The 243,793-nt window shown below is 45.7% G+C and overlaps 6 protein-coding genes and 5 long non-coding RNA genes across 14 annotated transcripts; 7 read left to right on the forward strand and 4 right to left on the reverse strand.

Annotated features, from left to right (window-relative positions):
• Positions 1-8,883: 8,883 nt before the first annotated feature.
• On the forward strand, positions 8,884-10,370 carry LOC128812903 (uncharacterized). The gene is made up of 3 exons (XR_008438875.1): positions 8,884-9,027; positions 9,696-9,868; positions 9,955-10,370. It is a non-coding gene; the product is annotated as an uncharacterized LOC128812903 (long non-coding RNA).
• A 1,225-nt stretch (positions 10,371-11,595) lies between these two features.
• Positions 11,596-12,385, forward strand: LOC128812553 (uncharacterized). The gene is made up of 2 exons (XR_008438766.1): positions 11,596-11,670; positions 11,935-12,385. It is a non-coding gene; the product is annotated as an uncharacterized LOC128812553 (long non-coding RNA).
• A 3,588-nt stretch (positions 12,386-15,973) lies between these two features.
• On the reverse strand, positions 15,974-21,008 carry LOC128812706 (uncharacterized). Its single transcript, XR_008438797.1, has 4 exons — positions 20,854-21,008; positions 19,885-20,057; positions 19,090-19,254; positions 15,974-16,212 (listed from the first exon to the last, which is right to left on the reverse strand). It is a non-coding gene; the product is annotated as an uncharacterized LOC128812706 (long non-coding RNA).
• Positions 21,009-21,160: 152 nt separating this feature from the next.
• GNAO1 (G protein subunit alpha o1) lies at positions 21,161-162,966 on the forward strand. 2 transcript variants are annotated; one of them, XM_053987267.1, is made up of 8 exons: positions 21,161-21,695; positions 21,781-21,823; positions 69,597-69,738; positions 114,498-114,658; positions 136,775-136,903; positions 137,604-137,733; positions 145,826-145,979; positions 149,956-156,331. In XM_053987267.1, the coding sequence occupies exons 1-8, from the start codon at positions 21,578-21,580 to the stop codon at positions 150,141-150,143; spliced, it is 1,065 nt and encodes a 354-aa protein (XP_053843242.1). In that variant the 5' UTR covers positions 21,161-21,577; the 3' UTR covers positions 150,144-156,331. The 2 variants fall into 2 exon arrangements, with proteins under 2 accessions (XP_053843242.1, XP_053843243.1); XM_053987268.1 differs by lacking the exons at positions 145,826-145,979; positions 149,956-156,331 and adding exons at positions 159,103-159,256; positions 160,994-162,966 and having other exon boundaries at positions 21,167-21,695.
• Positions 114,825-118,821, forward strand: LOC128812707 (uncharacterized). Its single transcript, XR_008438798.1, has 3 exons — positions 114,825-114,911; positions 117,100-117,232; positions 118,013-118,821. It is a non-coding gene; the product is annotated as an uncharacterized LOC128812707 (long non-coding RNA).
• A 1,138-nt stretch (positions 162,967-164,104) lies between the features above and the next one.
• AMFR (autocrine motility factor receptor) lies at positions 164,105-192,464 on the reverse strand. Of its 2 annotated transcripts, none has more exons than XM_053987369.1 (14): positions 192,098-192,464; positions 190,554-190,646; positions 188,724-188,888; positions 186,787-186,939; positions 183,480-183,520; positions 181,639-181,771; positions 180,992-181,125; positions 179,246-179,356; positions 176,177-176,367; positions 174,435-174,538; positions 172,371-172,505; positions 171,636-171,719; positions 167,067-167,251; positions 164,105-165,619 (listed from the first exon to the last, which is right to left on the reverse strand). In XM_053987369.1, exons 1-14 carry the CDS (start codon positions 192,317-192,319, stop codon positions 165,475-165,477), a joined length of 1,896 nt encoding a protein of 631 aa, XP_053843344.1. In that variant the 5' UTR covers positions 192,320-192,464; the 3' UTR covers positions 164,105-165,474. The 2 variants fall into 2 exon arrangements, with proteins under 2 accessions (XP_053843344.1, XP_053843345.1); XM_053987370.1 differs by lacking the exon at positions 192,098-192,464 and adding an exon at positions 191,273-191,848.
• A 1,540-nt stretch (positions 192,465-194,004) lies between these two features.
• On the reverse strand, positions 194,005-201,256 carry NUDT21 (nudix hydrolase 21). The gene is made up of 7 exons (XM_053987524.1): positions 201,034-201,256; positions 198,674-198,874; positions 197,492-197,555; positions 196,740-196,829; positions 196,027-196,102; positions 195,542-195,656; positions 194,005-194,297 (listed from the first exon to the last, which is right to left on the reverse strand). Exons 1-7 carry the CDS (start codon positions 201,147-201,149, stop codon positions 194,276-194,278), a joined length of 684 nt encoding a protein of 227 aa, XP_053843499.1. The 5' UTR covers positions 201,150-201,256; the 3' UTR covers positions 194,005-194,275.
• Positions 201,257-201,392: 136 nt separating this feature from the next.
• On the forward strand, positions 201,393-209,404 carry OGFOD1 (2-oxoglutarate and iron dependent oxygenase domain containing 1). Its single transcript, XM_053987044.1, has 13 exons — positions 201,393-201,543; positions 201,715-201,860; positions 201,957-202,003; positions 202,472-202,572; positions 202,972-203,088; positions 203,907-203,998; positions 205,030-205,155; positions 205,548-205,661; positions 205,981-206,060; positions 206,196-206,491; positions 207,367-207,489; positions 208,298-208,356; positions 208,860-209,404. The coding sequence occupies exons 1-13, from the start codon at positions 201,393-201,395 to the stop codon at positions 209,019-209,021; spliced, it is 1,614 nt and encodes a 537-aa protein (XP_053843019.1). The 3' UTR covers positions 209,022-209,404.
• Positions 209,405-211,061: 1,657 nt separating this feature from the next.
• On the reverse strand, positions 211,062-232,238 carry BBS2 (Bardet-Biedl syndrome 2). 2 transcript variants are annotated; one of them, XM_053987043.1, is made up of 17 exons: positions 232,031-232,238; positions 230,430-230,657; positions 229,923-230,048; positions 229,585-229,647; positions 226,990-227,067; positions 224,731-224,835; positions 223,780-223,866; positions 221,879-222,014; positions 219,862-220,001; positions 218,931-219,075; positions 218,186-218,357; positions 217,022-217,151; positions 216,353-216,421; positions 215,632-215,769; positions 215,076-215,188; positions 214,255-214,403; positions 211,062-213,592 (listed from the first exon to the last, which is right to left on the reverse strand). In XM_053987043.1, the coding sequence occupies exons 1-17, from the start codon at positions 232,145-232,147 to the stop codon at positions 213,486-213,488; spliced, it is 2,103 nt and encodes a 700-aa protein (XP_053843018.1). In that variant the 5' UTR covers positions 232,148-232,238; the 3' UTR covers positions 211,062-213,485. The 2 variants fall into 2 exon arrangements, with proteins under 2 accessions (XP_053843018.1, XP_053843017.1); XM_053987042.1 differs by having other exon boundaries at positions 216,290-216,421.
• A 596-nt stretch (positions 232,239-232,834) lies between these two features.
• LOC128812843 (uncharacterized) lies at positions 232,835-233,835 on the forward strand. Its single transcript, XR_008438847.1, has 2 exons — positions 232,835-233,623; positions 233,708-233,835. It is a non-coding gene; the product is annotated as an uncharacterized LOC128812843 (long non-coding RNA).
• Positions 233,836-240,798: 6,963 nt separating this feature from the next.
• On the forward strand, positions 240,799-242,133 carry LOC128812826 (metallothionein-1). The gene is made up of 3 exons (XM_053987472.1): positions 240,799-240,894; positions 241,225-241,290; positions 241,868-242,133. The coding sequence occupies exons 1-3, from the start codon at positions 240,864-240,866 to the stop codon at positions 241,960-241,962; spliced, it is 192 nt and encodes a 63-aa protein (XP_053843447.1). The 5' UTR covers positions 240,799-240,863; the 3' UTR covers positions 241,963-242,133.
• Positions 242,134-243,793: the final 1,660 nt, after the last annotated feature.

Genomic DNA, 243,793 nt, shown 5'->3' on the forward strand with positions numbered 1-243,793 from the left:
AGGGCCATCATCTGCTCGGGGGGTAATCAAACACTCAGGAAGGTGGAAGGAGTGGGCAGGACTCACTCTGGACTTCAGAAAGCTTTTGATGCCTCAGCAGATGAAAGCCTTGCTACAGGGGTAGTAAAATAGGATTGGAAAAGAGCAATTCTTGGAAAGATAAAAAAGCTGAAAACAGGAGTGAGGATATCAAAGGCTGTGGGGATCTCACAGCCCTCTGCATGCCAGCAGAACATCTCTGCCGTGGGTCCTGTGGGCTGCAGGACTGTGTTGGCTCCTTTGGAAATCAGCAGGAACAGTAGCAATGAAGTTGGTAGCATGGGTTTGTAACCTTGGGAAAGACCTCAACAGGGCTCCAAACCCTGAAAAACAGCATCTGAGGGTTTCAGGGATATTGTGCACCATATAAAAAGCTTCAGCATCATTTTTTCTCCCCTCTCCTGCTTTGCTTGGAAGTATCAATCCCTGCCCCAACCACCTCTAGCAGAGTATGCCAAGGGGCACCAGGAGATATCCCTTGCAGGGAGCCAGGAACAAGGAGTGACCCCCACAGAACCCTGTCCCACAAAGGACTGCAAGACATTCTTACTAAGATCAACAAGTTTGATGTAACTCAAACATAGCTTGGCTGGCTGGGGTAGGGGAGGGGGTGCGTTTAGAGAAAAAAATTATTCTTATTCTCCATACATTCTATTAGTTGAGAAAAGTAAAGTTCCACATTTCCTGTCCTTGCCGACCTTTTCCACAAGTTTTGAGCCTGCCACAAGCCCAGAGCAGCACCAACACGAGCTGGGGCAGAGCCCGTGCACGCAGCTGCCCCATGGCCAGCGCCGGGAAGAGCAGCCACAGCTCCCAAAATAAACCTCCCCCATCCCTCCCCTCCCTGAGGCCGGGAAGAGGCTCTGAGGGCTCTGGTTTGCTCTCTCCCATTCCTGCTCTTCCTCACTTGGAGTCCATCTGAGGACACGGCAGGCGATGCTCCCGGCTGCTCCGTGAGAGCTCCGCAAGCGCCGGCAGGGCCGGGCTCGCAGCGCTGTGCCCTGGGGTGAGGAGCCGCGGAGCTCAGCTGCTGCTCCTGCCCTGCTCCTTCAAAAAGCAACAAAGCTTTTAAAAAGCATCTAACATAAGGAGCCGTATATTTCAAAGATGCTTCATGCAAAAAAAATGAGTCCTTGAAATCTTGCTCAGTACATGGGGTTGTGCTGGAGGCTTTCACACAGATGCTGAAACCTTTCCTCCTGTTTCTGCGGGGATGTGCTGCTGTGAGGACAGCTGGGCAGCCTGAGCAGGTCTGCGTGTCTGCACCACCCTGCACACTTGGCTGTTTATTGTTCTGTCAAATCTGACATGGGAATCATTCCCTCTTCCACTGTAACCTCGCCTGTTCTGGGGAAAACATCCCAGTTTTAACATATTCTGATTTGGGGGGGATTTTGGATTAAGTCCTGGCTGTACAAAGTGCTGTATAAAAATGAAGGGAAGAAGGTGATTTTGCCTCTTGCAACTGTGATACAAGATGAAAGCAGAATACAGACAGGGACTGCATGGGACCATATCTCCTAATTTAGAACAAGAAATAGAGTTTTTGCTCCTGCTGGGATCTGGCAGACAGCAAGCCAGGGCTCAAATCCCCTCACATTCCCTCTTGTCATGCAGGAACTCACAGTTTCAGGGACTGAGCAAAGCCCAGAACAAGCAACAGTCCTTCCTTCGCAGAGTGCACCAATAACAATACCCAGGGCTTCCTTCCCAAGGGAGCTGGGATGCTTCACTAATTGAGAATTTCAAGGATCTCTGAAATCAGCAGCTGGAAGATGCTCTAGAGATACAGAACTGTTTTATTTTTAGAACGGACATACAATAAAATCTCTCCCCTTATTTTCTGAAAAGGGCTTTCAGTCTGGAAAGGCCAGCTGGGCTACCTCAGTGAAACTGTAGTGCAGCTGGAGGAGAGGGAAGGGTAGGTTAGAAAACACAGAAAAAGAAACCCAAGGTGAGATGAACAAAGGTAGATAATTAAAAAAAAAAAAAAAAAAAAAATCCCTGCACTCCACAGCACACACACTGGCATCGCTGCAGCAGGGACAGCCACGCTGAGCTATGCCCAAGCAGTTTGCCAGCCCTGCCAGAGCCCAGGAGCTTGCTGTGAGCAGCTGAGTTAGGAGGGATTTGCTGAAGACAGGTCTTGAAATGACACAGGTAATGTGGTCAGAACAGGCACCTTAAAAAAAATGGGCCTCCAAGAGATGCAGCTCTGTCCTGGATGGAGGGGTTAACCAAGCCTTGCTCAGACCCAGTCTTCACCCCATCCTCCACAAGGCCATGTGCTTCCCTGGAAGCTCTGCTACCTCCAAAAGCCTCTAGGAATGAATATTTATCCAAATAATCCACTTCTGCTCCTTATTTCCACTGACCAATTGCATTCTCTTTCCAGGATATAATTCAGCTCTGGTTTATTCAAGGAGGGCTGAAAGGAAGCAACACAAAGAAAAAACATAAATGGGCTGAACAAATGAAGCACAAATGAGATCTGTTTGGCCTTGGGAAAGGTACAATTCCTTTTGCAGATGGGACTGAATGACTGTCAGGACATATTTTAATGGGACTAAAACTATTTTCTGTAAATCTGAGGTTAAGCAAAGCTCAGGTGCCCAACAATGAGCTAGACTGTGTTCTGCATAAAACCTCTAGCAGCTGGACCAAGCCAGATTTCATCCATCATTTATTGAGCACATTTCAAGTAATTTCTGTTTATCTCTCCATTTCCATAAGACACAAAAGCCTTTGAAGAACATTTTCTCCTAAACACCCATTTCTACATAATCAGAGCCTAAAACCAGGGAGTTGTCAAGGTGACACACTTTGGTCAGGGCATCCTAAACAGGCTTCTCCCAGATGTTGCCACAACTTCGTTTGTCATTTGAGGATTAGTTTCAGAAGGTGGTGGGGTGGATTTTGAGTGCCCAATGGATCTAAGGCTTGGAAGAGGAGAGGCAGGGAGGGAGCATCTCTCCCCTCCTCTGTAGCCTTACTTCTCCTTGGAAATGGCTGCTGTGGCATGATGGGGAAGGGGATGTGCTGAAAATGGGGGTGAAGTGGCACTTGGGAGCATAATCCTTCATTCCCCAACCAGGGGATTCCACTCCCTCACCGGTGCTGGACCGGGGAGGAAGGAAGCGTGGCCAAACAATGAGCTCCAGGAAGTGGCGGCAGCCAAAAGCGAGGCCCTGAGTCAGCAAACCAAGGGGCTGAACCCTGAGCTCCCCTCGAGCTGCTGCCCCGTGCTGAGCTGGGGGAGGGTCCTCATGGGAGATGTGCCCTCTGCATCCAGCATGAGGGGGAAAGGGTCCTGCACATCACCCTGAGGGACCAGGTCCCACCCTCAGCCATAGGGCAAGTGGAACATGTTGTGACCTCGAGGCTGGGGTTTTAGCTCTGAGGCAGATGGGAAGAAAATGACTTTTTAATACAGCCAGAGCTGAGCAAGCTGGTACAGAAGTAGGTGTCTTCTTGACTCTAATATCACTGTTTTCCTCCTGTCCTGGTTTTCCATCCATGCAGCCTTCAGTGGTTCACTGAGCTGCACAAATACCATCTCCCTCCAGGACTTTCCCAAAGTTCCCTTTCTTTAATGTTCATTTAGGTGCCAGAGTGTGCAGGAGAGCCCTGTGCTGGGACACAGCACTGGGACCTGGTCCTCTGCCAAACACAGCACACAGTACACATCCCACCCTGACCCACGTGCTGAAGTGGGAGCCAGCCATAAACATAAATAAATAATCATTTACTACTAAACTATCACTGAATTATTCCTTTTCCCTCTCTTCTTGTACTTGGTCTCTGCTCAGTTACTAAGTGATCTGGTAGTTGGCCTCATGTAACAAAGGAGGAGCTTCTGCTCTTTATTACCTGCCTTAACTGTTACTCCATTGCAGCACACTGCCCCATGTGCTGGGAACCCTGTGGTCTTCCCAGGCTTCTGGGTTACAGCTTCCTCTTCTTGAGGGCTGCCCGAGCACCCCTGGGTGCTGCTGGAGCACCCCTTGCAGGGACAGTAAGGGGGTTTCGAGTGTGGGATGATGAGAGAAGATGGGGACAAAGACACTTCACATCACTCACCTGCTGCCATTGATCTGCAGTGCACGAGCACCCACCCTCTGACAGCTTGCTGGGAGAGGAGAAAAGCCAAGCTCATGTGCCGCCAGCCAACACCCTCTTTCCTCTGTAAGCCACCTTACAAAAGCCATTTGCTATATTAATATGACAGCCCAGTGTCCCTCCAGTGCACCTTTTCTACTCCCCTGCCCCAAAAGGCAGAGGCTGGGTCTAGATGAACACTGCCTTTGGGGAGCTTCCCCTCCCAGCCCTGGCACTGCAGAGCCCTGCTCAGCCAGGGCTGCAGCTTATGGGACAGAGCCCATCCTGCTAAGCCCATTCCAGTGCCCACCACTGGGCCCCTGAATTGTTTATCTCCAACAGGCAGAAACAGTATTCTTCTATTCTATGAATTTTCCCAGCAGATTCATGTAACTCATTCCTCTGCTTGCCCAGGCAGGATTTCCAGGAGGAAGGAAGTCTCATTCTCAGTGAGAGTAATCAAGCACCTCCCTGGCAGAGGCACGAAGTGACTGTTCACATGCTGAAGCATCATGCCAGCTCCATGTCAGCAGAGCTGCCTCCCCAGCTCCCTCCAGCCACCCACCCACAATATTGTCCACATTAAGGGCTTTGGCACAACAGGCCAGGCCCCCACAGAGACACACCAGCCTTGGTGCCAGCCCAGTGGTGACCATGCCTGGCTGGGACAGTGTGAAGTTACTGCCTCTCCAATGCAGAACTTCCTCACCACCTCCCAACATGAAGCCTGTCCCCAGCTTGCCCCCAGCACTGACAGACAAAGGGCTGAAATGCAGCATTAATTGCAGTGGTGAGCAACGAGGTCCTAAAGCAGCTTTTAGATCCTTGCAGTGATCTAAAGGAGTCAGAGACAGGAGAGGCTGGAAGAAGACAGCACTAAGGAGATGTGGATTCAGGAGACCTGTAAGCAAAATACAGCTGCAGCTTAGAGGCTGCAAGAGAAAATGTAGGGCAATGAATGTATAGAGTCAAAGCAACTTGAACATTGATCAAAAGTACAGAGAAAGCAGCAGGGAGATGGGGAAATAATAGAAACTTTAATTCAGGATCCTACCTTCCAGTGCAATAAATATTAATGGAATAAGTTGGAGAAAGGGGAGGCCTCCTTGAGAAAGCAATAGCAAAAACACTGAGATTGATTTCCCATCAAAAAATGTTTGACAAAGTAAAATAATTAAGGGCTGAGAAATGAAACCTAATTTTAGGAGGGTGATAGGCAGGATAAATGGATTTCCAAAGAACCAACAATCAAAGCTTTTGAGCTCACTTCAAGCCCACCAATGCTGGTTTGAATGAAAGTTCCCAGCACGACAGCAGGCTGTGCCCTTCAAGCACTCTCTGTCCCAAGGGTTTCTCCTGCCATTCCAGAACCAAACAAAACATGTTTTTACCCTCAAGGCTTTGTAGGACCATAAAACTTGGACCCATTTACAGAAATCACTTGCACTCCACTTCCACACATTGACACTGCCCCCACCTCCCTTCCCACAGTGCTCACATGGGCCACCGGAAACTATTCCTGTTCACCATCAGTTCCTCTGGCAGAGAAGGAACCTACAGATGCTGCTTCTTAGCTCAGCACATATCATACACATATTCTCAATAAAATAATTGCCCCCATCATACAAGCCTGAGGACTGTCACTCTTCCAGTTACCTTGGGCAGTTTGTGTCCAATTTACACAATATGTACAATTTTGTCTGAAGGCACCACTGAACATGGCACTGGATGTTTCTCTTTCAGAGAAGCTCATTGCCTGTCAAAAATTTCCTCCTGTTGATTCTCTGTGAGGCTGAGAGGAGAAACTGGGAGGTTTCTGCCTAGTTGTGTGGTTGATGATGCATCCTGTGAGGGACTTCAGGGGACTTCTACTGCCATCTATAACACTGAAGTGGTGAGTTCATGCAGGGCCTCAGGCCAACATTTTACTCCAATAAAGACTAGCTATTGCTTGGTAACTTCAGCTTCCCGAGGTCTGGAGATCACCAGTCTCCCACTGCCAGGAGCAGACCCCTCCTCTCAGTAGCCCTGATGGTCCTTCAATGAGCCAGAAAGCAAATCTCCTTCATCACTGCACCGCCCACCCCATCCAAACCTTGCTGAGCAGGCTCTGCTGCACCACGCACCGTGAGAGGAGCTCATCAAAGCAGCCTTTTAATTGCTAGAGTAACAACTTGGATGTACAAAAATGCCAGCGAAATTTGCATGACTAATTAAATAATTAAACACAGCCTGACAACCGAGGAACACAATCACGCATCCGAAAACCAAAACCACCTCTTAAGCATTGGAAGAAAGAAGGAAAGAAGGGATTCACTGCCCTGCGTGTCCTGTCAACAAGAGTTGCTGATGGGTTGTGCCTTTTTGATTACAGACCAAGCAGAAGCAACAGCATCCCCATTCTCTGATGAAGCCTTTGATCTCTGTCTAAAGAGTCGCTGAATCCTGGGCTCAAGCAAGTGGCTGCAGTGGAAAAGCAGCACTGAATCTGAACATGCTGCTGATGCTGGTGTAGCAGGGACTGAGTGCTGCAGGCAGCTCTGTGAAGACTCTGGGTAGGGTCTGCTAGCCCAGCCTTCCAGCATTGGAGGGGCTGCAAACCACAATGCTGGTCAGCCTTGGAGTGCTGGAAACCTGGTCAGGGAAAGGTCACACTTGTGTGTCAGCTCCCATGTGCCTCTCAAATTTAACCCCAGCCTTCAACAAAAGCCAATCCATTCCCTCCAGCCACACCTATCAGACCTAAAGGGTTAAACAATGTTGTTTTCCAGCAAGGAGAATGCAAACTATCCCTTGCTTTTTCCAGCAAATTTATAAAACCCACTTACAATATGAATATTGAATTGCATGGGCTAAAGGAGAATTTGAAAAGATTATTTCTCTATTACAGTTCAAGCCTTGATTTTGTAACCTTAGAGAGCAGAGTCCCTGAGACTCTACTGGGCTATGGCAGGATGCCTGAGTTGACAACACTGTGACCTGACAGAAGCCAGAATCTGACATACTTTAATTCTTCAAGAAAAAAACAGCATCAACACAGGTTTGAGGAAAGAGGGAGATGAGATGGGAAATCCAGCCCTAATGGAAAGGCCTGGGATGTTGCCAATATTTTACATTCTTCATGACACAGTTTGCTGCTGGCTCCATTGCCTGATGTGATTAGTCCAAGAAAAAATTGTCCACTGCCTTCCCAGCCCAGTGCTGTCCAGATGCTTCTTGCCTCATTCTCTGCCCACAGCCAGAATCCCTACAGTCACCAGAAGCCCTGCAAGCCCCCAGGGACCCATCCAGGAAGTGCATGATTCCTTTCCCCTGCATTTGGTGATATTATCTGGAAAAGCACTGGCATTATTTCAGTCCAGATCTTATTGACACAGATACCAAGGGGGAAAAAGGAAAAAAACATTCCTTTGAGAGGAAATGAAAAGCTCTAACATGTAGTTTAGTTCCAGAACAGACCTGCTAAATGCTTGCACATCACAGCATAGCCTTTCTGGCCACTTAAAGAGCAAAGAAATTCCTCCCCATCCTCAGCTCCTCACAAACCTGGCACCAGGTTCATAGAAACTTTTTCTGAGTTGCCATGGTCCAGCAAGTGCAAAACCTCTATACAACCAACCTTGCGTATGTTTCCACCTTGTTTATGTAAAGTGATTAGTGACAAACCCATAAAATCTGGGGTGTGGACCAAAATAACTGGATGAGAGCATCCCAGGGCTCCACTGGAGCACCTGTACTGTGCACACCAAAGGTAGAGCAGCTCCTTACCACTGAAAGCTGAGAATCAAGCCACAGAACCACACTGATTTCTCCCAAACCATCTTCCCTGGGCTGGCTGAGGAATGCCAAGTGCCAACACTGAGCCCACTGTGCTGCTCTGAGGCTGGGGTTTGCATGGCCAGGGTGATCCAAAGCAAGAATAGATCCTCCAAATGGCAGTGCTGCTATAAACAGGGATGCTGTCTTGGCTTGCCTCTTTGCTAGCTGTGCAAATTATTTCTGGGCAGCAGAAGCGTAAGTAAATAGACGAGAAGCACATGAGAGGATATATTTCTCTAATTTACTCAAGTCACTGAGAAGCACCAGGGCAATTTTTAAAAACTGCTCACCGCTTGGGAGGTTAAACTCTGTCAGTTTCTAAAAAATTTATTATTTCTGGCTGTAATTACAAATCTGAGCAAGAGACTATCTAGAAAAGCAGATCCATTTAGCCTCTGTAGTAGAAGTATACTGGGGACTCAGAGCACATATTGGGGACCCAGAGGAACAGAGTTACTGTATTATCCATAATTCAGACCTTCTCCAGATATCCAAGCCCACAAGTCAAAAAATGCAAAAAGACATCCAGAATCTGGCCCAGAGAAACAAGTTTCCTTCATATGCACAGCACTGGCACAAGAAGAATTCTTGTTCGCTGAATACTTGTGAAAAACACTGCTCATTTTTCATGTCTATGAGCAATTTCATAAAGTTGGTCTCAGAAGCCCATGTTGCAAAAAGCAGGACCCTTTCAGGCAGGCAGAATTCCCTGATGCAGGCCCAAGCAATACTCTGCCTTCAGCCTTTATTACATCATTTTGTTGATTTGCAAAGCTCATAAACACAGACCCATCTTCAGGCTCCTGCATAATTTAACCATTTGTCACACCAGTGATGTCAGAGCTGGGATGGGCTAAGGGTACAGGGACGTGTAGAGAAGAGATACAGCCACAAAGGTGATGATTGTTACGTTAATAATTAGCATCTGTTGCCATCAGAGCTTGTAAGCAAGATCCAAGCAAGGGAGGAAAATGCTGTGCCAACATCTCCATTGGGTTTGTGGCTGATCACTGGATCCAGCTTCCCACCACCTGGAGGGACTAGTGAAGGCTCTTGGATCCACTGAAAATTGTGGGTCCAGAGCAGGGACATATTGCACATCTGGCAATAGGAGCTCCATCATTTTCCTTGCCAAATGAATCCCAGAGAATTTGCTTAGACCTAATCCACAAACCTGTTTTGAAAACCAGAGAAAAAGACCACACCACAATGAAACCTCATGTTTCTTGTACTGGAAAAGCACTTTACTCCCAAAAGATAGAACTAAACATAGCCTGCACTGGCTCCTGAAGAAAACCTCCCTCAGTTGATTCACCAACTGATGTGCGCATTTGCTTGTGTGCAAAAAAAGCATTTTTCAGGCTGTCACACACTTGTGAGGGATTTCCAGCACTGGAAGTTACCCTGCCTAAGAGATGGGCTCCAGGACACAGTTATGCTCCTGCCACTTCAGGGGATGATGTTTTTCCCCAGCACCTTGATAAACTCTGTTCTACCACCACATGACACAGCTCGGAAGCTGAGCTGGGCAGAGGCTTTTCCAGGGCCCCAGGCACACGCTGGTCACATCCCCCTGCTGCCTGACTAAAGAGAGGAGATGAATAGCAACACTCCTGTCATGGCCCTCTCTGGCGTTTCAACGAGCACCTAATGAATATCTCACTGAATCTTGGAAAAAGCACTCTGGAGTCACCTTCACTAACTGCAATCCTCTTCCATCTTGGTGGTCTCCTGACCAGCTCCAGCTGTGAAGGTGCTGTTCCCCTGCAGCCAGCCCTGTCCCCAGCACCTCTTCCCTCTGCCAACGGAGCAGCGCCAGGCAGGAGGTTTGCAGAGAAACCAGGAGTTCCAAAGCGTAATCCCGAACAGATGGCAGCTGTAGCCATGCAGCCTCAGAAGGGCACTTTTAAAAGTAAATAGCAACAAATGTTTTGGTGTGTAATGCGTTGAAATCTTGATCTCACACAGAGCTTATTTTCTTTTTTTTTCCTCTCCCAGCAGTGGCAAATGGCTGAGGACAAATGCTGCTGAAAAGAATGGAGAAAGAAAAACCTCAATCAATTAAATGTTTTAGAAACAATTGTGTTTCAAAATCAACAAGAAGAATTCATGAAAATCAATCCTAATTCAAGAGGGCTGTACTGATTTGCTCATCTTTCCCTTTCCCTGCCTAAGCAACCAAAGCAATAAAAATGATAGCTCCATCTCGGGCAAGGAAGCAATTGAAACTTCAAAAACATTCAACATCAGCTGATGAAGCTTGATGCAGTCTCCACGGCCTGAAAGCTAAATATTCTGCAAGAGAAGCAATGTACCAGGCAGATGAGTGGGAGTTTCAGATAACTCCTACCCCTTCAGCTTGTTTCTCTCAATAAAGCCAAGCAAACCAAGGTAAGATTGTCCTGTCACAGGGGAAAAGCAAAAGTGTTTGTATCAGCAAAGGCACTGCACAGACTGGAGCTGCCTCAGTTGCTCTTTGCCAGTAGGAAACAACAGCTCTGCTCTCACATGGTGCCCACCCAGGGCCACCACCACAGGGACATCAACTGGGAAAATCTCCTGGCAAGCAAAACTAGGACTTGCAAAGCAGATCCTGATGCACCTTCCTGAAATGCCACAGCCATGGGAACATGGGCAGCATGCCACAAACCTGCAGCTCTTAATCTCATCAAACCAAGTGATCCCAGAAGAAACACCTCTTGGGAAACCCAAAGAAGAGGCCTTGGGCACCTCCTGCTCCCTAAATCTGGCCCCAAAGCAGTGTCACATAAGAAAAAGCATTTTTCAGGCTGTCACACTGGCATGGAGGGTGGCTGGGGGATTGCTACAAAGTGTGTTCATATTGCTCCAAATAATGGCTGCTTTTCCAAAATCTCCCACTCAAACATAGGGTGGGAAAACACATCCCCCTGTCAGGATCTGCTCTGCTCTAAGTTGAAGGCACATAAGCACAATTCTTGCAGCACCCAGCCTTGTGCAAATAAACTGTGTCCAACCACCTTCAGAGAGCTTCCTGGCAGTGCAGAGAGCAAGCAAAGCCAGAGCAGGGAACCCGCACCCACAGGCTCACGTCACCTCACCTTGGCACCTCCAACAGCAGCTACTGAGTTTTGTCTTGAGACAAGCAAACGCAGACAAAAGTGGGGGTTAAAAGGTATTTGGAAGACAAAACTTCCTCATCAGCAAGGACATGCTCCCAAAGGAGGGTTTCTCTTTAACAGGCACCGACAGCACCCTGTGTCATTGCATGGCAAGATCTGAAATAGTTACTCACAGTGGAGACTGTTTATCTGTGACTCACAGACATCTTCCCAGCTACCCCCATGCTCTCTAAAAGGGAGCAGGAATTTGAGCAAGAAAAAAACCCTGGGAATAGCAGTGTGGAATGAAATGAGGAAAGAGAGTTAAGAGAGAAGGAGAAAAAATCTGGAGACAAAACAGGAAGAAAAGAGGAAATGTAAAACATGGTCTCAAGAAGGCTTTCAGAAACCTGAGATTTTTACAGATTCAGATTTTCTTCAGAGAAGGCTTTTTCACTTTTTTCTAGAAAGTAATGAATTTTGTTAGACTTCCATCTGCCCTATACAATCACAAAAGTTATTCAGACACACTTCATTGTTCTTCCCATGTGTCTAGTGGAACAAGACGGAGATTTTAGAAGGGAGACAGTAGGGACCTACAAGTCCTGCTATGGTCATAACCCAAGGAACTTAGGTATCATTTGATAACTCTGTATATACTTAAGGATTCAGTGCCCTGTTCTTCTGTTCCCTGCAATGTTCCCTGTTACTGCAACTTGAGCAAATGCTTGAGGACTTGGGATGTATTTATCCATAGCACTGTAAAATAAATTGTGAAAAGGATTTTCACAAATCAGCTGCTTTCCAGATGGCACCCAGGATTTGGGGTCCTCTCCTCTTTGTGACGCTCCTGATAGTAATGCACGACCTAATTTCCTTTTTGTCTTATATTGCACAGGAAAACACACTGAAGTTTCACTGTGGCTAAGCAGAGACCAGGACCTGAGAGTAATGCATGGGGCTGAAGTTCTTACGTGGAAAGAGAAAAACAGGCAGAGATTTGTGCTTTACCAGCCCCTGTCTTGGACCAGCCCAGCAACACAAGCATGTGTTTGTGCTGCTGTTCAGTGCTGCCATCACCCAGCAACCAGGGAAGCCACTTGCTCATCAGAGACGGCTCAGGATGGTGACCAAGTACCACAAGAACCCCTCCTGGGCTCCTCCTGGAATGGTGTGATCAAGGGGTGCACCACTGTGCAGCCTTACCATGATTTGATCATTCCAAAAATCCTCTGGCTCGTCAGGGCACACAGGAATGGAGGGTGAGCCCAGGAACCCACTCACCCAGCAGCCCAGCCACACTGCAAGCAGATTTTTCTTTCCTCAAATATATCCATTATATCTCTTCATTTAGCTGGGATTCACTGAGACTGATTTCCTATAGAGTTGGTTAGGAGGTTAAAACTGTATTTATTCCCAAGCCAGCCAGCCAGTATGACCCATTTGCTACAATGGATAGAGGAAATAAATGACCTCCCTACTTTTTTATGTCAAAACTGCCCAGGATATATCCTCAGTTCATTGCTGGACTTTGGTTTGATTATTTTGTAATCACATGCTAAAGTAGACAGTGTGGGGGAGGCACATTTTATTTGCTTGATAACATTTGTAGTGCTGAGCTGTCAGAGACCCCTCCTGAACCATCCTCCTCCTGCCAGGAGTACAGGTGGCATTCCAAAATGTGCCTCTGGTGTTCAGCTTGTGTAGGTCAGGGCTGTCTTGGGAGAGAAGAGGTCTACAGCTGTCACATGAACCACCAAACCCTCTACAACCACTGATTATCATCAGGAAGAAAAAATAACTGCTAAGATCCTTTCTTTCTTAGCAAAAACACATTTTAATTCTACCTTGGCATTAGCCTGTTGAAGGAGGTGGGCTTACATACAGCCAGAATTTTCTCTCTTCCAAACAACTCCAGCTCTGCAGGAGGTCACTTTTTTTTTTGACTCTTGGTGTCTCATTCTTGTCTTGTAGCCAATTTTCCACACAATAAATCCACCTTAGACCATCTCTTCCCTTAATACTCATCTCTACTTCTCCAAATCGCGAGACAAATTCTAAGGTGCTTCCTCATTTGATTTGCTGGAGTAGAACTTATTTGTGGGGTATGGAGTGAGTAAGAGTGAAGTAAGGATATTTGCAATTTAACCTAGTATCTGTGCATTTCATTAATCCTTCCTCCATCAACAGGGTAAGTCCTACCACATTCATCTTCAGTACTTAAAAAACCCTTCTCATTGACCTACTTTGTTCTTCACATCAAGTAAAGAAAAAGAGAGAGGGTAGAAAGATATACCATCCTTATGTGTATGCTAATGTGTCATCTGCTTTTTCCAAAGGTTTAAAAAAATCAACAAGATATTAATAACTTATATTTACATATCTGTTCATCCCAAAAAAGAACACCAAACTATCAGACTACCTATGTCTCATGTCACCTCCTGCCATAAAGTGGAATAGGACAAGTGTTTAAAAATTTAGTGTAATTGTTTTCCAGCAGTAAATGAGGTGAAGAAAAGAATACAACAGTCCATGAATTTGAGAAAGCAAGAGGTAGCCAGCTTAATATTCATGTGAACTATCAGTGCAGGTTGCCAGAGATCCCACCCCAGCACACAAACCTCCTGGACACAATTTTGTTAGGAGATCAGGGAATTCATGCAGTACATTTGAAAAACTCTTCTTCAGCCACAGAATAAGCATTTCAGCCAATTTTTGGATCTTCTGGTCCAGGCAACAATGAAATATATCTCAGACAAGCTGGACTACTACAGAAATTGAATGCCTCATGCTATGACAATGCATTTCTCAACATTTTAGTCATTAATGTAGAAGTCTCTTGAGGTGGCCAGATGCTCAGTTTCTGACATCACCAAAGTTAAGGGGAGTTTCACTGCTGCCTGGTGAAGCCATAAGAAAGAGCCAACAGTAGCTCCCAGGGCAACACCCTGCTGTTGGCAATTTTCATGGTATTTGCTGGCCACAGCCAAACTCAGTAGGCAAGGATGGCACACCGCAGCAGACTGATGAGCTGCCCAGCCCAGCCTCCTTGATTCTCTCTAAGGCCAGTGGAGGCTGCATTAGGAGGGATAGAGCACTGCAGCCTCTCCTCCTGCACTCATGCTCCTGACAGTCTGTCACCTGGGGACAGCTTTAGCCAGAGGCAGTAATTTTCTGTATTTAATAACCTTTGATGGATCTTTTCTACATGACGGTTTTCTTCTGCTTTTTGAACCTGGATCAGGTTTAGCATCCAGCCAATATTTTGATATTAATTGAGTACACTGATCCTCCAAATACAGAGTTTGCTTCAGGTACTGTTTCGTTCTTGCCCGAGATGTCATTTCCCCCAACATGACCTTCTCAGAATACCACTGCCTGTTTTGCATGTACAGAATTTGTTCTCCCACATCCCCTCCCAGTGAAAGCAAGTCCTTGTCTTAGGGCATTGTGAGGGATGCTCACGAAGGTTAGCTTCAGCCAAGGACAGCCAGTCTGTAGGCTCTCTTCAAAATCAGAGGTGAGAGATGATTCCTGTTATTCATCCTCCAGAGGAGTGTCTCTTTTCCTCCACTGATTACAGCCTCTGTCAGCTAAAGCCAGCCTTTGTGAATCACATCAGTACTTAGAGTCAGGAAGCACTGCATAACATTGAAACAACACTTGGTAGAGCCAATGCTTCTTTTAATATTTTAACAGGTATTTTTGATAGAAAAACAATGATAATTCTGTGAAAAAAAAACTGAGAGGTTTTTGCAGAGGAAAAAGTGCAGGAGTTGTATGTAACTAATGGTATATTTGTACTTGGAGCTAGCTTCTGAGAGCTGTGAATCTTATAAGTATACACTGATATTTTCAGGGACTGAATTAGCATTCCTCAATAAGATCACTCATCAGGACTACTTGTGTGCATAAGAGCTGCAAGGTTTCTGGATAGCATTTGTATAAAAACAGGAATGTTCCTGAAGTGCTGTAAATGGAGCTGCTTTAATTGTCTATCCAAGTCTTGCATCTGATGACAGTAGCTGAATGAAATGACACTTGTGTGCAATCAGTTGCATGTCTGAGCTTGAATGCTTAATGCAGAAGGTTAAGCTCAGTTTCACCAAGACCAAGCAATGACTGATTTTCCTACACAGAGTAATCAAGACCTTGCCTCTAACCAGCACTCCTGGATTGTGGCTGGAATAATTTGATTCCTACTAAATCATCACCCTTGATGTTGTGAAAATAGGAATAGTAAAGGGCTGACAGATCCTTGTCGTCATCAAATTCCAAGCCAGGAGCAGCTTCTCTGTCTCATTTTTGGCACCATTTCTCTCTTGCCTGAAGGACAATATTGCATAGCTTCAGTTTTGTGGCTTTCCAAGGTTACTGGTGCACCTGCTGAATCACCCATCCTGTTACATATTTCTTACTGGGGAAAGTGGATAGATGTCTGCTTCTTCCCTGCTTTCAGTTCTGTTCCATTAGATTCTCCCATCACCATCAAAGGACGAATATCTGCACTACCATACAGGCAGAAATTGGATCAAATGAAGGGGTAGAAAATAGCCCATCATTATGTAAACCTGTCCCCAACAATGAAAATACCCATAAGAGAAACTGTACTGATTTCCTCTCAATGATCAGCAGCAAAAGAGTTAATAATTTCACTTCTGATTTTTTTTTTTGTAGGTCTACCAGTCTTTTAACCACCATGTGTGCCTGAACCACTAGAAAATGGAAAACATTGACACTGCAAAGACTCCTTAGAGCTGGGAGTTGAAAGTCATTGCAGAAAAAAAAGAGAGAAGCTCATACCACATTAAGGGTTATTGACAAGAGAGAAAACATAACTTGGGACCCTCTGCAAACTTAGGTAATGCCCTGTTTCAGGCCACACAATAAATTTCTTTTAACAATAAGTAGTATAATTCTTTACTTTTATATTTAAAAAAAACTTTATTGTACAGAAACTGATGCGGATCCTCAGGAAATCATTGGTTTGAACCACAGTACTGAGCAGTGCTTTCATTCAGCTGCTGTCTTCTGGGACTGGTAGACAAACCAGCCCCAGGACCTCCTCCAGCCCTGGTACATGCAGTTCTCCTCAGCTTCCCCTGCAGATCTTCCCTCTGGCATTTGTTACTTTCCTCAGAACACATCCCGTTCTTCTCTCCGTGGCATGACAGACCTGAACAGAAAACTTTCTAAGGTTAGTTCCAAGTACTTTGAAGACAAGCTGTTGTATCTCTCTGCCATGCAAATGTGTTAACCCCAGAAGACCTAGCCCAAAAACTTCACCCGATTTCAAGACAGAAACTCTCAGTGACTCCCAGGTACTGTAGTTATCATTGTCCACCCAGACAGGTATGAAAAACTAACAACAAAAGTAGGTTTTTCTGCATTTCTTTAGACTTCATCAGGCTGTCCAACTTATTTCTTGACACCAATTGTATTGCAGGTCATATTCTTATCAACAGATCACTTTTTTTTTTGACTCTTGGTGTCTCATTCTTGCCTTGTAGCCAATTTTCCACACAATAAATCCACCTTAGACCATCTCTTCCCTTAATACTCATCTCCTCCAAATCACGAGACAAATTCTAAGGTGCTTCCTCATTTGATTTGCTGGAGTAGAACTTATTTGTGGGGTATGGAGTGAGTAAGAGTGAAGTAAGGATATTTGCAATTTAACCTAGTATCTGTGCATTTCATTAATCCTTCCTCCATCAACCACTTAACCTTTATGGGCGTTCTTATTGCCTCTCATTGTATTGATTTCTGTCCATTTCTCCAATTTAGTGAGATCATGCAGTATTTTAAACCTGTCTTCCACTGCATAACTAGGTTTAGCTGAGGGGCAATTGACATCAATTTAAAGAATGAAAAATTAAGCTGAATATCCAGGCAAAACTTCCTAATGGTGAGATCTACTAGAATGCATCGCTATCTCTCTGTGGGATTGGTGGCCGTTCCATTAGCATGTACATTAAAACCACACCAAAGGAATATAAGATTATAGATCGGACAGAACAACCCTGAAGTAGGAGGGAAAAGACGAGCTGCAAAGCTTTGCAGCTTTCCTCCTATGGTCACATCATTCTGGGCTTGCCACCCACCAGTTCTCTGAGGATGTGCTGATCCTGCAACATCAACTAATTACGGGGATGGAACCTATGTGGTGTTCCCTCCAATACTACTGCAATCTCTGTGGTGGTGGTGGGAGTGCCGTGGTAGCTATGAGACTTTCTCAAGGCCCATGGAACAGTTCTCTCACCCCTCTTTACTACCTCCTGGCAAGCTGTGGGAACAAACATTTCAGTAAGATCTGTTGCGATAAGAAAGGGTCATGGTTTTACACTAGAAGAGGGTAGATTTAAATTAGATATAAGGAAGAAATGCTTGATTTTGAGGGGGGTGCAACACTGCAGGTTCCCAGAGAGGTGATGGATGCTCCATTCCTGGAAACATTTAGTGCAGGACTGGGAAGGGCTCTGAGCAACATGGCCCAGTTGAAGTTGTCCCTGCTCTCTTCGGAGGGGTTGGACTAGATGACTTTGAAAGGTCCCTTCCACCCCAAACTGTTCTGTGATTCTAGGAAGAAAGCCAGGGCACTCTACAAACCCTTGAGCTAGGTAGCAGAGCCCATGATGGTGATGTGTTCTGGAAGGCTCATCTCTCCCCAGTCTGGAAGTAGCCAGGATAAGACAACACACGTGAGATCATAAAGTTGTCATCTACCCCACAATATCACTTTGGCACAGTCTTTTTCAATGGCATTCATCAGTTCTGTTACCATCCTTCACTTCTTAAAGAAATTACTATCTGATTAACTTTCCTAGCACAATGTTTGAAAACTGATTGCAGAAAGAAGCTGGGTTTGGTGAGGCACAGATCAGATACAGGAGAATAAAGACTTCTGCTTAAAATACACTGCTGACTCTTAGGTTTGGAAGAGAGCAGTCTGAGCAGAAACAAGTGAGTTCTTTATGCATCTGGATGAAATAGTTTAATTGCAGGGATAGCCAGAAAGAAAGTTCCTCCTCTCCACCTTTAATGGAGAGGTTCTCTCATTTACAAGGGGAAAAAAAAAGAAGCCTATTTTCATCTGAAGTTGTTACTACCAGCAACCACTTTTTATTAAAAGAGGAGTTCTGTCAGCTCCTGAAAAATGGAAACATCTTTTTCAGCAACAAAACTCAATATATTTATCTCAAAAGCCAAGTAGGCTGGAATGCATTTTGTTTGGTGGAGGAGGCAACCTTTTTTCTTTCATGTTCTTGAAATTCATCTGCCATGAATAAGCAGATTTTGTTAAAAAATTAAATTTCCCTCTAAGAAAATTTTGAAAGAAACATTTCCACCAGCTCTGCTCAGTTAGCAGCAGGAAAAAAATGGCTTAGAAATGGCTCAATTTCACAGCTGCTCCCCTGAATTTTTCTGAGAGCTGAGAGAGCAAGGAGAAGATTTGCCAATTTCTGATTTTCCCTTAAGAAAGAAATTAGCAGATTATTGTGTAGCAATGGGGATGTTCATGGGACAAAGGGCTGACTGCAGACTCCACACTGGTCAAGAAGAAGAGAAATAATTTTCTCCATGGCAGGAGACTCAGGCTACAAATTTGTCAGATAACGAGTAGCCAGAGGCTGATACAAAAGACTAATTCTCTTAGTAAAACCCTTGGAGAGTTTCCCAATATGAGTCCAAGACTGGCAAGCTGCTGGAAGAGACGGGAAGAAAATGCAGCCATCTCATGAGGACACTGCCTCTGGATTTCTTCATTGTGTTTTCTCTATACGGCACTTTTTGTAATTCCCTCTGGCTAGAACCATTGAAATGAAACTTATTGATTGAAATTTTGATCCTATTGATTTTACACATGAGATTTGTGCGAATATGAAAGAGCAGGAACTGCTCTGTAACTGCACCCATCTCCATTTATTCCCTACTGAAGACATGCTGTAGGCTTGCTTGTCCATCTCAGTCCCCTGAGCTTCCAGAAATAAATTACCCAAAATTCAATATACTGCACCTTCTCACAAATGTGTAGTAGAATACACTGAGTTACCTTTTGCTTTCTTTTGTCTGCTTTTCTTTCACACCCCCTCTTTACTTCGTTAACCACACGTTCTGTTTTTCCCTTTTGTTTCAGAGGTCAGAAGGGATAATGGGAAGAGCATGTTCTGCGAGGAAGAAGGGATGGGAAACAGGACTGGGAGGAGATGATGGTTGCCTGGAAGGAAAGTGCCTGTGACTTCATGCTTAAAATACTCTAAGTGCTATTAGAAATTATATTTTTACCCCTAAGGAAATGGTCCTGGATACGGGATCTGGTGAACTCAGGACAGCAGGTAAGATGATCACAGAGGAGGCAGTGATCAGAGGTCCCAAGTGGAAAACCCACGCAGTGTAAGCACATGGTCACCCACACCCAACAGCACAAACAGCAGCCCCCTGCCTTCCCTGAGGCCTGTGGGGCAGCCCTGCATTTCCTTCCCACAGCACAGGGATGTTCCTGTCAAGCCTCCTGTAGCTGGGTGCTTTTTGGTAGAGAGGTGGAGTGGCTTTTAGCGGCAAAATCAGCAGCCTCAGCATTCACATCTACTTCTGAACAACCAAACCTCCCTTTGCAGATTTCTTGTGTACTGAAATGGTGGGTGTCCTTTCCATGGATCAGGTAGCAATCCTTGATTATCCTCATTTTAGTTTGATGCATTTTACCTCGCTGTGCTCAATACTTCTTTCCTCTCTAGATCTTTTTATAGCTAGATTGTCACATATCAATCAATGTTATGGATTAAAGTTGAGTATATTGTACTTGTCTTGGCCTGTAGGAAAGCATTTTAAACAAAGTTCTATTTACTTTATTTTCCTTGTTGACACTTGTTTTCTTCTCTCTTTTCCATCCTTTTGAAATGGCAAAACCTGCCAGGAAACTTGTGGGACTTTAATTCACTAGAATTCTTAAATCACTGTTAGATGTCATGGAATGGTTATGAAAAGAAGGCAGGTCATCTGGTGAAGTCTGTGACCACACTGCAACACAAAAAACCCAAACCATCTGTTAATTACACTGATGGAAAACATAATCCAACATGGTGGTGAAACCTGATGCTTTGCAAGAAGCATGTAAACGATTCACGTTGCAAGAGTCGATCAAAGTGCCTGAGCTGTGAGGAGCTCCCAAAGGGCTCCTTGCAGGTCAGGTCACAAACACAGCACTGTGGGCTGGGGGCAGGCACAGGGTGTGGGTGCAGGAGCTGTGGGGGACCCTCAGGGCAGCCAGGGCTCCCACAGTGCCCGGGGCAGTGCCCAGGGGAGCCCAGTGCCCACGTACACACACTGCTGTCACAGCCCGAGCACTCAGCTCTGCGCTGCCGGGCCAGACCACAGAACCGTGGGATGGCCTGAGATGGAAGTGACCCACGAGGATCATCGAGTCCAACTCCTAGCCCTAGATGAACAGGGGCTGATGACGTCCTAGAACAGGACATCCCCAAGAGTCACACCATGTCCCTGAGAGCCTTGACAAAATGCTTATTGAAATGCTTCAGGCTTGGTGCTGTAATCACTGCCCTGGGGAGCTCCAGTGCTCAAGCACGCTCTGGGTGAAGAACCTTTTCCTAATATCCAACCTAATTCCCCCCCCGGCACAACTCCAGCCGTTCCCTCGGGTCCTGTCACAGCAAGGAGAGATCGGTGCTGCCGATCCACTGCCCCTCCCGAGGAAGGGATGAGCTCTGCCCTCAATCTCTTCTCCAGGCGGAACAAGCCAAGTGCCCTCAGCCGCTCCTCGTACGGCTTCCCCTTTAGACCCTTCACCTAGGCAGACCTCAGCTCTGAGTCACCGGGAACGGGGGGGCAGCAGCCCAAGCAACGGCGTCTCCCTTCCGGGGAAAGGTGCCGGAGCCCGGGGCGAGGGGACGGGCACCGGGGCCGCGACCTCCGCCCGTGCAGCGCGGGCGGCCCCGCCGCGGGCAGCGGGAGCGGGCGCGGGCCGGGTGGGGCGGCCCCGAGCATGCGCGAGCCGCGCGCGTCACGGGCGAGGCCGGCGGGAGCGCGCAGCCCGGCGCGCCCCCGCGCTCCCTCCTCCCTCCCTCCCTCCCTCCCGCCCGCCCGCCCGCCGCCGCTCCCGCGCCTCCATTCGGCTCCGCCGCCGCCCGCCGAGGAGGGGACAGCGACAGTCGGGAGCACGGGAGAGGGACGCACCCTCCCCCGCCGCCAACCCGCTTCCTCCTCCTTCTTCTCCTCCACCTCCTCCCCCGCCTCCGCCTCCGCCTCCCGGCCGGGAAGAGCTCGCCGTGCCCGCTGCAGCCCCGCTGGATGCACTGAGCGCTCGGGCGCGGGGAGAGAGGGGCAGGAGGGAGCCGGGAGCCCCGCCGCGGAGGCGCTGCGCTACCCGGAGCCTCACGGCCATTTGCTTTAATTCTTTTATTGCCCCCCGGCCGCCTCCTCCTCTCTGCCCGCGGGAGCCAGCCGAGGCGGCGGGGGCTGCATCCCCCCTCCCCCCCTTTTTTTTTTTAATTTTTTTTTTTTTTTAAATTTTCATCGCCGCCATGGGATGTACCCTGAGTGCTGAGGAAAGAGCCGCCCTGGAGCGGAGCAAGGCCATCGAGAAGAACCTGAAGGAGGACGGGATCAGCGCGGCCAAAGACGTGAAACTACTCTTGCTCGGTGAGAACCCGCCGGTTCCCCCATCGCCCCCCTCCTCCTCCTCCTCTTCCCCCGCGCTTATCCCACCTCATCTCTCTTCCAACAGGAGCCGGAGAGTCGGGAAAAAGCACCATCGTGAAGCAAATGAAGTAAGTCCCGCGGGGGGAGCGAGTGAGCGGCGGTGCGGGGCGGGAGAGCGGGGCGGGGGCTCGCGGAGGTGAGCGAGGGCCGCGGGCGCCATGTTTACCTGAGGGGACCGCGCAGGCACAGCGCGGCGGGGCCGCCGCCGCTCCCGGCGCTGTCCAGGGCCCGCTGGTGCTGAAGCGTCGCCCCGCGGCCTCGCCCCCGGCGGCGGTGGAGGGAGGCCGGCAGCCCACCTTCCCCCTCGGCGCAGATGTCCCCGTGAAGCCAACCGCTGTCAGTTAAGCTTAATGTCGGGGTGTTATCTGCCGGCTCTGCGGATTTAAACCAAGGCTCCCTATCACTGAAAGCCCCTTTTATTGAGCTTGTACCTTCTTCTTTTAATTAATGAACGACGAGCTTGGCCACTCATCTCATTCAAACATCTCCTGCTCTGGGATCCGAGTCTCCCTACGGTACTCGGCGCTGCTCCTCGCTGGGGCTTCCCACACCCTCTTTCTGTGTTTAATTAGATATAAGCGTGTAATAAACAGCAGTGAAAAGCCCCACTGCAAGGTCTCTTCCAAGCATCCCCGTGGCTCGTGTAAATGCACCCCGTAGGAAAGCAGGTGCAGGGAAGGCTGATAAAGGTGGAGGTACACTCGTGGTGCGACTATTCTCCCCCACCCATTTTTTTTCAAAAATTAAAATACAATTAAATATCCCGTCCTCCCACCGCTACAAACATGACGGGCTGATTGGAGGCGGGCGCCATCACGGAACGAGCCTGGGCGCTGGTTCAGTGTCTGGATTTCAGCTGGGAGCGGTTGCCGCTTTGCGATGCTGGTGGTTGCAGAGAGATCTGTGTCTGGGAGGGGCCCCCCCGGGACCGGGGTTGCTTAGCGAGGGGAAGAGGCTCAGAGATGGGTGTGGATGGGACGCGGGGAGCGGGGTGCAGGTCCCGGCGCGGGGATCCGGGGCTGCGCGGGCCGACGGGCGGGTCCCGGCGCGGCGTTCAGGCGGTTCGCGCTGGACAGCGCCCGGCGGGGGCTGAACCGGCGGCGGCGGGGCACCTCCGGCACCGCGCTCGGCCGCCTCCGGAGGGGCCGGGGAGAAGCGTAAGGGGCTCCGGAATAAGCAAAGGGGCCCGTGCCCCTCGCAAGCTGCAGCTCTGAGCTCCCGTAGCCGGCCCGGGTGTGCGTGAGCGTGTGTGTGAGTGTGCGTGAGTGTGTGTGAGTGTGCGTGAGTGTGTGTGTGTGTGAGAGTGTGCCTGTGTAAGTGTGTGTGAGTGTGTGTGTGTGTGTGTGTGAGTGTGTGTGTGTGTGTGTGTGTGAGTGTGTGTGTGTGTATGAGTGTTTGTGTGTGTATGTGAATGTGGGTGTGCATGTGCGTGTGCATGTGCGTGCACCACGGGGGCAGATCTGGGCCTTCAGCCCAGCTCCCCTCCAGGCAGGGTGGCTTAGCGGGTGACCTGGATATTTCTGTATCAACTCCGTGGCCGCTGTGCCCACCCCTCGGGGGTTCAATGAAACCATCATCCCCGCCTGAGGCAATGCTTTTCCCAAGGCACTGCGGGGCTGGGAGGTCTCACTGTGAGGAGAATCGCCTCCAGTGCACAGTGGTGTCCGTGGCTTTCCCCACTGATGTTTGTGTACCCTACTTCTGTAGAGGCTCTGATTATCCCCTTTCAGTGTTTGAAAGAGGGCTTTTCCCCCTTTCACCCTCACAGTTTGATTTGGGTCTGGGGTGGGGTAGGGTCTGATTTGCTCTTGTTTGTGTGCAGAAGGTGGATCAGGAGACATGTCACTGCAGATGAACACCAATAAATTATTTAATCTCTAGGAATTGCTTCTGCAGAAGCATGCCAGAATGGCGGGTGATGGGTTTTGGTTAAAGGGAGAGGCTGTGGGAACTACAACAGCAGAGTGCACACATAGAGCCCATAGGCAGGAGGGCAGGCAGTGACCACACTGGCTACACAATAAGCCTATAATTACTCTTGTTTTCCAAAGAGCAGAGCTCTTGTTTTTTGAAGCAAATCATATCAAGATAATAACCTGTTTGTTGGACTAGATTGGTATATTGAGGACGGAAATATACCCATTTTATATATATATATATACATGCATTTCATTACAACTACTCAAAGTAAGACATGCTAGGCTTGCAGCTTTGTACCTAATACGAAAATGTCAAGGAAGCTGCTATGGTGGATGGGCTTGTACTGTTGGAAATTGGGAGGCATCTGTGAGTGTGGAAACTCCAGTGAAGTGTGTGGAGGCTGGGGTGGGGACAGTGGTGTTGCTATGAGCACGGCAGCAGCATCTGGAGAGAGCCACGCAGCCATGGGCGCCAGGGAGAGCGATGTGCAGGGAACAACGCGGGGAAACTAACATTGCTGAAAATTAATTTAAATATAATGTAGGCATTAGCATTTCACCTGGTCAAGCTCCATTAGACAGCCTTGCTGAGAACCTAATGAATTCTTAATAAAGATTAAATCGCATGTTCATTAGATTTTGATGAAAGAGTGCTATTTTTTTAATACTGTATTATTGGTGTGCTTCTAGATAATAAATCTCATCCTCATGAATGGCTGAAGCAGCTTCACACTTGGGTATTGCCTTGAAAACAAGCACAGGAATCTACAGACAGATTGGAGAATGCTAAGACAAAGGAACAGAGAGCAGACATTGTTACATAGGACTAGAAGAGGTTACACACTGCCCAGTTAATCCTTGAAATGTTAGATATCAGAAGCAGAAGTAGAAATTGAAGTAATTTGAGAGTGTAGCCAGGATGTAGATAAGGATTTGTAAATGTAATTCAGGATTTTTTAGTGATATATTTGGAGATACCTTTTAGCTGGTGACTGGGGGGTTATCGAGCAAAAAAAGAGGTACTGGTGAATGACAGAGACTGGAGTCTGGAATGTACATCTCAAACAGTGGCAACACAGGCTAGGAATGACACTTTTCTTAGCACTCATGGTTGTTTTGACACCCTTCAGCCTTGCACTTTGACTACTCCACCTTGGCTGATTAATTTTGCCATATTTTTTCACAACCAGTTTTTTCACAGCAGTCCAGATACTTTTACCCATGCCTCAAAATGAAGGGTCAGAGCCAAGCTAGTCAGAGGAACAGTTCTGAAAGGCACGGTTGTGCCATGCAAGCCAATGAGACTCCGGAGTGTGCCACAGCATTCAGAATCAGGCTGTGTCCAGATTCTGTTTTCACTCAGCCTAATCTAAAAACCATCTGTAACCAAGCAAAGCTGGGGCTTTCCTTTAAAATCCAAGCTAGAAGGTGAGAGTTACTGGACAAGAGAAATTACTCTTCCACTCACACCACCCTATCTCAGTAAATTAATGATGTAGGAGTATAGTGGATGTTAACATTTTTTAGATCTTACCTATTCAAATAAATGTCGAGCATGTGCAGAATTTGGAACTTATAATATTCTTTTCTGGAATACCTGGATTGCAGCATGAAATTGGGACTGATGTTATTCTAAGATACTTTTGTGGGGACTTAAAACTCGAGTGAATATGCTTGTTCATCAAAAGCCCCAGCAGAGCAGAACGCTGAGCATATCTCCATCTCTTACTGTTTCACAGGACACTTAAATCCGTGCAACGATCCAGTGGTGAGCAGGGTTGGACTGCTCGGGTGGGGACACCATCCACTGCCATCAGCACACAGCTTCCAGGGAATTCAGTGTTTAATTGTGCTTACTCAGAGAGGCTGAGTTAGCTGGCATGGCTCCAAAAACAAGGTCCTGCCACCTACTCAGCAGCCACCGTTCTGGTTGGTGAGCCAGGGCAACATTTCACCTTCCCAAACGAGGGGTTAGCAATAGGTGTGGCATTCCAGAGGAGACGTGGCTTTACCTGGTCACAGGAAAAATCTTGTGGCTTGGGTTTTGGTTTTGGATTTTGCTTTTGCAGAAGCAGCAGCTTCTGTCCCCTGCTGAGCTGGGCACAGAGAGCTGGGTCCAGCTCCCTTTCACAAGATGCCAGTGCTTCCAGCACTGCATGTCCTCGAGAGCAGCGATGTGCCTCTTCACCAGAAGTGCTGGCAGTAACTCAGTTGATAGGCTTCTCTGCTGTGCCAGTCATTTTCACAAAATGTTTTTTGTGTTAAGTATGAGAAGGATGGAAATATACAATCAGGAGAAAAATACACTAGTGTACAGTGTGTTTATCTTGAAATATCTACTATCTTCTCCCCAACAGCCATCAGTCCCAACAGCCGGCTGATATATTGTTCTGACCTTTTTCAAAAAGCCCCTCAAAACAGCCCCAGGTTCTACTTGCTCTCTATGTAACCAAATTACTTATAATCTAATGAACTTCTTCAGTGAGAAGCAATCCCCGCCCACTGGTTTTACAGCAATTTGATGCCAAATGCCATTGAAATGAAATGATGTGTTGTGAACACCCACATCAGTGCTCTTTGCTGCATGTCTGTGTCTCAAATCCATAGTGATTTCACACTTGCAGCCCCTTCCCCCAGGAATACTTCACCCCTCAGGGGCTAACAGCACAGATTCTGCCTCTGCAGCATCTTCTCAGGGACAGGGCTGCAAACTGTGTCTTCATGGTCTGTCCCACTCCCCAGCACAGCTCTTCTGCCCTCTGGCACTGGGTGCACAGCCCCACTCTGCTCTGCTTCCATCTGGGATCGTGGTATGAGCTGGCAACCCAGAGGCATGGACCTCACTAGAGCACCAGGTCAGGCTGAGCTATCCTCCTCCTTGTCTCCTGGTGTTTTCCAGGATTTCTATGATTTAAAGCCCAAAGTAGGGCAGCGACAGGCTGCACCTGGGCAGTATTTGAGCTGGGTTTCAATAAGCAGGGGAAAGAGCTGCAGCCTAAGCAGGGAAAGAGCTGCAGCCTTCCCAATGAAATTGTGTCATTCTCCCAAGGCCTGCCCCAGCACACTCTGCCATGTGTGTGGATTTGGCACCGTGCGTGTGGCACACGGACCCCAGCAGGAAGGAGGCTCTGGTGGGGCTGTTTTGGCAGTGGAACCTGCAGTGAAAGCAGTAGCAAACTGCCTCCTGGGGCAGCTCTGGCATGCTGGGATGGCAGCTGGGCAGTGCATTGCCCACCCTGAGCAAGGCAGGATCTCCTGCCAGGGTGTCAGAGATCATCCCAGTGGAGGCTACTATAGGAGAGGGCACTCCCCTCAGAGCAACTTTTTTCCCCACCTTCACAGATGCTTTCTTGCATCTCTGGATGCTGTGGGTGTCATGTTCCACACTTTGCAGTGGTACAGCACAGGGAGATTGCCCCTGAAACAGACAAGAATAAGAGCTGGAAACAGAGGAGAGTAAGGCTGTTCACTGTGGCTTGTAGTTGCAAAGGGTAATCGTGTTTTCAGCATTTATTTCCTTCCTCTTGGATTTTTAATTGTGCCAAAACATTAACAACCATAGTTCCTTCTTTTATATTTAAGGTTCTTGTTATTAGACTGAGAGACATTTCAGAGAAAAGCAATAACAATGTTAGGAGGCAAGATAAAATACATTTTGGGTTTGTGTTTTTTCTTTTTCCTTGACAGTTCTTAATTTGTTTCTTGTTTTAGGGACTCATAAAAGTAAAAATATCTTTCAGTGACAACAGTGAGCTGCATAGCTTCTCCTCTTCCAACCCAGTTTTAAAACCTTAAAAGAAATTGGCCTGTCATATTCTGACATGACACATCTAGTCCTGTTGGAAATGTTTTAGCAATCTAATGAGATGAAAGCAGTTGTTTTAATGAGCTCAGAAGAAAGAGACTAATCTGCTGCACAAATGTAACCAGGGATCTGTTTTGTTTTATGGCTTGGCTAACCCAGAGGTTGTAAGAGACATTAGATTGACAAATGAATTAGGTAACAAATTAAAGAAGGTTGTGGTTTTCCTCTTCAGTCTGTCCTTTCCTATTTGTCTGGCATACAACTTCATACCTGATGTGAGTTCTCCAGAGTGCTTACCTGAGGAATATAGGGACGATAATCAAAATGGGTGAAGAATGAAAAAGAGACAAATAATGGAGGTCAAGGCATGGTGTTGGCTCTTCTGTTTGGTCTGGTCAAGAGAAAGAGTGAAATGAAGAAGTGCTTCACTGATGGCCAAGACAGAAGCAGGTTGTTGGAGAGTAAGAGCAGTCACATACGCAGTGACTCACATACGCAAAATTACCTCGTTTTCTTCAGTCCCCTTTCAGAGTTACAGCCTGCTTCTGCAAGTGTCAAGCTCCCATGGTTTCTCCTGGATCTGCAGGATACAAAATCACAAATGAGTGTTGAAGCTGATGGATATGCAGCCAGAAATCATGATGCAAGTGCAGGGTCCAAGAGCTCAGTTTTGCAAACTCCTGCTCAGATAGTGAAGAAGGCAGAAAGCTTTTCCAATGAAGCAGCAGCCGTACACAGTGCACAGACAGCCCCATCCTCTACACTCTGAAGTCCATGGTTACACCCTGACTGCAACTGAGTGTGAAAGATGGGATTTGGTCCTTTATTCATTACGTTGGTTTAAAGAGGAGCTCCAGCAGGTGAGAATTGCCAAAACCTCAAATTCAAGTGGCCAGGGTGTTTAGGAGTCTAGTCCCTTTTCCTGGTGCTATTGCAAATCTCCTGGTATTTGGGGGTTTGTGTAGAGTGTGAAATTATTTCTGTGGAGCCTGGACTCACATGATGACTGGATCAGTTCTGGTTTCAGGTGGTCTTTGCTTAAATGTGTATTTTGTTTTTGAAAGAAAACTTCCAGCTCTCCTCACTTCAGAGAAAAGTTAAAAAATAAATTACCTTATTCTGAGTACTCAAGAATTGAGTATTCCCAAAATGAAGGTGAGGAAACCAAATACATCTCAAGTGCTTGGTTACTTTTGAAGCCTGATACCTTTTAGCATTGGTGATATTGAAACCAGCAACCCCACTTATTTCAAATCAATTTGAATGCTACTGACCCCAAATCCTCTCTTTGAGCTCACTGGACTTTGGGCCAAGTTCTTCCTACACTGAAGATGATAATCTGTTCAGTCTGTAGGTTTGATGAGATGTGATGAATTTCAAATGTTTGTGTGACACTTGGTGGGATACTGGATGTTGCTAAGTTTCATTCACAAAACCAAAACCAGGAAACTAAAGGATCTAGAAGGCATTGGCACATTAAACCTACAGCCATTTCTCTTGCCTTGAATTTTTTTTTCTTTTATTCATAGAGGGAAACACTAATGATTTGTGCCACATATTTTCTAATGCTGAAGAAATGCTCTGCCTAATGTAAAAATCCCCCATAACCATTAATTGAATCATTCTCATTTTATTTTTAAGACCATTAAGGAAAATTACAGATGTAAGGGAGGTTGGAGGATTACAGTCCTGATTATAAGATGCTCTTAAGAATCTGCCTAAAATCAGAAAAGGCAAAAGGCTGAAAAATGTTACTGAGTAACACAAAGCAAAGGAACTGATGGTTTTCTAGTGCTGAGAAAAAAAGGAGAAAAAAAAATTTAATCCAAGACTCAATCATTGTGTACTTACTGCGATATTAAAATAAAACTCTTGATGGAGGCATTTCTTAACTTAGCAATATAATTCTTACTGTCCCCAGCTTTCACGTTAATTGAGAAAGAACTGAGGAATGCCCTCAGAAGGGAGCCCAGGAAACTGTGTAGTGCTAATATCACGCCTGTTTTCCAATTGCTAATCAATAAAATTTTTGACATTGAAAGGGAAGGACTGGCAGAGCTGGAATTACTTGTTTTTCTTTATTCTTGGGCATGTTCTGCTTTACTTGGTCACCAAAAATGATTTCAGTTCATCAGCAAGCCTTTTATCTGAGTATAACATCTGTAAGCTTAAAACAAAGGAGCTGGAATACACCAGCTTGAAGGAGAGACAAGAGGGATGGGTAGTGGAGCTACTGGGAGCAGGTTTCAGCAGAAGCAGGATCCAATGCAGGTAGGAAATAAAGGGTTTGATAACAAGGAAAGGGATTTTCTTTTCTTTGGCATGTGTCAGGCTACGTAGTGTAGGAATGGGGAGATCTGTGTTTTCACTGGGAGGCCATGAGGGATGTCTTCAGTTGAGTGGTTCAGCAGCCTTTCACTTGTCCAAGAGAAAAATTCCTCTTTAGAGAATTCAGACCAGACCCCAGTCTTACACCTTGGCAGGGAGGCTGGCAATGGACATTTTGTCTCTGTGCACGTCCCTCCTCTGAAACATAACCCCCCAAGTGCTTAAAACAGTCTGAAAAGCAGAGCAGTGACTCATGCTTTGAGATTCCAGCAACTTCAGACTTGTATTAAATTCTCTTGTCTACAAGAGCATAATCAACAGCAACTTGTACACACCATAACAGTCTGGTACAAGACTTGGAGTATTTCTGCCTCAGCTGGAAATCATTACAGAAGAGAATAAGATGAGAATGGCCTCTATTGAGGAAAATATCACTTAAATTATAAAAATGTGTACTACCTTCTAGCAGAATTGGGTGGTTTATCCTCACCCTCTTAGAGCTGATTGGAGCTAGTAGCTCCAGTTTTAAGGCATTAAATAAAAGTGTATAGGAAAGGCTAAGTGCACAAAATGGACATTAAGCAGAATTATCTAGGTAACAAATGAGAAGTTTTATAGGTGGATTTCTAGAGCTGTGGCGTGTGCTATCTAACAGTGATATAGAGATGTTTCCCCACTGCCAGTATAGTGCTCCTTATTTATTCCATCTGGACCTTGCTATAATCCAGCTCCTGCCTTTATAGCAGAGGGAGAATATCTCATTTTGATGTCTTGCAGTGAAATAGTCCCATGTATACATTTATGGAGGAATTTTGTGTGGAACTGGTGCAGACCAGCTCTGGGTCTCTCCAAAATTCATGGTGAGATCTTAAAAATTACTTCCAGGGCACCACAATGTGGATCTGCATGCCCTAATTTCAGACTGCAGTAGCTAAGGCTATGTGAATTTGTCATCCTCTCCTGTGCTTCTAAATGGTTGGCATGGCAGGGTATGTGCTCCTCCACAGCATGAAGGTTTCTGCTCAGCTTCATCCACAGGAGAGAAATACCATCCTCATAATGACTTTTAAATGTAACACAATCAGCTTGGCTTCTTAAGTAGTACAGAACTGAGTATTTGATTCAGTGCATATTGGGAATCTGTTTTTATTTACTCACAGCCTCTTTACATCTATAAGCAATGTGAAAGGGTGTTGCAGCAGGGGTGGTTACAGGGTAGTTTAGCTTGTTGCAAATAAACCAGCTCTTTCCACTTGCCGAGGAGAGCTCTTACTACAGTGCCCTTGGAAGAATAAGAAATCAATCACTCATTGCCAGACTGGTGCACCGATGCCCAGGTGATAGATGCTCCTTCCCAAGGTTAGGTGGGGACCCCATCTCACATCTTGTAAGTTCTAATATGGGCAGATTGGTATCATTGGAATATCTGTATCACCACAGACACTGCAGAGCCTTTATCATCACATTTTGTCAGTAACACCAGCACAAATCATTGGGATGAAAGAAAATTGTCATGATGAACATACACCTCAGAAAGTCATCATAGTGTTCATTAATCACCAGTCACTCTTCGGTGATTAATTATTTAGCCAAATTGGAAAAAAAATTCCACATGAATAAGGAGTTGTTTACTTAATAAAGCAGAAAGCTCCTAGAAGCATGCCCTTGTTTTCCTCAATTTAGCGGTATGATAAATTTATATCCTCCTGCTTTTACAGCTCAGGAAAAAAGCCACGGTGCTGTATCAACTTGTTGCTGTTGGTTTCTGTCCAGCCAGTTCTTCAACAGGAAACCTGATGCTGCTCAGTGTGTACATTTAAGATGTTTGAATGATAGATACATGAGCTGATGGTCATGGTCTGTTATCTGCATCTCTCTGCGTGCCCTGAGCCCTTGTGAAACACTGGTAAGGAGGAACGGGAGAGTGCAGTGCCAAATCCCAGCTCCAGGGTTGGCATCTGTGATCAAACAAATAGGTGAGGCCTTCTGGCATAAATAGATACACAGTATACAGGATTAAATTTAAATTCTGGTTTTGTTCACTACTCCTTCATGGTCTTTAAAATAGGTTTTGGAGTTTCCAGTAAAAATTTGGAAAAAAGTTCTTACAAAGTGTCCAGAACAATGATACAAACCCAGCCAAAGTGGTGAATTTAAATTCTAAAGTCACTGTATAAATATACTGAGATTTTTAAAATAACCAAGATCATCACATTTTTAGTGGCTCCATCACTAACTTGGGCACACACTGGTGCAGCACAGAGCCTGTCTGAAGCTCTCAGACACATCCTGCTCAATCTGTTCTCCTGGAGAATCCTCCTCATTCAGCAGAACGATTGTCTGGATCCTCCTGAAGACTCACTCCGTGCTTAACTCTCCGCTGTCGGTTTTCAGCAGCCCCGCAGCTGTGTGAAGACCGCACAGCTCAGCACTGCTGCACTGAGGCCATGGGACTTACAGGGCTTCCAAATTAGAGCTGCAACTAATCTGTATGTGATTAAGTTTAGGAGGTAGCTCACGTTTCATTCATGCTCAGACCCCAAACCCCAGAACAACTGAGTTTTCTAATACACATCAGCACATCAACATCAATGGGGCTGAACAGAACTGGGTTAACACCTGAGCCTTGCTGAAGACCACATAATTTCTGCTTGTGCTGATTGCCACCCAGTTTTAGTGCCACTCTGTGTATCTAACCATTGTCCAAATGTTATTCTGTTTCTTACTCCTTTTGGAAAATAAAAGATCAGGGGAAAAAAAAGATTCTTGTGTTGTGGGCTTTTACCTGCCACATGCATTTCGCTTTTGCCACAGGAGCTCTCAGGTACCAGCTTTCAAATTTATTTCAGTTACAGTTCTTTGCCATGTTTCTTGTTTAAGGAGAAGGAAAAAACACTGGTTTTAGGAAAAGCAGGTTTAATTGTAGCATTTTATATGTATTTAATGACTTCGAGAAATTAGGTTGTGTGAAATCATCTGGAATTAAATCTTCCTTTCCCCCCCCTACTTAGTGCTCACAAAGCAGCATCTGAAATGTCATGTTCTGTTTTGGATCTCCTAAATCAAGGGGTGAATCACTGATAAACTGGGCCCTCCAAGGTATTTGGGCTGGTGCACAGGTCGAGTAAAGGGAGGCTGAGGGAGTTGAAGAAGAGAAAGCTGAGGAAGACTATGCTGCTCCTTTCCACCACTCAAAGAGGGCAAGAGATAATGTGAAGCCAGACTCTTCTTAGAGATACACAGTGAAAGATCAGAGGCAACATAGAAGCATTTCATGGAAATGTATATAAGGAAAAAATGCTTCATGGGGAGGTTGATGCAAAAGTGGAACTGGACCCAGGAAAGGGGAGAGTCATCATCCCTGAAGATTTTCAAAACTCAACAGGACAAGGACCTGTGCAACCTGGTCTACATGAGATGGTAGCTCTGCTCTAGACAGGGACCTCTACCCCAAGTTATTCAATGATTCTATTACGAGAAAATCCAAATTAGTCTTCTTACTCAGTGTTCCTAATGGCAATGTTGACTTAAAGATTTACCTCTGCAAGTGGAAACCAGAAGGACAGTACTAGCACAGCACTAGCAAAATTTTCCCTGAGAGTGCATAAAAAGCCAGGCTTAGCTGGGACTGTTTGGTTATCTTTCCTAATTCCCCTTCTCACCACTTTGGTTTGTTCCTTTGCTTCTGAGTGTTGTCTTCTTAGATTTATTCCATACAGCATTTTACTGGCAGTCTTCTGAAATCCTAAACTGGGGTTTGACTAACATCTCGTTTTGTTGGTGATGTCTGTCCCTACGAGCTGTGGTGGTATGGTGGCACTTGTATGGTGATATATGGCAGTGCAGTGAACCAGACTGTGGCATTGATATGAGTTAACATAACTCAAAAAAATATCCCAAAAACTCAGAAAGAAATGTCTGTCAAATGCTCCCTTAAGGCAGCAATGTACTGAAGGTTGAGATGTGGGCTTATATTGAAGGATTCAGTCACTCCTGGCTAGTTCTGTGTGCTAGGGCTTAATTTTTGAGGGTAAATCAGTCACATTCAAGATTGAAAAGCAATTTCTAAGTTCTTCTTTGCCTTTAGCCATTTAAATGATGGGTGTTTTTTCCCAAACCAGCCTTATTTTCTCTATGAGTTCTTGTAAAAGAAATGCAAATCTCTTACTGGCTTGAAATTTCTGTGTTGTTTAAATAAATGTTCTGTGATGCATAACGCAGTGAAAAGGAAAGTGCAGCCATTTGTTGCTGTTTCACTGTATTTAGACCATCTTTCATGCTTCTAGAGGTCAAATCCATTTAATCTGGTTATGCTATTTCAATCACATTTACATTTTTAATGCAAAACTCAGGTTTGCTTCACACTACAATGATCACTCTGGTTTTGTAACAAGCTTTAGTCGTCTTGGGCTTTGGAGACTTCTCTCTTCTATTTTCCCTCAGCCTTAGACACAGTCTTTGTCATTTATAAGGTAACTTTCCCTCTTGAGGTGCCAAAATGTTACAGAATCCTGATTACAGGAGTGCTGAACAATATTTTCAAATTCCATGTTACTGGGAGCAAATTTTGAAATCTGACGTTGATGTGATTACCCTAACCTTGGTATTCAGTGTGGTTTTCATAGGTCACTGATGCCTTTTAAAGGGAGATACAGAATTGCATCTTCACCCATCTCCCATTCAGACAGTGAGCTACCCCAGTGCTCTTCCAGCCTCACAAGGGCTCACCAGTTCACAGCTTCATTAGGACACCTTTTGTGCTCTTCCTGTAAATAAACCAGGGTAGAAAGTCTTCCTTGTGAAAGATATTTGTGACATTCATAGCTTCTCAAAAGCTCCAGAAGGAACCTGCCCTATCCCTTCCCTCTGTAAGTTTTGTGTTTCCTCTTTTCCTTATGAGAAGGCTTTCCACTTAAACACCTTTTTCCCCAAAAGAAGATGCTATATGTTAAGGAACTTAGGAAAAACCAAGAAAGCACACCAGGCTGTTTAGTGTTCTTTGAAGCCCCACTTGCTTCTGAATTGGAACAATTTACTGCTCCCATTGCCTTTTGCAGTAGTAACGTGCTGGCTTCAACTGTGTTCCTGCATTATCCCCTAAGGAAATAGAAAATAAGGCCCTAAATGCTTGTTTTGTTTACTTGTTACATCACTTACAAGCATGCAGGAGAGAAATGGCCAGCCTGGCAGATGTTTAACACCACCAGGCAAGAGAAGAACTTAGTGCAGATAGTGAAAAAGAGGCAGAGAGGGACAGAGCTTAATCTTTTGAAGCAAGAGTCAAACAAGCAATCATGATCAAGTTCAGGCTCTGGATAACAAAACAAGGTTGTTTGCTAAGCAGTCATCCAGAAGACTGACAGCAGCTTGATACAACAATGCCTGGACTGGACACCAACATCTTTATGTGAACTTTGCTCAAAGCAAGTGCCAAGAGTAAGAGGATCAGAGCTGTCAAAGCTGTTAAGAAGGGCAAAAGCTGGCAGCAAAAATGGCAGCCTCCCCATTCACAGTGTAGGATGTGACCATAAGAGATTGTCAACAAGAGAGATCCTAGCAAGCTCTCTTTTCATGGTAAGACTCAAAGACTAACTTCCTAAATGAGGCTGAAGAAGCAGGACTCAAAACTCTACAAGCTAAAAGATACAATGATACAATGTGCTTTTCCTTTTCCATAACCAACATCAAAACACAGGGGAAAAGGAGAGAAACTGTTTCAATTCAAGTTCAGTTACAAGCAAGCTTTCTTTAACCTCTCCTAGATTTATTCTCTCCTAGATTTATTCTCTCCTAGAAGACCTCCTTAATACCTATTATTGCGAGTAGTGGTCCTTACTGTAAGTGAGAGACACTGAACCATTTGCCCAAAGCTCCTGCAGTAAATATCCAACAGCAGCGTGATGAGTGTAAAAATAAATGCAAACCTACATAGGTACAGAAGCAGATCTTATATCCAATTGCAAACTCACACTTAATTATTAATGACTGAAGTGCTGTAGTTTTTCACTAAGTAGCAAAACATACCCTGAATATCTCTCAGGTTATGTCAGATTGGCAGAACATCAGTGCCAAAGGCAATGTCAACTTTTCAGTGATGGATCAAGTACCGTGTACAAGAGCAAGAAAGGTGAATATTCAAATGAGAATCTCGGTTTCCTCTGATAACGAGCCAGGAATTCCACATTCAAGAACTCATTGATGGAAGTTGCCCTTGTCATAGACAAAACAGTAAACAACTTCAGAATAATGAATTACAAGCAGAAAATATACTAGTGAATGATGGAGTAGATCATGGAAAGGTCATTTTGTCCATCTCTGTCCTAATGCAGATTTCTATTAGATTATATATTCCTCAGTGTTCATGGTTTACTCGTAAATGACTTAAAAACATGAGTATTTGAATTGTTATATGAATTGTGTATCACTCAACTGCAGATAGTTTTTGCATTAAAGAATTTTCTCCAATGGCCTGATAATTTTGTCTGAAATTTTCTCTTGCTTCTCCTAATCACTTCTCTGCACAGAAGAGCTTTTATCACTTTCAGCTGGAGTAGTAAGTATGAGTGGTGAATCTCTGTGAGGAACTGTATCTTTTCTAGCCTTTGTACCCAAGTTTGGATGGAGGAGTTGGTGTGTTTTCCTATACTGAAGATTTCCAGTGCAAGAGAGACCATCCTTAACCACAGACCCCCTCAATGAAAGGAAGTGGTTGGAGGAAGCGATACCAGTTCAAGGTGGGAGATTTCACAGGTTACGTCTCAAATCCCTCCTAGTGAATTTGTCTACTAAAGCAGGCTCAAAGCTGAAAGAAAGATTATGCTGATGGCAAACAAATCAGAAGTGGAGGGCTTGTGGCTAGACTGCATTTGGAATGCTGGCCTGCCAGGAGCTCAGGACAATTTTTGGGGAATGTAGATGAGAAATCTTGAAATAACTTTTTAATGCTACTGCAAAGTCCTGACCCAGCAAAACAGAGGCTGTAAACCCAGACACAGCTTTTTGTCCACTGCAGTGACACCTGCATAGCTCTGCAGCCCTCCATGTCTTATCATATGTCTTGGAGAGGGCAGTGGATTTAATAAAGAGATTGGTCTTTCTGAAAAGCAGACTTCAAGCTTCACAGAACAAGCTCTGGTGTCATTTGGGCTCTTGGTGCTTTTCTAAAAGAAGAAGATGCCCAAGAACTCGTATCTGCAGCTGGTGCTTGCCAGAAATGCTTGTAGGATCTATATGGATGAGTGGAGAAAAGGGGGGAGAGAGGGGGGGGAAAGGCCTTGGAGGGGAAACAACTGAGGAGATACAAATGAAAATTCAATTAAACAGAAGAGAAGGAAAATTCAAAGTAGCATTGACACCCTGCTCAAGGCTGCTGATGCATCTTGATTTCATCTCTAAACCTAGTGAATGAAGGCAACAGTGAAGAAAATAAATTACCTCCCTGGAAGGAGCTGAATTAGATGACCAGAAAGATGAAAACCTTCAAATACAGATATTCCTCTATGATATGCCCAGGGCTTGTAACAAATTCAGCCATAACAATAGATCTTGGCCTTGTAACCACTCCAAAGCTTGTCCAATATATGAGGGGTTTTGTTTGGGGGTTTTTGTTTGTTTGTTTGGTTGGTTGGTTGGTTGGTTTGGTTTTTGGGGTTTTTTAGATTTTTTTTTAAGGTCTCAGTTTATTTGCCTAGTGGAAGACTTGAAATAGACAATGAATGTAATCCCCTGTTGCCTTCCATCCTTTGTAGCCATCAGAATGATGCTAATTGGACATATTAAATTCAGAATTGTGGCATTTTGCACTCATTTTATCTTCTGTGCTCAGTTATACTGGTGTGGGATATAGAAAGTGCTCTATTGTGGTTGTTCTGGTTGCTACTGGTTTCCTGGTTTGTGGGAGAAGTGTCCAAATGCTCAGTGTCATAAGCTGTTTTAGCAGAGAAGCTGAATGTTCTTTTCTCTTTTAAGATAAACTGTCATTCCTCCAGAATGTGGTCGTCATCAATTTATTTCAGCTTTATTTTGCTCCTGCCAGCTGTGTGAGGAGCATATTCAATATAACCAGTCATTCCAATAGCTTAATTTCTCCCCTAAGTATTTTGCTTCTTTAGGATTGTCACCACAATCCCATTTAAAAGCTTGCTAATAGTAATTGAAAGCCATTTTAAGCTTGTATGTAGTATCAGAGTTTGAGCTGCATTTTATTTCTGTAAAACAGAAATAATAGTTAGCTATGACAGATACTAGGAAGCTAAACAACAGCCAAGGCTACCACGCTTTTGGAAACCTACATTGTTAAAAGAAACTCATGGATCCAGAATCCACTGAAATGAACATGAATCTTCCCAAGGGCTTCAGTGGGATTCTAATCAGTTCTGAGTGCAAAGTGTGACCAGCACTGGCCAGATGGAGGTTAGGCACAAAGTAACCGGGAACTCTGCCTTTGCAAAGAGGGTTCCTGGGACTTCAGCCTGTGTTTAAGATGATAGTTATTGATTCTTCTACAGAAAGCAAAGGGCAATGGAAGTGAAAGGGTGCTAGCTGGGTTGGACTAAGCAGTGTTTAAACCAAGTAGTCCTCTCCACTACTTGGAAAAGGATACCAGCTTTGTTGGGAAGGAGGAGTCAGCTGATCCTATCTGTTCAATTCCTTGTTCTTAATTATTTTGGCTGATATCATCTATGTGCTAAGTCAATCTCAATGAATGGCATTTGAAACATCCCAATCAAAGTCATTACATTATCACATTCAGACCAGGCTTTAAGTAAAAGAGATTTGGCTTGTTCTTTACATTGCTTGGCCCCTTTCCCAAATCTACGGCCATTATAACAGAGGATTATCTGCACTGGAGGTTTTCTTCATTTCCATTAGGAGAAAAATTTCATTCAGTGCAGCAAGGGCAGCATGAGATGGCAGGAGGAGATTGGCTCCATGCTGACGCCTTTGTTATCTGCTGAGCAGAGCCTGACACCCCCTGACACTGCCGGAGCCTTGGTGAGGGGCTGTTATTTATTTCAGTGTGTAGAACACATTGTTTTCTGAAAGGGAGGAGAATCAGCCCTTTATGAACAGGAGTCACTGGGCAGCATAGTCACCAAGCTGCAGGAGCTGGGGTTTGTTGATATAGTTGGTTTTCAGCAACCGCCTTTGTTGGGCTTATCTTTTCTTGTAGTCTGCATCTCTTTGGTGGTGTTTAAGGTGGATCTAGACTCCCCCTGTCTTTCTCAAGCCCTCTGCCTTTTCTAACACAAAAACACAGGGATCGGGACAGACTCAAATTTTTCAAGCTTACAGATCTCCACAAGGCCCCTTCCCGGAGATTCATAACTTCTTATCTAGAGATACCATCTGTCCTGCCATGGATTGCCTTATTTCAAGAGGTTCCTCCAGTCAGTTTGAAGACCATGAATGACCCTACTGCATTGATAGGCATTGCTTGCTGATTTTCAAGACTACACTTACAAAACGGGCTGCTGCTTGCTGGTTGACACCAAAGCAGTTTGATCTCTTCATCACACAAGTCCTTGTAACAACCCCTGTGACATGTTTGCATTCAAGTGGAAGCCAGCTGGTGTGGTGTCCTCATGTCTTCCTAGAGCTAGACACTGCACACATAGGGTGTGATCCCCCTCTGAGAGATGCCATATGAATAAAAGACAAACTACTGGAACCCTTTGGTGCAGTGACCAGTCTACACTGAATTCACTTAAGAGTCAGGAAAACCAGGCGTTTGGTTTTGGCATTAAACACTCAAGCAGCAGCAGTGGAGGTATGGAAACCAGGAGGAGTTTTTCTCAGAGGTGTCACAGAAGAATTAACCTAGCTTTGCATGACACATTCATCATGCAATCATCCCACCCTGGCCCACAGGGAGTGTTCTTCAGGGGCTTGATCTTCCCAGAAAAGTCTTGGAAATATAAACCAAGAAGTGAATAAAGAGACATAAGTCTCAGACTCTGCTCTGGACCAGTGGCTTGTAGGACAGTTCCTCCAAGACACAAAGCCATAAGGGAAGAAGAACTTTCTTCTTGCCAGATAAAAAGACATCTGGTTCCAAGAGCTATCCAGTGGCCCTCTATGTGCAACCACCTGCCATTCCCCATGCTGCCTCATATCCTCGCTGCAAGGCTCTAGGTGCAGCTGGTCTGCAGATCAGCCCTCAGGAACAATGTGTCCTGCAAGCCTGCACCACACTTCAGCGTAGGGTCTGGCATGTGCTCAAGACTAAATTCAGGTTGCTGTCTTGTTAGGGTGGCTGCTAAGGTAGATTCAGAGGGCCAGGTGTCACCAACCAGTTCACCAAGTATTCTGAGGTCTTCAGCTAGGAATAAATTTTAACATGAAGAGAAGAATACATAAGCATGGAGATGACTTTTAGTTACCTTTTTTATCCTAGAAACATGTCAACAGTAAAGCTGAAGGGGCAGTGGCCATAAGGAACAGCAGTAAAATGCCATTTGCTGCCCAAGATAGAAGTGTGACTTCAAACCCAAAATGAGAGAACTTACAACTGTAGATTTGTGTTAAGATAACTGATTCAGAGCTTGATGTCTCTGGGAACCTAGTAGATAAATATTTTGTGTCAGAGATAGCCAAACCAATTTAATCTGATATTGAACTTTCCATTTCTAGTTGATTTCTTACGTTATGAATCTTTTAAGTAAATCTGTTTGTGGGTGCTGCAAAACGTGGAGAAACAGCTCTTATCACCTGGTTTTTCAATGCCTGCACAGAACAAACTGGTAATGTCCTGGTCTGCTCCCACCTAGCTGACATGTGGGGGTTCTGGACTTTGGTCAGTCCGGGAACAGGAAGGGAAGTCTGTCCCAAAGGGTAGAAGTGCACAGTCCTGCATGCAGGAGTCTGCTGCACACCTGCAGATGTGATCAGGCTGTGCAAGAACATATTCCTCAGTCCAGGAAACTTGAGATTGGGGTGCAGCAGCTCAGCAAATTCATGAAGTACCAAGGCAGATTTTATCCAATGGTGCTGTTTGATTATTTGTTGGTTTTGCTCTGATCAAATTTGCTTTTTTGCCATAATAGTAAACATGGTACATGTTAAGCTCAGGGCCATGAGCCTATATAAAGGGATAAAATAATGGCTGTTTCTTGAGCCTTTTACTGTCTTTGTAGTTAGAACAGTTATTGGAAGGCACTAATCCCTTTCTGCTGATTATTGACTTTTGAATGAGTCCTCATACACTCTCCAGCAGCAAAACTTGTGGGTTTTCAGGCTCACTAAAGCTCAATAGAACCAAGACCTTGTCATTTATTTTCACTGTTACTATTATTTTTCTATTTCAAAGCAGAGTTTTCTGCTGCGAATTTCCTACTGTTTGATCACAAAAGCAAGCAAGGGAAATTGTTATTTTTCATCCTGAAGCTTTTGTCCTTTTTACTTTTATAATCCACGTGAGGCGACTTTGCTGGTCATTAGCCGAGTCAGTAAAGCGAGCTTTCTTTGTTGGGCGATAGCAGGGAAACATCAAGTGTCTGGTTCCATGGTAGCAATTTGCTCTTGAAATAAAGCAAGCGTTGATAAGTTGCTACCCTCAGCTATATTTGTCCTAGTAAATAAACATCATTAGGATTTGAGCAAAATACAAGTTGTTTTGCTCTGTTTAACTATTCTGAGATTGTGTTGGGCTAACAAAATTTCCTCTGCATCAGATATTGTTCCATCACACGCTTGTTTCGCTGATGATGTGTTTCTGCACACCTAGGCAAGGATGTATTTTTTAACGCATTGATCAGCAGAGCAAATATGCCTGGAATGCATCCCGTTAATGTAAAGCAAGCAGTACATGCTTTTGATGGGTTTGCTTTTTAGAGGCTAAAGGTTTCTAGCAGTGGAATGATTTGCCTTTGCAATGCCTGGGAATGGTGGATTTGCTTAGAGGGTGCTGTGGTGTGCCAGCACTGGTCACGCAGGGAACATCACACCCTCAGTGCCCGCACTGCCAAGCCAGCTGAAGGGCAGCAATTGATACGTGCTGGCTTATGCAGGCCAGAAAAAGCTCTTAGGATTTGTTATTGGGAGAAAGATTCAATTTTCCAGGATACTGATAAAAATGGTCATTAACCCTTTGGCAATGGCCTGTTCAGCTTCAAAGTGAAATTGCTCACTTGAACCTCACAAAATCAGGATTGTGTTTCTTCCCTGACAGGCAGCAGGACCCAAAATAAAATAAAGCAGCAGCAGGAGACCAAGTGAAACACAACACTGGCATTTGTTCCACTTGGAGCAGTGGAGCCACCGCTAATTTGGGCTGGAAGATTGGAGCACGTGGCAAGAGATGGTTTGATGGTTTCAGTAAATAAACATATTGGGTCAGTCTGTAGCTGCAAGTGCCACACATTCTACAGTGAGGTGAATCACAGCAAAAATAGGCCAATTCCACCCCTTTGCCATCGCAAAATTTTCCATAGCCTTTTCTAGAAAATTCAAAGGGATTACACAGCTTCCAGACCCAATCCTAACATTTCATGGGGCTTTCAGCTGCTTTTACATGATGCAGGATTTGCAGCATCCATCACTTTCTCTGCCCATTTAAACAAACAAATATCCATACTCCACAAGTTGGCTGCCCCATCTGCTGCACACCTGAAACCCAGAGAAAATACTTTTCTTCACACTTCTGATTAGCAGTAATTAGATTAGGGAAGTTCACAGTGACAGAGGAAGGCTCTCCTCCATGGAGAACCACCCAGTGGAAGTTAGTAAGGGATCAATCAGCTCTATTACAGTGATTTGCCAGAGCTGTAACCTGAGCAAGATCCTATCACATCAGGAACTCTACATCCAGCACAGAGAGGTGGTGCCTGATGCAGAGAGGTGTGCTCTCACTGATTCTCCCTATTCCTTTGAAACCTCTCAATCAATCAAATCATGCCTTGAGCATTGGAAATTGTGAGTTTCTGCTTCAGTGAGTTCTGTCTCAAAAGTGAGCATCAGTTTGGTTCCTCAGGGATGCCTGTCCCCAAGAGATGGAACAGGGACAGTTTTTCTCCTCCACCATATCTTGTATAATTAGTCTAGGAGCTCAGTTCCTTTGAGGTCTCCACCAGATTTGCTAAAATTGGCCAAGAAACTGAAACATTACTGAAACAGGAGCAGGAGGATCATGCAGGAGTACATGGGTGGCCATGCAGCAGGTGATGCATGGAGAAAGAGCAGACTGAGAAACGCTTTGGCAGAGCTATCACCTAGGTTTCCTAAACCACTGGACAGATATTAAACCTAATTATTCTTAGGCAAGAAGACATACTAAAGCCACTCTGAAATCATTCTTCACTGAAGCATTTTTTTTAACAAGGAAAACTAATTCTGGGCTTATTAACAAGTTTCAATAAATAGAATCACACTGATGAACAGACACTGCTAATTGCCTTCTGTAAGATAGCTGGGGAAGTAGAAAACAGGAGCTGAACCTCCAGGCGCACAGCCCCCTTCTTAGCGCCTCCCCCTCCGTCTCCCTGAAAAACAACAAAAAAGCTCATATCCCCCTTCTGGCAAGGATCAATTATGTACTGCTTTTAGCAGAGTTTCAGTATATTATTCTCCAATTTAGGCCAAATTCATAAGTGAAGCTGAAGATGGTTAAGATGCATGTCAGAAGGAAATTGGTCAGAAAATGGCTGTCGGGTAGGCGTGAGTAGCACAGCACAGTGTAACTCACAACGCTTTGGTACTCAGTGGGAAAGCAAAATTGGTTTAAGTGAGAATAACTTACACAGATTTGGGGCGGGGGTGGATGTAGAAGTACAAACTCCGAAAACAGCCTTTTTCTGAGAGGAGAAAAAAAGGAGGGGCCAGGAAGGGATCTGTTTGTGGTGAGAAGTGGGTACCAGCCGCCAGAAACAAAGGGCCCTGTTTGCAGCATGTGCCCTGAGGAAAATGCAAATTTCTTCTAGTCTCCCAGAGCTTCCTCTTTTCCCTTGTGTCCTGGGAGCCACCCACCCTGCCAGCCCTGCGCCCAAGCAGAGCGCAGAAGGATTCTTGGGGTTTGTTGATTAAAACAAAACCACCAGCGAAGCTGGAGGTGACTGGCAGCCCCCAGCCCATGCAATTTGGGTTTGTAGTTTCCTAAGAAAGGAAGGTTCTGTTCAGTGCTGGTTGCTTTGGGGTAAAGAAAAAAGAATTGCTGTAGTGACAGAAAAACGCAGAGCTTAGATTTTGCGTAGATGACTTATTAGGTCAGAGCTGGAACATGCTTTGATTTGTATTCCTGATGATTGTACATGGGCACTAATTGGCCAAAGAAGCAAGGGATCTTTGTAGTTTAATGAGGAAAATACTGTGTAATGTGATGATTATTTCCTAATCAAAAAGCAGAGGAACAGAATGGGAAAGAAAACCTGTGTGTGAATACAGACTGTAATTTTAATTAATATTTGCTTGTGCTAATCAGTTTCTCTGTTCTGCAACCAGCTGTTAGCCCTAAATGTGGCCTAACGTTATATAAATATTATAGATATTGATATTTAATATTATTTTATGCTTAATATTATAGAAATATTTCCTTTAATTTGCTAAGCATTTTGTCTATGAATACTTTTTACTCACATGTACGAGCTCATTTAAGCCAACAGGACTGGCAATACTCGATGGATAAATGAGAATAACAACCATCCAGAGCATTTTTCTTAGTGAATCTCAAAGCATGTCCCTGATTAAGCCAATACCATTGCTTCATTTTACAAGTGGAGAAACTGGGTAGGAAGAGGCTGAGGGACTGGATTGTGCATCTGGCAGCGTGTTGGCCAAGCCAGAGTTCAAACCCAGAGGGTCTCTCATCCCCTCCTTCCTCGACATCCTAATCACTACTCCAAAACATGTCGCCTTTCAGCAGGCTCAAGGTACATGCTCATGTCTTCCCACTCAGTGCCTCTGGGAGAGGGGTTTTGTAACTCTCCACCAGTGGCCCTTTTGCCCCACAGAAAAGCAGAGCTGACTGCAAAGCTGAGCCTATGGAGGAGGGAGTAAGACGCCTGTCACACCACTGTATTTTAAACAAAGAAGCAGGAAAAAGCCAGTGATCCCTGTAGCATTTGAAAGAACAGGTTGGTGCTTCTCTGAGTTGGAAGGACTGTTTGTCATGGCCACTTATGTTCCCAGGAAATATTCTTTGCTGCCTTTGAGTCTTGGTGGAAATGATTCTGATTCACTGAGCTTCCACACTGCATAGTGCTGTGACACTGTGCTGGCCTGAGAGCCTCCTAGCTGGTTACCTGCTGGATTTGGAGCAACAAAAAAATCCCAGTCCCTCTTTAAAGCATAAGCTAAGTAAATATTATTTGAAATTAAGAAGAAATAGGGTTGGTTATTCATTTCAGTTTGACAGCCAACATTTTGGAGCAGTTAGTGAACATAACTGGACTTTTAGTGCAGTAAATTATTGTGGATAGTTATCAATTTTAAGTCAGTTATTTGTTTCTTAAAAGAAAATGCTAATGTTAAGCTTCTGTGGCTATACTCTCATAATTTCAGTTGACTATGCTCAAAAGTCACTGCAGGGTTCCTACTCCTTCTTGCAAGCCTTATGATACCTCCTGAATTTTCCTTAAAAACCCCTGGAGGCAAATGAATTTGAGAAACCTCAATTCTAGAGCTTGGGGTTTTTAAAAATAAAATCTCATCCTCCGTAGCAGCATAGAAGTTGACAGTGGACCCAAAAACCTTAAAAAGAAAGAATTATGTGTGTTCATCATACTTTAATATAAGAGATTTGAGAAATGCAATTCTTACATGCTTCAGAGCAGCAACTTCATATGAGTCATCTCTTTAAACACCTGAAAATCTGCAAAACATCTCATAATCAAGATTTTTTTTCTGACTTGTGTACATACCATAGCCAGTGACCATGGTGGTCTGGCTGTTATGTATCATTCTGCCCTGAAAGTATTTTGCCTGGCACTGCCATGTGTACTGGGAAGAAGGGCTCTGGTAATCCTGCTCAAGGCAAGAGATCTCTCTCTTTCTAACTCTTTGCCCTCTTGGTGTGGAAGTTGCAAAATTAATTTTTGACCCTAAAAATGAGCGGCCCAAAGTCTTCACCCCCTCCAGGAACAGAGCTGCTGCATAAACACGCACCATTTGCAGGCAGATGTTTTTTGAAATTACTCTTTCAGAGTATGACTTCTTCCATGTAGCCCGTAAATTGCTAAAGTGGGAGTCATGCTTGCCAAAGAAACCCTGTTTTAAAAATGAAAGGAGGGGAAGGGGAGAAACTTCATCCCCTTTGCTGGCATTTCAAAGAGGGCATTCCCTCTGTGAGGCAGAGCCAGGGCCGGGACTGCTCCGCTGACAGAACGGGGCCAAGGGCCCCCTGCATTCTGTGCAAGAACGAGGCATTTTCCATCTAAAACTGCAGAAGTGTTAATTATCCGGATTGGGCAATAGCAGGAGCTGTTTATTGAGGCTTGCTGTTTTCCCGCCGGAGCAGACTCTGGATCCCCAGTGGAACCATTCATCAGCACTTTGACAATGACAGTCCGCTGCAGGGCTTTCAGAGCACAACAAGGATTTCCTCACAGCTCCGAGCTACTGGAGCTGGCTCCCATTATAGTACGGATCTGACAAAGGCAAAAGGAAAGAGAGTCACTTGCTAACACGTATTTCTCTTTCTGTACTGTATTTCTTTCTCTCTCCTTCTCATAGCACTTCACACAAGATAGAGAAGTGGTGTTGTTTGCATTTTACAGAGGGGAAACCAAAGCCCAGAAGGGAAAAGCAACTTGTACAAGCTTTTTCAGCCAGTGATGGTCAGAACAAGGAGCAGGAGCACTAGCCAAGTCCTAATTCCTTGGCAGAGCCATGCATTCATCCAGCTGTACTGAAAGCCACTGTATTTCCATGCACTTGCACTGTGAGATACAGGCACTAGGGGAAATACAGGGGATAATGCAAATTTTTACACCCCTGTGTCATCATCTGTCAAGCTTCTACTTTCCTCTTCCTTCACTATGTCATTTACTTTAGGGACAGGCTGCACATGCCAGTACAGTGTACTTTGGGCACTATGCATATTCATACCAACCAGGCTCCCGTTTCACTTTGCACAGGCTTTTCTCCAAACAATTTTTGCTGCTGTTGTTGCAAAATATTTTAATTAATCAGGAATTTTAATTAATTGTACCCTGCTGAAAATGCCAAGACAAAGGCACAAATACACGGAGACAGTTGCTCAGGTCAGAGCAGCCCATCTTTGGTTAGCTGTGTTTTCTCTGAGATCATGCAGTGTGATTACAGACACAGGCACAGGGAAAACTCTGGATTCTGAATGGCATTTTAAAGTCTTAGAGAAATAGGGCGGTGTTTTTATCAAGTCAGGAAGCCTGTATTGAAGCTCTGACAGTGACACTGAGCTGGCATACTGCTAACAGGAAAACTGCATCCCAAAAGGATTACAATGGCCTTTTTTCTAGTCCTCCAACTGCTTCAAACAATCATTTCACCCAAGAACTTCAAATGTTCAGTGTTTTTATAAAGCTGAAAATCAGGTCGTTTCTAGACCAATTTCACGTGCAGTGAATGAATTAGCATAGCTGCTTATTTCCACCTTTTGCTGAGCCCCTTTGTGGGGACATGTGCACCTTGCAATGTTACTGCTGACAGAGACCCCCTTCTTGTTCAACATGTTTAGAAAAGAAAATAATCACATTCTGGTCTTGTTACTTGTCATTTTGCTACAATGCCCAGTGAATTGCAGCACATTTTGTACTGAGGTAATTGGAGTTCATTTGTCCAGTGATACGCAGGCCTGGACCAGCACTCAGTACAGAAACTGATTCACCTTTCTGAGACTAAATGTCATTTTCTACCCTCTTAAAAAGGTTTTATGCCTTGGTACATGATATAGACTACTCCCAGCACACCATGAATAATAGATACCAAAAATCTGTAACAGCTTTATTTATTTAAACAACTAAATATTTAGAATTTGTTCATATCATTGGCATATTTACCTTCTTTCCCCTGCAGTAAAAGGTCTCCAAAGGATTTTCACTTGTAAACCTGCTCCGAGCAGTATTTACAGCATGTTGTGTGTTTAAGACCCACAAGTGAAGCAAACAGGATTTCACCCTTGGTGACTGCAGCCTTACCTCTTTCTGGAGAACCAGTGGGATGGGTTGCATTTTTCATCATAGAAGCTCCTCTTTAGAAAGCTAATGACAAAGACATGAGGTGAAAAACCCTGAAAATGTGTCTTTGCTCACAAAACCATTTAATTCCCCCATTTTCTTCTAAATGCTGCCATGGGTCTCATGCTCTGAACTAGTGCAGAGCATGGAGATCTGGGTTCTGCTCTTTTCCAGAGACTCTCTGCTGCTTTCACCATTTCCCCTCAGCACGTGGTGTGTCCTGCTGGAGATCAAGTCCATCTGTACAGGGAGCTGTGCCCTCTGGAATGTGGCAGCCTTTCCAGGCTGGTCTCAGGCCTAGGGATAAGCTATTTGGCAACTTAGCAATAAGCAGATGTGAGATTCGCTGTAGAGCAGAGTCGATGTAGAGGGGCCGGTGAGAGGGAAGGAACCCCATCTCAGGGCTTTCTTCCTCTACAATAATTTTGTTTTCTCCTAAGCTCTGTGTTTGCTCATGGGCACAGCTGGCCAGGTCAGCTGCATCCCTGGCTATGTCTGAGAGCTTTGAGATGAACTTCAACAGGAGCAGGACCAAACCATTTTCTTGCACTGAGATTATTTCTTCTCTGCTGTTACTGATGTAAATCCACAGAGCTCCAGGGATCTCAGCAGTGCTGCTTTGGAGGGTGAAGGCAAGGATGGCCACGTGCTATAGCCTGGGGCTAATGGCTTACTCAAATTGATGAGCTCCTTGTGAAGATAGCTCTAAGTGACTCAGCTCTCAATCTGTTTAGACCAACTTCATGGACTGAGGTGGAAATTGAGCCTGAGTAAAGTTACTTCTCATCCCCCAGGTTATGCCTGGAAAGGTACACTTTGCCTGTGCACATTTCATTGTCATAAGTGGTACCTTAGTGTCCAACCCCCCCTGGCTCGGAACTGCTCAGTTAATAATTTCTATCATCTGAAGGCAAGGCTGGGCACCTCAGGGTTTTACTGTGCTGACAGATTATTGTCCCGTTTCTGCAGACCACAGTTACTGCCTGGCATGCTTAGCTGAGCCCATTCCTCCCAACACAACCCAGGTGAGAGGTTCTACACCACGGGGGGAGAGGCAGCTTTGTCTGTGTGTTACACGGGTGCAGGCAGCAGCTGGGGCTGAGCTCACTCAGCCTTCTCCTCCACCGGGTGCCACGGATCCAGGCAGAGAGGGAGCCGATTGTGTGTCAGCAATGGCATCCCTCGGAAAAGGTGTCTAACTGCAGGATTCGTCATCAGAGAAATTGCTGTGCTAAGCATTGAATATCTCTTGGCTCTGCAGATATTTAACTTGGTGGTGGAGAGGTAGGGGTGAGGCTGGAGCTGGTATTGTGATGAGGAGAAAGTGAGCAGGCAATTTGCCCAGGACAATGGGCACAGGGAACAACCCCTAGCAGGTTCCTGCTCCCCTTTCCAAGCAGGTACTTTAAATGACAATCGTGTTTAACATGCTGTTAGAAACAGAACACTTACCTTCCACAGGGAGCACCAAGGGGAAATGCAAAGGATTTCCTTTGAAAAAGGAATGTCGTCGACACTAGGAGCTCAGTCCTGAAGAGCTGAGGAGAGGAAAGGAGACAACATGTTCTTGTTACAGGATCTGTTAGAGGTGCAGAGGAGGGACACAAGAGGCTGGTTTAGGGTAGTGCAGTCTGCAGATGTTCATGCACTGGCTGTAGGAGACAAGGAGAAGTATAAGCAGGAAACCAATTTCCCTGTGATCACCTCTTCTACCTGGCAGCCGAGCAAGCTGGGTTAGAGAGCAGACTGCAAGGCTGGTGCTCAAGGTAGCCCCTAGTCTTATACTTCTGGGGTGCCTGAGGCACAATGCTCTTTTTTTCTAGGGGAAGTGTTTTATATGTCCTGGGAATCCATGCTGTGTGAACACAGTTCTTGCGCTATGCAAGGAAAAGATGATAACTTGATTTTCCTATGGTCACTTTTCCTCTTCCCCGATGGAATCTCCAGTCATTGTCTCTTTTTTTATTTTCTCAATTTTCATGGGTTTTTTGTAAACAACTGGTTTTGTTATTTTTCCCTGTACTTGATTTTTTTCGTCCTTTAAAACCATTTTTCTAGACATTTTGGGGCTTCTAATATGTTTCCTTCTGAACAGATTTTCTTTTTTTCCCTTTCTTCCCCCCATCCTGTTTTCTTTAGCCCCAAGTTTTTGCAGCTCTTACAGCTTTGTTATCCTCTCCCAGCCTTCCCGGGAGGGGGCTGGAGCATACATCCCACTTGCTTTCCAAATGTTGACAAGAGTGTTTTGGAGGATGAGTGACTGACAGACAAACACCAGCCCCAAATACTCTGAATGCTCTGTTACTAATAGCTTTATTCTTGTCAACACCGTAAGCAAAAAAACCCTTGAAAGGGATAGGCCATATTTTTAGCCAACCTTAAACTCAGCTTCTAAAAAATAACTTTATGCTCAGCTGTCTGTCTCATTCCTTGGCTCCGTGTTCCCCAATCAGATATTTAGAGGATGGCTTTTCATGTTGGGGATGCATAATTAGACTCTTGCAAATTAGACTCTTAGTGTTCTTCAGGCACCTGGCAGTGCCACAGAAGTGGGGCTCTGAGGCTGACCCACAGCTTGTAGCTGAGTAGGAAGTAGAAGGCAGGAGATGCTCATCTGGGACTTTGCTGCATATTTGGTCCCATGGCTTGGACCTGCCCAAAGAGACCAAACAGGGTGAAGTTTGAACCCAACCAAAACTAATTGCTAACAAAATGTCAGGGTTTCTCCACCACCTGCAGTCACCACCAAATTTAAAGCTTGACTGTTTAAGTATATCTTGAAGGAGTTAACATTTAAAACAGCTTAGGGAAGATAAATAAGGATGGTTCTGTGCTGGCCTTGGATATGCCTGACCTTGCCTTCCTCCTCTCCTATTGGTTTTAGGACAAGCCAGATTAAGGAGTGATCTCTTTCAAATGGTCTTCAGTTTGTTAAGCTTGTAAACAACAGCAAGGGTGAAAACCATTGCAAGATGGATAAAGCTTAGAAACGCTGGCCAGGATTTGCTTGTGACGTGCTGTAAGGAATGTGTGCTAATTAACAGGGGTAATTCATTTTGTGGGAGCTCCTTTCCTGATGCTACGTGCATTTCCTTTTCCAGGCAGGTGCTTGAGGTCCCCTGTTGCTTGCCAAGGCCACCACAGCCTTCAAAACATTACTGGAAGCAAGGAGGGGAACAGGGAGAAGGTCCCTGGGAGAAGGGACAGGGCTTGGTCTCTTTAGTCTGAGCCTGGCTGTGAAAGCTCAGCACTGTTCCCCCAGCCAGGCACCCCACACTACCTGCCCTTGGATCAGCTGAGCTCCAAGCAGTGCTCTGACACCCAGCCAAGCTGAGAGCATTTTAGTTTGGCTCTAGTCTGTCTTCGTGCAGCACTTGGTGTCAACACATGCCTTGCTGAAGCAGGGCAGGATCAGAGGCAGCGCGCTCAGCAAGGGTTTTGTTCTCACTACTCTTTTAGGTTGGAAAGAAGCCAGGGATCATCCGGGTAGGAGAGGCTGGTTTGTTGCTGATCAGTTCAGGGCTTTTTTCCCCTGGTCTCTCACAAGGGATACAAACCAAAGAGACTTTTGCAGTGGCAGCATTAGAGGCTGCTGTGTTTGAAGTGCTCTCATTCATTTGTAAGGGATGACTTGTTTAAGGCAAAACAGCTCAGAAGCAATCATTTGGATAGAAGTGGAAAGGTACACCTTTTTCTTTTATGGATTATCCACAAAGCTCTGAGTACAGGGGGAGAAAGCAAGACCACTAATTTAGAAAAACCAAGAGGGATTACAGAACTGAGTGTTGCTGTACCTGAACTTGGTAGTCAGAGATGTCATCAAAAATTATCGAGTAGCCTATAAACAGCACCTTGTAAGACATGGTGTTGAGCATAGAGTGAGTGTACAGTGGGTTTGTAAGTGCCCACACTGTTTTTATGTGCTTTCAAACAGTGCTATTCAGTGTACCCATTCATGTTTGGTGTGGTAGTATAAAAAGAGTACAACTCAGAATAAGATATAGCTCAGAAATACTGGAGAAGAGCTGCAAGTGCTTCTGTGGATAGCAGGAGAAACAGTGCTGCTGAAACAGCACAGGAAAATCAATGAGGTAAAACTCAGAAACAAATATAAAGGTGCTGCATTTAAGAGGGAGAGACTACATTGTTCCAGACTGCAACTGTACTTCATCCAAGTTAAGCCAAGTTCTTATGTGAGAACAGTCTGTACCGAGCAGGTGCCATGTGAAAATAGACTCAACGCTTTGGAGCCAAGAGCTCACATCTAGGTGAATATAGCAAAGGAAACCCACCCTCATTAATTATGGGAACTGTACCATTCCCTCTCTGTGAAATACCCTTTATCCACAGTTCTGCACAGGCATGGAACAGAGCAGACACCCTTTCCCAAGCATACTCTGCTTTAAGATGCCACAGCTGCACATCCACTCAGGAGGAGGATGGCAAACCATGTCCACTGCTTATAGACAGACTGCTGGGAAGGCTTTTCTCTACAAACTAAGAGGCATCTTTTCTGCTAGCAGGGCTTTTGCTGTTCTTTTGGCAGTTTCAGCTGGATATGGAAAATCCAGCCCAGCTGCAGACGTTAAGACATTGTTTTAGGACAAGACCTGTCAGGAGGAATGAGGCATTTTGATGGCGAGTCACTTAGGCGGTGACTGTCACATGTGCACAGGAGAGGCTATGTTTGCCTTTGTGCCTGCTGTCCTTTCTGTATCTGAAAAAAGCAGGAGCCAGTGCAGTGTTTTCCTTTGGCCATTCAGCATTGAGTGTACCAATAATAGCACAGTCACATAGTCAGAGTTTAGGGGAAGGGACTGTGTCCTCTTCACAAGAGACGTGGCCCTAGGACACTGGGGATGGTGCTGCTACTCACATAATGAACAGAATGTGATTGTCCTTAGCACTTTTCCCCAGTTCCCTTTGCTCTTGGCATAAAGCTTTGGTGCCCCTGGTACCTCTGTGTGGCATGGGAATGTAAATGTAAAAGGCAGATTAGAATTCATATGCAAAACTTCTTCCAGTTTAAGAGGAAAGGTCAGAACAAGTTTCTTCAACCTTCAAGAGAGTGATGGGGTGAGGGACAGCCAGGTTCTCTCTTGTTTATTTTTATTTCAGCCCTAGCCCATGATAGTCACTGTGTCTAGTTGGAATCCAGCCCTGCAGAATTAAAACAACTTTCTTCCCACAAATCAAGGAGAGGTTGAAGAAAAGCACTTGGAGGACAGGGTGAGATGCTTTCGGGCTTTGCAGGTTAGATAGGTTTCATGATGTGATGTAATTGATCGCATTGCAGGGAGTGCCTTAGGAAGCCCCATCACTCTTAAATGTTGCAGTGAACAAACTCCGCACATGGCCACAAAAATACACATTTTCCTGTTTCATGGGACACCCGTCCTGCTTGTAGCACATGCCCGAGACGGGACATGTTTCACTGACCAATAAAGAAAAGGAAGTTATATTGGAGGATGGTAGGGCAAATTTCTGTGCTAAAACTTAACTGACATCTATGCTGCAGACCGCCAGCCCAATTCTTGCCAAAGAACTGCCAGATTGAGCAAATGTATGGAACCAAGTTTGTACGCAGGTGTGAATAAGCATGAGACCTCAGAAGCCAAATTATGAAAGTTCACCCAGTCAGAGACTTTGGCCATGGCATTATTTCACTGGATTTTCACTCACCACAGTTTTTTTAAATTTCTCTGATCACTCTCAGGTTTTGTCCCTATTTTCTGTATATCTTGCATCTATTCCCTCACCATGTTTTTTTTTTTTTTTCTTGAGCAATATTTTTAGCCTGCTGCAAATCCAGCAGCCCTCAAGTTCATGTTGAACTTCTGAACCTACCCTGTTAAAGTGGGTGCTTAATCAGGGAGGACAAGTCAAGCCAGCTCTAATTCTGATGATAGCAATTGTGCTTTTGGAAAATAATTGACAAACATTCTGCATTTAGACAAAGCTTGTCTAAGAGAGAGAGAACGTTTGTATTCTGCATCCCTGGTCTGCAGAGAGCCTGTGTTCAAGTAGGACATTTTAATAACATCCTTCATAGACAAGTGTTTTGCTTGGAAGCCTTTTTTCCTCCCTCCACTCAGACAATTGTCAGAGAAGGGACTCACAGGGAACAAAATGGAATTACATCTATTCAGAAAATTAGAACAGCCTGCATTTCTTTCTTTCTGTGCTGAATTCATTACTAGGGGACTATAATCTGCATTTTTTTGCCTGAAGCACACTCCCACTCTTACCTCTTCACAGCAATGCTGCTATTCTCACAGATAAACAGGTCCTCCCTGAATGGATTATAGCTTTCAGCCAAAGGCAGGCTGATGACAAGGGAAAAACAAACAAATGCATTCCCAGGGCCTGATCCAACTCTTCGGAAAGAAACTAGAGACGCTCACAGATTTCAGTAGAGTTTCCATCCAGCACTTAACAACCCCTTTGCTGATGACTAATTGCACAGGGCCCAGGAAATTTGTGCAGTAAGGACTCAGCGTTAAGTACGTTGTGTCTTTCCATCATCTGGCAGGTAGCTCGGGGGGATGGAGCCCATGGTCCCCCCACAGCTGCACTGCCAGCCGGATTCATTGGCTTTCCATGTGACATGATTCCTTCTGAGTGGGGTGGCAAGAGGCGACACTAAATGAGCCGAGATTGACATTAATATTCACGCTTCGAGAAAAGGAGAGTGAGTAAAATAAGGAAATGAGGGGCAATTGAAAGAAAAATAAGCCAGAAATATGTGTGTTGAGTTAGGAAGACACTAGGGATGGAGACAAGAGAGATCTGAATTGAATTATCAGGAAACCTTGTTGGTTTTGAGGTGGAAATAGTCCTCTGAGATGACTCGGTTCTCCCAGCCCTGGTGGGGGGCCCTGTCTGCCTTCTGCTCCCGCTCCAATGGAGCTGTGTCACTCCTGTGCTGTTGATACATCCTTCCATCCTGGCTGTTTAGCCAGCCAGGTTCTTTTTATTTCTCCCACTCCATTCTTGTGTGCTTCTGCAGCCAGGGACCAGTGCTTTCAGCAGTAATAGGCTCACTATTGCTTTGAATTAGGAGGACTTTTATCAGCCCACTGTTCCTGTAATTTACCGTGGTTTAAAGTGATAATGAGGATTTGGGTATGTAAAGAAACCCTAAAGTACACATGGAAATCAACACAAGGGAGTGCTACTCTGAGCCTTGGGCATTAGTGACTATTGAATGGGTGAGTGAGTGCTTAGCACAGGAAACCAAAACAGGAGAGACAAAAGCCACACATAATCTTCCTGGGCTGGGAAATGCTGTTTATCTTATTTGTTTAAATGACTGGAGAACAGAAAGCTTTTCTTTCCTTTTGTTGCTCAGTAGCTGTGTTACAGTTCAGCCTTAGCTGTGCACAGTTGCTTGCGAGATTTTGGCAAGGAAGCCTTCCTGGGCTGGTCCTATGTGGGACTGCGAGGTGGTCCCGGGAGTCCTGGAACCGTGGGCATGAGTCCATCGCCCCACCACAGAAACCAAAAGGATCGAAAGACTCATTTCAGTCTTATTATGTCTGTAAGAACCACAACTGAAAATCAAGGGGAGGGGAAGTTCTTTAAGATTAATGTTATTTTGGGGTAAAAAATCTGAAATGCTTTCTTGTCAAGGATGGTTTGTAGCAGCAAATGTAAACTGTGGTCAAAAATACTCCTGCCAGTGGATGTCCCTTTGAGCGAACAGTGGCATAATTGCATGTGCAAGTGGGGTTGGAATCACACTGGTTTGCTACCAGATTCCACAGCAGTGCAAATCGTTTGTAACATTCTTGGTACTCAATTAGTGCTCCCAGCTATAATTTCAGAAGCCTCATTCTAAGCCGGGGGGAGGAAACACATCAGGCCTGTTATTTCTGCTGGCAACACTGGTACTAAAAATAACTGTGTGAATGACATTGTGGAAGCTGTTTTTGAGTTTGTCAATCCATACATTTTGACTGGACAACAGGAATTATTTCTAAGGGATTAAATGTGTTATGCTATGGATTATTATTCCTAGAGAATAGGTGAAAGCCTCATTGCCCAGGATCCTCTAAAGGAAGGATTTAGGAATGAAGAGGAGGGAACAATCTTGCATCATGCCCTGATATTCTGAGGGATTTGGGGCTCCCCGAGAGCTATCAGTGAAGAATAGCAAGAGAAGTTTCACTTCCATCAGCTGGATGAAACAGCCTCAAGGCCAGTCTGTTTCCTGGGGTTTTATCAGGAGACATTTGACCCCATCTCAGGCTCTTGTTTGGGCATTAGTTGGAATAAATGTGATTTCCAGCTCTCCAGTTCCCGAGTAGAGACACCTGTGACAATCCTTCCCAAAGTGGGGATGGACTCGTCCACCCCGCCTGCCTTCCCCAGCCGTGCCAGGGCAGCAGCAGCATTCAGCGTGAGTTATTCCATTTAACATTGTCAATTGATTGGTTAATGAGCCACTTGTTTGCCGAAGGTTACTCAGCACTATTGCCTCTGCTCATAGATTAGGTGCTGCTTTTTATCATTTATTTCCCCATATTCTGTAGGTTGTTAATCTATTATATAGATATTAGTAAGCCACAATCACCCTGTTTAAAGGGAACACTGTCAGGGCTATTAGATACTAAATCAGCACTTGCTTACCTATGTTTCCTAAGTTTAGATCATTGTTGTGTTTGTTTTCTTTTCTTCCTGCCCACATCCCCCAAAGGGCAGACGTGCTCCCAGCTCATCTCCCCAGACCAACAGTAGTAAAGCTGGGAGCAGTTCCTTTTCATGGGGCAATGGGTGAGAGGAGGAAAGCCCGGTCAGAGAGGGAAGGGAAGGTCTATGCTCTTTGGAAAACTTGAAAGTTTTGAGAAACAAATGAGTTGTCCAAGCTTTCCTAGATGGGTTTTGGAAAAACAGAGGTGTACACCATCAAAATGGCTCATCATCCAAATACCAGCAATACACCTACTACGTGGGTGGGAAGAGAGAGTCAAAGAAGACTGTGCTCATTAAACCTCAGCCTCTCTGAATCTAATCAAACCTCTCCAGAAGGCAGTAATCTTTTACACTGGGGACAGTAAAATAATACTAGAGATAAGCTTAAACTCTGATGATCAGATGTGGAATAAATTTATTATGATGCAGATTTACCATATCTAGCTGGATGCTTTATAAGACGGTTCAAACAGTCACTTTGAACTGTCTTGCATCTTCTCAGGTACTCTTGGGAGAGACTTACAGGCAAATTTGCAAATTAAATCAATAAGGAATTTTTCAATTGAAGATGAGGACATGGGGGATGACAAAGACTGATGAAAGCAGTAGGAGGAATATTCTCATGTTCTGAGGTGTTTGCAGCAGCGGTCGCTTCCCAGCATAATGGGCAAACACATTTACACATCTGTTTAAATGTGTCTCCGCTCCCAATTATGGTGTCTCCTGGAAAGCCAGTGGTGGCTGAAGCAGAATGAGTCTGTCCACCCAGGGGCAGCTGCTTGCCCCGTGGCATCTGCTGCCTCTGCGGGGTCTGGTGGCCAGCAGGCAGTGCAGCCACAGGAGGGGTTGGGGAAGAGGTGCCGGGCGTGCTCTGATGGCTGGATGCTGTCCCCAGAGGATCACTTGCCGGCAATCTCTGCCTTGGTTCTTGGTAGTGCAGTGCTCCTGGGGCTCCCATTAACAAAGAATGGGCATGGGAAGGAGAGCTTAAGTGCTGGCCTGGCTCTAAGCCAGGCTTTCAGATGGAAAAGTGTCTGGCCAGGGTACCCCAGTTATTTGATTCTTGATCACTCCTTTCTCTGCTGGCAGGAGTTTCTGTGCCAAGAGCTGACATGAAACTCTAGGAAAGTGCAGGGACCCAGAGAGGGTGTGAGAGGTGTGCCTGGGGCACAAGGGAGCTCTGCAGATCCCACCAGGGTGGCTGAGTCACCCAGGGATGCAGAGGAACTGGTGTGCTTTGTGCCAGTGGCCAGCCCTTGCTCTGCTGATTTCATAGGAATTCTCCTGGTTAGAGCCCTGTCCTTCTCTCCTGCTGCCACTGGGAGGTCACAGGACAGCACTTGGATCTGGTTACAAAGTGCCAGCTCACTCTGCAGAGCAAGGACAAATAAATGATTATTTGTGGTCTTTTGGCAGTGGGTGCATTCATTGTGGCATATGTCTGTATTCTTCCTCAGTAGAGCAGGTGCTCTGTGTCAGGAAATGCCATGAGACACTGAGGATGCCCAAGGTCTTCATTCTCTTTCAAACAGTACTGTGTTGGAATAGGTTGGCTGAAAAGCTTGGAAAAACACTGGAAAAAACTGTTCCTTCATCTTTCTCACAGCAGTTTTAGGTGGGAGACTCAGAGCTGAGGCGGGGCCTTCCCCCATTGCTACAGGTAAGGTGTGTCTGGAGGCATGTGCTGAGTTAGACCAGCCAAGGCCTTGTCCCCCCACCGGTATTTTCCGAACATCAGCTGCATCTGAGAATCACTGAAGGGTTATTTGAAGCCTTGTGGCAGGTGTCAGGGAAAAGCTGTAAAAGCTGTGCTTTTGTCTTCCTTTCAGATAACCTGTTCTCTGAGTACAAGTGTAGAAGTTATGATTCAAATATATCCAAATGCATGTAATTAACCACAAGTGCAATATATCTCCTTCCTGCTGTGAAATCTTATTAGCAGTGTGGGCAGAATCCTAAAATACTGTATCTGCCAGGTTTCAGCTCAAAGACTTCAGCTTGGAAAGCCTCAGTGAGCAGACCTGGCTGGGAGAGCTCAGAGCCATGACCTGGCATTACTGAGCACAGGAGCCCACAGCAAGCTCTCACCACCTCTGTTTGGGGAGGTGCCTACCCCTGCTGTATCAGAGCCACACTTCAGCTGCAGGCAGACTTCCATGGGGCTCCAGTAAACACAGACAGCAGAAACTTTGCAGCCCCATTGCAAGAAATAGCATGGTTAGACAGGCAAGACTTGGGTTTCTGCTGCCTGTAGCAGCCAGAGTGACAGAGGCCAAACTGCTATTCCTCCACCCAGGACTTGTATCTCATCTACACCAGACATCCTCATTTTGACTGCAAAATTTTCCATTGATAGAGGATTCATTGCAGTCTTCAGGGATTTTTCCCCGCAGCCAAATACTCTCCCTCGGCCTGTGCTCTGTGGGGTGTGGTGTGTTGCTTGATTACATCCTCCAACAGAAAGACAGCACACTGCAGAGCTGGGAACACCATGACTCAAAAATCTCTGAGCTGCGATTAGTGGAGGCTAATGTCAGCTTGGCAGCACACCCAGGGGCTTGTGGCAAGCACACGCTCAGAGATGGAGCCCCTGAGCTGTAATCGTGCCAGAGAAGATGGACAGGATACAAGGAATGGCATAATCGCTCTTTCCAGAATTGATTCCTTCTCAGCTTAACATGTTGAAACATCAAAAGTACTGAAAAACCCCCATCTGCCACCAGACCCAATCAAACACATCAATTATTGCTTCAGAAAGACGGTTGCTACTAGATTTGATATCCCAAAAAAGCAAAGCTGCTTTAAAGCATCTTTTTATTTTAGCTGAGTGTTTTCATGACAGCACACAATTCCTAATGAGCACTAATACAACTAGGACACACAGAAAAATATGTCAGCTGTGCAAAGATCGGCTCTAGACACAGAGGAGGAACTCTGAATCCCAGTGGATTTCAGTGGAATGAGAGGCTTTGGAAGCCAGGTTTGTTGCACTAGGGCGAGGAACCAGGTGCATTCTACCAAAACCTTCCTTTGATACACTAATTTCTAATGTCTGGGTAAAATACACAGGGTTGGTCTTCTTATGGTGGGTTTTGGCAGTGGTAGTGGATTGTGAGGATGAAATACAAGGGGCAATGAAGAGACTGTGCATGCCTCTTGTTTCCTCTGTTGTCCACTGAATATTTGGTTATGGAGAGCAACATCTGAAAAGGTTTTGAAAGGCAAAGTCACCTTGCAGCTATCAAAACACTTCAGATGAGGCAGATGGGAAACCAAAAATATTATTTAGGTTTGGGCAGTAAAACTGACATTGAACCCATTTGCTTCGTTTTTCAGGCTTTGATGATAGTTAATGACAGCTTACAGAAGTTGTAAGTGATCTAAAAAAGCCATAAAAAGCTGCTTTGTGTCCTTGTTCAGGGGATGAATTTAACAAAACCATTAGGAGCTTTAAAACACTATTTTGACTTTCTAGAACCAGCTGTGGGATGATCCAGCTGCAGTTGGATCTCCCTTGCATCTAAGAGAACATTTAAGAGGATTAATCCAAATAATTTTAATTCAACAAAATGACCTTATGTAACATTACCGAGGAATTAATGAGAATTCTCTCATGTGGGTCATCACCAGCCCGGTGGATTTTTTTTTCCCTGGGGGATCTCACTGGTCTCAGGCAGAGTGTGGACAAAGTAGATTGACTATGTAGCACATTGCATGGGATGAGGTGATAAGTCGCTCAGAGCAGGAACACTTTTTCCTTCACTGAATTATTATTTGGGAATGCACAACAAAGAATGCAGCTGTCAGCCTCCTCTGGTGCTATCTGAAACCCTTTTGGCTCCAAGGCTTTTTCCACAGAAAAATGCAATCTCATCTAATGCAAATGCTTCTGCAGGAATCCGTGTAGTCCAGCTGTCTTTTTTTAATCGAAAAAAGTCCTGATCTAATTGTTTTTGACTGTGTTTCTTTGCTGTTCTTACTGAGCCAAGCAGGATGCATATTAAAACTAATTAGGTACATGTAGGGTATTCAATATTTGATCTTAATATTAAAGGCCCCAGGAGAGGGTACATTATCAATGTTAACTGACTGCAAATTTTAGTAAAACCAAACTATGCCAGTGGCCTGACATTGCATAAAACCCAAGTCTGCACTGCTCCAGCTTTGTGCAGGACATGGGGGTCAGGGGCAACCTCTGCCTGCACCCTGCTTCCACCCTTTGCTTCCCATCTGGGCAGATCTGCTTCTCAGGAGCAGAAGAAACTGATTTGGAGCAGGAAAAAGAGGGATTATGTGTGGCTTCTGTATTAGCTAGTATGATGGGTTTTTCTTCCTCTGACCACATCCCTATAGTGCCATCCCCTATCTGTGCTGTAGGGGAAGGGTCTGAGGTTTGGACTGAGGACTGAGCTGGGCACTGAATCCCTGCAGTTCCGTGCTGGGAGTCAGATCCTGTGCCTGTGTACATCAGTGCACCTTCCCCAGCTAGCCCATAGCCTGGCCCTCACCAGAACCAGGAGCTCCCAAGAAAGGAGGAGCTCATTTATGGTCATTAACACTTGGGAGCAGGATAGTGCATCTGGGTACCAGAACTCCTCTGGGGACCAGTGGCCAGAAATCTCTACAGGAAAAAACTTGTTAGGTTCCTCCGGTGGGTTAAAGCACTGGTATGGTTGACTGTGCACAATTAGGCTTGGTGTGGGCAATGCTTATTGTGAAGGGTAAGCCATGGGACAAGAGGAAATGGCCTCAAGTTGAACCTGGAGAGGTTTAGATTGGATATTCAGAGGAATTGAAGGGGTTGTCAAGCACTGGAACAGGCTGCCCAGGGAAGTGGCAGCCTCGATCCCTGGATGCATTTAAAAGATGTGTAGATGTGACACTTAGGGACCTGGTTTATTGGCGGATTTGGCAGTGCTAGGGGAAGGGTTGGATTTGATGATCTTCGAGGTATTTTCCAACCTAAACAATTCTATGATTTTCCTGACTTTGTAGTGTTAAATTTCAAAGGATTACTACGTCCCTATTGTGTTGGGTGGAGTACTAGCACAGTAGCTGGCTTTGCTCTGCCTGCCCAGCCTTGTCTTCTTTTGAAATATCAGAACTGGTGTCTTTCATTCATCAACACTAATTAATTACTTTCAGGATGCAAGAGACTGTTTACGGTCTTGAAATTGTTTTATACACACACTTAAAAACAAAGTATTTCACTCCACTGCTTCCTGTTGAAAATGCAAATGCCGAAACAATCCTCACACTGCAGAGATGGGAAAGTCATTGGTGCATCCCAAATGTGGGGTGCCAAAGCCAACCCAACACCCCATTCCAGTGAAGGACACTTAGCAGGAACCTCAGCATGCAGTCCAGGAAATCATCTCTCATCTCAGCTCCAGCATTCAAGCGAAGCAGGAATCACCGCTCAAGATAGCCCAAAGCCAAAATTAGGCATTGATGTAGAACTCAATTAAAAAATAATAATAATAATTAAAAGAAAACCAAGAGCTACTTCCAAACAGCCACAGGGCTGCAGGGACACAGCACTATGTTGGGAATGCTGTACATGTTCCTAGTTTAGGGCTATATTAAACTGGAAATGAAGAGTATTCTGCAAATATTTTATGCACCTGAAAACAATCTGAAATCAAAGGTTTTGGGGAAGATGTAGTATCTGACTCTTGTATGTCTGGAAGCTAATCATTGTTGGCTCAATAGCCATTTGTCTACAGACAAAAATAACATGGTAGCAATGTCGATTCTGAGCAGACACAAGAGAGTTTCTTACAAGATCATCTTCAAGCTTTTTGGCCAGCACTTAAGGTGCAGCAGCACATGGCTGGCTTTAAAGAGACGCCATGAAGGCATCAGAGGGACTTGCAGGCATTAGGCACAAACTGAAGTGCCTGAGAAGAGCAAGAGTGCTTCTGCCTTGTACAGGTCTGTGAAACTTCTGCAACTGATTTGGCTAAGCTCGGCCATTTCCAGGGATGTAGATTTTGGCAGCATTTCAATTGCCTGATGGATTTGCTTATTTTTTAACGTGAACCATCTGGTTAGTTAGAATAATATCTTTGCATGCAAGAAATACTTTGGTGGTAAGAATTCAGTTTTGAGTGACCCAAAGGTATTTCCTCCAGAAAGGAGATTTTCCCCAGCTGGGTGTCTATCACAGGGCTTCATCAGTATTTCTTGGACCAGTGTTGAAGTCCAGGTTGAAAAAATTATGCTTTTTAAAATGAGCTCCATTTGCAGTTTTTAGATGACCCTGGCTAAGGAAGTTGTTTTTCTTTTTTAAAAAAAGGCATGTAGGCAAACAGTCATCTTAATTTTCATCTTGGAGAATTTCTTGTGGGAATAGGATGTACAACATGGCATTCTAGCACAGCTGGGGGGAAGAATGAGAGTTTAGGGAAATTTGCACCCTGTCATGGAGGTCTGAGCTGTGCCTTTGCAGTCTTTGAACACAAGGTCAGAGGCATCTGCGTTGATTTAGTTTAACATAATCCAGGACTTTTTAATCGCATTTCAGGCTATTAAATGAGTGAGAAGAGAATCACTGGAATTTAGCTTCATAACTCCCCTGTAAACAAAGTTTTTAACCTCATATCAAGATAAAAATAAATTTAAAGTAGTTGATTAGCAGGAGATTTTCCATCAGAATTTGATCATCCTCCTCTCTACATATTAAAGTCAGATTTTTGTGCTGTTTTTCCCCATTTGCAAACAAAGATTGCAGAGTTTTCCTCAGAATTAGATTTTTTCTTTTGACTCAAGCTCTGCCCAGCCCCACCAGAATAACCTGCCTGATTCTGGGTAGGAGACAGAAAAGTTTATTTTTGAAAGAAAAAAGGGGGAAGAAGGGAGGGGATAAAAATCAGAAAAGTTTGCTGAGCAAAAATAGATTTTGTGATGTGTGTTTGTTCCAAGATTCCCCATCAAAAATCCACCTTGGATCAGTCTATACCATAAACGTGAATGTACTGATGGGACGCAACAGCCTGAGCAAAAATGTGTCTGTGGACAAATTCTCTGTAATTCTGTAATGCCACCTCCCTTCTGCCATGGCCCTCCCTTTTACACGGCATTTTACACCCCCCAGCATCATCTCACATGCTTTGCCTTGTCCCACAGTGTCCTGTGGACTTGGAACACGGTGCAGACCTGAGCTTTCCAGAGGTGGAAGGAGATGCTGCTGAGGAGCTCAGAGCCAGCCAGGCTGGGGGGAACCTGCGGGTGCCACACAGGGTGGTGCCACTGCCAGCCCCAACCAGCTCAGTGCCCCAGAGCCCCGAGGCTGAAACTCATTGCCAAGGCACAGGGCTCTGTAGGAAAGCTGTGCAATCACCTTTAAATTCCTTAATTTGTCCAGGTGAAGGTGAGGAGCAGGTCTGCTTTTATAGGAACTGGACCGTTCATTTGTAAGGTATTTGCTTGCGATACGCTTTGAGTGTAATAATCTCCTGGTGATTTCTTGCCTGGTTTTATTCAAACAAATCACTGTAATTGTAGGGATGTGCATTGATATGGGAAAACTTCATTCAGCTGGAAACATCTTGCTGATTGAAAGTAAATCATCTTAGGTAAAACAGAAACAGTATGGGTTTTATTTTCTCTGGTAGGCAGTTGGAAGTTTATAAGTATGTCTTTCACAGTGATGCAGACAGTTTGAAGCCACACAAAGGTCCCTGAATTTTTTGGGAAATATTTCAGAGGCATTGGCTTGAGGTTTTGGAGTGATGACAAAAGGCAGGAGATGAGACAAGGCTGTGTCAGTTGGGGCATGAGAGCCTGCATGTGAAGCTGTGAAAAGGATGAAGGCTGCTGAGCACTGGAAGCAAGAGGGGGTGTCCACAAATCTCCACTGCTGAGCATGCCACTCCCTCCTTCTGGCACAGAAAGGACAAGTTTAGGAAGGCTAAATGCCTTCAGGTCAGCCATGTTTAAGGAAATTCTTAGTACATACTTATAGGCGCCATCTCAGAAATACAAACACTTCTCTTGAGAGCTCTTAGAGAGCAGGTGAGGCACCAGAAGATAGGGAAAAATGTAAACATGGTGCCTCTCTCTAAATATAGAGGGAGAAAAGAGGAGTAAGAATTATAGACCAGTCAACTTCTAGAAGCTTTCAAAAGAATTGAACTATCAATCATGTAATTTGCAACCACCTAGGAGATAAAAAGGGAGATGAGTGACATACAGCATGGATTATACAAAATTAGGCATGTTAAACCAGTTTCATTTGATTTCTCAGCAGAAGTAGGAGAGCAATAGTTGGTGCCATATCTAGATTTTGGGAAGGATTTGTCAGAGTCCCACTGTATTTTTAAAAAGTGACCTGGAAAAATAATGCAGATAAACCTACTACAGGTCTTACACAAAAATGGGTGAGTAGCACAACTCATTCCCAAAGAAAACAATTATCAGTGCCTTATGGTCAGAGCAGAGGACTCTGTCAGCAGGAATCCACTGGGGTCTGTGTCAATTTCCTTCTAAATTTTCATCAGTGAAAACTGGATGGAAATACATCATTACTTACCCCTGGCAGTGATATGGAGCTGGGAGATGTGCTTCAGTACATCAGAGGATAAACTTTACAGCTTCAAATGATCTTGGCAGACTGGAGATGTGAAGACTGGGTCTAGTCTGGGACACTGTGCCTCAAAAAAAAAAGAGGAGGGCCTGCTTGAGAAGGTGTAGGGAAGTGTCAGTGTGTTGATTAAAGCTGGCTCAGGTTGGAAGGGCTGGAAGGAAAGCACCAGAAAAGCTTGGCTGGAACTGATATATGGGAATGATGATGACTGTAGCCTCTGCTCCAGGAAGCTTTCAGGGTGGTGGACAAGTATTTCCCTCAGGAGTGACCTGGGCAAACTGGCTCCTTGGTGGAATCAGCCCCCAGCTGAGCTCCAGCCCCAGCCCGGAGCTGCCGTGGGCTTTGCTCAGAGCCGCTGTTCCACAGCCGCAGGGGCCGCGCGTGTCAGCAGGGACGGGCGGCACAATCATCTCTGGCTTTGCCTTCTTGATGCGGTCGTTGTGTAGTGAAAGGCTGAAGGCACGTAAGTGCTTTGTTGAACAGAAGCCAAAGCAAGCTGCTACGCAGAATGCACCCCCTGTTTCCAAGTATTTCATTTATTTTGTAATTAAGCAATAATTGCTGAGGCACTGGGCGCTTCTTCAGGATTAACGACTTGCTGGGGGATGGCAGAAGATCTGATCTGCGGTGCAACCATTTTCTCCAGCAAATACCTGCTTGTTACTGCCATTCTGAAATGAGTACAGCAACACAACCTGCCAATATATGGGTTTTGCTGTTAGCAGCTGAGGGATGAGGAGCAGGCATTAATGGGTACCTTAGGCAATCAGGTTGCTTCAGTTGCCTCTCACCATTCCATTCAGAGCAGAGTGTTTTATTAGTCACTTGGTGAATGAAATGGCTTTTTAATTGCTCAGAATCACTTTTTTAAATTACAGCATTTTCTCTCCCCTCTACAGCCCCTGGGGATCCTCTAAAATCCCTTTTCTTCCTTTGCCCTGGAGAGAACCAGTTCTAGTGTGGCAAGGAGGAACCTGCCTGCAGCAGTTCCTTTGTAATTCAGACACTGGGAAAAATATATGCCATGTAGAAAACTGAGGATTCACATTTTTGGTGCTGAAAACCCTCTGCTCCCATAATTTGCAGGTCGATTAAGGAGTAGCCTACCCTGCCTAAACCTGTAAAGACTTTACAGTCTTGGCATGCTGCTTGCTTCTGTTAGTTCCTATACCTGTATGTTTTTAATGGTCAAGCTCACTACAGCACACAAACCCCATTGCTTCTTGGGTCCTGTGGCGCCAGGAGCTGGCTCAAGCCATGTCCTATAGCAAGATACCTCCCAGGAGTAGTGTTGGAGCTTTAAATGTCCTCTAGACAGTAAAGCACAACAGCAGGCGAGAAGAATGGTGTATCCCAGACAGGTGAGTGGCAGCATGAACGTTTCCAAGGGACTATGGAAAAAGCTGCTACAGGATTGGAGCCATCAGATTGCCAAGGCAAGCAAATGGAGAAACATTTGTGAAAAGCATATAGGACAATAAACCAGTTCACAGTGTCCTAGCAGGCTTTGGAACAGGAGTCAGGGGGGATTGGCTCGCTCAAATATTAGGTAATGTGCTCACTGCATGATTGATTAATCCATAGGTACTTCTGACAGCAAAACTTCCATACTGGCATCCATAGTGCTGCCTTCAGTGTCCATGGCTGCCTTCTAGAGAGATTTCACATGGGAACAATTGGGGTGTTTTTTCTCTGTCCCCTTTCAAAGTACCAGTTTTACTTCTGTGTTTGAATGACGGCAGCATTGTTGCCCAGCTGCAGTGTGTTCACTGAGGGATCCCAGAGCCACTCTCCATCCCTTAATTCTGCCCCTTTGGCACAAGGAGACCTCTTACTTGATAGAGAACTTATGGCTTGGAGTGTTTAGAAGTGAAAATGTCAGTAACCAACTTCATGGCACAAAGCTAAAAATGGTTTAAACTCTGAGGAAGACCAGAAACTCACCTCTTTTCCCATACAACTATCCAGCCCTCTTTTTGCTTTCTGAATTCCTGAGCTGATGCCTGTCAGTACAAGCCAGAAACAAATCCAGCCCAAGCTGTAGGCATCACTCCCATCTCCTCCATCCTAACCAACAGCTGGACGAAACAAATTTCAGCAGCATCCTCTTGAGACCATTACACTGCTCCTTGTGCCTGTCCTCACCCTTTCTTTTCCCCCTCTTATGTTTCCTTCTCTTAGTTGCCCAAAACCCAGCATTTAATCTTGCTTGCCCCAAAATCCAGCCATGAGCCAACCATCCAGAAAAAATGAATTATTCCTGGTGATGCTTTCATGAACCACCTGCCTGCCTCCTCTGGGACCCCTGCTCTGCTGTGCTTCGTATTGTCATGCTCAGAGCTGGGAGGAAGTGCTGCTGTACAGTCTCTCTTGAATTCAAACAGAATTGATGCAGATCCTTTTGCCTTGTGCCACCCATAACTCTTTGTGTTGACTGCGCCTTTTGGCAAAGAAACACATTTCCCAGAAGTTCAGCAACTTGTCTGAGTAACAGTAAATGATCCATGAGATCCAGTGCTGATACATGGCTCTGCTGCCCCACCCCCTTCCCATCATTCAAACGTTTCTGTTCCAAACCTCACCACAATCACTGGATTCAAAGGAAATAAAAGCTACAGAGTACAAGATCTGCTGTTGCCCATAACTCCATCAAAATCAAAACAAGCTACCAAAAATTTTTGGGCAAATTTTCAAGTCTGGATTTACTAAGTCAGAAAGGTTTTCATATGCCCCTGTTCTCCTCAGCTTAGGTGAGGGGAACCAGAAACCCCCTGTGCTGTTTCCAGCACACCAGCACCACTTGCCTTTGCTGGAGGGTACCTAAGCAGGGGGCTCTTCCCAGTTCCTCAGATCAGTAGCTTAAAAATATCTTGGTCGCCAGTTGATTTGAATTATTGTCCATCTGAGGTTGTTTTTGCTTGTAGTCATGTTTTCCCAGGACTCAGGAGTTGTTGAGCAGCTCCTCCCAGGAGCTCAGTGTTCAGTGTTGAGTAAGCAAAGGTTGAGGTGGGGACAGCAGAGAGTCAGTCACTTGTGTTAGAAAACCTTTCTGTGAGCTTCATATCAGGGAAAGGAGATCTCTGTTTTGGTCAGCATGTTTCTACCAGCCTTGTTCTTCGTGTAGTCATCTGTTAATAACACTGGGCTGGCATCCAGCCCCATTCTCCATCCCAGCACTGTATCTATTGCAAGCTCACAGTGTGAGCTAGTGCTCCCTCTCTCCCAGGGGATGCCAGCACTTGTCAGGACCTTTCATGTTGTGTATCTGATTTAGAAAAAAAAACGGAATCAAAAATCCTGTTACAGAAAGGGTGCTAGGTTTTATCAGAGACCGGATTTGTTACTGAAGGACCCTCTGTTGTCCAGTGACATCTGAGGATGAGCAAACAAGGATTTCATTTTTGCTAAGCAGATCACCCTCTCTTCCAACATTTAAGACATAACTTATGTCTTCACTGGGAAGAATTATAGTCAAACACAATTAGTTCTGCAAATCCTACTTGTTTTTGGAGACACATCCAGACTTAGTTCTGGAGTTACTTAGAGATGAATAAATTACAGGGGTCAGCCTTCTGACCTAAGCAAGGGACTGCAATAACTTGCTCCCTCAGCTAATTCCTTTGCATAGTTTAATAGAGACCAGTGCACAGAGCATCCAGCGCACAGGGCTGGTAGGATTGTGGGTCACATTCCTGTCTTGCTTGGGGAAGGGATAACATAACATGCCTTGAAGCAAAAAAAATCTCAGCAATTATTCTAAAGGAGAGAGAAAGAGGGAGAAGGAAGCGTGGAGGGTACTTTGAGTGCTTCATAACTAAGACACTTCCCCCCTCTATGCCTGAGTCCCTGTGAGTACAGGGGAATTTCGACTCTGGTTCCTTTTGTAAGGCACCCCAGAAGTTACTACTGCTAAAAGGACCAGACAAGAACTAGAGGGTTTCTATCACTTGTTCCAGTGGTTAGGAACTGATCTGATGGTCATTTGTCCAAGTTGAATATATTTCCATAGACCTTGACTGGGAAGGGAATGTAGGACCTGGAAACCTCCCCCCTGTGACTGCTGAGCATGCGAACACAAGGTGCTCCAGGCTTCAGCGTTTGCAGTTCATTTGGAAAGGAGGTACCATATGCACCAACTGTGCACAAAATCTTGTTGATAGAGAGCAAAAGGGATGCTAATTCCAGCACTGGGCTCAGACACACTACTGGTGAACAATCAGAAAGGTTTAAAAAGAAATGCTGACTAAATTAAGCGAATCAAGCCAGCAGATGTGCTCTTCAGAAGAGCACAGCTGTCTTTTAAATGTCTCTCCCACTGAAATTACATTCTCAAGAATTTTTTGTCCTTTGCATTTTCTTCAGGATCATCCATGAGGATGGCTTCTCTGGAGAAGACGTGAAGCAGTACAAGCCAGTGGTCTACAGCAACACTATACAGTCACTGGCAGCTATTGTCCGTGCCATGGACACCTTGGGCATTGAGTACGGCGATAAGGAACGGCGGGTAAGTTAAAATCACCACTGCAGAGACTCCAGACCATGACCAGCAGGCATTTGCACAATCTCAATGCCTTGGAGGGATAAGGAGGGAGGGGAGATTTACATCACTGTTGTATGCCTCCTGCACATGCATTTTGTACAACAGAGACACAATTGCATGTGATATGCCATTTGTACACTTACGCTGGGAAGTGTAGCCCTGGGCACCAGTGTGTCACAAAAGCCACAATCTCTCATGCCTTTGCTCTAGTCAGGCCAGGGAAGAAAACTGATCTGTTATCTAAGGACAGCCTAGACAGATCTACCGACAGACTTGAGAAAACAGTGAGAACATGTGTCCTGTCTCCTGTGCATGTGCTGGACATAGAGGCTGCATGGACTGGTGAGTCTTGCTGCCATTCAAAGCCCTTCCACCAGCCTGCTAATGTAGGAAAGCTTTTAGGATTACCTTCATTGGGGCTTGACTGGCTTCTACTCACACATCCCCCATTTCAATGTACCCAAACAGCAATTTTGGTTGCAGAGAAGGGGATGTATTACTTCAGCAAGGTTGGTATGGACAGGCTCTTAGGCAGCAGCATTGGCATCTGTCTTATCAGAACAGATACATGATCCTTGGCAGCCTTCTTGTACCACACACCTAGGCCACTCTGTCCTTTTACAGTTGCTAGTCTGTGATTACTTTCACCAGCTCCCTATTTTTAAACAGTGGCTCCTCTGTGAGGTGCCCCTGCCAGCCTCTGCCTTGCATTTCTGGCTCAGACCAAGCCCACACAGAGGAACTCAGAACCCTAGAGTGGAGTCAAAACCACCCTTTTTGCATGCTGCAATCCCAGAGAAGGTAAAACTACTTGATTTCACTGGAAATAAAATAATTTCAAATTAAAGACCTGGTAAAGGCAAAGTCCTATATGCCAGTGAGTTTGTCATGACTATTTTCGGGTAGCTATCAAATGACAGACGTACAACATACTCCAAACTCCTTATCTGAGTGTTGATAATAAAAGCATTCACTAGAAGGGATGCCAAAATCCTGCTATGGTATTACTGTATGAGAAGGTACCTTATTTCTGCCAATCACAAAGAAGTACTTTGATTTCTTTGCATCTAGGGATTTTCCCATAGGAACTCTAAATCCTGGAGACATTTCCATCCCAAACGTGGAGATGATACCATAATGGAGTTCTTGTGAGCTTGCCGAGAACTAATGCTGATGGCTTTCAAACTGAATACATTAATCTGTTGATTACTCAGTGACTCAGCTCTCAGCAAGGCAACGTATCTCGCTCAGCTAAAACCTATGCCTAGCAAAACAGAAACAACCATTCTCCATGTCTGATAAATAGTCTGTTGCAGACAGCTTTAAAATGTAATTTTTTTTTTTTTTAAACACCTAAAGTCCTAGTTTGAGGAGGCAAAACTCATCACTGCTTTAGTGCCAGGCCTGGCACAGTACAGGGGGTGGAGGAGGAGAGCTGTTATCAGGACTGCCAGGAACGAGAGGTGGAGTACTGAGCTGAACAAAATGTTGTGTCCGTTCATATTCCCGTGGAAAAAATGCCAAATGTTCCTAGGGTTGTACAATAACTCAGGCTGGAGAGGAGCTCAGGAGGTGTCAAGCCCAACCCCTGCTCAGGTAAAGTCTAAGGTCAAACCAGGTTGTTCAGGGCTCTACACAGCTGGATCTGAAATCATTCAAGGATGGAGACTTCACACCCTCTTCGGGCAGCCTGCTCCACTGCTCTTACAGTCCCCATGATGAAAAAGTTTCTCCTTATGTCTAGTGTGAACCACTGTTGTTTCAATTTATGCTTTATGGCATAAATTATGGCATAAATACCAGAGATCTGGTAGTATGCTTTGCAAAGTAAAAACTGAGTTTGATTAAGTTCTCCCCAGCCTTGTTTCCCCTAAGATGTAGTTCTGGAGGAATTACTCCTGTCTTACAATGGTGTCATGCTGACTGTGTGAGACAAGCCTGCCACAAACCACTATAAACCAAACCACTGTCTGGGAGGGTGGTTCAGTGTATCTGTTCCCTTCATAGACGGCAGAAATATTTCTTCATCCAGCACTAGACAAAGGAAAAGGAAACCAAGGGGAAAGGGGAAACTAAGGGAAGGAAACCAAGTCTCTCAGGCTGTGATCTTCCACTTGCTCCTTTCTCTTAGGCTCAGAAAGTTGCTGGTATTAGTATGAAATAGTATTTATTTTAATCTTACAAAGAAGCACATGGCTTCTGCTGCCCTGCTTTTGTTATTAATGCACAGCTGCTAAAAAAGAGGCCATTAAACAGGCGATTTGTTGAGTATTATGGTACATAGTTCATCCCTTTTCAGGCAAAGCTTTTCTATTTTAGAAATCATTCCTCAGCCAAGGGTTTCCAATGCAAATCTTTTAGTGGGGGATTTTCCCCTACTCATCACTTAAGCCCCCAAGAGAAGGAAGCTCAGGAAGGGGAGCCAAGGCTGTGGCTGCTCCAGCCTGATTCAGCAGCAAGGAAGGAGGAGACTTGGGCCTAGGACAGGTTTTCCTCAGAGACCACTTGGCTATTACTGCTTCCCCCATTCCACCTTCTGGGAGATGGATCTGCATCCGTATCCCTTCCAAATGTTACCTTGACCATGATCAAAGCAAAAAAAACCCTTCCCTACTTAATAAATGCATGTTCTTATGCAGAACAGAAAATAACTAAATCCTCTCACTCTTCTCATTTTTCTCCTGGCCATAATTGTACCAGTATTTAGTCTAATAAAAGTGAAAAGACTGGGGGAAGACTAAACCCCCTTGCTTTTGGCAGTCAAAGCGAGATCAGTGTAGGAAATAGGACCTAAAAAGACAAAATAAATCACAAAAAGCATATGCTCCAGGTCTCACTGACCCTCTCTGCTGATAAGGACTTGTTCCCAGGTTGAGAACAAAACAGCCTATGTGTCAGATTTCACTTTTATATGTGCTCCTTGTCCAGGGCAGCAGGTTTTCTTGCAGCTTTGCCCAGCTCACGAAAGGTTCATGGCCTGTGGGCAGCACCCAGGTCCTTGTTTCATGACCTTCAGCACGGGAGGCAGGAGCACATCCTGCCAGCTCACAGCACGTTGTCACTGAGCACAGCATGGAAGGCCAGGCTGAAACTCCAGAAAAGCTGTGCAAGTGCAAAGTCACAAATCCTTCACGTGTTACAAGAGGGCGGGCAGAAAAGGAGCAGTCAGTGAGGAGACAGGAGCCAGCTGCAGGAGAAGTGACATCTGTGGGTGTTGCTCATCTCCAGGGCCACTGCTGCCCTGGCTCTGGATCCCTGACAAGACAAGGGGTTACACACAGGAAGAGAGGCAGAAGCTTAGTCTCACCTGCCTACTCAGGACTCTCCAGCTGGTCTGTAGGGCACTACTCAGTCCCTACCTTGATAATCAGATTAACAGGCAGGAAAGAGGCAGGCTGTAATATGTAGCATGTGGATTAAATGGTCCTCTGAAGTGCAAATGTATTAATAAAACAAGCTCCTCACTGATTCCATTTCAGTGTACTCAGGCAGAGGAAATGGGAAATGGAGGTTTGAAACCAGGAATCTAGAAGTCAGTCCAAGTGTTTGGAAAGGATCAAGCAGGAAGGGCAGGGTAAGGATGGATTTTCATATCTCTGTTTGAAAATCTAGTTCCGAAGTCTGGCTTCAGAAACCCCAGCCAGAAGCATAAGGTCTCTTCCTCTGTGAGTTAACACTGACCCCAGAACCCACTTGGAAATGCAGTCTTGCAATCCCACTTTGGTGAAATGCCAGAGCTGCAGCCAGGCTGGGGGGCCTGGAGAGATGTCTTCAGGTTGGATTGGTCCCAGGCTGCAATGGACATCCTACCCTGTGCATGCTGGTATGAAAGCAGCTGTAAATCATGCTCATATTTTCATAAACCAGAGAGAAACAGGCTGGAATTGTTTAGAAAGTACTCAACAGAGAATGCAAATATCAGTTGCATGGCTCAGATCCAAGTGTCTGAGGTGGGAGGTCACAGGTTTAGCACTTTAGGGGTCCAGAGGTGCCAGGCAGTGATCTTCACATCAAATTTTTTCCCAGTGTGAGTCTGGACATGTCTCTGCTTCAGCTATGAACGAGAAAACTAAAAAGCTGTTGAAGTGTTAAAATATTTTGATTGGGATTTTTTTTTCTTTCGGACTTTGTAGCAAAATGTGTCTGTGGTGACCTTCTGCTGTGTACGGTCTGCAACTCCTGAACTGTAAGCCAAACAAAGATGTGCTGGGACATTTTAAAATACTGGCTAGTAGCCTTGAAAAAACCCTTCTGTAGTGTAATTGAGCAGCTCACCCGGGGTGGCTGGCAAAGAGGTCTGCATCAAATCTGCTTCTGAACAGAGAGGTGCTTGTAGAAACCTGGTGCCTCCAGCCCCTTCCCCTCTGCACATGCCAAAAGGGGATTTTAGGAGCTGCCCTCTTCCTCTTGTTCTTGCTTAGCAGTGGCAGGAGCAAAGTCACAGCCACTGTCACCTGCTGCCTTCCAGGTGCTGGAGGGAAGCAGTGTGGGGGAGGATCTCGGATCTCTCTTTCATAAGATCTGCTCCTGCATAACTGGCTTTTTGTACTTGTCAGCTCAAGATATTGTGCTACTTCATTTGAGTCAGGTATCTGTTTAGACCAGCTGGCTCCTACTGTGTGTCCCCAACCCAAGATTTCTCAAAAATGCAAAAAGGCTAATAACTTCAGGGAGGGCAGATGAGATTAATCAGGCACTGCTGTGCTGGTAGGAAGCCTCCCTTAGCTACCTGGGTGATGATCTAGGGCATGGACACAGGATTCCTGGGCTTGTGCTGCTTGACTGAGGATGCAGCCAGTCCTTGCTGCTCTGCTGTTGTAAGTGATGGGAACTTATGGCTGCTGTGTAGAAGGGCAGGATGGAGTGGAAGAAAAGGGAAAATGGAACAAAGAGGTGGCACTAGATGTGCTATTTTTTACCTGGTGTCAGCATTTGTCCGGATATCCAGCTGCAGACAATGTCTTCTTGCAATAGTCACAGCTCACATATAATCATATTTGCTGTACCATATCAGAGCCAGTACAAATCCCAAGTAACAATCCAGGACAAGTATTTCAGCCTGCCCTTCGTAAAGGTCTGTCACTTTTCCATTAATGCTGCAGCCATCTTTCTCACACACCTCCCTCTTGGTCCTTCTACAAGGCACATTTCAGTTGCCATTATTCATGTTTCTGAGGGGTGGGGAACAAATAAAGGGCAGGGCATTTCTTGAGAGGTGGAAAACATGAAACAGAGAGGAAAGCACTTGTTATTATCACAGCCTGCCTTGTTGCCAGGGAGATGGTTGGCTCATTCAAGAAATGCTTGTGGTTGCTGGCCAAGATGGCCAATGTATTTGGAATCTTTGCTGCAAAATGAGGGTATGGGAGAAAGAGGGAGACAGTAAAGAACAAGGGAAAGCTCAGAGTAAGCTCTGCCTGCGTGGTCACAGGGCATGACCCACATGCCTTATGGCACCATCTCTGGAGTCTCTCTAAACAAAGCAGCAGTTTCTACAGGCCACTAATATATTTTCCTCCTTTGAAAACCCCTTGATCCCCTGAAAATACAAGACCTTTCCTAATAAATGATAGCACTAAATTAACATCAGAGCACAAAGGCTGTTTATGATAGCACTTTGTACCAGCTGAAAGAGTTTGGAATGGTCTACTTCCATGCTTTTGCTCTGCCTCTTAGGGAGAGTCAAACTCCGTCATAACCAGAAAGCATCCCAGCCAAGTCAGCTGAGACCTGTGGCTGGACCTGGGAGACCTTGCTTTGCAGCAGCAGCAGCAGTAGCAGTAGTACAGAGTGGCTCTGTGCTCCTGCAGACCTGAAGTCATGATCATCAAGTCTATAACCTACGGTGATCTTCACATGGCAAAAAACATTGTGATCTTCATAGTGTCTGCTCTGCTGTACTCATACTGCTAATAAAGATAGTGATCAGAAATGAGAAAAATATGCTGGATTCATGGCTACAAACACATGGCCAGAAAATGTAGTAGTAATAGTAGAAACAGCTGGATGCTCTAGGCAAGCAACTGAACCACATGGCCAGTGCTGCACCAGAGGCTGTACCAGTAACTTTTCTTTCAGCAGAAGTCTGTTAATCACTCACAAGAGCTCTAAAAAGCCAAACTTCCCCAGGGTGGCCAAATTTACCAGTTTTAGTTAAAATCCCTAAAGAATGAAAGAGACCTCTTGAAATGGATCCAAAGGGAGGCAGGGGAGAGTGGGCGGCAGTCGCGTAGCACGTTGGAAACGCGTGTCGTGTGGAAGGCGGCTCGCTGGAAGGTGCCACCTTGCTGAGCACTGATGTGCCAGCTTGATGTTTTTCACATTGATCCTGTTTCAGGATGATATCCATGGTGTTGGCATGGCAACCCTCACTCTAAAGTAAACACTGGATCTGCTTTTTGGGTTCTCCTGGACATGGATGGTGAATGGGCAGCAGTCAGGGGACAGGGTGGAATAGAAGTTCACCTGGTATTCCAGTCCCTCTGTGCAGTCAGAAATCTGTTCCTAAGAAACACATTTCTGGGGAAAAAAAGTATTGTGAAGCACTTCAGCGTCATTTCTCAGGGAGCCAGATGAGAATAAGAGATGTGGTCACACCTTAAAATGCCACCAGATATGTTTCTTGGGTGAACACTTGGCATCAGCCAGGCACTGTAGGTTGGTGATACTTGCTGTCCATGCTGCCTTCCTAATTCTGAGATGAGTTTTATAACTAAATGTCCTACAAAAACACTGACCAGAACAGATTCCATCAATTAAAACTAGCCTTTTAATTTTCTTTTGAAGAAAATCAGAAGATAAAGAGATATCTCAGGGGATCATTGATAAGAGAGAGACCACAGTCACCTCTTTCCAACTCCAGGCTCCAGACTGAGTCTAATCACATCTTTCACCACCTAAGGAAGGCTTTAAAGAAGATGGTGCCAGAGTATTCCCAGAGAAACACAGTGAGAGGACAAGGCAGCAGTCACTGGTGCCGAGAGAGGGAATTAAAGTCAGGGATGAGCTTGGGCTCATAGTGCTTTCCCTCTTCTCTCCATGGTATCAAGAGAGATCAGGGCAGTCTGCACTTGAAGGACTACCCATTCCTTTGGGTGTTAGATGAGTGTAGTGATAAGAGAGGTCTGAGGACATTTGTGTATGGGAGGATCACTGAAAATAGAAAATACCCAAAAGGTAATTTTTAAATTGTGGGTATTGCCTTCCTCTTCAGCCAACTACCAGCAGAAAAGCATCTGTGATGAGTTCTCCTGGCATTGCCTGCTCCCTGGGTGGTGGAAGACAGCCTCTTCAGGTGCAAATCCATCTCCAGAGATGTTAGTTTTTTCATGGTGCTTCTGCCATCAACTGCCATTTCAGGCTTTATTTCTGAGGAATTAACAACCCTAGTCCTCCAAATCATCCTTGAAAAGGATCCTCACCTCCCCTAAAACTGTCCAATACCCCCATTCACCTGTGAAAATGCAGACCCCATGCCATAGGGAGATGAGGCTTTCATCCTCCTTGTGTGCAAGCTCTCTCTTTTCACTGAGAGAGGGATATATTTTTCCTCTGTGAGCTTTATGTGTTTGATACTGTTTTTTTGGATGATGCAGGGAATATTTTTAGTTTGAAAAGAAGAAAGAAACCCCACCCATTCCTGTTCCTTGGAAGAAGGGCTGCCTGCCTTCCCCTGTATTTTTTATACCTGAGATTTGTTATTTAAATTCAGCCACAGTTAGGGCTGTCAGGGCCATGGTGTGACAGGGAAAAGGCACAGAGGAGAGGGTGAAGCAGACATGAGACTGTAACATTTGTGGCAAATTAATGAGAGGTGGAGTGCTGCTTTCCATTCCCACAAGATACTGATGGAAGATGACTTCTCTGGAAGCCCCTGGAAAGCACCAGAGTGGGACAGCACAAAAGACAAACTGTTCAAAAATATTTGGCAGATGGAGCAGAGCCCTGAGAAGGGGAAAACCTTGTTCCTTGAAAAGGGGCTTCCTGGCAGTTCCTGGGTCTAGGGTCAGGGGAGAGCTGGCTGCACACCCCATTCACTCCTTCTTGGTGGATGGCACAGCCAGGCCAAGGCAGATTCCATCTTATCAGAAGGAGCTCAGTGCAGCCACTCCCCACAGAGCAGGTGGCAGTGGCCTTGCCCTGGGTGGCATCTGGTGCTGGTGAACACAGGCAGATACTGTCTGTCCTTCACTAGAGCCTTTCTGTCCATAAAGGGATTGAAGGGCTTGTAAGCCAGGATGAAAAAATGCATCTAGGTATTTGATGTACTCACAACAGATGCACTGAAGTTAAACACTGGCATGGCAGAGGCTTCAAAGGTGTGTTTCTGCCTGCATGGGTGATCAGGCACTTGCTGAAGTCCTTCCAGGAAGTCACCACCATGTTTGAGACTGAAGTTCAGGTTGCATCTGGCCACAGCCTTGCACTGGCAGGATGCTGCCTCCAGGTATGATTGCAAGTCAGCTCTCCAAGCAGCAATTGCAGATTACTAACTACTCAGCACATCTCAAATACATGTCAGTTATTAAGTAGATTTATTTCCATCTCTTCTGGGAAATGTTGGGAAGCACTGCTGAGTCATGCTGCTTACTCACCAGTTTTAGGAACGCCATTAAAAATATTTATTTTCCACATGCCTACTATGATGTTCCTATTATTTGAATGTTTCCAGATGTAAAATGAAAACATTTATATAGGGTATTCCTGGCCTTAAACAGATCTCTGATGCATAACTCACAAAAAGGCATAAAAGAAGAGATCTATCCCTTGGCTTTGCTGTATGATGTTTACTCAGGGATGGTGGTGAGGGGCAGTCTTTGCTCCAAAATGGCAGGAGCACAGGCAGGCTGGGCTTGACACAGCTTGGGATGGAGGAAGGAGAGTGTGAGCAGCTGCTTTGTTGTGCCAAAACACATGGGAGAGGAGGGACACGGAACATGGAACATGTTCCTTGCTTACAGCAGATGCTCACAAACTCTGGGCTTTTTTTTTATTCTGCTGTGATCTGCTCTGGCCAAGGACCCCAAAACATTTCAGCCCCCAAGGGACACAATGTCAGGTGCCCTCGCAGGAACACCAGGTCCAAGGGCACACTGAACCCGGGTGCTTGGCCACCTCGCACGCCGTGAGAGCAGGTTTCACTGTCAGCTTCAGCAGGGAGGTGTGTGAAGGCCTCTGACAGCCTTCACAGCCTGGAATGAACCCAGACAAGGGAACGCACCGGAGCAGAGGAGCCATTTCATGGCCTGTGGCTGTGAAGTCCCATTCTTCCAAAAGGGGAGTTTTGCTGAGCTGGTGAGGCAAGGACACAGAGCTCCCAGCTGATTGCTGCCCTTAAGGAAGCTAAAATGTGCCCATGCTGGGCCCAAGCCCCACGCACCCAAGGGGAGCCCTGTCCCTCCAAAGCGAGCGGCTGCTTCCCTTAGTCTGGATCAGCCAGCTGAGAGTGGGACAGCTGCCTTCCCTCACAGAGAGGCACAGTGGCATGGTGGCACCTCAAACGTGTCCCTTGCACTGCATCAGTCATGGGCATGGCAGAATCTCTGCCACACATGAGGACTTTATTACCCGAATACAGGTTTTACTGAGGCTATTAATCAGTATTGTGTACCTTGGTAATATCTGATTAAAGATACCACAAGGGAACTCATTTAACAGCTGTAATTACTGCTTTGACCTCCATCTCACTCACTGAATCTCATGTGAGGGTGCCTGGCAGTGCAGCAGGGACCAGCCTCACCCAGGGCTGCAGGAGCTCAAAGATGCCATTCACCCAGGTCAGAATTGCTGTGGCAGGTGACTGGGCAGAAGTTCTTGGTGTTGCATTGAAAGGAAGGAAAGAATCAAGCTCCAAATGAAGGTTAGAAACAACAAAGCCTCAAGATCTGCTGTGAAACAGTATGATTTTGCACCTTGGCAATGTTTAGCCTTGTGGTCAAAGTCAGCATGAAAATGTGGAGGAAAAAAGTGCAGGATATGTGAATGAGCCTGTGTCTGGTTTAGGGTTTTTGATAGTCACTGTGGGCCTCAGGACAGCTCATCCTTCCCCAGCAGAGACCCACATCTGCGTCACGTCACCCCGGAATCGCTCCAGGCAGCACAGCACATCCCTTCCAAGTGTCAAAACCCACTCAGGAGCCAAAGAAAATCTCACCCACAGGCTTTGAACACATTTCTTCCTTTTTGCTGTGCTACTCGTTTTCCAGGGCTGTAGGAGTTTCTGGTTTGCCACACACTGTATCTATGTTGATGGTGAGACTTGCTAGATACTTTTCCCTTACTAAGAAATAATTCCCCTAGGTTGGCTATGTATAATTAAGTCCTCATTTGCCTACAGATTGGTTTAAGACTAGATTAACTCCATTGATTAGAGGGGAATTACTCTTGATTTACACTGCGATCGTGGGAATGGAGACTCAAGTGACACACAGGAGCAGTCCTACAGTAAATGCTCAGGGTAGCTACATGGTTATCACCCACCTTTCTGTATTTGGAACCTCCCTGGGCAGATGTTTGTTCCTTTATGTGAAGTGGGGTACTAAGTCAATCTTAACATGCTGAATACACCTTACAGATGTTCAGTTGGGTATTCAGGCTGTATGGTCATGTGTTGAATACAACCAGTTACTCTTTAGTTAGTCTGACAGTAAAACTGGAGCAAGACTGTCCTCCAGAGAAATTGCTTCTGGTCCGGTGAGGTTTAACCAGTAGGGATGGGAGGGGGCTGTACTGCACAGAGGAAAAGAAGCATCCAGCAACGAGAGAGGATACAAACAGAATTACATCTCCAAAATGACCCTTTACATATTTGGGAAGGAAAAAGGGTCCCATCCCTCTCCCTTCTAACTGCCAGCATTTGCTGTGCTCCAGAGGAGAAACCTCATTGCCCAGTCCTCCTCAGGAAGGGCACAGCAGGACACAGCCATGCTCACTCCCTTTGGATCACAGCTTGGCCCTGCTCCCACCCGTGTCTCTGTCTGTGCCATCAAAGCCAAGCAAAAGGAGGCAATGACAGAGAAGTAGAGTTTTCTGGGTCCAGGAAAGTGTTTGGCTTGCCAATTTTACTGTGTTTTTATTTAAAATTATGAGAGCTTTTAGTGCTGGTAGATGATATTACAGGCAATAAAAGATTTTTTTTTTTTCTGAGAAGAAAGGTGCCAGTAGACACCATGCAGTGAGTTTGAGTTAGTTCTGTAAAGTTGCAAATTAATTTCTTCCAAATGAGGAGCAGGTCTCACGTCTGTTTCTCCCTTCCACATGTCATCCCATTTGTGGAATTTTTTTTCTTTTCTGCAGGGCAGGTTTGCAGCACAGCCTATCTGGAGGTGTGACATTGTGGATGCCAAAGACAGGGGAATTTCAAGGTAGTTTTTCCTCACCACCTCACCAGCACCTTAGCCAAAGGTCTCACAGCCATTTTTCTTCCAGCTTTTATTCTTTGTAATTGCTGTTATTGGTCCTATAAGCTTTAGAAAGCTTTTCTCTTGCCAAGTTCCTCTGCCATGGGCATATTTCTAACTGGTGATATCTCTGCTGTCCTCATTCGAGTTCCTTGGTTTTAAATAGGCTTTTGTCTTACTCCAGTTGCCCTCAATGCACATTGCAGGCAGCTTCCACCAAGATGAACACCTTTTGCTAGTGAGTTCAAGTTCTGCATCTCATAGCTGCTGTGGCTTTTGAGTCTTCCCACGCTCACTTCCACTCATGAGATCCTTCACTCAGGAAATGGCACAAGGTTAAATCTGCTGTCTGCAGTTAGGGTGTGCTTCATTTAATTTGCTCCAGAGGCAAAAGTCATACCAAGACTGAAAAGACCATATTCAGCATTACAGTGGATTGTGAGCCAAGTTCAGGCAGGTCTTGTGACCAGTGAGTAGGCAAAAATCCTTATTTCCTCAACTTTCTCTTCAAGAACAGAACCTCGGGGAAGGCTCTAGGACGATTTGTAGCAGCATGTAAGGCTCTGCAGGGCTGAGCTTTTGGATCAGATGATCTTTGTGTTGTTGCAGACTAAGTGTTGTGCATCTTCTATTTCTTGTTAGTGATGCAAGCAAAAAATTTACACCTCTGAAACAATCCCAACTCTAAATCCCTGCATGGCACACAAGGAAGAGGAAGCCTGTCCTCCAGCTTGAGGACTCTGAGCAATTTCAGCATCAAGGTTCCCCAGGCCATGAGGTTTCAGAAACCAAGACACACCAGACTCAAACCACAGCTGTGCTTATTTCAGTCATGTATGCACAGACATTGAATCAGCTTAAAAGCCTCCTCTTGAGGTGACACCCCTTTTCTGGCTCTCCTCATTCTTGAAAGAGCTGTAGGGTGCAAAGCCTGGCCCACTCATGGAGTGTCTGGGCTCACTGTCCCCCAGCTGCCTTTAACCACAAGCCAGCCATGCCACCACAGACACCTCTGCCTGTCCTTCCCTGGGCACTGCTGCACAGCATGGCCAAGGAGCAAGCCATACCCACCACATTTCAAATTACCAGAAAGCATGATCAACTGATACATTTGTAAAAAGAAGAAAGATGATGAGGAAAGAACTGCTAATGGTAATCCACACAGGCAGCAGCAGCTCTGAGCTGCCTTTTCACCACCAATCATCTGTCCCCTATAATCCTGGGAGTCAGTTCTGGCATCAGGCTGCTTGCCAGCACACATTTTCAGCTTCATATCTCCAGGCCAATCCAAGAGCACAAAGGATGGAGAGAGTGAGCAGGCTATTGCACTGTGTCCCTTTCTCCTTTGTCATCAACTTTGCAAAGAAAGAATGGACAGCAGATAAACAGTAAAGGCTGATGGGAAGGGGAGGCCTATCAGTCCACACTATCATTATCTGACTTGCCTTGAAATCCTCCAAGAGATTGCCAGAAATTAGTTCCAGTGCTCAATAGTCTTCAGTGATCCTTTAGGAAGAGAACTGAGCTCAGGAGCCAACTCCACCACAAAGCACCAGCTTTCTGCAAGCTGAATTCCAGATGTAAACAGATGTTCTCCCCAGCAGCCCGTGCAAACCCTATTACACGCGTCCAGCAGCACCAGCACACCGTGCAGTTCTAAGCCCTTTTCCGTAAGAAGCTGGAGGGAATTGCCTGAGATCGGAAAGAATGAGTCCAGCAAGTTCCTCGAGCCAGAAAAATCAGATTTCACTTCATACTAATTATGCAGCTCCTAGTTCAGACCACAAGTTACTAATCAGTTTGCTACACTCAAACCACAAAGGAGGTTTAGTAGTGCCAGGGCAGTTTTCCAGTTCGTCCCTAATCTCCCCCACCAGCACCGAACTGTATTCTTTTCTTGGCTGTTCTTGAGAGGAGGGATCATCTATGGGCTAAAGAGTGGGGCCTCATCAGGTGAGCAGAGGCAATGCTGACTTCACTCTGATCTTCCTCGCTGAACCAGACAGCTCCTTTCCTTTGGGGCAGGAGCTGGGGTAAGTATCACTGCTTCCTCTCAAGGCAAGTGGCAGGATTCAGGTGAGCTTTGCTCAAGTATCCTCTGCAAATGGCAGCCCGGGCCCAGGCATGCCTCAGGGAGACACCAGCTTCATTTCTGTTTCCTCACAGTTGGCCTGGAAAGGGAGACTGCTAATGAAAAGTACCCATTAATGCCTGTGATAAAGGTGGTAGCAGTGAGATTAGATTCTTGCAGAGCCACAGAGACTTGAGGGTTACCATAGTTCTGGGCTTGAACCAGACATCACAATGTTGTCCAGCACCTTTATGCAGACACAGAAAATTACAGGTGTAAATCCAGGGCAGGTGAAGCAGTGACCAGCACCTAAATCTGAATGGACATATCCTAGGAGCAGTCAGAAATAAAGAGCTTGATGTGTGGAAGGAAAGGAGATCCAATTTCATGTGCAGGACCACCAGCAAAGATCCTTAGAAGGTTGTTCGCAGCTCTTATAGGAAAGAAAGGGGCAATAGATTCTAGCTGAATACTAAATAGAATAGCAAGTAGTAGAGTGATAAACGTAGCATCTCTGTGACTGCAAAAGGTTGTTCTAAAGGTCAGATCTGCATGTACTCTCCTAGCTCTGTGAACAGCTATTCCTTTCATCCACAAGTTGAGCTTTTGGCTGGGACAGGCTGAAATAAACAGGGCTAAAGCTGTCCCATCCGTTATCACTGGGAATGGCTTGGCTCCAAGAGCAGGCTCTGCCTCTGCAGATACAACACACAACATGGCAGGGAGCAACCTAAGAGGGCATATGGCTCACGTGGACCATCCTCACCACCAAGCCTTCATCCCTGGGCTTCAAAATGCTGCAGTGCCCCTCTGCGGAGAGAGGGCAATGCCGCTGTACTCACTGCCAGCACACCCTGAGCACAGACCTGCTGGTCAGCACCCCTGTGAAAGCACAGGCACAAGCCAGAAGCCTTTCGTTCAGTACACACTGCCCAAGGCTGTTTATCTGGAGTCGGGCTTCTTTTTCCACCCTCTAAGGTGAGATGTCAGAAAAGAAACGCTGGCAGGCCTGCCTGCATGTTTTCTCTCCCTCATACCAAGTCAAAACCAATGTGCCCCACAGTCCTGGCAGCACACACATAGAGATTGACAGCCACTCTGTACACAATAGTCACACAAGGCTAAGGGTAATCCAACCTTGCTTTTCCCATGCTTTTATCAATGTCCTTCTGTTGTGGCAATAAGGGACTTTATTGGCAGCTGAGAAACAAAACTAAAACCAAATCAGTTTATTAAATGTCAAACAGAGTTGGTGTGTCTCACAGAAATGATGCCAGGACACCGAGATGTCAGCACAGGGAATCCCTGGGCATTCATTCAGGAATAGAGGTTCTGTAGCAAACATAGAGTGCCACAGGGGAAGGGGATGGTTCCTTTGGGTCTGCATGTTGCCACTGTCTCTGAAACAGCCATCCTGCCGTCTTCACACATCAGTCCAGGGATGCTGGAGCCAGCCAGCTCTGAGACACCTGTTTCAGTAAAGCCATTTCCATCTTAATGTGTAGATGGAGGAAGGCAGATACTAAACCTCAGCAGCCTACCCAGTGAGGTTCTGCTGCCACCACCATATCCAGGTGCTCCAGAGAGAAAGTCCTCAAACAGGTAATAGAGACATACCCATTATGAACAGAGCAACAGGTCCAAGAACCCTCTGTTTCAACAGCCCTCTATATCTGCTAGACTGATACAGGTGCAGTAGGTTGAGAGATGATTCCTCAGTGAAAGCAGCTCATCTTCAAGCAAAATCTTTAAAAATGTTGTCAATGTTGTCAACAACCTCCTAGTCTCTACCCAGAAGAAAACATAAGCTGAAATACTTAATTTGGGCATGTGGAACCAGAGAAACTAATCTTTGCTATCCTGGGAATCAGCTATCCAGGGCTATCCAGGGCTAACCAGGGCTAACCAGAGCCATAAAGTGCTCTGGTTTCTGGTAAAAGAGCTGATCCTATAATACTCCTTTGCACTGCAGGTTTCAAGAAGCAACTTTTTGTTGGTCTATCTTGCTGGTGCTGTCCTATTTATAACCAGCTTACATAGAATAAAAAGTGTATAATTCACAGCGCTTTCTAATTAGATGTTTTAACTACAATCCTATTTCACGCCACTCTAATTTGTTCCATCACAGTATTTTTGAGTTTTGTATTAACCATATCATGCAGGGCAAACTCTTCAAGGGTTTGAAGCCAGCAATTTTGCTCCATTTTGATTTGTACATAAAGCTGATGTGAGTCCACATGGCAACATCCCATCACGACATCTGAAATACCAGGATTAAAAGACACTGTTGAAGCTCTGTCCAAAGCCAGGACTCAGTCCAAAGCATGGCAGCTCAGAGCAAGCTTGCCAAGCTAGAGGAGATTTTGCAATCCCAGTCACTTCTGACCTTTCTGAAAGGACTGAATTTTGAAGAGTCCATATTTGGTAGATCTCCAGACCAATCTACATCTAAGTTTGTGGCTGACATTTAAATCTCTAAAAATGGAAATGGGCCTTTGCCACTTGAGCTTCAAAATTATTCATAGTAGAGGGAAAGACCTTGGGAGTAACTGGACTAATGTAGTTAAGCAAGCATGATGGGATTAGCACAAGGCAGGATTAGACATTCCCCTTTAACACACTGGCATCTGGAATAGCAGAAGAGGTGTGGGCTGATTCTCTATGTATTGTAAGTGACTGTTTGTATGGCTGTTCACCCTGTCTGTGCAGATCTGGTACCACTTTGGATCATTAGGAAACTCTGTAGTAGACTTGTTAAATGCAGTGGCAAAATCAGACACAGAAAGTTTTAACCTTAGATCTCTGGTTTGCTCTTTGCAAGTGTTTATTAAAAAAAAAAAAAAAAAAAAAAAAAAAAAAAAAAAAAAAAACCAAAAAAAAAAAAAACCTTGGTATTTTCAGATGTTCTCAGCTATCTGTTTAGCTTAAGAGTTCCAACTTCAGAAAAACAACCATTTCTAAAAATGTTCTCTATCTGCCTTTGCCTCCACCTCTTTCTTAGAGACTGAAACCTTTGAAATCCTGCAGATGTGTGTTAATACAGCAAAACTGGTCTGATCAAGCTTCTACATTAAAGAGCTCCAGGTTAGGAGTTTCCTTAGCTGAACTACTGGAAGAAAACAGCCAGAAGGTGCCAAAAGAGCGTCTCTCCCTTTTTGCCCTCTTCTCCCAGCTCTCCCTGCCCCAGCCACACCAGGCAGAAGTATCCCCATGCACAGGGCCAATCCTTGAGCACATCCAGCTCCCTTGGAGTCAATCTGCCCCCAGGGCTTGTTTTGGTATTTTACAACAGAACAAATAGAGCAACATTTCATAACGTTCTAATGAGGCACATTGAGGAATGCCCAGGAGACAGAGACAATATCAGTGTTCCTTGGCACGCAGAGAAAATCAAAGGCATTTGTTTGTTATCTGAAATGTCGATCTGTGTTCCTTTCAGTGGTGGGCAGACATTTTTATAGTGTAGGTTCCTGGAAATACTCAGATGTCACTGTCAGTGCGTTCTAAGAGCAGTATTTATTTTCAGATGTACCTATAAAAACTGAGACTGAAGCACGGAAATATTTAGAGCCATTACGGGACTATTAGGTTTTGAGTAGTGGTTTGCACTCTGTATGGCCCCAAAAAACCCAGCATTTGTGGACTTGTTCTTCTTTCATTGAATAGGAAATTTATCACTGACTTGAGCAGCCCTAGTGAGAGAGGAGTCTTTGCTCAAGAAATTGCCCAGGTTAGAGCCACCCAGCAGAGATCAAACTGAAAAGACACCAACTACATCTGTCCAGGGCATTGAGGAAACACCATCTCTCCTGTTGGAGTGAATGTTTGGGAGCAACTGGTTTGGATCTCTGCTTGGCACATCAGAATTAAGGCCAGTGCCATTAAGAGGCATCACTGCTGCACATGCCACTGTGTTACAATACAGCCCAGCTCACAGGTATGGGATCAACCAGTATATCCCAGTGTATCCCAGTATGTCCCAGTATCAGTCCCGTCATGGTCGCTGGCAGGGTCCACATCTGACAGCTAAGGACAGCTCTCTGAGCACTATCATCACCCTTCTGCCTGTCTTCTGCATCATGACAGTTGCTAAAGTTCCATCTACAATCCTAACAGTGCCTTTAGAGGATCAGAGAATCACAGAGTGTCAGCTGGAAGGGACCTATAAGGTTCATCACACCCAACATCCTGCTCTTCACAGGACCACCTAAAACTAAATTATATTACTAAGAATATGCTGTTCATTCCATCAAGCTTGGTACTTTTTTTAAAGTTTGGACCCTCGTTAAACATTTCCCACTTCTCTAGCCTTGGTAACCAGAGACATACCCCAAAGGCAAAATACTGATGGCAGAGGATTATCTCTCCCTTTTCCACCTTTTCCTCTTTGGAGTCTATCTGAGGCCCATGCTGGGACCGGAACTGGGACTAGTACTGGATGCATTTGCTGGGAGGAGGTGACAGCAGGCAACCTCAGCTGTGTCACTTCAGCTTTAAGCTCAGAAGGCTCTTGAGATCTGCCCCTCAGGAAAGCAGCAGAGACAGCCTGGGCTCCATGTCCTTGCCCTCCCTGGCAGAGGGGTATTTGCCAGTCTGGGGTAGCTGCTGTTACGGGTGAAATGGGAGCGTTTGCTGCCAGTCTCAAAGGGATGGGCATGAGTCTTAGCAAGGTTGGCTGATCAGAGAGAGGGAAGATTCAAAGCCCAGAGAGGCTGAGCTGAGCTGACCTATTCTTCATAATGACCAAAACCATCATTTTTAAACCCTTGGACAGCAAATGCTGCTGTTTTATTAAGAACCCAGGCAATTGGAAGGTATTGCCCCATTAAAGGAAGTACATCTCCTGCAAAAAACGTTCCTGAGCAAGTAATGCCATTCTGCTAAGGCTGACCTTCTCATTTGGATCTGGGAAGCAAGTATGTTTATAAACTCACTGCTGAGAAACTTAATGTTATTCTGTACATTCTACTCACTCTGGAAGCCCGATTAAGCATAAGAAAACAAGGATGTTTCTTCTTTTTAATAACATTTTTTCTGATTGTCATTATTTAAGAAAAAACAGAGATGAAATAGCCCCCCACTCTTCTCCCCTCCGCCACCAAAGCCAAAACAATCTCACTTAGGTCAGGTAGGTTCATTGTGGTTTCTCCAATTAAAAAGCTATCATCCATCAAGATTGTAATTATTCATCCATCAAGGCTCTATCAGCCAAAAAGCTTGTAAAAATGAACACTCTTCTGTTATTTTTGAGGACACACAGACTGTTCCACAAGATCAGCTCATGCCCACTATTTCAGAATGCCTCTGCAAGAGATTGAGAAAGAGAAAAAAGTGCTTAAAAAAAGCAATTCAGACATTAACAATGTCATGGCAACAGCAAATTAGAGCCTCAAAAGCAGAACTCAGCTTGAGAAGGTTTAGGGAGTCACTGCACTGCAGGACTGAATGAAATATTCAGCACATGAAAGAGGTCCCCAAATGTTTTTTGTATTTGGGATAATGACACCAAGCTGACTGCTATTTATGTATACTTTTGCTTCACCATCGATTTTTTTTGCCACAAGAGATTTTAAACTAGTATACTTGTCAGGTAATCACAGGTCTGTTCTGATTCTTGGGGAACTTTGGTCTTTGGAAGTGTCATCATAAACATCAGCTTTTCCTCAAGCAGAAAGTTACTGTTGTAGGAAAAATTGATAGGAGAAAAATTGAGCATTTGGGGAAAAGTTACCCAGCAAGAGATTTTACTTGTTGAGTGAGATGATTTAATGTGAGATGACAACCTGACCCATAACCAATAGTGAGGTATGCAGTCTCACTTTCCGTGTTTTCACCTAATGCTGTGCATGTGTGCAAGGAGACAATAAACCTCTTCTGCTATTTCTTTTCCCTCAACACCCAATGGCTTCTCTTCTAGGTTTTTTTTTCCCCATGAGGTCAGTTATGTCAAGCTGTCCAAGTATCCAGTGACCTTTCCCACCTCCCATAACCTTTGCTTTCCAGATCTTTACTCCAAGCTTCACTCTAGTGCTTACTTTCTTGATTATATTAGCTACCCATGCCCAGTACCAGTAACAGGATGAGATATGGGGGGAAAACCTGCATTGTGGAAAATGTGCTTTATTTTAATTTGGGCTTATGTCAGGCAGGCAGGGAAAGAAAAAGTCCAGTAGAGTATGCTCTGTACACCGAAGAAAACTCAGAAGTGAGACAGTACTCAATATTTATTTGTCTTGGGTTTGTATCTTTCTTTCTGCCTTTTGTCCTCCACATCTCTCAGTTTTACCCTCCCATTTGCCTTTGCTGTACTACTTTGAGAACTTGAAACGAGGTTTGAAGAACCTCAGGGATTTCTGTCCCTGTAAGTGGTCTCTCACAGAACACTCCATTTTCATGGTCTACAGGGTGAATGCTGATGTTTCCAAACTCATCTACCTGGTAATGGGTGAGAAAATCTCTGAGTATTTGAGACTGCAATATTTGCCCATTCAGTTGCCACATCCTAAGAATTCTCCTGCCTTCAAAGATGCTGGGTATCTTTTAGCTAAGTCTCTACTTCCTATTAGTCCTCTAAACTCTTCCAAGTTACTCCTCCAAACTCTTTCAAGTTATTTCTCACAGTGCTGGAATCTTAAGGTTTTGAACCTGTCCTTAAAGTTACATTTCAAATAATGCTTACACAGGCATCCCAAGTCGTAGTGGTGCCTTGTGAAGGCTGACCTAGAACAGAGGCTAGATGGAGTTAAAGAATAAAATAGGTATTTATTAAAAGGCCTCAATGGATACACCTTGGGCAGTACAAGAGCCCAGCCAGGGCTACACCCAAAATGGTCACAAAATTGATGACCGGTAACAAGGTCTCTCACTTTTATAAGTTCTGGTCCATTTGCATATTGGAGTCAATTGTCCAGTTATAGCTTTAGGTTATGAAGTCCCATCCTTCTTGTTTTTCTCTTTTCAGTCCACATTTTTTATGCTCTTGGGCCTGAAATTTGGATCAGTTGTTCTTAGTCCCAAGCTAGAAAAGGAATTGTTTTGTCTAGCTACTCTGTGAAGAGAACTTACCATCCCTTAATATGAAGCTCAGAACTACACACTAAAGCAGTACAGAATCTGAATAATATAAAAGCTAAAACCTAAGGCATCAGTAGGGGTCAGGTCAGTTTGGAGCTTTGAACATTCCCAGTGTTTCAGTCCAAGTTCTGCACCCCAGTGACTCAGTACCAACAAGTAGCAAGCCTCACACCCTTCATACACAGGCACTGAAAGAGAGCAGCCTACTAAACTTTAAAAGTTACAAGCTTTTATGTTTTGCCAGCTGGGAACTTCTGATACCTGAATCCAAATCCACTGTCATCTATATCACTGGAAGAGCTGGGAAGCACTTAGGGTTTGGATCAGTCAGTTCCAGAGCTGGGTGGTAGCTTTAATAGTTTGTGCAATTAAGCTTAAGTGAGTGGAGAGGGCTTTCAGACTGTACAACACCTGAAGTTAGGACAGAGCAGATTGAAATCTGCTCTTCTTGCACACTCCTTGTGGCACTTAGCACTGGCACATTGGGCACCACCATGGGGTTCTCTGATGGAGAGGTTTTGTGGCTGGACCTGACCAGTGGGTTGCTGAACAGCCTTAGGGTGGCAAGTCAGCTTCACATTTCCAGAAGATGAGCAGGGAAACAGCACATACACAAAGCAGGATCTGAATAGTATAATTAAGATCAAAAACAAGCTACAAAGAGGTAAAAAATATCTTTAGAAGTCAAAGTCAGAGGAGTTCCCAAGGGTCAAACTTCCAAGTTTATGGTATAGTTTGCTATTTTCCACTTCTTTAGGAACTTTAAAAAAAAAACAATATGAGGGCTTAGATTTCACACTTCTTGGGTTTCCCTTTCCTCTGTGACTGAGCTCCTGACTGCTCTCAATTGCAGGAACCCTAAAACCAGAAGTTCCTCCTACACTGCTGCAACACTCAAGCAGTTGAGCCAGAGCCCAGAAAAGCCTTTATTGTGAAGGTGATTGAGCTTATTTCTCTCCCAAAGAAAAGTGTCTAAAATATAGATTCTTAGTCTCAAAGCCATGTCTTGGGTCCTTCTGTGCTCAGAGGACACAAAGCTGCCTCCAGACAAACAGGTGGCTGGAGAGGAGCAGTCAGGTTCCAGACAGAATTGACCAGGGGCAGATAACTTGGGTAACCCTTTAAAAATGGGCAGTTTTCCCTCTCCAGATTTAGAGAGGTAAATGTTTTAGAGCATCTATTGCACGCAGTTAGATGCTAAAAGGGTTAGCAGAGAAGGATGAGAGTGAAGGGAAAGAGAAGACATCATCTGTATCTTGACAACTTTTAACTTGGCTGCCTATCAACAGCTTCATCTTAAAGAGAATAACTCTGCTGTTGGGAGCTTCAGAGCCCCTCTGTACTCTGCTAATCTCCTGTTATTGCTTGTCAGAAGTCCCTTAAAGCAGAGTATGGATTTTCTAACAGAAGCCCTAAAGTGCTACATTTGAACATGATGTATCCTCTCCAGTGCATAGTACTTTTGACTTATGGTAGACAACAACAGAGGTGCTCTCCTTGCACCTGCTCAGCCCTTCAGAATCCTGCATTGCTCAGTCCCTCAGAGCAAGAGCCCCTTTGGTACAGCAGTACACCAGCTGTGTAATCACCTGACAAAAAATTTCTCCACAGACTGGGCCCAAAACATTTGACAGACCATCTTTAGGCTGAGAGTTGCTGTAGCTGTTACTGGTTGTGAGAACAGGGTCTGCTCCCCAGCCCACCTGACTCCGATGTGCGCTCACCCACAGACACGATTCCTGGATCCCACACCTCTCTGTCCAACTTGCTGCTACTGGAAACATCTGTCAGTCTGTTAACACTTGTTCATCTGCCTTTCCCACTGCTGTTCCTTCAGTGAGCCTGCAGGGTTCTGGAAGGTGGGTTCAGTGCTTTGGCTCTGTGTGAGGTGTGTTTGCGTGGCAGCCGCTGAGCCTGGCTGCGTGTGCCCCATGGAAATGCAGCAGTGCTCCCCTGTGTGTGCGCTGCCCACTGGCTTAGGAGGGCTTATCTCTGCCAGGCTCCCCAGGAATGCATGAGGAATGAATGCTACTGAGGCCATCACAGCAGTATGTTCCCCTGACATTTTCCTGGAGAAGCATGCTTGCTGTGTGAACTGCATGGGGGAAGAGCACATGGGTAAAGACACATCTCTGGGTAAAGACACATCCCTGCTGCTGCCCAGAGTGCGATCATACACATCTGACTCTGGAAAGTAATTTGCAGTTGAGAGCATCCTTTCCCTCCACCACTTCTTCATCACTGCTTGCAAACCACCTACTTCTCCATAGCTTTACATACCTTTTGAAAATTCCTCTCAGGCTAGATTTTCATCAGCATATTTGAGAAGAAGGGGCTGCCAATCTCGCAGTCACCCCATGTGTATCTCAGAGCTACACAACCACCCTTTCTTTTCCTCCCACAATGCCTGGTACCAGCAGTGACCAGGGAACCTGAGCAGCCCAAGATCTCTCCTCGCCCTACACCATGGCTGTCACCCTTTGAGGATGCTGTGAACTGTTAAACTACTACAGAGCCCCTTCTCTTTGCCCATCTCATACTTGAAATGGAGTAGATGGACCATGTTTTCCTCCCAGTAACATGTAGTTAACATCATCCATGTAATGCTGAAGGATGAAGCCAGGGATTGCTTCCTATCCCCACAGCAAAACCACACAGTGCTACTTGGGGGTGCTCACCATCAGTGTGACAGCACTTTTGCTGCTTAAATGCTGTCAGCAAAACCTGCCTGCTGGATCAGTTAGCACAGAATTCCTGGTCTTTACAGCAGTAGGAGCTATTAATAAGGAATACCTGTAGATTGCTGTGTCTGCAGAAGCCTTTAACCTTGACACAGTGGTTGGTTCTAATGTGGAAATGACTACCAAGGCCTGCAATAGCAAGTGGCCCTTGGCAGCTGGAGGTAGCCAGTCTCTTGGTCTTCTGTTACTGTTCAAGGATAAACTTTCCTTCATCTTGCTGTCTGACATAAACACACTCTGAATGATGGACAGGAAACTGATATTTTTGGACATTTTAATCATCAGAACAAATCAGAGACATTTTTTCCTGCACATCGAAGTGATTGAATTTTAAAACAACCCCCCTTCCCTGAGATGGAAGGAGCTGAGCTAATGCCAGCACATTTACTCTATCCAATTTTATTTATTTCCCTGGAAGTAATTTTCTGTCTAAAAATGCAGATTTTTCAAAATCCACCATTTTCAGGGAAGGTGGTTCTGCAGGAATATTTGACAATGAAAAGCTGAGCAGAACAGTTTAAATATCTTAATTTTTCCTACATAGCAATACCAGTGCTTAGCTGATAAATGAAAGTCAGAGGAAAATTAAAATTTAAGGAAAAAACTACAAGAGGATATTTTGCCATTACTGTAGTGCAAACATTTGATACTGCTGAAGTTGAATGCTATCTAAACAGGGCATGAGAAACACCTGCCAAAATCTGCTGGCACATTTGTTTTGCAAAAAACAGTGTAAGTTCTTGTCATGGCACTGAGAAGAAACCCCAGCGTCCAGCTGGCTCTGATGGACATAGGATTGGCAAAGCCATATAAGACATTTCATGTAAAAAAAAAAAGAAAGAAAAAAAGGATTAAGCCTGAATTAGTGTGAACATCATCTCTCCCTCCACACCTAAGATGATGAGAGCGATGAGTGATCACCTTCTTTGCAAGTGTTGACTGCAGCTCCTTGAAGAGGCTGGTGGCACCCACGTAGGCAGTGTGAGAACAGCCCCTGCCCCCTCCTCTGCAGGGGAGAGTCCTGGATGCAGCATGTGCTTGGCACTGCCTGTTCCTCCCAGGAAAGCAGATCCTTCATCTGGCACCTGAGCCTCTCGGAGCAGGCTGCAGCCGTGCTTCCCACCCAGCATCTGTCTCCTACCCCTGCGGATGGGCACGCTCCAACCTTCCTCTCACACATCCCCGTAGCCTTGGCTTGATGGAAGAAGGTATCACACAGACCCAGCAGGAGTGGGCTCACGGGCTCTCATTCTCCTCCCCTGTATGTGAATTTGAGCAGAAGCAATATCACCAAAGCCACTGAAGGCATAAATGGGGGGAGAGAGGAAACAGGTTCCCTCCATCTTTTTCAGGGTTGGAGATGGTCACCTTGAATTTGGGAGAAAGTGAACTAGATGAGAAGTTGGAAAATGTCAGTGAAGAGACAAGAAACATGCTTGGGAGAAAAGAAAGAATAATTAAACAAGGGCTGAAAGCAGGCATTTTTTGTACTTCTGGAAATGCTTCCAATTTTGAAAGCATCTGAAGTACAGGAAAAATGGAGTGTTGCTATCATGGTCCCAGGAGAGAGGGACACAGTTCTTAAAGTATGTGAACTTCAGAGAAATGCAGGCATCTGTTATGGCCTATATTTTATTTTATTTTTAATTGAAAGGATGTTTTGAATTTTTCTTACAAGCTATTTAATTTATTCTCCAATCTAGTTAGAAGTCAGCTCCTACTAAGGAATGGACTTCAAGAATAACTCAACAGGAAAACACTAATGAACCTCTGAAATTACTCTCTCCATCAGAAACATGGGACACAATGCAGCATACAGGGACTTCAGAGCAGGGCAGATAACACCTGGTGGGGCACAAGGCATCTCTGCCCTGGGCACGTTACTGCCCACTCTCTGCCTAGGTACTTGGAAGGTCCCCTGAGTGTCTTCCAGGAGGGAAAAGCCTGGCATTTCTCTTCTACATGAAATGCTGGCTGGTGCACGGGGCCCTGTGGGAACGGTGTGCCTGTGCTGAGACGTCAGGAACTTTCCGCGTCAGCTCCATGAGCACAATTCCTGTGCATAACTGTCGGGCCGTCTTTAGTCTCTGAAGATCTCTGTGATTTCTGCTGCTTCCTTTGACGATATAAATAATATGGTCTATTCTTAGCTCCACAGCAGTATATTCAAATCTTTATCTAAATTCTGCAGAATTTTCCATTTCAGGTGTTTGGGCTTCCAAAGGCAGACTGCTACTTATCCGATGCATGCCATTATTCCTTTGACACATGATCTGAAAATTCAATTATCAGACCAATTACTGATTTTACTGAAATTTACAAGGAAAACATTAAAGTTTGAATAAAGTGAGAATTCCCACTGGACTGATCAGCAGAGAGACCAAAATTAAATTGTATTTTTAATAGCTTCATCCTGTTGCAATGCATGAGAAGTACCTGACTGTGAAAGCCCATTCCCTGAAAACACAATTCTGAACCCTGAGCAGCTCAGCAGAACTTTCAGCAGAACTCTGGAAGACAACTTTCACTCATCATGAAAATGAGTACATGCTGTTCAAGTGCCAGAGTGGGGCCAGGCCAGTGGTATCAGAGGTGCCTTTCCAGCCAGCAGCACTGGGAGTGAGCACTTCATATGAATTATCCATGCAGCTGAACCTAAGTAAAAACAAGATGGGGTCCTAACCTTTGCTGTTAGAAAGGGCTGAACAGCATCACGTAGAGGAGCAAAGCAATAAGAAAATATGTACTTCTTATTTGGAGCTACATCAACAGCAAAGTGATATAGCATTGTCATCCCATGGTAACCCAAGAGACCTGGGCTGCTCCAGGCATCAGTCTTAGATGCCTTGCACCACAACCAGGAGAACGATGGCCATGATGGATGTCTCTGAAATGCTGCTGGGGGTTCTTGTTTGTGAGGCACATGCTCCCAAAGGACACTTCTGCAGGCTAAAAATACTTTTGTCCCTTACAGCTACCTGTGATATACATCCAGCTTGTTATGGGCAGATAAACATGTGCCCTCCAAATGATTGGACTGACATCTTACAATACAACACTTGCAACTTGCAGGTGTAAAAAAGCAAATTAATTTTAAACATTTGCTTGAGGAACAGATGAATCAGTAAAAAGTAAAGGACAGAGATGTAGATATCTACAGTTGCATCATCAATTAAATGACTGAAATCAGCTTAGAAACTCTGAGGCCTGCCAGCTGCTGGTTTACAAACTTAGGAAGGTGCAGTGCCTGAACAAGGTCTCTGTTTGGACCTCGTGCCTTCTCCAAGTTCTTGCAGGACCCAGAACTATGTTTCTTAACAGGTCTGAAGGTGAGGATTTGGGTGGGTTTGTGTACTGATGACACAAAACTGTTCAAAGAAAGCAGGGAATTTACTAAAGAGGGTGGAAATGTTTGAATTCAGTAGGAGACATTAACGTCAGGGGAACACATGTCCTTAAACAACAGTGAAGCTCTTCCCATCTGCACTGTGGCACTCAGTGTCAGGGTACAGGGGCTCTCACTCCCCCAGTTTTCCCCACCTCCATGATATCTCTCCATCTTCCAGCATGACAATGAGTAAGGAAAAGCACAGAAATGCCTTTTAACCTTCAGTCTCCATCAAATCAGAATTTCCTGATGATGCATAATGCATAAGCACTTAGTGTGTTCCTTGTGAGGAGGGGTTAATGAGTGAAATGAATTGTGTCGTGCCAGGGCCTGATTCCTTTGGAAAGCTCCTCTCCCCTTCCAGAGCCTCTGGATTTATCTTTCTTAAATAAACACACTTCAGAAATCTTTTGGAGTGTAAATAAGTCAGGGCAGCAGCAAGAAAGCAATTGCCAGTGAATAATTTGTAGAGCTGCTTGCAGCTGGCCCATCCTCCTGGGGCCAGACCTGCTGGTTGGCAATGCCCTGCTTATACCTTGATGATCTTGGTACATAAGCTCCCTCATTTAAAGAGGTTTCCATGATTCCCACTCATTCTTTTCCTCCACCCTCCCTCCCTTTTTAAGCTGTAATCACCAAGACATCGTTGACTGCAAGTACTTCAAACAATAACCGTCTGAATGATTTAGCAATGCAGCTCCTTCATAAAAAGGTTCCTCTTGGATGAAATACATTCATATTTATGTAGGACAGAGGTTTTGGAATGCTATTAAATTTACATGGTGAGCTGGCAGAACAGCTATCTTCATCTGATACGAAGAATGGGAAAAATAGCCTCTTCACAGTAGCTGGGAATTATTTAAGAACACAGAAAATTCCTGCCAGTGGTCATTACCCCAGCTGGAGGATGAGGACCATTCACATTAAAATGGAAAAGCTTGTGAGGTTATGAGTCCATCAGGCTGGCCTGGAGCAGTGGGATGGGAAGATTGGTGGGGTGTTACTTGTTTGACAAGGCCCTAATGGTGGAGCAGGCTTTGTACAGCTTTCTCATAGAAATGAAGAGAAAGAAAACCTGCTGGAGTGCAGTGAAAGAAGGTAAGATACCACATCACACAAACTCTGGTTTGGTTTTGGATGGGCAGGTGAAGGTAGCATGGATAAAGGTGAGGAGACAGCACTCCCATGGAGCAAGCAAAGCTTTTTCCAGGACACAGATGTCAGACAGAGAAGGGCACCAGCACCTGACACCGCAGCTCAGAAGGATGTTCCCTTCAAAACACCGCTCCTTAGGAGTTTGTTATCCCTAATTCAGCAACATGCAGAGCTCACACGTGAGTGTTGAAGGCAAGACTCACCACACCCATGACAATAAACAGAAACTGGGTTGACAAAATATTGCCTGCTGTAGACCATGATCCCTTCAGCTAAGCCTTTAGAGAAAGGCCACAGGCTCATGTCTTGGGCCCTGAGCAGGCATTAACTGCAGATGCAGCCAGACCATCCCTAGCCCAGCCAGAGAGCAGAAGAGGTTTTCCTGGAGCCAAAGAATGAGCCAAAACACAGGTGAGGTCTGCACTATGAAGATCATGGGCTGTGATGGTAGGGAGTGTGGGCCCACAAGTGGCATGTCCCAAACTTCACCTCCCATGTTGAGGCTGGGAGCAGAGCTGCTGGAAAGCTTCTGTGCCACCTTCACATCACAGCAGGGCAAGTGTTGAAGATGAGGTCATCAAAGACCCAGCACCTCGGTGCTGTGGATGAGTGACGTAGGGGGTAGCCATGAGACAGGGTTCAGCATGAGCAGTCAAAGGTCCATCAGGAGTGGCTTTGCTGGCCCTTCTGTGATGTGGTACCAGCACCATTGCTGACACTGACCAGCCCCCTGTGTATTTGCAGTGTCTGGGTTTGGGGAGCACTGTGCTGCTCACCAGCTCAGCCCCATGACTGCTCCCTGTCTCATGAGTGCTGTGTCAGCAACATCACCAGCCTGGGATGGTCTGCAATGGCAATGCTAAGGCTGCCCCCTCCTCCAGCAACTCTGGCCAAGCCAGGATCAGTGCACCCAAGGATAGATTGCTCAGGCAGGCTTTCCAGTGAGGGAGGAGAGCATCAGAGGAGGGATGCAGGGCTGCTGAGCATACTGCATCCTTCTCCACCTCAGAGCTGTCCTGCTTCTCCCTTCAATGTGAGGGGCCCTGTGATGGCAGGAGAGATGTGACCCCGAGCAGCTGAGCACCCATGACCTTTGAAGGGCCTGTGGCATCTTTTACAAGAGCAGAGAGGCATTTACGGCAACACTGTCGCCAACCTCCAAAGCGTGCAGATTACTTTTTGTCTCCTTAAATATTCTTTGCGGTGTCCATCAGCCCTAGAAACGCCAAAAGCACTGGAGCAGCTCCAGCTGAAACAGATAACTTGGTGTTACTCATTTGGCAAAGCAGCATTTTCACCTCCCATCCTAAACTGTTGTGCGTAGTAAGCAGGCTGTTCAATAATCTCTACGTTTAACCTCAGCAGAGGCTGCCCCCCAGTCATTGTCACAGTGGTGGCTCTGTGGTAAATAAGCAGTTGGAAGGAAGAAGTAGTATGGAAATGTATGATCCCTTTATAAAACTCACTGGGCTGTAGGTGGCAAATAACTTCAGCGATTCCCAAATGGCCTCAAAACATAGCGGCTGCAGAGGCAAATTAGTCATTTTATGCTCTAAATACTTAATGTCAGTGCTAAAAATGAAGAGATGGAAGAATGTTGTGGAGAAGCAGATCGGGATGTGGCCAAGAACAAACCCCATCCTCATCTGGCGTGGAGCAGCAGCAGAACCAACACAGCAGTGCCGGCTGACGGCCCTGCCCAGACAGTTCTGTGAGCGTCACTGACCGAGCAGCCTACAGGAGAACGACCCAAACACTGTTTCAAATACTGATACTGAAAGCCAACAGTCTCCTCCCATTTTTTACAGAGAAAATGTTTGAGTTGCAAGGTTCGAAACAGTGGCCAAAAAGATGACTTCAAAGGTGCTGCCCACTGACAGGCCAAGGGACATGAAAGGCACAGCATGAGGCTTTTCTCCTTGTGTGGGAAATAAGGAGGGGAGAGATAGGAAGCTGGCATTGCAGAACAGAATTTAAGAAAAAATAAAGGACTAACGAGTACAGGCTGTGGTGTGCCTTGAGAGGGATCAATGTAGCAGCTTTCCAACGCAGGCTAACTGAGGCAGCAGTAATGTGGGCCGGGAGCAGCAGAGCCCACAGCTCTCACCCCAGGACGGGCAGAACAGGAGCTGCTCAGAGCTGACCAGGCCAGCTGGTGGGTATTGTCTCCACAGGCTTTGAGCTGGGAATGGAGCCTGGTACTTGGGCTCTTTTCCTCGTTTGATTAGCTCCTTTTCCTTTGGCAGCTGAAAAGACACTTGGCAGCACCAGGGCTTCACATCTTGTTGAGTTGAATAGGAGGGAGCGGGGTTTTGGCAGGGACAAAAGAACATACCACTGCTCCATCAATGGCCTCATTACTGAGTGCTGTGGCTCACAAGGAGTGGCAAGGAGCAAAGGAGGGCTTGCTTCTGGTAGGCAGACGAGGGTTGGAAATGCATTTCCAGCCTGACCTATTACTCTGAAGATGTCGGCTCAAAGGCAGGTTGAAAGCTTGACAGTTTTTATCTGTGGAGGAGATGTAAGCATGTATTGTCTATCCTTGGCTGGGGCTCTGGAAGCCAGCCTCAGAGTGTGTGTGTCTGTCGAGCCCAAGTCAATGAGCTAAGCCACCTGAAGTAGAAGGTGGCACAGAAAATGAAGGGGCAGGCAGGTTTTTAGGTGGGGGTTGGAGTGCCCTGACTGCTCACAGATGCTTATCACCTGGTTATGTTAGGACCAAGGGTAACAGGTGTATTGTCCCCTGTTCAGTCCTCTTGAAAAACCAAAATATGAGACATTTGCCAGTAAATACTCCAAAGTATAATCCAGCCACCCAGCTGGCTGTATTTTAGCTCTTATTCTATAAATTTACTATAGTATAAATCAATACTATTTCTTCATTCAGACATAATGACAAGACTGTCCATGCAAATGCCATTAACAAGCTGAGCAGATGCATTTTTAAAGACAACTGGCTGAGAATTTTTTACAAGCCAATAATAATGTATCCTGCAAAATCTGTTTTCTCTATCATTATGTCCAAGCAATGGGATTTTCAGGAACATTAATTGTTCCCTGTTGCTAACAATTTACAGTCAAGCCCAGTGTGAATCAGGTTAGGTCAATACCAAGTACCTTGGAAAATCCCAGCTCCTGTATTAATATTTTGAACTATTTTAACAACCAGTCGTACAGACAGTACCACACTATTTATGTCATGGTTAAGTGGGGGTGAGTGCCTTGAAAGTGGTCCAAGAGTATTTGCAAGTGAAAACTCAATATGATCTGTAGGAATCATTTCGTGTAGAAGTGAAGTTCAGCCATGTAGGGATGAAAGTTATGGCAGTGGAAGATGATCCAGGAACACAGCAAAGGAGTTGAGGATAGAAAATTGGTAAAGGCACAATACTCTCAGTGGGTACTTGCAAGAAGGAGGAAATGGGCACAAGAAGGTAAAATGGCTGTGGTGGTTTTGATACAAACATCCAAGTCCCATGCTCTCCCCATTCTTAAATCAAGTCTCATCCCTACTGGTCCATCCACAAGCCCCAGGAGCTCCCTGTTGCCTGGGGTTTTCCCTATTGAATGTCCCCTGGGAAGAGGGGGAACAGAATGACTGGCCAGACTGCTTTTCCAGCAGCCTGTGCCTCCTGGCCCTGCACTGCATGTACCCAACTGCTCTCCAGGAGTCAGGGAGGGTGACACACCAGCACTGCCTGTCAGGATCAGTGGTGACAGCAGGCAGGCCAGCTCTATTTCCCTGCAGACAGGCTTCCCATGGCAGCCCTCCAGCTCTGGGCAGATCTATAGGGACCAAATTCCAGCCTTGCTTCTCCAGGGCAATTTCAGAGGAATTCCCTGAAGTTAAGCTAAATTTAAAACCATTTCAAGGAAGAGGAGTGAGAAGCAAACCTCATCATCTCAAAACTTGCTCAGACAGAGGCTCTGCTCCGCATACCAAGATGAATAATAAATAGCAGTCATCCATCCATCCATGTGGATGGATTGCCTCTGCCCACAGCAGACAGTGTGAAAAAAATGTGAGGTGAGCATTTCCCATCAGCTCTCCCTCTGGGAACCTCTTGCCCACATGGTATTGATTGAGAGATGGTACAAAGAAAAATCATTAATTAAATAAAATGTTTTAACATCAGGCAGGACATCAATGGCTGAGTTGTTCATCATCCCAAAGAGTCTCTGAGGAAGGGAGAGGGAGCGCTTGAGCCCAAGGCTGACTCCAGCCCAGGACAGAGACCAGCACCAACAAACCCTAACGTCCCCAATCCCTCCTGGCCACCCCAGGGAAATGCCCAGGCTCCCTCCTCCCCTCACTGTGTGAGGAGCCCACTTCTGGCATGGTGGAGCTCCATGTAGGTTGTGCTGCTGAGGAGCAGAGACCCAGCTCAGAGGAGCTCCTGACCCAATGCCTGTCATGTTCCCAGGGCACCCGTGCCACCTCCTGGGACACAGAGGAAAAGCTCTGGCAGCTTACTTGGCATCATGATGCTCAGCTTTTAGCACTCCCATGAGACACGAGGGAGAGGGAAGACAGGAGCAGTGCATCTGCAGGCAGGCGTCCCGGCTGGCGCTGGGGAGCCTCCCCCCTCCTGCCTGATATCAATCCCATAAATGATCCCGGGGGCATTTGACTGCAGCAGTCACTTACGTAAGAGCAGCTTGCACATTAGAGGCACCATGGTGGAGCCCCAGACCTGCCTGCCTGCCTGCCCTCATCAAGGGTGGGTGTTGTCAGACAGGGCTGTCATGGGGGCAGAGGGGTCTGTGCTTTCCCCGTGCCTGATGCTCCAAGTCTGCTACCCGGGCAGTTGCCTCAAAAGGCTGTAAGAGCAAAGCCATCCTTGCAGCCATAGTGAAAGAGCTGACTGCAGCTTGGACTGCTCACAGATGTGAACACATTGCACGGCTCTGGAAACCTTGGAAAAGGGGTGAAAACATGCTTCTTTCCTGGAAGAGCTGAAGGGATGCTCTGGTGCTCTGGCACCTCCCGCCTGTCTCACTGCCCTGGGCTGTGGAGGGAGGAGGCAGCTCTGGCAGTGGGAAACTGAGGTGACCAAAATCAACAGTGAGCTGCCGCCCTGGCTGGGGAGCTCCTGGGACCGGGGAAATCTCTGCCTTGGACAATAGATTATTTTTAACTAGCTCCAATCTTCAAACACTGTAGCTTAAAAAAGCGGGGGGGGGAAGAAAAGAATAGCTGATTTGTGCGAGCTCCCCTGCTCCCATTAAGTCTGTGGAAGTGGTGCTCTGCATTTCAATGGGGGCAGGACTGAGCTTCTCGTGAGATAAATTGCACCCTGTCCCTTTGCATGCTCTGTGCAGCTACTCCTGGCTTGTTTAGCTTCACTCTTTCCTGGCCCCCCTACGAACACCCCTCCCTCTCTGAAACACTCCCCAGCAGATTTTTTTGTTGTTGTTGTCATTTAGCTATTCATTTTCCATAGGCTGCCTTCATTCCCGTGGCCTTTTGCAGCTAGGAGACAAGATGTTGCCTTGGAAACAAAGCCCCTTAGATGTTTGGAGTCTCTGGGATTGCTCTGTCTGCTCCCGAGTACTTTTAGGTTATTTTTATTAACCACACAAAGATGCAGCAGGCTCGTAGCCAAGGCAGAAAGTAGCCCTGGGAGGTGGAGGGAAGGCAAGAGTCTTACTGGCATCATTCACTCCGCTGGGGATATTTTTTTGCGATGCACCATGGGCTGAATGCCTGCAAGAGAAATGGCATCTCCAGAGAGTGCTGCACAGGCAGGGCTGTTCCTGGGGCTGGGATGGCTGCGGGCAGGCAGAGCTGCAGTAGTGCTGGGGAGAGGGGAGTGCTGGGGAGAGGGGCTTGCCAGGAGAGAAAAAGCCAAAGCAACCAGGAAGGGAAAATAGAGAGAAGTTAGGAATTGCAGAATTTTGATTTCTTGGGGCTTCTCACTTTCCATCTAACTGGCTGTGCCACAGAGGGACCCACTGTGCACTCTGCTGCCAAGATGGACATGGTGACTACAGGCCTGGGCTGCTTATTTTAGAAGAAATCCGATTTCTAGACCCATTAGGCAGCTGTGAAAATCTCTGCTCCAAGGTTTTATTTGGCAGTTCTGCTCTGTGCTGCTGGGTGAGTCCAGGGCTGCACAGATCCTAAACCTGAGCTTTGCTCCCAGATGGATGGCTGGAGAATACTGGTTACTTCTGCCCCAAATCTGTCTGTGGGAGAAGTCTGACCCGTTCTGCAAAGGGGCTCTGGGAGGCAGTCAGACTGTACTGTTATCCCCTGGCATCACTGCAGGACACTGCCAAATCCCAGTCCCTCCATGGAGGACATTTTGGAGCAGGCTTTTACTCCTTTTTCTGCAAAGAAACCAAACAAAAGCAGATTAAAAGAAGCTCCCTAATCTCTGGATGGTACTTGAAATCTTTCCAATCCAGCCAAAGTATTCCAGAAAAAAGTGAATATATATAATTTTCGAAGAAATACTCTATGCAGTATTAAGCTCGGACCTTGCTACTCATGTCAGCACAGTCCTCTGCTCTGTACAGCCACCAGGGAGGGCTTCCCACTGCAGCAGCTGCAGGACCTGCAGACCCAGGGGGTTGGCACAAAGAGAGAGGGAGCACAGAGGGGAAGGAAGGAGTGCACTGAAATAGGATGAACATGAGAGACAGAGGCTGAGGACTGGCAGTGCCACACCCCCAGAGATGAACACCAGCAGGTCACAGTGACAAAGAGCCTCAACCATGGTGCTGAGATGGTGCAGCCATTTCCATTCTTGGCTACAGGCAGGCACTGGGGCCCTCCCCACTGTTCTGTGGGGGTTGAGGTGACCTGTAATGGCAGCAAAGGGTTTCAGGGGGGGGATCCACTCTCTATCCTCTGTATCACACAAGCTTACACACAAGGGTGCAATTCCATTGTTTTGTGGCATTTTCCACCATAGCTGATCTTCACAGATGCCCAGGCTAGTAAGATGCTTTCAGATTTTCGTATGCCTTCTGATGCATCCTCACCAGAGTAAGGAAGTCTGCCTCACCCTCCAAGTGTCATAAATGCTGGGTGTTTTTTTCCCATTGTTGCTGATTTTTCTTGTCATTACTACACGATGCCATGGTTACAGAGATCTAGGACTAATCCAGTGACAGCAATTTATGGGCTTTTTTTGGTTTTGATATTTTTGATGCTATATTTGTGCCAGAAGAATAAATAATAAATATACACAACAGCATCAAAGATTTCTTCCAGCCACCCAGCCTATTTCTGCCTACCCTTGTTAAGCTGTTAGAAAGGTAGTTCTCTGCCAGCCACTTATCTTAGGAACTATTCTGTCGTCTAATGATGCACCTGAGGTCCCATTTGTCCATTTTCTCTGAAAAGAGCAGTTAATAAAAATAAAGTTCCCCTTAATATCCCTGAGAACAGCTTCCCCTGGAACAGCAACGCTCACACTCAACCCAACAGGTTCCTTCCCCTCTGTTTTCTTTCCCTTTCCCTCTTCTTCTTCTCCCACCCTCCCCCTATCAATGGGTTGGGGAAATTTCTTGATGCTTTTGTAAGGAAAATATAGGACATTTTTTCTCTGCAGCAACCTGAAACAATGTGCAAGCAAATCTGTTCGTGTGTGACGTGCCTCAGCTCCGGTAAGGAGGAACTTGCTGGAGGTTAGTCTCTGTAATCCCTGCTGATCAAAGAAAGAACTCCTCCAAGCCTGTTACAAGCACCCAAGTCTTGATTTTGCTGGAAATACAGCAGCACAGGGGAGATTTAACTAAAAATCTGTCTTTCATCTGCTCTGAACTCTGGGACTCCTTTTAAGCAGCTACAGACTCCTTGACCAGTCACTGCTCAACCTCAGCCCCATCAGAGGCAGCTTCCACTCACAGCAGAACCCCGGACAAATGCTCCTCTACCCCCACCTCTGCTCCTCCCTGCAGAGAAGGGTTCACAGTCACCTGGACATTAAGAGGGAGAGAAGCTAAACAAGGATTGTAGTAGTAAGAAGTCATAGGCAAAATTTTGCTAATCAGTCACTCAGTGAATAGCATCTTGTTTCAGTCTATCCCCTTCACAATGTATCATAGAATCCTAGAATGGTTTAGGTTGGAAGGGACCTTGAAGATCATCTTATTCCAACCTCCCTGCCATGGACAGGGACACCTCCCACTAGATCATGTTGCCTAAAGTCCCAACCAACCTGCATTGAACACTTTCAAGGATGGGGCATCCACAGCTTCTCTGGGCAATCTGCCAGTGCCTCATCTCCCTCACAGGAAAGAATTTCTTCCTAATTTCTAATCTAAACCTGCCATGTGTCCCTGTGAAGTCCTTCCCCCTTGTCTGGGGTCACTCTGCATCTCCATCATTGGTTGTGTTGCAGCCAGAGACCAAAAAGCAGAAGCTTCTGTACCAGCAGAGGCAAAGACAGGAAGCACATGCTTTACTCAGGACCTCGCTTGGGTATTTGCTTTGGGAACTGCTGCAAATCCCTTCATTGCAAGGAAAACTCAGCAGTGGTCATCTTGTAGGACATTTGGTGAAGGAGCACAGGACCAAAAACCAGAAAATTTGAGGTGGTGACAATTGAAATTAAAAAAGAAAATAAGCTGTGAATAAGCTGACTCCTGATAAGAAAGTACTTAAAGTACTTGTTCTACTTATTAATAGACCTGGACAGAAATGCTTGATGAAGTGGCTAAAAAGTAGTCTGAAATAAATCAAAATAATTTGTAAAATCTGGTCAAAGTCTACAAATCCGGTTAAAATCTACGACTCCAGTCAAAATCTACATGTAGTCATGAACAAGAGGAGATTATGTGAGAATTTTTCAAGAGGGTTTTGCATTCCAGATAGGACAAAGTAATTTGTTTTATTTTCCCAACTTTCATTCAAACCCCAAATTTTTGTTTGAAATTTGACTTCTAAAAATACTTCTAAAAATAATACTAAGCATCTAAATAACTCAAAATATTTTGATAGGACTTAAGGCAAGTGCTTTGGCTGGATGTGAAATTAAATTTTTCAGAGGATTTTGGGTTCACAGGAGAATCCATGTTTCATCCAAGCTGATTTTTAACACCACCTAATTTTTCAGTTCTGCTGCCAAGTGGAAGAATCAGTATTCTTTGGCTGCTGTGATGACTAATGTCACATCAGCAATGCAAGAAATAATTTTGACACCCCCCCCTTCTACATCAGGCACAAAACTTGAGTATGCACAGCAAATCCACTGACTGCTCTGTCAGTGGAGGGCAGTATGAAACCCCTACCCAGATATCTCAGTTATGGGTTACAGAAGAATTATGGATTATGAGAAGAAAAGAGGCAACAAGGAGATGAAATTTAACAGGGTTGGAGCAAAGGGAGGGATTTTCCCTCTCCCTGTTTTCCTTTAGGTATATATCTTCAACAGAGATCACCAAGTAAAAAAGGACCATAAAATGAAACAGGGCTCTTTCTGGTTGAAACACCATCTCTTTCTTCAGGGACAGATGAATGTAACCCACAGGCTTAGTCCCTCATCACAGAGGCACAGAGATTAATTGTAGAGTGGAGATTAGCACCCACCGTTCAGCATCAAGCTCTGAGCATTAAACTAATTACTAGGTTCCAGCACTGCATGACTTCCCAGCAGGAAGGCACTGCCCTGTAAACCATCATACACACGTGGCATTTAGCCAGAGATGTTAAAAAAATCTTTCTCCTGGGAATGCACCCACCACAGGAGCTGGTTTCCCTTTCTGTTCCAAATACAAAGCCTGTTTTCCCCCTTTGTGGTGGGAAAGCCTGGAATGAAACTGTGTCCCCTCTGCCCTGCCGCTCTTAACACAGTCACCCAGAGGAAAGGTGGTGTGGAAAATCTTAAAGACATTTCAGGAGTGGAAGATGTACAGGCTAAACCCGTCAGGAATTCCCAAACCTGGAGTGGGTTCCCAGAGAACCGCCACCCACTCTGTTCATCCTCAGCCATCCACGTTGCAATGAATGGAAAATATCCATTTATTTTACAAATGCCAGGAGCCAATGCAGCTCCCCCACCTGTGTTCTCACTGTGGCATCTCAGGCATTTCCCTGCCATTTACTGCAGCACAAATACTCCAGTGCCTTGTTACATTTTATGGACTTCTACCCAGCAGAGGATATTAGGGAGAGGAGAAGGGCAGTAAGCTGCAAGGATTTTGCTCTCTTCTCTTTACATGTTTCCAGCCTGTTCCTCAGCACTGTGGCAGAGCACTTCCCTGCAGAGCATGAAGCCATGCGGCTAATGTCCCCCATCTGTGACTCTCTCTCTCATCCCCTCCCTGGTGGGCAGTGCTGTCTGTGCCTGCATGGCCTGAAAGTCCTCAGCAAGGGATGATGACGTTTGGGCTTTCAGATCCTGTAGCCAGGCCCTTTTTGCTCGGTGCTTGTAGGGCAGAGGTCCCATTGAAGCATCCTGTTCTTGGAGCGATGCTGGGGGAGCATGCAGTGGCTTTTGGTCTCTTGGGGATGCCCTCTTCTTGAAATAGAGGGGACTGGCATGGACAGAGTGCTGTTTTCTTTCCTGCCTTTGCAGCTAGTGGGTCAGGACCTATTTTGAGACCATTTAACACATGCTTTCTGGCTTTCCCATTCTTGCTTGGAAAAATCAGGTCAGCTACCCACCGTGTTTGTCTCACCCAGCTCTGGAGCTTCTCTGAGCTCCTTAAGAAGAGGGGAGGACCCTGCATTTCCTAGAAAAAAAGCAAATTCAGGAAATAACTTGTTTAAATTTTTTAAATTTAACTCAACCCTACAAGGGTAGGTTGAGTTCTGTGTTGTTTGGTCATGGGTTTTTTCCCCCAGTAGTGAATGAAGCACTATTTTCTACAGGATGTAGAGCTATAGGAATTCTTACTATGGTAATGGCCAGCTGGCAGCCCAAGAGTTTAGTCTAGTCCATGCATTATCCAGTCTCTGGATTGTCAGATAGTCATCAGTCCAAGCAAACCAGGAATATTATATTATATGTACTGAAGGAGGGGAAAAGAGGGTTATACCCACATAAGGGCTGGCAAATTTTATTTCATCAACTGCAGTGTCATGCAGAATGGGAATGAAGGTAGTACTTAACACAGAGCAGTTGGCCAGCTGTAAGAAACATCATCATCTGCAATATCAGTCCTGCTCAATGTCTGCCCAAACAGGAAGCAGCAGACAGAAAAAACAGCTATAACAAGGTTTCAGGCCATCTCTATCCTAGACCACTTCTCAGACACACAGAACTGTTTGGCCAAGACAGTCAGAGGTGATGGTGCCATCGTGGCTCCAGAAGGATATGAAAACCAGGGCTGTACTGATTGCCAGCCGGACAGCACAAGCTCGCGAGAAGATCTGGATGTCACCGTGGCTGTCTGGTTATGTTTTCTGTACACAAGAGTCTGTCTGCTCCCAGACAGACAGCAGGCAGCCCTTCGGCGTTGTATCCAAGTCAGCCAAGCTTTTGTGAGAGGTGTACACGAGGGTAGATGGCTACTGGGATGCTGTAGAAAGCCAGTCGTCTCTAACTTGAAGTTTTAGGCTTAGCTTTGCTGCATGATGCAAACTGCTAGAGAGCATTACGCTGAGCTTTTGTGTAAACCCCTTTCTCAGACCACTGGGATCTGTGTCCAGAGTTTTGCATTTCCACCTCCAGCTAATGAGAATGAAGAGGGAAAGTTTGAATGCCCACCTCAAGGTAATCTCCAAAGGGATAGATATTAATAAGCCACTGGATAGATTTTTACCTGCTCAGTGCCTTCCAGGATCTCTCAGCAAGACAAATGCCAAGCCAAGGTGGGAGGGCTCAATTAAATGTTCTGAGGGTAGATGGAAGGGTGCAGGAGGAAAGTTGTCTCTCCCACGATGCACAGCAGCTGCTTAATGCCAGACAGACTTCCACAGATTGAGAGGTCAGCTCTGAAACACAGATGTGTGAGAACAAGAGGGAGAGTGAGGGGGAGAGTCATACATGTAGCTATTTATTCAATGTCTACAAAAACGTCTATGGACTTGGAGCTGGGCCCTGGATGTCTCTGGAAAAGACATGTTCACCAGCCATGCTTTGTTTCCAGGATTTATTCAGGCTGAAACACTGTGGCTGGGAAGTGGGGTCCATATTTCTGAGACAGTATTTAAGGAGAAGGGGGAAGTTTTCAGTTTATGAGACACGTTCTCCATGAAGTTACAGGACATAATTTCTCCCTGGAGTAGCAGAGGCACATACTGCTGTGCCCTGAGGTCAGGATCTGGTCCCTCACAAGGGTTCCCTTCCATGGATGTCCTTTTTCGATGCTGGATGGTCTCTAGACATCAGTTTGATTACCCCAGGTTCATGACTCATGATGGCTACTACTATTTTCACAAGATTACTTGCTGATGACTGGCACTGTGCTGATTTGCCTTGTACCACCAGCCAAACTGAAGTGCTTATCTTTTCCCCCACTGTATGGATTTTCTGAAATGTTCTGAGAAGCAGCTTCTGGTACAACCAGCCACCAGACGAAATTGCCCCAGGGTTAACCTTTGAGATAGGCTAACTGACAAGTATCATTAATCAGAGTAAATAATAGCAAAAAAAAAAGATATTTACTGGGATTTAGTTCACCAAAAGGAAAGGACAGTACAGTGTGGCACACAGCTCATACCTCCATTGGCTGTAACACAGTACAACCCTGTAAGGTTTAGCAGATTTGTACCACACAGCTTCACACAAGGTTTTGCCTCTCCCTTAAATTTCCCCTTCCAGAAAACTATTCCTTTTGGGAAAAAAAAAAATTAAAAAATTTAAACAAAAGTCTCCTAGTCAGTCTCCAGGCAACTTCAAAGGATCAGAGCCAGGATTTGCCCTGGGATAGTTAGAGATGGGCACCTGGGTCCTACTCCAGTGTGACTCTACAGCAGCCAGGGCAGCAGTACCTTTGCTGGTACCTTTGTAGTGCAGCTCTGCTGGTATCTTAGTGGGCACCAGTCATGGGTGGTGGTGAGGAGCAAGTAATTAGGGCTGGTCTGTATCAGTGTGATGGAAAATAGCTTGCTTGCAGAGACAAAGGCAACTGCCAGTAGTGTCAGACTGCAGGAAGGGGCCCCTCTCCCCTCCAGCCAGGTAACACATTAATTGGGCTGTGTGGCTATTGCAAGTGAAGTCACAAGTTTGTATGCTGAGCACAGGCTGTGAGCGTGGTGCTCAGTGACAGTGACATATGGGAGACAATTAAGAAACTGCAGTTATATCCAGGTTAGGGAGAGAACAGATCCCCTTTTGAACTGGATTTATACCAGAAGTGTGGTGCACAGGTAGGCCCACAACCTGGAGTTAGGAATTACATATGCCAATGTCCCACTGTGTTTACTAGCTTCTTGTTCACATGTGCCTGTGGATTTCAGACACTGGCGTGGCCTTACAGAGTCCTCTCCATTCCCCAACCAGAGCGGAGGTCTGTTCTTTAGTAAAGACTTATTTGGTGTCTTGGCTTGATGTCTAAAGCCTGCATGTGTAATTTCACTTTACCACAGTCTCTAAGCTCAGCTGTCTCCCCAGGCTATGGCTAGCCAGCTTTAATTCTCCTGCTGTAGGTGGATGGAATCAGCATTCAGGAATGACACAAAGTGTCAAATCCCACTCTCCATAATGAGCAGCCCAAAGGCATTCAGCTCAGGTGTTGGGGTTTCACCTGGTATGGAAAACGCAAGCCATTGGGGAGTGGCAGCAGGACGTGTCAGAATGCTGCAGAGATAGGCTAGGATGCTCATGCTGGGATGAAGGAGACCAGCCTGACCTCTTACCCCCCTCCCAGATGTCTTGTTCTGAGGAGACAGAAGACAGAGCAGCTGGGAATGGCAGAGGCAGCAGTGATGGAATGAGCCCTGCACCATTTTGTAGCTCTTTCCAGCAATCCCAGGGGCCAAGTGCTGCCTATTTTTAGCTCCTGAGGTAGCTGAAATACCACCATGATGTTCATTAACAACAGCCCTGTCGGATGGGAACTGCAAGGCAGGGGAGTGGGGGGCTGGTTTGCCTGTTTTGTTTTGCTTTATTTAATTGCTGGCTGCAGTACAGAAGCAGAGCGTGGCAGGAGGCTCGGCTCCTCTCACCTCGGGAAAAGCAGGAGCAGCAGACCCAGGGGAGGCAGGCAGGGAAAAGTCAATCAGGCAGTATTTAAAAATGTACCTGCTGAGCCCAGGGGGAGTTGGAGATTTTAATGTCATTCCCAGCTTGAGACACAGCTTGGAGAGTGAGAAAAGAAAGGGGTATCTTCTCTTCTTGGATCCTTAATTGCTCGTTAAATCATCTAACAAATGCCTGAACTCCTGGATGGCCCCATGCTCCTTGACAGAGGGGCTTCAACCTTGGCAGGGGGAAGGAGTATTTTTAAAAGTACTCATTGCACATGCTTCTTCTGGATCTGTAAAATCAAGAGTTCAGTGGTTCACTCTGCAAAATAAAACTAAGTCTGTAATATTGTTATTACTGTTCAGCAGGAGCAATAAACATTCCTTCGAGTTCTTCCCCTGTTTCAGCCTGCTGACTCTCAGTCTGCCCTGCAGGCAGGTGTCCATGCTGTGGGAGGACAGCTTCTCCTGTCCCCAAAAGGGACCTCCAGTTACTGCAGAGGAGCATGTACCAAAATAATCCCCTGCCCTAGGTGCTCAGCCCCACTTCTGGCCCAACAGACTCACAGATAACCACAGCCAGAAATGTCTGTGCCTGGTCACTCCCATTCTGCCTTGTCATTGCTGTTCATCTCTGTCTTCTGCTCAACCCCCCCCCCCCCCCACCCCCCATGCTGGGTCTTACAGGGAACTGCCTCAAGTCTCAGTAGTAGTAGAAAAGGTGATGCAGCACAGAAAATATGATGACTGTGCCATTGCCTCTGATGTTTTGCAAAGACCAGCCTGCAGTTAAATCCACAATATTCAGAAGAAGCTCAGACCATGCCCATGACAGCTGGAGAGCTTCAAATGTGCTTTGTCGTCGCAGACAGATGGACAGATGTGTGACTTACACCTATAACCCACTCCAGCAGTCAAGATAACATACAAAGACATCCTCCTACCTGGCTGGAAGCATGGATGCTTTTCCTGCATCACACATACACAAATATTGGGGCCAAGGCAGATTGCAGCCATTAGCAGGTTTTATGTCATTTAGAGTCTGTGAAAAGAGCAGAACTGCAGCTCCAGCAGGGCAGGCAAACCATACAGATGATTTATGAATATTCACTCAGCTCACAAAGCACTCCGGGGCAGAAAACAAGCTTTTGAAATTAACTGAACTCTTCAAGGTTCTTCGTTTGTCTTGGCTTTGAGGTGTGAGTCATCAATACTTTTTCTCCAAAATGAGCAGAGTCTGTACAGGGGACTGGGAAGATTCCTGGGCACTGAAATATGAAGTTAAGTGCTCTGTGAGAAAGGTTTTATGTTCATAAAGCCTTCAAAGCATAGAGTCCACCCCATTAAGTTTTATGGGATACAATACTGAGACATACAATACTGAGACTTCTTCAGCCCATAAAGGCTGGATGTTCAGGGCACTTGAGGCTCTTTCACTGAGCACTGAAATCTCCAGCAGCTTCAGTCTCCAGTGCTTTCAGTTTGATGCCCTGCAATTTTTCTACAGTTTCGGTGTTCAACAAAGAAGCTACAGAGTTTTGATCCTGACCATGCAGACCCTGTCATACACTTGTCATTCCCATCCATACAATAAGGTTATTGTGGTGCTCCTCAATGATGGCGCTTCTAATTGTTCCCAGCAAAGCATGAGCAGAGCCTGCATTCCCTTCTTGAGATTTGTGTGATCAAACACCCTGGAAGGCAAAGATTTCCACCTGCATTTAGCCAAGAATGGGTTCAGTCTAGCACACAAGAGACAAGAGAGTAAAACAAGAAGGTTGTCTTCACAAGTTTGCTGCACGCACACAAGGAACAAGAGCTCCTCTTTTCCAATTATAGCAATAATAATTGGGTTTGTTTCAGCTAGTAGAAATATGAGAGATTTTCAAAGCAATGAAAGAAAAACTCTGCAGATTAGTCAACATCCCAAGGATTTCAGGAGTCTGTGGGTGCTGTGGGACATTTACTTCTTGCAAAGCAAGCAGAGGGTTTCATGAATTTGAGTGTCCTGCTTCACAAACGAGTGAAGCTTCAGCCAGTATGGACTATTACAGGAAGGCTGAACTCAGCTATTCCAAGGCTGTCTAGACGTTCCCATCCTAAATCTGAGACATCTTCCGGACCCAAGTTGTGTCAGAGCACTGTCCTCCAGGAAACGTTTCTGTCCCAGTGAATCTCATTTTTTCTCACTAAAAAAGACTCCACCTGAAAATGGCCAGCTGGCCCTGCCCCCTCACTGCCATGCTCTGTAACCGTGGGAGATTCCTCTCCCTCTGAGTCACAGAGCACCACAGCCAGCCAAGGTGGTCTGCATTAACATGAATTAGCCCTCGTAGCAGGGGCTTACAACAAAGAATAAGAATTTAGGAAAAGCAATAAACCAGCATCTGGAAAAAATTGTTTCTGGAGTCTTTCTGCTGTTCTTTCTGATACAAAGCCCCCACTTCAGCAAGTTTCCACTTTCAGTTAAAGCAAGGCGCTGTTGCTAACATTTTTAAATATCCTTGTACATGTATGAATTCCTATCTGTTCCTATGAAATTCCACCCATGTGCAGTGCAGACTACTTTGTCTGTTGAATAGAAATACTTGTTGATATGAGGTGGATTGCACAAACAATCTTTTTCCTTGTGATTTCCTTCCTCCATCCTCCTTTTGCCCTTTCAGCTGGATCACACAGTGTGGATGCTAAAGCCCCATCCCAAGAAACACGGCCTCTTTACTCCTGATGGTTTGGTGAACAGTTTCTGAAATCTCTGGCTCCAAATTCTGCCTTAAGCATCTATGTGAGCTCTTGTTTCTTTCCTCTGCAGGCTGATGCCAAGATGGTCTGCGATGTTGTAAGTCGGATGGAGGACACAGAGCCCTTCTCTCCAGAGCTGCTGTCAGCTATGATGAGGCTCTGGGCAGACTCTGGGATTCAAGAATGCTTCAACCGGTCCCGGGAATATCAACTTAACGACTCAGCCCAATAGTGAGTATCCCTGTCCATAGCCTTGCATGTTAAGAAACTGCATTTGGATTTGTTAAAGTTTTAACTGAAGTGAATGACCTCATAGCAGTGGAACTGAACGTGTCTCTGCTTACAGTTTCGGATGTGTGTTGTGTCACAGGCCACTGCAAAGCACAAAGGATCAGGCAGGACATTCATGTCCCCTCTTGGCCAGTCTGGGGTCACGTCTGTGACCCCATGGCCAGGTTCCCAAACTGCTCCCAAATGTCTCAAGGTAGGTTTTTGCAAACATGGATCTAGCGAATATAGGCAGATCGACCTGTGGGCACAGCAGATGGCTCATTTGTCTATCTGACTGGAAGAGAAGGGTGTGATCACCTGCTTTGTACAGCAGTACAGCTCTTGGGTTTGCTTTTCTTTCCTCTGTTTGCTTTTTTTTCCCACTTTACTTTCCGTAGTTGTACAGTGTACTGATAGGTCAGCTGGATTACAACCAAGGGTAAGGGACATCTTTACTTTTCCAGGGGTATTGAGTTACTCTTGTAATACAGTCGGTGGCTTCTCTACCATTAGGGACCACATCCAGATGTCATTCAATGGGAATTGTCTGAATCCGTGGCTTTGGTTCATACTGTCATGAGGACAGGACATCCACCCATAAATGGCTGCTGTGGCTCTGAAGAGATGTCCAGTGTCTCCCCAGTTTCAGTTCAGGCTTATTTATAATGATAATTGATCCAATATATTTGCTTCCACCTAGGACAGGAGACCAGAGGTTTTCATCCCATAATTTCAATCACAGCATCTGTTACAAGTCAGGCAAAATGCCCCTGGCCCTGGACTGTATCTTGGGCAAGAGTCAGCCAAAGGTGGTTAAGTATAAGCATAAGGACCAGGCAGGCAGAGAGCATTCGTTTCCCCAGTTGTACCCTTGGACCTTTCGGTAATCAGGGAGACAGAAACTTCCCAATGGTGTCGGTCAATGCTATGTCTGTGCTTTTGACTGTCACAATATCCCATATCAACAAGTTCACCAACTGTTTCATGCACTTCTGGAGTTGTTATTGTGTTTGGATTGTTTGGCATCTCTGCTTGGGGTGTTCCTGGATATCTATCAAACACAGCCCAGGCACTGGCGTGGCTGCTGGTTTTATCCTGTGTGGTGGGCTTGGTGCTCCCAGCTGCACCAGCTGCTCCCATCCAAGCTGGCAGGGCAGCTGGGGAGAGCAGCTCTTGAGGTGCTGCAGAAGGCAAGTGATGACACATCATTTGGCATTGATGGAAAACTGAATGGGAAACCTGCACATGTGTGGTTGGTGACACAGCATCCTACCCAACCATGATCACACCTCAGAGACGATCCTGGCATTCTGCTGCCTTTTAATCAGTACTAGGTGGATGATGGTTTAATCTGTATTTCATTGCCTGTAATAGCAAAACAAGCTTTCTCTTGCCAGCAGCTTTTTCTTTTTTTTTAATTTTTTTCACAAAATAAGGGTATGATGGCATAAGCATACCTTTAGAGACATAAATTATCTAAAATGCCAGTCCTAATTGCATTACAACTTTGTGGAAAAACCTTCAATTGTTTTAGAGCCAATTACCTTGAGGAAAGTATTTTGATTTTCCTTCCATGCAAGATAGCAGTTGAAAATAATAAGCAGAGCCTTCCCAATATGACCAGCTGCTGTGCAATTCATCAGCAGGAGCTCTGAAACCAAAAGCAGTTTCTAGACACCAGCTGAAGAGTCTCTGTGCTGTAGCATTCACAGCAATTTCAGTCTAGGGGTTGCAGCCCAGCCAAATGAATTCTGGTGTCTCTGACAAAATCTCTTGCATCCAGATGAGGATGGATGACCCTCCATGCCAGGGCAGTGCTGTGATGCCTCTCTCCGTAGCTGCTCTGTGAGTTGTGGTGTGCCTGGACAACTTTTTTCCTCTGGGCTAGGTTGGATGGGGAAGCTGGAGATAACAAAGTCCTTCTCATTTACAGTCCTGCTGGTGTTCAGGAGCCTCTGGTGGTTCCCCCACTGGGAGCAAAGATGCAGTCACATGGCAGGGTGCCAAAACACATCCTTCTGCACCTCTAGGCCCTGGTACCATCACAGTAGATGCAAGTGAGGTGCAAGTGAGAGCTCAGTTCTTATGCACGCCCAGTGGACCCCCAGTGAAAAGAGGCATATATTTTATTTAATTCTTCAATGCTTTGGGGTTGTTTACTTTTGCATGAGTGGAAGATTTGAGACAGTTTTATATTCTTTTCCCCAGCCTGGGAAAAGGCTTGGCTTTATTGACACTGATACTCAATTTCAAACAGTAACAACTACAAAATGTGTTTTCATTAGGGCTGAGAAAAATAAATTCCAGACAAGAACTGAATTCTAAGTTCCCCAAAGTCTGAAAAACAGTGACAGTCAGTGAGCTGCACTAGCATTTCATTTCAGGCTTCTCTTGGTGTTAAGCCTTAGGGACTGGCATTTTGCTGGCAGAAGGGAAGTTTCCTGCAGGAGTTGGAGATTGTGCCCCATGGCTGCTCAGCACGTGCCACAAAGCCTGAAGGCACCAAGTGACCGGGTCGTGTTGTGGCCAGCACAGGTGAGACCTTCAGGAGTGCTCCAGGCACTTCCCTTCGCCCCAGAAACCACCTGCCAAGTGCCCTGAATGCTTTCAGAACTGCTGCTTGGCTATTTCTAAGGAACCACCACCTGGGCTTCTCTGAGGCAGTGCTGCTGTTGTCTTTAATTGTTCTTCCAGTGCTTTACCTTGAGTTTTTTGAAATGGCTGGAACAACAGGCCTTCTGTTGCAGCCCCTGGGAGACCAAGTCACAGGCTAATCAACAGCCTGCAAGGGTCAACAGCATGGCTCTTACCAGTCTGTCATCAATTTCACTGAAAATAAGTTTCATCTTTTGTGTTAGACTAAACAAAAAGTGAGTATTAGCTCCCTTCTGGAGCCAGATGGGCCAGAGGACATTGCTTTCTAGCCTCTGATACATGCAGACAGTATGGATTTCCTGCAAAGCTTTGTTTCTTTTTGGGCTCTAAAGTCAGCCAGTCCTTAGCAAGGATTTCATAGCTGCTGCAAAGGAGCAGTAGAAAACTGCACTTTTGCAAAGAAAAAACATGATTGAGGAAGAGGGAAGGTTCTGTAATGGACCCCCTGTGTCTTGGACTGCAAAAAGCAAAACCATAAGGAAGGCAAGACAAGGAAAAAGAGTAAGATGTAGCAATTGGTTTCATCTTTTTTTTGTTAGTGCATTTTTTTGTAGTTCCCTAAGGCAAATTTACGGGTGGGTTGCGTTCCACATTCCTAATATCGTGATTATGTTTTTATTCCTACTTAGTCTCCTCTTCCTTTCTTGTCTCTATGCCTAGGAGCTAAATCTACCTCTGATCATCAAAGAGTCTGGGCAATGCTGATGTCTTTTTCTTCTCCAGCCAGTTTCTGTCTGTGGAAGCACATCTGTGACCCACATTCTGCTTTCAAAATCAGCAAAACAGAGGTTTCCAGCTGGTTTCCTTAATCTCCTACTTTTGTTCAGATTTTAAAATTGTCTTGTGTTTCCTAGCCTCAAGTTCCTAACTAGGCTGGTCAGTGGAGTGCAGCACAAAGGGCAAGGCACCACCCAGTGATGGGGACCATCTTTGAACAGCCTTCAAACTTCAGGGGAAATGGAGCAGACAGAGCATCCACACGAGCACTAATTTTCTCTGTGCATCTCCAAACAGGAACAGGCCCTGCAAGATGTGTAGGCAGAGACAGTTTGCAAGTACACAGACACAAAAAAGCCAGAATCTATCTCAAGTTCTTCTCTTCCTGCTTCCAAGTACTTTGAAAGATCATTTGATAATGCCAGGGCTGTGAAACTACCGTGAAAATGTAAAATATTTTAGGCCTGCATTCAACCCATCCATCTTCACACATATCAGAGGTGTCAGGGCTAGGAAGCTTGTTGCCTTTGGCTCCCTCCATCAGGAGCCAAGGGGGAGAGAGATGCCTCTGAAGAGGGATACAGACCTCACTGCTTAGTGGAGAAAGAGATGCAATTGTGTTTGTTGCTCTAGCACAGCTAACCACAGCACTGACATCTCAAGTCTGTGCCAAATACCAAGCCCAAACTGGACAACATTTTGGTTATTTCATCTTCAAGAATTGGTCTGGCAGTGCCTTACAGAAAAACGGCACCAGACTCAGAATAAAATACTGCAATGCCTTCCTTCTCACCCCATCTTGTGTGGGACTGTTTTCTGATCTATTTTCCTTGCAAAAGAATTGTCTTTGCACGACGCTATCACCTTCCCTACTGATTCTTACTGCATCCCACGTGCCAACACACACTTTGCATCAAAAGAGTAGTTAAGAAAGTAGAGCCAGATGTTGTTGTGATGTGGTGAATGGCTTCCAGATTAAGCCCTGACAAAGCAGCATTGGAACAGACTGCCCAGAGAAGCTGTAAAATCTCCATCCTTGGAAGTGCTCAACACTGAGCCACCTGAGCTAACTTTCAAACTGAATTTAATTTTGAAGTTGGTCCTGCTTTGAATGGGGGGATGGGCCAGATGAACTCCAGAGGTCCAACCCACACTGGCACTCTTGGGTTTGTTCTTTTTCCCTTCACTCTTTCTCTGATAACACTGGGTTTAAAAGAGAGAAAGGGTCTTCGAGGTTTGCTGCAGTTTCCTGTGTCTAGTCATGCAAGACCATGGAGCTCTATGATAATGTCCATGTCCCACAAGTCCCATGATCTAAACATTTACCTTGCTGGCTCCACCAGCAAGGCAAACATTTAAACCATGGGATTGTGGGACTTGGTCATTATGCATGACTGTCAGGACATGATCCATTTTAATGAGGTGCAATTGTTTCTGGCACACTCAGACTGAAGAAAGAAAAATTATAGGTCATGGTTTTGGATTAATATTCCTATCAGGTGTGTAGATTCCATTTCCTCATCACAGCTTTTGCATTAGAATATGGTTTTCTGCACACCCATCTTACTCGTGCCTGTCACTTGCGTTCCCTTGCATTTAATTGGAGGCAGTAGCAGCATAAATGGAACAATCCAATTAATTGGGATGACTTGCATTGCACTGCTTATTGAACAATGCACCTTTGTGTCTTGGAGCCCAATAAAGCAGAAAGGAAAAATACATCACAAGTGTAGAGGTAGGTACATTTGTCTGAATTTATGATTTAATTTACCCCAGTAAATAAACATGTCCACCAGCTCTGAATAATCAAGTTCCCCCTTCAACAAGAAAAGCAAAACAGTCCATAAAGGCCAGAGTTGGTTGATTGGAATCACCAACCTTGCTCCATTCCCACAAATGAGATGCAAATCTATTTCCAGGGAGGAGCAGCTCTGCAATGTCTGCTGGTGCTGGTTCTGGCTCTGGAGTGGGGCTGTTTCTTGTCAGTGCAAGGTGAGGGAGACACGGGCAATCTGAGCTTCAGCCTTGTTACAGTTTTGCAGGGCTTGGGCTTGGTAGAGGTCTTAGGTTTCATTATTATCCTCATAAATTAAGGAATTGCTGTTATTATATGGCTTCACCTAGGGCTGAGTGTGAGGTGGAGGAAGAGCACAATAGGAAAGACATTGTGTTTTAAATCAGCTGGATGTTTTCCAGTGTCTCCCCTCAGTGTTCATCCACCTGGAACACCCAATTTCACCAAAACTGGGTAGAAACTCTCCAGGGGCTGCCTCTGTTGGCCCAAAGCAGAGTGGAGAGCACATCAGATTATCTTTACAGAATGTGTTAAGTCACCTTCCTATCCCACCAAACGCTGACAGGAAAGCAGGAGGATTGAACTTCTTTGGCAGAAAATTCACAGGCAGAGGTCTGCAGGACTCTGCGTAACACAGCCTCCTCAAAAGACACTGGATCTTGTTATAGTGCCCATCCCACTTGGCCCCTCTGAGACCCCAGGGCAGAGGCAGAGCTCCACCAGACCCACCCTCTTTTGGGGTACAGCTCTGAAGAGACACAGGAGATACAGACTGCCCTGCAAGGAGGAGCAGAGAAGCTACATCTGTAGTTCATTCCTCAAGCACAAAGGCATAGCAATACCTGCCACCTCCCTGCCATTTTTCTTTCTGTGTTGCATTGTAACTGTGTTGTCTTTGGCCTGGGATTAGTAAAACCTTGAGACGTTGAGTAAGTAAATTGGTATTTAATAAGACACAATTAAATGGGCTCATCAGATCAGGGCTGTCCCCATTTTGGCAAAGCTCACACCAAAAGCGTAGGAGCTGAGGTAGTTCACACTGCCTGGAGGAGGAGACACTGCAAGAACTTGGAAACTATCTCTTCTCTTTTCACATTTTGCTTAGTGGTGAGCAGGCAGCACCATCTATAAACACAGCACAGGGCATCCCCCCAAGGAAACCTGCTGAACCACAGTCCTGAACCCCGGATAATCTGTTCTCATCTCCGACTGACAGACCCAACAGGAATTTCTTCCTGTCTTGTGAAGGGCTGTGGGTGACAGATTTGGCGCAGAAAGATTTGACTTTTTTTGGCTGAGTATTTGTGTATTTTTAGGCTGAAATGTCCTTATGAAACCAGCTGGAGCTGGCAGGCTGCCACCAAGGGTTGAGGTTGGTTTTTTTTATTCCGTTCAGTTTGTTTTTTCACTGCTGCCCCTCTTGCTGGCTGCAGCCTCCCTCTCCCACCAGCTCTGCCCTTCCACAGGCAGCACTCACACCCTAAAGTGAGCCCCTCTCTGTGTCTCCTACCTTTCACCCCAACCTCCTCATCACACTGGGGTGTGGCAATGCTGGGATGCAGCTTCACAGCCAGGGAGTCCAGACTCTCCTGGGAACTCGCAACCTCTGCTCCTCCTCCCCTGCAAAGCCAAGAAATCCAAGCTTCCCTCTCCCTTTCTGCACCCTGAGGTTTGACGTACCATGCACCCCCAGCTCCACCATCACACCCTGCCCTGCAAGACAAACAGCATCACTCACACAGGCTGGGGGCAGGAGATGGGGCACCTCCTGAGGGGTACATCAGAGAGGCTCTCAAGGTAACTATTGCTCCTAGAAGCTCCTCAGGGAATTGGATAGCTCTAGCGAGGGATTTGTCCCCCCGTGTGTGTGATTCCTGCTTTATGCCAGCTAGGCAGCACCCAGCTCTGCGCACCGGGGGCTCTGAGCCCTGTCCCCCAGCAACGCGTGTGACCACGTGGGGACCATCCGGCTGCTCTCAGCCCCCTGATTCTGCAGTGTGTCTGCAGGAAAATCTGTCAGGAGACCACCATGCTGAGGCTCTTCACACGGCTGGCGTCTGGCACCATCTGTGAGGCTTGGGAGGTGAGCGTGGCGGTGGCATGTGGTTTCCCAATGTATTTGCTATCCGTTTGAAATCCTTAAATGGCAAAGCATGGCAGGAATGCAGGGATTTCTTTGTAGCCAGGCTCCACGATGGAGCAAGCTGCCTTCCATACAGATCTGCAGGCACCAGTGGTGAGATGCTGCACAGCTGCCTGTGCCCCCCCTCCCCAAGTCCTTTCCCACAAATCCTCCCAGTTTGTAAGGAATAGTTGAAAAAGGACTTTGCTGCAGTCCAGGGAGCATGTAGCAGCACATTGGGAACTCTGGGGCAGAGCTGCCTGTACCAGCCATGGGGTGAACAGTCCAGGAGGAGCCACTCCAGCCTAGGACAAGCCCTGCCAAGCAGGATTAACCCTGTGTGCTCAGGATGCAGTTATCTTCCTTTCCCCTCCTTCACAGTTTCTGATTCCTCTTTGCATCATCCCATTCCCCATCCTGTGCCCTGCTCAGGGCTCTGACACCACTGTGTCAGAGTGGTGCAATTCATCAGGCCCCATCTCCACGCAGGAGAGCTCCAAAAGCTTTTGAGTGACTGCTAGAGGTGTGCAGCTGCTGCCACTCACTCTCCCCACCCCCTCCTGGGGACCAGACAGTGCACACACACTCACCCTTCCCACTAGAAGAATGCAGCATCCCCATCCTCAGGTCAGGAGTTTTATCCAAAATCCAACTTCAAGGTTAGGAGTTAAATCCAAAACCAATCACAAGCTTAGCTAAAACTCCCTGTTTTTCAAAATATAGTAAGAAAACCATTGGAAAATTGCTTTTATCCGCTGCTTCCTAAACCCTCTGGCTTGTACTTTAAAGCCTTTTGTCTGTGAACAGGAGAGCTGGAAAGCCCCCTTTTATTTCCTTAAGCAAACAGCCCATCTAATATCCAGCCTTGAGGGGCTTCAGAGAACAAAAATGAAGGGGAAAAAAAACCGAGGATGTAGCAAACGTTGTGGTGGACTCAGCAATGATGGGTTTGAAGCACCAGATCTGTGCCCATGAAGGGAGGGTGGCACAGCCTCTGTCAGGAAGGCAGAGCTCCCGGGGAGCCCGTGGTGCCTGTGGGCCAGCAGGCTGCAGCTCCTTGTCGCGGTCCCCGCTGGGGACCATAACGCGCTGCTGTTTCTGAGCTGCTGACGCGCGCGGCGGCGGGAGCAGCCGAGGCAGCAGCGGAGCGAGGCCGGAGCTGGTGGGGCTGGGCAGGCACAGCGGGGCAGGGGGGCTGGGGGAGCCCCAGGGCAGCAGAGCCCCAGCACCTGGCCGAGACGGTTCTGCGGGCTAAGGGCACTGATTCTTTCACAGACTAATGGATACAAGAGCTCTAATTAGCCCTGGAGCAAACTTAGTGTCTTGCTTATCCAGGCCATGTGCTGAATGAGCTGCGTTTTGGATGGGAAGAGGGGAAATATGGGGTCCTTTCTCCAGGACTGAGCAGCATGGACTCGTGCTTGGCCATGGCCAGTGCCCTGTGTGTGGTGTGTAAATGGAGTGTCCTGGGAGAACCCTGGCACCGGCGGCATTTAGGCACAAGCTGTGCAGGCGGCAGGGGGGCTGTGCTTTTCCTTTGGGATTTCAGTACAGCCCTGTGGACACCGGCGCTCCCGGGCTGGGTCAGTGCCAGGGGTGGCCTTACTGCCTCCTCCCTCTCTTGGAAACCTGACGAGGGGTTTGTTTGTGCCTGGTTTTCCCCAGAGCACTCACAGATGAGACTCTTGTTGATTTGGGCAGCCACGGCACTGCCCACGTGCCGCTCTACCATACAAACTGGGCACGAGCCCCATCAGAGGGCCTAATACACTGCAGACAGATTTTGGACCTTTTCCTGTATTTTTTTCTTCTTGCCCATGCCACACACTAGTTGGGACTAGCTAGTGCTAGGTTCATATCAGTCCATTCATCCACACCTTTTACACTATTGCAGTGAAAATAACAGAGACTGTCTATGAACTATTGTTTCATCTCCATGTATGTTCCTTGCCTTCAGACCTCTGACATAGCACACAGATCCAAACCCAAAACTTCTGTATTCTCAGTCTACCCAGAAAACCCTGTAACCCCCCCAACCTGCCTCTCCCCCTGCCCAGCTCAGGCTCTCAGGGTACTCCTGCAGGGACTGTGAGGGACAGGCACACACTCACTCCACTTTGTGGGCACAGGCTCAGGGCAGGGTTTCTCAGCTTGTTCATGACAGCAGAAGGAGGCTGGAGAACAGCAGAGTGAACACCCATCCTTGTGCCAAAGTCCACATGCTTACGACCTTCCCCACCTCCAATACATTTAATGCATTTGAATGTTTGAGTGCCTGGAGAAAGGACCTCCTCAAAGGTCCCTGGGCACCCTGAGACTCTCTGGAGACTGAATTTATTGGGGAAAAAAGAGAAGAAATTATTCTGAACCCAGATTTTAGGCAGCATCTACTCCATGCTGCTGGGAGGGGAAAGAGGAGATACAGGGGAGAGGGAAGCCGGGCACAAACTGCACCATGGACACCAAGGAAGTGTCAGCTCTGGTTTTGGTGGTTAGTCCAAGTCATTTGCTGGGGATTTACAATGCACTTTGTGTCATTGTAACCTCTTCCTTGCTGGGCTACACTGTCACCCCAGTGCTGAGCAGCAGGTTTGCTAGGAACACTAGAACTGAAAAGAAATTTAGTGCTCTAGAACTGCATGCCTGGTCCATGAAACACCATGTGAGCAGTCACTGTAGCTCTGAGGCTTTTACAGCAGTTTCAGTGATATAGATCAGAATTTCCCAGTCCCTCGGTATTGCTGTTGGTATGTAAGGTTTGGCAATAGCATAAGAACCATTTCCAAATCCTCCTTCAGGAAAACACCAGCCAGTACATCCTACTGAGCATCATTAATGTCAGTTTAAACATTTGCAGTTAAACAGATCCATGGTCTTGCAGTCCCCAACATGAGAAATACTGCACCAGTGTGCTGCGCAGTGATGCCAAATATGCTAAAGGCAGGAGTAGGAGAAAGAAAGAGACAGAGGTGGCTGATGCTAGTTAGCAGATGCTGAGAGCTGGGAATTGATGATGGAGTCCAGGCAAAAACCTTTGCTCAAATTAAACTAATTTTAAAGCAGCAACTTCACATGAAGAAATCCCGAGAGGACTTTCTCGTTGAACAAAAATGCATAAACAAAGAAATGACACAAATGCAAGAGTTACAAACAAATTCAGGAAAAAAGGCTGCACATTTCTGCTCAAGAGCTCAACTACCTATACCCTGCCCATGGGACCACATGTGGGGATGGAAGTGTCTCTTCCCCCACACATGATAAAGAGCTGAATCTCCTGATCCACGGTCTCGATCCAATCCCACCTGCACCCAGGACTGGCAGTGCAAGGTGTAGGATTAGCACCCTCTCTGAAGTCCCAGCAAAGGTCACCACAGTGTGGGACTCCCTGACTTGTCAGGGCATCCCGTGGTGACAGTGGGGAGCAAATAGCTTTGCTGCATGGAAGGCAAGACCTCCTGTATGAACAGATAACTCACATCAACAGGGAAAGCCTGAGGAAAATTTGGACAAAATCTGGTTTCTTTCTTTACACATGCTACCCTGCCTCCCCTGCCACATGTTCCCAAACCAGCAGTGCCACACTACTCTCCTCTGTGGTTTCAGCTGTGGTCCCCCAGGTGCTCCCTTCGTACCACAGTGTGGCACGTCACGCTGGCTCCCTGCCTGTGCATGCCAGGCCTGGGCACGTGGGGCATGCCTGCTCCATGGCCCTTTTCTCTGCAGTGCTTCTTCTTCTTTTTCCTGACTTATGCCTTAAATCTCATCAGTCCAGTCTTCAGCCCTGGGGACAAGTGGGTCATGCAGTCAGCATGTGAAGAAGACCCCACAAGAAAAATATTTATGGGGATGCAGAGGCGAGGGACAAGCAACAGTGCAGATATGACCCAGATCCATCCTGCAACCTTACCCTGTATGGACCTAAGGAGGCATTCCTGGGATTCAGGAGGTTATTTCTATTTTCACTTTGGAGTGGGAGCCAAAAAACCTCTGTATTTTGAGAAGCTTCAAACATTGATTGGATACGGCTGATCCTACCATCAGCTGGTGCAGTGCCACCAGATGAATAAATCTTGCATGCATCTGTAATTACTGCTTAGCTTGTGTTTAAGTGCTGTGTCATTGATCTGCAGAACTCATCAAAATCCATAAGGGAATGCATGAAATTATATTGGATGGAGCAGAAAGGTACATGACAACATCCATTTTCAGCCTTGTTTGTTCGCCAAAAAAAAAAGGAAGAAAGCATGTATTTATCTCCATTCAAATTCTTGGCTTAACTTGTGATTCAGTCATCAATTGTAACATTGTTTTATCAGCTGCTCTTTATGTAGGGAATATATTTCTTTCTTGTAGTGGGCCTTAATAAAATACATTCAGTTTCTTCCGGCCTTGCAGTACCTGCCCCTAAGTAGGCAAAATCTCTCTTAAAAGCATGGAAGAATATTGCTTGAGGTTTATAAACTCCATATGGAAAGTTCTGGTGGTCAAAGCTTCTGACTGCATTTTAGGGAATCCAAAGTGATTTCCAGGTGCCACCACAGATTTCCCATTGTGTCCTCAGGCAAATCATCTATCCCCTTAATACCTCTATTCCTCCTAAAGCAAGTATGATTAACAGTATTTCCCTGCTCCAGTGGGAGGCTGGGAGGACACATCAATCCTTCTCAGCAAGAGCTGAGGTGCAGCAGGGAGCAGGGGCGATGCTTTGCTCACCAGCCATCTGCTCGAGGTGCTCTCCTCCCCTCCTGCAGCCAAGACAAAGCACACCAAAGGCATTTATTGGGAATAAAGCCCACCGTGTCTGGAAGAACTGATGTTTTCCAGACCTAACACTTCTCTGGCCCAGCTCCATCCTCCACTGGAAATGAAGTGCTCTTGGGTCAATTCAAACTTCTCCCAGAAGCAGGGAGGAACTCCTGCTCCGCCCAGCTGGCTTACTGCAGCACCTTGGCCCGTGGCTTGCTTCCCAGGAGATGTGGCCACTGACAGGTCCGTGGGCAGGCAGCAGAGGCTGCTTCTGGCAGGGACAGGTCCCCAGGGCACAGAGAAAAGTCTGCACAAGCTCAAGTGCAGACAGCTTTTCCCAGCCCTGTGGAGGGACATGCCTCTGAGGTGGTGTCCTCAGCTCATCTCCCACAGAGCCACAGCACCTTTGTGGCTAGGCTGTCCCATACGGAGTATCCCAAATCCGTTTTGTCATGCAAATGTCCCTGATGCATCTTGAGCTGAGCACAGGGATCAGTCCACTCCTGCAGAAGCCTGAGAGCAACCCAAACCCTTGTCTGGAGGACTGCAGGAGTCTAATGCCAGGAGTGGGTGTGTGGCGACAGAAGACTGTAGTAATAGACCTCTGAGGTTGCTTGTGCCAATAAAAGAGGGAGAAAGGAAAAATGAGGGGCCAGCAGGTGAGAGCCATTCCTGGTGAGAACAATCGAGCTGTGTTGATATACTGTAAACAATCTTCTCTTGACAACGATTCAGTTGAACATATTCTAAAGGGATGAGAAACTCCATGAATTTTCCCTTACGTGTCTCTGCTTCTGGATCCGGCCTGGATTGAAACCAAAATGCTGCAATACCACAAGCAAAGCTGTTCTCGAAGGAGCCTCAGCCTGACAGCTGCTGAGAAGGACCAGAAAGTCCATTTGCGTAGCACAGATTTTACACGCCCGAGAGATCTACCTATGTCTGGGATAACTAAGATATTTTTAGCGTGCAGCCAGGGGTAAAATTTCCAGGTTTTGCTTTTGCTACCTATGAGTCACATCTGCCCATGGCAGAGCACTGGCTAATTTTGGTACGCATGGTTTTTGGCAGGGATGCTTAAATGTCATTTGAAAGCAGAAATCCCCATAGCTTGCTAATAGATCAGGAAAATGGACAGATGAGAAGATCCAGAGATATGATTCCCAGTCCATCACCAGCAACACATCTTCCTCAGCAGGGTGAGTGGATAAATGGGGCCCCTGATTGAAGTCAGCTCCCAACAGACCCACCCCACTCCTCATAACTGCACCATCATCCAGCCATGGACATCCTCCAGCTACCTGATACAAGAGCACAGATCTCATTAAGCGATGCTTTCCTTTGCAGCATTAGCTCTAAATCCCTCACCGGTGCTATCCCTGCTGCAGACAGACACCAAGCACTACAAAACACTGCAGCTATATCTAATTCTTTTCTTCCAGCTTGGAAATGGAGATGCTAATGTTACTTCACCAACAAGTGTGTAAATAGTCCCAGGCCTTTGTGCACACCCCAATGACTATCTCTGGCCAGCGGCTGATCAAAAGGTTAAAGTCTGTGGGACTGGTTTCATCTGTGGTCCCAGCTGTCTGCTTTCCAGGGCTGCAGTAATTCTGAGTAATTAGCTCATTTGGCCTTGGGGCCAAATTGAATGTTTGCTGTCTAATGCAAGGAGCACTGGGGCAAGCAATCCTTCGTGCCTGTGCTGGTGTGCTCACTGGGGGCTGTGCATGCAGCAAATTGGGTTAGTTGATGTCTCTCCCCTGTTTGGGCTCAGCAGATGCTTGTGAATGCACGAGGGGCCCTGCTGCAGCACGGGGCCTGCATTCTCTGAGCAAGACTCCTTTCCAGAACATACCCTTCATTATCCCAAACTCCCTGGGGCTTATTTTTAGCCCCTCCTTTTCTTTCCTTTCTTCTTTTTGCAGTATAGAAAACCATCAGCTCCACTGTCAGCCAGCTTATAACAGCAGTCCTGGAGAAAATTAAAAAAGCTTCAAACCCACTGACTCTGTTGCATAAAGGTTTAGGCACAGATCCTGCTCACTTCCAGGGTTCCAAGTCCCACCATTCCTCATCGCTTTTCCAGCTCAGCTACTGTCCTTCAGAGCTGGGTGTCAGAAGGAAGCAGAGCCTTATGTAAAGCAGGAGCAAGGCTGGAGCTTTGAGCTTTCCTCTGCTGCAGCCAAAGTTCAATCAGTGCTGTGCAGAGAACACCTGTGTGCAGGGCCACCAGGAGAGAAGACCTTGCACAGCCTGAGCCATGCGTCATCCTGGGCTTATGCAGAGCCACTGGACAGACACAGCCAGCCCCATCAAAATCCTCTGCTTATAAAACAAAGGCAAAGGTGCCTTATGGTCAGCAGCTCCATGCTAAACAACAGTTTAAATCACAGACTTTATATAAAACAGTGGCATTGCCCAGATGAGGACACTGCTAAAAGGCATCACAGCACTGCTGGTGGACTGTGGTCACCGTATTGGACCTGGTGTTACATTGCCTGGTTCTCCAAATAGCATCAGATGGAGTGACCGTAAAACAGATGGTCACTTGTAGAACAAGGCACCTATGGATCTCTCCTTTCTCCATCTCAGAAAGGATGTGGGACATGAGGAAAACCCCTTTCTATGTGACAAAGGGCTCCAAAGTGCTTCCATGAAGTAACGTCTTGGTAGCAGAGTAAAGATGCTGCACAGTGGATGTTGTGGAGGTCTCAGAGATGTCTACAGAGAAACAAGTGAGAGATAGGGAAGAGAGAGAGGACAGCTGTTCCCATTCAAAAATTAACAAAGTTAAACTCTGACACGGCAGTTTAAAAACCGGAAAAAGGCAGTTTGTTCACAGACAGGGTAGCTGAGCTTGGAAATTCCTTGCTGCAGATGTGGTTGTTAGAAGCTTAAATTGCTGCAAAAAGTGCCTAGACAAATTTCTGGAAGAAAAATCATTGAGGGATAATAAATATAAAGATATCATGCTTCTGTTTGAAACTCTGTTATCCATATGAACTACTGGAGGCTGGGAAAGCTGAATACTGCATGCTTGCCCTCTATTCGTACTTTTCTCTTAACATCTGCTCTTGGACACTAGCTAGGCTAGGTGAGTCATTGATCTGACCCAGACACATTGTTTTTCTCTTTTGTAAGGGCTCTGATATGTCAAAAAATATCTTTTTAACCCCCTCTTGATGACATCCCACCCAATTTCCAAGCTTCAATGCAGAAAGACAAGCCCACATCTCCTTTCCCAGGGCCCCTCCAAAATCCTTTCTAGGGAAGTTTTTCATGCTTGCTTTTCCTCTAAAACCCACCTCACCCCCATCACTGTGATCACAAACTCAAACCATAGCACAGTGGCCTTTAATTCCAGCAGTAAGGAGCAGAGACATGGCCAGAGCTGACCTCCTGTGAGTAAAGCCAGCCAGCACTTGCACCTGAAGACCCCTCATGTCCTCAAGTACCTTTGTTACACAGCTGCAATTTAGTGACTCTTCTCATCCACATGTGATGCTAAAAATTATTCTGGATCCAGTCATGCCTTGGAAAACTGCAAGTCTAACTAGGACAGCTAAACGCCAACCTGTTTTTATTCATTCCTCCTGCCTATCATTAGTATTAATATCAACTTGTCAAGTTGATCTTGATGTACAAGCCCTGTACAGCCTTGCTTCAGTGCAGGGCCAAAAACATTAAAAATGCATCACAACGCGGCATCTTTTTTGTCAAGATTTGGCACCTTCCTTTAATAGCAGGGATCATCCTCCTCACTCCCCAGAGATGAGTAATGAAAACCCATGGCATCCAGCAAGGTTCTTTCAGGAAAGTAACCCCAGTAATCCCTGAGCCTGGTGACCATCACTCTAGCAGCCTGCAAGAAGCAGGCACCAGAAGTGACATCTCACTTGGATGGATTAAGTTAGGGGAAGGAAGTTGGGGAGTTTTCATGCCGGCATCTCATCTGGTTGGATGTGAAATGAGATTTATCATTAGGAGCAGCAGCAAGATAGCAGGGCTTGCCATGTAATTCATATGATTGTCATGGAGGCAGGACTGGCTGATGGAGGAGCAGAGCCAGAAACACTAAACACATTACCAAAGTCCAGGAGCAAATTCCCAAGACCTTCCTTCTCTAAGCTGGACTGAGAAAACACCAGACAATGTTCTTGCTCTCAGATGAATTACTCGTATTACTACGGTCTTTTCCCTGCCTGCCATAACCCACATGGAAATGCCTCAGGAACAGTGTGTACCACCTTCTGGCTTTTGCTAGGGGGAGAGGAGGGCTCTGCACAGTCTCTGCCCTCTGACAGGATTGACTCTTGAAGGGACACCATGCCACTGCTTGGCAACATTTCAAGCTTTTCATAAGTGATGATTATTTAAGACACCTGTGACATCATCTCTATGTGTGCTGGATTCTGAGAGTGGGCTGTGCTTGATTTTCCCCTTTCCCTCAAATATAACAGCAGATCTGACTGGACATAGGGTCTGCAGAAAAAACACTGTGGTTCCATGACCTCTGGGTACTTGCCCAGCACCAGCTGCCCTGGGCAGCCTAACCAAACTGTATCACACCTTCAGGCAGCAGTGCCTACATGGCTTTGCTCTTTGGTAGGAGATAATTACAAGAGTTACTTGTTACAGAGTTTACTCTGCTGTTGTAGAGCCAGTACTGACACTCCCTAAATCCAGAGCTTATCCTCTGTATCCTTACTCTACGGTCACTAAATATTAAATTGTTTTAATGCTAAATACACATTGAATTGTGTATTCATCATTGAAAGAAAGTAAGAAGATAAGGTGGAAGACAAGATCAGATACAGGCAACCTTCCATCCATGAGCAAGGAAGGAGTGCTCAGATAGAGCCATCTCTACATAATCATTTAGATGAGATGGAACCTGCTTATGACAACCTTGATTAAAAACTCAGCATTTGCCAGGACACAGTGTTGGAGCTGCCCCTTGAGTGCCTCAGCACACAGAGTCCAAAACAGCCCAGCAGTGACTCAGCTGCATGCGTTGACAAATGGGGATCTGCTTCCTCATCAAATACAACACAAGCCAACAAATCGAGGCTGGGGTATCCCATGCACACATGGCCTTTCCTTCACAGACACATGGCCAGAACTCAGGACAGCTGGGATAGAGGAGCCACTGGGAAGATGCTGTTGTCTCCAGGCTTGCTCCTGGAGCTGAAGCTCCAACTCCCACTCCCTGCAGACCTGCCCCAGATCAGAACCCAGCTGTGGCTGCTGCTGCACCGCAGCTCTTTGAGCTCTGAGGATGTGAGCATGGCATCAACACAGTGTGAGCACCTTGGGTGTGCACAGGGACAGCTGCATGATGCAAAAAGACTGCCAAGGTTTCACCCTCAAGGCAAGAAAAACCCACCAGATGTTTAACCATCTGACTGCCTTTAAGCTCAATAGACGTGAATGTCCGTCTGTGTAAGCTTTGCCGCAGGTATCCAGCCTTGACCACAGCCTGCAACCTCAGCTGCACTTCTTCATCCAAGAAAGCAGCCAGTGGAGCTTTTGGCATAGGCCAAGTGCTGGGAGAAGGTTCCCATGGTAGCCGAGAGCCTGAGGAGGGGTCCCTGTGCACGCGCTGCACGTAGGCTGCTGCCGCTGAGCCACTCCCATGGGACACCTGGACAAAAGTTCCTTTTCTCCATGCAGTGTCTCTGGCACCAACAGTGCTGCTACCAGATGCTTTTGGAAACAGCAAATGAAGGGGCAACACTACTGTGTATAGCTATTCACTGTCAACTAGCCAGTACAGAGCTCCTGCCTTTCTTAGCCTCTGTTCAATGATCTCCTCTCCCTGTATTTGTGAATTGCCATTTCCTCTGCATTTTGCTTTTAGCAGCATAAAAGAGTTGGGCTTCACCTCCCTGAGCATGGTATACGGAGTGACTCAGAAACCTGCAATCTGCTTCAAAACAAAGCATTTCAAATAAAAGATATAGGCAGTAATGGAGCTACTCAGCTCAGGAGCAGAAATGCTAGAGGGTTACTCATGTACTCACAAATCTTCTAACCTTCCTTCAGCTTTTTTTAACCCCTGCAAACCCGGGGCAAGGCAGGCTGCCAGTAAGAGCTGATGTGTCATTTCAGATATGCTTCCACTCCAGCGTGCAAACCCTGGAGCTGGGAAGTGGAAGAGCTTGGATGCCAGCACCGATGACGTGGAAGGGGGAGCCAAGCTCTCACTTCACGGCCTCCAAAGTGCTCTTATTTCTGCTGGTTAAACAGATGCCAGCATCTGAGGGGATTATGTGTCATAGAGCCTGTTGGCTGTGACAACTAATTATCTCTCACAACAGTTTGGCCTTGAGATTTTCAGCTCAAAGGGCATACCAGCAGTGCTGCCATCCAGCACCATGTGTAGCAATTTGTCCTCACTTGGGTTTCCCTGTTCCCAAAGAGGTGGCACCCCTGAAGTACACTGTTCTCCCCCAGCTCAGGCTCATACCATCAGGTCCTTCCAAGCAGCACAGGCAGGGAGCACTAGCACTCGAGTGAAACCTTAGAGGTGCTTCCAGCAGGAACTGCAGAGAACAAGCAGCAGCTAAAATCAGCTCAGCATCCAAACAGCAGTCTGGCTGCTCCTCCCATTCCCACAGCTGGGTGGTAGTGTGGCAGCCATGCCTTGGCACACTCCTCCAGCTGAGCTTCACAGGCTGCACGCACCAACAGGGTCCAGCTCAGCTGCAGCCAAGTGCAGGGGGCAAAATATCTGCCACAGCCCGAGTCCCTTTCTAGAGGAGAGCAGCCAAAGATGTAAACAGCTTTGGAACGCAGCCTCAAAACCAGCACTGAAAATGTTTTATAACTTCATATAAATTGATGTCTGACCCCCATCAAGACTCCCAGGAACAGATGAAAAGCAGACCTAGACAACTGAAAGAATTTAAGTCATTGAGAAACCGAGTGCTGGAAAAGACTAGAGATGAGGAAAGAGATGGAGAGAGGAGTTAACAGAAAAGGCAAAGGGTGTATTGGCAAGCAGGTATTGGAGCTGGGGTGCCCAGCAGCCCGGCTGGAGGCACTGGTGTGGGATTGATATCAAGGCTCTAGACTTGCAGAGCTCAGCTCCCCTGCATCCAGAAAAGGCTGAGTACTGGGGGTACTGAGTATTCTTCTGCCAAGCACCAGTTAAGCACTGGGAAGCAGGTGCTAGAGGGCGCCCACCCAATGTTCCAATGGAGATATCCCAGCTGGGGTCACAAACTGGCTGTTGTCAGGTAGCAGAGGGTAGATGGGATGGAGATCCTGCTTGGCTCTCCCCTCTCTCTATCACTATCATCTTGCCCTCTTGAGAGGCTGGCAGGCTGCACCAGCTTCCCCAAACTCCTGATTCCCAGAAAACTCACCTGGAGCCAGACACGAGGCTGCATCACAAAGGAAGGGAGGCAAGGCTTTCCAAGCCTCAGAGCCAGGTTGAATGCAGGACCAAATCTGGAGCTGACTTGCTGTCAAGCAGCCAAGGGGAATGCTGTGTGGAAGAGCCATGGAGTGGGCATGCTGTAGTGTGAGTGAGAATGCGCTGAAATCCCAGCACACAGCCCAGGGTTTAGGTGATGCTGCCATTCACCAGCAAATCATGGCAGGTTTAAAGCAACAATTACAGTAAAGAGCTTCTCCATCACTGCACTGCTGAAGACCTGAGTCCTTTGGCCAGTTTGCAGTAAATTTCATTTGCTGCACTCCTAGCATAAAAGGAGGATCTCAAAAGCAAGAATAATTAATGGAGAACATTAAATTGAAGAGAGTTGGGTCATCAGAAAATGCAGAAAATGAAGATGGAGGAAGTGATAAAGGACTTCAGGATACTGCCAAGAGCTGCAAGAGGAAAAGAAAATCCCCCCTCTTACACCTCAGCTTTTTAATATCACCTTGAAGTTCCTGAGGACAGAGAAGAGCCTGAGTCTCTGAATACCAGCACTGCAGAGCTGCCTCGCTCTGCAGGGCCCTGTGAAGAGATGCAGCTGTCTCTTAAATAACAGCAGTTGACACCAGTTGTGAATAGATGAGAGATCGTGGCTTCAGCTGTCACAGCCGAGGATCTGATTTCAAATGAAGCCCCATTCATCCATCCAGTGCCCATCATAGGGTTATTAAAGGAGCATCTGTCACAAAACCAAAATGCCTTTAAATGCTTGAAAAAGGACACAACAAAAATAAGCCTGCTTAGCTTATATGCTTTCCTCTGGGTGACGTGATTCTTGGAATTGTTTAGCAAAAATAAATTATAAATGTGATGGATAGGGAAAATACATGATACAAGCAGGGTGAGGTTTGTATTCTACCTTAGTGTAGAGTTTGGCTGTCTGTCTGTTGTTCCAGGCTTGTGGGGTAGGTGTGAGAGACAGTGGCAGGGAGTTTTGTTGGGTAGCAGAGTGCACAGCCCCAGCTCTCCAGGTGTCCTGCTCCAGAGCCCTGGCTCAGTGCACTCCCTCCAGGACACAGATGGAAAGCCATTCCTGGTTTGGATGCAGCAGGGATATCATCTCCAGCAGCAGGTCAGGGCCAAGTTCAGGCCAAATGGGATGTGCTATGGCAAGGCAAATGAGGGAGGTTTGTTTGGTTACTCATCAGGACTAAATCCATGTCCTGTGTTTTAAAAAAACTGCATTTAGCCAAACTGAAAGTCAAGCATAGACATCATGGCTATCTTGAGTGAACAGTTCCAGCTCATACCATCTCACACTCACCAGCAAACTCTTACCTGAGACAACAGAATCTTTTCCTTCTCTGCAACTGTGCAGCTCCTCTTACTCTTTTTTATTCTCTGCCTGTTGCATTGGGCAAAACTGCCATCTTCTGGTACCTGAATAGGTACCCTCCTGTCCTGCCACCAGCAGGTCACCTCCTGCCCCGCTGCCTCTCTGGGTGACATCCAGGCACAGGGATCAAAGGAAAAGATCACTGCTCATGCACAGACATGCTCTATTATATTCACAATATACTGAAAGCATCTCAGAGCATTAGATTGATGTTCCTGGGGCCAGAGGTGGACATTTATGCCCTGTAATGCACATCAAACCCCTTTTAAGAGAAACTGGAGTGTCTGCGTGCAGGCTTAATGGTGGTGAGAAAGACTGTGCTGTGTGATGCAGGTCTGTGTTTATAATTCATATTAAATGGTAATTCAAATTCCTCTTTTCTTTATAAATTGTTTTTAAAATTGTCTTGAATGTGGATGGAAAACTGGATTGTGGTCATATGTGCAAAGATGTTGGGTTCCTTTATATAAACATTTCATGCCAAGACAGGACCAAGTTTCAGCCTAGGAGGCATTGCCTGTGTTCATAGATTTTAAGCCTAAAGCAGAATAAAGTTACATGTTTTAAACTGTCCAGGCATTTTAGAAAGCTAAATCTCCTCTCTGTTCCCCCAAAGCCCCAATTTGTACTCCCAGATTATTACCATTTAAGTGGAGTCCTGGATTCTTTCCAAGAGCTGCATCTCGTGCAGCCCCAGCCCTATGCTGGATTTCAAACTGAAGCAGTGACTCACCTGAGCAGATTCATCTCCCTTCACTTGAGCTGACTGAAAGCAAGGCATGGCATGTCCCTCCCTCTCTTCCCAGCACAGAGAGCCATGTCCAAAGAGGACTCGACCTGCGTGTTCTGGGAGCAAGACCTGTATGCTGCAGCCTCTTATCTGAATAAACCCTGGCAGAAGAAGGTTTTGTGTACAGAATCCAGCACAATGGACTGATTTGGACCCTTGTTCCTCAGGGAATAAAAATAGCAAGTTAATATTAAAACTGTGTATTTTCACAGATTGCAGGCGGGACTCACAACACACCATGCTTAATTTCCTGCTTTCAGTTCCCTATCAGATTTTATGCTTAGCTTACTGAGGTTTGTTTTTCCCCAGAATAGGATTTTTTTTCCTTTAGCTACAATACATTCAGCCATGAAAAATGAGATTCAATAAGATTAATAGGAAGCTGAAGGATTCATCTGAGATTGACAAAGATTAATGTGTGTCTTATTCTTAGCTGTTTTCTGTTTCTTTTCCCTTCTTCTCTCAGCTACCTAGACAGCTTAGATCGAATTGGAGCTGCAGACTACCAGCCCACGGAGCAGGATATCCTCCGAACCAGGGTCAAAACAACTGGCATCGTAGAAACCCATTTCACATTCAAAAACCTCCACTTCAGGTTAGTCTAAAACTGTACAGTAAATTTTCAGAACAACTATTTATCACAGGGTTTCCCCATAGTTCCTAAAGGAGAAGTTGTTAAATTGCTGGTTAATGCATGGACAGCTCCCACTGCAGAAGACACAGCATTTTGGAGGGTCAACAAAATGGCAATCCTGTCTTGAAAGTCACTGCCTGTAAGATAGAAGCTCATGGCAGCTTCTTCTAACCCAAACAACACCTCTTTGTTGGAATGTATAATACAAGTCTGAACCCCAAATCTGATCAAACCTCATAAATGTAAAAATATTTGGCCAGATCTTTTCTCTTAAGTGGGTCAGTGACATGTAGTTAACACAATACATTGACCCTCATGATGCCATCCAGTAGAGAGAAGAGGGCACAATGACAGAAAGCCACACACAAACAGTATTTAGAGCATATAAAAGTCAAGAGTGTGTGGTCTCCACCTCTGCTGACCCTTTGGGACCCAGCACGCTGCTAAGGCTCTCCCACAGATCCCCACATCCCTGTCTGTAACTGCTCCTCCTGGCTCTCCTCAGCTGCAGGCTCTGGAGAAGACCAAGCTAGCAGTGAAAGACCCACTGCTTTGTGTTTGGAGCCTCCCAGGACCCATGTGGTCAGAGAATGCTCAGAATGCTCAAATCCCCTGGTAGCTAGGGAGGAGTGGGTGGTGATGGTGCTCCCCTGTGCTGCAGGCTCTTCGATGTCGGGGGCCAGCGGTCAGAACGCAAGAAGTGGATTCACTGCTTTGAGGATGTCACAGCGATCATCTTCTGTGTCGCGCTGAGTGGCTACGACCAGGTGCTCCATGAAGACGAAACCACGGTGAGTCTAACTGGGTCTTGGAGGCCCCAGCACCTCTGTATGGGATACTGCATAAGCCAGCAACTCCTCAGAGGTCACCGAATGCTCCCTGGGGTGCTACAGTAATGTGCTTTTGTCCATCGCTCCCCCTTGGCTCTGAAATCCTGGGGAGATCTCTCCTCCTTCACGTTCTTTGATACGAAGTCTGCATACCCAGGTAATGCTTCCTTACACTGGTAAAGGCATAGTGTTTGATTGTCCTTTCTAGCCAACCTGTGTTTTCAAAATGCATTACAGGAACCTATAACCAGCAAGAGGATACAGCTGGGTGGGCTTTAAAACAGGGAAGCAGTCAGGCCGTGGTGCAGAGGTGCAGGACAGCAGTGCATGCCTGGGGCTCAGCCCAGGAATAATAACCTCTTTCTTCAGGCTACAGAAATTCGTTTTCCTTAGTGAGAATGGAACTGTTTGAGTCCTCAAGTAATTTGCTCTAGGAGAGATTTTATGACTTCCCACTGTGACATTAGGCTCAAAATACCATCTGGAAATAAAGCTGGTGAGGACCTGTGTGCTCCCTGGTATTAGAGTGCAATTAATACAAGTGAATTGAATACACAAAAACGGATGCAGTCATTACTGTATTCTGACCATTCATTCAGTATGACAGGGATGCATGTTTTTGGGACTAATGACAACTGCTGTGGGCACCCAGTTACATTTGTCTAATGAAAAGGAATTGGAGGCCATATTCAGACTCAGTAATGATTTCATCGGTGCCCAATCTGCAGCAGCAGCATGGAGTGCTTGCTCCTGCCAGCTCTGCCTTTCTGAGGATTTTTATTCTCCTGCTGGTAAAGATATCAGGCTTGCAGAAAGCTGTGGATGGGGATGGAATTGAGGGAAATACTGCTGTTAGGTGATATTTGTCTTGTCCCAAAAAGACTAGGAAGACTGTGGTTTCTAGCCTCTGAGCCAGGTTTATGAGCTCTAGCAAACTCACCTGGTTGTTTGATTTATATTGATGCCAGAATTCTGGGTGATATTAACATTACCAATCACAGGACTGGTAACAGCATGAAGCAGTGTCAAAGAGAAGTTTAGACTGGAAATCAGGAAAAGGTTCTTCCCCCAGAGTGTGATCAGGCACTGGAACAGGTTTACCAAGGAAGTGGTCACAGCACCAAGCCTGACAGAGTTCAAGAAGCATTTTGACAATGCTCTCAGGCACATGGTGTGACTCTTGGGGTTGTTCTGTGCAGGACCAGGAGCTGGATTGGATGGTCCTTGTGATTCTGTGATCATGACTGTGTCTCCCTCCAGACTGACTGAGACACTCTACATCCTGTCATGTCCACTTATTTATAATCCCCAGTTGTCTCCTCCCTCTGACCCTGGCCCTTATCAGGATGCTCAGCTCTGTAGGATTTACTGGGAAAGAACCAAAATCTCCTGACGTGATTTGAAAACTCCAGCCATTAGCTCAACACTATAGAGCTCTGCAGCTGGGCAGCAAAATCAGCCAGGGGACACAGAAGAACACAGAGGGAGAAGGAAGGTCCAGGAGAAGGGAGCAGAGCTGTGATATGAGTAGAGAGCAAGGTGCTCTGTAGGTATAACTTGGATTGTGACATCCAAATTGTGAAGCCAAAGGCAGCTTTTAATACAGGTCACCTTTGGGTGCCCATCTACACAAGTCAGAGCCTGTGATTCAAAGCCATGGAGCACAAAATGGAATGTTCTGTATGCCAATGCCATTTTTTAAATGTCAGCCTTTACTCTGCTCCTCTGAACTGGAGGTTAGAGGAGAGCTCTCCTGGGGAGAGCCCTGCCAGTGATTGTTCCTCACCCAGCACCACCCCAGAACCAGCACAGCCTCCCCCCGAAGTGCCGCGCTGCAGAAACTGGGATTTATGCATCTCCACCTTTCCCTTTGCAGCAGGAGAGCAGCCTGGTGCAGCTCTGGCACAGCACTGACATTTGCTTGCTATTTCAGTCCCTGTTCACAACACGTTTTGGGGGATGCTGAGCAACAGGAGGGCAGAGGCAGCTGCTGCTCATTTACACATTCGGCGTAAATGGGGAAAGCATTCGGCATCGCCACCAGGCCGGCAGGACGCCCCTGCCTGACCCAGATAAACAGCCCTGAGCAAGGCCAATGCACTCAGGAAAAAATTGGACCTTGCCTGCCCTGTTATATCCCCATCACAAATGGCAGGTGTAAACATGGCACCCACAGACCCTGGCCCCTCCCAGGTGAACCCCCAAGCGTTTGGCTCCCTCCTTGGTAATGTGGTGTCTCCCCAAAAACCCAGCAGTAAACCAGCATCTCCTCAGTCAGCTGATTTGCTGTCTGCGTCCGTCACATCTGCCGGCTTTAATGACGTCAATCAGCTTTTATTGCTTCTCGCTTGGAAAACACAAAGAGGAGGCAGCTGAGAAAGTGAGCTGGATGCTGCTCCTCCAGCTTCATTTTTTAGAGACACTTACTACAGTCCAGGCACTTGCAGCTGTGTTGAGCCACTGAAGGTTTGGGGGCTGTACAGATGTCTCCATGAGTATGAAAGGACTTGCAGAGAGCTTTCATTGCTGGCATGGAACCATGAGAGAGAAATAACCCAACTAGTGTTGAGCATATCAGGGTCCAAAAAACCCATCCCAAAGCTGGGTGCATGTAGAGAATGTCTTTTCCTCCTGTGCTCAGCACCCTGTTGTCAATGTTCACAGGTGCTTTTTGCACTTCTGTAAGTCAAACCACACTTCAGGGGGAGGAAACTGCAGTTCAGATGCAGTCAGCATCACGTGGGCCAGGAACAGGCTCACCTTGGTAAGCTCCAGGTGGGACAAGTGTAGGGTCAGCTTGTGTCACTGAAAAAAGCTCACAAACAGGTTTATTGTGAATCCTTTCCAAAAAGCTGGTTAAACAAGGCTGGGTGAAACACTCTCTGACCTGTCCCTGCCCTTAAAATTCAAACACAGCTCTATGCTTGTAAAGTTGTTTTGTGGGTTATTGTGCTCTTTGTTTTAAAAGACTGAGCACCCGTCCTCCAGCAGCAGCTAAAACAAGACTGTTGTGTTTGAAGCTGTCCCTGCTCCTTAAGGGCAGGCAGTCTTTTATAAGGGATGTATTTTCTCTCTAATTCCCTGTCACAAAGAGCCACACAGCAGGAGTTGAGAAAAGCAAGTATTCTATGTCCAGATCAGAAAGACATAAAGAAAATAAAGAAAACTTTCTGCATCTGTGATTTTTAGTCCCATCCACCCATAAAGATCACACTTTTCACACACATTCCCAGTACTGCTGAATCCAACTTCTCCCGTTGCTTCCAACACCTTATGCTGCTGTTGGCAAATCTAAACTGTGTCCCTGTGTGCCCAGCTCCCAGGGGAGTGGAACAAGGCATGAGAGAGATTCAAGCAATGACTTCATCAGTCCCATTGCTGCCAGCCACAGCCCAAGCCAGAGCTCACGTGGCAAAATGGTACCCTCTGCCCAGCCCATCCAACGCACAGGGCACTGCCCTCAAGGTATTACACCTGCCTGTGCCTTTACCACGTCCTTCACAAGGACCTGCCAGGCTCTCTGCCACAGTTGTACACAGTGGGAACATCCTGCTTCAACTGGCAGAATACCTCCCTGGATTATGTTTTTGCATAACAAGGCTGTTTTGTCTCATTTTCAACTGATCTTTGTTTCATAAGTTGAAATTACAGAAGGAAAGCCTCAGCTCTGTAATCTGGGAAGAGAGAGGGACAGTCACATCACTCAGTAAAACTAGAGAAGATGATTCACAAAGGTAGATTTCCATTGTTCTTTCTAAACAGAATTCCTAATGGAATTTTTTTTTTAAACAGCAATGGAATGGGACCTTCCATGGGAACTGAGACTATCCTCTGTTTTTTTACCTTGCAAATTCAAAGGAGTCATGGCAAGAGAGGGAGATGATGATGCTGCACATTGCTGCCTCTGAAGCTAAGATATTTAGGTCAGCCATATCTAGGGAAGACATGCAAGTATTGTTTGTGTCCCTCTTGCTGAGGATGGGATGGGTGGAAGGCTCTGTGCTGGTAACCCTTGGTGCATTAGTGTTGGCCTGTTGGTTTGTATCACACTGCATGACCTGGTTAGCGTGCTCTCTCTGCTGTCATTGGGCAAGGAAAATGGAATTGCAGTGCTCAGAAATTGCCTTAGGAGTGACAAAGCAAGCCAAAGTGGCTTGGACATCTTAGGAAATATAAGCAGGAGGGGGAATATGGAGTTGCTGTGCTTAGGATAACCATCAGTGTTCTTACAGTTCACATGACAGGTAGCACTTAATCACCAAGGAAAACAGAAAATATTGAATGAACTGAGTGTTGCAGAAAACACCAGGTATCCTTCCATGCTCTGGTAAAAAAAAATATGTTTTCTGTAAGTGTGTTTTTGCCTGGAGAGAGTCTTGACCGCAGCATCCTTTCTCCCTCATGCTGAGTGAAAAGCTGTTTGCTCTTCACATCGGTGACAGCTGTGCAATGACATCTGAACTCAGCTATGAGCAATTCTGTCTCTTGTCCTGTGCAGGAAAAGTTAACTGGACTTTGAATATGCATGGGCAAGTGGTGACTCCTGTGTAACACAGTTGTTGGGGCTACTTTTCTTGTTGGGGTATGAAATATTTGCCAGTGTAAGGATTTAAAATACCAGTTTTAAAATAGGAAGTGACATTAAGAAATTAATGTCTGAAGAGCTCTTCCCTTAATAAGAGACCCAACACAAAGTGAGAAGAAGCAGTGTGATGGGTCCAAAAGAAATAATTTGTGTCACTTCATCTAAAAGTATGAGGAGCGTAATCTTTAGTGCCTCCTAGCAGAATAGGCACATCTGCTCCATCACAGCAGAAAGGGGCCCCAGCCAAGTTCTAAGGGACAAAACTGGTCTTCCACTGTGGATTTACTGGAAGGAGGGGGATTACTAGGGGAATTTAACTTCTCACTCCTCCTTTAGCAGCAGTCTGTCCTTTCACATACAGTATCCAGACACTGCTTCCTCATCCTTGCCTCTGCACCTAGGTCTGCCTGAGCTGTTGCAGGGCTCCTACAAACATCTATTGAACCAGTAACAGTTGGGAAGGGAAAGGAAAGGGAGATAGTGAGGATTCCTGATGCTAGCCAGCACCAGGACAGCTTGTGGCCATGCATGGGCTCCCAGAAGCCTTCCTGGCAACAACATTTCCCATATGGCATCCAGGTGTGACAACAGAAGCATCTGTGCCTGCTCACCAGAATATTGCTCTGCACCTTTGCTACACACAGAAAGCAATTTAAGGCTTTTGAATAATGTCATCTTCTCTTTAGTGGTGGGGAAGTAAAAGGTGGATTTTAAGACCAAAACATTTCCCACGTAAATAAGGATGAGTGGACAGAGTAGTTCATTGTGTTTACTTGTCTGACTGGCAAAGCTGGAGGGAAAATCGACGTGTAGAGATCAGACAGCCAGGTCAGACAGCCTTAGGAAGCTTTGAACCTTTTTTCTGGAATCTGAAAGGAATAGAGGTCATTTAGTGTAACCCTCATGTTGCAGTGGGATGTATTGTGTGTACATGATTCTGTGATTCTGTATTCTGGATACCACTGAACACTAATAGTCACTATTTCTTGGGAAAACAGTCTCATTTCCTAACATGTACTAATGCAAATTGATCAAACTGGATAAGAGAAGTAGGAGGACTTCTGCAGGATCCTTACATTGTCTTACAACTATAGAAGAGTTGGCTTCACCTAACCTTGAAGCCCAGCTCAGAAGTCCTCAGCTTCTGTTTCTTAGACAAACACAATGTCACCCATGCTGCTCCCCATGCCATGAAGAGCAGTTTCACCCTTCTGCTCTCCACCAGGGCTGTGCAGTGTGGCAGCCGTGGCACGAGGCTGCCCAGGTGGCTGATGGCTGCTGCGGATGAGCTGCGGGCTTAGCCCACAAGCAGCATTCATGTGTTTCTCCACACTTTTAGTTTAAATCAGCAAGGATGATAAAAATGTCATTTAAAATGTTCTGTGAGGGACCCTGCTTTAAAAAAATGGTTAATTGTATTTGCTTTCTGTTCCCCTGACCACCTTCCACTTCATTCTCTCCTCCCAAAGGCTTTGGGTATCCAAGGATCTCTTGCACAAAACCTTCGTACACCAGGTTTCTATGTGGTTACAATTTTGGCACGACAAGTAGCAAAGGGGAGCATTGCTTCAGGAGCTCCCACACCAGCCAGTACCAAATGAGTTAGCAAAAAACAGCCCACAGGCACAGGATGATCCAGATAAGCAATGTGTTGCAACTGATACCCAATGAGCAAATGCATTTTTATGTTTGTATGTGATTGCGTCGTCCCCGTGTGTCGATACAAATGGTGGGGAAGTGTGTGGTCATTCAAGACAGGGCACAGCAAATCACACGTGTCCTGTTTCACTCTGGGCTGGATCAGATGTTTCTTTCATCCATGGAGCTTCTTCTATCTATATAAAACATTCAGTAGACACTAAAGCATATCAATGAAAAGGAATGTGTTAATCAGTGAGGTGCTGGGCTCAACTTTATGCCAGCACAGGTGTGAAATGGAGTGGGAGAGGGGTGAAGGCCCCCATCTGTCTCATGTACCGCTCCACATTCCCAAATCCAGGGCTGGGGGGAACAGAACATGCTGCACCCCCGCTGAAAACCATCCAGTAACAAGGCCGTGCAGCCCTGTTCTCTCCAGTGTCTCTGTGTGATGGCTGTAACTGGTTTCTTATGCGCACTGGCGGGTTTGGGGAGTGCAGTCCTAAGGAGATCCCGCTGGAAAAGCCGAGGAGCCGGTCTGGTCTGTACCATGCTTTGCCTTTGATAACCCCCTGACTCTTGGGTGTGCTTCATCCTCACCGCGCCTGCTCTCTGCGCTACCCGGCTCCCGGCTGAGAGATGGCCACGCGACCGGCGTGCGCGCTCCGGCGTCGGCCTCGGCGCCAAACGTCGCCAGCCTCGGCACCTCCACAGCTTTTCCTCGGCCGTCTGACCTTATCTAGCCAAACAAAGGCCAAAAAATGAGCATTTGAGAGACCAACCAAATTTGGCAGGTATGAAGCTTCTCTTGAACAAAGAAAAAAAAAAAGAAAAACCAAATTGGGAGTTGAAAGCAGCGGGGAACATGACACTTGGTTGACTTTGCCGTGAGCTCTTCCCACCACCATAAACCCACGTGGCGGACTTTGCAACTCTCTAACTTGTCTGGTTTTTCCATTCCTCTTATCTCTCTCCTTTTCCATGTTCTTTTTTTGCATGACCTATAGCCAAAAAGCTGACTTCATGCTGTGCATACCTTTGGATGTATGGCTCTTCTGCTAATCTTCTTCTAGAGGCATGAGCTAACACCAGTGGTAGCTGCCTGACTTCTAGTCTGGTTGTTCTTAGATGTTCTTTGTTATGTTTTTCCTTTTTTATACTATTTTCTCTTCCTTTTTTCACTTTTTTCCTCTCTGCAAGACACTTTCTGTTGAGCCATCTTCCAAGAGAACTAAAACAAAAAAGTTTAAAAATTAAAAGCGCAACAACAGAAAACACTAAACAAAATAACAAAACTAGTCAAAGGTCACGGCAAGGTCATTTCCAAAATTATGTCACCTTGATGTCTGCTTCCAACTCTAGATTAATTCAAGGATCTACCAGTCCTTGGTTAATGTAACCAGTTGTGTGCCGCACACATTCGAGAAAGTGGAAAAAACATTTTAGAAAAATTATTGAAAACATTTTAGAAAATCTGCATGAGCTACACCAACACATAAATCTGATCAAAGGGCAAAAATAATTCTCCATCCATGCATGGTGCATGATGATTTCTATGAGCTGGGATCCTGTAAATTAATGTTATGCAAAATCAAAACAGCTCTGTATTGTTAAATGCCCTTAAGTTGCTAATTGTATGTCCAATGTAATAGGGATTGCATCTGTGTATGTATATGTTCAGCTGTATGTATACATAAATTTATTATGTATATTGTAGATTTTCTTTTTTGTTGCTTTCCTCCTTAATTTAGTTCATTTAGATTTCCCTACATGTTGAACATCCCTGGGTCACTGGCTTTGGCCTGATGCGATCTTTCCTTTCTATTGCAGAACCGCATGCACGAATCTCTGAAGCTTTTTGACAGCATCTGCAACAACAAATGGTTCACAGATACATCTATCATCCTGTTTCTAAACAAGAAGGACATATTTGAGGAGAAAATTAAGAAATCTCCACTGAGTATCTGCTTTCCTGAGTACACAGGTAATGAGAAATGTGGCTGTACAGGAGTGCTTAGCAAAGGGACCACAGAGCTCTCCCCAGCCAGGCTGATGCTGTAGTGTATCGCAGGCAACGAGGCTAAAGATGCAGAGCTAGAGCTCCCATTGGCTTCACTACAGGTTTTGTTTCAGTAAGTGCCAAAGGATCACCCCCACCATGGTCCACTTAAAGCAGGAGGATGACTTGACCACCACCAGGGTGGGTCACCACCACTGATTCGGGTGTGTGATCTGCGCCTCACCAGTGGGTTTGATGCCAAGCCAGCATCTGCAGGTGTGGGGCCACTGTGCACTCCCCAAACCCATGTGCACTGGTTCCCTGTGTCACACAGGATCGTGAACCTTCTTGCAGGTCTCTCAGAAAGGTGCAGTGAGTGTAACCATTATAAATGGGTGACAGGAGACCAACACGCAGGGTTTGTCAGGCTGTCCTCAGCTGGAGTACAACTTTGTTCTTTCATTCCCAACCATGCTCTCTTATGGCCATAGCAAGAATCCCTCTGCAGCTCCTGGCCACCTTCTCCACTTCCAGGCACTGTGGGGCTGTAGAATCATCATGATCCTGGAAACATTCATATCCAGGCTGGGTCAGCAACCTGACTTGGTTGAAGATGTTCCTACTCAATGCAGGCGGGTTAGATTAGATGACCTTTAAAGAGCCCTTCCAACCCAAACCATTCAATGATTCCATGATCAGCCCTCCAGTATGCAGACAGGACGTCTCACAGCTTGGCTGCTTTAGCTCAAGCAATACATTTTCATCACATCAGTTGAAGAGTCCCCAGTTTTGCTCACAGGTTTGCCAACATCAAGCATCTGGACATGAAAACACTTCCAGTTAAATGCAGGTAGAAAACAAGGTGTTTCACATTTGATCTTCCCACACTCCTTAACCCACAGTGCAGGCAGAGGAGAGCCACAGTGAGCCATGCCCTGAGCTTGGCTGGGGAGAAGGAGGCCTTGGTGATCCATGGAGTTGAGAGCAGGAGCTCTGGGATGGGCAGCGTGCAAGAAGGCCCCGCTCCTGCTGCCCGCCTGGCATCTGGCCTGCTAATGATGGGAATACATCACCCATGCAAAGGCTGCAGCTGCACCCCGCTGCTTCCCTCTGCATTTTGCCAGCTTCCACAAACCCTCATTACCATTCCGAGATGGCACAAAAATAAACTTTTATCGTCATGAATTATTTAAACTCACCGGAGACATCCAGATGAATCAAGCTGACAGACAGAGAAGCCAATCTCTTTGTCAGGAAACACAGTTGTGAACCAGGAGCACCAGGAGTGTCACAGTTCTGGGCAGGCCAACAAATTATTAACCAGAGCTTCTTATCTCTGAGCGCTTGATTTTTCACTGTGAATAGACAAAAGTGATCCCTCATTGCTGCTTTGGGCTGAATGGTCTGTGGCCATGGAGCTGAACAACTCCAGCTGAATTCAGAACATCTGCAGGCTTCCTCTCCAGGGAAGATTTTGGTGTTTGTCACTACCAGCACATTTCAGCCACCTAGTCATCTGCTTGGTCCAGACAGAACCAACATATTCCCAACAAATTTGTCAGAAAAGATCTAATCATGGAAATTTCAGTCTTTACAGCTGAGCTCACAATAATGCCTACCCCAAATTTTCCTGGTTGCAAATTAGATTGCTGCTTTTGGATGGCTTGTAGAGCAGCTCATCACCATTTTCTTTATAGCAGTGCTTGCCTATACTGGATGGTTTCTGTCATGTCCTCTTCCCTTCCCGTTTCTCAGTGAAACAAACCTTCACCTCTCTCTCCTTCCTGATCACATTTTATGCACCTGGTTTTGTAGATCTTCACTGCTGTCTCTCAGAAACCTCAGTGTGAAATAACATTCTCACAGAACCCCTGATGTCAGAGAGACTAGAACAAGAAGAAATGTCATTTTCTATATTCCTTCCCAAGCTATCCCAGCCCAGGAGGGAAGTTCAGTGGGGGAGGCAGACGTTCATACACATGGAGCTAAGCTCTTGGCTGATTAAACAGAGCTCCTCTGTCTGGAGCACTTCAGCCACAAGTGAACCAAACCAATCTTCCCCAAGTCTTAGGGGACCCCCAAAGGTGCTCTAAATTCCTTCAGGATGCTTTTCTGGAAGCTGGGAGTTCTCACAATGCCAGAGACCCTGAACAGATCCCCTGTCTCTCTTGTGCCATCAGAGAGGCCAGAAAATCTGGCTGCTGAAAGTCCTTTTACTGATCCAACAGGGATCTGAGGTAAGGAGTTATCTCACCCCAGGTGTTCAGCAATGCTGTTATGAGTTAGCTGTGCTAACATTCAGCCCAGGCTTTAGACCCAAGCACACATTTCAGTCTGCTTGCCCCTGCTTTGCTGTCCACAGCCCACAGGATGAAACCCTCGTGGCCTTATGAAAAAGCAACATTATTAGAATGTTGCCCTGGAGTTAAAAAGAATTATTTGATAAAAGCCTATAAACTGAACAAGCAGACTTTCAACATCACAAGTAGGTTCCACAAAATGCTTTTAATGAAATGAAATTTCTGATGTCCATTAGTTCTGCTGACAGGGAATTATTAGAAGACTGCATCCACAAATTTGCCTGCTGTTTTCTAGAGCACTATTTCCATCCCCTTAATTCACCCATGCTTTTAACTAATCCACAATACTTAGTAAAGCAGTAGCAGAATCCACGGCTTGATTTAAACCAAGCTAGCATTAGTGATTCCCTGCTCTCCTAGACAGAACCAAGCATCTAAATCCTCATGTGCTTGAACAACTAACTTCCTGTTCATAAAATAACCTCCTGGTTGTGCTCAGGATGTGGAACTGATTCTTTACACAGCTCTCCATGCAAGAATCTGCTCCCAGAAAAAACTTTGCTTCTCTTGTGTCACGCTTATTCTCAAGTCCCATGGCCTTCATGAATTTGTGCCTTCCACTAGCAGAGCATGTGTGTGCAAGTGGGATTTCCCAGAGCAGCTGCCTTCCACCACAGCACATCTTCAGCCCCAGTAAGCTTCTCTCTAGCAAATAACAGCATTTCCCATCAGTAAAGTATCATGGAGAGAAAGGGACCCAAAAGCAGTAGCAGTTTTACTGTTGTGGAGCCTTTTAGGGGTCAGACAGTGCCTGGCAGTGCTGGGAGCTGCACTCCAGGCCAGACATTGCTTTCATCAGCCTTAAGGAGGTACCCAAAAGGAGCCATGTGTGTGAACAGGGTCAGCGCTGGCCAGAGGAGAAAGGATCTACTCATTTGCATGACTCTTTCTAAGCTTTTTTTTAATACAAAATTTGAGGGTTAATCAGGTTTGGTACAGATATCTCTATATATCAAAACAAGAAACGCCTCACAGTGTGATTTTAGTCTGGCTGTAGCAGAGAGTACTGTGATCCTAATTCCTAAAAAAAGGGACATTGTGTATCAGTCTTTTTGTTGAGTTTTAGGTGTTTTTTTTTGAGAAAAGCCCATTTTGCCCTGTAATAGAGGCTGGATCTTTTCATGTCCCTTTCTCTTAATGATTTAGGGAAAGGAGGGCACAGCTACCAATACTGCCCTCAATTCATGTTAACTCTTCCATCAAAACCTGAAGCTTTAATAAAAAAAAAATCTAAAAAAAGGAAAAAAGATAAGCCTGTTTCCTAGGTCAAGCACTAACTACATTTCTTCTCTTTTTTTGTCACCATGATATGGAATTTCTTCCATCATAGCCTGTTTAACACTCAGCTCCCTCATCTATTTCATGTCTATAAACAGCAACTCAGAATAAAAATACAGCTGAGCTGACAGTCAGGGAGCATCTCCTGCCTGGCAGCAAACCTGGCTGGTAGCGGTGCCCATCCCTGAGATGGAGAGAGGGCACCTGGGCTGCAGCAGCCCCGCACAAGCTCCTCACATCCCCACAAGGGGCTGTTTGCAGGCATTCCAGGCCATGGGCTTGCTTTAACCCACTCTTTTTCCTTTGCCCTGGCTCTCCTGCAGGCCCCAACGCTTTCACGGAGGCCGTGGCGTACATCCAGACTCAGTACGAGAGCAAGAACAAGTCGGCCAACAAGGAGATCTACACCCACATCACCTGCGCCACCGACACCAACAACATCCAGTTCGTCTTCGACGCCGTCACGGATGTCATCATCGCCAACAACCTGCGGGGATGCGGACTCTACTAAAGCTCCCTCCTCCCTCCTCTCCTGGCACCCGCCCGGAGTATCCTCCGCTCCCGCGGACAGGTCCTCCCTTTCCTTGTTTTTTCCTCCTCAGAAGATGACAAGGAAGAAATACATAATTCCCTCCTCCTGTCCCAGAAAACTCTGCAGCAAGTTCTGCTTTCCCCAGACCCATTTTATTTTATTTTGGTTCATTTTTGGTTCATCCCCTTGCTGCCCCGTTCTACTCCTCCGTTCTAATTCACAGTGTTGTGCAGGGAGCTAACGCATTTCCCACAAAGTGCATTTCAACTGCCAAAAGACAAAAATACTTCAGTTTTAAAGAGAGAAAAAAAAAATCAAAGCCTTAAAATACTGGTCAGGAACAGTGTAGTTTGGAACCAAAACTTCTATTTTGCCTTGAAAATTAAGGGATGTTGTTCATTCTCCTGGTTATTTGCCTTTTTTAAAAAACACTATTCCTTTGGGAAGTGCTAAATACAACCTGATCATTTTGAGGGTACCATACAGCTCCAGTTCTGACCCCAAAGCTGGAGGGTTTGGTGTTGACTGCAGCCACCATAGCTTGGATTTGTACATTCTCCTTTTTTCCAGACAGCTATTTGAACAAGTAAAACAGCCATATCAAGTTCTGCTGGTGTCTGAGTAACAGGGACACAGTAACAAAGCCTACTAAGCCTTGTCTAAAAGCATTCATTACTGGTACCAGTTTTACCTCAAGTTTTTCAAAATTAATGGTAAAATTTATCTAGTGGTTGCTGTAACCCATTTCTGAGGCACTTCCATGGAGGCCATGGAGGCACTGAGCTGGGACCCCTGGAGTGTAGGCAGTGAAGATGCCCCGGGAATGGTGTCCTGATGGACACTCCACACTCAGTGGCATCCTGACAAGGAATCCAGCCTGGGGACTTTTCCCACAGCACCTCCCAGCCTTAGTGATTCAGCAGAGCTGATGCTTCTGCAAACACACAGCATCACTTTCCAAACTTCAGCCTTGAAATGCTGGGTAGCACAAAAAATGATTAGCCCTGGCTTCTTGTAGGCAGAGTCTGATCTTCAAGTGCCTGAGATGGGGAAAGGTGCTTTGGGAAACCTCCCTGTGCTTGGGCAGCAGAAAAGTGTGCAAGAACCTCGTGGCCCTTCATTGCCCCTTGGGCATCTAAACCCCTTGAGAAGCCCAGCCTTGTGCTCTGAGCCTCCTTGGCTGAGCATAAGCCAGTGGCTTTCCTGTGTCACCTCCTGCCTGAGCACCCCAGAGAGACAGCTCCAGGGTTGTTGTCCCCAGCCAGGGCATCTCTTTACCAGTATTGAGAGGGATGGTTAACAGAGGCAAAGGAGAGCTCAGGGAGCTGATCTGAGTCAAGTGATGGAGTAGGAAAGAAAAGTGTAAGGAAAGGAAGAAGGAAGGACAGAGGAGAGGAGTGGGAAGGGCGAGGGTAGCACCCAGCACAGCAAATCTGGGGGCTCAGAGAGGACAAATGCAGGTGGGCTGAGGTACTTGTGGCCACCACCAAGAAACCTGGATGCTGCTGAGTCGAAGGCAGAAGGGAATGTGAGAGGTGGGGTGTCACCTTTGGGGACATGGAGGGATTCTTAGAAGTCCACCCCAAAAGCTTGTTTGTTGTCTGGGTGAGACAACCACCTCTGAGGTCCCACTCAGGGCCCACCTCACCTGGGGGCAGGTGGGCAATTTTGATCTGTGCCTCTTCTCTGCCTCCCTTAGAAGTCAATTATCTTGAAAAACATGAATCTTTGCAGGCTGGCCAGAAGTTCAACTGTCCTTCCTTGGGAGCCTGACCTAGGAGTGGCTTTCGGGTCTCAGGAAGTCTCTTCAGGGCTGTGGTTGAGAGGGACAATATCTCTTCTCACTGTGCCCATTGAGGAGAGATGGTGTGAGGGCAGCCCAGAGCAGCACAGCCCGAAGGGGAGGGGCCAGGTCAGCGTTCAGGAGACAGTGACAGGAACGCATAGGGTGCACAGGGGGGAGGAGAGTGAGAGAGACTTAGGGATCGTTTTGGGAGACAAGCTGCAGAAGGGAGACGAGGCAGATTGAGACAGCAGGAAGGATGGGAAGAGAAGGGCACCTGGGAGCCAGAGGAGAGTCCCCATCAGGGGCTGTGCTCTGCCACAACAGTATTTGTGGGACATTTGTGACAAATCCCCAGCAAGGGATATGAGCACCTGAGGCAAGCAGGGAAGGCCTGCAGAGGAAAACGAGGTGTCTGTCACCCATCCAAACAGCTACAGCCCAGCACGGCTGGTAACTGTCAGTAACCCCTAGAGAGCATTAAATGATGCATTTACTATTGTGCAGCAAGGACCTGCTGCTGCTCTGCTGGGCACTAACAGCAATAACACAACTCCCTGCCTCCCCTGCTCTGGCACAAGCCAGCATCCACCTTTCTCTTCATCATCTCAGCCTTAAAATGCCTCCAATGACATCAGCTCCTGCAAAGAGCTGGCCAGCAAAACCAGGAGCCCGTCTCTGCTCCTTATGCCACAGCCCACCCACACATCTGTCCGAGCCCCAGCACTAACAACACCCAGCATCCACGTGGGTGTTGTGTCAAGCCCAGGGCAAGAAAAACCACACATTGGTTACATTTGGTATGTAACCTGTGTAACCACTGGACCCAGAATGATGATGGCTGGTGCTGGCAGGGATGCAGATCTTTTATTAAGCTCTGTAAGAAGAGTTTGATCAGAAGCACTGGAGTTTTGGAGATGTTCTGTTCCCACCCCTTGCTGTGAATGATGTTTTATCCAAGCAAATAAGTAACAGAAGCTGTTCCCAGGGAAGGCAGCACCACACCAAGGCTTTGTGAGCTCCCAGCATAAAGCACACAGGAATATTTTGGTAAAGACAATTTAAATTAACTCCAAACTCTGCCAAATGCAGTCGAGTGGCCAGTGCTGGCTCAGTGCACTTTTACCGCTCTCCAGGCTTGATTCAGGTAACCCATTCCCAGCTTTGCCAGCTGGGAGGTCCAAGCCTCCTCTGCAGCTCCAGCAGGTGCCTGGCACATTGATGACCATCAACAGCTGGTACCCCATGGGGAGAAAGGGGAGAAAAAGCAGAGGAAATGTTGCCACAGAGAGCCTCTTCTTTCATTTTCTTTGGCATATTGTGTGTCTAAAGCTTCATCTCAGCTGCTGCTGCTGACATTCCCTCCTTCACACGAGTGTCATGAGGATTCACTGACAAATGCTGGAAGCAGCCTTTGGAAGATGAAATGCTTCCAGTGTTAAACACTACTATTTCTCCCGCTTGATGGCCGCGTATAGATTTGTGTCTGCAGAGCGCCTGCCAAATCATTACTCAGTGCTGGCTTCTGCGCCCTCCGAAGCCCTTCCTGAACAGATGTGCCTTCTGCAGGCAATCTTTTGCCCTGTGCTTTTTCTAAACACCAGCAATTCTTGCAGCAGTTGCCTAAAAAGTACCTTGAAATACATCTCCTGCTTTGAAAAGCCTTTTCTTAACAGCCCCTTGTGCTTTGCAATTGCCGTGCTCTGAATCCAGACCCTTGGAGAGCCAGAGCTGTGTTTTGCTTGCAGTTTCCACATAGCAGGGATGTTGCAACTGGTACAGCTGCATCAGAAATCCTACCAGGGCATGGAGGATAGCTTTTAAAAGCACACGATGGAAACAGCTATGTATACACCCTGCTGCCCTTCAAAGCTAATGTGGGAATTTGCAAAAAAGAAGAAAAAAAAAAAGCCCTTTTTGGGATGCAGAAGGTTTTTAATGACTCAGGTCACTGTTCCAGCAGCAGAAGCATCCAAGGGGTGTCAGCACTGAAAGTAGCATTAACAACTCATGATGAGCTTCAGACAGCAGCAAAAAGAAAGAAGGAAGCTCCCTGTTGGCTTGCTCCATAGTCAATGAGAGGGTCAGTTGTGGAGCCATGAGACCACAAAAATGCAAATAGCTTCTTTATTTAAACAACAATTTCAATGAAATAGAGAAACCCATACAAGAAAAGTCTTGCAGCGCTGCCAGGCTGAGCTGCAGAGCTCCCGGGGAGGATGCAGTAGCTGGGCTGGTTGGGAGAACGAGCAGTAACCATGCACCGGGAAAGCACACACTAAAATAGAGTGCCAGGCTGCCAAAGGCAGTTTTTAATCTTGCATATAGAAGTCGCACACAGTCTGGTTTTCACAGGGGGCCGGAGGAGCCCGGCGGAGCGGCAGGACAGCGGGAACGCTCGGTGCGGCCATCTGGCCCTGCCGTCTGCCAGCGCCGAGCGTCCCCGCTGCCCTGGCCTCCCGCTGCGCCGGGATGGTCACATTCCCACTGCCTGCCCACAGACACCTCCAACTACATCTCTCTCAGGAGTTTTGTACTGGAATCAGCTTCTTGCCTTCAGCCAGCTTTCCTGGATGGCTGGCCAGCCTGTCCCTCCATGGAGGGGAGAGCAGCCTCAGGAGGAGCCTGCCATGCCTCCTCTATCAATGTGATTTTGTTTCACTGGACACTAAAAGTATTAATGAGGGTGGTCTTTAATGTACATTAAAACATATCTGGTGGGTCTAATCTATCACGGCATGAGCCCAGTGCTTGGAAGATGAAATGCTTCCAGTGTTAAACACTACTATTTCTCCCACTTGATGGCAAGGGAACAGACTCCCCTTTGCCTGCAAGGGAACAGACCTTGTTCTCAGTCCAGGAGTGCAATCTCCAAGAGGTCAGGATGTGACATAGAAGATGTCCTTTTGCCAGAAGGTCCCCTTGTGCCCAGCCTCACTGTGCAGCTCAACAAGGCAGACATCGCCCCTGGGGGATTTGCAGTCAGTGCTGGGAAAGGGACCAACACAAACTGTTAGTTTGTGTGACATGTCCCAAGCTTTTTGTGGTCACAAAGTCTCCTGGAGCCAGGGAGAGTTGCTGAGTTCCTGGAAGAAGGCTGACCATCTGTCAAGTCAATTAGAGAAGCTTAGTTCCAGTGTGTTTGAGTGTTTCCATGGTTTGTCTTCAGGCTTACCACCAAAAACTCCACAACCATTTCCAAGGAGACTAAAACACTCCTTAGTGATCTGACACTGGACATGTCAAGGTCAGTAGAAATGGTGTTACTGAGCATCACCCTGGGCACCCAGACCCATCACTGACTTGCATCCCCAGTGCACCCATGAGAAAGCAGAGACGTGGTCCAAGTGGCACAAAATTGCAGACCACAGTCTTGCCTCCACCTCCCTGCAGGAGAGAGCTGGCAAACAGACCCCGAGGCTCCCTGAGACTTGAGGGTACCGTGTCATTTCTGAGCTCCAGCACTGACACAGGTAATTGATGCTGACAGATATAGGTACGTGACCTATATAGTTATACTGAGAATGTGGCTATGGGAAGGGACTTTGCACAGGACCACTCATGCCCCAAAAAACAGCCTGTGAGATTTTTATTTGTGTGCAAACACAAGCAAGTGCAGCCCTTAAACACCAATGCCTTAGTGAGAGGAGGACCAAAGCCTCCAGCTGGCATCCTGCAGGCAGAGGAAAAGGGAGCTGGATTCAAGAAACAGCCCCATCTCCCCAAGAGGGCAGCTCTGTTCAAAGACACTGGGTGCAGTAGGCACAGGGAGGGAAGACCAGGAGAAGAAGTAGAGGGGCTGGGAGCTGGCTGGATGCTCACTGTCCCAGGCCCTCTTCCACCCAGTGTCTTGGAATGTAGTGCAGGCAAGCAGCTCCAGAGCTAAAGCCACTGCTCCAGGTGGTGAGAAGAGATCATGGCAGGTAAAACCATTTTCAGCAGTGCTTGAGTCTCACCAGCTTTTCCAGTGCTGGACCAACCTGGTGATGCTGGGCAAGCAGACAGGATTGTTTAAGCACCAGCCATGGCCCTGTTAATTAGCCCAGTCCCTAATTTGTGCTCCTCAGCCCTATTCCCCCACCTCGTTTTTCCCACTTCAGCTCGACAAGGGAAGAGTGACCATCACCCCCTGTGGGCTCCTGCTCCCCATCACATTTCCCAGAGGATCACCGGAGGCCGTCACCATTTTCCTTTTGCTGGTTTCCCGCTGAATCATTTCTCCTGCATGTTTGATGGCCCAAACTGTATTAACTGTAATTTTGTACGAAGAGTGACTGTCCATTGGTTTAATAGAGCATTAGTTATTGTAATAATTTATTGGCTGTTGGTAATGTATTTATTAGTTACAAAATGTTAATAAAGTGCCAGCTCTTTTCTAGTGTGAGAGTGGTTTTATTGTGTCTCCATTGAGCACGTCCAGCTTCTCAAACTTATTATTTAACCTTATGGCTGTTCCACAAACACTTGCACAACACACAGCACCAGCTGTCTGCCAGAGCCTCATCCACCTAGAAATAAAGGATTTGAAAAGGATATAACCAAAAGATACTTCATTTTATGTAAGTATTTGGCAGGACTTTTTTTTCCTTTGCTCACCAGAGGCAGCAGCAGGGCAGAGCATCCATGCTGCCCCGCTGTTTCCTCCACTGCAACAGTTACAAATCCTTCACAAGTCACAAGCTTTGCTTTTCCACTGTCTCTTCGTGTGAGCACAAAATCCGAAGACCCACTCAACTCAGTAAATGGTGTTTTCTCCTCCTTGCAGTAGCACAAAACATGGAACATCCCTCCCTCTCTTTAAAACAATACTTGAGCCAGTTTGTTCTTTTATGTTTAAACTAAAGATCTTCCATTATTTGTGGAATAATATAGAAGTAAGGAATTTGAAGAAACCAAGGGAAAATTTTCTATAAACCTCAGCAAAGGAAAATGAATCATTGCTCCTATTGTCTTCACCAACTTCCAGTGATGTGGCTTCAGCTGGACCCATCCTCAGACAGGAATTCCCACATGGCCCATCCTATGAATCAGACAGAACTACAGGCCGGCCTTGAGAAAAGCAAATGGCTGAGAGTGAAAGGATTTTGCTTTGTGTATTGATACTGGGGATTTTTAGAACTTTCTCCAGGACACCATCCTGCTCAGATTCTGCCTGGGTGTTCAGAACCGTGAAGTCATCAGGGTTATTCTGCCTGAATGGGAATTCTCATTTCCTTGGGCAGAAGCTATATTTCAGTTGCTCTTCCACCATCACTTCTTTGTTTAAATATAATAAATGTATAGGACAACACCAGAGATGAACAAGGAAAAGCCCATCCTGATACTCTCCATGAAAATCTCAAGACCTAGCAATTTTGCAACAACCACAACTCAAGAAGAACCACATCCTTTGGTGGCAGCTTCAGTTTTCCCTATGAATAAAGCCTTTTTTTAATTTCAAGATAAGGATCAAATTGAAGTCCCCAGGCTTTGGAAAGCGCCTGCTTGGCATCCCCAGCTACTCTTTGTCAAGGAACCGACAGTGCAATCGCGAAGCCTTTCAAGATGAAATCAGACAGCTGCTAAATTTTGCATGCAAAAGCTACCGTTGAAGTGGAGCTAATAAAATGACTCACTAATAAAACATTCATGGAAAACTCCAAAATGTGTAATTGGGTCATCATTTCATTAGCAAACACATGTGTTCTCACAAATCTTCAGTGAGTCCAGAGCCCCCTTTGCTGCGCCTCCAAAGAAAGGGGCTGTGGGGGGACGTTGTGGGGGAGTGTTTGCTGCAGAAGGGTTCCCCACCCACTGCAGAGCCTTTCCATGAGATTTCCACAAGGCTTTTGTGAACAGCTGTGTCCCCATGTGAGCTTGAGGCACTTGAGCCAGAACTGGGGGGCTCAGCCCCCAGCAGGGGTTACAGGGAGGGGCAGCAATTTCAGACTTCACCAAGCCCTGGGCTTGCAGCAGAAGCTTTGCAAGTTCAAGTAGAAACGAGCCGGGTACAAACAAGGAAAGGGTCGCAGAGACTTCCTAAAACATCCCCCAAAGCTGTCAGAGGACTAGCAGGGAATGGCTTTCTGGTGATTCTAAGAGCAAGTTAATGATGGAGAAAATGCTTGGGAGCTCTTGGTGGGCCAGATCTGTCCTGTCCAGTGGCACCTTCACACTAACAGTGAGTGCATGCACCTGCATGGGAACACCTTGCTCTGTGGGGCCCTGTGGCAGCCAGTGGGGCACAGGACAACCTCACCTCACCTCCTCCTGTTCTGCTGTCTGCTCTCCACTTCTTAAGAAACTTTGGTAGCATAGGGGAAAGATGACTGTTTATGGGTTTTGTCCACATGTAAATGGTAAAAAAAAAAAGAAAAAAAAAACCCAACAAAACTACAGATTTTAGAAATTTACCCTTATGCTTCTACGCAAGCTTTTCCAAGCTTAAAGTCTACCTGGAGCAGCCTGCAAGCCCAGAACTCTCAGGAGAGCTGGGAAGTGGGCTGGCAGAGGCACCTGTACTGATTACCACTATGCAGGTTACCTACTTGGGCCACCTGGCCACCACAGGTATTTTCAAAGCTGACCTGAAGATTTTTCCAGGACAGGACCTGCCCCAACCTCTGGACAATACCTTGGCACTGGTCTCACTACAATGACACCACTCAGTGCCAAGTACCCTTGCAGGCAGGCCCATAGGCCCTGGGATGGCCAAAGCCCCTTCCGTCCCAGTCTCCATGCCAAGTGTGTCCAAGGTGCTGGCTGATGCTGTCTGTCCATCCTTTATTTGGGTTCTCCAAAGGATGCTTCAGGGGTACACAGTCTCTGAAGAGAGACAGGTCCCCTTCCCTACTCCTTTGGTGAGGCAGGGGAGGAGCAAATTACTTTTTTTCCCCCCACTCTTCCTTGAGGTTTCAAGTGCCTGCCCTGCTAGAGTGGCCCCACAGGGATGTGGGGGAGAATCAGCTGCAGCCCCACACCTGCCCTGGCCTCCAGCCCAAGAGGAGCACAGTACCCCATTTCCTCCACTTTTGTAACCCGCTCAAATTTACCACTGTCTTATTATAGAGATTTTTTTGCTTTCTAACCATTTCAATTCACAGAAATGTTCTCCTCTCCTCTAACTCTGTCTTTTCCTTCCTCTCTCCCTTCTCCTCCCTCTGCTCCCCTTTGCAGAACCGCATGCACGAATCTCTCATGCTCTTCGACTCCATCTGTAACAACAAATTCTTCATCGATACCTCCATCATTCTCTTCCTCAACAAGAAAGATCTATTTGCTGAGAAGATCAAGAAGTCACCTCTGACCATCTGCTTCCCTGAGTACACAGGTAGGTCCTGGGGCTGATGCAGCACAGCTGCTGTGACTCCCACCCTGCGCCACCAAGGCTGGGGGGACAGAGGGGACAGGGTGCCTTTGTGGGGTGCAAAAGCACTGCAAAAGCACCTTCATGGGCTGTGATGCAGCTCCAGCACCCCACTCATGGGCTGGGGCTGTGTCCTGGGTGGGGCAGTTTTTGTGGCAAAGGTGCCCAAGCAGCTGGTGGGACAGAGAGGGGGTCAAGACAAATGGAGAAGAGATGAAATGAGCCTGGGCACAGGGAGCTGTGGAAAGAAGACTTGGCAGGAGCTGACTGGCCACCACTGGAACCATCCTGTTTGCTGGTGGTTCCTGGGAATCTCCTGCGAGAGGAGGAGCTAAAACTCATGGTCCTTCAGGCTGCATCCTCCCAGGAGTGCCTTCAAGCTGGGTTTGGCTGGGGGAGGAGAGAGCCCCTTTACAGCAGGAATCTGTGGAACTACAAGAGAATCATCCATTTTGTAGTGAAACCAACATGGCCTGGGGAAAAGGATAAATAACCAAGAAGATGGGCAAGAATAGATACTTTGGAATTCTCTAAGAGAAAGAAAAAAGACAGTTTAAATTCAGACTCCGGCATGCCCTGCAGATACTGAGATGTCTGTGAACTGTTCCACCCAGAGCACATCCATGCTGGATGCCAAACCCTGGGGACAAGGAAGCCCCCCAGCGAGATGGCACCCATTCCCCTACAGCATAAATACACCAGCATTTCCACCAGAGGCATTCAGGTTCTCCATCCCGAAGGCACCAGCACTTTCCTCACAGCCACCTGGTAGAACAAACCAGACTATCCCACATGCAGCTGTATGGCACAGCCTGGCTACCCCACAGAGGGGCACAGCCCGGTGGCACCAGCCCAGCCTCCTTCTCCTTCAGCCACCCCTGCATCAGGAATGAGGGGAACCAGCAAGCTGGGAAAGGAAAATAAATCTCCAGATAATAGCAGCTCTTGCAAAGGCGATTCCAGGGGTGTAACTCAGCTTTGTGGCTTCCCGCGAGGGGCCAGCGCAGCCTCTGCCGCTGCCCTAAGCAGATTAATGCAATAATGCACATTTTTCGGCTCAAACATCTGGCGCCTCTCCAGCCCACCTTCCCAAAGCAAACCTCCCAGTCACGGAGCCCGCAGGCAGCACGTGTGTCCCCACACGGCTGCTGGGGACGGTGCCTGGGGTGAGACCCCCACCCAGCCCAGGCGGGGCACACAGGGGCTCAGCCCCACCGAGGGGGTACAGCCGGTGTCCATGGGTGATGTTGGGGTGGCCACCAACCCTCCAGGCCATCCCTCCCCCTGCCTGGCCGAGGGGTCACCAAACCTTCCCCGCACAGTGAGGAGCAGTGTGGGGGTGCACCACGGGGACATCCCTCGGGCACAGCCCGGCTGGGCACAGCTGGGGGATCCTGCCCTTCCTGGGGGGAAAAGGGGAGAGGGCGGAGCAGCAACACCTGGGGAAGGAGGAGCCCTCAACAGGGCTTAGGTTTGACGGGTTTTCAGGGAAAATGGGGCAGAGGGGGAGCAGAAGGGTAATGGGGGTGCAAAGGAGGGAGATGGGAGGAAAATGGACTCTGCTAAGGGGTGAAGAGGAGGGTGGGTGAAAATAAATAGTTTTGCCAGTTTCTGTTACAATGAAAGCGCTTCGCAAGCAGCACGGGGCCGGGTGTGCGGGAGGGTGGCGGCCCTCAGCCCTGACCCCCGCTCTGCCCGCAGGTCCCAACACCTACGAGGATGCGGCCGCCTACATCCAAGCACAATTCGAGAGCAAAAACCGCTCCCCCAACAAGGAGATTTACTGCCACATGACGTGTGCCACAGACACGAACAACATCCAGGTGGTTTTTGACGCCGTCACCGACATCATCATTGCCAACAACCTGCGGGGCTGCGGCTTGTACTGACCCCCGCGGCGCACAGCGACTGCTTGGGTGGCGATCCCGGCGCCAGGAGAGAAAAGAAACATAAAAATAACAGGAAAAAAAAAAAAAACCCAAAGCAACCACACACAGACACACAGACACACACACGCGCGCGGGGAGAAAAAAAAAAAAAAAAAAAAAAAAAAGAAAAAAAAAAGAAACGAAAAAAAACAGATTGAAGGAGAGAAAAAAAAATGTCATCATAATCATGTGAGTTGGTAAATAAAAAGGCATAAGGAAAAATTATATATATACGTATATATATATATAAAAAAAAAATCCACACCCACCTTTTTAGTTTGTTTTTTTGAACCGCCTTCTCCCATCAGGCTCCTCCCTCCAGCCCCCAGTGTCCCACCCTGGGGGCCCCCCGTGGGCCGGGGGGGCTCTGCCCGGCCCCACCATCCCAGCAACTGCCCCGGCACCAGGCAGGGAAAGGGGGACAGGGGCAACGCCTGGGGTCACTCTGGTTCTCCTCCCAGCAGTTATTTGACCATGGGCTGCTATTTTAAAATTATGATTATTGTAATTCATTATTGTGGGTTGGCTTTTTGAAATTATAATTATTTTGATTTTTTTTTTTTCCAGCATGGGCAAGGCCGGGCTGCCTCTGCCTGTCCCCGGTCCCGCTGCCACCTTCAGAAACAAAAAGATTTTTCTTTTTTCTTTTTTTCTTTTTTTCTTTTTTTTTTTTTTTTTTTTATTTTTTTAATAAAGAAGGAGGGGAAAAATTGAAAACTGCCCCTGGCCACATGTCACAGCTAAAAAGGGAAACAACAAGCAGATCTTCTCCCATTTCCCACCCTGACTGTTCGGGGGGAAGGCTGCAGTGGGGGCATCCTCTGCCTGCTCCCTTCCCAGGGTTTCAGGGGGGTTTAGGTCAGATTTTTTGAATTTCCACACCAATTCAGGCCAAAGCCCTCACCAGCCGGAGCCGGCGGGTTTTTCCCATTTTTTCCCTCCTGGTTTAACAACTCCCTGCTCCTGGTCACTGCTCACTCTCCAGGTCCGTATCCAAAAGCACAGCTTGGCCCCCCCAACCACAATCCCCCCCATCCCTCCTTCAGGGCTGACCAGGGACATCAGGGAGGGCTATACAAATATATATATATTTTGTTTAATTTTATTTTTGTTTAGAGTATTTTTTTGTTTTCGTTTTATTTTTAACTCTTTCCAGTGAATGCTTTTTTGTGCTGCTTTTCTCTCCCCCTCTCCTGCCCTAGTCTTCTCTCCCTTTTAGTGAATGGTGTTTTCTCTCTCATGTGGGGATGTTTGTGCTGCAAAATAAGAAAAAAGGGGAAAAAAAAAGAAAAAAAAAACTTTAAAAAGCAAACTTAAAAAAAAAGCAAGAATGAAAATAATTTAAAAATTTTAAAAAACACACACAAAACCACAAAAAAATAATTAAAAACTAATAAAAAAAACCAACAAAAATCGAATGTAGTGTTTACATTGAAGCCACTGTTTTCATGACCAATCCCTCGTCATTTCTACTTTGATTAGTAACCAGACGTCTTCACAGTTTCACTTTTACGAGTTACCTTTGCTGAAGAAGAGCAGTCACACCTGTTCAAAAGAAAATGAGTAAATAAAGAGGAAACTTAAAAAAGATATTATATATATATATATATAAAAAGCGCCAGGTCTTTCTAAGCCTTTCTATTACCAATCAGTGAGGTTTCTGTGATATATTACACACTGCCAATCTCTTTCTCTGACTAATGGAAAAATTCATGTGTAGCTCAATAAAGAGAATGTTTGTCTGTACCCCGGGCTCTCCCTCCCGCGCCTCCGCCTCCTTCTTTCCCCCGCGCCGCCTGCCTCCTTCCAAAGAGAGGAGGAAGAAATACCAAAAACCACATTTTGGGGGGATTTGCTGCTGGTTGCAGAGGGAGAGGAGAAGGAACTACAGATTGGTGTAAGTATAGAATGGGTGTAAATCTTAAGAAAGCAGTTCGTGGAAGCTCTCTGGTGCTTCCAAAGCAAAGGTCCCCCCTGCAAAAGATCCCCCCAGGCAAGAAAAGATTTTTATTTCTTTAGGGAATGCAAAGCTAATCACCAGGGTGAGTCCTTCATTCATGGCAACATCACAAATCCCACAATATTCAAGTTTTTCCCCCTAACATAGAGGAAGGTTTTCCAATGAAGTTAAAATTTTCTCCCTGCTGCTCAGGGAGATTCAGGGTTTGTTTGGATTTTGGAGGAGGTTGGGGTTTTTTCCTACAGTTTGGGTTTTTCTTGCACTCTCCATCATCCCAGCTCCCTAGCTCCTGTGCATGCCAGCACTGGGCACCGTGACCACAGGTGGGACACTTGGAGAGGCAGTGGCCCCTGGGCACAGCATTGGCACTGTCTGGCACGGGGCTGGCTCTGGGCACCACACCTGACATCCCCTCCCGTACCACGGAACGCTTCCGAACCCCACGGGACCACCCAGGGATGGAGCCATGGCAAGGTGACCCAGGCACCCAGGGCCCCCCGTGCCCCCTGCCCAGCCCGAGGAGGGAGGGGTGCTTGGCAGAGACTCCTGCACGCAGCAGCAGCAGCTCCTGACCAACACGGCTTTTCCAAGGCTCCTGCTGTTTACAGCCACCAGAAGCGAATGCTGGCACTGGGAAAGTCGATCAGGCCTCTCCTCAGATGACCTCCCTTTCCAGGGAGGCAGAGCCAGCCAAGAGGCCACCACTGGTCCTGCGCTCCTCTGCACAAACCAGCCTTTCATGGCTCAAGTAGGTCATTGTGCGGCGGTGCTGCAGGCAAAGGTGCCATCCAGTGGCTGGCCAGGGTCCACTCCTCAGGGAGCTGCCGGGAAAAGTCAGGAGCACAACAGAAGCCTGGAAAGAACAGCCCGAGTCTCTGAAACATACCCACCATGAGAAATCATACTACAGGAATTTACAAACAATTTCCAACACTGATCAAGGTTTTATTTTTGTTTCATTGGGGTTTTTTTAACAGTAAAAACAAAACAGCTGTGTTCAAAGCAAAACCAAAGATCTCAAAAAAAATTTTTGAGGTTTACTAACAGCATTGCAAGGTAAGGCTTCCCAAAGAGTTTTATTGAAATAAATTATTTTCACCTAAACATCAATGCAATTCCTCTCATTAAATTCACCTTCACCTAAAAACCAACAGTAAAAAAATTACCAACAATTCTAGATAATACTGGGCTCCTTCTAAAGGACGGTGAAACTAGAACTCTTCAGAAGTTTAAAAATTAAGTCACTGCCATGTAAAATTCAACTATGTAAGCTAGCGGCGGCGGCGCCAAGGGGATCTCAAAAACTCTTAAGAAAATCCAGGTTAGCAGGTTGGGCTGCAGCCAGCCAAGGTCCAGCTGCTCCCATTCCTCCAGTCTTTCTGAATAAACTCAGGGTGAGGTTGTGGGGTTAAAAACGAAATAAAAAGCAAGATAATGGAGCGATCTCTGCACCGTCCCATTCGTGTTGTGCTGGAGTCCAGGACAGGCAGGTTTTAGTTTTGACTCCCTCGGCTCATGGTAACACTGTAACCTCGCCTTAGGTCCCTCTTCTTCACTGGATCCCCCTCTGTCCCTCACTTCTTCCTGGACATAAAAGGCAAAGGAAAAGCACAGCCCTGGGGATGAACAGAGCCAAACCTCTGCCAGTGCAGAAGAGCCCAGCAACAGTGAACTATTCTATGCGGGAATTGGCGCTTTGCTGCACAATTCATGAATTCAGGTTTTTCTGTGTTGTGTAGCCAGACAACTTCATCCAGTGTAAGAATCTCCCAACGAGACTCCCCAGCCCTTCAAGCTGCCCTACGTAACACCCTTGGCTGCTGAAGGAACAGGGACTGAGAAGCCTGCTCGTCTAACACAGGGCTTGCTGCAAGCTTCTAAGCTTCCTTCCCTCGGAGTAACTGCCCCTGATCCCGAGCAGAAGATGCCCGTGCACTCCGTGACCTGCACCCACAGCTACCTCAGAACACACTTCCCCAGTCTCTGCTGTGCCGTCAGCCCCATAGCTCATGCCAGCTGCAGAAGTCATGCCCGTGGTTTAGAAATTGCCTTTTGTTGTGTAGAGGATCAACGTCACATAGAAAATATTACAAAAAAGGTTAATTTGTCAGCTGTCCAAACATTATTAGACCACATGCTTTATACAGCAGAGAGGCAGCCAGCTCACTCGGCAGCACAGCCAGCTGAACTCTGAAGAGACACTTTCTTGCTGGTATAGAAAGCGCAGGGTTTTTCGTACGTAATTTATTTATTCAACGTTGCTCACGAGGAGGAGGAAGGAGGGGCAGCGAGCGCTAAGAGTTTTGCTGCATCTGAAGTCTCCGTTCGGCGGCGGCAGCGAGGGTCCTGCGGCGCAGGGTGACGGCGTCTGCTGTTGCTCCCTCGGGCAAAGGCTTCTCTGTGCTCAGCTCCTCATCGGAGGTTTTGTTTAAGTAACGCCTGAGGGAAAAAAGGAAAAGATGAGTGAGCAGAACCCACCTCGTTCTGGCTCTGAAAAATGCATTGCCGCAGTGGGGAGGGCTGGAAGGCAAACTAGGAGGAAAATGCCTCAATAAAAGTGCACACAAGTTACGTGCTCCTAAAAAAAGCCTGTGTCACCTACAACAGGCTCTGCAGAGTTGGCAGAAGCTCTTAGGTTTTGTTGCAGGATCCTTGTGCCTGTGGGAAGGAGCAGTTCTAAAGTTGAGGGCTGTCCTCAACTCAGAGCCATTCACAGCAGGTGAGTTACTGACTCCCTCTGTTCCTGTTACTCCACTCCTCAGCCTCTGGCACTGCCTACAAGGCACTCCCTGATGACAGCAGCTAAGTCAGTGACAGAAGGGGCACTAGGGGCTGCACAGCATAAGGTAAGGCCAGAGGGCAAGGAAGTTGCTGCCAAAGTTAACATCCCAGTGAATTTTTACATTTTAATGGCAAAAAAACAGTCGTTTGAAATTCAACAGCTCTTCAAACCAGTAAACCAGAAAGTCAAAAATACTCTTGTCTTCCTAAAAGACATTTTTTCAAACATCAAGGAAAAATTAAGTCTAGGAGCAAGTCTGTTTATAGACTTATAAATGGTGTCACACCCCCAGGTATTTATAAGGCATTTCAGTGTGGAAAAGAAAAAAAGCAGCTGTAGCCTGAGAACACCAAAGGACTCAGAACTCAGTGGGGTTGTTGTAGACCATCTCGGCAGTGTCCCTACAATACGAAGGAAGGGAAAACACTTGTTAAGAACACTACAAAGTTTTTTCTACATCACTAAAATACTCTTCCTATTCTGCTTAATCAGCAACTGGATGCTAGTAAAGTCTACCAACATAACTGGAATACCAGAAAAGTTTAATTCTACCTGTAACAGCTATTACTGGTTGGGCTAAAAGAAACAGTTCAAGTTGGTCCCCCTCTCTTCAGTGGTGCTGACTGGCTGGTGCTGAGCTCCTCTGGTGAGGTCTAGTAAGGGTCACCTGTCAGATCTGCACTGCTCTGGGCTCTGTATCTGGAAAAAGTGGTGCCTGACAGGAATTTCAGTTGTAATAGCACAGGCAGTGAGGGCTGATACCTGTGCCAGGAGCCAAACTAAAGACTGCTAAAAGACTCAGCCCAAGTAACCTGTTCTCAGTACATTCTTAGATTAAAGCCCTCTGAAGCTGGAAAAATCAGCCTTTGATTTCAAAGAGCTTTGGATGAACTGCACAGGAAGCTGTGTGCATGTTGGGACACATGATGCTATTTCTGAGTTGGGTTTAGCAGTACAGCATCCTTAGTCTGCTGTGACAGATGTATTAATTCCTCTTACTGGTTTTCACATCAACTCAGGCTCTCAGTGGTCCAAATCCATTTGAAACCCATTCTGGGGGACTCCACCTGAGTGGCCAGGCTGGAGTTTTAGGAAGGAACATACTTTCGAGCTTGTTGCAACAAGTCCTCCTTCCGCTGAACCAACATACGCTGCCTTTCATCAGCTGACTTGGAAAAGCGACTTCCCCTGGCCTCAAAATCTTCTGCTTCATTAGGTTCTGCTTCCATTTCATTGAATTCCACCATTTCTTCCAGTCTGGAGTTCAGTTCAAGTGGCACTCTCTCAGTCTAAGAGAAAAGGAAATAAAGCATACATCTTTGCAAAATTTGGGCTTCTTTGCATCAAAACAAGAAGCTATAAAGAACTGTCGTTTTCTGAGGCACTGGAAGAAACCAGAGTCTCACCTGCTATACCCAATTCCTTTGGGTTCCTTTGAAAAGCCCAGCCAAAAAACTGAACAAAGCTGTTTCAAACCATGCTCAAAGATCCTGTATCCTATAACATTTTATCTTTCATGCCATGTTTGAAAGTAATGTCAAAGACAAACATTAATTACTCATAATTAATGCTCTCTGAAAATGGGGCATTTGAAAGTCAGATTCTGCAGCTGACTTGACAAGTGATGCAACAGTAAAGAGTTGAAAAAGCAGAAATCCACATACTAAGGAAAGAATAACAAATGTATTTGCAAAGATAATTTGTGCTCAAGAAGGGAATTCATGAGGCTTCGGTTCACTGGGTTCTGCAGCACCCAAATTATTCTGGATTAGACTGCTGGAGCAAGGCTGACAACCATCCCAAGCATGGTGTGCCAAGAGAGGAGCTGGCAGCTCCCACATGGCACCTCTCTCCCCTGACAGCCAGCTGATAACACTAACCCGAAAACTGAGCTGCTGGATGATGGTGTGGGTTCGGCAGCAGAGGTGAAACAGCACACCCTGATCACACCCTGCCACACACGATCACATCAGCCCTGCGATGCAGAACCACGCTGAGAGCCAAGAGTGGTGGCATCAAGAAACAAATCATCTCAAGCAAGCACTGAAGAGTGTAGCCATCATTTGGTATCCCAGAGGACGACTCAAGCCAGTGGGATGCTCCAAGGCAGTATTGGCCAAGGCAGCTCCTACTGCCTAGTTTGGGGCCTTTGGCAGAGCTGCCGAGGAGCCGCAATGGCCGATTCCCTGGGATTGCTGCTCCAGCCCCAACGGCCCGGATGTGGCAGCATCACAGCACAACACACAGGCTTAGGCAGCTGATGTGCAAAACAAGCTGAGTCATCCCAAAGCCCTAGAGACAGGCCAGTAACACCATCTCCCCGACACAACGCCTTCAGAGAGCAAACACCGAGACAAATGTCACTGCCCATTAGGTAGGTGAGCCAAGCAGGAATCCCGGAGACCAAGTCAGTACAGTCACTGCAACCTCAAACACAAGTGCAGGTGTTCAGCCTCTCTCAGCAAAACCACCAGTGCTGCAATTTACCAGAGGGCTCCAGTACACATACAAATGCACTGGGATAGCATAGGGGCAACCACTGGACTGCCTCAAAGCACTGCCACACCCCTGAGGAGGGAGGGAGAGCCCCATAGAATGGTCCAATGGATTGTACTGGGGGCCAAGATGACCTTGGCAGACCCAGTGGAACAGGTACAGAGCAACTCAATTGCTGTTTCCAATTCTCACACAGGTGGGCAGGGAAAAGGGAAGCCTTGCTGGGGGAAGCAGTGAGGAGGCCACTCATTGCAGTCAATGTTCAGACAAGACCACTCGTTTTTCCCCCTGGGCCATTTGTATCGGAAGACGCAAGCTGACTCACCTAAAGTTTGGGGGTTTTCCATAAGGTTACAGAGATTCAAAAATCGATGGTCAGAGCCCAATCCTCTATTGAAGCACAGGAACAGTTACCAAGGAGGTTTTAGAGACAAAACTATCACAGCTAATTGCAGTAAAGGTTATGACAAGCCTCAGTAATGCAGCAGAACAAGATGCAGAAGCCTGTATACTACAGAAACTATTCTTCTTTCAGGCTCCAAGAGAAGAAGTTTCATGAAAGCCATGGGATGCCTCAGAAGCGTCTCTAAATAGCCACCAAGTACTTAAGCAAGGGAGGGCATATAGCAGAGGAATGGAGAGGAGGCAAAGCATTATGCACATTCCAACGCACAGCTGGAGAGAAGCACGTGCACAGTGCCGCACTAAGGGTACAGGCCAGGACTGATAGAGGCTGGCAGTATTTAGAGCATTATCTCACAAACATGTAACATGATTTTATACCATTATGGTGCGCAGAGATGCCTCTCAACTACCATTAGATTTTATCAGCACTGACTCCCCAAAACCACAAGGTACAATTGGGGAAAAAAGCCCCAGTCATTAGCTCTATCTTAAGACCTTTGAACTCTAAGTAGAATGAAGTCATAATATGACATAAGGCACTAGGAAAACCAACACTTGAAGAGTTCTTTTATTTGAGAGTCTTAGGTGCCCTAAGAAGTCAAGCAGAACTCATAGGTTGTTGTTGATCTCCACTTGCTGTTGGAGATCTACAAAGATTCCCAGTGGGTATGCTGCTTAAAAAAAAAAAAAAAGGTAGAATGCTTGTAAAACTTACTCTAAGGCTGCAGCACAAAGGAACTGGAGTTTCCACAGCCTCTCTCAGAGACTGTGTCATAAGGTGTCAAGGTCTGTCTATCCACAAATTGGAAATTCAAGTCATACTCAGAGAAGATTATGGCAGCTTCTAATGTCCCTTCCCACTTGCCTTTAAAAAGCTTCTCAAAACTCCAGTGAACCCTGCTGAAGTAGCTTGTTTGCTGCTTGCCCTTTTCTCACAGACAAGCCTTTGATTGACTACAGCAACAGATTCTTCTGGCAAGCAGAAAGAGATACACCAGCACCAGGTATTTAGTTACAAATTAAAATCAAAATCAAGGGGACACCAAAGTGACAGGAGTTTCCTAGAGCCAGAGGCTCCCAAGGCTCCTCTCCACAACAGAAATACTCTCAACAGCAAGGAGTTAAGTAAGACTCCTTGGTAGAATTCTAAGTTTTGTAAGAAGAGTGAGCAGTTTGTCCAAAGGCAGCCTAAGCTAACACTAAATGCACAAAGCATTTCTGAGGCAGGAAGAGGACAGTAGCCCCTTCCAGCTTCCACAGCACTACCCAGCAGCATGTTTCTCTCTATGCATGGCAGTCTCAGTCTCCCACTTCAGCTCTTGCCTATGATTCCCTCCTTTGGCACAGTACATATCCATCCAGGAAAACAGAGGCCACCAGTTCATCCCCCACAAGTAGCCACCAGCAGCCCAACTAAACTGTGGGATATTCACAACTGTTCTGCTGTCTCCAGGTCATCTCTGTGCTATCCTACATGATAAAAACAGGTTCTCCATCCAAACCACCATTTGCTCCAGCCAGAGCACATCATCTGAGCAGAGCTCAGCAGCATTGCAAAGCAAAAAGGCATCTCTATTAGAGAGCATGTGCTCAGTGCTGTAATGTATGGACACCACTCCCAGGTTTTTCAGGTTCTGTAGAAGGAAGGACAGAAATACAGGCAGTGACAGGCAGGAGGGAAGAAAGATGAAAAGCAACACAATCATTCCAAATGGGATTTGAAGCCAGAATCAAGCTAAGGATAACTAGTTAGATACCATTTGTACTAAGAGAGGTTTGTCTTACTACAGAGCAGAGCAAATGCCTCCAAAACCTCCAAAGAAACCCAAAAATGCCTGATCCAGACCAAGATTTCCATTCCTGCAGTTCTGTAGCTGCTGCCTCAGGCTCTTATCAAATATCTGTACCATCACTACCACTTCTTCCTCAGCCTCAACTGCAGAATCAGACCAAATCAAAAGGGCTTTTGTCTTGCAATCCGTTAACAAGGGAACTGCCACAGTTGAATTCCAGGTAGTAACAGGTTGGCTATTCAGGTCACTAAAGGCTGCAGAGAAAGTCACACACCTCACAAATTCACTCAGCCAGCAGAAAGGGAGATTTACAAAACAGAAACCCTCAGGTGTCACTATTACAGTCAGGGAAAACAAAAGTGAAATGAGATCTTACTTTAGTCACAGGGTAATTTTGTTTCCCTGCCACACTTTAGATAGCACATACTGCTTAGTAAAGGCCTTAGCAAAGAACAGAAAAACCCATTATTGTGCTTTGTATACAGAAGGGCTGTTATCTCTTGGTCCAGTTCATATCTCACTCCATTCCCACCAAAGCTCCCCATGTCCTAAAGTGCTTCCTCCAGAACACAAAAGAATTCTTATACTCAAAAAAAAAAAAAAATACTCCTCCTTTTAATGGAAGTGTTTGGAGATGTATAGAATGGGAATGAGAAGAAAAAGGGGAAGAGCAAAGCAACCTGCTCTACATATTCCACAGACAGGCATGGGCTGACCAGACATGAAAAGAGACATGATGATCTTCTGTTCTTTGTACCATTTGAGAGCACTTTCCCTCAAGGAAGAAAAAGAAAAGCACACAAATAATCCTCTACAGGGGCACTATATTCATATCTGATTTATCTGCCTGACTGTGTTAGCTCTGATGTGAAATGCAAGGAAAGGCTACCACCAGCCTGACCTGCTTACAGAACCAAAGGCACCTACCAGTCCATGCAGCTTCTAATTGTGCTTTCTGCCCATTGTTATGCCAATTTACCTGTGTGACAGTTCCAGTATCCTCCTGATCAGCACTGTGCCTTTCCACAGGGTTGTTCAGTGCAGGTCTAATGCTATCTGCACGCTGAAATGCAAGCATCATGGGTTTAATACAGTGTGGGAAATAGCAAAAAAAATCCTGAGTTCTTTGAACACATTCAAACTCTGCCCTCTACAATGTCAGGCATTGTGTTCAGTTTAGAAACAGGTAAGTTAGCAATAAACAGAATACTCTGTATTGAGAGAGAATTGTCTCTGCTTCCCCACACATAGACTCCAGATAACAGTACTATCTGATGTGCACAGAACCAGAATTCAATATTGTTATTAACAGAAACACTGTCCCCAGACTGCTTTATGAAATCTACTGGCACTAACTAAGAACAAGGCAGCATTTTGATGACATTCTTTGCAAAAAAATGTTCCTAAGTGGTACAATTCAATTATCTGTCAGCAGAGAAATCAACTGGAAATGTTCTAAAAGCTCTGCACAAGAGAGACTCGGAAGAGCTGCTTTAACTGAGCAAATATTTGTCTCTTTTCTAGCTAGGACATTTTCAATATATTTTTGGTACATGACTGAATACACAGCATTTACAGAGATTTTAACAAAGGGAAAAACAAATCCCAGATTCACCAGTGCTTTAACTCATTTCATTCCCCTCAGTCATTATTAAGAGGCTCAGTGCTCGGATAAGAAAGAAAGTAATTTTAGGTGCACAGTTTTATGACTCACCTGTGTGGGGAAAGGCACCTGGATGCGCCCTTCTAGGATGTTGTCAGTGGTGATCTCTACAGAACGAGTTAGCTGCAGATCCTGCAGAACTAAATGATAAGGAACCTGAGGGAACATCTCCTGAATCTGATGGGCCTGGAGAAAGCAATACAGTCAGTATCAGCAGTAAATAGAAGTTAGTTGATAAGTATGTCAACAGAAAGAGATTAAAAATATTACCAGCTCAAAGATGCTGCTTATGATATGCAAACCCACAGACAGAAAGAAAAGAGAAAGAAAACCCATGCTGGCTGTGACTTACAGGGCAATATGCTGCCTCCACTAAAGTCAACACCCAAACTGCAGCTCCTAGGGAGACACCACATGGCCCTGAACAGTGCCTGTAGATGCACAAAGCTTTCAAAGGCTTCCCAACCCTCTTCTTATAACAGCCTTTTTAATAAAGGTCTATACAAAACTCTTGGGTGACTGAAAGTTAGATCAACACTGGGAAGAAAAAAAATATTTTGCTTTTTGCCATATTGGTTCCAAAATGGTACCGACATGGACAAGTGAAGTTTTAATAAGCCACTCCCTCCAGCCACCCTCCCTACAAACCAGTTTAATAGGGTCTGAAAATCCAATTACATTAAACTGAGTTGTCAGGGAACTGTTATTATTGAATTCCAAGTTAAATAATATCCAAATTAAGTAAGGTAAGAAGGAAGACAAATAATATGTTTTTAGAGTCCAACAATTAGATTTCATTTAATATTTAAATGTCTAGTTCCACTAATGCCCAAAGTCATGTGGGGGCAGAGGGGAATGAGAATGGCAATAAGAAAAGAAAGGTGGAAGGAGTTTTGAGAACAAAGCAAAAACTATGCACCAACTGACAGTGAGTTCCAACACAAGAAACTACTGCAAACCTAACCCTCCACTGTACTAACTTGTGACCAAACCAACTGATTCAGCATTTCAGCCTCTGGCTTTCCCCTCAAAATACTTCCCTAGGTTTTTATTCAGTAACACAAAGGAAAATGTCACTTATTTTGTATTAAAAATGTGTAACACTTTAATGATTTGCTAACCTTTAACCAGCTTTCCATTGAAGTAAGACATTTTAATATAAGTTGCTACTGTACTTTTGATAATACACAATCCTAAAAATATCATTATCCTTATCCTTAACAAAAGCCCATTTGTGTCACTGTGTCCAGTAAAAGAAAAATTAAACTGACCTCAGATGGAGAGTTCCTGCATATTTAACTAATAAATCATGTGCCAGCATCTTTTTGATCCCTCCCTGCCTCAAACAGCCTATAAATAGTGGCCTTACCCTGGTGCTGTTTAAACAGAAGTATAGGCTATGTGTGGGAAAGACCTAATATTCAGAAAATTTCATCACTTTATGAGACACCTCACTGAACATTTATTACCATGGTATAGAACACAGTAGCTTGAAGAATTCAAAGGAAACAGCACTTCTCAAAAAATGAAGTGTTTCATAAGGACACATCCTTTTCTTTTTGTAGAGTTTTTATGGACAAATTCAACAAATATGGAATTTCATCATCTATACTTCTATCATCATCATGAATCAGCAAAAGCTGAGGGTGCTAGAGAGCCCACCTTACACTGATAAGACACTGAAATTGCTATCTTGAAGCTTAGTGCTATTAAAGATTAAAAAAAACTTTGATCAGTTACTACTTGACCAACAGCTAAATTCTCTTGTTACAGACTCACACCCTTTGGTGGTACAAGTTGTCACAGAAGTACTGAAAAAGTTGCATGAAGCAAGCTGAGAAAAAGTCTACTCATTTACCCAGGAAGTACATGTCATTCTTCTACCTCATTCACTTACCTCCAGACCTGTTCTTTTATGCTGGCACATTTGAACCCAAATACAGCCCTAATTTCAATGAAGTAAAGCTTCAGTGAGTTTTCTGAGCTTCTCTCAGAAAAACAGCTTTCATCTAGTGTCTTACCACTGTTTTGACTTCCTTCCCCTTTATGTTCTCCATCTCCATGTAACCCTTTCCCCTACACAACACAAACAGGAAGGCTGAGGTGCAGTCTCACCATAACATTGAGCTGGGAGTTGCTGGCTTGTGCAATTCCGAGGATGTTGGTGGTGTGCATCACTTCCACAGAAAAACTGGGCAGCCAGCTGGCAATTCGGGAGCCTGGGAGTAAGAAGTCACCAAGAAAGTCAAGAAAGAGCATGAGAATCTCAGCAGGCCAAGTACTTCTACATGTATTTAACATAAATCGTTATATTCCACAAGGTATGTGCCGGGAGTTCTGCAGTGCAATCTATCCCTAAGGTCTCCCAGAGATGGAGATGGCTGGAGTGAATCAGTAACTGCCCATACTCTCTTCAAACACACTGTCAGAGTGGTATAACAATCTGGGGGCTGGAATAGGATCAAGGAAGTAACACATCCTTGTTTTCTTTTTTTAATGTTCCTATTAAAGTGAAAATTAAAATAATCCAGAGTCAAATCCAGTTCTGGAATATATGAATATGAATCCAGCAATTTTACAAAAACAGTACAGCTTCTAAGCAACCTGAATCCAGGCCCAATCTCAGGGTCACCACTGAGAAATACTACTTCAAAGGGACACAGAGTAACTGAACAAAGTGACTGCTGCAATTGTGTGCTTCAGCTCAGCAGAGTAGGGCACATGGGTGGCTTCCTCCTCCTTCTGTGCTGCCAATTAAATAAACACAGGCTTTGCTCTATGCCACTTCTCCTTCTATCTCCATGGTAATTCTGCAGGTCTCCAAGACACTGGAGAGCACTGGGGAGGACAGCCATCAAAAATACTGTGTTATTCTAAACAAATATGTCCTTTGGAGACATAAAGCACCCCAGAAGTGGAAGCCATGCAGAAGCTATCAGCCAGTTTCCATGTACCTAGAAATTGTCTGACCCTTCTCTGACCATTATTCTCCCCCTACAATCTCCAAAGATTTCAAAACAAGCACAGATGAGGAATAGTCACTGTGTAAGTTTGCAGTGAGCATTTCAACTGCCTCATGGGTGCTCCACAAGGGCGGAGCCCAAAGTTGAATATTTGCAGTACTGAAATCATCTGAGAAACACCAAGAGTGCCATCAAAATCTGGGAGAAGACCAGCATGCACCAATACCAAAACTCTAATAAAATCTGGAACACAAACAACATAAATTGCCTTTTTCAAAACAAGTTGTCTCCATACACAGAACTTATTGTGACCAGGAATCACATCTGCTTTGAGAGTACTTATAGCACACTACTAAAAACATTTTAAACTGTTGTGGCTACATGATTCCTTCTGAGACTAATCTTCTGCACCTAACCAAGTATTGCAAGTATCTTGTAAACTGAGTGGCAAATGGGCTTTTGACAACTACACATTAGCTAGGTGATAGGGGAAAAACTGACTTTTGGACTGCACAACAGAGGGCTTTTTTTCCCCCTCTTTGACTGTTGTTGATTAACCATCACATGGTAGCAAAAAAAGACACAGGAATTCCCCATTCTGCTTGTCAACACAGCACACAATGAATAAATGGCAGTAACTGAAGCTGCTGACCACAACAAATCCAGAAAAAGGGAGCACTTGTACAGAATCTTTCAAGAAATCTCCAGAGTTCTGGGAAACCTCAGAGACACATCTGAGCTCTTGCAAAAGAACCAACAGAAACACAGTGGTGTTCGACAAACACAAGCAGAGCATGGTTTGAGTTTCAGCTGAAGCACAGAGAGAACTCCCTTCTAGAGAAGGCTGCTGCCCTTGTTTATTACAGCAGCGGATGTCAAACGTGCTCAGCTCACCGTCAAAGTGGAAGAAGTGATTGTGCTGGTTCAGGCGAGGTCTGCCTTCTGCTGCTGCCACAGGCACCAGGTTCTCATCCAGATTCTCCCTCTGGTGATCCTCCCTCACGTGATGGCTGTCAGTGATATTAAGAGACATTCTGCAGGTGGGGCAAGATGTGTCTTGTTCCAGCCAGGACCGCAGGCACGAGCTGACAGGAAAACAGTAACACTGTGGTGAGCTTCCAGTGTCTTTCCAAAACACCACTGTCACCAGTACATCAAGCAGCTGTAGCATATTCTGTACACAACATCAACACATGGACTGCTCAGAGATACCCTTAATGAGCTCCTGATGACTCTGAAATAGGTTTCTTATTACTTTCAGCTGAAAATACTCAAGTGTTCACTTTTTATAAACGTGCATGAAGATTTCTCACAAGCTTAAAACACTCTCCAAGCTTGCTGTCCTTCTAGCTCAGAACAAGAAAGTTTTGCCTGGAAGGGAAAAGAAACCAGTTCTTTTCTCTCACCATTCCCAAGTGAAAAAGGCAAAAACCAACTGGACACATAGTTAATGTATCCTGACACATTTTCATAGCAGTTCTGCCTGTGATGAGGCAATAGCATCTCCAGTGTTTTCAAATAGCTTTTTAAAATACTAATACCCAAACCACAAAAGCCAGTACAACTCCAGGAACCCTCTACACAGGTATTTCTTAATACTAACAATTCTGTGCCATTACAATCCGTCCTTAATTCTGAAATTTTCTGTCCTGCAGAAAGTGAGAAGTGTTTGAAATGCAGGTTGAAATACTCAAAGCAGTGCATGCTTTTTCGTTCATGCTGATATGCCCAGCTGCAGTATTTGTTCAAGTTATACCTAATTTTCAGTGTGGAAGAACTGAATTTCACAGGGCTGAATGCTTCTCAATATTATAACATATACTTCACATTTTGCAGGGTGGGTTTTTTTCCAGAAGTTCTCAAAACACTTTAAAAAGGCAAAGACATACAAAAAAATCAAATAAACCTGTTCCCAAAATTGTGTATTTGTAAACAAAATGAAGGCACAGATCACAGATTTGGGTTCACAGAGCAAGGGAAAAGCTCTAATTGCAGGACTATAGTGAAGTCAAGGATACAAGCATTCTGTCCAATTCCTGAAAATTTGCCAAGTGCTTTCTGTCATATTGCAATGGAGGGATACACAGTGATGGGTTTCCCAAAAACAATCAAAGCACCACAGTAAACAACTGCCACCTTCCACCACCTTGATCACCAGCACAACCAGCATGCTGGCACTGGCAGTGCTGTCCAACATCACTTCCCTGACCACCGGAAAACCACCCTGACCACAGCAAACCCAAACCTCTGCCTGAGCTGTACTCCAAAGGTCACTTGGGAAACACCCAGAGTTTCCCAAGCTGCCACCACACTGCTGCTCCTCAACAGTTCAACAGCTGAGATGCTGGAATGGGCACAACCCCGTGTCAGCTGCATCAGCACCAGACCCGAAAAGCCAGCTGTGGTCACACTCACTGTGTACCACACAGGCAGAAGGGCTCGGTCACCCACAGCACCTCAGGAGGAGGAGGGCAAACAGCAAGTCAAGGCTGGCAACCTTTCAGAGCAACAACTCTTGAAATTGCCTGCTTCTTAGAAAGTAAAGGAGATTTTCAGCATGCCTAAAAGATTCAGACACCTACTCCCATCAAATTTCCTTAATATTTGGGCACAGGGCTGATCTCAGCAACACAAATCTTCCCTACTACCTTCTTTTCCAGTCCAAATAACCCATGGGGAAAGAAAATCCCACATAATTGAGAATGGACACAGTGTTCAGCCTGTTGACAAAATCACCAGGCTTTTATGAGGAGAGAAACCACTCTCAGGTTGTAAATAGGGTTATTAGTTACATCTGGTTTTATATGCAAGCCATTCACTGTAACATGTTCGCTCCCTAAAAGCACCAAGGAGTGTAACTTTATTCAGAACTGTAATTGCTTCAGAAAAAAATACAAAAGGATCCTTTTAAATACAGAGAAAATGTCTTTCTGAAGAGAAGACCCTGGGCTTCTCAAGTGCACAGCAGGTGATTAAATATTCACATGATTCAGTAGCATTGAAAAAGGAGTTTCTGCTATGGAGGCACATTATCTCATTAGAGACTTCTTGGAACACAGATAAATATTTATTCCAAGGTTTGTCATAAATGACAACAAATTAGCACACAGATTACAACCTCTGGTTTGACAGTTACCAGAAAAGCAAAAAGCTATTTACAGAAAGTAACACCACAGGGACAATTTAACTGACCTGCATATTCATCACATGGCCCTCCAGAAATGCCTGCTTCAACCCCTGTTTCTCATTTCATATTTAAGCACAGGCATGGAAATGTAAGCACTTCTACAAAAGATGCAAGGAAAGTCACATCCAGCTCAGCATACTATGTCCACAAGCAGATGCTACTATTCACTACTGAATGAGTGTAAGAAGCAGTGTATAGAGAGGTTCTTTGGCCAAAAGTCTCCCAGTTCTACCTACCAGCTGCTTAGGGACCATTTCTGCTGTTTTTGTTACCCTCTTTTACAGCCCTGATAGACTTATTGTCGCTTGAAATCACAGATTCAGACCAGGCCTGTCCTGGGGGACTCACCACCATGTGAGGATGCACTATATAAAAATACTCCCTGTTTTCTCCTTAAAGCTGATATCTGGAAAGTATTTAAGGATCCAGCTCAATTTTTTTCTTCTTCACCTGAAAATTAACACAACTTCCACACAACAAATCTACTGACCTGTGTTTGAGAAACTCAGCACTAGTTACCCACTAGCTGACAAGGTGCACACTCTTAGTTTGGGGGAAAAGAAGTGCACCAGGTGGAACAACTCAAACATGAAAATGACTGGAGTGAAAAAGACTTGTGCTTTGTTGTCAGAACCAGACCAAGATGACCCAGGCAGCAAGCACTCAACAGCGTTGCTGGAAGTTTGTTACTTGTCATCCCACTGTAAATTTCAGCCCATGCCCATCTATCCCTTCCCTTCTCAGCTGGGTGCACCCTCTCCAGCCTGGACACGTACTTGTGGAAGAGGTGGCCACAAGGGAGTTTACGTGCAGATTGCATGGAGTCCCAGCAAATGGCACAGTCATCATTGTTCACTGCCAGCTCCTCTGGTGTTGCAACTGCAAACCTACGAAGAAGAAACAGAAGGAATGACTACACAAGCTCAGCATAGCCTGTTCTCTAGAGAATCCAGCACTGAGAAACCTTACCCTCCATGTTAACTTTTCATTAAGGGACCTATGCCAGCAATTTGTTATTTTTCAGGCTGCACTGCAAAGGAACACACACATACACATGCCTCTGATGCCTTTTGCAGGCACTTTCTTGCACACCTCCTCATACATCCTAAGTGCAAAAAGCTTTGACTTAGTACCTTCCAAGAGACAATTATATGATCATTTTGTTGAGATCCTTAAATTATAATCTGTTTAGATTTGGTTTATGTCATTTTTCTAAATTAGTTTTAATAGCTGTACCCATTAAGCTGTCTCTTTGGGATCATAAGCATTTATGGTGACTAATTTTGGCCTCAGATTTTGCCATTCCCATTTGTCTTGACTTTTCTCCCTTTTTTTTTAAGCTACAGTGCCATGTAAGCAGTATCCAAACACGACAATATAGAAATGAGTGATGCAACAACATTTCACAGCACTGCTGGTGTGGAATGTATCTGAAGAACAAGCACATAAAGGCAGCTGCCAACAGCAGCTTCAGAAGGAAGTTAGAACGTGGCTCTTCCAGCACAATCAGAATGACCAAAACTCATCGAGTTGTTCACATAAGAAGTCTGTGACACATGCAACTCAAACACCTTTGCGAGCAGCTGAAAGGGGTTCAGTGGCTGCATCGTACTGGAAAGAAACAATGCATTGTGGATGAACTTTATTATGCAGCTCTTAATGTAATATCACAGCCATTAAACAACTTCTCAAAAAAAACCTCAGGAATTTCTAGACAAGCCACCGTTCTCCACCTGGACTACAGCAGCAGGAATCAGAATTAATCAAATGCACAGAGGCTCAAAATTAAAACAGTACAGTGATGTACAGAAAGAGTATAATTCCTTGTGGCTCTTAAAATTTTTAAGAACACAACTGAATTTTTAAAACACTGGATCAGAATGCAGTACTATTTGGTATAACATTAGGTTTTAGCAGGCCTCCCAATTTCTCTATATTACGTCACTAAAAGGGAATGGACTGAAGTACTGCCAAGGTGCTCTCGGCTCCACTTTAGGTAGAGTCTTAGAGTTGGCTTCAGGTTTAGTAAATACATAGGTAAAGCTAGGCAGGATTTAATTAATATTTTGATTTCATTTCAGTCAGTAAGTGAATGGTATGGCCTAATGAAATTAAGAGCATTGATTTCTATCACAGCCAAAGCCAGTATGTGACAGCTAAAATAGGCAGAGCTCTTCAGAGCTTCTGTCACCTCACTAAGGTAGTATGCAAAAGAATACAGAAATAATACTGGACAGAGGAGTTCACTTTTTTGCCATTTTTTACACTACCAGTAATACTGCCATTATACAACTCAATCCTACGTATCTGTTAAAACCAGAAAGAGTCTCCCCACTAATAAATCAAATGGGTAAAAACACACTCTAAGTGTAGAGACTCAAGGGTCAGGTTTGGAACATTGTATCTGTCCAGCTTACATCATGCCACTGTGTATCAAAGGAACATAAAAGAATCCCAACTATTTTCTCAGGATCCTCTCTACTAGATCTACATCAAGATTGCAGAGCAAGTAAGGGGCTCACCTGGCTTCCATGTTTCCAACCACACGCAGGTAGTTCTTGTGCCGCCGAATTCGCCGCTGCACCTCGTGGAACAGGTAGCGCAGCTGCATGAAAATCACCAGGCTCGCCATGGATAACCAGATATTGCCAAAGAGCTTGGGAAAACAACAGAGCAGTGATTAGAAACAAGCATCATGAGAAACAAGAAGCTGCATCAGGTCTTAAGAGACAAAGAAATCAAGAAACCAGCCTGAAGAATTTCTCTTTTGTTGGGTCCATTCAGACCAACCACACATGTTCAAAGGTACTACCACACTCATTACCTCTTCACATACAACTTTGGCAGCACAGCATTTATAATGAAAATAAACTGAATTCAGTTTTGTCCAGCTTAGCATCCCCTGCTGCCAATGAAAATAATTCAGTCTGGTATTACTCAATAAAAAAAGCTAATTAAACACCTACCAAACAGATAATTGCACACAGCAGTTAATACTCCTTAAAAAAGTTATTTGTGATGACTTCAACTACACAGGAGGAAGTAACTTCTCTGTAATATCTGGTTTCTAAAACAAGCAAAGTAAAATATAAATATTAAATATGTATACCCAATACCCTTTATTTTAAGGCCAGTCTATTTGTTCAGCATTATGTCCAGTATTTCATACCAGCATATGAATATGATGCATCAAGTCTAGGGAAAGCAGGGTTAGCTCCATGACAAAATCTGTGTAGTAGACGTAAGTGCCTTTGCCCTCCCACGTTCCTTCATGGTTGAGATCCCAGAGATGAACTACATATCTGCAAGAGGAAGGAAATTAACATTATTCTTTTGTTGTTGTTGTTAAATAGCATCTCTATAATTCAAAATATTTTGTCCATTTTTCAAAAAACTTCTGGATATGGATTCTTTGCCCTTCTGAGGCTCTGTGCCCACAGTCTACGCTCACTCAAGGAGGACTTCTTTTAATGTTACTGGTTTAAAACAGCAACATTTTAAAAAAGCAAAAAGCAGTCAATGCTTGGCCCACACTGGCACTACAGACACTGCCAGCTGATAGAAAAGATGCAGCATTTTTTAAAAACTGCTTTGGGTACTGAAACTCAGTCTTAGGATTATAGTAACTACAGAAGCACATTTTTCAGCATGTGAGGTGTTTCTTAGGTGAGTCACTACAGCTCAGTGTCAGACCTGAAATGCTGACAGTGACCTGCACAAAGAGGCTCCTGCATTACACACCATGCCTACATATGCACACACAGGTGTGTTACAGGTACATATGCATGGGACTTTTTTCAAAGCTGACCTTCGAGAGACCAGGGCCTTAAAACAAACCCTGTACAATGACATTAAGTAGCATCTATTAACCCTCATCCAGCAGCACCCATCCACTTTAATCCATGCCTCAAGCTATCACCACCCACTAAAGCTATCTATGCATTTCAACCCAAATCTGTAAAAAGCACTCCTAAAATGCATTTCCATGTGTAAAAATAGTTCTTAAAATGCTTCTACACATATTTAATCCTTTGTACTATCCAACATATCTGCCAACTGTTTACTAGCTGACTTTAAAAGAAGTGTTCCTGTAATTACTTAAACACCAGTATAATGTTTCATTCAAATAAAGTCTTCAGGATAAGACACACATCACTCGAATAAAACAAAAAAAAAAGTCAATTGCAACATTTGTGCTTAAAAACAGCACAGGCTAAAGCTAACCACCTTTGCTCATCTCACAGAATCCTGCAACAGTTTGGGTTTGAAGGGATCTTGAAGATCATCTCTTTCCAATCCCTTTGGCTGCCTCATGCAATCAGGCCGTGACCACTTCCAGGATGGGGCATCCACAGCTTCTCTGGGCAACCACTCACTGTGCCAGTGACTCACTCCTCTCACAGGGAAGAATTTTTTTTTTCCTAGTATCTAATCTAACCCTGTCTTCTGTCAGTTTGAAGTCATTCCCTCATGCCATGCCCTTCTCCAAAGTCCCTCTCCAGCTCTCTTGATGCCCCTTTAGGTAGAGGATGGGGCTCTAAGTTTTCACCAGAGCCTTCTCTTTTCCAGGCTGAACAATCCCAGCTCTCTCAGCCTGTCTCCACAGCAGCTGCTCCATTTCTCTGAAAATCTCTAAGGCCTCTTCTAGACTCACTCCAGCAAGTCCACATCCTTCTCATGCTGGGAGCCCCAGAGGTGGATGCAGCACGCCGGGTGGAGTCACAGCAGAACAGAGCAGAGGGGCAGAATCCCCTCCCTGGACCTGCTGCCCACGCTGTGGGGATGCAGACCAGGATGTGGTTGAGCTTTCTGGGCTGCAAGCACACATTACTGGGCCATGTCAAGCTTCTCATCTACCAACACCCCCAAGTCTCTCCTTAGGGCTGCTCTCAATCTCCAAACATGCATTTGCAATTCAATGAGGTAATTACATACACCTCTTGCATAAACATGCTATATCCACTACCATCCCGAACACACATCCTGCAAAATATAACTTATAAAGCTTACCGTAAAATCACATGAGCAGTTCTGACTGTCACCAGCAGAGACTACAAAAGAGGAAGAAAAAAAGCCATACATATTAACAACATTCTGGCAGGGACAGTGGTTCAGATGCAGGAGCTCAAGAGCTAAAACACAAAATTCGTTTATTGCAGCTTAACAAGCCCTGTGAACCAATGGTCACTATGGATGACTGTGTGCACAATATACCTGAGACAACCATGAAGCTTACAAATAAATATGGAAGAAATTGTTCCCAAAGACACTATGCTTTTAAAGCAGCCACTAGTATTGCTGTTGTTAAGTGTCATTTTTTCCCAACTACACACAATGCATTGCCTTTTTCAATTATTATCACTCAGCCTTTTTCAATTATTATCACTCAGCAAGTGTTGAGACCACAATCCCACCAACTACCTGTCCTCATCCCACTTCTTAAAAAAAACAACTGGAACAACTAAAATTTGAGGAACAAAATTTCAAATAATTCCCCCCCCCCCTTTGCTGAGATGTAAATGCTGCTAAAATAACTTCTCTCTTTAATCATACTTATGTTTCTAGGCTAAGTACAGAGAAAAAAAAACCTGAGTATATCAGAAAGTGTAAGATCAGAGTGTAAAGACAAGTCACAAAAAAGGTTAACTATATTTCCATGGGCTCTTATCATCTAAGAGACGATGGCCCCATCACCTCTCTGTAATCCATCAAGCCCACAGTGCTCCATCTCTTCATTCTACCCTCCCAGTGAAAAACACCAGACATGCTTCCCCAAGAGACTGCCCACACCACCCTATAGATAGCAGGGGCCAAGTGACACTGAGATGCAGGGGATTTACAATGAGCAACTGAAACCACTTCTGTGATACTGCTCTGATGGCATGCCATCAGCATAAGCACTATAAACAGGACAGAAGAACTATCAAAACCACTAACTTCCCAAAGTAGCAATAAGCCAGTTGGTTTGAATAATTTTTCCATCTGTAAAAAGCATTCTTAAAGTGCTTCTATGCATATTTAACCTTTTGCAATAACCAACATATCTGCCAACTCTTTACTAGCTGGCTTTAAAACAAAACATGCAAATATATACAGACTGGACACTGCTTGCTATACTGTAATTCTTGAACACCATATATTAAGGCAAAAATATGAATGTTTACTCAAAAATACAGACAAGTCCCTACTCAGCTTTCTCTGGGCATTTGCACATTTCACATCCACTCCCTGCAGGAAAAAAAAAAAAAAATGCTGACAAGCAACAGAGAACAAGGGGAAGTTACCTAAAACACAAGAAAAACATCTATTGTTTTATTCAAAACCCTGAGCTAAATCAATGCTTGCAGAAGAGAGATTAATAGCTTAATGTAACTTAATGTAATTAATTCACACTAATGGAATACACTTGGCAGGGTCCCTCTCAAGGAGCATCACACAAGCCATCACCAGAAAAACATTTCAGTCTCAAAGATTTATTGTTTTTTACTAAGAGCTTGAAGTCTGCTATGAGGTGTCACTGCCAGTACCCATACAGAAGGAAACCTAAATATTTTATTCCACTCAGATATGTGCTGGGTATTAAAATCAAGGAAATTACTCATGGTTGACCAATCTATATGGGGAATATTTAAAATGTTCAAAAATGGCAATCTCCTATGAGAAAAAATTAAACAGACTAGAATTCTTTTGCTTAGAAGGAAAGGCAGTACAAGAACAGGCAAAAGGATGATAAAAATCACAAATTCTATGAAAAAAATTAAACAGGGAATGATTCTTTGCTTATTTTCACCATAAATGTATTTGATGATAGCTAACATTATTCCCTGCCCATGGCAGGGGGGGTTGGAACTAGATTATTTTTAAAATCCCTTCCAATCCCTGTGATTATAAAACACAAGATTCAGAGCAACTCAAACAGGACATCTTTCATGTACACAAAGCCAAGTAAATGTGGAGTTTGTTGCCTTTGGATATTACAGAGGCTGACATACAAACAAGTTCAATGAATTATCAGACAACTTTCCAGAGTACATCAGGGACTACCAAACCCAATGGGTTGGTACAGCGCTCAGCTCAGGAATGCTCTCAAACAGCAGTGGCTGCAAGCAAAGCTAGGAGACCCTTACTTCTGCATTCCCCACAAAGTTCCTCACTGCCCACCAGCACCACAGCAGGGGATCCAGGGCTTGGCTGGATACCCCACACTTCCACTGACTGAGCCACTCCTTCGCTAGCACACAGAACAGCTCCACTGACATGAATAACTGGGCCCCATCCTGCAACCCCAAACACTCACACTACTACATAGCACACACTGAGGAGGCAACACAGGCACCACAACACTCCCTGATTAACTTACCCCAAGCTGGTGTAATGTTGATAATCCTTCTGCCAAGCCAAGATAAGAGACATGACACCAAAGAGACCCCACCTTTCAGAGACACTTAAATCTTCCAATACCTTTCCACTGTTTTATTACAAATCTGGTCTTGCACATTCTCATATTTATGGAAAAATAAAGTGACATATTGATAACTGAACTGTGGTGTGACAAGCATCATATTCTACTATCAGTTGTTTTCCTTCCTACTCCCTAACTCCAAGTATGAATTCAAGATAGGAGAAGAAAAATAAATTGCACGTTATTTGTTATCTGAGCTAATGATGTGCTAACACAACATACTTGGATTGGATTCGTCTCCTTTGTTAAAGATTATCACTTCCTCAGGCAGAGTGCAACAACCCACCACAACATCAAAACATATGTTCACTCCACAAACATACTGATGTTTAGTCCACAGTGCAAAGTATTCAGGAGTGCAAAAAAATGCCTTGCTTATCTCAGCTGAGACACAACTCGTTACACAAACATAAGCAAAAGCCACGAGTATGCCTTAAGGAAAGGATGTCTCACGCCTTTTGGGAAGAAATGAAATAGAAAATACAACCTCAAAGAAAGAGGCTGAAGTGCACATTACACTTTCATGCACTCTCCGTCTCTCAAGTGCTGTTTCACCAACCCTTCTTGCAATGCTCACGAAGCACAATCATTACATTTTTCATAAGCTGTCATTTGATTTCAGCATCATTTTACAGGTCTACCCTCTCATTCTCTTCTTCAGACTAAGATTGTTTTCAGGGTTAAAGGCTAAAGAGAGAAAGCATGCCAATATGGCAGCTTCTGGAAACAGAGGAGCATTTGTGTCTCCACAGTTTCTTATGGGAATTAGAAGCCAATCCATTGTGTACCAGGATACCCCAAAGTGAGGGGTCAAAGGCAAAGCAGAAACCACAACACATATGAAGAAAGTCTCACCTCTGCTGCCATGAAAGCCAATGTGTGCATGCCATGGGTGTAGCCAACAACTCCACAGACAACTGCTAATCCACAGCAGGACAGGAGCATGGCTATGAGCAGGGCCAGCACTCTGACATGGCTGCTCATGGGTGTGGTAGGAGAAAAGGAAAGCTGCAACACAAATACATAAATACATGACAGTTTAAAGGAGTACTTCGTCCGCCCTGCCTTCCATTGCCACCTCACCAAACAAGACCTCATTCAGGAAAATCTTTTGCTTTCTAGAATAAGACCAATTTCACAATGGTGAAATTAAGTAGTAATAAATTATGAAGAAAAAAGCTAAACCCACACACTATCCCAAAGCCTCATTACTGTTATTTACAGTCACATTTTAACAATCAGTTACAATTTTTTTATTTACAATTGCTATGATTATCTGAGCTGTTTAAATCACCTGTGCAAGTAAACCAGAGACACAGTGGTCTGTGCACCATATCCACAGCATCTGCTTAGGATTAATATGGATTTTACAAAGACACCTAACCTAACACACAGTTTTCAAGCAATATTTTGCCAATTTTTCACCAAACAGCTGATCTGAATTTTTCCAGCTTAGTCTTCCATTCCATAGTTCTTCCACTGTCATTTTCTTATAGAAGAAAGAGATGTCTACCCAAAAAAACATTTAAGCTGCAGCTAGGGACTACTGAACAGACTCTGCTCAAAAACAGTTGTGTCATTCAATAGCATGCAAAGTGTGCTAAATCTCTAAACTACCTTAACAGAGGGCTACATCTGGTCTGTCTAAATCAAAAGCAACCCAAGCAGATGTTGGTCCATCCTCTTTTTTCCAGGGCAGGATGAGAAAGAACAGGACAAGTAAAGAAGGAGTTGCCCAAAGCTTCACTCTGATCTGATTTACAAAGTTGATTCCCATGGGTTTTTTTTAAATGGGTTCTTTCTTAATTCTTTGTATCTGATTCAGCTCCACATGCCCCATCTTCACAAGGCAAATCATACAAGTATCATTTATCCAAGCAAAAACTGACTATGCATGCTTTGAATGCAAAAAAGAATATAATAAAGATTTCTTCCTATGTGACTCGTATTCTTTCACAGCTTTCTGAACAAGATTAAAAATACCAGATGACTGCCTTGTTCACTGTTGTCTTAATTTTCCTAACCTTAGCCAATTCAGTTTCAAATTTAAGTGCTTAGCTACCTGTGAATTAACAGGCCTTACTGGACATTACTATTAAAAAAAAAAAAAAAAACTGCAAAGCCCAGATCTACCAAAAAAAATTCATGGATTCAATTCAGGTCAAACTTCTATGCCAGCAGAGAGGAGCCTAGGAAAATGCAGGCCTATTATAGTTTAAAGGCCAAGATTTACTGTTTAAATTACAGTTTCTTCTTCCTTGTCTAGCCTTCAATTTCTGCATCTCTACCTAATTTATTCCTGGTATTAATACAAAGTGGAATGCAGCTTAGAGAGAAAACTGCACAGTATATTGTAAAGACACTGGCAGTCAAAATTCAGTGTATCTAAGTGAGTGTGAAACCTGAGTACAGAATCTGCAGAAACAGGCTCCATAGGCCAACCCTAAAGGGCACCAATCTAAGGGATGCTCTGTTGTTAAGATGTCTTTACTAAGGAGCGCTATGAAGCCATCTCATCCAGTTATGTAACAGTAATTACAGGGCACATATAAGGAGCCATTTATTACAGAAAATAAGTATCTTCAGCTCCATTTGTCTCATGGGAAAACTGAAGGAGTAAGACTGACATTGTACTTTAAAGCAAGTATTTGAAGCAAATGGGAAGTGCACATGTTCAGTACCACAAGGTGTGGAAAAGGTCTAAATGATCTGTTTGTACCTTATCTGAGCCAGTGCCTGATCCAGAAACAGAATTTGCATGCCCCAAAAGACAGCTCTTAATCAAAACTTACATATTCAAAGCGATCCTTGCAGAGCTGAACCATCAGATGGAGAAACACAAGTCCAGAGAACCAGAGGCACCACATCACTACTTCTTCCACTGTCTGAACATTCAGCACACCAAAAATGAAGATAAACTTGTAGAAAATGAAATTCCAGAATTTATCCTTGAGATGCTGTAATGGAAGAGACTCAAGTAAGAAACATATTAAAAATACCAGCAGACCTTACTGTCTATCTAGTTTCTTGTACCATGGCAGCATAACTGTGCTATACAGCACACAGTGCAGTTTCCTGTGATATTCCTGAAACAGTGCTCAGCACAAAGCAAGTCTGATCTCAGTTTGAGTCTTCATGCCCAAGCAACTCAGCTACCAGGCTGCAAACACACAGTCCTCTCTGCTGGAATAGCTGTCACAGTTAGTTAGTCAAGATGCCCAAATTGCCTAGCACCTTGCTTCCAAAAACCTGCCAAAAAGTACGGATGATTAAGAAAAGATGATGAAGTCTGTTCTTAAGAATCACAATGCCTACAGTGGAGAATGAGATGGATGAGCAATTAAAATAAAACTGTTCCCACATACGCAAAGTATGAAAGAAATAATATGATGTTCTCAAGCAGCAGACAGCAAGCCAGCTTGGAGTGGATTAAGAAATTTATGAAACAAAATGTTTTGTTAAAGTACATGATGAAGTCAGGAGTTTAGTTAAAACAGGTCCTGAAATCCTTAATGATGCTGCTGTTTTGGGCTCGCCAGTATTAATAAGCAGCTTTCCTTTACATGACAACTGAGGCAAACTCCCACTGTCCAAACACAAATGGACCCACACTGCTACTGCTTCTCACGTCAGTTTTTAAGAGGGTAGAGAATATCCTGGAAACCATCACCAGTTAAAATTCCACATCCTTATAGTCAACATGGACTGCAGAAACAATCTGGCCCACTGCAGTTTGATAGTGTCTTGGTTTTAACACACCACTCAGAGCCTCTACAAGGTATGAATTACAAATACAATAGGCTTTGAGAGATTCACAGTTATTAATGAGGCTTTGTGTGCCTCAGCTCTGCATGTCAAAGATCATCATGGCCTGATTCCTCCTATAGAACTCCTTTTACAGACTTTTTTTTTAATATGCGAACACACTCCAAACCATTGCTTCTACATTTACACGAGCAACTTATGCATTTGCCTCATTAAAAAAAAAAAAATACTATTCAAGGTCCTGCTGCTGCTTTCATCTTCTGCAGGATCCTGTTTTTAAAAACTCTGGGCTTTCATAGTTCCTTTGCTGAATTTTTACAAACATTCTCACATAGACAAGAGCAGAACTAAACATCCTCTGTTTTCTGTCCTGCTCACCTCCTTTCTCTGGGGATTTTCTTGCCTACTCCCTCTTAAACCTGCAGGCTGATAAACTATCTGCTCAGTGTATGAGGATGGAAAGCACTTCTCCAGCAGTCAAGGTACAAAAGAGGGAACTCAAAACTGCCAGTGTTGACAACTACAAAATGTAAGGGAGAAATGCTGCCAGGTGCAGGCAGGATAGAGAAGAACACGTTACAAGTGTTTTGAAGTGAGGTGTGCTTCTAAGGAATCTAACAGAGTTCATTAAAGACACAGGATCTTTCAAGCTGACTGTGGGCTTATAAAATACAATAGGAAAAATTCCCTTCAAAAAAAACTGGAAGCTTGTGGCTGTGGATATACTAGCTAACCAAATGGTAAGACATATATTGTAAAATTTATTTTTCTTGTGCAGTTTCAGCAATTCCATATAGAAAATCACACCATGTGATTTTATTTGTCACGTTTCACAGTTTCCTTGTTTGCTGTCTCACCTGCCTCTCACTGACACGAAGAGGACCAAACACCATATACTGGATTAGCTTAGCAACCAGCATCAGAAAACAGCAGGCAGTGTTCACTAATACCTGGAAAGAAATAAAGCAGTCAGTGACAAATACTTTTGCCCTATTTAGAAGAAGGGAGAGAAGGGGAATGAAGAAGTCTAACAAAACCTGCCATTGTTCACAGAACAGTATTAGTTGCCTTTTCTTTTGATGAAATTTAAGCCTGGCCTCTTCTAAGACACATGAAGTAGCTAAGTCTAAGTTGTTGGTTTTGTTTTTTTTTTTCTAGAAATACTAACACAGTCAGTTTGATACAGCAGTAAAGCCAACAAACTGCTCTACCTCTTCACAACAAATTCTTTCATACAGATTAGCAAATTTCATAAAAGAACATGGGGACAAAACTTAGAGATCACCAAGATGCTCCTTTTGTTTAACATAAGGCAGATGAGAAAAATCCAGTTTGAATCTGTTGTTACAGTAAGAGGATTCAGAGGTTGCCTCAAAACATGCTGAATAGCACACAGCCCTTCAGTAGTAACGCTGGTTGAGGCTTTCTTAGGAAACTTCTTTACAGCAAAGTGGCAAGAAGCAGAACACATGAGCCTGGGAAAACTGCTATCTCATATTTGGCAAAGGCACTTGTAATTAACTTTTGACCTAAGCAGGACACTAAAAAGGCTAGAAGGTACATGATGAAGCCTCACCCTGTCATTTCCAAAGGACATAACTTTTCCAGGACTCTTAAGGCTGTGAGACCAGGTTTCAACAGGATGAATATATTTGGTATATTAAAAACCAGCACCTCAGTCAAGCAAGTATGTTGTGAAGCAGATGTCCAACTACTTGCCACCTTTGAGTGACAGACAGATGAAAAGTTCAACAGCAACAACTCAGCAAAGTATCCAATATCCCCTTGTTGAGCCTTTATTTCAACTGCTAATCAGTGAGCTAAAATTCATAAACCATTATGAGGTTTGGGCCTTAAGAAGTACAGATTTTTTTTTTCCTTAAACGGTGAGAATGTTTCCTCTTACCTACAAAACTTTCAGTGCTATTAAAAAGAAAATAAATAAAGGCAGCAAGGCTCGAATACCTGACAGCCTCTAACTCTGATTTCTGGCAGAGCAGGTCGGGCAGTACTTGGCGAAGCTTAAGCCCAGCAAGCGCTTGGAACCGCGGCAAACGCTCCCGACAGCTTCTCCCAAACCCCCCGGCCAGGACGAGCGGGAGGCGCTCGGGGAGCGAAGCACAAGCCGCGGGCTGAACTCTCTGGGCGCTCGGCTCTAACGCTGCCCCACAGCCCCGGCCAGGCAGGAAGGGAAGCGGCTGCGGAGGCGGCCCGGGGCTGGCAGGGGAAACCCAGCCGAGCCCCCTCTTCATTCCGCGAGCAGTTTTCAAACAACAGTAACAAACACCCCCCCGGACCCGCCCACCTCCCCCCGGCCGCGGGGAGGTGCCGGCAGAGGCCGATCCCGACGCCAGCCCCGCAGGCCGCGGGCCCGCAGGCCCCGCCGCCGCCCCGGGCTCACCCAGACGCAGAGGCTGTCGGAGAGCAGGTAGTAGGCGACGTCCAGGGCCCGTGGGCCGGCGCAGCGCTGAGTCTCGGCCGACTCGGTGCCCGCCGCCCCGCCGGGAGCCTGGCTGAGGGCGCGGTAGGCGCTGAGGCCGGCGGCCAGCAGCGCCAGGGCGCTGAGCGCCGTGTAGGTGCGGAGGCTGGGCCAGGGGAAGCGCTCCAGGAACAGCAGCGGCATCGCGGAGCCCTCGCCAGCGCCCGGCCCCGGCTCGCCGCGCTCCCCCGGCTTAACGCCCGCCCCGCCGCCCCTCCCCGGGGCCGGGCGAGCCGCCCCCACTGGATAAAGGAAACAGACCGGGCCCGAACCCTCCGCCCCGGCTCCGGGCGCCGCGTCCGCCCGTCACCCCGCGCGCTGAGTCACGGCCGGGGCGGCGCTTCCACCGGCCCGGCCCTGCCCCGCACCCCCGCGCCCGGGACAGCGGCCGCACCGCAGGAGCCGCGCGTGGGGGAATTAGAGGCGCCTTCGGGAGGCCCCAAACCTACAGGCAGGGTGGCAGAGGAGAGCGCGTAGAGACTGCAGGAGCAGCGCCCTTCCACAGGCAGCCTGGAACAAGAATTAGTCTCACAAACTACCGTGTGGTAAGGTGAGAGGTGCTCTTAAGTGCCAGGTCTCAAAAGCTGCACTCTGCTCCTTGTTCTTACAGCATCTGACTTCCAAACTTCTACCTGCCTTTCCTTACTTCCGCAGGCAAAAAATGTTCTGTTTTCCACTCCCCTGCTACCTGTATTTCCCCTAGCTGGTAGCTAAGAAACCATACACTCTACTCACCATCTGTCTGGCCCTTCCTTCCATAGGACCAAAGTGAACAGCCCTTGCACTACCTTTCCCAGCATTTTGCAGTACATTTGCCATACTGCACAGCTTCAATTTGACCAAAGCACCAAGCTGTCAGGATTGTTCTGTACGTTGCTTACCAGTGCAGATGGCAGCAGAGGCAAGCACTTTGGCAAGATTCAGTTCTCTTGGCAGCAGGCACTCTCCAACCCTGCCTTCATAAAAGAGGACAGTGCACAAGTAACAGTGCATCTTCTGATCAGAGGCAGAACTTGGAAACAAATCTTTCAAAGACTCATTCATTAAGCAAAATTATAGAAGACTAAAAGCATTGGGAAGTGTCACATCCAACTGGACTTTATGTTTAGCCAAGCATGTAAAACCCCCAGAATCAGAAAGATTGATATTTACTGCCTACAAGAAACTGAAACGTTGAGAAAAAGCAAAAGTGGGTATCCCTTGCAGGATGAGACAGCACAGGACAGCATAACATTGAACCACTTGCATGTGGCATTGGCTAAGTGTTTCAGCATGACCCTAATTCTGTCCCATAGCTAAGGAAAAATATGCAAAATTAACCTCACTTTCCCTATTTTAACTGTATCTCAGACCAGTCCAACAGAATTTTTGGGGTTGTTACCGTCTTAAAGGGACACTGAAGGAACAGACGCATGCTGCATCTCCTCCAAACCCTGTACAAACAGATCCGTTCTGGTAAAAAAGGTAAAGGCTACACTTGCCTTTAAGTACTCATTGTCCCTCAAAAAAGCAGTTCTGGTCTCCAAGTTAATTAAGACTCAAAACAATATTGAATCCACTTAAGCTATTTCATTTCTCCCTGATCCTAGGGATAGTCCCTTCTCACAGATAAAGATCACAGCATCTGAATGGGCTCTGGCTTAGCTCCTCCTCATTCCAAGATCATCTGTATTCCTGAAGAAAAGTAATAAAGTTTAAAATATGCATCTAAAAGTAAAAGACAATAAGGAAAAATAAAACAACTAATAAACAGAAGGAAAAAAACAAAAAAAAAAAAAAAAAACCTGAAAAAAAACATAACAGAAAGCAAACCAAACCCAAGACAAACAGAATCTTAACCATATTGTTTAATGTCGTACAAAACAAAAAATTGGTGAGTATTACAATGATGAGGGATTATAACACTGGTAGCCCATTGCCATCTCTCTAGCTAAACAGTTGAGATTCACTTCTCTGTTCATACCCTAGAATGTTTAGTGACCTTCAGGAACAGAATGACTCAAAAAAAATCCTTGTGTCACACATATTCATTTCTCTACAGTTCAAAGCTGTGCTCACAGAGACGGCTTCTTCTACTGGAGTCTTCAGGTATATAGGAATTCAGTTGTAAATAAAGTTGAACCTAAAATTAAAAGGATTATACCAAGTGAGGAATTTTCATTCTTTTTTAAAGGGCATTTTTGAATGAATAAGCAAGTATTTTGTTTCTGCTCTGGATAAGCATCCACCTGACAGGACAAAAGTACATTTTTTAATAAGACAGCTTTACAGTATAGCAGTACATACATAATTTTTAACAGCCAATCCTACACTAGCATTGCACAACTGTCTCTTATGGTTGCAGAAGAACTAATTATTAACATTTCATCTCCTAAAACAGGGTCATAGGTACATAAATCACAGTGAGAGTTACATTCCTCCATCAGCAACTCTTTTGCAACATTTCTGCTGCTATACCAACCTTACATGTTCCAAGGGGAACATACAGACATACTGAAGAGAGAATTTTTCCCAGCTAAGTTTCATAAATAACTGTGGAAGCAAACATCCATCTCAGCTTCCAGATGCCCAGCCTTTGGATGTGTCTGTTGCACCACTACCCAACCTGCATAACAGACAGTGTTTTGCTGGTACTCAAGAGGAAGTACCTGCTGTCTTTAGAGGAGGGGAAGCCAAAATTTGGGCTAGAGAGAATAATACTCAGAAGAATATTATGGGCAACACCAGTGCTAACATTCTGCTAACATACTTTTTTCATCATAGTAGGTAGGTGACAGAACTACTTTCCTGAGGAAGAACTGGCAGGCTGTGGGACTCCTGGTATGCCTGAACATTCTCTCAGTAAGAGACTAGTGAGCTCTGGAGAGACAAGCCATAAGCCATTTCCAAGTAATAAAGTCAAAGCATGGTATACATTGCAAGAGAAAGAAAAAAATACAGCTGTCCCTACAGATAATTTGTGTCATAAAGATGCTACACTTCATTAACTCTACTACAGAGTGTAAAAAACCCACCACATTTAACCAGCACAAAGCTGTGATAACATGCATACCTAACTCAGTGCTTCAAACTTACATCCTGGCTTTAACTCTCCAGCTGTCCCCAATAACTACAAGAAGCTGTTCCTCAGTCTGTGCACAGCCTCATCCTCACATCTTCCATGTCTTCCTTAGCTACAGCTGCTAGGTAGGACTTTGGTGCTAGTCAGTTGTGATCAGTGCCTCAAAAGCGTCCATCCAGCTCATCTGAAGCAGAATCTTTGGGATAGATGCCACCTTTTCAAGTTGGTTTCTGTAGCACCTTGCCTTGCTCTGGTGTCCCACAGCAAACCATGTTCCCAAGAACCACTATACAAATACAACATACCTGCTCAAAAGTTGAGGAAGGCTGGAAATAATAGGTCCATATCCTGGTGCATTGTCATAGAGCTCAAACAATGGTGCAGCAACCAGCTTGTAATTTTTGGGGACTGCAAACAAAGCTAAAAACAAATACAAATTGATGAATCAAAAAAAACAGCACATATTCAGCCAAGATACCATCATTCCCCACAGACCTCAAAACAAGTTAACTACATAGAGCACTCAAGCAGGTTTATGGCTTTTCTAGTTAAATACGGGATTCACATTCTGTACACAGACTGATGCAGGAGCAGGAATGAAAATTTACTAGGAACTCATGTACCTTCAAAACAAATACCAGCATTTAACTTTATTAGTGATCAACCACAAACAACTGCAAGCATACATATCTTGGTATAGCATCACAATCACAACTTTTTTTCCTTGAGTGAAATGCAAGCATTTAAACATTGTTACAAATACAACCCTTTGATGCAAACAAACACTTACCCTTTTCTTGAAGCTGGACCAAAAATAGCTTTTTGTGTTCTTTTGGCTTTGTAATATGAGCTGGGATATATGGATACTAGAAGAAAAATGGTAAAAAACAGTTGTACAGAGCTTTGAAAATATTGTGTAATCTTAAATACTACTTGATAAATTATCAAGCCCTGTACAAGTTTTCAGTGTGTCATATATTATTCTTTCATGGCGTCAAAGAAAACCATTTTCATAAGAAAGTACTTAAGAAAGGAATGCTGTTGCTGTCACAACTATTGACAGGCTCTAAAAGTGGCACCAATATCACAACCCAATAAAACAGAAATGTATAAAAGCAAACTAAGCAAGGATTTTCAATATTAAAGCCCTTAGAAATAGGGTAGTGAGACTAGGGCATCTGTTCCATAAGCAGCAGTGCAAAAGCCTCCATTGTGGCTACAAAAGGAATTTAAATGGTGCATATGTCTCAACATAGAACTGGAAGCTACTACATCTCGTGGTTTCTCGTCCATCAGGAGAGGTGTGAGAAGACAAGAGTTTTCATTCAAAAAAAAAGGCTGTAGTTTATCTTCAGTCATAGAAAGGAAATGAAATAGACAAAACCCAGAAAAACTAATTGCTCGTGCAGCAGGTACTCAAGAAGCCCATCTGGAAGGCTGAGGGCTTTTAGAAGTAAAGACAGAACTTGACCAAAGAAGATGGAAGCCCACGGGAGTACTCACCTGTGGAGGTTCGAAGTTTGGTCTCCACCAGTTGCCAATGCAGTCATCAATCACCCAGTCTTGCTGAACACCATCCTGACGACCCAGTATCTATCAAAAATCCAGTACTAATCAGACCTCAAACTACCTCAAGGAAATTATTTTAGTAAACACATACTGGAAGCAAAAAGACTTGCTGTAATACATGTCTGATGTAGTTCATAACTACTCTGAGACAGCTTTCAATAGAACTGTAGAGTATTTTTGTATAAAGTGAGATTTTTTAAGTAAAAGCTTCACCTGGTATGACAAGGGCAGTCTAGAAAGCGTTTCAAAATCTATGCTGTACTCAGCTGGAATGAGTCCTATCAGACCAATGGGAAGAATGAAGCATATTGTTACATTATCTAGCAGAATTAATTTAGCTACTTGGAGAAAATGGTGCATTGGGAGGACTATCTTAAAGGCAAGTCCCCATCGGTTGTCCTCCACAACATATTTTATTGCTCATCTCTACACTCACTTGCCTGAAGCCAGTCAGAAAGCAAAGCTGCAAATGAACACAGGACTTGAGCAGCAGGTAGGAGTCAGCCACACTCATGATGCAGATAAATGAAAACTTGACTGCTTTATTTGTTAACTACCTGAGAACATCACAAAAGCAACAAAATAACAACAATGGTAAGAATACTACTCTAATGCTTTATCTTATTCTGGTAGTTCTAAAATAATGCAACATTCTCCTAACAGCAATATAATGAAAGAAAACAGACCTCTGTCATTAAACGTTTGAGCCCTTCCACCTCATCTTCTCCTGGATTGAGTTCACCACCAGGTCTGTTAAAATAATCAATGATGAAAGCCAAAGTTATTTTATTGCATTTACCAATCTTCATAGTCACGTTCCAATGTGCTTCCAGGCTTATGGCTGTTAAGTCAGGAGTTCCAGATCTAGTTTTGCTGAATTTGAAGACAGCAGCATAGCTTTTACCTCAACTGAAACTAAAATGGCTATTTATGTCCCTTAAAAAATAACCATTGCATAAAATACTTTCAGTTCAGCACGAAAAACTATAACAATACACATGATAACAACTCAGACCCTTATAGGGTAAAGTTTTAACAATAACCAGAAACTGAAGGGCTGTAAATACTGCCTTTATTTGTTCTTATCACAAAACCAGCACTCACTGAAGCACACAGAAAGCAGAAAATAAAACTCATGCAGGAAAATTATGCAGGATTATTCATTTTCAAAGTCTTGCCTAGTTTGTCCGCAACAGCCCTTCAAAAACTAACCTAGATGTAAAATTAGACTTAACATACACACGAAATTGAGAATATAAAATGTTAAAACAGAAAAACAAGAACACAAGCATGGTAACATGAGACAAGTCAAGGCCATCTAGTTTAAAAAATAAAATCACCACCATCACTACATTCATATGCAATCACTAAAACTTCAGTCTGGCTATGATAACTACGAGATGAACTGAAGCAATTTTCTCAAATTTAGATGCCTACCTTTCTAGCTATCCCAGCTCAGCCATTAGTTTGTAAACAGGTATCATTCTGCATTTACAGGGGGTTAGTCCTTGGCTTCCACTTGCCCATTTTTATGGACACAGCATAAGCAACTGAGGCATAACAGCTTTCACAATGCAAGTAAAACACATCAACTGCTGATAATGAGTTTTAAACAAGATTTTACTGCAGTGATGCACTGTAACTAAGATTCCCAGTCAGTTCCAAACTAAATCATCCCCCTCACAAGCAGAGTCAAACACACTTTAGATGGAAACCCCACCATTCAAAAAATACTTTCCAGACTAAGTCTTTTACAAGCAATGAATCCCATTCAAAACATTGAGCAGTTGGCCACAGTTTAACCTCTAGCCCACATTTAGTGGTTTGTGACAATAAACTGCAGTTACACTTAGGAAACAGACACTTACAGCTTGAAAAAAGTTGTACCCAGCTGCAGTAACAGCACATGGGGCAGCCTGTGCTCATGCACAATCAGAACTCCTTCCACTGTCCGCCTCATGCCTATTTTGTCAAACTCTTCTCTCATGCGCTGAAACCGAGCTGCCACGGAACTGTCCTTCTCATACAGAGGCTCCTTTGTGCCAAACGTGTAATTTGTCAGAGGGTACCTGTAAGGAGGAGAAAAAATGTTATTGCATAACAAGAAATCTAATTTAAATCACCATGACACAGCATCTAGCCTGAGGCAGACCCTTCACTGCTTGATGGGTAAGTCATAGTGCAGGGCTAAAAATCTTTGTTAGTGGCTTATGAGGCCCCTGTCCCAGGGAGATCTGAACTATGGAACAAACAAGCACAGACAGTCCTGTTGAGCTGCACTCTAGCCTGATGCAGGCTCAAAAGAAGGAAAAGAAGCACAGAACCAACTGTCGTTCAACAGCCACCCTCTTTGATCTCCACGCTGCAGGGAAAAGGCAGATGAAACTGACAGGAGCTGGAAAAGAGACTGGAGAAAAGGCTCTGCTGAGAAGGAAGGAAGCTGCACAGGACTGCAGGTTTTCTTCTGCAGATGTAATGAAGCCTGAGAACTAAACTGTTAGAAGTGGTTTTGTTTTGAAGTGGGGAATCAGACATGTGGATCACAGAAGAGGAGAAATGCTGGGTTTCTGAGTACAGGGTTGGGAGCCTGGGGTAGGATCAAGAGTGTGAGCAGATCCCTCTGTTGGGCTGGTGCTGGGTGCCTGCACTCCTGGAACAGTGCAGCAGAAACTCGGCGATTTCTCCAGATAAGAGGGACTGAAAACAGAAAGAAAGGAAAGGTTAGGCAAGAAATGGGTCAGTCCAAGACAGCACAGAGGACAACAGGGGAGTGTTATTGTACAATTAAATCCATTTAACAGAGAGGTCTGATGACAGGAGACCTGGAGGAAAGACAGAATCACCCAGCTAAGTCAAAAGGGAGAAGAAAATGGTTCTGGGAAGAGCAGTGATGAGTTATCACCATGGTTTTACTGACTTGTGGCACACAGCAACTGAATTAACAGAATGAATGACTGATCTTATGTTTTCCTTGAGATGCTTCTTGGCATGGATTCCTTCCCCAGACATGTCAAACTTTACTAGCATACACTCTTCTCCCCTTAAATTCCAGCCCCCCTCCTCCTCCAATTTTCCTCATGTTTTACAGTGGTTAAAATAACAAGCCAGTTACCATTGTTAGAGCCTTTTCTCATGTAGACAAGAGAGCCAAAACAACCAGCTTCCAAACCACAGGTTCATTTACTAACAAGCTCCCCCACTTATAGTTTAAAACCATCTACATTTCTTTTTCCCTTCGTTTCCATTTTTAGATACACAAATGGATTTAATAATAACCTACTAAGCTAACCCATACTATACTAATGTGGATGCATTAGTCTGTACATCAAAACCCTCAGCCTCAACTTAAAAAAAATGCTGCTGGCAACACAGCTTCATGATGAGTCTTTGCTTCAGAAACCCAATAGACATATTCCAATTTCTGAAGTTCGTATTTGAACTTCCACATGACTCTGTGAATAAACTCAGCTACACCAAAAAACCACAAAAGTGTCAGTGATTAATAGCTAACATTGAATATTAACTGTTGCAGCTAACATTTGCTGGTTTTTGCAACTTGACAGATTTACATAGCAAAGAACACGTCCCAAATCCACCAGATTTACTGGAAGAAGCAAAAATATATGACTTCTCATAAAAAATACATGAACACTTATTAGTAAGTAGTTTGTATCTATGATGAATTTCTGTGGTAGGAAACACTCTGAATTTTATCTCCAACACCTGTACCAGACAATCCACAAACACCAGGCACATCCTAATGACTGCCCAGGATCAGCCCAAACCCCAGCGAGGCCAAGAAAAAACCCTGTCTCTCTCTGCCGCCTTTCCGGATGCCTATGAGAGCGTGAAAATGTCTGTCATGCTCAACACACCTAAACCTTTCCTGTGTTACTTGGGGTTCACATCTCCCGAGCCAGACGCTGTTTCTAAGCACTACAATATTTACACCAAGTACTCCACACTCCCACGAAGGCCGGCAAGCCCTCGGTACCCTCAGTATGCTCAGCGCGGCTCAGCAGCCCCTGTGAGGGGGGCGGGCCCCCATCGGCACTCGGGCTCTGCCACCGCTGTGCCCCCAGCCCTGCGAAGGGCCACGACCCTCCGGACCTCGCACGGCGGAAACTGAGGGAAAATCCCGCCGAGCCTGCTGAGGGAGCGGGGATGAGCTCGCCAGCGGGGCGGGACGGGACGGGGCAGAGCCGGACAGGCCCGAGGCGGCGCTCACAGGTTGATGGTCCTTTCCAGCGTGAGCGGCTTCGTCTGCTGGATGTACTTGTTCCCGAACTGGTTCACCCCGCGGGGCCAGCCGGTCTGAGAGCGGTTGGGCGGCACCACGGACATGGCGAGAAGCGGCGGGAACAAGCGGCGGGAGCGATCAATCACTTCTGGCCGGCGGGAGCGGCGTCCGCCATTAACACCCGCCCAGCCCTCAGCGCCGCGCCGCCTGCTGGGACCCGCCGCACTCCGCCCGCTTCTCCTCGCTCATTGGCCAACGGCTTCCCGTCCCGCGCCCGCACGATCCGATTGGCCACCGCGGGCGAAGCGCGGGGACCGCAGGGAGTTGTAGTCCGGCCGGACGGTACCATGGCCACCAAGCGTCACGGAGCGGCAGCGCCGGCGGCGGCGAAGCGCGGGAGGCGCGAGGCGCGCGCAGAGCTCTGCGCGGCCCTCGGGGACGCGGCGCTGCGGGAGCGCGTGGGGGCGGCCTGGGCCCGCGGGGAGCGGCTCCGGCACGGTACGGCCCGGCCGGGCCCGCGGGGAGCGGCTCCGGCACGGTACGGCCCGGCCGGGCCCGCGGGGAGCGGCTCCGGCACGGTACGGCCCGGCCGGGCCCGCGGGGAGCGGCTCCGGCACGGTCCAGCGTGGCCCGGCTCCCCGCCCCTCACCGACGGCCTTTCCCTTGCAGAAGCGGTGGTGCTGGAGGCGGCCCCGTTCCGGCACGGTGTCATTCCCGGTTTCCTGGCGGGCCCGGCTTTCGCGGAGGCGCTGCGGGATGAGCTGCTGGGCCTCGGCTTCCGCGGGCGGCGCAACGACCTCCTCTCGCTGCGGCAGGTGGGCCCAGGGCCGAACTGAGCCGGGCCGGGCCGAGCTGAGCTGCGCCGAGCCACGCTAACCCCGTCCCTTCTTCTCTTCCATGGGCCGCCGCAGTCCGAGGAGCTGGGGGCAAGCCCGGAGCCCCACGTCGCTGCCCTGAGGTAAAGCGTGGGCTCGGGGCTTTGCCCGCTCAGGGTGGGGGCAAGAGCGTGGTGGCTCCACAGGGAAGGTGATTGCGAGGTGGGCCCGCGGCGTGGCCGCCTTCTGCCCCCATACTCGGGTCAAAAAACGGCTGTGGAGAGCTGAATCTGCTCTGTGCTTACCATGGGCACTGAAGTCTGTTCAGCTTTCATCCATATTCAGCTCTTCTGCATCTGTCACCTCTGAAACGCTTCCCGGTGCACCTTCCGACTGGTTGCATGCTCGCTGCTGGTTATTGCCAGCAGTGCTGTGAGCACTGGGCTGTTTTCCTGGCCAGTAGCAGTGTGATTCTACAGAAGCACACTGTCACTCACAGCAACAGCACCTGTAACTGTTTAAACAGTTGGCAGGGAGGCAATAAATTGGTTTCGTCTATGATTATATGTTTATAACACAGGAGGACACTTACTGTGTGCTTATCTTCTCAGGCATGCTCTGTGTGAAGAATTCCAAGTGTGGCTTTCTGCTGTGACCCAGATAGTGCTGGAGCCAACTATTGACATATCCTGTGCTAAATATGAATATACTGGTCAGTCTATAAGCGATCCTTTCCCTAAAGCTTCTGTGCATGTGCGGGGAGCAAAATGTCTGTAGAATACCTAATTTTATTCTAGTTCCGGAGGGTCCTATAGGCTGTCAGCAGTAAAACAGTGTCTGAAAATTAAGTACAAATGATGAAACAACTGTTGCTGGTGTATAACTGCCTGTACCTTCAGAGTAGCCCAATCTGTCAATTGCAGTGCAGTCCCACAGAAGTGAATCTTGCAGATCTCAGGCTGGTGATGCTGATGAGTGAAAATGCAGTTCTTGGAAAGAGCATGTTTTTTCTTGTCATATCCTTGGGGGGACAAAGCTGGGAAGCAGTTATTGGAATGAATCATGCGTGTACTGGAAAGATGCTACAGCAGCAAAACATGTGTAATTGCAGATGTCTTGCTGTGCCACGATGACGAACTGGAAGGTCGGAGAATTGCTTTCATCCTGTACCTCGTCCCACCCTGGGAGAAAAGTGATGGGGGAACGTTGGATCTGTACAGCACAGACGGTAAAAGCTCCAAGCTCATCCTCAGGTGGATGAAAAAGATGAAGCTTATGTGCCCCTTGCAGCCATTCTCACCTCAAACAGTAGAAGGGAGATAAAGAGTTTCTCCTTTGTGCAGAGAAGCTGATGTATAAGTAAAATGTGTCCCTTAGGGATGGGCTGTAGCAGGCTTTGCAGACAGTGCTAACAGGCAACAGCAGACAAGCTTTTGGAGGGGTCAGGAGTAGAGGCAAGATGGAAGTGATGCCAGTAAATGTGCTTGGAACTCCAGACTGATGACTAACTTCCCTTTCCAGCAGCAGAACCACAGAATGGTTTGGGTTGGAAGGAATCTTAAAGCTCATCTTGTTCCAGCCCGCCTGCTGTAGGCAGGGACATGGTCTAGTAGACCAGGATGCTGCAAACCCCACCGAGCATTTCTAGGATGGGGCATCCACAGTTTCTCTGAGCAACCTGTGCAGTGCCTCACTGCTCATAGTAAAGAATTCCTTTCTAATAGCTAATCTAAACACACCCTTTGTTTGAAGCCATTCCCCCTTGTTCTGTTATTCCATGCCCTTGTCTGTCCCAACTCCTCCAGCACTCTTGCTAGCTCCTTTTGGCACTGGAAGAGGCTTTAGGTTGCCCCAGAACCTTCTCTTCTCCAAGCTGAACAGCCCCAACTCTCTCTTCCTGTCTCCATGCAGAGGTGCACTGATTCCTCACCAAGCCCTTGCTCTGAGCTCCATGCCTTATACCCAGGTGTCCCACCAGTCACAGAGTCATGTTGTCAGAGAGAAGTCCCAGTTCATATCTTAACCAGAGTATGTTTTCTTCTTCAGAACACTTTCAGCCACAGCAAATCACCAAGTCATTAGTGCCTTCATGGAACACACTGGTTTTCTTTGAAGTGTCTCCAGTCTCTTTCCACCAGGCAAGGAGCTGTCTCTTGTTAACTTTTTAATCCTCATTGTTGTGGTTATTCATTCTGTGTGTTATTACTGTCCTGATGGGGAGGGAGAAGAATGGTGGGTAGAGTGGATACTTGTGCAAAGTGCTGTGTGCTAAAGAAGGGCTTCAAGGACTTGAAGGAGGACAAGAACCAACAAAACCAACCAACCAACTTTAAACCATCAGTCTAGCTGCATCATCCTGAGAAAGAAAAATTTCCATTTCTTTTTGTGTTACTATCCTGGCAAGCCACTGCTGTGAATTTAGCTCTCACTTGTTTCTGTTTGTTAGCTTGTTTTAAACTAGCTCATATTTTTGATGTGGTCATGACTTTGCTCCAGAAGAGCTCCTCAGGCCATCCATCACCTTGCCAACAGTGCAAGGGCACTGTGCAGATCTGGCTGTACCCCTTCAGTGACACAGACATGGTGCAGTGCCCTGCAGCAGAAATGCTGATACAGTTAAGGAGTACTCTGTGACATTTGTCAGGAAGAAGACTGGGAACAGGATGAATAATTTGGGGATCTGCATGACAGAAACACCTGACTGAAATCTGACACTCCTGTGTACCTGAGAGTACCAGGAACATCAAACAGGGCCAGAGAGGCTGGAGAGGAAAATGATCAGTGATATAGGTTGGGCATGTCCTGACCTAGGCCACTTAGGGGGCTATTTTTGTGTCATTTATGTCTCACAGTTGTTAATTAAGAGCAGCGTCTAGTTGGATTTAATTTTGTCTTAAAAATCCATTACTCAAATCTCTCAGAGGAGGAGAGAGAATGGATTCTTTGTGAACTTGGAGTAAAAGCTTAGACTGGAATTCTGGAAACCTGCAATGGACTTCAGGACAATAGGCCTCTCTCTGATAATCTGTCCTGGTCTAGGCCTGTCTGACATTTCTGTGTATGCAGTGGGCTCTCTGGAGCAGAGTCCATCTCCTGTCAGGAGTTTGCATGGCACTGGTTACACCTGGTCCCTGTCTGACCCATGACGTGCTGCCCACCGTTGCTGCAGGTGTCAGAAGTTGTGTCGCAGAAGTGCCGCCTGTCAGTGAGCGGTTGGTTCCACGGCCCGTCTGTGGCCAGACCTGCACGGCACATTGAAGCCCCCTTGGCCAGAAGCCCACACATCCCCTATGATGTGAGTAACAAGCCTATATCTGCATATCTGCATTTCTGTCTCTGTTCCTGTAATACCTGTTAGGGAATGCATCAATGCACTGGCGATGCTTTAGTCATTATCCCATTCTCATTTTCATTTTCTGTTGATAAATTTGTATCCAGTTTCTTTCTTGTGCATCTTTGTATGTTTTGCATACCTACAGTAGTTCAGAGAATGTGGCGAATACCTGTGGTGCAATGAAACCCTGTTCATTGCTCGTGCAGCAGGTACTCAAGAAGCCCATCTGGAAGTACCATGCTACACCTGTATTTGTGTGTAAGAATCCAGCTCTGTGGCCAGCTCAGTAGGGGGGAATTGGGGAATCTTCTTCACTTCTGAAAATTCAGTGTTCTAATCTGTTTCCCTTCCAGCATGAAATATTGTATGAGTGGATCAATCAAGTTTATATGGACCTGGACTCCCAAGCTCAAATCCAGGAGGAATTTGAGGAGCGATCAGAAATTCTCCTGAAAGACTTTCTTAAGGTGAGCCCAGTGGTTGCATTTGATGTGATCTGCCAGAACTGGTCAGAGGGCTGGCAGGCACTACATGGCACGAAGGCTCGGAAAGGGCTTCCTTGCACATCCACTAAAACAAAAACCCTTCTAAGTTTCACACCTAAAGGAGAATGGACAGGTGACCTCCAGAGGCCCTTTCCAACCTCAACCACTCTGATTCTGTGGAATTATCCCCTCTGACTGCCTGTACACTACTGCATTGGCACTCAGCAAAAATAAAACACTTGTCTTCAACCTTGTTTTCTTGGGAGCTAAATGTTAACATTTCTGCATCTCTTTCTCCTAGAAAGAGAAGTACCAACTACTATGTGAAGCATTGGAGAATGAAGAGATCCACTGGAGTAGTCGGGGGCCAGCCAATAAAAGGTGGGGAACGACAGCACGCTGTACCCGGTGATCAGGCTGAGCAGGAGCTGCCATGAGGCTGCACTGGTCAGTGCTATTGTTCTAGACATGGTCTTTGTTGGCTCTCCCACAAGGAATACATCTGCTGTCTTTCAGACTCTATGAGGCAGCAGAGGAAGACAGCCTCCCTGACACCCTGAAGAAATTCCTGCAGCTGCTGCGCTCTGAGGCCTTATTTTTACTGCTTTCCAACTTCACTGGCCTAAAACTGCACTTCCTGGCTCCCTCTGATGAGGATGAAGATGCTGAGGAGGGACAAGCAGCAGACACCAGTGGGCAAAGCAGTCCCAAACCTGAGCAGGAAGAGACTGAGCAACCAGCTAATGGCAACCCTCATCAGCCACACCAACCTGAGAACACCCCTGAAGCACAGGACGGCGAGACTCACAGCAGTGAGTACAGCAGCAGCAGTGTAAAAGGATTCAAACAAAATTCCCAGTGATTTTCATGTAACTAGTGTTTCACCTTGTACTGCAACCAGCACAAACATGGGACTTAAAGCATTTTAGACTGATTATCTGAAATCAGTGACCATTGCAAAGAATTTGGAGTAAATCAATGACTAATTTGAAGATACCATTTTGAACAGACCTAAGTCCTGAGGGTGGGACTTCTGGGGGGACTGTTAATCTTTTGTCAATAGTTATGTGGTTTTTATATCCACATACCCCTGCTTCATATAAAGCATATTCTTGTATGAGAAAACAAATCCAAAAGAGAAAGGTGAGCAGGTCAGAAGTAAAACAATTTTAGAATTAGAAAATGGATACCTAAAACTAGGATTCAACCTTTCAGAAAACACTGTCAGCCTAAACAACCTTAGTTGAATTTAGTTGTCAGCAGCGACAACTGTGAAAGATTAGATTAATTTTGGATTTTGATTGGGGATGTTTATTTAAAATAGTGGCTCTGAAGTTTAAGGGTAGAATTTTTGAAAATGCTCATCTTGCACTAAGACAAGTTAGTGGACACTGGAATAAAAGGTAATAAAAAAAACAAGTCCTACTGAAAAAATCCCACCAGAACAGTTACCAGGAGCAAAGGATGTATGGAGCACATCTTGGTCCCACTCCTACACATCGTTTGAAGTACCTAACCTAGAGTCACCTCTAGGAAAGATACTGACATGTGATATGTGATTTTACCGTTTTTCACTGGAGCCAGCAGACAATTTCACAGTGGTGTGAGATCACTGAGCTCCTCACATGCTTTGAGCTCAGCTGATGTGCTTTCATGGCTCTCCCTGGGTGTTTGTGCCCTCTCCTAGGCTCAGGCACTCCTGTGTGTGCGGGGGAGCTGCGACGCTGGACCCACGGGCACTATACTCTTGTCCACGACTCTCAAGCCACAGAATTTGCTCTTGATCTGCTCTTCTTCTGTGGCTGTGAAGGTAAGTGGATGAGAGAGAGATGTCAGACTCTCCTTTTACAAGGCTTGCATAAAGGAATGACTTCTGAGTTCTCAGCAGTTCTAAAACAGCCAAAATTTCCCTGCATTTTCCTACATAGAAGGTGTCTGTAGACTTTGTCCTAGTCCTCACTTTGGCATAAACCCTGCTTTCAATAGTACTTAGGCAGAGGTTTGGTATTGTGGCCTTGGAATCATCTCTGGCCTTTCCCGCTTGCGCCAGGAGGTGGCGCTTGGACAGAGGGAAAGGCTGAGCCTCCCAGACCTTCGCTCTGCTAAGCAGTGGCTCTGGGCTCGCTGGAGGCTCAGGTAGCCACAATACCCACCAGGAGTGTTCCATCCCTTTTCTCATCAGAATTTTCACTACACCTCCAATTTACAAAGCTCAACGTTTTCAAAAGTTACTTTAGGCATACCTAGGCATTTTGGGTTGATTGCTAGTTAGACAGTGGTAAAAAAAAAATCTAAACACAAGCATTTTAGACCAGATGAGGCCAAATATACAGCTGTCTGAAATCCTCTGGCATATCTGCTAGGGCAGAACTGTTCTACAGGTGAGGAGCAGTGCACCAAACAACTTTAAATAGCTCATCTACCATAAAAGGCAAATCCAGTACACTTGCTTCAAGTTGTTTCTGAACAGAAGAAAACAAATAGACTGGCAGGAGGTAAAGACTTACCCTGTATCCAGTAACTTTGGGGAGCAGGGTGAAAAAATGGCATCTCAGGGAAGGCTGTGTGGACCGTGAACAGCACTGAGGTTTCTAAGAATCTTTCTTTTCTATTTTAAGACTGGGATCCTGAATATGGTGGCTTTACTTCCTACATTGCTAAAGGTGAAGATGAAGAGGTAAGGACCTCAGTTGCTAGCTGCAAATCAGATAAAACTGTTTAGGGTGGAAAGACATAATTACACTTTGTCATAATGCCAACATAACTCTGAGGGCGCTCAGTTGCGCACTGGAGTCTCCTTGCCCCAGTCACTGCTCGTGGGCAAAGCTCTGGCCTCAGCTTCAAGAGGCTGCTATTAACCTAAAGCATGAGACCTGGGCCCTGAGAGTGCCTCATGGCACCTGCACCCGGGGCTGTTTGGGAAGCCTGCCTTGAAGGGACACAAGGCAGGGATAACACTTGTCCAGGGAAGTGCTGTTCACTGGGGTCCCATTCAGCATCAGTACTAGTGACAGTGCTGAACAGTCAGGTAAAGGGTATTAAAATAAAAATAGTGTCACAGTTCATTTTCTAACAACAACCCTTTGTTCTAACTTTTGAAACAGTTTTGGTTTTTCTTAAGAATTTTATCAAAGCTATTTATGTGAAACTGATTTCCTTCCTTATCTTTGTGTCATCTAGCTGTTGACAGTGAATCCAGAGGAAAACTGCTTGGCCTTAGTTTATAGAGACAAAGAAACGATGAAGTTTGTGAAATACATCAACCATCGAAGCTTGGAACGCCTGAACAAACATCCAAACAGAACAGGATTTTGGGATTTTTCCTTTGTCTATTATGAGTGATGGTGTAATGTGACCACTGTCACAGAGAATGGTAGTGGGTGGTGGGCAGGTTGCTACCCAGACATTCAGTTCTGACCTAAGCACAGACAAACTTTGCTTGTGCAACTCCATCACACTGCATAATGGGGGGCAGGTGGTTTTTTTTTTCCTGCAAAAATGGAAATTCAGTCTTTTCCTGTATCCATTGTAACACACTCTCAACTGCTTTTAGTGCTCTGTAGGTGAGGTTGTCACAACAACTGTCACCTTTCCAGCTGTTTTCTCATGGGAGCAGCACAGTGGCATCTCTGACCCATCAGGGTGAGAATTACAACTGTCCATTGCCCCAGGCTGCTGACTGACTTTATTAAAAAAAAAAGGAACCTCGTCAGTTAAATGTTTCATACACTGGTCAGGCAAGTTTTGTTAGAAAATGCCCAAGACATTTTCTGGGGCTTAACTGTGTTCCTGAGACAAAAACAAAGGAGCCGCCATGGGAAATACGAGGTTTTTCCAGCTGCACAACTCTGTGGAGTTGGGAAGGAAGACAGTGAGGCTATAAAGGCATTGGGTAGCACTTGGCACCATAACAAGGAGCAGGACTTTATTATGCTAAATGCTGTGCAGACAGACCTAGATGCAGCCCTCTTTCCAAAGAATTTACAAGCTAAACACCCAAGAAGAAACCTCTTCCTGCACACTCTCCTTGGGTGTGTGTGCAGATAGCTCTGAGCTCCAGCCTCAGAACAGGGGCCAGGGACTGGAAGCAGGAATGAGGCAACTTACCTTTTACTGGCTTGGTGTCCACAGGTAATAGGGAGGTCACCCAACAGCATGGCCTTGTGTCCATTTAGTTATGTCCTGGGATCTCCTGGGTTTTAATGTGGCTTGTTTCACTGGAGATCATCTCAGATGTTTTGAGGCAGCAGCCAGCGTAGTTCTGTGGTAAACGCTGCAGGAAAGGCAGCCAGTGTGGCATTGGTACAACACCTCCCTCCCTGCACGTTTTCAATACTGTGCACCTGCTCCACAGTCACTGCAAGCAGGACTGTGCCAGACTCACCTCTGAGGTGTCCAGCCCACCAAGAGGTGCAGCAGAGCTGTACCAATGTTTCAGGAGACAGCCAGAGTGCAGAACATGCTGCTGGAGGCTCGGCCCTGGTCTGCACCTGCTTGCCTGAATTTTTTTTTGTCACTGAGAGACAGGTGTTCTTGCAGCTCATGCAAGCCAGCCAGTGCAGGCCATGGGCTTGCAGTAAGCTGGGGAGTGTGCATGTTTCATCGCTCCTGTCTCTCCTGGGTTAGGGAGAGGGTAGCTTTGGATTAAAGCCTGCTCCTTCTCCCATTCCAGGCCTGTTGTTGGAGGCCACCACAGTGGGGTAAGCCCACAGCTGGCAGTACAGGAGCAGTGAACTCAAAGCAAGGCTCGCTGTTGACATGAGTACTCTGGATCCTTTCCCAAGCAGGTGGGATGTCCTGTGGGCATGTCTGCATGAAAATACAGGAGCAACAGCCTTCAGCTTCGATCCCAACACACAAAATTCAAAAAAGGAATCCCTGAGGCAGGTGGCAGGAACCCCTGCCATTGCTTCCAAAGGGAAAGGTATCTCAGCCCCCACAGGTGCCAGAGCAAGGGGCCAACACTGCTATTAGAGAGCGCTGTGCTCTGTAGTTCCAGTGTCAGTTCCAACCCAGATGATGAGCAGCTGCTCAGTTCTAGCTGGTCCTTCACGCTCTGTTGGGCAGGAAGGATGGCTGGGAGGTGGTTGCCCTGAGCAGCTGTTGCAAGATCTTGTTCATATTCTGACTCATTTCCCATAGCCAGCATCTCTGTGTGCTGCCAAAACTCTCTTGCTCAGTTTTAATCTTCCTTTGCCACTTACAAAGGTAAGGGGATGAAGCTAGAAACAAATGTTGAAGTGAGGACAGAACCCTTTGAATCATGGTTTCTTGAGGTACCTTTCTGCTACTGGGGCAGCAGATCTTCCTGGGAAGAAGGCCGTTCTTATAGAACAAGTTCTTATTCTGAGCTCTCCCCTAGAACGAGACAAGTAAGGGCGGTTTCAAAGAAAAAAAACACTACTTTATTTGGGTAGTTTGGAACAAAACTGACAGACACCACAGCTATTCACAGCACAGTCTGCTAGGCAAAGTTGGGAGTAAATTCATTAACAAAACAAAGTTACTTCTTTGACTGCATTGTGAGCCTAACAATGTGCTTGGTAGATCTTGGAACATCCTTCCAGAAGATTGGGAAGAAGTCAGGCTCTTTAGAGCTCGCTGCTTTTTAATAATAAGTATTACACTAGAGGGCATACCAGCCTCTGCTTGAGCAAGCCCCTATCTACCTGATCACATAAGGAACCACCCTTCTTCCTCTGGTGACTCAGATGAAGTAATTTAAGAAGCCAAATTTGCAGTTAGCTTTCAAAGGTTTAAAAATGAACGTCTCTGCGCTCCCGCCCTTCTTGTTAGGTCCTAAAGCCACAGGCAGTCCCAGGCATGACTGGTGCTGCAGGTACAGAGGAAAGACTTCACTCACTAAAATTTCAAATTACATGAGCTACTGGAGGAAGAGGGGCCTTAATTTATACAGTGCCAGTAAAATTTATACAGTGCCAGTAATGGGAGCTTTCTCTATAGATGCTCTTGCTGGATACCAATCTGTATTTACAATTAGGTGCAGCCACTTGCAAGGTATGTGCATTTTTCATTTGTCAAAGGTAAAAGTTGGTTTTACAGGAAAATAAATTTAAAATTTGTTGTCAGAAACTTAGATAAGGGAAATCAGCCTTACCAAAGGTCTGCACAGGGAGTGAAGGACTGACCTCACTGCCAGGAGCAGACCACAGCTGAGACTGGCAGTGCCTGGTGCATAGTCCTGAAAATCAGACTGATGGGAAAGCTGCTTTCTGACCAGAGCCGCTCTCTTGCTCTCTTATCATTAAATGGAGTACATAAATGTAAGCAAGCAAGCATTAGGATTTTGAACATAAAGAACAAGAGCTTGAAACAGTGGGAACAGGTACAGCAAGTGGCAGAAAGCCCAGCACTTATGCCAGGAGACTGTTCCATAATCAAGTCTCTGAGCTCACTTGCTTAGAACAGCATGGGTGGCTCACCACCCTTCTACAAAGCAGCTGGATTTGACTAACAACCAGTTTCTTGAAGGGTTCAAATGAGCTCCTGCTGCAGATTCTAACTGACACTGATCTGCGCTTTCAGCAGCATAGTTCTCCATAGGGAAGGGGCCAAGGCAGTGGTGAGAGGCAGTTTTGGGAATAAAACCTTGATAGAATTACATTCCCCATTCAACTGGTCACACCATGCTCACTAGTGGCTCTGTAACAAAGGGTAAGTTGCTGGTTTTAATTCAGGTGGCTTGTAAGAGAGACCAGTAAGAGGCCATGACTCTTTCTGACACCCCCAAGAAGCCACCCAAGAACTTCGAGATGGGCCAACTCCTCTCTGCCCACGTTGCAAACACCATTGTATGGTGGCAAGGGTGATGCTGATGCAGGAGCACTGGGCCCAATCTCGATCCTGTGCAGGTTATTTTTAGCTTCAAAAAGAAATTTGCTTTGGCAAAGGTTCTAAAATACCTTTAGATCTGAGATAGAGCCTTAGTGTAATATTTTAATCCAATTCTAAGAGATCACACAATTAAACAGGTTTGAGCCAGGAGCCAAGTAATTTTCCAATACCTTCTTTTGATCCCATTAAGTACTACCAGCTCTTCATGATTATGCACCAAGCTTGGGTGTGTAGTTGTTTTTGTTGTTCCTGAAATGCACCCTTGCTCATCTCCGTATCTGCAGTTTTTCCAGCAGTAGCACAGAACCAGTAGGTGGAAGCAAAAGTTTCTGCAATCCAGGTGTGGGGAGAATGCTGGATATGAAACAGACGACATCCTACCTGCACAGATCATGGAACTGGATACCTGTCAAAGATCTTCTGGCTTAAGAGCCAGCAAGATGTTATCTTTTGGTGGTTTTCATGCACTGCTCTGCAGTTTACCAAGAGAGCCATGCATCCCTGTGTGAAACCCCAGACTCTCCAGCACAGGGAGTTCAAGTGTAAAGGAACTATGCAGCAGAAATCAGAGAAGTTCTTTGGGTTGGGTTTTTTTCAACAAACAAATTTAGCAGTACACATCTCCCCAACTAAATCAGAACAAAATCAGTCAAGCCAGTCTATGTTTTAATGGACCTTAACTACAAAATATATTTAAATACATAAATAAGTTACTGTAATAAAAAATAACTGTTTGAACTTCTGTCTTGCATAAATACCACATCTGCACTCTGATGCTCTCTTAATGGAGTTTTGGTCTGTATAACATTTCTCACCTAACAAGTTAACTACAGCACTACCATTGTATTTACTTCACCCTACAGTGGAGTAGCGGTCTGAATTAACTGCTTGTCATGCATTATCTGCTCAGTGCATGGAATCATTGCCTCTGCACAGCTGCTGCTCCTCTGCCTAAGAAGAAGCTGTTCCCACACGCATTATCCTGAACAGTGTGTTGAAGTTGTTGCTTCTTATTGCATCCCGACAAGCACTGATCACCTGTGTTTTAGGTTTGCCAACTGCAAGGAGGAAAAAAAAGGAAAGGAAAGGGAAAAAATTCTCAGTTACAGTGTAATAAACTGGTAAAAATATTTACTCGATCCAGGCTGAGAATTTAGGAATTTCTTTCAAATACTTTTTAAACACATGATGAATCATCACCTTTTTTCTAGTACACAAATAAAATCCTTTCTTTAAAGACGAATCCCCTGTAGCTCTCTCTTATGAGAACTTGTTGGAAGGGGAATGCTATAAACATACAAAAAAGTACCTCCCTCCCCAAAGACCTAGAGGTCTAATAATGCAGATAAAACAGCCCTGCTTAAGTTAGTAGTTGCTTTTTTAAAAGCAGAATTAAAAAAACTAACAACTGAAGTAATTCTAAAAACATTTTTAAAGTAGTATGTTCAACAAAACTATCAATTTCTGCCTCATTCAGAAATCTGGAAATTATTTCAAATTGTTCTTTATAGAATTGTGATCCCAGATTATACGGGACACTCACAGTTGACTGTCACATGTAATTGGCTATGACTAAAGAATGAAAGATTACTTCTACTAACTGAGTTTCAGGCCAAAAAGCCTGAAGTCACTTAACTAACCCAGGTGACCTCTGGGACACATCTTACGTGCTTCTCTGGGGGTCTGAGACTCCCCATTGCTTTCAAAAACAAAGACTTACCACGTAACCGCCCAGCCCTTTGGATTGCCTGATTCACAGCTTTCAGGTTATTCAACAGCTCTGTGTGATTGTTGCAACGAATTTTGTATTGACTTATTAAATCTCTGTTCAGGTCATACAGCTCGCTGTACCGTGTCTTCATGGTTTTCCTGGGGAACAATCAGCCCAGTTATTTGCATCTCTGAGGACAAGAAAGTCATTCCTGTTTTGTCAATATAAAGGTGTAGCAATACATGGTTGTGTTGGCTACCACAGTCACCTGCCTGTCTGCCAGCTACAAGACAACAGACTTGTCTAGACATGTTGGTTATACTCATTATTTTACTAAAAAACCCTGAACAGTCTATTTTTGCAGTTATTTTATCCAGCAAGACAAAGTGGAGGCACCACTTTCCCCAGTGAAAGTACCACCACCCTGCAGTAGCTTGGGCCTCTTTACTGCTGCTCTTCAGTGTAAAGCTCGGAATTAGCAGAAAACAGCAAATCAGAATGAAAGCCTGACACCAAAAGTTTCTTTCCTGGTGTTCTCAAAATTTCACACACCACAGATAGCTTTTCCTGCCTTCTTCCCTTAATATATCTTTTCTAACATATCTCACCATCCTGAAGTAGATTCACCTCAGCTGCTATACACTAACCCTGTTGCCTTCCCCTGACTGGTTTCTTACCTAAAGAACATGACAAGGTTCAAGGAGAGCTCATGGTGAGACCATCAAAGGCACAATTCTACATCAAAAATTGTAACTAGGTAACTCTTGTATCACACCAATGTTTTTCTGTGTCTAAACCCCAAACACACAAGCCAGGCAGCAATTGCTCACATGTCTCCCAGGAGCCGGGCATCTTCCGCCTGAACCAACATGCTGCGGATGAGGTTGGAGAGTTCAGCCATGTCAGCAGTGATCCACTGATTAACTGTGTGATGCTCGTCCACCTGTCCAAGGCAAACAAGTCATGAGCAAGGGTCCTTGGTACCCTGGGCACACAGGGTTCAGGTTAAACCTCAGCCCAATGCAATATAAAATAACATCCCAACCTAACCAACCAGCAACCCTGACACCGTTCTCTTTCCCCTCACTCCCCACTGACCCCAGAAAGGGTGAGTACACTGAGATACACATCTCACATGCTGACCCAAAACCAGAGCTCAGTCTCCCAGACAACATATTTACTTTATCCTAAACAACCAACTGATGGGACCAAGGGCCTGTTCTACAGAACAAAAACAGACAGGAAGTTGAGTGTGCCACAAAATATACAGTAAGCCATTGTGGGCTGATTTGCATAAAAGAAGATAAAATAGTTTAGAGATTGTCTCATAAAAAAAAACCAGTGACTGCTTATCTGCCTACTTAGAAATGTCCAAAGCCTCCTCACCTTCACCAATACTTTACGCAGCTCCTCAAAGTACGCAGGAAAATCTGCTTTCACCTGTAAATCTTCAATGGCCAGGAAAGAGGCCATTGACTGGATAATATCACCAGCTAGATCAATATCATCTGTGTTGATGGAAATCTGTCAGAAAGGAAAGAAAGCACTTTAGCACTCTTCCATGCCAGAACATGTGAAACTGCCCATCAGTATTGCCTCTCCAAGTTACCCACACTCAAATCAGGTCCTTTTATCAAGAGGGCACAGGCAAGCTCTACAGCTTTCAGTAGACAAGAACACACTGATTTCAAAGGGGCTTTTATTCAGGTTTGGGATAGAGAGGCGTCTGTGCACACAGGACCAGTTACAGGCAGAAGTTACAGGCAGCCTTTATGCCTCACATTATGGCTCCCTGAAACCATTCGGTGAGGAAACAATTTCTCTCTTTCCTATAGATCTGCAGGCTAAGCAGTTTACTTCACTAACAGGCCCTGGAATTTACCCACCAACAGTAAACAGACACAGAAGTTTCCAAAAGCATGAGTGCCTTCTCTGCCTGTTTAGTCATCCTTCACTTTTACTGCCTCCAACTGGCAGTATGGGTATACTGGTTTTACTGGAGTATCATTGAAGGGCTGCTCCCCTTGTCCAGAGAGGTACTCACCTCTCCACCATGCTTGATTTTGATGCAGAGCTGACCTGCATTACGAAGGGAAGTGAAGCAAACCTGAAAGGGAGCACTCTGAAACTCTGCATCCTCTGGCAGCAAGAAGCTCTGATTCAGCCACATAACGATCTTGAAAAATAAAATTAAGAGCATCAGCCATCCCTTGTGTGTAAAGCCTGGGAACCACACAATGTCCCTGCAAATAATGTGCATCAGAACACTCTGTTCAGGGTACCACGGAAATTTCATTTACTAAATTTCATCCCATAACCCCATGTCATGAACTTCTTAGAATGAGGACAATTGAATCTTTGCACCAAAGCTGACTGTTCCTAAAATAATCAAATCCAACAATCGGAGACTGCTACGGAACTGAGCCACTACCTGAGCACTGTGCTGCCTTTTTCCTTTCTCTGCTCATCTACAAAATTCAGCACTCACTAGAGGTCTCCTGCTATCAGCAGGCACACAGCAAACAAGATAATATCTATAAAGCACTTTCTGATCTCAAGCCTTTAGTTCCTGCAGGAATTCCTGATGCTTGGAATGCCTCAACTGAGTCACCTTTTAAAGACAGAAAAAACCAGGGTTGACTTGAAATACACAGACTCCAAAGGCCACTAGTGCCGTTCACTGCATAATTTCTCCTTTGCTATTGGAAATCTCAAGCTGATTGCAAACCCTTCACCTGTGCAAGACCTGAAACCAGGAAGAAGAGCAGAAACTTACCCTTTGTGGCCTCTCATTCATGGTACAGTTAACAAAGCTCAGGGGCTCTGTGGCCGAGTCTGGGCTGCTCAGGGCATACATGGAAAAGCGAGGAAGCTGTCTTGTCAACTCAAATACATGGAACTGTGTGCTGGAAGCAATCCAATGGAAAAACAGAGAGTTAATAACATAGCAGGGATTCACCTATTGCAATGGCTCCTGGTTCTTTTTTAGCTGAAGACTGACACCCATAGTTTCCAGTTACATAATCAGCTTCTTACTGCTTCCCTGGAAGAAACACTGAAACTTGGAAATTCCAGGCTTATCACACGGTTGTATGATTCCTCTCCATTGCTGTAATTTTCAATAATCCTTCCAATGAAGTATACTCTCTAGGCTAATACATTTACAATTTTACTATATGATTGGGTGTTTTCTTTACAAGTTCAGTGAGGTCTTATTAAAAGCAATAATAAAGGCAAATAGAGAAAAGAGAAAGGGAATTCAGTCCCATACAGTCTTTCTGCAGTGGGTGGATAGATCTCAAAATATGCCTCCCTATTCAGGGAAAGAATGCTGCCTCCTCAGGCAGCAACAGCACTGGCAGATGTGAGCAGGAAGAAAGCTGTTTTCAAGGGTATATGAAGAGACATTTTATTTTATCCGGAGAGATTTCTATGGGAGACTGGAAAAATGTTGTCTTGAAATCAAGCACGTGTTACTTTCTATTTGCCCTGAAGCCAAATGGGCTCAGGATTACTTTATAGCTTGAGAAACACAGCTTTGTCTCCAGGCTTGCTCAAGCATTCCACCCAGAGCAGCCATGATCCAGGGCCCAGCCCCTTAGGGATGACAGGACAGAGTCTCTGCATCTGTTGATTCCCTCCACACACCCACAGTAAGACATCTCCTGGAAAAGTGTGCATTCTTTCCCTAAAAGCAGAACGAAAACACAACAGATCACAGTGATTCCAGAGCATTTAGACTTTGTCTGGAAAGAACTCAGTGCCACAGGTGCATCAATGTTTTTAAGAAAGCATCGCAGCTCTCCTTTCATTAAGACAGAGAAATGGAGCACCCAGGAATTAACGGTGCACCTCCCATGGGACAAGCATGAAACCACATTATTGCTGTTTCCTGGTCCCCCAGTTCTGGAGACCAGCAGAGATCACACCACAAACTCACCTGTTTCGGTAACCCACAAAGGCTTTGATGTGCAAATCCACAGGGACATCTTTGGGTGGAGTAAGGGCAACACGAACACAGCCTGAGAGGTTCTGGAGACTGGGGTGGACCACATGGCTCTCTCCTTCAAATATGCCCTCAGCAAAGATCAGCACAGCACGGATGATTGTGTCTTAGCAACAGGAAGAAAAAGCAGCTCCCAAATTAAAAGCTGTCCTCTGGCAACAAACCACCACTGTTTTCAGAATTAAGCATGTTCAACTCCTTACATCACTCCTCTGAATTGTTAAAATATCCCAGGTGACCAGGACTATCTGGACTTGACTGCATACTCAGCATGCCTGCTGCAAGGTGAATTTGCTGTCTTGGGGTAATTCCAGTTTTGCATGTAATGCCAACTGAGATCCAGCTGCACTCATGCAACACCCTCACTAATGCAGCTGTGGGTTGATGTTTACAGTCAACACAAGAAGTGCTGCAGGGATCACCAATGCTGGTTTCATCCAAGTTAAATGTTAATTGCCTCAGAAAATAACACATAAGAAACAAATTCCATCCAACTCCTCCTCCCCTAAGACCCATCCAAGGAACACAGCTTGATTCAAAACTCTGTGAAAGGAAAGAAACCACAAAAGGGACATTACAAACAATAAAGGGGTGACATTCAAATCATCAGCTAAATTTAACTAAAATTTTGCATGATTTTACATGAAGTGAATATCAATGGTTGAAGGTTACCACTCACCATTTGTGGTGGAAATACACAGCTCCACATGGGCAGACTGGCTGTCAGAGCCCAGATTAACTGAGAGGGCTGTCTGGAGTTGGGTGTTTGCTGGAATCAGACCTCTCTGCCCATCAGCTTCCTTCAACTGAGTGTTCAATTCAGCCTGTTACAGAACACATACCCATCAGCATCAGAATGTCAAGATTTTGATTCAAAAAACCTAGAAAACATATACACAAGTCAGTACTCTTTTCTTTCAGAGGAAGGTTGTATTACAGCAATTCCCACATGCTCCCAACTAGCTATGAGTGGTGGCTGGTTTGGGCATGGAGCTGCGGACACTTGGGCTACAATATGTTTGAGTGCTTCACTATGGATAGGCCTCAGCTCTGTATGCAAACTGTTACTCAAAGAACACTTCAAATACGTCAATTTTAAACACAATCTTACAGAATTCCAAGCTTCTGCCATGGTGGTCATTTGCTGTTCAAAGATGAGTTTGCTCTTTCCTCAAACTATTTTTTGAAACTTTCACCATCAAGCCATAAGTGTGATTCCTACATCCTGGCAGTGCTCCCCACCCTCACCCAGTGACCCAATCCTCTCACACAATCCCCTCTGACTCCCAAGATGGCTTATGCACTGAAAACTACAATTTTCAATCATAAGCCAAAGCACAAGACTGAAGGGAATCCAGTTCTAAACACAACTGCTCTGGCAAGAGGAAGAAGCAAAGAAAGCATTATTAAAATACAAAAAGCAAGTTCTGAACTTGCACAAGGAGCTAGCCAAATGCAGAGGCAGGAGCCCCCAGCAGACAATCTCACTGCATCCTGACAAAGCTGCAGTTCTGACTTGTCTGGACTGCCCCACAACTGCTTTCCAGATTACTCTGGATTTTTACCAACACAAAGGTGTGTTTTGGCCCTACACATTATTTAAGCAGTACCTTTGCATTTTCCTCATAATTTTTCAATTCCAGCAGCAGATTTTGCTTCTTTTGACTAAGTTCTCGGATAAGATCCTGCTCAGCACTTGTATCCATTAGGTTCCCTTTCATTTCCTCACCTCCTGGCAGATAGCCTCGGACTGTACAAAAACAAAACATAGCCCATTTCAGCAAAGACTTCAACAGCCTGCCCAGAACTTCAGTTTCTGTTACATGACTCTCTTGTACCACCTCTGCAGTTCTGGTCTTCAGCTAGTACTATCCAGCTGAAAACTTGAGCATTGATTTAGACCCACGAGTCTCTTACTTTCTTGGTGACTGAGGCAAGAGAACTGCATTAAAAAAAAAAAAAAAGGTGAATTTCCAACCTGTCTTTTAAGCTGTACTCACCTGACCAGACAAGTGCAGCACACAGTCCTTTTGCAAGAGGATTCCCACTGCCACTGCAATCATTCTTTAAGGTGCTTAGGCAAGTTTACAATTATGCAAAATTAATAAAATGTGTGCCTGGATTTCTAGAGCTGGTCAGAGGAGTTGTGGCTGTCTGGAAGTGGCTGTAAGTCACTGTTAATCAGCCAGTAAACAAGATTTACCCACACTAGCTTTTCCCCAAATCAAGGGATATTTCACTTCAAGGGGTAAGACTTGTTTCCCAGTAGCCCAGAGGAGCACAGAGTTATGGAAATACCTCGAACTGTCAGTGGAGACAGAGGACCTGAACAGGTGATGAGACAACTTTAATTTTGCTCTAAGGCTGTGCACCTTGACTTCAGCTCTAAAAATGAAAGCCAGGGACAAAAATCTTTTACCTGGGAAGAATATGCTGCCTGACTGCAAATGACTGCTGCCCTGTAAAGAGTTGCGTGGAACTTGAAATCATTCAGCTTGCACACTGTCCTCTGATGAAAGGACACACTTTATTATTTCTGAGTGAATCATTCATTTAAAATGAGAGCAAGACAAAAACCACTGCAACACAAGAGAACACCTCATGTGAAAGGATGCTGGTCCCAAATAGAACTCTAATAACACTCTCTATATAACCCCAGCCACACTAATTACTAAGGCCTAAAGGGATCCCCATTGTGCAAGGCTTGTCTACAATGGACCCATCAGAAAAGGATGATCATGTTCAGTGATACCAACCTACACAACTCTGCTAGGACAAGGTTCTCCAGAATTGCTTACAATGCTCCCCTTCCATAAGCTTGGGAAGAAGTTTTATAAGCTGAAGCCCAAATGCAGCAAATCCCCACAGCCTATGATTAAGACAGTCAGCAAAACACACTGCTATTTAACAAGGACAGGCTTTTGTTTCAAATGGGCTGTGCCAGACCTGCTTGTCTCAGGCCACTGACGCCAAGGAGTCGGATAATCACACCAGTGTCTTTCCTGGAGCCATCCCTGTAAATTCATCCTGAGCTTATTTAAATCATCTGTGATCATATTTATTTCCACTCACAATAACGAGGTCTGACTTCTCAAATGCATGGTGGGATAATCCACCACTTCTCCAGTCTCAGGATAGCATTTTCCAGGAAACAAAGCACTGTTAACATCTAAAATTTCTAATATAAAAACTCTTCATCTGCAGAAGAAAACCAAAACACACACACCCTCAGTTCTTTAAACACCTTTACCTACTGTAAAGTGGCAAAGAATTAAAACATAGAAAAAAGATTTCCTACACATTCATCTATTATAATGTAGCCTGAAGAACCAGAGTCTGTACTGAATATCATTATCTTTGCATTAGGATGGGGTTTCTTCCATTAGACAAATGAATTTTGATGGTTTCTTGGATCATAATGAAACACATGCTGATTCTCACAGAAAAGGCAATATTCAAAATCCTGTTTGCAGATAGCATAACTCAAAATTCCCTTAACTGCACATAAAGCAAAGGGAATTTGGCACGCAAAACGTTGGAACAAAAACGATGTTTAGCTAATCTGAGACGATGTGATGTGCCTGATATTGCTGTGTATTACATTAATACCATTAACAATGCTTTTACCTTCACCATCAATTGAGCAGCAGATTAACTGGGTGCTCCCATCCATTCTGTAATCCCCCTCCACCAGTCCTGCAATTGAGGAAGCAAAGTTGTCCTTAAAGATGACCTCCCCAGTCCGGTCACTGCGTGCATCAACCTGGAAAAACAAAAACTTCCAAGCCTCAGCATGAAGAGAAAAGCCATCTCCAAAACACATGTCACGCCATACTCTAAGCTGTTAACTGAAAGCCAGCTCTGCTCACAGAACTGCAGGGGAAGTTGCAGCTCTACTCATCCAAACACCACACATGAAAAAAGTACTATCAAGAAATGACCTCTGGGCAGACTCTAGAAGGAGCTAGAAGGAACTTCTCTTCAGAGATGCTTCCCTAAGTTACAAAACTAAAAAAGGAAGGAAATAAAAGGAACTGCAAATCTGCACTGGAAAGGTTATGCACATATGATGCAGCAATGATGGGACTAAACCAGAAATAACTTTAATGCAGTATTTACAACCTCTCCTCTCAGCTGCAGCCCTTGTGTGGTGAATTATTTTTATACACAAATACCACAACCTTCAATTACCTTTCATTTGATAAGAAGGGTGAGGTGGGCTCAGTTTCATGCACTGTGTAATTCCCACAGATCACAGCATTACTCTTTCTAGGAGTTATGGACTGCTTCAGACCAACAAATTGAGTAGAGACTACCAGTGGAAAAGAACAGAAGCAAAGCAAGGAGAGGTTCTCTGTCACTGTGAAGCTCAGTAAAGAAAGATGCAGGGCACATGTTTATGGAGCAAAGAGGAAATATCTTGGTTTATTCATGCATCTCTTTATAAAGACTTTTTAAAGAGCATCCCCTGTCTATCCCCAGTTGGGCAGTAACAAGTTGTTACCCTGTACTGATTGGTCACTCAATCAGCTGGTGTGTATATGCAGAATGAGTTGTTTGTGACATACAATTTTCATTTTCCTACCTAACGGTGTAAAAACAGTTTATACAGGTGGCTAGAGTTTTTCACAGTCCTAGAGTTCTTTCTCAGGGAAAGCAGGTTGTTTTCTACAGTCCTGGAGTTCTTTCTCAAGGAAAATAAGTTGTTTTTCACTGCTGCAGGACTCTGTTCTCATGAAGAGCTGTCAGCTTTCTCATGGCTTCTGTTAGCTCGAGTCAGGATTCAGTTTGTAAGGCCTCTGGCCTGCTGTTTCACCACCACAGTTCTCTCTTTAACAACATTACACATCTAATCCAATGTAAGTTACAACACATCTGGGCTCAGGACTGCCAGCTTGATATGAAGTTATTAAAGTGCCACAGGCTAATGAGAGTAATAAGAGGTGTGAAGAAAAAAGCACAGCTTTACAGAAAAACCTGGCAAGCTGCTTCCAGGAGAGATGTGGCAGTTACAACAGTCATTTCTGGCAAAGGGGAATACCAAGGAACAGGCTTAAAACACTAAAACTGAGCTGTATAGAATGCCTCTACATAAAATGAAATAATGCTTGATTAATCCTGCCACAGTCAAGACAGATGCTGCTCTCCTGTTACATAACTGCTTTGTCCTCCCTGTAGTTTTGGGAATTCAGAACACACTGCAGAGGATTATTCACATGTCCTCAAGACACACCTGAATAGAAACACTCAAGAACTCTAGGATGTGGCATATGATCTCTGCTGCCATGGTAACAACTTGCCACACCTTAGCAATTGACTCTGAGCTAAGCAGGGGAAGCAGCTTTTCTCTGATCTTGCATTTGGCACAAGACTCACAAGCCAAACTAGGTTTATTGCAATAGATCTGCAGTGCTCAGGTTTCTCAATTGGTTTTCATTTTTTGGTTGTTGTTCATCAGATAACTTAACAGCCTTGCTCAAACACAGCCCCATATCTACAGCTCCTCATTTTCCCCTGTATAAACTCACCTTCCCATTTGACCAGCCAGTGATCAACTCACACACTCCATCAGAGTTCAGGTCAAATGCATGTATGCTCATTGCTTGGTTTTTTGACTGAGGGCAGAAAAGAAAGAACAAATTAAGCTTGGGTATGTTCTCTAAACTTCACATGCTTGCCACTTGCAAAACACTGGACTGTGAGACTACAGAGAGTACAGAAAGGAGTATAACTATGCCTCCTAACAGGAAGTTTCAGCATCACTAAGGTCACAGACACATAGACACATGTGACATCTTAGCCCTTGCACTACTAGTTTAGTACACTGCTTTTAAAGGCCCTGATAGTTTCTTTAAATACTTTTCATCTAAGCAAATGATTGGAACTCACATAAACGAAGTGTAAAAACCAAATCCTCTAGGAAAAAAAGTATCAGGGCCTCAGCACAGTCATAAAATTAGACTACTAAGGACAACCATGAGCCTCTTCCTGCCACCTCTCGAGGAATCTTCTTATTACTATTAAATATAATGTTCTGTGTTATATTAAGAATATTAAAATGAGCATCAGGAAAGGATCTTGTCAAACTGATTTGCAGGAGCAGGAAATTGCTATTGATGAGAAAAATTAACCTTGAACATAGACAATGCAAGATTTCAGCTTCTGAAAAAGTTTATTGATTCAACCAGAGGATATTCTAACATGAACTCGAATGTCTCCTGTTAAGCTGAAGAATCCTTAGTTGTATGGTTGTATCCCTGTTGTTCAAGCCACCACCAACAGCCTAAAATACTGCAGGAACTGACCTGGTATTTTATAGAACCGATAAAAACAGGTAGATTTTGTAAGAACAAAATTACATTAAGTTCTCTGCTCAGCAAAGCTCACCTAAGGGTAACATCAGAATGACCTAAAATTAGATATCAAGTCTCCAGGCAGCCTTCAAGCTTCCAGTGATGATACCCCACCAATGGACTAACCTTAATTCTCCAGTAGCGCGCCGCCTTGTTGTAAACTCCGACGGTGCCATTGGCAAGAGCGTAGCCAAAGCGACTGCCATACATGGGGCTAAGTGCAGTGATTGTCTGGTGGGAAAGGAGGGAGAGAGGACACAGGAGTGAGAACTTGTGCAACTTCAGCTAACAGGGAACAGCCTATAGACCTATCATATGAGTCCTACATTTCCTAAGTGGTAAATAAGTCTGTTGTAGGAAGTATTGAATGCTGAAGTAACTACTTTTAGGAATCGGTCTGAAATCACTGAAGGCCTTGTAGGATTTCCTCACACAAGCTGTATTACCAGTGTTAGGACACACTTCAGCAAGGATTACAGAACTGCCCTCAAACTGTGTACTTTGACCAACTATTTCCTACCACAGATAGCAAAACAACTGCTCATATGATTCCTGTGGTCATCAGGGCTAACACACTAGCATTGAGAAACTACACACAATATTCCTTAAGCTTAAAGAGCTGATGATGCCAAAGGTTCAACTTGCCTGGGTCAGGAAAGCTCCGGAGATATTACTGGTAGAAAATCTTTGCCCAGTACTAGTAAGAAAAAAATTAAAAACTGCCACAGTTGGACTCCTTTGGAACACCAGGCTAGGTGTCCCACCTGAATAAGCTCTGAGAAAGACCTGAGAGTCATAACTTGGCCTGTTTCTCACTCCTTTTAAAACTCATTCCTCATTGAGCTAAGGTTCTCAGAGCTTGGAAATGCAGGTTCTTCCACACACTGAGACTAGAGATTTTAATGTCAGGAGGAACAATTGCAATCATCTGTCTGGTCTTCTGTACAACGTAGCACAGGAGACTTCTTTCAATTAAATTCTTCCCCAACATTTTATTTAAACTTATCTGACTGTGCCCCTTGGATGTTTTACCACAAAAATTTGTTTCAAAACCCTTTATCCCTTCCTCTCACAATCTTCTGCTGAGTCTTTCCTAAGTATTAAACTAAATTACAAGTACCCAGTAAGGACAGAAGACCACAGCAACAGTCAGAAATTCAAACATAACAATAAACCCAAATTTATTCTCCATTTGTAAGAACCACAACAGTCTACAGCTTCAGCTTCACCAGAGTAAATGAATAAACACAGAAAATTAAAACTATCCAAGACTTCCAAACCAAACATAATGTACAAAGACACCGTTCCCTGAATTTACCTTCCTAAAAAGAAAGGTTTAGGTTCAGCTGTGTCCTTTTATGTAAGAACAGTAGAATCATAACAGGCCTCCTATGACTGCAGGTGTGAACTTAAAACAATTCTACTGAGGATCTGGAAATGAATCACACTTGAGAGTGACATACCTTTAGCATCCCTTTAACTAGAAATATCTAATGACCAGACTAGCCACTACACAGAGAACAAGACATATTACAGGCCCAGTTCTAATTGTAGTGATAGCAACAACCTCCTTTTCTGGAACAGTGCCTGGCTTTGTCTTTTATAGCTCTTCATAAGTGGTTTATAAGCTAAGCCTTTTAGCCCCATCTTGGGCAGCAGGGAGGTCTCAGATCTTAAAGGACAAAGGTCTGTGACCTAACTCTACCTTGGGTCCAGAAGGGCCGTGAGAAGACTGAGGACACTTCTAAATGAAGTGACAAGGATATTCTACTCCCTTCCTAGAAACCAAAATCAGTGGGCATTTTCTCTCAGTTCTTAAGCTAAACAGCAACTCCTACAGCTATTCCTATCCCTCTGTAAACATATCTGCCCCCATACCTTACTTCAGTCACCACAGCTCTTTTTATACAGCCAGAGTGTAACTCCAATTGCAATATAATCTTCCCGTTTTGCCTGGGCATCCCCCTTCTACCCTGCCATGCACTGTCTGGATATACACACAGGAACAAGTTTCATCATCATGACTGCATCAAAAACATTTGAGGAAAACTGCAGAAGGCATCCTTTTACTCAGAGGACACTAAAAGCTTCAACCACAATCCAGCAACCTTAATCACCCTTGCACAGGCTCCTGACTGTCAGCCAAGAACAGTCACTTTTCTCAGTGGGGTGAAAGGTTTATAAATAAACAAAGCAAAAAGCCCCCTGTATGATGAAAGACATTATTAAACTCAAACTTTCGCAGTTCTAGCAGAATAGATACTGTGCCAAATAGTTAAGTAACTACTTAACTACACAATAAATCTGAACCAGAGAAGCTTTAGAGTACACAACACTTTCAGCTCTGTCAGCAACTATAATAAACATTAGGCAGAAATAATTTACCTCTGTCTCTGACATTTCTGCCACAATCTCATCTTCTTTAAACACGCGGATGTCAAAATCTTCAGAGCCAACAAGAAGCTGAAAAAAAAAATAATGCTCTTTAAAAATAATCATTCAAGCTAAGGAAGCAAGCATCAGAATCCAGAGGACAAATGAATATTTCAAGTCCAGCAATGAAGAGGTTTTAACAGATCTGTGAAATGTTGCAAGTGTTGCACTGAAGATGTCTCATTTAAAAACAACAACCTAACAAACATACACAAAAAAAAAAAAAAAAAAAAAAAAACCAAAAACAAGACAAACAAAAAAAACCAACCTCAATGAATCCAAGTATCAACCATCTCTGCTTCTCCAACCTAAGTGGTGGCTGCCACTACTGCCAAGTAGAAGTAAAATCAGCTTTAACTGATGTAAATTATTATACCAATAGGCATTGAATTGGGTCTTCTGCCTCCTCACTCCTTAATATTTCCTACATTTTAGTTCTTTTCCTGTTTCCTAGTTCACCAGGTAGAAGGCATTAACTGGAAAGGAGCCCAGTGGAAAAGTTCGTACTGAAGATCGTGACAATTGTCAGGTTCCCTTTGCAAATTGATAAACCAAGGAACAGACCTGCTCAGTGCCTTGTCCATAAAGTCATCTATCAAATCAATGACAAATAGAATTACAAATCAAAGTCTAAAACCTGGTAGTACTTTTCCCCACTGGAACCCATGAGCCTTTCATCTTTATGTGGCAAAAGAGATACAAATCCATAACAAAGCTGGATTTTAAAAAATATTAAGAGTTTTTTTTTCTTCCCAAGTAAACATGCTTCATATTATGTCAACCTAAATCACATCAAGCTAAGTCTACTGCACCTACTGAAATTATTTGCAACAATTAACATATTTAAGAAGCACAGATTTCTTGACCAAGTTGCAACCACCAGCAAAAGGCAACCAGATAAAAGCACAAAATCCTGACACAATTACTGGTGATGCTGTATTTTCCAGACATGCCTAGATTTTTTGGGTTAGTTTGATTCACCCCGTCCACCTCAGTGACTTTCATTCCACTGGACAGAAATTTTAAAGAGCGAGTCAAAGTTCTGCTCCACAAGTATTCTGCCAGATGGCAGAAAGTAACCTTCAGCAATCCAAAAATCCTGAGGAAGGCAGTGAGAAGTTAGTTCTGTTAGCTACTAAAAGTATATTCATGCAGTTTTTAAAATCAGTACATTTTAAATATAAACTTGATTTTACTGGGGCAGAAAGAACAGAAATGAAGCTGACACAGTCATTTACCACGTAAGACACAAAGTGATAATTTAGGAAGCTTCTTCTTGCATTTTCTCAGAACTTCAGTTCTAAACCAGAGGCAGTTTCACAAAAGCCACAAATAAAAGTAAATAAAGAAAAAACCCTTTAAAATCACCTAGATAATTAAGATCAAAAAGAACCCTGAAAATGTCTCAGTAAATGCATGTTGGGGTAACTGGCCCAACAAGTTAGTCAGATATTGTATCCAGCTCTACTCAGCCCAAAATAGCACCAGATTACACCAACTGCCAAGAATGAACTTCTATCAAGCAGAAAAATATAGCAAAACCCACTTAAAAGCACAAGTGCAAAACATTTGCAATTAGTGCCATAGATCAGTTTCCTGGTTTCTGAATCCCTAGACACTGTCTCCACTTTCTATAAACACCTCTCAGCACATTAAAAAATTGAAAAGAAATTGTGCAGAAATTGATTTGAAAACTTGAAGCTGTTTCACTTCCTAAAGATCCCAATCAAGCAGGGCCTGTATCAGTTTAGTGCTTATAAAAAACACATGAAAACTGTCAAGGCCCTTTACACACTATTACATAGTCCAACTGGATATTCCAAACAAGGATTTTTCAGGAACTAAACAAAGAAGTTCAAGTAATTATGTTTAAAGTCTTAAGACAAATTACAAAAGTAAGTATTTTTAGCATAATGATTTAACTTCATATTGATTTGCATCTGATGTATACTAGGAAGCCATTAATCTTCTTAAATATTCATATTTAGAAGCACAGTTGTTCATTTGGGATGAAGAAATGTTTCCAAAAGAGAATGCCATCCAAATTCACAATTTAACCAACTCTTGCAGCCTGTACAATCAGAATGGCAGCTGTTTCCTATTGTTTGTCTCACATCATTATCAGTAAGATGTGTGTTACAAGTTGTTGTCATTTTAAAACAGCAAAGCAAAGGGTATTTCATTTCCCCATGTCCCTATAAGGAAACAGAAGGGCAGGACATGAAGACAGATTTCTCGATTTTACCAAGCATAAATGAAGCTTTTCAAAGAATAGCTTTTTTAAAGTTCACTTTTACATGTAAGCTTGCAAGTTGTTTCTCTGAAATTTAAAAAATTTCATAACCATATTCAAGAAACACCACTGAAATAGATGCCTTGCCAACTGATGATCACAGGCATTTCATTGTATTGCTCCTGGTGTAAAGAAAAATGAGAAACTTTAACTGGTGAAGTAAGTCAGTTGTATTTGATAATCTAAGTTTTTTTATTATCATTTCACTACAAGACCGCAAGAACAACTGAATTTATGTGTAAATGGTTACAAACCTCAGTTTTTCCATCATCATCAAAGTCACACAGTGCTAATGAACGAACGTTGTCTCCAGTAACCTGCAATGAGAAGGACAGTACTCAGTGATGGTCATAGCTGTCAGAAGCTGAATTATTTTTATTATCTCAACTGGAGAAGAATAATTGACACAATCAGTGTTCAAGTAACACCTGAGTGCACTGAATAGCTGGCCAAAATACAGTTTAATACCTGAGATAAATTAAGAACAATCAACAACTAAAATAACAGTTATCATATTAAAAAAAACCCAGGATGATTTAGTGCCATTTAAAGAATCTTCTAGTAACATCAAAACTATTATGCGTGGCCTTACCGTCCAAAAACGGTCATTTCCTTCATAATCAAAGCCCTGCAGGGCACAGTTTCCACCAATAATAGCAAGTGGAGGTGAAATATCTCCCAGCTTCCCAAGAACTATTGCATTGGCTCCATCTGAAACCTGAAAAGAAGCATTAAAGGAAAAAGAAACAGCAGACAATAATACATCAGACCACACAAGTGAAGAAGAGAGCTTCCAATATTATTAGTTTAGCTGAGCTGTGAATGCCTATTATTTTTTTAATAATTTTTGGTCTTGTTAGGTGATGGGACATATGAATGCAATGTATATCTGTATGTGTGAGTGTAAATTTTCATATATTAATTTTGAAATACTGCAGATATTCTAGAGACAAAACATTCTGAATATAGCAGTAGGAGTAATGCATAGCACAGACACATAATTAGTTGACAAAGTAATGTAAAAACTGTAATCTTTACAATTCAAAGAAACAGAAAATTATGGAGATACTAAAAGAAGCAGACAGTTAAATCAACTTGCCTCTCTGTAAAACAAATCTGAGTTGTTATACACATCGTAAGCCAATAAATTAGTCTGTGTTCCAACCAGAAGACAGTCATAACCCAGCTGTGGGTTCAGCACCCCCGAAGTCAAACAAGTAATCCCTTGATTAATGTTCAGAAGAGAAATGTCTGAATCTTGGTTACTTTGCACCATTCGGTTTGTGTTTATTCTCTGTCCTCGGGCATGAGGATTGTGAATAAAAACCTGTAGAAACAAAGATATCAATATTAATACAACACATGTATCTGTTTGTATACAAACAGTAAAGACTATTGTTTGGATAATAACTGTGATGGGATAGAAGGCATTCACTCAACCTAAATGGGGACAAAAGACTGGGGGTTTTACTGACAATAGTATTTCTCCCAGTTATTCTTTAAACTATACCAGAAAAAGGGAAATGGCAGGAAAAACAGTGCTCTGACCAGTGGAGTTGCAACATCATTTTGTTTGTTTCTGAAAATGACAACTGACAAGTCTTTGGAGTAAGGCAAAAACAGGAAACCAAAGGGAGCAACAACAAACAAAACAAATTAGCTCCAGCTGGTAACAGTATTTGCAAAACATCCCAAACATTTAACACAATTTACCTGGTACATATCTGTAACCTCCATCTGTAGGTGAACATGGTTAATTTAAAAAGGATGAATGATAAATATGGTTTTACTCTCACTGACCAATGTTCAGTCATTGTAATTTGCCTGGAGCCAAGTCAGAGGATCACAGGCTCAACAGTTTGCTTTCTAGCTGTGCAGTCTGTCCCTTAGACAAGCCCTTGTTCTATGCTGTTCTAAAGGTGCCAAAATAAAATTAATAATGCTGGGAAACATCACAGATGAACTCTCTTTGTATTTACAACCTAAGTGCCCCTGTGGGTTTATGCTTCAACCTATGCTTTATTAGTCAGGTTGTACTTAATTCTGTTTTGTTTATGTTTCTAACTTAAACAGAGCACACAGGATGCTCTCTGTTCCCGTCAGGCTGTTTGTGCATCACCCACAGAAACCTCAGTCCCGTTATCAGCACAGAGCTTGGTTTGTAACAGTGCCACGGCTCACTGCTCTAAGAACTGCATGATAAAACCCATGGCTTAAAAAAAATCCCGCTGTCTGCTAGAAAACGTAAGTTTCTTTGGCGACTTGGGTTTGTAAACTGGCTCAGGCTGGAAGAAGCCACAGAAGTCACCCAGTCCAACCTCCCGCTCCAACAGGGTCCCTCAGAGCGTGTAACTCCAGATTGTGTCTAGACAGCTTTTGAATTTCCCCAGGGCTGGAGATTCCACAGCCTCTCTGGGCACCTCTGCTACTGCTCAGCTTCGTCTCCTGCTATTAATGTTTGCAAGCTCCCTGCTGCAGCAGAGCGAGGCTTCGAGCATCGCGTCCCCATGCCCGCACGCAGCTCGAGCGCCCGGGCCGCGGCTCTGCGGAGGGCGAGGGGAACGAGCCCCCGGCTCCTGCCTCGGCTCAGCCCTGGCAGGGGAGCTGGCGGGGGTTAGCGCGGCTTCCGCGGCGGCCGCCGGGGCTGCTCGGCCGGGCCAGGCCGCGCCGCAGCCGCCGAGGCTGCTCCTGCCCCGTTACCTTGCCCGCTTGCGTGGCGGCCGCCAGGCAGGGGTGCGTCCCGTCGTACCGGCCCAGCGCCACCATGCGGGGCAGGATCTTGTGGTTGAGCTTCAGCGTGAACACGGGCACCAACATGATGGGCGAAGGGCCGCGGGGCGGGGCAGGGCGGGGAACGCCAGAGGGAGCCGGGCCTGGCCGGGCCGCGGGGCCGCCGCCGGACGCGGATCCGCCGGCACCGGCACCGGCACCGCACGCGCGCACGCGCAGGCGTCGCGTCAGCGGGAGGGGCGCGGCCCGAGAGGCGGCCGCGGGGGGGCGCTGTGGGGCCGGGACGGGGGGAGGCGGTTGGTCTGAGGGGGGAGTGGGGGGGACCGGGGGAAATGGGGGAGATGGGACCGGGGGCAGTGGGGGAGATGGGACCGGGTTCAGTGAGGGAGATGGGACCGGGGGCAGTGGGGGAGATGGGACCGGGTTCAGTGAGGGAGATGGGACCGGGGGCAATGGGGGAGATGGGACCGGGGGCAGTGGGGGAGATGGGACCGGGTTCAGTGGGGGAGATGGGACCGGGGGCAGTGAGGGAGATGGGACCGGGGGCAGTGGGGGAGAGGGAACCGGGGGCAGTGAGGGAGATGGGGTAGGACTGGGGCCAGTGGCAAGGACAGGGGTCAACTGAAGTGGAGGACTGGAGGAGTGGGGGGCACTCACAGAGATAGGGGGAGGTGGGGGGTGCAACTGCAGATATTACAGTGCATCTAAGACAGCTGGGGTGTGGGATTAGGGGGCCAGGAGGGCAAATGCAGAGGTCAGAAGAGCTGAGAGGCAGTTTGGGGCAGTTAGGGGAGGTGGGGGTGAGTTGCATGTGTGGAACTAGGGGAGGCATTGGTAGAGGTCAGGAGAACTGGGGGAGCAACTGGAGGTACTGGGGGCAACCAAGGACAGGAGGATAGAGGCAATTGCCCCCCTGGGCAGCTGCAGTGGCCTCCAACACCCACACTGCCATCTTAGTCCCAGCTTCTCTGCAAGGTCAGCACCCAGCTGGGACCAAGGCCTGTCCCCTCTCTGTCCCCAGTACCCTCGCTTCACCTTTTGCTGCCTGCCAGCTGCCACACACACCTTTACTCACACCTTGCCAGGAGTATCTCCAACTGAGAGATCTCCAAGCCAGGAAAACCCAACCTAGAGTTACAATGTCCCATAAAGCCAAAAGCACAGCCTCAGAACATCATTACTGCTGCTTTGTGGGATTGTGCATTGGATCCTACAGAATCCAGCCACTGGGGCACTGGGAGGAGGTTGGAGATGAGGGAAACAGAGGGCAAACCCTCACAGAGCCACAGTGTAAACACTGATGCTGGTCCCTGTTCTGGAGTGGATTTTGGTATACAGACCCTCATGGATCTCCCTGCAGTGCCCACTCCCTGCCCAGACACAGGTTGAGTAGGGAAACCCTGACTCAAGGTCATGACTTTAGAAATTCTTAAATTATTTTAGGTTTAAGCAATATTTTAACATGATAACCCTCATGCGCGCTGTAAATAAACAGTGCTCTGACAGTGCCTGAATCCATGACCTGCACTGGGACATTATCACCTCCATCCCAGCAAGAAGCAGGTTTGGAAGAGGATGCACTGGAAAAACAGCTCTTCCTTCCCTGCAAAGGACACTGGTTTGAGGCACAGATCCATTTGTTTCTAGGAGAGCTGGCAGACACATCCCGGTTGGCATTTCCTTGTGCGTTGGCCGAGCCCTGGCCGGCAGCAGTGTCCCTGCCCCGCATGCAAAGGAGGGCTCTAAAAAGCAGCACTGGAGCAGGGATCATGCGATTCTGAATGTGACGACCTCCTTTTTCTCTTCTTTAAATTGTTTTTACCAAGGTTCTCTGGCACCTCTATCAATGTGCCATTATACTTGTGGATAACGAGGCAGCAATCACGTGCAGCATATTAAGGAGGGTGTTTTTTTTCCCTCTGTGGCTCTGTTTGGGGTGAGCGTGGGTGTCAGTGCCAGCCGTGCAGTGGGTCCCCCTCCCTCATGCTGGTTTGGGTACCAGAGCACAAAGGCAAAGCGCTGGCGTGAACTCAGGCACACAATAGGGTGTTGCTATAGGCCAGCAAACACTGCTGTCCTCACAGGGAAAATCGCAGAGTTCTAGAATAGTTTGGCTTGGAAAGAACATTAAAGATCATCCAGTTCCAACCCCTGTGCCATGGGTGGGTACAAAATCCCCAGCTCCTCTCCCAGCAGTGCTGAGGATTGCTCTGCCGGGCTCTTCAAACCCAACCAAGCAAAATGGGGGAAAAACTGAGCTTAGAGACCTTTTTAAGCTGGTAAAATTGTAAATAGATGGAAATTTCAACTTCTTGCTAAATATGTATTATTTGAGCTGTAACTATTATTTTGAATCACTAATTATGGTATTGGGTTTGGCACGTCTGCAACACAATTAAATTACAGCTGCCACTTTGAATCAGCTGGCTCTGAAATTCTTAATATTGAAATCGTGGCTTTTAACACTCATTTCCCTTCGTTTGAAAGCCCATCATTTATAAAATGAAATTAAATATATTTATTTTATAAATAAAATAATAAAACATAATAAAATTTATTTACATCCAAAGGTACAGCATCCAGTCCTGAGTCCTGAGCAGTGCTCAGGACAGGGGTCCTTCCCTTTTGCAACCTTTACAAGGGGGGAAATCCCATAAAATACTCACTAAGCCCCTGGGTTTCACTGCTGCACAGACAGGGGCTGCTTTGCAGCCAGGATTAGTGTAACTGTAGTTGAGGGATTATTCAGCTTCTTCACTAGAACATAGATCTTAAAATCCAGCAAGAAATCATCACCATCCTCCTTCCTGGCTACTCTGCACAGGCTTGGCAAGGCAATGCTCTGTGACTAGTGTTTGCTGTTTTCTAGCTCCTACTAACTATAATTGATATATTATAATCATTTAATATAATATTGTTTAAGCCACTATGATTTAATATAATACATATCATATAATAAAATATCATATAATAAATTAGATATAGATATAGATTACATATAGATATGGATTGTATAATCAGACATGCTTGGCATGGGTTGCTGGCTTTCTAGGCAGATTGCATGGAGAAGCTGGACCTGACAGCAAAACAGGTATGAAGATTGTCACACACCCAGAAGCTGTTTCTTTGAAAAGACTTCAAATGTAACCAAAAATTCACTATGCCTTTATCTGCCTGGCAGAGGAACACTGAGGAGTGCTCAGATATTGAATTTGGGAAAATGCTGGCAAAAATAACCATCCCCATCCTTTGAGGAGGGGGATAATATGGCTGGAGTGGGAAGGCATGAGCAATTGTATCTGCATGCTTAAGTACTCCTTAAAATGAAGAATGAGCCTGTCTGCGGGGGCTTTTCTCTTTTGCCATCCCAGGTTTGCTGCCCCAGCTGGAGCAGCATTTCTCCCCCCATCCCATGCCCATTCCTGGGATGGGAGACACTTTTGGATGGGGATGTAAAGCGCTGTTGTGCCAGATCCTGCCTCTACAGCTACACTGCTCTCGGGGGAGGCAGGATCCGGCACAGCAGCTGTGTGAATCATTCCCAAGATAGACAACAAGGATCTCTGGATCTCAGGAGCAGGGTTTAAAGACATCAAGGAAAATATCACATCCTTTTATTTCACACCTTTATACTGAGGGGGCCGATGTTTTCTTTGCAAGCTCAGGCAAGTGTGTACTTGACATCCTAGGGAATTAGTCATCCCCTCTACTCTTGGCTTCTAATTAGCAACTAAAGGGGAATATAATAATTAAATATGCCCAAGGTAACGATACTTGGAAACTTTGGGTCACGTTTCAGCCAGGGGAGGCGGCGAGTAGTTGAAGCAGGTGAGTTTGAAGTCTGTGGGAACCTGAAAGACACAAAAGGGAAGGAAAGATGTAAGGAAAAAAACAAAACCAAAGAAAAAAAATAAAATCCAAACTGTACACTGGGAAAGCATTAGATTGGTGAATTAAAATGATGCCTAGAGTTAAGGTGATGTTTAAAGCCTGTCATGCAGTTGCCAGCAGTGTTGGGCAAAGTGGGGGACACCTGGCAAACCCCTTTCCCAGAAGAGTATGCAGGGATGCTGGGCAGCCCCTGACCCACTGTTTTTCTGCTCTCACAGGAGAAGGACAAGGTAAATTCAAGCATTTTTATTTCCCAGCCAAAGCTTGGTTGGTCCTCATCTCCTTCCTTCCCTTGGGGGCTGCAATTCAACCCTCGTTAGACCTCGAAGTAATTCCCATTAACATTTATGAGAATTTCATGATCAAAAGAAGAATCAGCCCTTTCATCTTCCAGACATGCCCCAACACACATCACCTGGCCCCAAAAGCCTATCCTGCCAGGCAGGAGCTCCCACCTTGTGCTGGGGTCTCTCAGGATGCACACCCCAAAACTGGTGAGAACTTTGCAAGGTCAGTTCACTCTCCTGGACCCAGTTCATGGCATCAATTCAGCATTTCTTCCTTTCCCTTCTCCCTAAAAATCAGTAATTAGCAAATCCCTATCCTCTCCACAGTGCTTTTTCAAGGAGAAGGTAATATTGATAGCTCCATTGCAGATAAGAAAGAAGGAGTAAGGGCCAAGCCCTTGCCTGGAGCCATAGGATGAGCCGGCAGCTGAGCCCGACTCATAATCCTGGCCTTGGGAGTCCCAGCCCCAGCGCAGCCGGCTGGGTCACAAGGCGGCTCCCAAAGAGCCCACATCAAAGAGTGCTGCCGGCTTGTGAAAGCGTCCCAGGATTGCACGCCATGCAATTCCTGCTTAATGGAAATCTGCCCATCCCCTTCCCACTGCCAGCGGGCCCTCGCTGAAGGTGCCTTCCTATGGTTACAGACATGATGTGGGCCATCAAGTCGCCAAAAAGAGCATTTCTTCAGGAAAATGGGACATGCCACGTATTTGCTGATGGCTGATACTGGAGAAGTACTTGATGGGATGTATTTTCCTAAAGCTGCAATCAAGGTGCAGGCAGGGAAGCAGGCATCTTCCCAGGAAGATGCAAGGACGGAGAACAATGAGCTTAGCTAATGTCTGCCACTGAGAGCAGAACAAGTCTTTGCTCCCAATTTTCTGGGAAAAAGAAAGAAGTCTCCACAGCCTGAGGTCACCCCACTGATCCGGTTTCACTCCCAAATGTTTCCAAGGCTTTGCCTATGCACATGGGGAGTGGTTGAGAATGGCTTCCCAGGGCAGACAAGGGGTGATTCACCTTCTTCCTCCTCTGCCAAAGGGCTGGCAAGCACCAGCAAAATAAAACCACGTCAGCACCTATTTCCCGTGTTTCAAACACTTGTTTATCATCAGCAAACAATAACCTGAGATTCGGATCAAAGCTGAGCCTGCTTTCTAAGCAGCAATCACTCCTAGGGCTTCCTGCTGGCTTTCAGCACTTGCATGTGCTGGGTGTTTGCTGGTCCCAGGTGGGCTGTGGTTCCCTGTACCTCTGATCCCTGAGCCTGCTGAGCCCTGGCCAGCCGTGGCTCTCCTGCCCAGAGACCAACACAAAGGGGCAGCTGGAGCAGGCATAGCTGATCTGCCCTTGCTGCTGCTGCAGTGTCAGGGCCACCCCTGGGTACCCTGCATCAGCATCCTGCCTGGCAAGCAATAGGCAATGGTGAGGGGCAGGGCACCCCCAGGGACACCCAGGGACTGTCCCTCCAAGGTGTCAGTGCTGTGCCCACACGGGGTTCATACTCCCTGCATCCCTGCCCACAGTCTGTACCCACCGAGCCATGGTGCTTTGCCAGCAGAGGCCCCCGGATGCCTGGGATCTTGTATCTGGGTGAAGGAGGGGTCACCGAACACATCACTGCTCCAGAGGGGATGATGAGCCCAGAGCAATCGCTTCGGGGGGCACGTGCCGTGAGAGGGGGACTTGTAGCAGTCTGCAGGGTCCCCAGAAGGTGATGTGCTGGGTGGCTACACCACGGGCAGCTGGAGGCTGATGCTGGTCCATTATGCACCTCAGCGTGCCCACAGGTAACTGGAGCCACGTGTCCTTCAGCAGAGAGCCAGGGCAGACCTGTGCCAGCTCACCTCCACGGGAGCTGGCTGCTGTGCCTCCCTCCTCACCTGCCTGGCATCAGCCTTGAGTCACTGCCAGTCACCAGCACCAGCCCTGACACCGTCCTGTGGCTTTCAGCAATCAGCTGGAGACACCCAAGGTGTCACAGGAACAGGTGCCTCCGCCACATTGTCCTGAAAGCTGTCAGCTTCCTTCTCTCCTTTCTAGGGAGCCTTGTCCCTGGCATGCCCATGGTGATGCTCAGCCATCACCATCCTCCCATCTCCAGCTCTGCCTGGAGCACGGGAGCATCACGCTGACTCACCCGTGTTAATCCACCTGGCAATCTCGGGGTAATTGCCTGGGGACAGAGCCAGGAATCCCACGCAGGGGACATGAGAGCCAAGGGGTACAGCTCTGGTATGGCAAGGGCTGGTGAATAAATTCTGTGCAGGGATCCTGCCTGTTTTGCTTGGCTCTGGGGAGCAGCATCAGCCCCATTTAAATGATAGAGAACCCCCAGGAAAATGGAGGGCAGGGGCCAGAAGGCAAACTGAGGCTGGCAAGACCTTATCAAGGGGGTATTTAAACAGCAGGAAGGTGTCCCTAGCTCATCATTGTCACCCCAATAACAGGTTGCTTCTGGAGGTGGTCTGATTGGTGTGTGTCTGCCTGACAACCCACTATTCCAGTCTAATCCCAACTTAATTGTAGAATGTATCTCAAATCAATTACAGAATAGACCAGGAGCAATGTAAGATCTACTAGAGTCCTGACTCTCAGTCCTACATCACCTGGAAGATGATTTTTTTCTTTGTGCAGAAAGAGAGGAAAGAAACTAAAAAGGGCTGGGGTCTGACAGATGCTGGAGAGCTTTTCCTGCACCCTGTCCTTTAATGGCAGAGACTGTTCTCTTCCCTTTGTATGGGCTCCACCTTCCTCCCCCTAGGCTAGAGGAGAGGGACCACTTTGGAGAAGCCACATGTCCCTGTATCCCTGGGCCACCACCAGCTGGGGATAGGGCCAATTTTTGCCTGGGTGGCCAAGGGTCCCAGGTAGTGGGGGAAGACACAACAGATGCAACAGTGATATTGCTGTTCACCATTAATCCATCACGACACAGCAGGAAGGATTTCCTTCGTCATATTACTGTGCTACAGGAGTGCTTGATTATTTCAGCCAAGGACCAGAGCAAATGCAAGATCCCAAGGAGATGTTGCCCCTCTGTCATGACACCAACATAGTACAGGGGGACATAGCCAGGGTGGCAGGTGACCATTTGCACATGCGTTTCCCATGTTTGTGTTTCCCTGCTCCCACAGGAGCAATAACATTCTTGGCACGAACCTGGTCCCTGGCACTGTCCCCTGCCATCACGCCCCAGTGCATCAGCAGCAGTGTGACATTGACACGACCGCAGGGCTGGCATGTCAGGGCACTGACAAGTTGCTCCAGGGTAGAGGAGTTGAGGAAGGGGCCCATTGGCTCTGCCTTTCTTAGGCTTTTCCATACAGATTTCCCACACTGGCCTGGAGAGGCTGGAGGAGATGCTGAGTCGGGGTGCTGGCAATGCTCCCCATCAGGTCACCCAACAAGCTCCCAACAAGTCTGGACAGCTGAGTGGTAAAAATACTCCCCGTGTCGCTGTTTTGGCTGGATTAGCATCGACAAACTGCCTCAGCCAGGTACCTCAGGCAAAAGCCCTGCTGGGATAAAACCCCAAGGCAAAGGAGTCTCAGAGCAAGGGGCAACGGGGGTGGGGTATCACTGACACCAAGGAATACACAGAAACACAGGAATAGAGGAGGAAGGATGCTCCATGGCTGACAATGCCTCCTGCACATGAAGTAGACTGTCCCCACACCAAAAATCTCAGCAAGCATCTTTTTTTTTGTGCCTTCCCCCCCAAACACTCACTGTGCTTTCGAGTGGGTGGGTAAAACCCGCTGGAGGAGTTGACCAGGGTGATGGCAGCTTGCCTGCCACCCTCCTCCCCTGCACACCCAGTTAATGGCACACGGAAATTAATTCAGAAGAGTGGGATGGAGCACTGCAGCCGGGAAGGAGACAGGGCCCCAAGGTGCCATGCACGGCGCCAAGGGGACGTGGGTGCCACTGTCCTGGGGCACTGGGAGGGCATGGCAGGCTCTGGCCAGGCCAGTCCAGCTTGTTGCTGCTCCTGCTTGCAGAAAGGGTGTAGGAACCAGAGGACAGGGTCTCAAGCAGGCACTGAATTTCTGTCACCTCATGGTGCCAGCTCCCCATCACCCTACTGTGCCAGCTCTGAGAGGAGGGGACTGAGATTTCCTAGCAGTGGTGGCACTTCCTGGACTAATGCATCCCCCAAGTCAGATTAGCAGATTGATTTTGGCATCAATCAATCAATCAATCAATCAAAAGCTGGACTGTGGGGGCTCCCTGGGTGCACCCCCTCAGCCCCCAGCCCCGTCGAGTGCAGCAACACTCCTGAGACAGGTGTCATCTGTGTGATGAGATTTGGCCGTTCTCTGCACCCATTCAACGTCTCAGCAGAGAGGGGTGGTCACCCCGACAGCCCTCCCTGCTGCCGCAGCACCCCGGGGAGGGGGCGCGGGGGGATGCGGGAGCCGCAGGTCACGCTGCGCCGCCCGGGCAGTGAATCAGCAGCGCCCGGGGCAGGAGCCGGGCTGAGCCGTGCGCAGGCTGCAGGGGCGGAGGTTTTGCACTCGCTCTCGTCTGGCCAAGGATAAATAGGAGGCGGCTGCGAGTCCTGCCAAAGCTTCTTCCCGTCGCCCAACGCGTCCGACAGCAGGCACCCAGCCCAGCCAGACATGGATTCTCAGGATTGCCCTTGTGCCACAGGTAAGGCAGCGTTTCCTTCCATCCCGAGGGGCAGCGGGAGCACCAGCATCCCAGCGGGAACACCGACACTCCCGCCCGCCGGCCTCCTCCGCCATTCCCGATGTTCTCTCTCGTACGGGCTGGGCCAGCAGCTGAACTCCTCTCCCAGCACTGCGTTGTCACACTGGAAAAGCGGCTGGGAATGCCGTGACCTTCCCTCTGAGCGAGGCTGAAGCATCAGTGGATGCTCAGAGGGCAGGCAGTGCTGTTCCCCGCAGATCTCTGGATTGTTGGTATCCCCTTCCACCACCTTCTTCTCAACCTCTTTTTCTCCTTTTCTCCATGTTTTAGGTGGCACCTGCACCTGCGGGGACAACTGTAAATGCAAAAACTGCAAATGCACATCGTGCAAAAAAGGTAAGAGGGATCCCTAAGCCTCCCAGGGTGGGGAGCAGAAACACTTGGGGGGTTTTCACTACACATCCGTGTATGCACTGAATCAAATCAGTCTTAGCATTGCCAGTGGCAAGTTTATTCCTCACATAAGGTTTTTTCCTCACAAAGGAGCACAGTGTAAATCCCACCCCCTCTCCAGGCAATACAAGTCACTCAGTACCACCTAAACCTGAGCATTCCCCTCAATAGCACCTCAGGCTCAGCACAAGGGGATGCTGGGGAGGAAACCAGCACTGGGGTTTCTTCTGGGTGCTCTTGATGCTGTCACCCACAGCAGAGCCGTGTGCCATGAGAGTTTGCAAAGAGAGGGACTGGGGGAATCCTGGTGAACCCCCGGGAGTGCCACACTCTCCCCCTGCCTCTCCAGTGCCAGTCCTGGCTGCACAAACACCCTGGAGGACACTGCCAAGAATGGAGATGCTGCTAAAAGGGAACAACATGAATACATGGGAGGTCTCCAGAAGAGTGAGACCCCCACCCCGAGCCCCAGCCTGAGACTTTCCAAGAATGTCCTTATTTTTTTTTGTCTCTCCCACAGGCTGCTGCTCCTGCTGCCCAGCTGGATGTGCCAAGTGTGCACAGGGCTGCGTCTGCAAGGGGCCCCCCTCCGCCAAGTGCAGCTGCTGCAAATAGGGGACCTCTGGCTGCACATCTGGGGGTGATGCACATCTGGGGGGCCAAAGAAGAATAACCTTATTGTGTATGTTAGTTGTCTTTTTTTATATTTGTGTTCAGATTTCTTTAGTGTTTGCCACTTTGACATGTAATAAGCTACATAAATAAAGTGATATGTATATAAAGGTCCATGAGGAACTTGGCCCTTCTGTTGGGTGCAGCAGTTTCCCAGGGGAGCGGGAGGGCAGTGCATGTGGGAGGTCATGGCAAAGAGCCTGTGTCTTATTTTTGCTCCTGTCTTCTAGTCTTGGCTCTGCTCTCCCTACAGTAGTTCTGACTCTTGTTTTAACACTTTCCCTACACAATAAGGGATTTTTCCACCCCCACCACCACCCTCTTCTTACCCAGGGGCAAATCCCATGCTGTCTCCTCCAACCAGAGATCCTCGGGGCTAATGAGCAGCTCGTTATTACAAGCTTTCACTGTAATAACAACCCCAGCCCTGCCCATTTCCAAGGGGAATGTTTCCACGGCAGGTGGGGTGGCAGAGAAACAGGTTTAGTTTTCCTCCTGGCAGTTTAGTTGAATTGGCAGGAAGAACCACATTGCTTATGCCCCTGCCACCTCTGCCAGTCTGGCTGGGTGCTCCTGGAGAGCCTCAGGTGACCTGGTTCCCCACCGTGGGATCCCCACAACAGGGTGCACTGCCTGTGATAGGGTTCAGAGTCTGTGATGGGATGTGATGCCCAAACCAGAGTGTGATGCCTGCTGTGGTTTGCAATGCCCATACCAGGATTCCACTGAGGGGATGTGATGGGGTGCAATGCCTGTGATGGGGCAGAATGCCCATAATGGGATGGGATGCCTATGCCAGGGTGCAAAGCCAACAATGGGATGTGATGCCCACGATGCCTGTGTCAGGGTGTGATGCTCACTCTGCCCAAGCACAGCCATGCAGCTGCCAGAACACTGCACCCCAGGTGCCCCGTGCCACCCTGCTGCTTCCCAGGACCATGACAGGCTCTGCTTGTCCCTGCATTCCTCAAATGCAGCTGCTCATAGCCACTTTTTAGGTTAAAAACCTTTCCCGACCCACCCAATCACCACCACCAGGACTCAGCTAGGGATTTGGCACAGCCTACAGCACAGCATCTGTGCCCACGGGCTGCTCAGGGTGCCAGTCCCTAGGGGATACCCCTTTTCCCCAGGAGGGGTCTTCCCTCAGGATATCCCCTGAGATGTCACCATCACCCCACACTTCTGACAGGTGCAAAGGTTCCTAATGGGATTTATCACCAAACATCTGGTTTAACCCAGCAAAGCTCACAGAATCAGTCTGGCTTTGCTGGCCCATGTGAGTTTGCACTGGTCCTGCCCCATGGCTCTGTGCTGTGCCCATCCCTGTGCCCCATAGCAGTATGATGGAGAGCAGCTGTCAGATGCTGCCTCCTGCCTTCAGGGGAAGTGGTGGGGGGAGAGTGGGGGGGGGCAGACAGAGGTTCCAGCATTCCAACTCTGAGCCCTGAGACCTGTGTTGGGCAGCTGCAGCTCTGCTGCTCACTTTATGACTGTTATAAAATCACAGTTAGACATGGCACTCCTCTTACAAGGGAACAGACTTGGGTTTAACTACTCCGTGCCCTGGGAAATTGGAATGCCAGCAGTAATACAGCAGACCCCTCTGAGCTCTCCTCTCGCCATTGATGTCTGGCACAGCCTTTCAGCAAGCCCTTGGCTCAGGGGATACTCATTCATTCCTCCCCATTCTGCTTGCAGGATGACCTCACTATTTAGTGGAAATGCTCAGATTGGGAAATCAGGCATTTTCCAGACTCTCTTCTCATCACAG

Source organism: Vidua macroura, chromosome 11 (genome assembly GCF_024509145.1).
Source record: "Vidua macroura isolate BioBank_ID:100142 chromosome 11, ASM2450914v1, whole genome shotgun sequence".
NCBI lineage: Eukaryota > Metazoa > Chordata > Aves > Passeriformes > Viduidae > Vidua > Vidua macroura.

Excerpts from the sequence above, each read along its gene's own strand:
- GNAO1 (XM_053987267.1), top strand. The coding sequence starts at position 21,578 with ATGGGATGTACCCTGAGTGCTGAGGAAAGAGCCGCCCTGGAGCGGAGC. Across the intron at positions 21,696-21,780 it reads CGTGAAACTACTCTTGCTCG|GAGCCGGAGAGTCGGGAAAA; the intron begins GTGAGAACCCGC and ends CTCTTCCAACAG. Across the intron at positions 136,904-137,603 it reads TTCAAAAACCTCCACTTCAG|GCTCTTCGATGTCGGGGGCC; the intron begins GTTAGTCTAAAA and ends CCTGTGCTGCAG.
- AMFR (XM_053987369.1), bottom strand. The coding sequence starts at position 192,319 with ATGCCGCTGCTGTTCCTGGAGCGCTTCCCCTGGCCCAGCCTCCGCACC. Across the intron at positions 171,720-172,370 it reads AGGTGCCTTTCCCCACACAG|CGTGCAGATAGCATTAGACC; the intron begins GTGAGTCATAAA and ends CTTGCATTTCAG. Across the intron at positions 167,252-171,635 it reads ATACTGGAACTGTCACACAG|ACTGAGAGAGTGCCACTTGA; the intron begins GTAAATTGGCAT and ends CTTTTCTCTTAG.
- NUDT21 (XM_053987524.1), bottom strand. The coding sequence starts at position 201,149 with ATGTCCGTGGTGCCGCCCAACCGCTCTCAGACCGGCTGGCCCCGCGGG. Across the intron at positions 196,103-196,739 it reads CAAACTTCGAACCTCCACAG|TATCCATATATCCCAGCTCA; the intron begins GTGAGTACTCCC and ends TTTTTCTTCTAG. Across the intron at positions 195,657-196,026 it reads GGTCCAGCTTCAAGAAAAGG|CTTTGTTTGCAGTCCCCAAA; the intron begins GTAAGTGTTTGT and ends ATTTGTTTTTAG.
- OGFOD1 (XM_053987044.1), top strand. The coding sequence starts at position 201,393 with ATGGCCACCAAGCGTCACGGAGCGGCAGCGCCGGCGGCGGCGAAGCGC. Across the intron at positions 202,004-202,471 it reads CCCCACGTCGCTGCCCTGAG|GCATGCTCTGTGTGAAGAAT; the intron begins GTAAAGCGTGGG and ends TTATCTTCTCAG. Across the intron at positions 208,357-208,859 it reads CTAAAGGTGAAGATGAAGAG|CTGTTGACAGTGAATCCAGA; the intron begins GTAAGGACCTCA and ends TGTGTCATCTAG.
- BBS2 (XM_053987042.1), bottom strand. The coding sequence starts at position 232,147 with ATGTTGGTGCCCGTGTTCACGCTGAAGCTCAACCACAAGATCCTGCCC. Across the intron at positions 222,015-223,779 it reads CTGGCTGGTCAAATGGGAAG|GTTGATGCACGCAGTGACCG; the intron begins GTGAGTTTATAC and ends TTGTTTTTCCAG. Across the intron at positions 213,593-214,254 it reads AAGGGCTGGGCGGTTACGTG|TTGGCAAACCTAAAACACAG; the intron begins GTAAGTCTTTGT and ends TCCTCCTTGCAG.
- LOC128812826 (XM_053987472.1), top strand. The coding sequence starts at position 240,864 with ATGGATTCTCAGGATTGCCCTTGTGCCACAG. Across the intron at positions 240,895-241,224 it reads GGATTGCCCTTGTGCCACAG|GTGGCACCTGCACCTGCGGG; the intron begins GTAAGGCAGCGT and ends TCCATGTTTTAG. Across the intron at positions 241,291-241,867 it reads ATGCACATCGTGCAAAAAAG|GCTGCTGCTCCTGCTGCCCA; the intron begins GTAAGAGGGATC and ends TCTCTCCCACAG.